Source organism: Eubalaena glacialis, chromosome 14 (assembly GCF_028564815.1).
Source record: "Eubalaena glacialis isolate mEubGla1 chromosome 14, mEubGla1.1.hap2.+ XY, whole genome shotgun sequence".
Taxonomy (NCBI): domain Eukaryota; kingdom Metazoa; phylum Chordata; class Mammalia; order Artiodactyla; family Balaenidae; genus Eubalaena; species Eubalaena glacialis.
This window is the reverse complement of record NC_083729.1, coordinates 15,799,821-16,088,178: the sequence shown is the minus strand read 5'-3', so window position 1 is coordinate 16,088,178 and position 288,358 is coordinate 15,799,821. Positions and strand designations below refer to the sequence as shown.

Genomic DNA, 288,358 nt, shown 5'->3' with positions numbered 1-288,358 from the left:
CTTTCCCATCACCCCCCACCACTCAGCACCAAACCTACTTAACGCCCCACTCTCTTCTCTATTTTTTTTTTTTTTTTTGGCCACACTGCACAGCCTGTGGGCTCTTCGTTTCCCGACCAGGGATTGAACCTGGGCCCTCGGCAGTGAGAGCACGGAGCCTTAAGCGCTGGATGCGTTTGTCACCTTGGAGTCCTTCCCACATGTCGTCAGTCAGCCACAACTTGAGAGACTCCCTCTCATTCGTTCAGCGTACATTTGTGGCATGTCTTGCGTCTGTCTCTGCTGAAATGTCCCCACTGCACATGCCCCTTTCCTCTGAGTTTTGTTACAGCCATACTGTGAGCCCTGTGACTGGGGCGGGGGAGAGAGAAGCATCCAGCCTGAACCTTTCCCTCTCTCCTTTTTCCTTCTCTCCAGAATTTGAACTAAGAGAGACAGAAACTGCAGTAAAAACGTTTGAGGCTCTCAAGGCCATGCATAGTTTGGACCAGAGTATGTGTCAGGGCAACCCAAAGCTGTGGGCAAGCTGAGATTCTGGAGGAACAGAAATGAAGGGCCTTGTAGAGGAAGCTCCAGGGAAGGAGCCTGGAGCCAAAAGAAGCAGAGAGACAATGTCGTCTCAGAGAGCAAGACACAGATAGTCTGACAAGCACCACCGGGAAACTCTCCAGACTCCGTGAAGCCTGGCAGTACTTTCAGCCCCTCTCTCTGCTTACTGTTTATCCTCCCGTTTTGCTTAAGTTCATTTGAGTAGTTTTTGTTTCTTATGATCAAATAACCCTCAACTGAGCCAAAAGCTTAGAATGAATCTTTACCTTTTACATGTTCATGATCAGACTCCTCGGCCAAAATGGGCAACCCCTGAAGGCAGGTCCCATACCCTGCTCATCCGAGTCTCTCTGGACAAGGGGCAGACCTGGGCATCCATGGAGGCACCTGTCAGCAGCATCATAATTCTCCAAGAAGACTTTCATTTCTTCAAATCTATTCACTGCCCAATCAGTCATGGAATATTGACCGTGGCCCAGCATGGCCCTATGGCACCCTCCCAGATTCTCTTTTTGTTCTCTTTTCAACCTTTCCTGTCCCCAGAGACATCCCTCAGGGGGCAGATATCAGGGAGAGGGGCCAAACATCATTAACCTTGCAGGCAGCCAACAAATGCCCTGAAAAACTGTTAATTGTTCATCTCTCATTACATATCCACCCATCCATCCACGTCCTCACCCATCCATCCATCCGTCCATCCATCCATGCATGCAGTCTACATAGAGCACCACTCCCGGACTCACTGGGATTGGGGATACAGAGATAAATAGCATCACGTCTCTGCCCTGTACGCAAGGAGCTCATACTCTGAGTCCACATAACATCAGGAGCCAGTGTGCTCAATCTCACCCCAAAAGCATAGCCAGAAATAGATGGGGGGGAAGTTACTGGAATCTTACCCAGAAATCTTCCCGCTAACATTTACTCTCCCTAGAATAGGAGAGGAGTTGTCAGGCAGCAAAGAGGAGGGCAGGGCCCTCTGTACCTGCTGACATCACGTGAGAGGTTGACTGTCATCCTTGCCCAGGTATGAGGCCAGCCAAGGAATAATCACTTGCCCTTTGTAATGGCAGAGGAAGAGTTTATGTTAATGCTTCAGTGAGCAGATGTACCCATCATCACCATCCCTGTCATCATCACTACCACCATCGCCATCATCACTACAACCTCCATCACCACCACCAGCATCATCATAACCGTGATCATCGTCACCATCATCACCCCCACAAAACTTACATAGCGATCACTACATGCCAGGCAGAGTTAAATACATATTCTCTCATTTAAGCTTGTGGTAACTCTACAGGACAGACATTATCAGTATCCCCATTTCACACATAAGGATGTTGAGACACGAAAAGATTAACTAGCTCAGGGTCACCAGTTTGTAAGTTGTGAAGCTGGAATTCTACTCTAAGCATCTGGCATTTGTGTCTGTACTCTTCACCCCTCTGTGAAACTGCTTCTGATGAAGAGATGGACCTCCTGCCCTGGTGATGAATGGACAGTTGAGACCAGCACATAAGGAACAAGGTGAGAACAAGGCAGCAGGCGCCTGAAGGGGGGGCTTTAAGTGAAAGGGGGGTTGCAGAGAATGAGGACTGCAGTGGGGAGAAAGGTAGCCAACGGCTGGAGAAAGCCTCTCCACCTTCCGGTCACAACATGGTAAAGCATGCTTCCACTGGGTCAGACACTGTGTAGGTCCTGGGGCCATCATGATTTCTCTTTAAAAGTTGGCCACGCCTGGCTTATGCCTTGTTGACCCCGAGCTTGTGGGATTGGGAAGAACTAAATCACCCTCCCAGAGCCACAGAGCAAGCTTGGGCCTTATTAGAGTTCAGTACTGGGTAGGAGTGAGGTGTGTGGGCAGAGGGAAGGGGTTTTGGTTGGCATTCTTGGGACCCCTCACCAGGCTATGGTGGCCCTATGACTGGGAACCCAACCAACCGGTCAACTCCCCATTACAATTGTCACTCCCCTGCTGCCCAAAGATACTTCCAAAGGATCTAAACCCAGTTATCACTAAGGAAAGGAATTTGGTATCCTTCAAGCTGAGCCCCATTTCTCTGGATCTTAAAGTGACCTTCAGAAGTTAGTCTTAGATTCATAAGCGGCTCTGAGCCAACAGAACCTCGGGTAGGAGTTGTCAAGGGAAAATCCACAACAGGTAAAACAGTGGCAAACAGTGCCACTGTTGAGAGTCAGTGAACTCTTGAGAGTCAAGTTAGTTAGTCTTTGAGAGATAAGACTGTGATTAGCATGTTAATTAGAGCTACATTTTATTTAGTGCTAATATTTACCAGACTCTGTGCTGAAGATTTACACACAAATATCACATTTAATCCTCACAACAACAGCGCAAATTGGTTCTAACTTGAATAAAGTCTGGTTTTCTGGTTCTGCTTTTGAAAGAATTGTCTCAGCATGATGTCACATTCAAAGGAGCCTCTGTGGAGCCATCAAAGTGATAGAAGAACCGACTCAATCAGCACTGTAGTCCCTCAAGGAAATACCAAAGTGGCATCACCATCCTAACACAGAGAACCTTCTTAAAGATTGCCTTTCCCTCGTTCCTTCTCTTACCACCTGTTTCACATGCTTGACAGATGTCCGCAATCCTCTCTCTTCCTTCATCCCTAATGGGCAAGAAAACGATGGCTCCCAACTAAGCCTGCACAGGCTCCATCTCCTGCTCCCCTTCCCCTTTCTGGCTAGGCCCCTGTTCTTCAGTAGCATCCTGCCATTTGCAGTGGACATCCTTTAAGCCTCCATGTTTTTCCCTCACCCACATCCCCCAATCTGGGTAATAAAGACGCCATAACTTTCAGACAAGAACAGCAGATGTGTTTGTTAGCCAGCAAGGGGAGGGCAGGGAGAGATGTCTTATTATGGTGGAGACTGAGCTTTGGTACTTTTTGGACCATCATAAATGAATTATCAGCCACAATTTACAGATCAAAAAACTGAGGATCTGAAGAATTAAGTAACTTTTCCAAATCAAACTACTAAATGGATTTGAACCCAGGTCATTTGCAAATAAATGATAAAAAACTGTAAATAGCTGCCACCTAGCCAAATGCTACTAGTTCCTGTGGCTAACACTAGATTAATGACATGAATGCACTCTTCACACTACCCTTCCGTGGGCCGAGACACAAAATATCCTTTCCCATTTTTGATCTTGTGACCTCTGGGATGTCACAGGCACAGATATACACCTGATGCATGCATGCAGATCTGTGCACACGATACGCACTCATGCACAAAAAGCACACTCTCACAACCTCACCTCCTGTGTCTGAAATCTCGGCAGCTTCTACACTGGCAAAAGGGAGTCTAGTATTTGAAACGGCTCCTGAGAATCCAGCACTTCTGCATTTTAGCCTCCTCTGCTACTGTGCGAGGGAGTGCATTCTTTTCACCAACGTAGAAATAGCCTTAGGAAATTCTGGATAAAGCTTTAGGTAAAGCCTTAGGTCTGCGCTGTAGGGAAGGGAGCAACTGAAAGACGTTCAGTTACCAAGACCAGAGCAAACAGGCAACCAGCTGGGACCCATCCTGTTACCCACTGGGAGGAAAGAGGGGGATGGGGTTTGCCTCCTAGAAGAAGTGGAGTTTTTTTTAATAATAGATTGAACACTTTGTTTATATTTGTAAGAGTAATATTTTGGAAAATAATGATTAATATTTTTTCTCTTTTGTATTCCCCTGAGCATGACCTAGTCCTTAACCAGCTAAGGTATATATTAGTTGGATGGAGAGGCATGGGGGTGGCTAGTAATGTTATAGCAGGAATGCATAGAAAAAGAGTTAATATTCAGCTCATACTATTGAAATACGATTTCACAGTAAGACTATAGGCCTCAAAGCTAGGCACTGACCAGAGAGAAAAGATGTTCTAAATCTCTTTAGGTTCTACTCAACATACTGACAATCAATCAGTCAGGCATGCAGTCATCAATATCTACTGAGCCCTTCTCTGTCCGTTCTAGAAAAATAGCCTCATCCTCAAGAAACTTAGGGGAAAGAGACAGACCACAAATAAACTAAAGTAAGACAATATTAGATATTGATAAATACTAAGAAGAAGATAAAATTGGGTAATGTGATGTGTCTATCTCTTTTGCAGGGGTGGGTAGAGGGCCTGTGGTCCTCAGGGAAGTCAGGAAAGACTGATTGAGGAGGTGACATTTAACCTGAGACCTGAGTGATGACATAGCCACCACACAAAATCTAGAGAACACAGAAGTAACAGCAAGTGCAAAGGCCCTGAGACAGGAATGTGTTCAGGAAATCGGAGAGAAAGACAAAGGATCATTGTTGCTGGAGGACTGTAAATGAGCAGAATGGAGAAATAGGAAATAGGAGAGGTCTACAGAGGGTAGGTCCTATGGGGCCTTGGAAACTAGAATAAATAATTTAAATTTTGTTCTTATTACACTAGCAAGCCACACTGTTTTAAGCATGGGAGTGACACAAGTTAATTTATACTTAAGAAAGACCACCCTGACTACTATGTTGGGAGATTGGCAGGGTTTTTCAACCTTGCCACTGTTGAAATATTGGTCCAAGTAATTCTCTTTTTTTTCCTTTTTTTTAATAAATTTATTTGTTTTATTTATTTATTTTTGGCTGCGTTGGGTCTTTGTTGCTGCTTGCGGGCTTTCTCTAGTTGCAGCAAGCGGGGGCTACTCTTCGTTGCGGTGCACGGGCTCTCATTGCAGTGGCTTCTCCTTGCGGAGCACGGGTTCTAGGCACGTGGGCTTCAGTAGTTGTGGCTCGCGGGCTCTAGCGCGCAGGCTCAGTAGTTGTGGCGCACGGGCTTAGTTGCTCCGCGGCACGTGGGATCTTCCCGGACCAGGGCTCAAACCCGTGTCCCCTGCGTTGGCAGGTGGATTCTTAACCACTGCGCCACCAGGGAAGCCCCCAGGTAATTCTTTATTGTGGGGAGCTGTCCTGTATCTTACAGAACTGCTAGCAGCATCCTGGCTTCTCTCCACTAGATGCCAGTAGCACCCTCCCACCTTCCAGTAGAGATAACCAAAAGTATTTCTAACCATGGCCAAATGTCCCCCCAGGGGGACAAAATCACCCCCAGATAAGAACCTCTGCTCTATGGGGACACAACTAGAAGAAGGAATCCCAGTTAGGAGACTGTAGCCATGGCCCAAGTGGGAGAAATGTTAGCTTAGATGCTGATGGTAACCATGGAGATGATGAGAAATGTTTTGGGTCCAAGATCTATTTTGAAGTTAGAACCAATGGGATTTTCTGATGGATTAGATGTGGGAATGTGAGAGAAAGAAGAGTCAAAAATGACTTAAAAATTTTTGGTCTGGGCAACTGAGTAGATGGCAGTTCTATTCACCAAAATTAAAAATGCTTGGAATAGGGGACAGATACGGGGACAGGGCAGCCAAACAGTTATGGTGTTGATTATGCTAAGGTTGAGCTTCTTATTAGATATCCAAGTGTAAAGATTGAGAAAACAATTCAGGCAGACAGATAGATAGATAGATAGAGATTCAGGCAGAAGATAAGTATAAATTTGAGAGTGACTCACATATCAATTGAAGAAATTCAGACTACGGAATTTTTTTCTATAGTGTATACAGGCCATGAGACTTGCTGTCAAATTCAGGAGGAGGATAATATACAGAGGAAGGAAAAGCTAGGAGTTCACCCCTCCCAGTCCTGAGGGATTAGGAGGAGAAGGGGGAATAAGCAGAAGAGACAGGGAGTGAGATAAGAGGCTCCAATATGTTGAATAATTGCATGGAAAGCCAGAAGGAAGAGTCTTCTGTCCTGGTTCCCAGTTGGGACTCTGAGTTAATTTAGCTTCAAAGTCTATTCTTGTACCAACATGGCAGCAATCACACCAAAGTAAATTTAATTGTGAAGCATACTAGAGCTAAGGGAAGACCAAGCTTGAGTTACCTTTTCTGAGCCATTTTCAGTTTCCTTGTGGCGTGTCTGGGACCCAGACATTCCCACAGGCCCTCCAAGGGGTGGTTGTACGGCCACTGCGTTGGGAGCCAGAGTGTCTGCATGGGTCACCATGGCAGGCGGAATAATGACCCACTGCAGAGACCTCTCAGGTCAGAGTTAGACGTAGGATGCAGCAGACCCTGAGTCAGCCACGCGGGGCAACTGAGGATAGAGAGGTAAAGTCACACGTCTTACCAGCTGCTGACCTCAGCCATCAAAGACAGCAAGGCAAGCAGTGACCAGACCAAGGGACACTGGCTCAGAAATTGGAGGATCATCAATGCCTGAGGGATCTGAGAACATAGTATTCCCTCCTCCCACACCCAAATGCCACATGGAGTAAGAGAAAGGAGAAGACAAGAGAGCTGGAATCAGTTTGAAATTATTCAATTGGACCAAAATTTAGTTTTATTTCTTCTTTCACCACCCTGTGTGTGGGAGCTCATGTGGAATATCAGATCAGTTTTAGGAAAATAAAGAAAGAGCAATTTCTTTCATCAGTGTGGTTAGCATGGATAAACTTATTACTGCAGGACATATTGGTCAAATAGCCAATCCAGGGCTGTTTAGCAAACCATCTTTGAGATCCAGCTGTGCTCCGACTCTTGTACTAGGAACTGAGTATTTGTAGGCTCCCATTCATCATGCAAGAGGTACATACACCAACATAGTTCAGAAGCACACAACAGCCTTTTGTAGTGTCATCAGGACAGTCCCAAGAGGAGTGGCAGGCTGTGAGCATGTCTTTGGCTGAAGGTCCCCATTCCAGGCTCTGTGGGAGGGGTGACACACATGATGAACTTCACACCTCAAAGAGTATGTGGTTCAAGTGGGAAAATCTGTCCACCATTAGCCCGTATCACTGTTTAAATAAGAAAAACATATAAACAGAATGATAGAGTCACAGATCCAAAGAGTAGTGGAGCTGGAAGAGACTTCTTGGTGGTCTGATCCCTCAATTAGCTGAGAGGACACTGGGGCATGGCCAAGGATCAGACCCCTTCTGGATCACACAGCAGATTCTAGGTGGAGATGGAACTTGTCATATCCTACAGCTCCTCGGTGATAAGAGCCACATAAGTGATTTTAAGGAGTTACTGAAAAACTAGGCCTATAGCTATCAAGGAGATGAACTTTAAAGAGAACCATCTACTTCTTGGGCTAGAGCTAGGTTGAAGACAGATGGTGTCCTAGCTCAGGCTGCTATAACAAAATACCATAAACTGGGTGGCTTAAACAACAGAAATTTATTTCTTATAGTTCTGGAAACAGGAAGTCTGAGATCAGGGTGCCAGCCTCGTCAGGTTCTGGTGAAGGTCCTGGTTTGCAAGCAGCTGCCTTCTTCCTATATCCTCACGTGGACGAGAGAAGGGGTGGCATGGGGGGAGGAGGGAGCCAGGCATCGGGTCTCTTCACCTTCTTACAAGAGCACTAATCCCATTGTGGGGGCCCTACTCTCATGACCTCATCTGAACCTAATTACCTCCCAAAGGCCCCACCTCCAAATACTATTACACTGGGGATTCAAAATATGAATTTAGAGGAGACAAAACATTTAATCCATAGCAGATGGCCTAGGAAGATGCAGTTGGAGAGGCTGGGCACCCCACCACCATCAAGGGTCTTGGTGCCATCCCCATAGGCATGATGCTACCTCACATAACAAGCACCTTCAGTGCCTACGGCAGTTGAGCTGTCACCAAACCAGCAGGCAGAGCAAGGCCACAGGGAATTGCCCTCCATGGCTCTTTCTCCAGCAGCACTGACCAGCTGCGGTAGTTGGCTGTGGTATTGCAGGCGGGGTGTGGGGTGGGGGGTGGATAAACAGAGCTAATACTTTGAATACTAGCTCTCTGAAGCTGTACCCTACAAAACATGGACTGCTTAATTTTTTTGATTTATGACAATTGTATTCTCATTTTACTGAGACACATTCTCCATACATAAAATGGAACCAACTTGCCATTCCATGCCTACAATTCAATCTTGCAATGAATCAGAAACCCAAGGACCTGGTTCTTCCCTTGGCTCTGACACTTGCTCTAGAACCTGGGTGGTGTTTTTTCCTTCTCTGGATCTTCCTTTCTGGGCAATGAAGGGATTAAACCTCCTGTCCGTCTTCTAGCTCTGCCAACCTGGGCTTTGAAGAATGAACTTGGTGCAAGAAGAGGTTTCCCACCTGCCCTCCTTAACCATAGATGGTGGGAGTGGCTACACAGCCAATCACCATACTCCTGGTCCTTAACTCTTTGACCTACAGGAAACCTGGGGTCTCCTTCTGTCCTGGATGGTATTCTTAACCCGGCAGAGTTGGCCTCAGGGGCCGGGAGTGGTAAGACTTGAGAATATTCCCCCTGGTGGCCAGAAAGCCCATCAGAAAGAAAAGGCCCCGTTTTCTTTCTTGGGTTCCCTTAGCACTTCCTTGAAGCTGAAGGAATGACATCACAACAAAACAAAGTTGCCAAGACATACTCTAGAAAAATGTCCTCACATGGTTACGTTTTCTGCAAATTACAGCGTTTGGAGTATAAATCAGAGTAATTGTTTAAATCAGAGTGACTGTTGAAACAGATTTCCAGTGATCAAATCAAAAACGCAATCATTCTTGCGGTTCCTCCGGTGCTTGGAGCCCCACACACTCTGAAACTGTCGGTTGTCAGTTACACGGAGTGTTTACATTAACATGCTGCCCTAACAGAGAAAATATATATTTTAAGAAGAAAATGTGAATCCAGGGTTACAAGAATGTTTCTGAAACAGCTAAGTCATCTTGTTTCAAGTAAAACCAGATGTTTGCATCAAGAGAAAGCCAATCATTTCTTTTAATTATGCTCAATGGTCAGGCCACCAAGAATACCCACATGTGTACACATGAGCCGGTGGAAATCAAAGGCTTTGTGACAGAGAAAGCAATCAGCAACTCCCAGACCACCAAATGGCATCCCCAGCACCAGCTCTGGGCACTTTTTGAGTTCCTTCTCTGAGAAAACCAGGGCCCCGAGCAAGGCCAGGCTCAGGAGTGGATTCTCCAGTCAAGACTGAGGTTCCACAGAAAAGACGCCTCGACAGTTAAGTTGTCCTCTTAAGCACCCTGCCCAGGACACCCCCCCTATCAGCAAAGACTCAGAAAAGTGATTAAAGACAAGAGCCCATTCCCCTTGTTGTCTTTATCCTGAAGGAGATGCAGTGGACTCACATGCCAGCCTGCATGCCCAGGTGGTGAGGAGAAGGTACACCTGTTAGTTTGGGCTCCACTCTGATGCACTGTGAAGTGTGATAGCCCGGTGGAAGGTTCTCCAAGGGCCAGGCAATGACATCCCCGGCAGGTGGGCAGAGGAGAAGGCTTTTGGAGCTATCAGCTTCCCTCTGAGATCCAGGCTCAGTCTGAGAGAAGGTCTGCTCTCCTGAGCAGACGTCACTGCCTGCTGGGGGTCTTCACTGATGGACTCACAGAGATTCGTTCTAGAAAGATCCTGGAGCCAAGTGTTCCCCACAACCAAAAAGACTGGCTGTGCCCTTAAGGCTTCCTTCCAAGCACATCCACAGTACCTGAGCCTTCCCCCAAGTCCTGAATATTTGTTCCAAACAAGACTCCAGCATCTGCGTACTGCTTCTAGTAACACTACAAAAATTTAATGCTTGCTTTGAATCTGTTCAGCAAACTTCATTGTTTAGGTACCAGCCTCACATTTTTCACTATTATTAGTTTTCTTTAAATAACACGCTTTCCTTTCTTTTTTGGTTTTCACTTAAATAGCTTCTTTAGTCTTTTCCTAAAATAGTCAAGAACTCACAGATGTGTTAGTTATATATCTTTTAAATATGTGTTAAATATATGCCATTGAAATGAAAATATTCACCCATATCTGGGCTAAAATCTTCTCACATGCTACCATCAGTACTTGTCCACAGCTTTGGACAATTATTCTGTAGGATTCTAGCATTTCTTCTGAACTTTTAATCAGATTCCTTTAAATGACATGGCAATAAGTGAACGCAAGCCTGTATCACTCGCGAGCTCTGGAACCACCTTTCAGCACATTGGTGATGAGAGGAGTTCAAGACCTGCTTTGTTCATCCCATTAGAAATAACCAGCATTTCCCACCAAGAGAATTAAGGGAGGGTTATTTTCTCCATGATTCATTATGAGAGGATGTGAACAAGAACGCAAATATGCACTAAATGTTTTCTCCAAGTCTTCACTGTGCCCCCAAAGTTCCATGGACATTGCAGTGTTTTTTTCAAAATAGATCCAGCATGGGAAGTTGTAAAGGAAAGCTAATCCTGTATTATTATTAAACTAAGAACTCTGCTTTGAACTCAGCCCAGAAGTCAGACCGTGTCTGTGGAGCAGGCACTTGCTAATCACTTCTTGGCTGCGGTTGACCAGTAATGTCCTCAAAACCAAGCCATCCTGGGGATTCCTGAAGTCAGAAGGGAAGTGAATTGTTTAAAAATAAAACACTCCTACTTCAGACCCTTCAGACCCCCCATAAGACAGTGGTCTAATACTCTAAACGATTGTTTTAAAAAGTGTTTTAACTCCATTTTGTCAAATGTTTGCTTGGGTCTTTCAACCTCGTGGATAAAGCACCCTGACTTGGCTCCAGGTCGCTGGCCTGTTGTGTAACAGTGGGGTTTGCACTGTGGCTTCAGAGCTCAGAAGCTTCATCTGAAGTGCCATTGCTGTGATTCCACCCATTCGTTACTCCAACCTTTTCACAAACAAGTATTAAGCACCTGTTGAATGCAATGATCCAAGACATTTGCTTTGGGGGATTTGAAGATGCCTTACTCATGCCAGCAATTGACCTTTTTAAATCCAGAGACAATGCCAGGAACATTCAGTCCTCTTTTAGTTCACTAGACATAAATCTCAGAACAATGCAGCATGCTGTTTAAGTAAGAAATTTTTTGGAAAATCACTTCTCTTGCAAGAGGTTGGGTCAAAGACTAAAGGGAATTTAATTAGAGCCTTAACTGGAGATGCAAATAGATGCTGATACCATCAAAAAAAGAATAGGTTGAAGAAAGTGGCAAGACAAATAAACTCCATGTTCTAAATGTTTGATCCCACTCTCAGCAGCTTCAAAAAATACATTCAGGCCTAGTAGGCGCATCTGGATGCCTGGCATACAGCTAAGCAGAGATCCAAAGAGATCCAAAGCAGGTGGATCCCTTCACACCTTTGGCTACCAGGTATTTCCCCTGGGAGGAAGCCTCGGCCCTTGGCCCTGGCAGCTGATGTTTGGTAAAGATGCCTGCAGGGAAGGAGGCCAGCTGTGGGCAAAGGTCAAGAAGATACATCACCATCTTAGGACTCAGGGTCCTCACGGCTGCCACCCCAGAAATGTTGACCTTCAACCTGGTTATGCCAAGCAGTGCCCCACAATGAATTCCCACACTGTGAAAAGCCAGCAGCTGACCAGGCTGGTGAAGGCTGCTATCTTAATCTCATGGCCTGAGGTCTCCCATAGCTGAACTTCACACACTTTGGAAGGTCATTCAATATTCATGGACAAATGGATCTTTGAGTGAAAGATCTGTACTGTACACTATCGCATGGGAGTATTTCAACAGGCAGGGTATGTGAGCAGCTGGGGCCTTTGCGGAGAACTCAACACATGTGTGGGGTTCTATACACTCCACCTGGGAGCGAGGCTCGCCTAGAATATGGACAGCGCCACGCCAATCAGCAATCTTAGAGTTCACCACCAGAGGGCAGCAGTTCACACAGACACAATGGAACCTCCCCATTTGAGAGAGGAGAAAACTGAGGTTGGAAGAGGGGTTAGCAACGCATCCATGGCTCACAGGGAGTACTCCACAGATCCAGGTTCAGAACCCCAGCCTCCCTACTCCCAGCCAATGCTCCTCCACTGACCCCCCCACCCCCACCCCACCCAAGGTCTCCGGGAAGGAACATTTTGGATGGTTTATGCATCTTTATTTACAGTTCATGAAGTTGCCTGGTCAGACCTGCAGCTTCTCCCACCAGGGGTCACTGGATCCCCCAGCGATTCCTGAGATGCTCTATTTTTACTTGACCCGCATTAAGAAATACATTGCACTTTGCAACCCACATTTAGTATACTATATGCCATACACAAAACTGAAACACATTTTCGCAGAGTAATACGTTTATTCCTGAGATACACTAGGATATTTTCAACTGTGCTTGATTCTATGTGTTTTTTTTTTTTCTTAATGCTAGGTGGGTCTCCATCCACTATGTTGATTTCACCACCCACTAATTGGTTGCCAGGCCTGGTTTGAAGCGTGGCCTGGAGAACGGCCCTCGAGAGAATGCAGGATAAAGTCTAATGCATTGCCACTCCTGTACATTCCAGGTCCTGGCAAGAGCTTAGGAGGGGCTAAGGATGCTGAGCTTCTCCAGTCTAGGAGGGAGATGATGGCCCAGGGGAAGTACCAAGGCAACCTTGATTCTCCATTCAGCCTCACTTGGTCTGTGTGAGTCCCCCTGAGAGTTCAGCCCTGTCCTTAGCCTGCTCTGCCAGGATTTCTGGCTTCAGACATCCCTGTGATCAGCCTTCCCCTGCAGCCTATGGGTCCTAGAACTGTGTGGGGTCCCCATTCTGAAGCTCTGAGTGAAGAAGAAGGAGGTAAGAATGAAGGAGAACAATCTGAGGCCAGAGGGCAGAAGATGCTCACAGCCAAGGGGCCTTACCGGGCAGGCACTGCAAGGGGAACTTTCTGAGTGGAGACGAGAATCTCCCAGGCATCCCCCAACTCTGGCAGCAGCCCTCCCTCTGGGGCACAGCCAATAGATCTGCCCGGAAAGTCCTTCCTGACACTCTGCCAAGTATTTCACTTGCTCAGTTTCATCCCCCTCACTCCTAGCATGTGACTTTATGAAGAAATTCAAAGGACGAGCCATCCCTCACTGATCAACCCCCCCAGTGATCCTAAAGTCCTGCCTGAAACCAAGGGCAGGGTCTCAAATCCGGTTCCCTGATGTCTGGGGAGATGCCTGGTGAGGCCCCACAACTGGACGTGGAGCTTCCAGCTTCAATCCTGATACTCACCTCTGATGGGAGGAAAATGTATAGTAATGAAGAAAATCCTTCAAACCCTCAGCCAGGGCTCTGCCCCAGGATGCTGCCTCAGTCCCTGATTTCCCATCACATCACAGTTCTGAAACTGTGGCCCCAAAGAGAAAAATGACTCTGAAAGAGTTGAACCAGTTCACTGCAGATGGTATTTATTGGGTGTCTACCAGGCACAAAGCAGTGAACTCAGCTTCGAAAGAAGGAAGAGGATGAGTTAGGTTCAGTCCTGCCTTCGAGTTTTTCCACAGCTTAGTAGAGGAGTGAAGCCAAGCGCTGGCTTGGGTACCATCCCCTGGGGAGCCTCCCCACCTTGCATGCTCCCACCCTGCTCCCTGCCCAACCCACTCCTCACTTACCATATAGGACTGCATTTCTTGGCTTACCTGTCTGCTTCCAATAGGATGTTGCTTCCTTGTGAGCAGGTCAGAGAGAGGCAATGCTGGGGCCATGAGGCTAAGGAGGAGGACTGCCTCTAGAAGGTGGAAAACATAGGGGAATTCATTCACCTCTAGAGCCTCAGGAATGGAGCACAGCCCTCCAACACCTTAATTCTAGCCCAGTGTCCTTCTACAGACCCCGTAAGATAACCAACGTGGGCTGTTTTAAGTCACCACGTTGTGGTGATTTGTTACAGCAGCAAAAGGAAGCTAATACAGATTTTGGTCATTTCATTTGGAGCCAATACCCTGTGGACATCTCTCTGTGTTTCAGAGCAAGAGGAGACGTGGTCAGGTGAGATAAGCTCACCTCTTGAAAGCCACGTCCACAAGGGGGTTTATGTAGTTTTGTCTCAGTGGGAAAGGGATTGGAAGCTGGGAAGAGGGAAATGACCATCTCCAGGGAATTAAATTCTGAGGCCGGAGGATGGAAGGGATCCTGCCTCACTGTACACAGAGCCCAGACCTGCTGAGGGGCACCCACAGAGACGTGGACAAGGAGCACTAGGGCCTGAGCCAACCCTTAAGTTCGCACAGCAGAGCAGGTGCACAGCCAACAGAGGCCACCTTCGAACGAACCGCCTGGCCCTGGACAGGCTGGGTGCTGGATCCCCACTCTCACGGGTTTTCCTTCTAGGAGGGGCCAGACAGCAGACTTATACACAAAGAAACAAAGACACGCCCATGCTTTGTGGACGTGCTCTCTAACAGGGCACTAACCCTAACCCTAACCCTAACACCTGTTCTCTAACAGGGCACTCAGTGGACCAGGGCTGGGTGACTGCACTAGACTCGGGGATGGGGTATCAGAGACGGCCCCTCTAACCCTCTGACCTTTGACCTGAGACCTGAATGACAAGAAGGATACAAGTAGATCAGGGTTCACCATTGATGTGCCAAGCACTTTCCATGTGCTGTTTTATTTAATTCTCCCAACCAACCTACAGAAACTACATTATTGTCTTCTCCCCGTTTTACAGATGAGGAAACTGAGATTCACTGAGATTAAGTTCCTTGTCTAAGATAACACAGCCAACCACAAAAGAATGAGGACCAGGCAGACGTGCGGTCTGTTGTCTGGCTCTGAAGTCACAGTCTTTTCTATTCTGCTCGTAGGGGCTCCAGTTGCATCCTTCTTGGAATTGTCCCAAATGTACCAGACAGAAATTTCTTTCCCGCTAGGTGTTGACATTTTGATCTTTCCTCCTTGGTCCCCTGGCAAGGGCAACGCACGCGGAGGTTTCCACCCTCCTAGCCGTCCCTCACAGGAGAGGATGAAGGTGGTCAACCGCTCCCACCCCCTCCACCTTCCTGACCTCGCTCTGGTGCTGTCCTGCCCTCCTTCCTGCCAGTGGTCCCCTCGGGCCCTGGTCCAGAGACCCAGCACCCGCTCTCTGTGCGGCCTTGCCCTGTGGGCCAGCGGGTGGGAGAGAGAGCAAGGCCAGATGGGCCAAGCGGAGCCCAGAGTGACTGGCTGGTGGTATTCGAGCCTATTTTTATTCACAAAAATCTGTTCTGTATTTTATTCAGCTTTGGGGCAAACAGAGGTCAACTCTATTCACCTCTGCTGTAAGATGAGAATAGTGCAGGAAATGAAATGACAGGGAAGCCAGCCGGGGAGAGGGAGAAAGGGCAAATTACAGGGAAATTAAAAACCTGTGTTCAGATCAGAGTGGAGGGTGTCAAAGCTCTCCTTCCACAGGGCCTTCCTCCCCAAGACCGCGGGGCCTGGAGATGTGAGCCCTGCTGCCATGCTTGGCAACCGCCATGTGAGGCCCAGTGACTTGGCATGGTGGTCCGGCACACGTGCTGCCCCAACCAGGCTTCCTGAGGAAGGTCCTGGCTTTGGCTGCTGCACCATCTCCTGGGCCTTCCGGGTCCAGTGGGGTCACTGGAAGGAACCTCCCCAGGGAGCAGAGCCCGAGAGCCTGATGTGCTGGCATATGGCCCGTCTTCACCTTCATCATGGTTGCAGGGTCCCCTCTGTGTGCCAGGCACAGGGGTCCTGTGCGTCTGAGTCAAAAGGCATGAAATTATTTGGAAACTCAGATAAAGTAGCATCCGCTCCTTCGCTCCACAGAGGCATGACTTCAGCTCCTGCGTGTCCTTCAAGGCCTACCTCCGATGTTGCAGCCTCCCCTCCCTCCTGGGATGGAGCAGAGACTGTGGCTGTGGTCCCAGCATCCAAGAGCAGGAATATGCCAGGCAGACAGCAGGTGCTCTCTTCCCTCTTGACCTGGCGGATGCGGAGACATGGTTTCAGTTCCATCCAGAAAATAATCTTGGAACACCTGTTAAGTGCTGGGTATGGGGACATGGGAAAAGTTTCTACTCCCAGAGATCCAACAATATGGGGGGAGGAATAGACATGCAGCAGAAAGCGGAGTGAGAGAAAGGCTGAACGGAAGTTTCCACCAGCTCTGGGAGCACAGAAGAGAGGGACTCATTGCCGTGAATGGGCCAGGGTGAGCTTATTGGGCAAGGAGGCATTTGGGTGAGGTCCTTAAAGATGAGCAGAATTTTATTTTATTTTGGTTTTGTTTGTTTGTTTGTAGCTAAAAGAAATGCAGTGGCAGAGCCCTGAAAGAGATGGGGGAATGGCATCCAGGAGGAAGAGTGGAGAAGCCAAATGGTGGCTGGGAACACTGACTTATTGTGGTACATTTGGGAAGCAGTGGGGAGCACCGTGAATTAGTCTGCTTGGGCAGCCATCACACAAACCCCAGACTGGGGGCTTCCATGACAGAAATTTCTCTCTCACGGCTCTAGAGGTTGGAGGTCTGGGATCAAGGTGTTGGCAGGGTTGGTCTCTTCTGAGGCCTCTCTCCTTGGCTTGTAGACGGCTGTCTTCTTGCTGTGTCCTCCTGTGATTCACCTCACTGTGTGTGCTGTCTCTCTGTATGTCCTAATCCCCTCTTCTTATAAGGACACCAGTCAGACTGGATTTAGAGCCCACCCAAGCAGCCTCATTTTAATTTAATTACCTCTTTAAAGGTAATTTAAATACTCCAAATACAGTCAGATTCTGAGGTCCTGAGGGTTAGGACTTCAACACATGAATTTTAGGGAGACATAATTCAGCCCATGACAGACAGCACGCCTGTCTGAAGGGGATGCATGGGGTGAGGAAAGAGGAGCAACATGGTGGTGAGATGGGGAGAACCTCAGGTCGAGGCCAGATTCCATAATCTCCTGAGTGTAAGACTAATTCATTTGGCTTTTATGTTATTGGTTAATGTTATCAAAACATGCCCTGTACTCTGCTGTGTGCTAATAGATGTTAAGCAAACAAAAGACAGACCTTGGTGCTCCATGGTTGAGCTTGGGAAACCAATTTCTTCCCCACAGGTCTTCTCAGGGCCCTTAAGTATGCTAATGTGTGTTGTGAATTCTCAAGAGGGAAGCATGATCACTGAAACCAATTTTTAATAACTAGGAAACACCACTGAAAATACCGGGGAGCCAGCAAAGATTTTTGAACAGAGAAGCAACATGACCAAATCTTAAGTTTTTCATGCACAGGAGCTGAAAAATCTTGAGGTTGATGGGCCATCAGAGATGGTTAAACACCAGCCTCTGGGTGAGGGTATGTACCAGAAGGCCTGGCCTCCATGGGTAGGGTAGCCTGTGTCTGGGCAGAGCTCTCTGGAATCCAGGGGCACCCCTCTGCTGCCTCACCATCCCTTCTTCCATTCAACAAGTATGAATTAGGCCCCTACTGTGTAAAGGTACTCTGGTCTGCCAGCCTGCTTGTCCCTTAACCTGGAGAGCCCTGCTCATTGTCTGTGTCTCTGGGCAGGTTTTCTGTTCCATGTGGATAAGGGAACTCCAAGGAGTCTGAAAGCACCAGCCATCTGGGGCCTGCTGCCCTGGTCCCCTCTCTCCTCTTCAAGTGTATGCCACACCCGATGCAAAGACCTAGGACACATATTAGGATGACTAGGACACTCCTGGTACCTCAAGGCTGAGCTGAGACCCTGCTGCTCTAGGCAACAAAGCAGTCACAGGAATGCAAGTGCAATCCTTCTGGAACAAAGGCCTCCATTTTCCAGCTCACAGGAGGCCCAGGAGGTGTAGACACATCCCTGGAGACAGTCATTCTCAAGAATTCACAAGGTTCAGTTAAAAGTGCTAAACTGGGGAAATGGGACCCAAGTCTCAGACTCGGGCAGAGGAGCCGTGGGCCCCACAGCAGCAGAGACGGGACTGCCCACACCCAGTGGCCTCAGGGACACAGGTGGGCCTGCCTGTTCAAAGGCTTCCTCCTCTCTGCCTGGCCTAAGTCAGGGCTTTGCCTGCATCCCCACTAAGAAGCCAGCGGTGGGATGGAGCCCTGCAGGAGAAGAGCAAGGACCTGATGGGAGCTCTGGGGGAGCGGAGTGCACAGGGTTGCAGGGAGGGGCCGTAGGAGGGGGACTGAGAGCTCTGGGGTGCTGGGCACCCAGACTGGTGGTAAAAGGCCAAGTCAGGCTGTCGGGCCGCAGCCTCTCAGCCAGACACCTCCAAGGCTGCTGGGAACTTAGATGCAGCAATTTGTGATTGGGGATTTGGGGATGCAGTCTCCTCCATATAGAAAAATTCTGATTGTTTTTTACTTGTGTTTTTGCCAGTAATATACGTGACTAAAACCCCTGTCTATTTCTCAGCCACAAGTTTCATTATCCCTGAGCCTGGATGCAGAGGGACACTTTTACCCACATTACTTAGTAACTACAATTAAAAAGAAAAATGAACAGAAAAAACGAGCATTTCACACGGTATTTTTTTCTGCCACTACAACATGTCCCTGTGTCAAATGACCCATCAAAATGTCAGGTACCCTCCAGGGCCAAGGGAAGTCCTCTTGCCCTGCACTCCCTTCACCCTCCCAACACCCATGTGCTATGATGCTCTCGGGGTGAGTCTGGCCTTGAGGCAGAAGAGAACCCCTTCCCACTTCCCTCACAGGACTTTCTCGGTCATTCTCAAGCATCATGGATCCGAGGAATAGCCTGCCCCCACTCAGTATGCTTTCCTGGCCTGGCCAGCCTGTCATTGGCATTTGCTGGTGTTCATCCCCAAGGGCTCAGATGGCATAAATTTATGGAGCCTTTCCTTCCCATTTTCTCTCTGGTTCTTTGGAGGAAAAAAGTTAAGTACCCAGCTGACTACCATGAGCTTTTCCTGCCACGATGGAACCAACGTCTTTGGATGTCCCAAGTGGCACAGAAATCTAAAAAGACTGCAATCCCTCGGGCTCACATCACCTCATCACAGTCTGTGACCAAACGCCTGCAGCATACAAATGGAAGGTGACATGATTGAGCCCAGATATGGCCCCAGGTTATTTCAATGTCCCCACCCTCCTAAGATGCAGGAAGAGTCCTGGGGGGTCCCAGTCCTGACCTTTCATCCTGGCTCCAGACAAAGAGTCTCCCTCTCTGGACCATAGTCTCTTCTTCTGTAAAATAAACTCTAAGATTCCTTCCAATTCCCCAAGTCTATAATCCCATACGCCTACAGTTGAGTACCTGTAATGTTTATTTTTGGGGAAAGGGGATTTTTTATTTTAGGACTTGAAAGTTTTAACTTCAGACTGATAGTCATTTTGGATGATGTCACATTAATTCAAGGCTAAGTGAATAGCTAGACTATTGCTTTAGCCTGTTTTTTATGGGGAAAAGAGAATGACTGGGGAAATTTCCTGTCCCCCAAAACACATGTTTTGAGCACAGTCTTTCTTTCTCTGCTTTGCATGTACAATGGGATTTTCCCCGTTTCTTCCACACTAGGGGGACAGGTCAGGGGGCCCCCACTCCTGGCTCCCTTCAGAATGCAGATGCCTGCAGTTCTCAGCAAGAGGGTGGAAGCAAGCTGGTGGTGGAACAGGAAGTGAGTGGCTCTGCTGACAAAGAGACCTGACTTCATACCAGCACCTGGTGCTTTGCCTGACGCTATGCTTCTGTCTAGGGCAACCTCACCCTGGGGCCGGGGGAGCATCAGGCCCTGAGGACTCCTGACCTGCAAGCTTCACACAGCTGCTTGGGGCCAAATGGTGACAGCTGGTCGAGTAACCCTTTGGGCATCACCACACTCCCATTCAGCTTTAAGACCTGCTGGATGCCAGGGGGCGGCCTGAGCCATGGGTGCCAGAAACATCTGGTGGTACCAGCAAATGTGAGCTAACCTTCAGTCCTTTTTCGGGAAAACAGTTGATATGAAATAGAGTCTCGGATTAATGTGGTTTGTAAATGTAAAAAGTTGCTACTGAGGACCTCCAATCTCCCCAGATGTGTCAGAGTTCAATGTTGAGAGAAGGCTCTGAGAGAAGAAGGGCCCAGGCACTGGAGTGGACTTCAGGCCCTTGGGTAGGGCCATGACATTGCCCAAGACATTTGGAGTTTCGCACTGAACCCTAATTCCAGGCTGTATGGTCAGGTTGGCTGGGACGAGGCAGGGCAGAAAGCACAGGTGTTTCGGAACATCCAAGGAGTGCAACGTTGGCTGGTATGCAGAGCCCCGTGACTCTTAAAGGCCAATGAGGCCACATTTTCTGATGTGAGGCCAGGAAATCATGTAGGGTCATCCTTCTCTCTGCAACTGGCCAACACGTGAAGTCCCAGGAACAAACTTAAACTCAAATTGTGAATTTCTAGGTCACACGAGGACACAGATTAATCAGAATATTTACCAAATGCTGTCAACACAAGCTGGAGGGAGCAGGCCTGTCGATGCCAGTGACATTTTGTGGATTTCTTGTAGCATGTTTTGTCCATCCTTTCCTTATTAAACATTCAAATCCTCTTCATGTTCTCTAAAACTAGATGCTGTTGTCTGCTCACCCGCTGAGCACCAGTAATCCAAGACACATGCCTGGAGCCACACTGGGCTGGAGGTCCCCAGGGCCCAGTTTCACCACATCATACACAACAGACACAGATGCACACACCAGGCATGTATCACGCAGATGCTACAAAGCATGCAAAGCCAGAAACCTCCCGTGAGACCCAGTCCCTTAGCCAGAACCCCGGAAGTTTTAAGCTGTCCTTGCAGAGCTGAACTATCCTGGCCCACAACACAAAACACCTGGTTCTCACAAGAGCTTCCTGACGTTAACATGGCAAGTGCCACCCCATATTTTGTATGGAGAAACTGAGGCCCAGCTGACCCAGTCACAGAAGTAGTTTAGTAGTCAGTTTTTTTTTTCATTTTTCATGAAGTTTTATTAATATCTCACAGACACATTTTCAGAGATCCTGAACTACCCTAGGCCGTCTTCAGTAGGAAAGAGTAGAAACAAAAAGGCAGAGCCACTGCAGCACTGGGAGAATCTGCTGACTCCCAAGATAACCGAGAGTGCCTGCCTCATCATGATGGCTCCGCTCTGTAGATGACATGGGTCTTGAGTGGTCAGCAACTGATCTCAAGGCCCTGGAATTTAGTGGCTTGGCCACTGCACTTACGCTGTTTATCATGGTACCTCAGCACAGGGTCCAAGTTCAATCCCAGGCATTCTGGAATCTGTCTTTATGATAGGGAGTCTGATGCCAGGGAAACCTTTATTCTGGCAGTGAGTGGACTCCCCCAGTCATCTCATCCCTCCAGCTGCCTGCGTCCCATCCATGTGCCGGGCTCCAGGTGAGCTGACTCCCCAGAGCCCTCCTCACCTGCCTGGTCCGCCTCTCATCCTCTGATCCGATTCCACTAGTGGACCGAACTGAAACAGGCTGCCACCTCCTCCAGGCAAGGACCCTGGGTTATTCACGTTATTTGAGTCCACAAGGTAGGACCAAAAAAATTTGTGGATGACAGTGATGCTGGAGATGATCTGTGATATAATTTCCAGCAAATAACCCTCAAGAACCCAGCGGCCATCTTTTTGACTGAGGATACCAACCCATCATATACTTTCATGTGAGATGAAATGAGATAATGTGAGATACTATATGTACAAATGCTTCATAAATGGTAAGACATCATACAAACAATAATGAATACAGTCTCCCTTGCCCTGATCAGTGGTTGGTCCATTTCTAATGACCCTTAGCTTTTGATTGATATTTCCAATACCTGAGCCAGACACATCTGCCCTGTCCATCTTATCAGGAGTTCAAATTTTTTTTTTTTTTTAAACTTTGGGTTTTTATTTATTTTATTTTATTTTATTTATTTATTTATGGCTGTGTTGGGTCTTCGTTTCTGTGCGAGGGCTTTCTCTAGTTGCGGCAAGTGGGGGCCACTCTTCATCGCGGTGCGTGGGCCTCTCATTATCGCGGCCTCTCTTGTTGTGGAGCACAGGCTCCAGATGTGCAGGCTCAGTAATTGTGGCTCACGGGCCTAGTTGCTCCGCGGCATGTGGGATCTTCCCAGACCAGGGCTCGAACCCGTGTCCCCTGCATTGGCAGGCAGATTCTCAACCACTGCACCACCAGGGAAACCCAGGAGTTCAAATTTTGATAGCCCATCCACCAGTTCCTCTGTTTTAGATACCTGCAACCGGTCAGCCTAGCGCTTTTCCGATGCCCGGACAACCTTTATGTGGCACACTGGAGATGGTTCTTAAAGTAGTGGAGAGCCAGCTTGAACTAGACCTGAGCTTTGGTGTTGGTCCAGTATGCGTTGTAGCTCTTCTCCAGGGCTGCCAGCTCTGGGTCCGTCACCGGAGAACGGGGCTGGTGACCTACAATCACATTTGAGCGGGACCCCACGAGCAGGCTCCCGAGCCCATCAATAAAGAACTCTGAGTGAGCCACTCGCTGCAGGCGGGGGTCGAAGCCAACTCTTTGGAGCCGTTCTGTGTGGGCCAGGAAGAAGCTGACAGCACCACTGGTCACCACGCAGCTGGGGAAGCCATCCAGGGGCCGGAAAGATCCTGACTGCCAGTGCAGACAGCTCCCATTCTCACTGTGCTCCAGGAACAGCTTAAACTGGAACACGTTTCCAAGCACACTGAACGCCTACCACGTCCAGTTCCATCTTCTCTAGGACATCCACCAGCACCTCAATCTTGGTCTTGTCGTTGAAGAGAAAGTCATCGTCCACCCAGAGAACGTATTTGGTGGTGACCTGAGATATGGCCAGGTTCCTACCAGCAAACCAACCCTTCCCATAAGGCATGGTGTAATATTCCACGTGGTTGTTATTAATTTTCAGGGGCTCCTTGCTGTCATCAGCCACGATCACGGCCAAGTCTGGGTAATACTCACGAATGCTCTGGAGCATGGTCATGAGCTTGTGGGGATGGAGGAAAGTTTTGGTGGCAATGCTCACCAGGTCTCTGAGCTTCCTCTCTGGTCCAGGGTCATATAACTTGGGCATAACAGGAAGGCGGATGGTCACTGGAAACTTGGCCACTGAGGACTTGGACTCCAGACTCATCACACCCACCCTGCAGTGCTGGTACTCTGTGCTTGTGTATGTCACATGCTGGAGTATGAAATTCAAAAGCTTCCAGTTACTGGTCGAAGTGGTCAGCTGCTTCTGGCCTCTGCCCTGCACCACTCTGTCTGGGATGTCAGCAAGGGTGTTCACTGTCCCCAGAGAAGCTGTCAGGGTGACCTCATACAAGGGAGCATCTGGTCCTTCAAACTGGAGACCCGCACGAAGTCATCCCAAAACCCGCCGCCTCACACATTCCGGGCTGGTGGAGCTGGGCAGCCACCCTGCCGATTGTCCAGCCCTTGGCACCCTAGTAGTCAGTTTAGCAGTCAGTCAAGGTTTAGGTTAAAAGCAAAGAAAGGTTTCTTCCCCTACCCGTAGAGGAAAGGGGCTCTTCCTGGCCTGAGGGAGTGCCAGCAGCCCAGGCCTTGCCTCTGCTCTCTGTCCCAGTTTGGGGACTGACCACTGCTCACCACTGCCCTTCTTACATACCACCTACTCAGAGTCTGGCAAACCCTAAACTTTGGCCATAAAGGCCACATTCTGATGGCCGTGCTATGCTGAAGCTGGCTCGTCCTGCCCCCTGACAGCCTGTTGTTAAATATTCAGGAACCTTGCTAGTCAGGTGTTTAAAGGTTGGTATGAAACTGACCGTGGTGGGAATATTTATACCATGGAAATCAGCAAATGCCAAATGCCACACATCAGGGACTTTTTTTTTTCCTAGAAAGATAGTTCATCAGCACATCACTGCTTGCCAGAGAGAATCACTCTGACTTCAATAAGACCTCAGGACTGGGACTTCCCTGGTGGCACAGTGGTTAAGAATCTGACTGCCAATTCAGGGGATACGGGTTTGAGCCCTGGTCTGGGAAGATCCCACATGCCGCGAAGCAACTAAGCCTGTGAGCCACAATTACTGAGCCTGCGCTCTAGAACCCGCGAGCCACAACTATTGAGCCCGCGTGTTGCAACTACTGAAGGCCACGCACCTAGATCCTGTGCTCCACAACAAGAGAAGCCACCGCAATAAGCCCGTGCACTGCAACGAAGAGCAGAGCCCGCTCGCCGTAACTAGAGAAAGCCCGCACGCAGCAACGAAGACCCAACGCAGCCAAAAATAATAAATAAATAAATAAATTTATTAAAAAAAAAAAAAAAAAAGACCTCAGGACTTTGTGAGCAGAGGGGATTTCTCTCAGCATTCATGGTGCATACAACAGAACCCGACTCTGGTAAGTAGACATGGGATTTTGGGGATGGATGTCACATAGCCTACAGAATCCACAGGAAATCTGGAGAATCAGAATCAGGAAACAGGCTGGAACTGAGCATGGCCAGTCAGGGTGTGCCAGACCAGGCCACCATGCGGCTGGATGCTCGCGTCTCAGTTCTGCTGCCATAGGGCACTGAACCTCAACCCTGAGCACTTCCCCCTCGGCCAGAGAGAATTCTAAATGCACCTGCTCCTTGACATCCCTTGCTCTGGCTCTGAATGGGTGCATTTTTTTTTTTTTTCATTTTCACCAAGAACTTTATTGAACAATGTATTCACTGTTTTGTTCCACTACCTTCTGCCATTTTTCAGGCAACTTCATAACTCCATCTTCCCAAAGTATTTGTTTATTTATTTATTTATGGCTGTGTTGGGTCTTCGTTTCTGTGCGAGGGCTTTCTCTAGTTGTGGCAAGCGGGGGCCACTCTTCATCGCGGTGCGCGGGCCTCTCACTATCGCGGCCTCTCTTGTTGCGGAGCACAGGCTCCAGACGCGCAGGCTCAGGAATTGTGGCTCACGGGCCCAGTTGCTCCGCGGCATGTGGGATCTTCCCAGACCAGGGCTTGAACCCGTGTCCCCTGCATTGGCAGGCAGATTCTCAACCACTGCGCCACCAGGGAAGCCCTGAATGGGTGCATTTGATTGGCTGACTTTAAGTCGTATCTGCAACTCCCAGCAGTCAGGGTCATGAAGAACAATTCTCAGGCCTTTTCTGCTGCTGTAGCAGGAGGTAGGAAGCTGACAACACTAGCGGATTTGCCAAAGAGAAGAAATACTGAGAATGCCCTCTGCAGAAAGGCTCTCCCGAGCCTGTAGGCTGCTGAGTTGATTGGTCCTAGAGCAACAGAAGAGAGTGAGAGCCTTAAAGGGTCCTACCCTCAAATCTGCTCCCACCCTGACATAAGTTCTTCCCTCCTCTGCCCACCTAGTTGTGATTTTTACAACCAAAATCTTGTTTTTAGTGAATAAGATCCCTTTCTGAAATGAAATAGCCTTCCCAGATACATCCAGGGCCTGGGTGGCATATTAGTCACTCACACCTTAGTGTGGATCAGTTTAATCTGACATTTTCCCCTTATCCTCTTCATTCAGCTCAACTAAAAGAGTGGGAGTAATTCTCGATCACATACATTAGTGGAAGAGTTAAGCATGGATAATCCAGAACAGGTAATCCAAGAAATATTTCCATGTGGCTCTGGGATATAGCATATGAGTCATTCATTATATAAAGGCATTAGAATTGCCTGTGTAAATTATGAGCACAGTGGATGGAGAAAGGGCTGCCATAGTCCATAAGTCCAGGGGTGTCTTTCAGCTTACAGACTGTAAAATCAATGGCACCCCTCGGAGTTGTGCAGTGCACAACCTATACAACTGTATATGGTAGCCCTAGTGGAGGCTGTTCAGGGCTCTCTGAGCAGGAAGGGAAGAAAGCTAAGAAGAAACAACACCAAAGAACACATAGAATTGATCTTATCACTGGGAGAAGACATATTACAAGATTTAATACATAAAACGTAAACATACGCACAGCACATGAACACTTATAATAAAGCATCTTCACACTCATCCAGACCCACCCTAATTCATCTAAAAAGAATCCGAGAAGGACCAAAGGACTTCTCAGTATTTAACTATGCTTATGAAAAACAAAACATTAGAGATCTTTTCATCATTCAAGGATGTGCTGGTGGGAGGAGGGAGGGGCTGCTGGTAGACAGGTGGGATGACACTGAGCTGCTCAGAAGCCTGGTCCTCAGGTTGTTGAGTGATGAAGGGCTGAGAGGAGAGAAGCACACAGCCTGCCCTGCTCCCCCGAAGGCAGGTTCCTTTATAACATGTGAAAGGAACTTACAGAGTAACAAGTACCTGATGCAGGAAGACTTTGGTCTCTAAGTGATCCCATGTTTGTGGGCTGTTGTTGATTTTACCCAAAGGAAAGGAAACAAATCACCACTTTTCTCTTGGAGGCCATGGTTGCAGCCCTGCCTTGGTTTTCTAGTCATCCCAGCAGACCTGGCGTCCGGAGCAGGAGTCAGAGCTCGGCCAGGTCCAGACCGTACAGCAGACCTCAGGAGACAAGTGGGCCCATCAGCCTCGGACCTGGGCACGCTGTCCCCTGAGCTCTCTGGTTCAACTGAAATCAAGCTGGACTTGGGCCGCCAAGTCCAGAAAACAAGGCCTTAGCTTGTGGTTAGGAGGCCTGGGCGCTAATCCTGCTGCCACCCAACTCACGGGGTGGGCTAAGAAAGCCCCTTCCCTTCCCGGGCCCCGGATGGAGGCTACTGGGGCTCTTCCTCGTTCCCGCCGTGGCTGCTGAAGTGCTCAGGCTGCTCTGGAGACCTCTGTCTGATCCATAACTGCACACACCGCACAGTGCTGACCTCAAGCACATACATGGAGCTGGGTGTCCCCTTGGGCCTCCTCCTTTTGCCACCTCCCAAAGACCCATTCTCTCAGAGTCAGTCCAGGCTCCCGGTAGCCTGCCACCCCAGGAAGGACCTCACAAGGATTAAACGTGAAAAACAAAAGCAGATGAAGGAAACTCAGGGAAATATATTTTATAATCCATCAGGGGGAAATGCCTTTTTAGGCATGTCACAAAACCTCAATATCCATAAAATGTGAGATCGACAATTTTGACTAGATTTCCATATTAAGAAGACGAACACCAAACAGCAAAAGCAAAGATAAATGAAAACCTAGAAGAAAATATTTGGAACTTATATCACAGGTAAAAGATTAATTTCCTTGAGACTTAAAAAGCTCCTTTAGAGTTTGAGAGATCTAATAACTAGTATCCCTTTTCCCACCAAAATTCCAAACCAACTTGTAATAGACACAGGAATAGGTAAATGAGGACCCCAAAACCAGCTTTATTACTCACAGAGCTTTTGAAGAACATAATTTAGGTATGCAAACAATGGGCCTCCTAATGCCAGACCCTGGGATGAAGCAGATCTGCCCCCAGATCACAGGCAACTGTGGAAACTTGCAGGCCTCACCTGGCAAGGGCAGGGCCTCTGTTGCTAAGTTGACTGCAGAGCCAAGGACCACCAGGAGCACCTGTGTTCTGCAGGCAGGCAGATCCCAAAGGGCAGGGAGAGAGAGGCAAGGCCTGTTCACTTCCTCCTCCCAAACTTACCAATCAGATAATTTACTTCTCTCCCCCACAGCTGAAGTGAGTGAGGGGGGCGGGGGTCAGAAAGAGGACAAGATTTACATTTACTGATGTCCTTTCACTCGGAAATATAAAGCATGGAGAAGGGAAATCCTCCCCCGTTTCCAATAAATTCAAATAAGTCAGTAGAAGAAGAGCAATAGTACAAAAGAAAAATGAGAGAAGATATGAACAGACCATGCATGGAAAAGGAAATTCAGATACACGTACAAACATACATGAAAGATGCAAAACCTCACTCACAATATAAAAATCCAAATTACAACTACCATGAAATATCACTCTGTACTTATCAAACTGGCAAAAGTCAAAAAATTTGTCACCACGTTGTGTTGGTACAAATGTGGAGAATCAACACCCTCAGACATTGCTGGGGAGATGGCATAGCTTTTATGGAGGACAGTTAGGCAATAGGAATCAAAATTCGAAGGGCAATTACCTTTGACCCAGCAAATGCACTTCTAGGTATTTATCCTACAGATTTGAGATACGTGATATTCATGGCAGTATTGTTTTTGTAAATGCAAAAGATTGAAACCAACCGAAATGTACATCGATAGAGGACTAATAAATCAAAGTACATCAATGCAATATAATAATATAGAGCTATAAATATATTTAGGTAGTTCTGTATGTCCTAATATGAAATGACCTCCAAGGAAAGTAATATGAAATAAAGATACAAAATTTTTTGTACAGAATGCTACCATGTCCTTAAAGAAAATAATATATGTGCTTAGATATGCATAGACTCCTTCTAGAAGTTCACATAAGAAACTGGTTCCTTTAGACAAACTGGGAGATGGGGGATAAGGTGAGTAGGAGACCCACTTTTCACTGCATCATTGTATGATGATAAGGGCCCATAGGATGAGTAAGGTAGACTATCTATCTTTTCCTACTTAATGTGAATTTTCTTTAATGGATGACTTTCACCTAGTGGGGAGCTGCTGTCATGACGTGGTAGGTTTGGAAAGAGGCTGCTTTTGGAGCTGAGGCTCTTGAGGGGAGGCGACAGGCCTTGTGGGCCCTCAAGATAGTGGGTTTCGAATAGCCAGAGGCCAAAACAAACACACACAGAAGAGCTAAGTGTAAAAGAGGGATCAGAGATGAGGACAAACCTCATGAACTAAAAGGCTGGGTCTGCTAAATTCTTACGGTAGAGGCAGACATGTCTGAGGACAGGAAAATGCATACCCTGCTGTTCAGAGCACCTGCTTCAGAGCTGCGAATAAAGACAAAGGAGCTTTAAGCCACAGCCTCCTGACTGTTTGCTCCCCAGCCACTGTGGCAGCTGTTGAAATAGCCCTTCCATCCCACTAGAATCTGGAGAAAAACATCCTGTGAGGAAACCACAGCAAAGAGAAATTGTTCACTGTGGGCCATTCATCAGTGGGAAGCCTCTGTCACAGAACTCCACTCCTGGAGCTAAAGACTGCCCCCAAAGGGCAAACATCACAATGCACGGCCCCCGCCAAGAGCAGGAATATCCAACACTGCCAAGGGATCAGTGCTGCTGCTGAAGAAGCCACACAGCATGCACTGCCCACAAGGCCAGACTGTACAGCTGCGAACCGGGGGTGCATCCATGAGGGTATGTGTGACTGTTGACTTTACATGTCAACTTGACTGGGCCACAGTGTACCTGATATTTGGCCAGATGTCATTCTGGGTGTGTCTGTGAGGGTGTCTCTGGATGAGATTAACATTTGAATCAGTAAACTGAGTAAAGCAGACTGCCCTCCCTAACGTAGGTGGGCCTCATCCAATCAGTTGAAGGCCTGAATAGAACAGGAAGGCTGACCTTTTCTTAGGGAAGAGGGCACTCCTCCTGCCCCTCTGTTTGAACTGGGACATTGGTCTTTTCCAGCCTTCAGACTAGGACTGAAATATTGGCGCACACAAGTGTCTGTTCTGGGCAGTCACTGCTTCAAACTCTTCTGGCTTCCGTCATTTCCACCACACGCATGGGTGCAGAAGCAGGAGAAGAGGGAATGTGGTTGACCGCTACCGTGGTGCACTCCGAGAATGCCTTCACTGACTTCAAACCTCATCTCCCTTACCGGAGACCCTTACACCCATGAATGCTCTGTCCTAATCTGTCCAATTAACCTTCCTAATAGACCATAAGTTATAAACCCTAGGGTCTACAGGGACCTGGCCGGTAACAAAAATGTCTGAAATGTGAGTGGTGGAGACTGTGACAAGGTGGAGAGCGGGTACCCCATCAAGCACATGCAAATTCAAATTTTTATTAAACAACATGCTGTCAACACAAAACCTTTGTGTAACCTTTGTGGGCTATAAGCTCCCCATGGCTAGTTACAATGAAAACTAAAGTTTCAGATAAAAATAATGACAAACAATAGCATTGCAATTAACAACCAGGAACTTCTCTAAGATAGAGAGAGTGTGAAATAAAAATCCTTACAACAATCCCATGAGGGAGGCGCTACTATTATTTATTCTACAGGTGAGAAAACTGAGGCACAGAGAGGTTAAGTAGCTTATCTAAGATCACACAGCTAGTAGTATTAGAGTCAGAACTTGAACTTAAGTATTCTGTCTGCAAAGCCATTGAAATTGGGCTTGTTGTGAATTCAAAAGCTACAAGAGAACTGGACTCTGTTACACAGGGGCATGATTATTTACGTCTCTGGTTGTATTACTACAAAGTGCCCTGGAATCCTGAGCATACATCCAGGGATTTCCAATCCCTATAGAGAACCAATCCCTGTCAAGAAATTCCCTCTTTTATCAATGGGGTTTGCTTGGTGGATTAGCTGGATAATTGACTCTGTTCTCTACTTTCTTCAGTGTAGATGGACACAGTGACCAGTAAAAGCCAATGTCTTTCTGACTTGAAAGCCAAGGCTTTGCTGTGGTAGGATGCTCACGATGTGGAGGGCATTCTCCACACAGCTTTGTGACCTTGAGCAAGTCCCCAAGTCACGAGGGCTTTCACCTGTGAGCAGATCAGGCTGGAGGAGATGTTCTCTTAGGTTCACCTGGGCCCATGAGACAAAGTTAAAAGTAGGGTTTTAGGGCTTGGCTTAGTCAGCTCAGGCTGCTATAACAAAATACTATAAACTGGGTGGCTTAAACAACAAACATTTCTCACAGTTCTGGAGGCTGGGAAGTTCAAGATCAAAGTGCCAACAGATTCAGTGTCTGGGGAGGGCCCTCTTTCTGATTTGCAGACAGCCACCTTCTTGATGTGTCCTCCCATGGCAGAGAGGGCTCTGGTCTCTTCTTCTTGTAAGGGCACTAATCCATCATGGGGGCTCCACCCACATGACCTCATCTAAACCTAACTATCCCCCAACTACAAATACTATCACATTGGCGATTAGGGCTTCACTTCATGAATTTGGAGGGGTGGGGACACACACATTCAGTCCATAGCAGGGCTGACAGCTGAGTAGAGTTGCTGAAAACACACCTTGAAAGAGTGTACCATGCTTATCGCACAACTTCATGCCAGCCTTCCCTGGCCTTCCTTTCTGTCTGACCACCTGCTTGCTAGCTAACAGCATGTACTATAATTCTGGGGAACCTCAGTCCTATCTTCCAAGTCTCCATTCCCAGACCACTGCATAATCTGAGCCTTCACACCCGTTCTTCAGCCCTCACCCAGTGAGGGCTTTGAGCACAAGCCAGAGGGTAACTAGAAACCCCTTTACTCTTGTGGTTCCCAGATTCACCCCCTGAGGACCTGCATGTTCGAATTTTGTTGTTGTATTCATTTGCAAAAAGCCAAATAAAGAACTTGCACCTGAAAAACATTGAACCTTATATGGTACTTGGAGTTCCAGGATGTAAAACTAGAGGTTAATCATATACACCTGCACAGGGGAGAGAGCCGAGGAACTAGAGAAGTAGCTTTCCAAAGCACACAGCTGGCCCTGGATATCTTCCCAGCTCTGCTGGAGAAGGAAGGGTAGGTCGCTCCCCAAGGGCCAGGCAGCCAACGCCTCCCCAGGCAAGGTGGCCAGCCAGAAGAATCCCATAGTCCAAGGTCTCTGGCAATCCTGAGGTCCGGCATGCAGGTCAGGCAGGATGCTGCTGCTACAGCCTGGAGCCACTGCCCACCACCAGCTGGTGGTGGCACTTTAGGCCTCTCCAAAGGGCATGGCTTGTGGCTCTCATGACCATACAAATAGCCAAAAGAGCTGTTTAAGTGATCAGTGATCTAAGTATCTATTAATGCTCAACAAGCCACCCCAACCCAATGGCATTAAACAACGATCCCTTATTATTATTATTTCTCATGGGTCGAGGAGTTGAATGGGCTCCGCTAGATGGTTCTCATCCAGGTCCCTCACGCCGTTGTGGGCAGGCAGTGGCTGGGGCAGGAGAAGTCTCTGAGGCTTCCTCCCTTAAGGGAGGAAACTGGGACCTCAGCTGAACACCCCCAGCATGGCCTTTCCACGTGGCCTGGGCTCCTTTACTTTAGTCTTCATTAAGGTTCTGCTCTGCGATGGGAGATACAGGGAACAAGGAGGTTTAGACCATGGTATCCCCCCTCCATAAATTCAGTCTCACCTGGGAGATGGCACCAAAAAAAAAAAAAATCAAGAAAACTAAAGAGCCACAGGAGGTAGCAATGAAGCAGGCAGTGTGGGCAAGGAGGGTGAGATGAGTCGATTTCAGCCTAGAGGAGGAGTGACCCGTCGAGGGAATATGCTGGGAGTGGGTCATAAACTTACACCGTCAGCACTATCTTCGGAGCTGCCATTCTTCCCATTGCTGTTAGCAAGTCTGTTTATTTTGCCTGTGTTTCTTTTGCTCTGTGTTGCTGTCAAACTGGAGTGAGTAGAACAGGTGATGAAAGTAGTATTTGGCCCACCATGTAGGAATGGAGGGGAAAGATCTAGGATGCACTAACTCCTGCCCAACTTTAAGCATTTATTCTTCTCATGGAGGGTTGAGGTCACCCACCTGAGAGAAGCAGAGCAGTGCAGAGCTGGTATGTGGGATGCAGGGATTAGAGCTAACATAGGAGGCCCTGTCTGAGGCATCTGGGGGCTGAAACAGCCCAAGGGGTGTCCAAGTCAAATCCTAGGACAGTATGCAGTGTCACCCATCTTGGTAAACAAAGCCCGTATGATGAGCCCAAAGTGTACGGGCTGGCCCGAGAGTGAGAAGCAGCCAAAGGCCAGAGATGGTTGAAACTGTAATCAAACAAGGGCTCCATCACGAGCAAGGGGAGCAGGGTACAGAGTGCCTGGTTTTGCCTTTACTGAACTTAAGCCATGTGGTGTTTGGGTGAGTCAGACTGTATGCCAAACAACCTAATCTCTGCTTAAATAATAGCAATGATGGTCAAGACTGAGTGCCTACCACGTGGCAGGCACTCTGCTAAGCACTTCCTGTGCAAATCTCCTTTAATCCTCTTAACAACCCTGTGAGGGGTTATTATCCCCGTTTTACAGATGAGAAAACTGAGGCTCAGAGAGGGGAAAGTATTTGTTCATGATCAACAGTTAACTCTGACCCTTGGCAGTCAGACTCTGCCCCAAAAGGAGCTTTCACTGGGGCCACCACGCAATGCGCACAATGCACCTGTGATGGTGGTGGGTTTTTTCCTTTTATTCCCAATGAGAAAAATGGAAAATAAGAGACTTGCCTGAGGTCCAACAAAGCGGGTAAGTGGCAGAATAGGGATCTGAGCCCATTCTAATTCCCCAATCCAAGCTCTTTCCACTACTCCAAAGGCTCTTATTTGTGGGGTGTCCTCCCCTGCAGACTCGAATGGCCTGGTACAAAGTTAAGGAGGAAAAGAATGCAAAACAGAGCTCCTCATAGCCCCATCTGGGGGAAGAAAGCAGATCGTTAACGGAGGTGAAGGGCAGGGCAGGGAGCAATGCTAACCATATGCCATCTCCCATTTTTCACTTAAAAAAAGAAAATCACCTTGTCATTTTTTTAAAATTACCTGTCCTGAAGGGGGAAAGGAGCAGGTACTCCAAAGGGCTAGGCACCTGCTTTCCTCACCGTCTGCTTCCAATCTGTTATCTGGTCTGGTGCATGTCTCCTGTTCCCGGGATGTTTTAAGGGGCCTTCCTAGCTGGGTCCAAAGAAAACATTCATTTTGATTACACAAAAGAGGCGCATCTGCTAGCCTGGATTTGTGGGAGAGCCCATAATCCCTGCATTTTACCTCCTATTAGCCTTCTTCTCCAGGAAAGAAATGTCCTACTCTTTAAAGTCGAGGCCATAAAACTGTGACAGCTCGCTTGCAAACAGAGCTGATTCTGGAACATGAAACAGCCCTTCAGATAAAATATACAACTCAGGTGTGGGAGTGAGAGGGCTGAGGCTTTAAAACTGAATCAGCTGTTAGTTACATTTTGTTTTATGGCTCTATCTGGGCAGTTCCCTACTGTAGAGCATCACCAGTTCCAACATTTTGGACATATTTCCCATTAGCCCTTTATTTGAAATTTTATGCTTCCCCTCATAAAAACCTTCAGCAGATTAATGTGCCTGGGATGTTTATTTATAAGTACAGCTGGTCTCCCTTCAAGTTGCTTTTATTGTCGAGTTGCCTGAGTGTGCCCTTTGTGTAGCAGCAGAAGGGTGGGACTGCATCCCAGCAACTAGCATTATCACAGAGATGAGGAGACACGTGGCGGGGGTGGGGTCGGGGTGATGGAGGACACCAGGCGGGCCTTTGAGGTCTGCCATGCAGCGAGGCACTTGGGAGCCTTCTTTGGCCTGGCTGCCATTATATGCATTGGGAACGGGCTACGTGTGGATGGAGGTACAGATGGAAACTGAGACAGCCATCCTCATTTCCCAGAGGGACCTATCCTGTGGACCCTTCCCTTCAAGACATCAGGACTGGCTTGACTTTGTTCAAGTAGGAGCTATTCACCCTTGAGCTGAAGAAGAAGATCAAGTACTGACCAAGACTGCCAGTATTACTCTAATCTTGGATGAACAATCATCACTTCTTTTACAAGATACATGATAATCAAATGTCTCGTAAATTTCTAAATTTGTACCATTCTTTCCTCCTTCCTCCTGCTTCATTATTTTTGCACTAAACGTGAGCAAGATCGTTATTTTTTAAAAGGTCAGGTCTTTAATCAGGTTTTTTTTGGTGTGTGTGTAATTTTATTAAGGACCACCAGATTGTACGGTCTTTTGCACATTTGGCTTCTTAGGTCTTATGCATCATAGGAACACTCTTAGCAACATCAGGGATGAGTATTCCCCCAGCTTCTGCTGTCTTTCCCCAGAACTGGAGGCAACCATTAGAAAGTTCTGCCTTCTGTTGGTGTCAGATCTGCCTCTCTACACAACTCCCGTCTTGCAAGTCCTACCCCTGTCCTCCGGGCCACACAGCCTATTTCCTCTCCTTCTTCCCTTTGAGAGATTTAAGGACCATGCTTAGTCCCCCCAAATCATATTTTTCCCACGCAGTATGTCCTGTGTTCTCCCATGCTCTGAGTGAGAATCCAAACGACTGTTGGCCAAGGTAAGTCTTTTCCATCTTCCTTCGACTAATGGGTTCTTCTGCCAGCAAGACCACTAAGCCCTTGCCACACATGCCAGCCATTATGCAGTTATGTACTCTTGGCAAAGACTGTCTCTGAACTCCTGCTTCTGGGCTACAGAGAGAAATATTTTTTATCAGTCAGATGCCTTTTGATTACCCAGGAATTATAAGAGGCAGCAGACACTGAAACCAAAGAAAGAAGGAAAAAACTTTATACCAAATGGCTAGAGACTGATATTTGTCTTGCCCTTGCTCCCAGAAATGTTTGGTGATGTCCAATAGTGCAAGAAAATGCAGTCCAAGTATCAGATAATAAAAGTCATTCATGTGGTCTTTGGAGAGACAAATGCCCCATCCCCTGCCAAACTCCCTATGAACCCCTCACCTCCTTGCTGTGTAACTGGTTCTCAAAGGCCCTCTGAGTGTCAGGAAACCCTTGCCCACCCTCCACATCTCAGAGGCCAAAGGAAGCCGGGTAAAAGCGACTGTGGTCAAGGCCTCAGGTCATTTAAGGGAAAAGATGAACAGTTGTTGGCATAAATAATCTCTTTGAAATACTAATGATTTTAACAAAGATGTAGCCCTGGGACCTAAAACTTTCCATTACACCCATGGCAAGACAGAAGGCCCTGGGACATTGGGAAGAGCAGAGACCCATCCACCAAGCATCTGGGGCCTGGATCACACCATACTTTGGGCACTTGCTGGGCAAAGTCAGTGTGACCCTCCTGATAAGTTGTCCCGATCACACATGACCTCACTTCCATCAACCCCATCTACCTGGTTAAGCTCCTGGGTCTAAGTCCTTTTTTCCCCAAAACTGGTCAAGCTTACAGATTACAGTTCCTTAGGAGAGAGAAGACCTTCTATAGGAAAAGTCTGGAAGCAAAGCTGGGCTATTTCCCGTGCTGGCCTTCACCCTGTCAGGCGCTCCTGGCAAAGACCAAGGATACTCTGGACTACCGGAGGGTGAGGGCTCTGACTTGGGATGACCAGGGAAGACTCCCTAAAGAAGAGGCCTGGGGAGGGAGGGAGGTGGAAGAGGCAGCGCCTGAGGAATGGGAACGGGGCGGGGGGACCCTACTTGTCAGTCAGCAGTGTACTTGCGCAGGGATAAATGGACACATTCACTGTATAAAACTGACTCAGAAAAAGACTTGGTACATGTGAGCATCTGTGCTTTCCATGGCTAGGCTAATCACAGCGCAGAACTCCAGTGCTTAAGAAACACTTCTGGCCCCTCAAAAGGGCTGGAGTCTGTCTTGATCTCTCCCGCCATACACCAGGGCTCACCCCTGCCCCCCACCACTGCCCAGGACCCTTAGAATGCTTGGCTCTGACTTCAGGGGAAGTGAATCCTAGGAGGCGCCTTCTTCCAGCTGAGACAACCCAAGGACTGGGCTCTTTCCTTATAAGAAGCAACGGAGGGAATTCCCCGGCAGTCCAGTGTTTAGGACTCCTTGTGCTTTCCCGAGGGCCTGGGTTCAATCCCTGGTCAGGGAACTAAGATCCCACAAACCGTACAGCGCGGCCGAAGAAGAAGAAGAAGAAGGGGAAAAAGCAGCAGCAACAGAACTATAATCCTGGCTCTTGGACTCCGGAAATTGCAGCTCTGGTGCTCTGGAGCCCTAGGTGGCCCCCACCAAAGTCAAATGATTCAGCCAATTCCCAGGGAGAGGGAGAGGCATGCAGGGAAGGACTGCTCAGAGGACTCATCAACCACTGGCCTTGCAAAGAAAAAGCTTCCTTCCAGAATTGCTTCCAACTGGAGCTGAGTGTGCATTTCATAGACAACTTGAATGTAAGGGGCTTTGGTTGTTTTCTACTGCCGAGCAGGACAGACCTTTACAGACCATCAGATTCTTCTGCTGCCACTGAACAGGGCAGAAGCCCAGTCAAACCTCCCAAATAAATAAGAGCCTTTCCCAAAGCTGGGACTCATAGAGCAAGAGGTGGCTTCCACAAAATGTCCCAGTGTTCCCATCATCTCCCAGGCCTCAAAGCCTGCCTCATTCAGTCAAAATGTCTCATACACACACATACACACACGCACATATGAAAGCATATCCAGCCCAGTGTGTCTTAAGAGTATTGCTACTCCCCAACTTACTTTGCAGGATTTCATTCACTTGCCAAGTACGGCTACTTGACGCATCCTATTTACGAAGAAACTGTTAATTGAAACAGAGCCAGCCGCCCTCCCACAAAAGACTCTGTAGCCAATACAGCGTGAGTAATACCATGAGCATATGTGTAGGCATGTGTGAGCGTGGGTATGGGGGGCACCGGGCAACTTGGCTCCAAACAAATCCTGGGATTGTGTACATCCTGCATGACACACCCAGGCCAAATTCTAGGGCTCCCACAACCTCCAAGAGGGTGTGGGCAACAGGCTGGTGGCACAAGGCCAGGAAGCAGGGAAGAGAGGAAAGTATCTCCCTGGGGTCTGGCAAGAGTGGCTGCAGCCCCTGGAAGTGGCCCCTGCTAATGCTTTGGGGGTTCAGGATCCTGCCCATCTTATTATCTCTCTCCTCCAGGGAGGGGCAACTAGCAGCTCTGGACTCTTGTGTCCCATGCAAGGCAGCCTCCGGTGGCATTGTCATCTACGGCGGCCTCCTCATCTCTGATTCAAGTTCCCCCCACCATGGGCCCCCAGGTCTGTCCTCACGACCTCTCTGTAGCCAGGCCATTCCTGTTCTGATTTTGTGTAGTCAGCTTTTTAAAAATAGGTTGTTTCACAGTTCCCAAAGCCAGAGGTGTTTTATTTCCTTGTTTTTATCAAAAAAAGTAAAAAGCACCCATAGTATCATCCCTTCAACTTGTGTAGACCATTATATTTATCATTCCATCCCATCTGGCTAGATTTTTTTGAGATTATCTCTAAACTATATATAACAACTAATGGAATATGGGAGAAAGTGTTAGTCTCATAAAACAGTGGGGAGAAATAAATGAGATCATGAATGAGAAGAGCTTTGTAAATGACCTGGTGCAAGGCATGCTGAAATTAACATGATTATTCCCACCAGGTCCCTGCCATCTGGACCACCATGGGCACTCTTTCCTACCACGAGTGTCTCCTGCCTGGACTTCAAATCCTGCCTACTGGAGTTTGACGAGAGAAGGTACCCTCGGGTCCTTCGAAGCCTTGGGAAAGTCACTGCACCTCACTGGGGCTGATCAATGGAGGGACTCCAGAGTTGTCAAAAGACAACAACTCTGAGTTCCCATCCAGCCTGATGTCCTACAGATCACTGGTCCAGATTTGCGCATCAATGCCCTGGGGAGGACAAGGGCTCCTGCAGGTTCTCAGGCCTAGCTGATCAGATATTTCACATGCGTGCGACCAGATGCAGATGGGGAGTATAATATTCACACAAGTGAAAGCAGTCACCTTCCTTGCAGGTTCTGGGCTGCAAAAGGTGAAGGGAACTCATGAATTCTCTAGTTCATGTTTCACTTTAGATTAGAAGAAAAACCACAGAAAAATAAACCGCGTCAATCAGCCCCGCTGTGTAAACAAGTGATTGATGATAACTCATGAGACAGTTTGCATTTCTTTATGGAGTGGCCGGCGACAAAGACCCCCAAACAAACCTTCTCTTTTACGGTTATTTGGAAAAGGAGCAAGGGAAGCATTGGTTTTACCTCTGGGAGCTGCTACAACCAGTCCTTCGCTCCCCGGACAGCCTCTCTGCACATCAAGCCTGTGGCTTTTCTACTGTGTGGTCACCAGCAGCCTGCCATGGGTTGCAGTGAGGCCTTGTGAGCACTGCTCCCCAAGGCCCCCACCCTCAGGGGCAGGACTGGGATCTCCTCTTTAGGAGAGAGATCCTAAGGTGCCTGCTCGTTCACAAGGCACCTTTGTGCAAATTAGAAAAAGCCGGCCCCCATCTTTCAGATGCAGTTCTGGCTTGGCAGACAGACAGAGCCTTTGCAAATTAGAAAAAGGTGCCCCTACCTCCAGATCAGTGGTCTGCAAACTTTTTCTATCAAGGGCCAGATAGTAAATATTTTAGGCTTTGTGGGCCAGAAGGTCTCCATTGTCACACAAAAGCAGCCATAGACAGCACATTGACAAATGAGTGTAGCTGTGTTCCAAAATGTTTTTATTTTTAAAAACAGGCAGTGGACCTGATTTGACCCACGGGCTATTGTTTCCCAGCCCCTGCTCCAGGTGGATGCAGCCAAGCACCAGGGCTTGGTAAATGGGACACAGGCTAAAACTCGTCCAGTGCTCATCCCTTTGACTAGGTACTCTTGGGCAAAAACTACACAATCCTACCTGGTGGCTCTTCTCTGAATCCCCAAGGTGCTGGGAACCTAAGGTGACACACTTCTTAGACCTGGAATGGACCACCCCAGTGAGTCTTAGCATCCTTAATCCCCAACTCTCTCCTGCTCTTACTGCCTCCAGATCTTCTTGCCAATCAGAATGCCAATTCCCTGCAGACCCAAAGCCTCTTCCTCATTCCACTGCGTAGCCCCAAGCCAGTGAACTGCACTGGGCCTGGATTTTAAAACCACACTTCTATTTACTTGAAGAGATAAAGACAAGGTCTATGAAGACAGGAAATCCAGCAGAGCCAAATCTCAAGGATTCTCACATGAGCAAAGCTGTCTCTCTCCTGAGACCTCTGCTTTGGCAAAACACCAATTAACCAACGAATAATTGGTTGGAGTGGAAGATTAAGACAGTTGGCAGAAACAAGTTATTTCTGGACATTTTCCAGTTATTTTTCCAACCACTCTTCCAATTATAATTAGAATATAGCTGTGGCTTCATGTAAACACTGGACAGTCCACAACCTTGCAATACAAGCAAAGTCTACAGAAAATTCACTTCTTACAGCGCCAAAGAGCAGCCGTGACAGTGGTTCCCAGGAACACTGGTCTGACTTTAAGTGGAATACTCCATTATATTACTCACCCTTCATCTGACCTTCATAAATATCAAAACCTACCACCCTGCATCCTGACATTTAATCCTTTCCTGTCATCTAATGAGGCCACATTTGGTTAGAAGGTCACTTGTCATTTACAATGCTGAGAGAGACTTATCATTTTAATGAAGCTCCTAATTCAGAGAGTAATGAAACTGTGGACAAGATTACAACACGTGCTGGCTGGGAGACAATGGAGGCCTCGGACTTAGCCAGGCCTTTGTGAAATCACACCGAAAGAATGAAAAACAACCGAGGAAGGCTGGCATTCCTGCGTAAGCTGCAGAGTCTGGTCGATGTCACTCTAAATTCAACTATCCAGAAGAAAGTGTGGATTCATGTTAATATATTTTACAAGGTCCTATAATTTATCATCCTTTGTTTTTCTTTATGAATGACAGATTTTCCCTCAGCTAAAAAGCACATCGGAGGTTGGGTGGATGGGAGAGAGACCAAGAGCCACTTGCTTTTTCTTCAGTGGAATGGAAGGTCATACAAATTCTTCTCCCTATGAGAGCTTGGCAAAGTTTCGACAGGGAGAATTGCTAGGAAGTCCACGGCAGAGACCCGATTGCAGATGCAGCCACACTTCACGCTGGGAAGGGAAGTGAGGCACATGGAATGCTCTAGATAGCAATGGTGGCTGACGGTGATGCCAAGCCCTGCCCTGGCGTGCAGAAAATGAGGACATAGCCTTTCTGAGCAGCAAGAGGAACTGTCCAGACACCACCCAGAATTCAGCCCAGATAGACGAGCTTGCACGCAGGGGTAAGGATGGATGACAAGCATACGGGGCCTTGACCTGGTTGCGGAAGGCAAAGCCGTTTCAGATTGCCTATTCCTGACACACCACTGTATTCAGTCATCATCTCAGAACTCGTGTCTCTGGCAGGAATCAATCTTTGCCAAAGACAGCAATGCTTCCTGCCACGCCCCCTCCTCGCCAACACACACCCAGGGGATGAGATTCCACACTGGCTCCTGAGGTTAATATCATCTTCTGGTTTGGCCAGGAAACAGGGCAGCATGTTGTAGTTGACGCGAATCTGGTCAAAAGTACCTGCGGAGTTCTTTGGTGTGAGAGCGTAGAGGGACTGGCGGCTCTTTTCTCAGGTGGAGACGTGAGAACAGAGGAGAGCAAGCTCCAGAGAGGGGAGGGGATTCTCCCACTGGAGCTGATGGAGGCATTCCTGGGAAGGGGAAAAGGCTGTTACAGGAAGGGCAGGGGGACATCAGACAGACCAGGTGCTGGCCAGGTGAGCTTTGCCCATGGTGACTGGGACGGACTCTATTTTCCAAAGATGAATGCAACAATTTTTGCCACCCACATGCTTTTCTGCAAGTTGATCTTGGCACTCTCCCACCTCCTTGAATCTAGGAGGGCTCTTGACGGCTTTGACAAGTTGAATGTGGTGGAGATGGCACCAGGCCAGTTTGGCTTCCTGCCTTTGGCAAGCAGGCTCTCGGGATGCTCCCTCTGGGAAATCAGCTTCCCTGCTGTGAGAAGCTCAAGCCATTTGGAGAGGCCAAATGTAGGTGCCCCAGTAGGGTGGACAGCCCCACTGAGCTCCCAGCTGATGGCCAGCCACCAGCTGCCAGCCACTGAAACAAGCTAGACGTGCAGCCCAGATGAGCCTTCGGATAACATCAACCCCAACACCATCTGACCGCAATCACATGAGAGACTCCAAGTGGGAAACAACGCAGCTGAGCCTGGTTAGCCCACAGAACTCTGAGAGATAATAATAAACTGTCCTTTTAAGCCACCAAGTCTCAGAGTGGTTTGTTGCATATCAATAGTTAACTAAAATATAGGTATGGCAGGAACCCTGACCAATCAGAATGGATGCTGACTGGCAGTAGGGCTGGAGCAGGGTCCTTAGAGACCTCCTGCTGTGCCAGATGTTTACCCTCTAATCCCCGGAATGTGAGGAGGTCCAGTAACGACTGGGGAAGGGGCTAAAGTGGCAGAAGGGCACCCAGGGAGACTGGGACCACAAGCATTTCAGTATCTTAACAGACATATTCACAAGCATCAGCTGGCATCATCCCTGGCATCCCTCATCCTGGAATTCATACCTACATCCTTGCTGGGCTGTATCAGATATGGGAAGGTAACCTGTGCCACTCCTGGGATTCAAGAGTCTCCTGAAAACCCAACACTTTCACTTTTTTTGAACCGTTTTCTATCCATGATTGCATTTGATCTTTAAAATTGTACTGAGAGGCAGATGTTACTGGCCCCCGTTTGACATGTGAGAAAAATCTGTGGTCCAGAGAAATTGAGGAGGGACAGAGACACTCATAGGAAGTATATTGGTCGGGACATTTTATTTCTGGTTCTGACACCGCCTCGGTCTGGGACCTTAAGCCATTGCTGTGACCTCTTAGAGGCTCCCCATCTCTAAAGTGAACAAATGGGAAGATGATTTCCGAGGGTGCATGTGGCATTACCATTTTCTGACTTTGTGACTTGCCTGAGGTCACCAGGAAGGGAACAGCAGAATCAGGACATGGTCTCAAGGGCCATGACTCCTTGCCCAGTGCTCACACGACTGCCTCCACAGCTGCCTTCCTAAGACATCTTGGTGTCATTATACAATGGGCAGCCCACCTCGATCCCCGGGCCTGGACAGGAGAATGTTTCTCGGTCTATACCCAAAGAAGGGTTTCTCTGCTTGTGCCTCGGGACCTGGGCCTTCTATTCTGATATCCAAGGACTAAATCTTTGGAGGAAGTATGGGCGTGAGGGGAGACAAGGATGGGGAGAGACATGAGGTGGGGCAGTTCGCACTGAATTTCAGCCAGATCTGCCTAGGCTAGCTCTGAGTAAATCCTGCAGCCACCACACAGGAAGCTGCTAATCAGGGCAGACACTGTCTCATTCAGAGGTCCAGGGCCCGTCTTGACCTAGACCTAAGGCAGCATCAGGAGGTGATGGATCTCTCCTGAGATTGTGTGGTTTCCAGGAAAGCATTCCAGAATCCGAAACCGGCTTCAAAGGAATGCGTATCTGCTCACTCCCGCCCTGGCTGGGAACCAGCCCAGGGCACCTTATTCTTATTAGGCTGGAGATGTCTTGGACACTAAGCTTGAAAAATGCACCGAGGATTCTGGCACAGATGGGGAATGGTGTGGCTATGCAGAAAACCCCGTTGTTGGCAGCACTAGACTTTCTCTGAAAGATTTTTGGGGCAAGTAATTTAACTCCTTTCTATCTCACATTTTCCAACTTTGAAATGGAAATGAGAAATTTCTTTGTCTTAAAACCTTCTTATACCTGTGAGGCTGGATGGGACAGAGTGGGAGCTGAAGCTTCCATTACCTGCTAGAAGGTGCAATAGATCAAATACCAGAATCAAATGTGAGGGAGAATCTCCAAGTAGAGAACAAAGAAGAGAGTCCAAAGTGGGATTGAAGTGAGAATTAGGGTGGAGAATCTGGAAAGATCAGGTTGGAAGGAGCAAATGTGACTGGATAGAAATGTGGACAAATTCCTGAGAAGGGCACCAACACCCCCTGCTCCTCCATACCCTGCATGTGTGTGTGTGTGTGTGTGTGTGTGTGTGCGTGTGTGTAGAGAAGGAGGGGGCATTGGCCACTAAAGCAATGAGGAAGACACAGGTTATGCTTTATTATTTATTTACTCTCATCTGAACCTGGATGCAAGGCTGCCAGGGGGTGCCCCACCTTGAGATGATTAATTTTATGTATCAACTTGACCACAGCACCCAGGTGTTTAGTCAGACGCTAGTCTAGATATTGCTGTGAAGGTATTTCTTTTAGATGGCATGAACATTTAAATCAGTAGACCTGATCAGCTCAGTGCTTTGTGACCCCCTAGAGGGGTGGGATAGGGAGGGTGGGAGGGAGACGCTAGAGGGAGGAGATACGGGGATATATGTATATGTATAGCTCATTCACTTTGTTATAAAGCAGAAACTAACACACCATTGTAAAGCAATTATACTTCAATAAAGATGTTTAGAAAATAAATAAATAAATCAGTAGACCTTGAGTAAAGCGGATCGCTCTCTCCATAATGTGGGTGGGCCTCGTTCCATCAGTGGAAGGTCTTAAGAGAAAAAAAGATTGACGTCCTCCAAGAAAGGAATTCTGCTTCCAGACTGGCTACAGGGTCAAAACTGCAACATCCACTCTTCCCTGGGTCTCGAGCCTGTTGGCCAAGCCTGCAGCTTTTGGACTTGCCAACCTCCATAATCACAGGAACTAATTCCTTAAAATAAATCGGTCTTGGGGCTTCCCTGGTGGCGCAAGTGGTTGAGAGTCTGCCTGCCAATGCAGGGGACACGGGTTTGAACCCTGGTCTGGGAAGATCCCACATGTCGCGGAGCGACTGGGCCCGTGAGCCACAACTACTGAGCCTGCGCATCTGGAGCCTGTGCTCCACAACAAGAGAGGCCGCAATAGTGAGAGGCCCGCGCACCGCGATGAAGAGTGGCCCCCGCTCGCCGCAACTGGAGAAAGCCCTCGCGCAGAAACGAAGACCCAACACAGCCAAAAATAAATTAATTAATTAAAAAAAAATACTTAAAAAAAAAAATAAATAAAAATAAATCGGACTTTATGTATCTACACCTAAATCTAAATCTACATTTATATCTATCTATATTTCAGAGGAGAGTGGAAGAGAGGTGATTGGGATGATGTCAGACTGGTGGTGAAGTGGTCTGGGAGCGGTTGATGAGAGCCTTGTGGCAGACTCGTTGATCAGCACCTCGGCCTCAGCACACCCAGAAAATGCAGAAATTCCACCAAGCTCTATTCTCTGCCTTCCTCTCCTCTCACTCTACACACAGTTTCCCTGGTTGATCTCATCTGCCATCTCCCATCTGTTCAACCATGTCCTCTTCTTCAATGATTCCCAGATCTCAATCACTGGCCCTGACCTCTCTGCTGAGCTCCAAAACCGTGTTCCCAACTCCTGCTGGACAATCCATCTAAGAGTTCCATGAGTACCTCACACTCAACATATATAATCTGAACTTATCATTCCCCACCTCCAGAGAAACCCTGCTGCTCCTCCTGGTGAATGGCATTATCATCTACCCACCTTCCCAAGCAATTAACTTGAGAGTCAAGGATAACTCCTCTCTGTGCCGGCCCCTATCCAATAATCACTAAGGCCTGCTGGTGTTGCCATTAGGATTTTCCCGGTGATAAAGTTACTGTCCTAATTCAACACTCATCTCTGGCCTAACTACTCGAACAGCCCTCTGTTGGTTTCACTGGTCACATCCACAGTCTACCAGGAGGATGCCCCAAGTTGCCCCCTTCATGTTTAGACTCTAAAAAGCAGCATTGCTAAAAAGCAGCATTTTTCTATTTCTTAGAGGTGATGATAATATACTGGTGTGGACATATCTGACTCAAGGGTGGCTGCTTCCAAGGCATTTTGAGCCAGGCTCCTCCAGGCAACTGGTAGAGGCATCATTCTTATTTACATGCTCAAGTCTGCTTGGAGCCTTTGGTCAGTCTTCCCACACCAATCTAGACAGCCTAACCAGCAACTTCTTCCACTCAACTCTATCAGAGGGTCCTCCTGGTCACAAGAATGGAGGCAGAGAAAGGTCCCCCAGGTGACCTGGGTGGGCTTCAAAGCACATTTGCAGTGTAATACGCCCTCTGGGGAAGTTGGCCTGGACCATCAGCACCTTGGAGAGCTCTGACCTCTGTTGGGGAGTTAACTGGACCAGAGTCCTGGATTCTTCTGGGAGTGGTGGCAGGGAAGGAAAGGGTTGATGCTGTCCACCTCATTAACTAGATACCCGGCCCAGCAATTTCAGGGATCTGAAAAATATGAATGGCCCTGAAGTCAGCCCAGACTTGGGTTTCAGGGCGTCTACCTCTGCTCAGATGGTCCATGAGAGGTTGGTGGTTATGAACCTGAGTCCTGGCCAAGCCAGTTTGACACTGAAGGCTAGTGCTCCCCAAGGTTCTGTGCTCAGACTGCCCAGGATTCAGCAGCTTTCACAATTTCACTTCAGGTTAATTGCCAATGAAAAGACAAGCCACCTTTAGAAGTTACCCATCTTTCTGAACTACTGCCATTTGTGCTTTGTTTACTGGAGTCCACCCCTGCCGTTCTCACTGTGGACTTTCCAGCAACCTCTGCCCCAGCACCGTAAGATGAACTGGGCGGCAAGGACTTCAGGGAAATGGAGGCTTCAACTTACCTCTTGCTCAATGCGGCAGGGCCTTACACATTTGAGGGAGGAGACGTTGCCTCTGGTCACACGCTCAGGAAACTCTGAGAGTAATTCACTGAGTCTGTCTCCAGAGCTGCGCTTTGCTCCCATTTGACCAGAGGCCTCTAAGGCTGGACTAGATAGAGGAGTAGAGCTCCATGTGAAGACAGCTATGTCTGGGCAGTCACAGAAAGCACCGCTGCTCTCTGAAGTTAACTCAACTGCTTCTCCGCTCACTTTTGCTCCCTTGGATCTAGCCCTGCTCTGCCACAGGGCTCTTCGACCTGCCTCTCTGTGTGACAGCCCTCCTGAGCTCCTGCCGCTGAGTCGTCACAGCCTCTGAGTTGCTTTCAAAGTGTTTCCCATCCTCCAGTGTCCCATCCAGTTTTCACAACGGCTCAGAGATACAGGTAGGCTTTTTGGTCATCCCTCCTTACAAACGAGGAAACCACTGAGAGCTTAGGTGACCTGTCTAGACACACAGAGCTCCTGACTCCAGTTAGCTGCTCTTTATAATTTCTTAAAAACTGCCATCAGACCAGGACTCCACCATGGTGCCCAGAAACACGGCAGCATGGGCTTGTAACGCCGCCAGTGAAAAAGCAAAAAGAAAGGAAACTACCTTTTGAAGATTATACTCATCTGCCTGAGGTTTGTCCAAGTCCATCTGTTACTATCTGCCTCCGGAGCACAAGCAAAAAGCAGTTCACTGGAAGCTTGCCAACAGCTTCCTCTGAGGTTCTTGAGATTTCCTGGGGACATTTCCACCTCCTCACCCATGAAGGTCAACCAAGGCTCCAAGAGAAAAAGCAGTCCTTTTTAACAAAGACTCACTGGCAAACATTTTGATCCCTGTTTATTTTGTCAAGCTTGCTTTAACTCTTCATATACAATGTCTTTACAAAGAAGATTTGAATCCAATAAAGAGAGAGACTTTTAGCTTTGCCTTCATCTCCAAATGCCTGAGAGATGTGGCCATAAAGGGAAGACGTACCTAATTAGCCAAGGAAATTGTGTGAGGCGGGGAGGGGTTCATTCATCCACAGCTGTGATCAAGCAGCAGCTGTGATGATGCACGTGCTGGTCTCAAAGGATATCGTTTTCTTTTAAGTCTGGTTGCGGTACATCACTCTATGTTGTATCTTTAGCCATACTGGACCAGCTAAAACTAAAGGCCACATGGGTACCCCATGCTGAAGACCAATAAGTTCACATTTCTCTCACCCTCTTCCTCCCTGGGTCCCTGTATCTGAGTCAAATGTAACACCATTCAGAATTAGCAAAGATAGTTTATATGCAGTCATGCCTTACTCTCTAACAAGGGGAAAAAAATCTCTTTGGTTTTGTTTGATTACTTTCGAGGTCCAATTAGAATTCTGCTTTGCATAATAGATGTGCTCTTGGAGGTGTGAAGGTAAATCACTTGCTCTGTATGTGACTCAAATTCTATTTGAAATTTGCTCTTTAAGAAAGCTCAGCTCTGAGCCTTTTTATGAAGAGAGGATCACTGTTACAAGTTGAAGAATTAACCATCACCTTTATTAGTTAAGGATGGTCAGACCTAGGGCTATCCTTGTCCCAAGGGGCAGAAAACAGCCTCACCTCAAAATGCCCCACAAGATTGGGCTCTTTCTCCACCTGCTTTCTCCTGGGGCAAAACCAGTCAGGCGGCCTAGACCATCTGAGGATCTCAAACACTCCCCTTTGTTACTTCCTCTCCTCTCTTCTCCGCGATCCTGTCCTAGGATTCCAGCCTCTTGGGGCCCTCATGCTTTCTATCCCTGTAGAAATGTCTGCTCTTGAGGAAGAGGCAACGCAGACCACTCACCCCAACATGACGATTAGACCCTTATCTCCCTCTTCTGCGGTATTAGCATCCCTAACCTCAATTCCAGGGCAGAAGAGGCTCTGTCTCCTGGGAAAGGGTTTCAAGCCTTCTTGGATGGGCAGGCGGAGGAAGAATGTCGGGGACAGAGGCATCTGATGGGGACCGTTAGCCTGGTCTCCCTACAGGTAAGAACAACCCCACAAAGGGCTGCCTTAAGATAAGAGGGCTCACCCTTAAAATGCTCCCTGGAATTGGGTGCTGAGCACCTGCCAGACAGAACCTGAGGTCAGGAGTGAGAGGTTGAAGAAGAGACTGTAGCAGCTGTGAGTAAGCATCCAATGCACTACAGAGCAAGTCTTTTTCTTACCTCTTGGGCGAAGAGTGGGAAATCTGGGTTCCCTCTGGGACACTCACACCCTTGTTGTGACCCACTGGGGTGGCGCCATCTGTGAGCTGGGAATTCATGGCAGTCACCCGTGCAGCACGTGGGAGGCACGATGTGAGATCTGCCCCGCCAGGAAGAGCAGGAGTTGGGAAAGGAAGCTACACACTCTTGATACTCAACCCGAACACTTGGAAGATGACCCATCATCTTTGCCTTAAACTTTTCCATACGCTCTACATTATTAGAATTTCTCCTTAACTACACAAATCATCCTCAGGATCCGGGACAGCTGTACGACAAAATGTTTTGTTCCCCACCCTTTCCCTTGAGTTCTTGTAATGAAAGTTCTTAGTTAATACAAATTACCAGCTTTGCTCTTTAGTTTTCTGACAGATGAACAAACATAGGATCATCATTTCAATATAGGCCGGCTAGCCAAATCCATTTCAATTATCTATCACCGGGGTAGAATTCTCCTGGTGAGACAGGAAGACATGGAGGGAGAGTTCCGGGTTGTACTATTAATTCCAGTAAGCAGTTTCATGCTCGTCCCCGGAATATAAGAAGGCCTTGAATATAAACCAAACTATAGAGTTGGGGCATCTAACTTATTTAAAAACAAATAACAACAAAACACTTTTTTACTAATACAAATTGGGAAAAAAAGATAGAGAATATAGTTGAAAAGGCCCAGAGGTGAGATGCAAGAGACCTAAGTTCTCACCGCAGCCCAGCACCTATTCTCCATGTGGCCTTGACATGACCTTGTCACATTCCAGGCCTCAGTTTACTCATCTGTGATACAAAGGGGTGGATTCAATCAGCAATTTCCCATCACACGCTCTGGGCCCTAAAGACCCCAGAAGTTACTTTATGTTTTATTTCAAAATTGTATATTTAAAAATATTTTTAGGCATTGATGAAAGTGTGATTTTAAAAAAAGAAGGATAGCCATTTTTAACACTGTGCAGACAGACAATGACTTATGTGACCAGTTTAACTCAGTTCTGTGGCAGACTCAAAACAGAGCTCCCCTTCCACCACCTGCCCCATTAATTGAAGGACATGGAGACTGCAAGACAAACTGCTGCAAAACAGCAATGATTTGGATCTACCCATCACCGCGAATTAGGATTTTCTCCAGACTGTGAAAACAAAATACATACATGAATTGCATTCTGAAACTAAAACACAGCAAGGATCACCATAACACTTAATTTCTAATTTTTTGCATGGATCAAAACAATCTCATTGTGCTTTCTTATTTGTTATAAGCTTGATATTATGCAATAAATACATTTGTTGGTTTATTTATTGTGATTTAATTAATCATTAATTAATAATAAATATTAATATATTCATAAATAATGCTTTGACTGCTTCAAGTTCCATATAAAATTTCATTTGAAAAAATGGTTCCAGTCCTTTACAAATTTTGAAAACCACTGGACTAATTATCTCTAATTTTCCTTCCAGCAAGAGGATACTTTATTCAAATCCTTCTCTGGGGATAGGGGAATTGTATGACTTCAGGAAGTTTCTGGCTTAATCAGAACCTTCATAAGAAAAACAAACAAACAAACTTGATTCCCACGTCTACAAATCGCCCTGAAGAGCTCGGCTCCTTCTCCACAGGGAAGGAATTCTGCTGAAGGAGATTGCCTGTTACTGTGCAAGATTCGGATTCTACCCCGTGGATCTCACGTCCTAGGTGCAGAGACTTGTGTGTAGATGGCTGACAGTGAGATAGAATGAAGTCAGGGAGCGGGAAGGAGCCGCACCCTGTCTGAGCATCTACTCTGTGCCAGGCTCTGTAACTGGCATTACACACGTCATTTGATTTATTCTATTTATTGCTACTCAAAACTCTTTGCAATATTTTTTCCCTTGTACAGATGAGAAAATCGAGGTGGATACCCAGGCAGTGAGTGGCAGAAGCAGGTCTCAGATCTGCGTCACCCGCCCCCCCCCCCCCCCCCCACAAAACAAGCTCCCAGTGAGTGGCGAACAGCACAGCCCGCTCTCCAGCGTGGGGTTCCAGAGGCAGGGATCATCCGTGCAGACCACAGCAGTCAGGGAGTACTGCAAGGAGGAGCTGGCCTTGGAGCTGGATCTTGAAAGATGAGGAGAAACGCTCCAGGAATCAAAGAGAGGAAAAGTTTCCAAAGCAGAGACAGCGTGAGAAAAGCACAGAGAAAAAATGTTTCAGGAGAATGACTGTTCCAGTGGCGGACAACATCTTGTGTGACAGCACGCTGCCCTCCCAGCTGAATCTGCCAGCACCCTGGCACAGGACCCTGGCTGCCAGCAACTCAGACTACCCTCTGTGCCTTCATGTCCCCTCCTCCATTTACCTGGCAAGCTCTTCCTAGCCCACTTCTGCCTGGGGAAGTCTTTCCTGGCCTTCCAGAATTCTGCCAAATCCCACCCACTATATGCAGCCACTCCTGATCCCCTCGACCAGAGGCAATCTCTCTTGACTCTGAACACCCAGAGTTCTTTTATTTATTCACCGTAAGGTCTCAATGGCTGAACATGCGAGAAATGTTTTCCGGGAAAGATACTGAAATGGAGGCTGGGGTATCAGCCTCAGCAGCATCTCTATGTCGACTTCACACTTCAGCAGGGCCATCCTCAACCCCCTGCCCCCCGCCCCTGCCCTTGTAGCTCCAGACACTGGAATTCCTCCCCTCGGAGCTGTGATGCTAGGCATGGCTCTGGGTAGAGTGTGCATCTTTAGGACATTTCTTCTCCCTGTGGCTGAGGTCCTAGCACCTAGGAGGTGCTGAGAAGTATTTGTTGAACCCAGCTGAACTCTAGTCCCAGATTCTCCCAGTTCTAACCCATGCCAATGTATTATGTATCTTTTCAAGTAACTCAGGTACTCTGACGACGACCATATTAGTAACTTGCAGAAAACACTGTCACCTTCAGATTAAACGTAAAGTTCATCTTTCTCACATTTCTCCCAACAAAACAAAAACAAAAAAAAAGATTTTTATTGTTGCCACTGTTTCCAGACCATTATCCATAAGCTTCAGTCTGCCTTCAAGGACCAGCTCAGGCCACACAGCAGGGCCACCCAGCAGCCCTGCACACACAGAGCTACCCCTACCTGCAGCCTCTGCGCCTGTGATTCCCTCCATTCCCTCCCCCATACTGCCCAGCCTCTGAGCATCTACCCTCGTGAGAAACCCATAGACTGAAGGGCTGTTCCAGACCTCTTAGCCCAAATAAATGCAGTCGTGCTGGCCAACTGTCTTGCATGAGCTCTGCCCCTAAATGGGGGACTGAGGCAGAGTAAGTAACCTCTCTCAGATCGCCATGGTCTGGCAGAGAAGTGGGCGCTCAGGAAGTGCTCAAGAGAGATTCAGCCTCCAAGCTCTATTTCCTGTGCAGACGTGGAGCTGGGACCCAGAACTCTCTTCCACTGGCCCTGAGGGAAGCATTCACAGCAACCCTCCAAAACAAAGCCTGGCCCTGGTGGCCAGCTCAGCATGCACAGAACATCAAATGGCTGGACATGAAAGGGCTGAGGAGGATGCCTGCTGGAGAGGCACTTAGCCTGAAAAACCTGAAACCATCCCCTTGACTGAGGGCCGCTAACCACAGCTTCCATGAATGATTAATGATTATGGCCAGAGCTTATTGCAAACAGGCATGTGACAGCAGAGCCACTACCCTCCCGCAGGACCTGCCCGCGTGATTGATGAGCCACCGAGGGGGGCAGAGGGGCTGCAGGGGGATGAGCCAGCTCAGGCTGCAGCCACCAGGCAGCACCCAACCTTGGCGGGAGCTGGAGGGACGCCAGTGCCTGTGCTCTGGGTGGCTGGCTTGTCTCACGTATCGCCTACAAGCCAGCCAGCAGTGAGTAGCTACCTGGGCGATGTGGGGAGGGCTGGGAGGCCTGGACTAAACTCTAATGAGGAGAGAGGTGCTGAAATGGATGAGATGTGGCCCCTGGCCCTGCAGGGGTTCCTATCCAGTGCGGCACATCAAGCAGTATCACTATAGTTCCAGAACGAATAGGAGTGTGCAGGATGTTTTGAGAGACAGCTAAGTGCTCTGTGTGGACAGAACAGGCTGCAAAAATGAGGTGCCTGGCCTCAGACGCCTCCCCTCCGCCTTCTCCACCACGCACCACCGCTGCCAGCCAGACACAACTCCCGCCATCCTTGTATCACCAGGTTTGCAATGGGCAAGGAGAGGGCGGCTGATGTGAAGTCTCTGCTCTCATGCTTTCTGTCCCTTCCCAGAAAGGTCAATTAGTACTGTGTCCTCACGGTGCCTCCCTCCTCCCAACCTGCACCCTCTAGGATGCTGTGCACCCTCTAGGATGGCTGAACCAGGGTTTCTGACTCTCCGACACATGGATTCGGTACAAACCTACCAGATTCACTGAGCACAGATTGTGCGGGCTGGAGAAGGCACAGCCCCTATCTTCAGGAGTTTAGTGTCAGCCAGACAAGCTTCCCTCATGAGAAACAACACAGGCAGAAGAAAGCACAGCCCCCAACGTGCTGCCAATAGAGAGTGAGGAAAGGGAGAGTGACAATGCTGGGGGAGGCCAGGGAAGCTGCGAAGGGCCCTCAAGGCTCCCCTGAGCTGAAGCCTCTGCCCCGGGCAGGGCCACTGTCCAGCCTGGGCCACCAATCTTTCCAAGGCCACCACCTTCCACCTGGGTCTCCGGAGGCACCTCTGAGTGGCCCTGAGGCCATGGCAGCAGCCAGCAAACTCAGCAAACACCTAGGACCTGGCACAGGCCTGGGGCTCTGAGACGACCCTGGGAGCTAGCCGGGGACGACCCTTGTGGGGGTCTGGCCAGTCTGCAGACTCTGGCTCCGTTTCATCTTAATCCACTCCCGCATGTACCTGACATCGGATACTCGTCCTAGAGCATGCAAATCTAATAAATTCTTGGCTCCTGCAAGTTTCTTTAAAAAATATAAAAGAGGATCATATAGAAAGAAGTTGATTAATATACACCCTGCTAAAACAGCCTGGAACATCTGTGTATTAAGTTCATTTATTAAATTACACCAATCTGTATTTTAATGAGTGAAAGATACAGTACTTATTCTGTCATCCATCAAAATAAACTCAGGAAATACTTAACATTATAATCATTTTTCTTGTTTGAACACGAGTTATGAAATATGAATCCTGCACTAAGAATGCTGGACTTGCCATCATGATCAAATATGTTTTCACAGGTGCAGCAAATATTCAGTTTTCATTTCTTTCTCCAACTGTTGAAAATATAAACCATGTTTTCTAGTTCTTAGCTGGGTAACATTGCCTTCCCTCCACATGGCAGCCATTATTACAGACTTATTACCCACCGTCTTTCTTTCCCCAAACTCACTCCTCCTAAGTTGCTTAGTAATGAAAACACAGGCTTCTGTGAGGCCCCTGCAGCACAAGCTCTGCCCTCACAGGGCTCTTCTGGCTCAGACTGGGCCCTGTCCCCTTGTTCTCCTTCCTGGTGGCACCTATATCCTCCAGGTTAGGGCCTGAGGTTCCAAAGCCATTTGAGGCAAACAGTGCCTTTGGTAGAAACACAAAAGGCAGTTGGGCCTCAGCTTCACTGTTGAACTTTCCCTGGCCGTGGGGTTTCCATGCCCAATCCCCCCCGCTCAACGCCCCAGAAACCACTCCACTCAGATGAGGCACAACTTTAACACAGTCTGAAGCCTCAGGAGTGGGTCCAGCCTTTACCTGTGTTCAGCTATCCTTGAGCCAGAAGTCCCAGGATCCTTGGAGCAATGCCTTCAGCTCCCAGGAGCTGAGGAGGGCTGGTTCCCCTAGCCAGTGCCGAGTTGGAGCTCACTGGGGTGCAGGACGCAGGAGAGAGGCCCCAGCTGGGCAAGCGGCTGAGCAGAACCACGGGATGGGCTGATGAAACCCAATCACGAGCTGGCGGGCTTCTGCCTGCTTACCCCCTCAGGAGGCTCCCCCGTTGTCGCCAGAGTCCCACTTCGACCAAGTCCACGCCTATCTCTTTGATCTCTTTCCTGGCCACCCTGGTCCCCCAACACATCCACCGCACCCACTCTTCTCTCCAGCCCTCCTGAACTACCTCCTGCTAGTGAACAAACCCTTCACGCTCCCTCCCACCCCAGGCTTTTGCCCAGGCAATTGCCTCCACCTGGGCTACCCCTCTCTGCTTTCCCTTTACTTCACCTGGTTAATTACTTAATTCTGATTTCAAGCCACACCTGTTTGGAAAGCCCAGTGGGAGGAGCCACTAGGAATCAGGGAAACCTGACAGAGGGACTGACCCCTAAGGAAAGAATGGGAAGGGATTCAAGGCAAAGGAATCCCCTGGAGCAAATGCATGGGGGCGTGGACGCCCTAGGCTATTCTGGGGATAGAGGAGAGACAAAGGGTAGATGCGAGGGTTGCCAGACCTGGGATGAGAGTTTGGGGCCAGTTCAGGGAGGGTCTTGCGTGCTGATCAATAAAGGAACTTTATGCTAAAAGGGAATAAGGAGCTGCTTTTTTTTTTTTTTTTAACCTCTCACTTTTATTCTTGGCAGATTTAAAAAAAAATATTCAGGTTCAGCTTGGTGGACATTAAACATGTAAAACAATGAAGGGGGGAAGGTGGGGTGGGGGGGTGGTGGTGGTGGGATGAATTGGGAGATTGGGATTGACATGAATACACTGATATGTATAAAATAGGTAACTAATAAGAACCTGCTGAATAAAAAAATAAAATAAAATAAAATTCAAAAAAAAAACCATGTAAAACAATGAATGTTACCATTTCAGACTAGTATAATCCAAAAACAGTCTTAGTAATATGAAAAGAATTCCTTTTCAAGTTTTTCGAATGTTTACACCTAAAAGCTCACCATTCCAAACAATTAAACTATATACAAACTTCCTTTTTTTTTGGTGAGGAACATTTATATTTTTATCCATCATATAAAACTAAAAGGACCCCCAGCCAATTATCCTCCCTGGATGACCAAAATACTAGTAAAAGTGAGGGGCTTTTGAAGGGTTTTGAAAATTCAAGGGATATGTCTGGATTTGCGTTTAAGAAATAAAGACTACTCGGGATTCAGTGTAAAGAACAGGTGTACAGGAGAACCCAGAGCAGGTAGGGGCTAGAGTAGTTAACTGAGGGAGGGGTGTTGGGCTGGAATGAAGGCGGTGGCAGGGAGCCTCCTCCCCATGCAGCCGGAAAGCACACAGTAGGTATTCAGGAGGACTTCCTGAGAATGTCACTGATGACCCAGGCTCCCAGTAAGCACAGGTCCAGGCCCCTGCTCTTCTGTGTCCAAGGAACCCCCAATCTCTTCAGCACTGGAATACCATCCTCACCAACTACTATTCAGTTTGTTGGTGAGAAAGGGACTCCCCCGACACTGAACAGGTGAGACTAACAGCAGTTTATCAGTCACATACACTCACAGTCACCACACACCACACAGGGTCCCATGGGGCTGTACCCGGGAGCAGAGAGAACCAGAAAGGGCTGTGCAAGGCAGGCTTTCTGGGAACAGGAAGGTGGGCGCTCCCTGTGCCCACAGGAAGGTGTGATTGGCTTGCTTGAATAATTCCACAGCCTGGTAGGGAGGTGAAACCCGTTAGGTTGAGGACCGGGTGGGAGGCGGCTGATCCAGCTGATAGGAGAACTAGCAGAGGGGAGCATTTCCCTTTGGGTAGGGGCATATCTGGTGAGAGCTGGGAACTCATAGCGAGGCCTCTGGGGCCCTGTGAGGCTCAGAGGTGTCCAGGAAGCAAATGGCATTTCAGGCCTTACAATACAAGTGGGTTCCAGTGGAGAGAGAGGTTGGGATAGAGATGGGGGGGGAAAGTAAAACAAAACAAAAGACAGGCCTTGACGTTAGTGTGACATGAACTGGGGCATACGTATACCTCAATTCTGTACACTTGAGGCCCTCAGGGGGAAAAAATAATATTTTTTAAAAAAACAACAAGGAACAAGAAAGAATGAGGTTCAGATTGGGGGGAAGGGATGGGCTAGGCTCTCAAATATAACCAGGCTGCAGGCCAGGGGTCTGTGTTCTCAGCAGAACAGAAAATGCTATTTGTTACAAAATGTTCTGGGAGCGATTGCCCATTGAGATAGCAGGAATAGAGGGAAATAAAACTTCAAACAGGGTTTAATGGCTGAGCTAAGGCGATTGGGCGGTGAGGCCGGCTGCTCTGTGTGTGAGCAGAGCGGGGCACGCAGGCGGTCGGCTGAGGGCTGCAGCATGTCAAAAACTTGTCTCTCTGTCACTCAGACACTTTCCCCAGGAAAAATTTTAAAGTTACCTCCTGGAGTCTACAGGGAGCAATGTGAAGACCTGGACACCTAATAAAATATAATGAGGCAGGCTGTAATCATGAAGCGTCTAGATGTCAGGACCATTGAGAAACCTCTATAGGGGCAGGATGAGATCGGCCACTTGCAGATGCTTCCCAGACCCGTATCACTGGTGTGTGGAGGGTGATAACCAAAGGAGCTGGAATCTGCCGGGAAGTCCCTGCATGCTCTGAGCCGTCATACCTCGTGTCTGAAATCCAGCAGGAAACCAAGTTCAAGCCAGCTGCACCCACAGATCAAAGGTCTCCCAATCAAAGCCTGCTTTTCTATCAAGGGAACCCCCCAGCCAGAGATAAATAGCCCCTGTTTCCACCCAAGGAGTAGCCAAGGAGTAGCCTGGGCTGGAAAGACCTCCAAGGCCCCAGAGGAAGTCTTTCTGTGCAGACATGCAGAGTAACAGTCTTCTCTCTCAATCTCTCTCTCTCTCTCTCTCTCTCTCTCTCTCTCTCTCACACACACACACACACACGCACACACGCACTATAGTGGCCTAAGGATCCCTCAGAGCATCCACACCTGCCATAGTGGGGAGAGTGGAGAGAGCCTTCAGAGACCTGAAATCTGGAAGAAGTCTAAATTCCAGTCCCCCACACACAGCGGTGGCCTTGGGAAAGTCACTAGGAGACTCCCTACGTGGCCTTGGACAAGGCACACCTCTTCTGGGCCTCTATCTGGTGACAAATGAGAATAAGGTTTGTCTTGCTTATCTCTCCCAACTGAGTGAAAAATCAGATGAGATAACAGATGAAAAAAAAAGAACCTGGAAGCCTGAAGCCCTGGACAAGCGCCGCAGAGGCCGTAACCACAACCTCCCCTGTGTTGACTCCTCGTGGAGACTGAGGCAAGGACAGGCCTGCTGTTGATTCAGACGGGAGCCGGAGGTCACCCCTCCAGCTCTTAGCAGACTGCCGCCACCCTGCCCCATCCACATTTCCCTCAGAGGACACCTTCCACTGACCCACTTGTTATATGCTGATCTCACCGGCACTGGGGCTGACAAACACTTGCCCTGCTCTCAGCTTTGATGTGGAAGCTCCGCAACGCTAATAACTGCTTCCTGAGCCACCGACCAGCTCTGTGGTGTTTCCCCTCAATGGACGTGTTTTACTCCATAAAACAAAACCGGCTTTGAAATCAACTCTCAAGGCTGCTCTCTGGAAGTGACTTCATTAATTTTTTTTCTGCAAGGTCATGGACATAACTCAGACTCAGATGTGTCCAAAACGAAGCGATGTGTACATTATTCTTGGAATATACAACTCCGGATTGTTTTTCCCACATAGGCAGCAAAATGCCAAAACCAAGGCATCAGAGTCTGAGCCTACTTAATTCTAGCCCAACAATTCCCAAAGTGTGGTCCATGGAGCCCTGGAGTCCCCAGGGGCTTTCAAGACAATCTTCATAATGATGCCAAGATAATCTTTGCCTTCTTCTGTGTTGACATTTGTCTTGACAGGGCAATAGCAATGGTGTGTAAAACCGCTGGTACCTTAGCATGAACGCAGGCAGTGGTACTGAAATGTGCTAGCGGTCATTGTATTCATCACCTACACTCACAGGATAAAAACAACAGCTTTGATTAAGAATGTTCATGAAAGATCTACTTCTGTGTTGTCTAATCCAGTAGACTTAGTGGCTTTTTGCACGTTTGTGTCTAGTCTGAATTGAGAAGAGCTGTGAGTATAAAATACACACCAGATGTCAAAGACTTGGCACAAGAAAAGAATGTAAAATTTCTCAGTAATTATTTCACATTGATTAAATGTTGAAATAATATTGTGGGTATACTGGATTAAATAAAAGATATTAAAAAGAATATTCTTGAATAAGCAGTAAAAATTATTTTATTAAAGCTGATCTTTTCATTCTCCATGTGATGAAATGGGAAGTAGTCATCTAGCACATCTGCCGTGTCCTAAAGTACCGCGGTTGGCTCAAGAAAAAACACTTGTACTGTTGTTTGAATTGCAAGCTGAATAAGTCGTTTTTTGTTTTTTGGTTTTTTTCATAGAGCATCGATTTTACTTGACAGAAAAACTGACTCTGGTTACTCAGACTTGGGTACTTGGCAAGATATTTTTTTTGAAAATGAATAAAATAAGCCTGTCATTTCAAGGAGAACTCACAGTTTTTGTTGCCAATGATAAGATGCAAGCTTTTAAATGAAAATGAGACATTTGGAAAACTGGTGTCTGCCATTAGAAACTTGACGGCTTTCCAATACTTAAACACCTTTCTAGGGAGATGAGTGGTGATGTGAATGTGATGAATGTGATTTTTGATATTGTGTAATGATATGCCACAGTCAAACATTTGGAAGATTGGTATGACGCAGCAAACCAATGTTTTCAAAATGACCAATATAGTGTGTTACAAAATTGTGCATGTGTAAAGTTTCTATTTAAAGGGCAAGATAGACCAAGGATATAGTGTAACCGCGTACAAAAATTCGTTAATGTGATTTCAGATTCCATGTGGTAACTAGCACTTAAAAAACCACCACTGGCTGAGTTTTGGTGTAGAATCACTGAAGAATATCCACAATTATCTGAAAAAGCTAATACTCCTCCCTTTTCCAGCTATATGTCATGCAAAGTTGAATTTTCTTCATTAATTCAACCAGAACAATGTATCTCAACAGTCTGAATGTAGAAACAGATATGAGAGATGAACAGTCTTCTATAAAGCCATATTTTTCTTAAAGATTTTTTTGATGTGGACCACTTTTAAAGTCTTTATTGAATTTGTCATAATATTGCTCTGTTTTATATTTTGGTTTTTCGGCCCTGAGGCATGTGGGATCTTAGCTCCCTGACCAAGGATCGAACCCGCACCCCCTGCATTGGAAGGCAAAGTCTTAACCACTGGATCGCCAGGGAAGTCCCAGGAGGGGGGGTGAACTGTTCTTTTTTTTTTGGCCGCACCTCGTGGCATGAAGAACTTCCCCGACCGGGGATCGAACCCGCTCCCCCTGCAGTGGAAGCGCGGTGTCTTAACCACTGCACTGCCAGGGAAGCCCTGTACAGTCATATTTTAAAAGCATTTGCAAAAACGTAAAACAATGCCCCGCTTCTCATTTACTGTTTTGGAAAATATTATTTTTCATTAAAATATGCTATTTTTTAACATGTAATTTGTTTTTGATCAGTATTTTTAGTGAATTAATCATTTTTAGTTTCTCAGTTTTAATTTCTAATATGGTGAATATTGATAGCTAAAACCCACATAAGTAAAAGTCTTTGGGGGCCACAATAATTTTGAAATGTGTAAAGGGCTCCTGAGACGAAAATGTTTGTGAAGGGCTACCCTAAAGGAATTTTGTCGTGTCATTTACTTATTCTTCAAACCTATTGAGGCTCTATTACATAGCAGACTCTCAGTTGAATGTTGGGAAAACGGATAAGATACAGACCTCCCCCCAGGAAGCTCACAGTGTGATAAAGAAAATAGCTACCTATGATACAAAAGAATAAATCTAACAATCAAAGCAAGCTCTGGGAAAATTCTGTAACCCAATTTGGATATATGAAAATGAGTTCCCAGTGGAAGTGATGAGTGAGGTGGGCCTGGGTCATAAAGGATGAGATTATGCAGACAGAAAATACAGGCTCCAACGAGCCAACGGAGGGCAAGGAAAGAGGTGATTTCAGCTAGGTTTCTGTTAGACAGTGGGAAACAAAGAAAAGTTCAAGCAGAAAAGATATGGTCAGATTTGTATTTTTAAAAATAAATTGTTTTCAAACAACCCAATTTTTAAAAGGGCAAAGGACTTGAGTAGACATTTCTCCAAAGAAGACATATAAGTGGCCAATAAACACATGGAAAAATGCTCACTAATCATTAGGGAGATGCTGATCAAAAACCACAATGAGATACCACCTCACACCCATTACTATATTTAAAAAACCCAAAACAAAACAAAAACAAAATAACAAGTGTTGGTGAGGACGTGGAGATATTGGAACCCAAGGTCAACTGCTGTATGATTTCATTTATGCGACATACCTAGAGGAGATAAATTCACAGAGACAGAAAGTAGAATGGTGGTTGCCAGGGCTGGGAGGAGGGAGGAGTGGGGCATTACTGCTTAATAGTGTTAAAAGATAAACTGAGGCATATTAAAAAGTTTAAGAGTTTATTTGAGCAAAAAACAATACAAATTAGGCAGTACCAAAACACTGGTTAAGAGCTAAGGGAAAGATGTGTAAGGAGAAGAGATGGAAGGCAAGGAAATTATTTGATTGGCTATAGCTGAAGCGGCTGCTTTATTTGAGAAAGTCTAGTTGGCTGTTTGGATTGGTTGTCCTTAGGTTTTGATTTCCTAACCTTGAGGCAACATAGGCTTAGGTTTGGGTTTGCCGACATAGGCTACTTAAGGCATTAAAGCCGCCTCAGGCTAATGACCTCCTTATTTAATTGATTTATCAATGGGTACAAAGCTCTAGTTTTGCAATATGTAAAGATTTCTGGAGATGGACAGTTGTGATAGTTGCACAACAATGCAAATGTAATTAATGCCCCTGAACTGTACACCATCTGGTTGTTCCTGAATTATATCCTTTTACAATAAATCAGTAATCTAGTAAGGAAAATGTTGCTCTGCGTTCCATGAGCCACTCTAGCAAATTAATCAAACTGGGGGAGGGGGTCATGGGAACCTCTGATTTATAGCCAGTAGGTCAGAAGCACAGGTGATAAACTGGGTTTGCCACTGGCATCTGAAGTGAGAGGGGGAAGGGGTCGGGAAGCAGTCTTGTAGGACTGAGCCATCAACCTGCGGAATCTGATGCTACCTCTGGGTAGACAGAGTCAGAATAGAGTTGAATTATAGGACACCCCGCTGGTGTCTGGAGAATGACTTGATGCTCTGTGGGAAACTCCCTCACACACGCACATGCACAGAGAAACTGAGCCTCAGAACCATTTTAGGAGGAACTGAAGATGACTTGCCGGTTACTATTTCCAGTGAGAAAGGAGTAGGATCTCCATCAACTGATAAAAGAAAGTGATTTCGGGGGTAAGATAATGAAGGTTTGGTTATGTTGATACCAAGATGCCCATCTAAGTAGATATGTCCAGTAGGCAATTGAAGTCTAAAGCTCAGAGAAGTATGGGCAGGAGACCAAAAACCCATCAGTGTAGCTGGTAGCCAAAACTATGGGAGTGGATGAGGTTGTCCAGAATGTGTATTTATTGTCAGAAGAGAAGGCAGCCTGAGACAAAACTCTAGGAAACAAAAGAATTGAGGAAGTTGGGCTCATGAGGGAGATTTAAGAAGGGAAAAGCAAAGAGGTCCCAGGACAACCAAGGGAATGAGGTGTCATGAATGAAACACAGCCTCAAGAATGAAGGCGTGAGGAACGGTGTCAAACGCAGCAAAAAAGTCCAGTAAGATAAGGACTAAAGGTTGTTGGTTGGTTTTGGAAATTAGAATGTTAATTGTGACCTTATGGGTAGAAGTCAGACTGCTGTAGATAAAGAAATTCTTTAGTGAAGAAATTCTTTAGTGAAGTGAAGAAATGGAGGGGATTAGTAATCCTTGGAAACATTCGAATGAGAAGCCAGAAAGGAGATGCTAATTAAAGCAGTCAGAAGGTAAAAAGAGGGCTTTAGGGTTGTTGTTCATTTTTGTGGAGTTTTGTTTGTTTAAAATAGGAGAAATGGGCATGTGTATAGACTGAGAAAAAAGAACCAACAGAGAGGGAAAGAAAGAAGAATCACAATTGTGCTCGGGAAAGGATGCGATACAGAGGGCAGGTAGAGGTGATGGCTTCAACCCGTGCAGCCAGTGGGGGTGGGCGCAGAGGTTTTGTAAGAGTCAAGCGCAGGGAGATGGAATAGATCATGACTCACAGCCTCATTTCCCTAAAAAAAGGAGGTCATATACTTAAAGTAATAAAGGAAGGAGTTGTTAAGGGTGTCATGAAAACAATAAGTGTTTGGAATAGTTACCTTGGGTAATAAGAATCAGCACCAAAGTGTCAAAGCCCCATTAGAATCAGAGGCTCTGAGGTAAATCCGAGAGGAAAACATGGAATCCTTTCACTACAACCATAGAAAGCACACCTGTCTGCATCTGAAGGGACAGAAAAATGCTCTTGCTTTGGCAAGCCAGGTGTCACTAGGACAGCACAGCCAGTGCTAGTGCATCTGCTGAAATGCTCATCTATCATCAACACAGGCCCGCAGGCAGGGAGGGGTGCGGGCAGATGGCAGTACTGATTGTAGAAGCGTTGGCACGTCTTGCTACTTGTCTTTACTATTAAGTCAATGCAGAGTTGATTAACTTAGCCTTGCTGAGTCTCACTTCCCTTATCTGATAAATGTTGATAATAAATCCTATCTCATATATTTGCTGTGTTAGTGAGAAAATATTTCTAAGGCATCTGGCAGCTAATAAGTATTAGATAAATGGCAGGTATATGATGATGATCATCACAGCAAGTAACTATGGCCAACTGGGTTCCACAGCCCAGGCACAGACCCATTCACAGAATGTGCCCACAACGAACTGCATTTCACAATCCCATGTACATTGGGCTGCTCCCTTCCTCCTGATGCTCCTCCCTCCTATGCTTCCCTAGAAGGCTAATCATCTGAGAAGGCAATCCAATAATTAGATACACTGCTTCATTTCACAGAAGAAGGAGGGAAAGAGAGAAGTGAAGAAAGAAAGAAGTAAAGGAGGGAAAATTGTGAATATTAATTTGTATTATCAATAATAATAATTAGATGGGAAGGCAGAAATAGAGCTTTTTTCTCACTTACATAGCAGGTAAGCGCCTGAAAAACTAGAATTATTGCAAAACAAATCCAATTTCCTCACAGACTTATGTGTCCACTTGTTGAGCCCAGCCTGTGCTAGTCACCATACTCAATGCCAAACATGCATCACCTCCTTTAATCCTCATCATAAGCCTATCAGGAAGCTACCCCCTGATGCCCATTTTACAGAGGATGAAACAGAGACAGAGAGTTTAAGGAACTTGACCAAAGATACTTGTACACTAGTATTCATTGCAGCATTTTCACAATAGCCAAAAAGGTGGAAACAACTCAATTATCCATAAACAGACGAATAGATAAACAAAATGCGGTACATTGAAATATTATTCAGCCATACAAAGGAAAGAGGTCCTGATGCATGCTACAATGTGGGTGGACCCTGCAAACATTACACTAAGTTAAACTAGCCAGACACTAAAGGACAAATAGTATATGATTCCACTTACATGAAATATCTAAAATAGGGTTCCCATGAGGGAACCCTAAAAGGCCAGGCATACAAAGGGACAGGATCTCCACTAGGTTTTTAAAAGAGCTAAACTGCTGCCCCAAATCAGAGAAAGGGGGAATATCGGATTGTCAGCTACAGACATTGAAGAGCTGGAAGCACCTTACAGATTATTTTAGACCAATCTCCTCATTTCCCAAGGAGGAAGCAGGGACTCAGAGAAGTCTGGGAAAGTGCTCTGGTCACTCTTCAAGCCACTACCAGAGCAGGACCCGGATGTCACTGATGGTGGCCTGCCTCCAGCCCAGAGCTCACTTCTGCACATCCTGTCACACCTTGGATGTACCAGCCCTGCTGGCCAAGAAGCCTGCTGTGCTGTGAGGACCTCACTCAGAAGTCGGAGAGCCGGACAGCAAAGAAGCCTTCTTGTCTAGACTGCAGAGACAGGGCTGGACTCTCCATGGAGGGCTGCCTGAGATAGCAGGGGCCCAGAACTCCCTCTCAATGTTCAAACACGAGCCCGCATCTCACTCTGGCCACATGGTGAGGGTGTGGGAGAAGACCTAAGCTCAGCTGACACACACAGATGTTTCCTCAAGCTCATTTTCCATCCAGTAACATCTGGGCTCAGCCTTGCAGCCCCTCAACCGACACCCCACTGTAGCAGCCCCATGGCATTCATTGGTTTCCTTGACAGAATGTGGGTACAGGAAAGAACCACTGTAAGGAGGACAGAGAGATGGGGTACTGTGAGGCAGGAAGAAAGGGTGGGGAGAGGACCTTATTTATACAGATGCTACAGCAGGTTTGGATCCCTGCTTACTGTTGAGGTGTGCAACTCACCTGCTTTTCTATAACTTCATGTTTGAGTCCCACTGCGCTGGGGTGGCAGAAGTGTAAACTCAAATACCTCTGTTTTCTCAGGACTGTGTCTATATCCTGGGAAGCTTCCACAGTGCTAAGGGGTCGGGTGGGAGGTCACATGCCATGCAGGCATTGCTGAGGTGCCCATCACCCATGTGGTTGTCAGTTTCCAGCCCCACGAGTCTCCAGCAGAACATCCCTCATTCCAGGCATAAGGTACTTTAGATCTGACTATTCCCTTAGCTTTCCTGTGCCACCTTTGAGGGCACAGGACTCATTTTATGCCATGTTGGGGCAGGAGAATCTTAGGCCACAGAGTGTCTACCCTTCACCCCAGGGGACCCTTTCTAAAGAAAGCAGGAGTGGGGATCTCAGCACTCATTTGGGATGTCTGTCACAACTTGTCTGCACACAGAATCCTCACTACTCCCCTAAGAGTATCAGCTTCTAGAAACATATGTCAAGATAACTCTTCATTTTCTCTGCTTCCTACTTTTCCCATCCCTTTCCTGAGGGACTGAGCATAGAACAGCCTGATGTTTAAATTGGCTGAGTGGAGAGGGAAGGCCAAAATATGTAACTATGGGGAGAAAAAAACCCACATAAGTTAATGTCACACAATGTTGTCATACTATATATCACATTCCTATAGGGTGTGGATGTGCAAGACAATCCTGGCTGTGTGCATATCTGTGGGCGGGAATATCACTCAAGAAGCTGAAAATGACTAAGGGACATGAGGGGCTTGTGGAGAATGGCATTAGGGGAGAAATTCCTCCACCCTGGTCTTCTCTACTTGGGTGGGAGTAGAGAACTTGAGAGACGTCAGGAGGCCGAGGGTGCTGGGAACACCAGGCACAGTGAGGGGCATGGCAGACACACTGTGCAGTGCTTCTGGGCAAAAGAAGCCCAGAGGTAACAAATTCCAAAAAAGATGTCCCATCCTCTGGGCTGACACAGAGAGCAGGGCCTTGGCAGACAGAAGGAGGGCTGCATTCCAGCCCAACAAGCCCCTCGGCCAAGCGGTGTTACGCCTCACACAAACTGCATGACAGGGAGTGGGATCCTGGCTACTTTTCATTGCAAAACCACGTCGTACTTCAGATAAGATTACAAGGGAACCTGCAGGAAGGCATGGCTCCACACTCAGTGATGGAGCTCCAAACACAGAACGCCAAGGCCATCAGACACTGGCTGCCTGAGTACTTGGTTAGCTTTGGTTTGTTGTTTTTGTTGAAGAGATCCCCACCTCTCAGGTAATGAGCCAAAGCTTGAGAATGAAACATTCAAACAGTTCCATGCTCCAAAGCTTACTTGCTACTCTAAATGGTTTTCATGTGTCTGTATATCTGTGCTCCTCCATGTAAATGCCATGGGACACTCTATAGGGAACACAGAACCTTAGAATTCACCTCTCAAGGTTAAAAAAATGATAAACAAGAGCAGAGAAAAAATAAAGTTGTTAAGCCAGCCCCTGCACATGCCCAATTTTCTGGTAACCCCGATCATATCTGAAGCAAAAGCTGCTTCTAATCAAAGGTGGTTGCATAGCTGTTATAATACTTTCCACATTGGACATTTTAACTTGTGCACAGTGTATCAGGAGGCCTGTGCATAAACAGACTGTCAGGCTGAGGCGGTATGCTCTCTCGAAGAAAAGCCTGCATAAACACACATGGAATGACACACCTCCAAGAAGCACCTCCTGCCCCCGCTCACGATGACCCAGCGGAAAATTGCTGTGCAAACTGCCAAGTTAACCTGATTCTAGGTTGCTGTTGGCACTACGAGAATGAACTGTTCAACCTCAGAAGTGTTCTGAAATCACCTGAACCAGAGAACACAAAATATCATCATAGTGACCATTCTGCCTTTCTTCCAAGGATGGTACATAACCAGTACCATTCTAGATGCACATGAGAGAAATTAGTTCATTATACCCCACTGAGGCTGCTAGAGCCTCAATCAATGAATGAAAAGGCATAGACTGGGACCCATTGTATAGCCTGCAGAGTGTTAGGGAGGATGGATGATACAGAAGTACTGATACCCTAAGTGTTTAAAGTCTGATTGAGAAGGTTCTGGTTTTGCACACATAACTGAGCAAAGAGAACTAACTCTGCCTCCGCAGAAATGGCTCCTGGCTTGTGGCGTTACTCAGTGGGCCACCACAGTGGGGCGGGCAGCTTCCATTGTAAGGATGGTGATTCTGGAGGTCAGCTCTGCTGTTACCCTGCCTTGAGTGACTCCAGGAGGGAGAGAAGAGCAAGGTGAACACTGTGCAAAGTCCTGTAGAAGGAACAGAACAATAATCAAACCCTCTGAAAAGCATGACTAAGAAATTTCGGAAAATGTGAGGGGGGGTTAGATGTCGATGAGTGATTAAGATAATTTTTCACAGAAGACACAGGGCCTGCCATGACTTTGAAGGAAAATGTAATCAGTTCCCGGCTATGGATTGTTTCCATGTGTTTATTTGTCAACAGCCTAATGAAATAATGCAAAAGAGGGAGGATATCCCAGCCCTAGATCTTCCAACCTGGGGTGCTAAGCAGCCCACCAGGCTTGAGGGAGCTGGGCTCTATTTCCTCCCCTGTTCCGGGACAAACCTTCAACTCTCAGAGCCAGGATGATAGGGTTTCACTTCAGTAGAGACTTTGCATTTTTCTCATTCTGCCCCAACACTCACACAACTTGAATGCCTTCTCCCCTTTGCTGGAGCCTTCTTTTAAAAAAAAAAAAAAAAAAAAAAAAAAAACAGCTTGATAAAAATCCAAAGGACTAATGTTTGTTCCATCCATGGGCCAACACTCTGACCCTTTGGTATGGTGAAGAGGATGTTACATTGGCAATCCTGGGCTCTAGCTCAGACCAGGTAAGGAGCTGACCCAGGATAAGTGAACCAACACCTGCCATAGTCATTGACAAGATCTGCAATCATTTTCTAAATGTTTTGTATTGAATTCGTTAGGTTATAAGGATGCTTTTATCAGAGACACTCTCCTTAAGTCAATCAGTCTTTTGGGGTAGGGGGGAAGTAGTAAAATTATTCAGAACTCCACAGAACAAAACAAGCACAAGTTGGCCTGACCAGCTCAATGCTCCAGTGTATGGGGGCCGTACACTGGAAAAAGGTTGTCATCCAGGGAGTACCCAGTATTTCATGTCATCCTGATAACGTGTGCTCCTTCTCTGAGTTCCTGGTTACACATCCCCATGTCCTCTTGGTTGGCACGATCCTGATGTTCCTTAACCATCTTAGGCTTCACACACACCCAGCGATGTGTGTCCATGATTAAGGAATGATTTCCCAGTCTGGCCCTGAGAACCAGTCACTTCAAAACTTTATTCATTCATTCATCACTATTCATTCATTTCTCCAAATTTTCCTGAGGACTTTCTATATGCCAGGAACAATGGTAGGCATCAGAGATAGATGGACTGCCCTCAGGGACCATGTAGTCCAATGGATGAGGCAGAGGTTAATAGATGATTATGACACACGGAAAGAAATTATATGGCAGAAAGGCATACAAAAGGAGCACAGAGGAAGGACTGTAAAATTCATTCTGCGTGGGATTGGAAGACCTCATAAAGAGGGGTACACATAAGTTGAGTCTTGAAAGATGAGCAGGAATTGTCCAGAGAATCATCAATCATTTCCAGGGGTTTTGATTTTCCTATTCCCCAAGGGACCAGGTCATACGACAGTTTATAATTATACCCATACTAAACTTTCAAAAATCCTTTCCTAAGATGCCAACAGTTACTGCTAGGGCTGATTGTAGCCACGGTGTTCTGGCATTGGGTGGGTGGGTTTTGCTGGTCTGCAATCACCAAGCCCTGAGTCAGCTAGTCTCAGAGAAGGACCCTTCTGGGCCCATCGTATTCTATAAAGAGCTCCAAGCACCCATTGTGTGACTGGGCCCGTGTATTTCTGGTCATTGTATGGCTGTGTTAATGTCAATGTTCAATTTAGAAAAGAAGGATATGGGTCCCTACCGACCTTCCACCAGCTCCTTCTCCTGCCCATGCTTGTCCTTAGACCTCTTTTCTCTTCCCTCTGGGGTGGTGAAAGCCCTCACTTTCACACTGCGCTTCCCTGAACACAGTGATTCCTTCCTGCTGTTTCTTAAACAGTGGATTATAAGGCTGGCAGCTGGGGAACCGAGGCTCTACTTATAGGAATCAGGAAGAGTTTTAAGGACGGTACAAAGATGCGAGGACAGTATATTTTCCCACATGTGCGGGCCATCTGTTTTGCCTGTAGTTGGTTGGGGAATTTCTTCTTGGCTTCATAAGAACTTCAAAATCAACTTATCTCCGGTCTGTGCTGTCAGTGAGCAAATCTCCCAACTTGCCCCATTCCTCTACCAACCAGACACACTTCAGTTACCTACAGCTTTTAGGTTATGGATACCGGAGAAGCTTCTTTAGGAGATCGGGGGTGTTGGATGCATACTATTCTCTGGATCCTCTCTCAGCTGCAATAGGCCTTGGGCTTAGGACATTCCGCCTCCATTCAGGAGTGTCCAGTTGTGCCCTTCACTCCATACAGGAGTGTCCAGTGTCTGGCCAAAGCACGAAAGATAACTGACATGTGGGGTGAAGCACAGAGGGCTGCAGATGGATTCCCAAGAAACCGATATCTGAAGCAGAGGAAGAAGATGGCATGATGGAGAGTGGGTGTGGCCAGACAGCTGGAGGGAATGAGAGGCGTGAAAGGCAGCAGCCATTCCAAAAGGAAGCGATGGTACCACCGTCACACACCTGCAAGAGGTCAGTTAGACAACCCTGCGTGTGTATCCCCTGGATTCAGCAGTTAGGAGGCTGTTCATGAGCTCAGCAAGCGCAGTTTTCATGCAGTGGTGTAGGCGGCAGCCGGATTACAGCGACTCAGAGAGAGAATGATGGCGGTGATGGTTGCACAACAATGGGAATTTACTTAATGCTCCTGATTTATATATTCAAAAAGCTTAAAATGGTAAATTTTATGTTATGCATATTTTACCTCAAAAAAAAACCAGCAAAAAAGAGGGGATATAAATGGACGATAAGGAAAGGAGAAAGGATGGAGATGGAAGAGATATGAGGTCCTGAATTTCTGTTTTGTTTTAACACGGGAGTGATAAGCATGTTCATAGGCCAAGTGGAAGGAGCTGCTAAAAATACATGACAGGAGACTTGACAGCCCAAAAGATGGACAAGTGTGGAAAACAAAGTCAAGGGCAAATTAGAGTGACTGGCCTTGGAAAGAAGAGGACTCGCCTCGTTCTGTGAAACCTGAGAGGAGGAGGGGAGGGTGTGGAAGGGAGACGTCGGCTCTGAGGAGAGGAGGGGAGGTCATCTGGGCTCCTGAGGAGGCCGCTGTGAGGCGGACGAGCTCAGGGCTGCCGCTGTGGGGCTGGGGAAGGTGCTCCCTAGAGATATGTGAGTTTATCACGTAACGAAAGGAAACGAGGAAGCGTTCTTTCTGGTGAGTCTTCTGTCCACTCTTGGTCGCTTGCTCTCGGTTGTGAATTGGTTGTCCTGACCCCAACTGCCAGAGTCTCCTCAGGAAGAAACGTTGACAAATGCCCCTCAGCCCTTTAGGCTGAGGTCTCCAAGAACCTCCAGGCCAACCTAGCTGGGGAGAAGGTGACAGAATTACGACTGGACTCCCAGGCTAGGCTTTGGGCAACCAGACGCAGGCCTGAGGACGATGCCAGGTTGGCCACGCCTCCAGCAGAGCCACTGGGACCAGGAGGACCCATAGCCACTGAGCCCCATTACTTGGGCCACATGTTGAATCAAACCAGGACAATGAACACACAGCAGGCAGTGCCAGACAAGCGTCAGGATTCTCCCTTTGGTTCCTGCTTTTATCATCATGTGGTTGTCGTGATGCCTATTATTACTGTTACCATTATCATTATTGTAGTTGAATTCAACCCAATGGGATTTGGAGTCCAACATGGAACACTGATGCAGCACAAAAGCATTTTTTATCTTGCCTGCCTCGTATATTAAGTTTCAGTTTTATAGGATTAAAACCAGCTGAGGTCTGAGGGCCGTCTCAGGCCCACTTGACTACCTTCAGGCGTCCTGCTGTGGTTTGCCACCCACAGCGACGAAGACCCTTCTGGGATACAGACGGCAGGGGCTTGGAGAGACTGGCAGGCGGGTGGTCTGGAGGAGCCTCTAATTAAAGCTCTTCAGACCTGCAACCGTGGGATCCTAACCTCTGCTTCCAGCGTGTGAACATGGCTCAAACCCCAGACCCCCAGCAGGACTCTGAGGGACAGAAAACCCAAGAAGAAAGAGCAAGAAGCTCAGGGGCTGCAGTGAGGGAGGGCGTAGGGCCTAGCGCTGGGGAGGAGGCCGGCCTGGCTCAAGGTCGCCTCTGTTCTTCAGCCTGCAGACATCTGTGCTAGCCCAAGATAGGAGCCAAGGGGGAGGAAGCCCAAGGGAGCAAGAGCCATCATCATGGTCTGGGTTTTACCTGCAGGAATAAGCCCTTGGGAAAAGGAACATAAATGTCCCATTCCAGGGTTTCTCCTTGGGGAATTAGGGCAGCATTTCTGGGGCTCCCTGGTAGATCCAATGTGCCTTGTGGCTGGAGCCCTGGGGTTGAGTAAAGGGGCTGGATACTCCTGCCCAATCCCCTATTCTCCCCTGGCTCTCAGAGGCCCCGCAAGGCCTCCTACACTGCAGGTCCCTCTTCATGGAACAATTCCCTGTGAGAAACAGTCATTCATTCAGTGAAACATATTTATTGAATCCACACACGCACCGACTTAAAGCATAAGACCCCAAAAGAGATTTATCTTTGAGTGCCCCTTAGAGATGGTTTTCACACTGGGAATGAGATCGTCTCTGACAGCGAGAGCTAAGGGTGCGGTGGTGGGCAGTAAGCTGGGAGCTCGGAACAGGATACAGCCTTGCCTACAGAGTTCAAAGACTTGCCAGACTTCTCATGGCCAAATTCCTTTGAGCTTATAGCAGACTTCAGAGGACAGTTTGAGACTGCTTTCAACTTCAGCTTTTCAGAAGCTATGATGATTGGCCCTGGAGCTGGGCTTCTAATCCAGGATGCCCTGGTTCCAAAGCATACGCTCTTCCAGCTTTATTTCACTCTGCAGTCCTCTCTTACATGCTCCTACAGGATGGCTCCTGGGATAGTCAGCATTCCCTGGTTATCTTAGGAGATGTGTGTTCCTACTGGATGTGCTTAGGAGGTGAGCTGGAATAAGGAAGTCTGCAGAAATGAACAGGGTGGAAGTCAAGCTCCTTTGGTATACAGATAGAGGCTTGCCCTCCAGGCTCAGGATCAGGATCTTGGTTAGATCAAGAGTATCTAGACAGTTAGTTTCCTAAGGTTAGGATCCAGGCAGAATCCAGAGGCCAGAGAACATTATTTTCAAAGAAGCCATTGGCCTCGTGGGTGCACTTGCTGCTGCTGTGGGAATGAGACATGCTTTGGGGGGATTGAAAAAAAGACTAGCCCCATCTGGGAGTAGCTGGATGTCGTCGTGACATCTTAATAAGGAATAGAAATTGATCTCTTACAAGAAAAAGATTCAGGAATGAGACGGAGGGCTCTTACATGGAAGGTGTAGAAGTGTAAGATCAGAAGGAAGACGTGGCAAACAGAAAAAAATACAAGCTATACATTAAAAATGAAGAGAAATTACATGAAGATGCTAAGAATGAAGAAAAGACTAAGAGCTACGTCTTCGGAAAATATCTAGCCTCTAATTCGGATTTTCTCCAGCTTCTGTGAGATCTGAGCCTGTTAGGCTGACTTAGGAGAGTCATCCAGACTCCTTAAGCATACGCACTTGAAGAAGCCTCGTGACACTGAGTAGTGGTAAGGAAGGGGTCAAGTCTAATTGGACTCCATCATATCAGACCATACCCTTTCACCCACTTGGTTAATAAATATATATATTTCTGCACTTTACAGCCTTTGGACTTTGGGCAAGTTTATTTAAAGTGTTTGGATCTTAATTTCTTCATCAATAAAATGGATCTAATACTGCATATAATCATTGTGGGATCTATATTAAATAAGATAATGTTATAAACATGTAATAATATATCTGGCATATAGTAAACCCTTAATAATGTGGTCATTCTACTTATCCATCTGGATTTCTTGCATTTAATTATTTTTTCTGGAGCAAAATGTCAGACACACCTTAAAAATTAGAGTGAACTCAAAAAACAGGCAAAGACCAGTTAACATCTATAGGTGTTCAGTCATGCTTCCTTACAGTGGTTTACCAACCTTAAAATAACTCGAAAATAGATCTCACTGCCCCCCTTTTCCTCACCACCTTTAAAGAATGTTTAGGTTATTGTTTTAACACACTATCCCTCGATGTGGGACTCAGAGCTTGTGAAAGATATGCCTCATCGGAGTATTAATGAATCCTGGGTTGTCTCTCAATTGAATTGAACGTGATGAATGACTGAGGCACAGCATATTACCCTTCTTCACCAGCATCACTTCCATTTAAACTCCATAGTCAGAACTATCTGTGTGGCATAGTGTTACAATGTGGGTTTTGGTTGAATATGGAAACAGCATGAGGTAAGCATCTCTCTTCAATAGGCTCACAGTGATGGAGGCAAAGTGTTCCACAATGCAGACATTAGAATGAGTTCTTTACTATTCTTTGTATTTTCTACTGGGGCAAATGGTTTTCCCAATGGATTACCCCTCTGAAGTGGTCACGGAAATTAGATGGGAAAGACACATATTTACTTTGCACTTCAATTTTCCGTAACAAATCTAAGTAAAATAAGGTCAATATACATGCAATGTGCATGCACTACATATACATAAAATACTATATTATATACATAGTATGCTTTATGTATATAAGTTATGATATATTACATTTCTATATAAAATATCATGTGTATATAAAATATTACAAAATCATGTAGTAACTGTGGCAGGGGCAATAATGCTCACCACGTGGTCCATTTTCTTTCCTTCTAGCCTAGTACTTCTGGCCAATGGACTCTGGTCAAAAATGATACTTGTCACTTCAGACCCAATCATAGAAGAGCAGATGTGATTTCTCTGTGCTTCTCTCTTCTTTTGCATTGCTGAATGAGGAATGTTCCGAAGAGCAGATGTGATTTCTCTGTGCTTCTCTCTTCTTTTGCATTGCTGAATGAGGAATGTTCCGAAGAGCAGATGTGATTTCTCTGTGCCTCTCTCTTCTTTTGCATTGCTGAATGAGGAATGTTCCAAACGATGCAGCTACAAGATGGTGGCGCATCATCTGGATCCCAGGAGCAGAGCCCCCTCTCGCACCCTTCCTTTTGCTGACTCACAATGGACAGGTAACACGAGGGGTAAATATTTGCTGTGTTCAGCCACTGGGATGCTGCAATTAATTTGTTATCACATTAAAACCTATTGCATCCTGGCTGATAGAGGAACTATTCCTCGGAATTCTCTAAACCAAACCTCAACTAGAGCTTTAAACTCACAGTCAAGAGTAGCAGGCTTTATGCAATGATTGCATGCTATTATCCTTTTCCCAAATTGATGGTAAAAACCAGGTTATAACCCAGTTTTATTAAAAGTATTTACATATTATCCTCTTAAATCTGGACTATTTTGTTTAAAATACAAAACACTGTAATCTGGATGAGGTTTAAATGCATTTAAATCCTCAAGGTTCCTCTTCTATCTAGACTAACTTCCAAGCAAAGGGACTTTCCATAATAACTTATAAGAACATTCCCAAATCTAGTGTTCTTGAATTAGAAGGCAGAGGTCCTGGAGTTGTTTCACTTGTATTACAGAAGGTACTCACCAGATATTTTTGTGACATTAAGATAACTGAGCTAATGTTTATAATGTGAAAAAGAAAAAAGAAATAGAAATAAAAACAGAGCAGCTCTCTGCCAGCTTCACAGTTTATGTGAGACAAAAGGAAATGATGAAGGAAACAGTTTTCACAGTTCATCCAACTCAGCTGGAGCCAAGTGATACAGGAGGAAGCAAACACGCTTCAGTGGTTTGAGTTCAAGACTATGAAGTGAGAATAATGTACTGCTAGCTGACTTCACTTCACAGGGGTTTTATGAGGATTAAATAGTTAAAACACTTTGAAGATGACAAATGCTTCAGTGCTAAGCATTATTATTATCTGAAACTATTATTACATCAATTCCTTGTGTAATCAAGTATTATTATTGGAAGCTCTGCAAGAAAATCTAATCTTTGGAGATTTTCAGCTCTATTTGCAGAACAAAGAGGCATGGGTATCATTCGTCCTAAGTACCTTAGACATGTGGATCAAGAGTATCTAGACAGTGAGTGAGTATTTCTTGTTTGCCCCTATTTCAACTAATAAGAACTTTGTATTTATTGGCATGACCCAAAAAGCAATATGGTACTTGGGGAAGGGAAAAAAAACACAAGATTTAGATTCTAGAATAAAGTGAAACTAAAATGGAACCAACCCAAATATTTTCAGCTGAGATTAAACCCCTCCCGGCTATTTGAATAAATTGCTCTTTAACTAATTAAAACTGTGACCTATGGTCTTCAGTAAATTCTGGGAATTTCTCTGCAGTCAGTTTCAAGTATTTTCTAGCTGGCTTCTTTCCAAAGAGTACACCTGTGTGTTAGTTGAACAATGTCTTACTGAAAGATGAAATTAACTAATTTTGTTTGATTTGGATCTTGGTTAAAATTCTGAAGTTAGATATTTATATGCAAAGCCACATAAAGAATACTAGCTTAAATTATTCCACCAGGGACTAAAATAATATTTCCATTTAGCTAATAGAACATTAGAATATACTTAGCTAATGAAAACGATTCATCTCTGTTTTTCTATCAAATACAAGAGTTGGAGGAGGGGCAAAGAACTATTATTTTAAGTATAGAACTTCTAAGATACTAACTTTCTTCTCTTCTGTGCTACATCCTCTTCCTAAATTTATTCACTTTTGTTTCTGAACTTTGAAAGGACCTTGATCTATTTTAATTCATGAAAACCCAATAAAACATTGTTTTGACTTTAAATAATGGGTCTTTAATGCCTTTGATCCCCCTTTTCCATGTAAAATAAAAGCCTAATGATTCCTATTAAATGGGGGGAGTAAAGTTTATTTCAATAACTATTTTCATTTTACGAGTGCAATTTAAGTTTTCACTTTTGTCCATTAATTATATGGGATGTCACAAATGTTGTAAGATGGTCTTTATGTTTCTGATTTTTATCTCAATTACAGTTTTTGCTTTGTAAAGAATTAACACATAACTGAGTAGGGCTACCACCACCCACCTCTCCACCACCTTAAGAGTGCAGGTGTGTACAATAAGAATCTGGCGCCATTCACAACTGTGCTGCAGTTTCTGAACAATCATACTTTTCAGTTACATTTGGGCCAGAATGGCCTCAAAATGGACTCCAAAGAGCTTCCATCTTGCCATCAGAAAATGCAAACTCTCCAGGCAGCTCAACATGTGGGCTTTAATGGGCCTTGTTGGGAAAGAATGCTGCTGTTTTCCCCTGCCATATTCTCTGGGGCTCAAAACAAGAGACCTGGTCAAGAATAGGAGAGAAACTTTAGTTCAAGAAAGAAGACTTTTGACCTAATCAAACATATAAGCCTTTGCACAGCAAAGGAAACCATAAACAAAACGAAAAGACAACCTACGGAATGGGAGAAAATATTTGCAAATGATGTGACAGACAAGGGCTTAATTTCCAAAATATACAAACAGCTCATACAGCTAAATATTAAAAAAACAAAAAAAGCCAATCAAAAAATGGGCAGAACACCTAAATAGATACTTCTCCAAAGAAGACATACAAATGGCCAAAAGGCACATGAACAGATGCTCAACATCGCTAATTATTAGATAAATGCAAATCAAAACTACAATGAGGTATCACCTCACACCAGTCAGAATGGCCATCATCAAAAAGTCTACAAATAATGAATGCTGGAGAGGGTGTGGAGAAAAGGGAACCCTCCTACACTGTTGGAGGGACTATAAAGTGGTGCAGCTACTATGGAGAACAGTATGGAGCTTCCTTAAGAAACTAAAAATAGAGCTACCGTATGATCCAGCAATCCCACTCCTGGGCATATATCTGGAAAAGACTAAAACTCTAATTTGAAAAGATACATGAACTCCAATGTTCATAGCAGCACTATTTACAATAGCCAAGACATGGAAGCAACCTAAGTGTCCAAAAACAGATGAACGGACAAAGAATATGTGGTATACATATATGTCTAAAATTTTATATATAAAATATATATATAATATCATATATAATATAATATATATAATGGAATATTAGCCATGAGAAAGAATGAAATAATGCCATTTGCAGCAACATGGATGGACCTAGAGATTACCATACTAAGTGACGCAAGTCAGACAGAGAAAGATAAATATCATATGATATCACTTATATGTGAAATCTAGAAAAATGATACAAATGAACTTATTTACAAAACAGAAATAGACCCACAGACATAGAAAACAAACTTATGGTTACCAAAGGGGAAAGGGGGGAAAAGAGATAAATTAGGAGCTTGAGATTAACAGATACACATTACTGTATATAAAATAAACACCAAGATCCTACTGTATAGCACAGAGAATTAGGGAATTATATTCAATACATGTAATAATGTATAATGGAAAAGAATCTGAAAAAGAATATATATATCTGAATCACTTTGCTGTACACCAGAAACTAACACAACATTGTAAACCAACTATACTTCAAAAAAAAAAGGAAAGAAAGAAGCCTTTTAATTCTACCTAGTGGGCCTCCTACATTGACTCCCAAATGTTTTGCAAACTGCCTTGGGGAAAGTAATAAATGTTTGTTATTTTTTAAAAAGACTATTCAATGTTATAATAAAAAATTAGAGAAACAAATAAATAAGGAAGATAGATGACATTAGGTATAGAAATAGGTATCATGTGAGAAGCACTAGGCAAAAAAGAAGTAAAGCATTCGTGTGCTAAACATAGATTGGAATGGATGGAAGGACCAAGTAGACACTAAATATTCATGGGGCATATGATATATCAGAGTTTCATGAGACACTAAATATTCATGAGATCTTTAATTCGCCACTTGCTGGTGGTACCCATTTAATCTCCACTTGTTCTCAACCACCACTCAGTCTGGGGTGCTTATTATGCAGCAGTAGTATTCATGGGACACCGGTGACCCCAAACAAGACATTAATGCCCCACAGAACTGATGCCCAAAGAGCCAAAGAGTAGGAGTATCTGCACCTTTGAAGGCCATAGGTCTCTAAAACTTTAAACACATATGTACAAGAAAGGCCTAATTGTATTAACATATATAAAGACCTCTTACAAATCAATAAAAAAAATAAACACAATTGAAAAAATGGTAAAAGGTATAAACATACAAATTCACAGTAAAAAAAAATATATATATATATATGTTTTAGAAGGAAAAATAGAAAGTCTGGCTTTCAGATACTCTTGCAGCCACCTTCTTCTAGTTCCTCCAGCATCAGAGTGGGAAGAGGGAGAGGGGGAAAAAGGCAGATGGATGCTACACTCTCTTCTCTGTTGAGTTGTTGAGGCAGGCAACCCAATGCTGACTCTTCTGAGCCGCAAACACGCGGTTCCTCAGAGGGTCACATATTTCTCTCTTATCAGGTTCACCCCAAAAATATGCTTCTAGGCATTCCCTGGGATGTCTTACGTATGCTCACTTATACACTTAGATTTCATGTGGCTTCTTCTGTTCCAGCCTTTCCTTGGAATGCCAATGTCTCTGCTTCAAGGATTTCACTACTCCAACATTCTGTCACCCTTGTCACACAGATTCAAGAACAATAAAAGGCTACAATTCTTACAAGAGGGAACTCTGTCATGGACCCTACTGAGGAAATTCAGTTGCCCAAGAATCCAAAGGACCTCCTCTGGAAGTGGTCCCATGGCATGACCTGCGGAAAGTATGGGGGTTTATGACCCTCCAGCCCTCCCTCATTTCCTTCTTAATTCTTTTCCTACCTTGTCTTCAATTTACAGCCTTGTTGCTCAAAGGGGATCCACCAGGGTCACATCACCTGGAAGTTTGTTAGAAATGGAGAACCTCGGTCCCACCTCAGACCAGCTTTACCAGAATCTGTATTTTAACAAGATCTGCAGGTTGTTCTGAAACACAGTAAAGATGGAGAATTACAGAATTATAGAAGAGAATTTCTGGAACCCCAGCTCCAGTTTTTCACACCCGCATTCATTCTTAGCTGCGTGGCTCTAGGAAGAAAAGCTCTATTCCTCCTCCTTCCTTCTGCTTCATCACACTCCACCTTGCACAAAGCCGTCCTTGGCAGTGTTTTACTCCTGTGCCCACTCTGTCCCATTATCTGTTACCCTTTCTTGTCACCTTGACCTTCCCTTCCTGTTGATAAATGGCTGGGCAGGCTCCTTGGCTCCATTTACCCTCCCAGAGAGTCTGGAAACACACCCTGAAGATCAGCTGTGGCTGGCTTGAAGGGCCCCGCCTTGCATCTTCTCATGCCAGATGTAATCATTCCCAGAGTTCAGAGGTTTATGACTTGTTTCTTGTACTTCCAAATGTGCGGTCAAGATGCCCTAGTGTTGAGTTGGCAGGACTAATGGCTTATTTAAATATTTTCCAAGTCTGCTCTTTCAGACCACTTCTTCCACGTGGATATCACTTGTATGAGAATGTGAGTGTAGTGAAATCATGAGACTTATGTCAAATTTGTCTTCAAACTTTTATACCAATTGTCATTGTACCATCAGTTTCCACAAATTAAATCTACTCTGAAAGAAAGCATATCTGGAATTGGCTCCCAAAATATTTCCATAGGTTCTCGGATGTACTTTGCAAGTGTGTTTTTGCTTCCTAGATGTGGCAAGAAATTATATTTGAAGTTCAGAAAGGGCAAAGATGACTTTCTATATTTCTGGTGTACTTGGAGAATCCACCTGCATCCACAGAGTCAAAATGCTTTTATCTGAGTGCACACAGATGCACACAACTGCCATCCGTTATTGCCCATACTTTTTGTACACTTCAGAAATTGAAAAATAAAAGAAACACAAAGGTTATCTTTGAGAAGAAAAAGCAACCATAAAACTAATGATATTATGTATCTTATAGGCATTAGAATAATGAGGCCAATTCAGTTGAAAAGACATCACTGAAAAACAAAAAAAAAAGAAAAGACTTCACTGGTTATACAATGCAGATGATACAAGAAAACAGTAGTTTTAATTTAAACTGATAAGGTACTTAGAAGATTAATTTAACTGGTAAAGAGTAAAATAGAAACTAGCCGTTGTTCATTCTCTATGTGCTTAGGTATCTCTGAGAAGGTAAGAAGTTCAGGATAAGAGGGAATCTCAAAGAGGATTTAAAACAGACTGGAGATAATTTTCCCCCATAATTGGGTCAGCTTTAGATAAATGAAGGCCAGTTGGGACTCATTGAAAGAATACTGGTCCCAAAGAACATTCCTTGATGAGACAAAGGTGACATCTGCTCTGTTCCAGACTCCTCAGCCATCCAGAGTGAATGTGCTGTGGATCCATAAATAGCTCCATAAACAAGTTTTTCTAGTCTAGTCTAGTCATGATCAAAGATCTAAATGTTCATCAAAACCCACTCTGCTTACCTAACATCAACAAATAGTCATTCTAAAACCAACATTCACAAAGGCAACAAAAGAAAAAAAGTAAACTGAACTTCATTAAAATTAAGAACTTTTGTGCATCAAAGGATACAATCAACAGAATGAAAAGGCAACCGACGGAAGGGGAGAAAATGTTTGCAAATCATATATCTGATAAGGGTTTAATATCCGGAATATGTAAATAACTCCTATAACTCAATAACAAAAAGACAAACAACCCAATTTAAAATGGGCATAGGACTTAGATATTTCTCCAAAGAAGATATACGAATGGCCAATGAGCACATGAAAAGATCTTTAACATCACTAGTCATTAAGGAAATGAAAATCAAAATCACAAAGAGACACCACCTCACACCTACTAGGATTGCTATAATTAAAACAAAAAACCAAACAAACAAAAACATGTTGGTGAGGGTGTGGAGAAACTGGAACCGTTGTACATTGCTGGTGGGAATGTAAAATAGTACAGCCACTCTGTAAAACAGCTTGGTGGTTCCTCAAAAAAACTAAACATAGAATTACCATATTGATCCAACAATTCCACTCATAGGTATATACCTAAAATAATTGAAAACAGGGACTCAAACAGATACTTGTACGCCAATGTTCATCATTATTTACAATAGCCAAAATGTGGAAATAACCCATGTTCATCAACAAATGAATGGATAAACAAAATGTGATATATATACAAAAGAATATTGCTCAGCCATGAAAAATGAAGTTCTGATACATGCTAAAATGTGGATGAACCTTGAAAACATTATGCTAAATAAAATTAGTCAGACACACACAAAAAAGTATTTCATGACTACACTTATATGAAATCTCAAGAACAGACAAATTCATAGAGTTGTCTTCCTCCTTGGCTGTGTCTCCTGCATTGGCAGGTGGATTCTTAACCACTGCGCCACCAGGGAAGCCCTGGGGCCATGTTTTAAAACCACCATATCTTCAGTAGTGGGTTGCATTGTGTCCCCCACAAAAGATATGTCCAAGTCCTAACCCCTAGTACTATGAATTTGGAAATAGGGTCTTTGCAGATCTAATTAAGTTAAGGATCTTGACATGATATGAGTCTGAACTAGGGCCCTAAATCCACTAATTGGTGTCCTTACTAAAGAAAGGGGAGGGAAATTTGGGACATACAGACTTGGAGACACAGGGAAGAGAGTCATGTGGAGATGGAGGCAGAGACTAGAATTATGACAAGCCAAGGAATGCCAGGACCACCAGAAGCTGGAAGAGGCAAGGAAGGATTCTCCCCTGGAGACTTCAGAGACAGCGTGGCCCTGACACCTGGCTTTGAAACTTCTGGCCTCTATAACTGTGATAGAATGAATTTCTCTTGTTTTAAGTCGCCAAGATGGTAGAAATTTGTTATGGCAACATTAGGAGACTAACACACCTCCAAAGGAATGAAGAGTTGTGGGAGTTAAGTTTTTAGCTTCTACTTTTTCCCAGCCAACAGAGGCTTGGGGGTGCTGCTCTCAGTACAGCGGCTCTCTGCTCCTCTCCTCTTACAATATGCCAGGGTCCCAGTGATACAGCCCCATCATCCCTGACTATCCTTGCTGTCAAATCAAGTTCAAGAGTGCTCCTGCCAAAACTCTACTTATGATAGTGCCATTGTTCCAGGTAAGGAATTGTCAGTTTTGCCCTTCAGGATGGGCCATCCACTTTGGAGAACTGTGTTCTGCCAGCTTTCTCTGTGACGTCCAAGACACAAGTATAATCTCTTGGTTTCTCCTTTGGCCTGTTTGGTCTCCACTGTATTTCCTCATAGATTGTGATTAAGGTTATAGATGTTTCCCTTTTTGGTAAAGATGGAGTTTATATGTCTGATTTCTGTTCTCTTTGTTGCTTTGAGGATATTTCCAAGACAAGAAGGTACCATCATCTTAACTTTACTCTGCTATTTAAAAACTAGGAGTCCACAGCACACCATGCCATCCAAAATTTTGTTATTCTACAACCAGGGTCAGCAAATTTTTCCTGTCGAGGGCTAGACAGTAAATATTTTAGGTTTTGCACTGTAACTACTCAACTCTGCCATTGTAGTACAAAAGCAGCCACAGGCAATATGTAAACAAATGAACATGGCTATGTACCAATAAAACTTTATGGACAGCAAGAGAATACAGCAGAAGAGATGCAATGTGTCTTTCAGGGCTAGGTTATGAAAGGCATTCAGCTTCTGCCCTGTTTTCTGGGACCCTGAGCCACCATGTAAGCATGTGAGCTGCCAAGCTGGAGAGGCTCTGAAATACTTAATGAGATATTACACACGGAGACTCACAAAGCAATTCCTCCTAACTGCCACCAGCAGCGAATGTTTCTCTAGCACTGTGCTCTCCATTATCAGCCTCTACAGAGCGCTTAAAATGTGGCTGGAGCAACTGAGGAACTGAATTTTATTTTATTTATTTATTTTTTTAAACACCTCTATTGGAGTATAATTGCTTTACAATGGTGTGTTAGTTTCTGCTTTATAACAAAGTGAATCAGCTATACATATTAAATTTTAGTTTATTTTAATTAATTTAACATAAGAGTTACATAAAACATATCATTACTAGTTTTTATACTGATTGCATGTTGAAATGATAATAGTTTGGATATACTGGGCTAAATAAAATATACCATTAAAATTAATTTTACCTGTTTTTTTTTTTCCTTTTAATGTGGCTACAAGAAATTTCTTAATTAACTATGGCTCACATTATCTTTCTATTGGAATATCTAGCATTATCTTTAAAAGGTTCTGGAGCCCAGGGCTGGGGACCTGGGCAGTTGTCTTCCTCCCTGGCCAGGTCAGCCACTTGAACCAGGTGACCTTCCATGGGCGTCCCAGGGCTCTGTTCTGCACCCAACCATGGAAAAGACCTAAAGTTCACAAGGAATGCTTCTGGAAGTTCAAGGACATTTTAGAACAGAAAGACAGGCCTTCTTTGACTGATGCTATTACTCCTTTGGGGCACGATGGCATTTTATAAAGATTTTAGTTAAACAACCTTGCTTTAAATACCAGTGAGGCTCATTATTAGCTGTATGATCTTAGGTTCTGAACCTCTCTGAACATCAGATTCTTCATGTTAAAAAAAAAAAAAAAGATTTATTGTGAATGTGTTTAATCCATCCTACTAAATCTGTGAGTTTTCTGAAGATGTGATGTGATCCCTGCCTGGCAGAGCTGTTGTGAGGATCAGGGATCAGGGTGTAAGTGGCCCAGGATCTAATGCTAAGTAAACAAATAAACAATACTCAGCACCTAAGAGTTCTGAAGGGGAAAGAAGGATAAGCCCTGGAGAAGGCAGTAGTGACTAAAGAGTTTATATTTGTGTGTGTGTGTGTGTGTGTGTGTGTGTGTGTGTGTGTGTTGCTTGGGGGGAGGGGTGCAGAAGACAATCAAGTAAATAAACAAATAAATACCTAACTCAGGACGGGATGAGTACCTCGAGGTAGGGCAAGGGGCGGAGAGGCTGATTGGGAAGGCTTCTCCGCTAAGGGACCTCCACTGAGGGTCACCCTCGGCCATGTCTCCTCTCTGTCAAGGGCTAGGCCTTCAGGGATGTAGCATTTGGGCAGAAACTTGGCCTTTAACACTGCCCCATTTTACTTTTCATGTATCTGCCTAAATTTTTTTTCCTTTTTACTTCAAAAACTGACCATCTAACCCCAGAATCACCAGAGCAGTGCAGTTTTCTAAGAAACCAATTTGACTAAAGCCAATTGTCCTAAAATCAATCCTTCTAAAAGCAATTTGCACGTAGTTAACTTGTTCAGGTGTCTACGTACCATACGATACATTCACCTACGTTTTTTTATGTTGAACATTTAGAGCATTTTCTATGAAGTCAGTCTGTTTTAACCTCTTGTGAAGTTTTGTATTTTTCTAATTGTGTTCTGTTTCAGTCACTTGCTGAAGGTATTTCTGTCTTATTTTCATGTTTCTAATAAACATGTATGCAGTCATTCACACATGATTTATCAAACTGATCCCTTTTGAAATTTCTTGCCTCTGTCTTACATCTTTCTTTGTCTTTTCATACCTACGTGTCTCTCCAGGTTTCCTCACACAAATTAGCCCCACCTGTGTTTAATGCAATTAATGCAGGATTACCATTGAGACTGAGACAAACTATTCCACAGAAGGCTTCCTAGTGGAAACTTTTTACTGTGTGCTTCTAGCTTCGTAAAGTGGAAAAAGAAAATGACAATATCTGTGTAGGTGTGCTACACATGTTCACATTAAATCCATTTGGATTTAAGGCTTTAGAGGGTTGAGCTGCCACAGCCCACACATGTGGGCAGAGGCCAGACTACAGGTTTTCTGACTCCAAACTCAGCGCTTCAATTAAGCACTCTATACTGCTCCTTTTAATAATTTTGCAAATGTGCTAATTAGTTAAATAAGACATGGTTGATCTACCATTTGCTTAAACACTGTCTCATTTGAACTTCCAAAATGTCATTTCTTATTACCATTGCCACTTTACTGAGGAGGGAACTTGGTTGAATAAATTAATTAATTATGTAAAGCAGGATATATAAACTTAGTCCAGTGATGAAAAAAACAAATGTTGAGATCAGGAAATAGTTGAACAAAGTAACAAAGAAACATCCTTTAGAACATTTAAGCCAGTGGTTCTCAGACAGGGGAGATTTTGTTACCCTCATGACATTTCTAGAAATGTCCGGAAACATTTTTTTATTGTCACGCTGGGGAAAGGGTGCTACTGGGTAGAAGCCAGGGATGCTGCTAAATAACCTACAATGCACAGGATAGTCCCTCACAAGGAAGAACTCTCTGGCCCCAAATGTCAATAGTTGCTGAGACCAAGAAACCCTGTTTGAAGGGTCACTTGTTTAGGGAGGTAAAAATGGGGTGTAGTCTGAAGACTAACGCGCATCTTGAAGGGAACAGTCTTCCCTGTACAGTCCATTTCCTTTCACGTGTCTAGCCATTTATAGCCAAGCTCCTATTTCAGAAAGAAATCCACGTTCCTATGTTCATTTTGTCAGCCTGAAGTCTTGGGCGAGGTTCTGTTTTGCTTGTCTGCTTTCTCTGGCACAGTAAATCTCTCCACCAACTCTCTTTGAGAGCTTGACTCTTGCTCTCATTGGAGAGATAGGCCATTATTGCCTCAGGTTTTGTCCCTGCTCCCAGCGCATTGCCTGGGCAAGGCTCCCAGGTCAGGCGAGGTCTCTGGCTCAATCTACTCCCTTCCAGGCCAAGGTCAGCCCAGGGACCAACCCAGGCAGGGGAGGGTTTTCTGTTCCTTTCCATCTCTCTCCAACACCATGCTCTCCAATGTCTCTTCTGTCTTTCCTCACTCCTCCTGCAGACAACTAGTGGAATCTTTATCCTGGCTGCCCGACAAGCCTGCCCCACCTGGCATCCCTACCACAGGACTCGTGTCTTTCAGTCTTCCCCTTGAACCCCATTCTCAGATAAGGTCATTCAGGAAAGAGTCAAGAAGTTAATGGCTGATAATTAATGTCTGACCCATTCCACGAAGAGCTGCCTTTTCACAAAGGGCTTTGCTTTGGCTCATGGGGTGAGCGCTAATGGGGGTTATCAGACATGTTAGTACAAAGTGCTTTCTCATCCTTCACCTCATTGGCTCTCAGGTCTCCTCTCTAAAGACTGAGAGAGCGAGGGATTTCTAATGACCAGTAGGAAGATGGGGAAACGTGCACAGAGCTCCAGGTGACCCAGCTGGCTGCTGGTGGTGCTTGCATGAAACACGGGGCTGCAGACACTAAGCCCGGTCTCTTCTGCAGAGAGACACCTGCATGGAGGGGTTGGCGAGGGGTGGGGGAGTAGAGCCCTCGCAGTACACCCAGGCTCCTCCCTACAAGCGCAGCCGCTCTTCTGCTGACACCAAAAGGCAGCTAGCCCGGTGACCCAGAAGGGGAATCCTGGACTCCACCTAGGGGAGGCCCGGCCCTTGGAGCTGCATGGTTTGATGCAGTTTGGGGTCCTGAACAGTTCTTCCTTGTTAAACCCCGACAGAATTGTGCTGTCAGCATCTTCCCTCCTCAGAACAATCCCCGGCAGATGTTCGCCCCTCCATAAAGGCCCAGTGAGCTTTCATGTGTTTGGTATCTGTATTTCCTTTCACTCCTTCCTGGCCGGGGAGGAGGACTCCAGTTGAAATGGCTCACATTCTTCTTCTGAGTTCTCACTCTGCCCTCTTGCCTCACTAAGTAAGGGTAATTATTTTTTTAAATTAATTTACTTATTTGGTTGCGCTGGGTCTTAGTTGCAGCAGGCGGGCTCCTCAGTTGTGGCTCACTGGCTCCTCAGTTGTGGCATGCGAACTCCTAGTTGTGGCATGCATGTGGGATCTAGTTCCCTGACCAGGGATCGAACCCAGGCCGCCTCCCTTGGGAGCGCGGAGTCTTATCCACTGCACCACCAGGTAAGTCCCAAAGTAAGGGTAATTATAAAAAAGGCAAAACAAAACTTAGAATTTTATTGTCGGGTAAAATGCAAAAACATTTAAGAAATTGCCTGAAAATCCCTAAGGAGCCCTCAGTCTAGAGGGGAACCAAAAAAACACAATTAAATAAGGTCTGAAAAATGTTGTAATTGATATATGCCCACAAGGTGGTGGGAGCCCAGAGGAGGGAGAGAGCACCTGGGCAGGGTGGCAGGGGAGGTAGAGACACCTTCACAGAGCAGGTATCATCTGCCACCACAATCAAATAATACAGCATCCTCAGGTGAGAAACATTTCCTGTTTCAATGGTACCCCTACTTTAGTTGGTAGCTTTATTTCCCATTATATAAACTTCAAATGTCAGTATTCTTGGCATGCAGCGTTGCTTTAGTAGAAAATCAAAGTTTTGAAGTGATTTTCCATGTAATTCAAAAGGTAAAATATTAATTGAGAAAATGTAAAGTTTTTATTGTTGTTGTTTTGGTCCAAATTATGCTTTCTATGCTTTTGCAGCCTGTTGAATTTTACCCTGGATCAACCTTCCTCTGATTTGTGATAAAGATCTAACACTACCTATGGCCACAACTGCCTCCATGCCATCGTGTTTCTCCACAGCAATCATGAGCAAGTTACTCTATTTCACACCAGCTGTGGCAAAATAGGACGATTACCTAATGCACCCTAACAAATAATGTGACAATTATTTAGCAACCTGCCTTGATGTTATCACTGCTGTAGTCATCTCATTTTATTACTCTCTCTGGCTAAACTGCCTTAACCTAGTTTTGCACTCCCTGCCCTTTCTCTTTAAACTCCCACAGTGATCTGACCATACTTAGTCCAAATTTTTTGCTTTGTTTTGTTTTCACAGGACATTTATGTGTTACAAACAACTTTTTCCTTTTTAACTAAATCAAGCAGCAAAGTTCCTGAAGGTGCATTGGTTTGGGATGTTCTCCATCCATAGATTCAGGGCATAATCATCTGAGATCATGGGGTTATGATCAATGATGTACTGTCCTATTTTAAATTACAAGAAGAACCAGACAGACTGACTCTGGATAGAGCCTGCCCCCTCTAGCACTTCACACTAAGCTCTCCTGGGGCGGCCGTGACCACCATAATACAAAGCAACTCTGGAAGTTCAGGAGAGGCAGAGATTACTACAATCTAAGAAAATACCAGAAAACTGGAAAGATAGGGGACCTTTAAGCCTGGGTAGGATTTCAAAAAGTATAGAATAGGAGAGAGGCCATCCAAGGAAATGGACCCATATCCAGCAAGACACCATGGTAGAGAAGGACCTATTAAAAAAAGAGTCAATCGGTGTTGCTGGAGAGCAAGACTCTGGGGAAGGGCAGAGAAGGAGATGAGCTATATAATTGGGTCAGAGCCAGATCGTGCAGAACTTTAGATGACAAGCTGGGCATGGACTTTATTCTGGATGGACTCCAATGATCAAAGTAAGAGGTTTTGAAACTTTAATTAGGACCCCAGCTTCAGGGGGGAAAAGAAACTTTGTAGCCATCAAACTGATCAGATTGGAGTCAGGACGGATAAGGTGGAGTAGGGGTAAAAGGCTGGTATGAAGAAGAAGAAAGCCAAAGGTTAGACAGTGTACATCAAAATATTCTCCCAGTGCAAGGTTCAAGGGAGGCACCCAACAAATACTCCCTGAAGTTGATGATTCCAGGATTTGGAGTATGAGGGGCTGGTGATGACATTCAGTGGGATCAAAAAAAAAAAAACTAGGCATTGGGAAGGAGATGATGGGGTAAGCCATGGGCATGTTGCACTCGAGGTGCTTAAGAGACATCCAAGCGGGGATGGCTAATTGGCACTGGATATACAAATCTGGAGCTCAGGAGGGAGATTTGAGATAGGGATGGAGTCATCAGTGTTTAGAGCACAGGTGAAACTACCAAAATAAATTATATCTTCCAAGAAGAATGGATAGAGGGGAACAGAGGGCAGGAAGGATCTTTGGGGACATCAATGTTTGCTGGACAGCATGCTTTTGTGAAGGCATCATTGCACCTACCATTATCCCCATTGTAGCTCCAGAGCCTGGCAAAGTCCTGGCAAAAGAGCAGATACTCAATAAACATTTGTTGAGCAATGAAATGACTGAATTTAGGGAGCAGGTAGACTGCACTTCATCAGAGGAATGAACAGAGATGGGACAGAAACGGGACCTTACCTTTGTCGAGCATCAGCTATCTACCGAGATACTGGCTTTACTTGTGGTTTCTCCTTTAAGAGAATGAAATGATATCATGCAAAACTTAACAAAGCTTCAGAGTCTGGCTTTACAGTGACCTCAGTTTTTGCAGTGTCTGTAACTCCTGTGCCTTCCCGTTGACTTTCCCCTATCCTCAACATTTTTGTGTTTAATATTTACTTAAGGAGTCAGGGCAAAACGAAACTTCTTTGAACTTGGAACACTTTTTTTTAGGAGTAATTTTTTTTATTGAGGTATAATCAACATAACATTATATTAGTTTCAGGTGTACAACACAATGATTGATATTTGCATGTACTGCAAAATAATCTCCACGGTAAGTCTAGTTAACATCCAAGTGAACTTGGGACACTCTTAACATTCTCTTCTGTAAAGACAACTCTCAGATAACCAGAAACCTGGTGGTTCTTCTGGGACTGTTGCATGTGTTCATTTTATTGATTAATTCATCATTTTCTAAGAGCTGGCACTGTACAACATATAGGAAGAAGATATGGCTCAGCCCACTGTATGCTCAGCATTCATACAGTTCAAATGTGTGTGCACTCATTCATATGCACACATGTGTGTGAATATTCAATCATAACATAATCTGTAAGTAAGCACAGAATCTGTATTCTGTGGGCACACACAGAACAGCGAGCCTAACTCTGTCTTAAAAGCAGAGATAAAGGTGAAAGATCATGGAAGTCTTCACAAAAGAAAAGATACAAAAATAGAGCCATGAAAACTAAATAGGTTTTGGAGGGTTTTCGTTATTGTTTTTTCCAGGCAGAAGGGGCCACATAAGCAAAGATGATGAGACACGAAAGGGCCTGAGTGTGAACTGCTTGAAAAGGCGGGGGATGAAGCTGGTGCAGTTCCCCAGAAGGGATCTGAATGAGTGTGACATGACTGGATTTGTGTTTCGGGAGGACCCTTCTGGCAGCTAGTGTGGACATTGGATTAGAGCCTGGAAAGATGCCTGAACAGACAGCTTTATGCCAAGGTGCCTTCCTTTCCATCCTCTTGTCTGCCACATAAGCGCCTCAGGAGGGCTGGATTTTGAAGACTGACATTTGCATATAGGTTGAACCATTAGAATAGGTTCCAGACCTACCTGTATACATGAATGCCTTTGCAGTCAGCAGAAGGCATGGAGCGTGCAGACTTGTCATTGGGAGATATAAGAATGAGGCTGCTCAGGAAAGTAGCTCAATGGTTTGATCTAATTTGTACTTACAAGTCTTAATTTATCATGAATAAGATTTCTTCTAATCATTATTAGGTTTACACTTAACTCCCTAAAGCCCCTTCTGTATTCTAAGAAGCGTTTGCTTTATGTATTAACGCTGGCTTCGGCTCAGCCCCAGCCCGAGCCCCAGCCTCAGCTACAAGGAAATCTCAAAGCTCTCTTAACCTCAATTGGCATAGCTCCTTTCATCAGGATTTACTCTTAGTAATTTACATTTTAACAACTCTGTTAACACAGATAGACCATCATTCTATGAAATTCAAGTGGGATTTGCAAAGAGCTTTTATGGCCTAATACGGCCCCTTAGATTGTATCTTGGAATATGGTTTAACCACCTCATCAGAATCAAGAGTTTTAAATATCCAATACCATTTTTTTTTAAGTGATGACTTAATTGCTGTTGTATTTAACTGCCTTTTCACACATATGTTAGGCATTTTGCACATATGTAACCAAATGAACTAGAGACTGAATTTCTACAGTAATCTTAAGAGCCAAGAAATAAGAATGGAGGATTTTATTCTGCAGTTTAAGATGCACATGCCCTAGCATGTCTGGCAACAGACAGAAGCCATGTAAAGGGCTGTCATTTGCAGCCCTGGGAATCTTCTTCTACCTGTTAATTTACTCTCAGGGAATAAAAATGCATTGCTCGATCTGGGCCTTGGAAAGTGACTTCTATGCCACAGCGGATGAAGGTGTTAGGTGAGGTTCTGCATCAGGAAATTTTCAAACAACAATGACAGCCAGGCGTGTGCCTTCTGAATGCCATCTATGCCTTCCTTTGCTCTCAGCATCTTCTTTCCCCTGGCCCACAACTAAAGTCCCAACAGGAGGTTTCTGGGATTTCCTGGCAAGCAGATGGCTATCCAGAGCATGGCTATCAATCTACTTGGTGCAGAGGGAGGATGAAAGGTGCCTCCTCTAGAAAAATTCCCACAAAGTCTGAAAAGATGGGCGATTTTACAGCATATGGGCAGATATGCTAAGGATCTCTGGTAAGAGATAAAAACCAACCTACCTTATCTGTAGAGCCAATGTCACTGTTTACTCCTCCTAAGAGCTTTATTATTCCACAAATCTTATTTTCACCTTATATCTGAATTTTTTTTTAATCAAGACATTCTCCCCCGCCTCCCCAGGCCAGGGAGTCCATCCCAGTGTTCACTAAATTTATTACATTTACAAATATTTTTATTATAAACCTACTATTTGTAACAACCTATGGAATTGAACTTGTTTTCCTTTTCCTTTCTTCTTCGGCTTTAAGTTTTATTTTCTCTTGATGTTATAATAGAAGCAACACAATGAAGAGTCCAGAGGTCTCTATGTTAGCTCGGACCCTGTCAGTACTGCTGGAAATCACAGAAGGTCAATTAACCCTTCTAACGTTCAGATTCCTCATCCCTCAAAAGAGTGAAGGAAACTTTCTGGACCGCTTGTCCCACAAGACTGTTGTGAGCCTCAGACAAGAACCATGTCTGTGAATGCAGTCTAAAAGCCACCACGAGCTAAAGCAAAGAAAAGGAGTTTCAGATTTTCCATAGATATTTCACATCAAGCATCACGTAGGTTTGATGTAACTTACTTTCCTTTGATATCATCCATAACTTTGGCTCTCAAATAGTTCACATTCTTAGAATTAATTTAATAATAATTTGCTGCATGTGCTTCCTGTAATATTTATAACCAACCCTGAAGACAATAACTTTCTCACCTGAGAACTAAAGATTTTAATGGTTATGATTCCATATTAAAATCATTTTAGGACTTCCCTGGTGGCACAGTGGTTAAGAATCCATCTGCCAATGCAGGGAACATGGGTTCAACCCCTGGTCCGGGAAGATCCCACATGCCGCAGAGCAACTAAGCCCGTGCGCCACAACTACTGAGCCTGCGCTCTAGAGCTTGTGCTCCACAACAAGAGAAGCCACTGCAATGAGAAGCCCGCATACTGCAACGAAGAGTAGCCCCCGCTCGCCGCAACTAGAGAAAGCCCATGCGCAGCAACGAAGACCCAACACAGCCAAAAATAAATAAAATAAATAAATTTAAATAAATAAATAAATAAATAAATAAATAAATAAAATCATTTAATATTATACAGTATCAGGCCATCATTTAAACCATTTCAGATCTAAGAGATTTGCCGACATGTCTTCATATACTGTCTACTACTGTTGGATTATTCTTTCAGTCCACAAGTACTGATTAGGCAAACACTCTGAAGAGTGCTAGCTGCAGAGACCGTGCAGCTGCTGGGAACTAGGAAGTGAGTAAAAGAGGAAATTAAGGAGAAGCATACATTATAGATTGTGAATTTGGGGAAGATTTTATGGGAAATTTTTCCATTTTTTTAAACAAAGCTTCTTTTCAGATTTCCACACTTCATCATTAAAATTTACAATGATTTTTTGGGGCTTCCCTGGTGGCGCAGTGGTTGAGAATCAGCCTGCCAATGCCGGGGACACGGGTTCGAGCCCTGGTCCGGGAAGATCCCACATGCCGCGAAGCAACTAAGCCCGTGCGCCACAACTACTGAGCCTGCGCTCCAGAGCCCGTGCTCCACAACAAGGGAAGTCACCGCAATGAGAAGCCTGCGCATCGCAACGAAGAGTAGCCCCCGCTCGCCGCAACTAGAAAAGCCCACGCACAGCAACGAAGACCCAACACAGCCAAAATAAATAAATAAATACATAAACTTTAAAATTTACAATGATTTTCAAAATGTGTCTTTGGCAGTGGAGACTATGTTAGGTCTGGTAAAAATCCTAGCCGCTTTCTCTTTTACCCAACAGCTCATCTGAAACCTTTTACCAAATCAAGAACATAAGAGAACTTAGGATGAAGTTTGTAGGGTAGGAGACCCAAAAATCAGCTGATGGAAAATTAAGCTTTTCTTGGATGGAGCCTGTGTAAAATATTTTGCACTTACATATAGAACTGCTCAGAGCAATGTCTGTGGAGGTGAATTCAAAAGCTCCAAGTGCCAGGAACAACAATTGCACTAGATCAGGTCCAGGAACATGTAATCAGACTAGAAAGAGGGATTTTCCAAAAATCTGAGTTTTCTTTTCATCTATAATATTGCTAGCAAATGGAAATGCTACTAGGTTAAGTCCTAGCACTTTTTTGGCTATAAAAGAGCCACATATACAATAAACATAGGCTATTACGCATTGTCAACTCTAGATCACAGAGAAAACAGTACGGGTGCCTCCTAATGGCTAGTGATCTCCTAATGAAGTGCATTTGTGTATTGATAAGAAGTATTAAACTATTTCTAACTTATTAAGAATATTATTTGAATTTCATTTCTCTGTTAAACAAATATCTCTAATACTAAATAGTATGCTTCTGTTTGGGCTTATATATTGAGGAAAATTTGAATTGTACAAGTATTTGCTGATCATGTATAGAATTCAAGCACCATATTTTCAAATTAAGCTTGCTTTTATTTAAGGTTTTTCCTTTAAAAATATATTCAACCAAGTAATCTATATTTTATTGTATTCAAGCAAATACACATAGAAACCTTTAGAAAAAGTTAACATGCACCATCTTCTTTTTCAACAAAAAACACCTTTAAAAGGAAATAGTACGATTAGCCAAAAGCAAATTACCAAAAGGGTTGACGTGTTGTAAGACTATGGGTTTAGGAACTGTGTAGCAAAACCATGTTGTCTTCTTTAAGGGCTGCAGGGCAGAGATTAGCTGACTTCTATGTCTGGCAGCATGGTAGGCACAATCCTCTGAATGACCCTCCTGATAAACACCACTAAAATTTCTGGATAAAATATTTTAAGTACTTCTTTAAAATGAATAACTGACCTGACAAAAAGGTCAGGAATCTTCAGAAGAAGAAAAAAATTGGGAATTAAATGAATACCAAAGTCAACTAAATGCAATCACACAACTACTAGAAGAAATGTGGGTGAGTTCTGCTTTAACTTCAATGTAGTAAAAGACTTTCTAACTGCAATTCAAAATCCAGAGGCAATAAAACTGGAAGAAAATATTTGACAGGTTATCACGGACAGAAGTTTAATGTATCTAATTTTAAAGAACTTTCAAAATTTGGGAGACAAAAGACCAAAAATCCTTAGAAAAATGGGCAAAACACAGACAATTCACAAAACGAGATCTCAAATGGCCCTAAAGCATATGGAAAGAGGTTTATCCTCACTCATAATAAGAAAAATGCAAATTAAACTACACAGAAATGCCATCTCTTACCCAATAGATTTGCAAAAAAATTTAAGTGTGTCTATACACTCTGTTGGTAAGGCTGTCAGAAATAGTTTTACTCATTGCTGATGGAACTGCAAAACAGGAAAAATCCTATATGGTGAGGAATTTGGCAATAACAAAACTATATATATACCTATCCTTCAGCCCAGAAATCCCCCTGCTAAAAATTTACACCTCCAACAATACAAAAATTCATATGCAAAAAGCTATTCATAGTAGCATCATTTATAATTACAAAATGTTGAAAACTACGTAAGTATCCAAGCTTAGGAGATCAGTTGAATAAACTGTGCACATACACCCAATGGAGTACTATACAGCTGTAAAAAAAAAAAAAAAAAAGACTGAGGGTGATCTCTCTGAACTGTTCTGGATTTATTTCTAGGAGATATTATTAAGGGGAAAAAGCAAAGTGCTAAAGAGTACATGTGTTATGACATCTTTTGTGAAAGGATGAAAGGAAAATAAGAAAATATCTACTTACCATTACAAAAAAGAAATACAGGATGGATTAACCAGAACACAATAAACTCTGTTACCCATTGGAGTGGGAGGAAAATATATGAGAGGGAGTGAAACTTCTTTCACTTCTGAAAGCATATCATTATCCTACATATTCAAAAATGAAATTAAATCAATGAGAAAAGGAATTGGAGGGGGGATGTCTAAAACAAAAAGAAGCCAAAAAAAAAAAAAAAAACCTGAGCCTCATATTTCAAATAAACATTATAAGCACACTGAAGGGGGAAAAGAAAAGAAAGAGCTAATCCATGTACCTTATGAATACAGTGTGAGACTATATGCCCTCAGAATTGGGAAGAGTTGGGTATAGGAGAAAGGGGAATGCAAATCATACTAAACTCTTTGCAGTAGGTTTATTTGTTGTCATGGTATGGGTGAAGCAATTCTGAAACTGTTCTAAATTTATTATAGGATTGAGCAAATGAGTAAATGTGCCAGTGTTGTTGGGAGTCAGGGTCCTCACCATGGAGGAAGAAAGTTACAAATAAGGAATGGAGGGCAGGCAAGAAAACACGCTGTGGGAATAGGTTGGAATTGGAGATATCAGTATGAACTTATGATTTCTAAAATACATATATGTAAGTATATATGCATGTTTATATTTACATGTCTGTATATGTATGTGTGCATATACATGCATACGTTTCCTAGCTCTGTCCACTGAAAGGGTCAAGAAACAAAGTTACCCCAGTAGCAATGAGCGTACCTAGCACCCATTCCTTGGTCTCTAATACCATTCCCCACTAAAAGGAACCAGGGCTCCTTGGGGAAATAGCTGATCCCAGGGAAGGTACAAGGTAAGCCTGAAACAACTTGTTAAACCAGAAAATCAGCAAGTGCTGAAAATTTTTATTGGAGCTTATTATAAGGACACTTTAGCCAGCTTGAAGGGGTCCCCACTAGCCAAATCTGGGACAATTTGAGTAACCAAATAATTAACTGCAGTAATTCTAAACCATTAAAAAATAGAAATCTATGCATCAATTACAATAATATATAAACAAATAGACAAGGGAGAAGGGAGGTCTCTTGCTTACTACAGAATGCCAAGAGCCTACTGGTAAATGTCAGCAGGGTCCTGGGTTAGAAAATCATGATTTTATAACCATGATGGTAAAGAATCATCAATGGTTGGTAAACTCAGGGAGGAATTTTGATAAGGAACGGGATATTTGCATGGTTTTACACACAGGATACTTAACAGTTGGAAGAGATAATAAAAATTATTATTATACCGTTATAAAACTGGGCAACACCTTGACCAAGTGATCAAAATTAATACCACCAGTGAGGGACAGATGGACATTGTGTACTTCCAGATGTGATACCCTAAAAAAGCACACATCACTAGTGTTCTATTCTGGCTGAAATTCATAAGCTCAAATTAATCAGGAAGAAATAATAGAAAAAATACAAAATGAGGAAAGTTCTGTTTTAAAAAAAAAGTGAGTGGCAGTTGGCAGAGCGGGGGGCAGTCTGTAATCTTCAAAAATGTCAACGGCATAAAACATAAGAAAGGCTATAGAAATGTTCCAGATTAAGGGAGCTAAAGAGAAATGACAACAAAGCACAGTATCTGTCCCTAGACTGGATCTTGTTTTGGAGGGGTAAAATGCTATAAATAATGTTATAGAGCAACTAACAAAATTGGAATATGGATGGTAGAATAAAAGTATTGTATCAACATAAACATATGAACTTGACAATTGTACTGTGGTTATATAAGAGCACAATTTTCTTTTTAGGAATAACGAATGTTTATTCACAAATGGGTAAGTAACACATGTAAGAGAATATCCCTATTCTTAGGAAATACACTAAAGTACATAGCAGTAAAAGGGCCATGGTGCATGAAATGTAATGATTCAGGGAAAAAACTATTATATATAGAGAGAGAATGAAAAGAGAGAGAAAGAAGGAGAAGAGGAAAGAGAGTAAGAGTGCAAATGGTAAACCCAATGGGGTGAAACATTAACAACAGGTGTACTGGGTTGGTCGTGTCCCCCAAGAATTCATATCCTTCCCAGAACCTCAAAACCTTATTTGGAAATAGGGTTCTTACAGATGTAATTGAATTAAGATGAGGTCATACTAGAATAGGGTGGGCTCTTAATCCAATATGGCTAGTGTTCTTAAAAGACAAGAAGGAACACAGAGACAGACATACACAGGGAGAAGGCTACATAATGAAGTAGGAAGAGATTGGAGTGATGCTTCTATAAGCCAAGGAATGCCAGGGATTGCTGGCAACACCAGAAGCTAAGAGAGTATGAAACAGATTCTCCCCTAGAGCTTTCAGAAAGACTATGACCCTGTCAACACCTTGATTTTGGACATTGAGCCTCCAGAACTATAAGAGAATAAATTTCTGTTGTTTTAAGCCACCCAGTTTGTGGTAATTTGTTACAGAAATCACAGGAAACGAATACAATAAGCAAATCTGGGTAAAGGGTGTACAGAGTATGCCTTGTACTATTTTGTTTTGTTTTGTTTTTTGTAACTTTTTGTAAGTTTGAAAGTATTTTCAAATAAAAACTTTTTTAAAGGATGTAAAGACAAACAAACAACAAAACGAAAAACAGAACAGTAGGCCTTCTAAGAATCTTATGGGTCTTGTCCCGTTGCAGTCTCACAGGGAGATTTGTGAGTGTGACTTTTGTCTAATGGAGAGGATTATAAGTTGATGCACAAAAAGCTTACAACAGCATTTTCAAAAGTATTTTATCAACTTAGACTGAAAACAACAGAGATAATGAAAAGAAGTCTTTGTATTCCCAAACTGCTACGGACAGGAAAGAGCCTTAGAGAACTCCTCAGCTTCAACCACATGTCATTTCTTATGGAAAAGGAAAGGGGACTCATGGGGCAGAACCAAGAGCCCAGAGAGCAAAGATCCCTGGAGAACAATCCCAGGCATAGGACTGAGCCCTAAGCAAGGCACCTGCAACATCCCCTAGCTGAATTTCAGAATAGCCCCAGACAGGTAAGTGCTGTGTACTCTCATGTTTCCTGTTTCTGAATGGGAGGGTTTCACTCCTGTATGTTGAATGTGTAAGGAACAGAAAACTTGTCTCTTCTCTTCATAGTCTTCAGATTAAAAGGAATGAAACTCTGACATGGATGGACCCAGAGATTATCATACTAAGTGAAATAAGTCAGACAGAAAAAGACAAATATCATATATCGCTTATATGTGGAATCTTAAAAAATGATACAAATGAACTTATTTACAAAACAGAAATAGACTCACAGACATAGAAAACAAACTTATGGTTACCAAAGGGCGAAAGCGGGGAGAGGGATAAATTAGGAGTTTGGGATTAACAGATACACACTACTATACATAAAATAGATAAACAACAAGGACCTACTGTATAACACAGGAAACTATATTTAATATCTCATAATAACCTCTAACGGAAAAGAATCTGAAAAAGATTATATATATACACACACACACACACACACACACACACATATATATCTGAATCACTTTGCAAAAAAAAAAAAAGAAAGGAAAAGGAAAAAAAAGGAATGAGATTCAAGGAGTTGTACCTGAGGAATGGTACCCCACCGAGAAGGCTCATCTGCACTTGGACCTGATCAAGATGATAAGATCCTGGGCTTCAGGTTAATTCTTAAATGGATGAGACTTGGTGGTCTTGGGGATAAGGAATGAGTTTATTTTGCACATGTGAGGGATGGAAACTGTTGTAGTCATAAGGCAGACTGGGGAAGAGGGTATTTTCCAAATATGGCACAATAATACTGTCATTCCACATGATATTTTTACAATGTGACTTTGAGTCTTCTCGCATTAACAGAGGAGGTCAATAACAGGGTTGCCAGATTTAAGAAGGAAAAATACAGGAAGCCCAAATAATTTTTAGTGTGTAACCCAAATATTGCATGTGACATACTTAATACTAAAAAAAAAGTGATTTATCTGAAATTCAAAGTTAACTGAGCATCTCATATTTTATCTGGCAACCCTAGAATTCCTCACCCTTAAATCTGGGTGACTTTATGATTATGGCAGGTATGATGCTATGTGACTTCCAAGGCTGGGTCATAAAATGAGGTACAGATGCCTGGTTCCTCTCTTGGGCGTTTGTACTTAGAATATAGTCCCATGCTATGAGCAAGCCCAAGCAGCCTGTGGAGGGGCCACATTGAGAGGAACAGGGGCTGCTGGCCAACAGCGCTGGCTAAGTTCCCAGACAACAGCTGGTACCAACTTGCTAGCTGTGTGGTTGTGTGAGAGCTATCTTAAAAGTGGATCTTTATTCCACCCCATAGTTGAGCCATCCCAGTTGTGCCACTAAGTTTCAGGGTTGTTTGTTATGTAACAATAAGATAACTAGAAAACTAGGGGGGGAAAACAGAGAGAGAGAGAGAGAGAGACTGAGATTTTAAGGAACTGGCTCATATGACTTTTGAAGCTTCGCAAGTCCAGAATCTGCAGGGCAGGCCAGCAGGCTGGAGACCCAGAGAAAAGCTGTATTCCGAGTCCAAAGGCAAACTTCTATCAAAATTGCTTCTTGCTTGCGAGAGATCAGTCTCTGTTTTATTAAAGCTTTCAACTAACTGGATGAGGCCCACCTATGTTATGGAATGTAATCTGCTTTACTTAAAATCCACCAATTTAAATGTGAATCTCATCCAAAAAACACCTTCACAGAAACATCCACAATATTGGTTCACCAAATATCTGGGCACCATGGTTCAGTCAAGTTGACATAAAATTAGCCATCACACACATCAAAGGCTCAGAGCTCAGGATTCCAGCACTTTTCTTCTGGGCCCTGGAGAGGCCTTGACACTTTATTATGTACAACTTCACTGGAAATGACAGAAGTACATGCTCTTTGTTGCCAAAATTTATCATTGATTGGCACTGATGCTAAGTACCTAAATTGCAACTCTGGGGGTGTAACATTCATTTGATGACAGAACAGATTTGAAAAATCCATTCAGTGCCATATAGGAACTAACCCAAGCAGCAGGATTCTTTATCAGAACCTCATGAAGTATGGGAGGAAGACAAGGTATAGTCTTGATAACAGGCACACGTGCTTTAAGGCTTTGACACTAATGACCAGTATCCAGAGATGAAAACAGATGTGAGGGTTAATTAGTACTTCTACTACCCTCAGTACTTCCACTTATCCCTGACCTATGGAGAATGGGGAGATGAGAACATTCAGTGCTGTTCCAAAACTGTTTCTGAAACATACCCAACAAGGGATGGACATGACAAGAGCTTCTCTTCCCACCTTGCAAAAATCCTATGGTGGGTGGAGGAGTGTCTTGCTTCAGGGAGGCCTTTCCACAGCTCTCTCTTATCTCTCCACCTTCAAGTCGTATGCTGACCCCATCCCTCCTCTTGTTTAATCAAATCAATTTCTCCTCCTTGAAGGAAAAGGAGGGGTACTCTTTATGTTATAGACCAGAATATTTCCAGAAATCTGGGTAGAGAGTGATCAATACGTGATATCTTGCAATATATCTGTTTTTACTAGGTAAGACTCTACCTCCAATTTGGATTAGCACTAGAGAGTCAAGTTCCAGATACCTGGGCCCTTATTTCCCAACTATTTCACATCCATGATACCCATATCTCACATCTAGAGGAGAATTTGACCATATCTACAAGACCAACCTCTTCTTTCTCTAACTGGACAGTCACCCATTATCCTGAATTCCTATGATGCTTGTACATCATTTTACTCACTTATTTGATCAAAAACACAATCAAAGTTGGGCCACCTCCCTGAAGTTTGAATAAATCATTTAATCCCTTAACATCTCTGAGCTTCAGCTTCTTCTTCTGTAAGAGTAACAGTTGGAACATGGCAATTACTATGCCTGCCTCACAGACTGTTGTGACTATCAGATGAGACAAATCGGGGGAAATGCTTCAAAATTTAAAAAGCAAAGAAAATCACAGAATATAAATTATTATATTGTCAGATCTGCCTTAAACTGAAAAAATTCAGAAAACAGAAATTTTGTCTGTCTTCCCTTTCAATGTCATCATTCATCCCAAGTTCAAAATTTTGAAGTCATTTTCAATATCACTCTTTTTCATTCTCTAGTCCAAAGGTCATTAAACCTTTGAAAAAATCTCCTACATTCTTCTTTCACTTTCCATCTAGGATGTTCTCAAGGCTGTCTTTAATTCTCCCCTACCCACCTCAGCCAGCAACCTCCAAATCCAATCCTTGTGACACATGACTGCCATGTTAGTCTTCTTAAGCCATTTATGTTTAGAATTCCATTCCCCTCCTCAAGAATTACCAGAAGCTCCTCACTTTCCTGTAGGATAAATTTCAAAGACCTTCACTTATCTTGTCTTCCACTGCTTCTCTTTATAATTTGCCCAATCAGTAAAATCTTTCCTCATGTCTTGGTCATTCCAATGCTCATAATGTCTAATACTTTGCTTATAAACTATTTTTCTATACTGGATGATCCTTGTTTTATCCCATTCTGATAAGAAGTCTAATGTGGTTTATGGTGCTCAGCTCAGCCATGAATCATTAGAAGAAGGAAATGTTGGTTTGTGTCTGCTCTCATAATAACGCTAGTTCCATCAACATCGCTGATGTCCAGCTTCTTTGTACATATGAATCCGGGTAAGATGCTTGATTAGGTTTATAAGTACATCTTGTCCTACAAGACTAAGCCAACAAGGGTAAAGACATTTTATTGAACAAAAAATGTCCAATGATTAAGAAAAATTAGTACTTGCAGCAATCAACCACATTCCTCTCTGTTTACATCTAAAGTTATGACCACTTAGAGCAATGGAAAAAATTTTGTGTTCTAGAACAGAAAGCAACATTTTAAAAGTATAAAGTAAACAAGGAGAAAAAATGTCAGAAAATCATCTCAAGAAGTCCGCCTCATCTTAAGAAGTTATCCACTTAAAGTATAATTTCAAAAAGTTAAAATGACTTTTAACTTGCAAATACAAAATGAACACAAGTCAAAGATTTTATTCAGTATTTTATTTTACTCAAGCTATTAATTAGTAAGAGAAACAGTACGATATTAAGACTAGCTTAAAGGAGAATTTGAATATATATATGTTCATATATATGTATATATATATACATACATATATATTGAATTTATATTTCTGAAATATCTTTGGAATCCTGAAATCGATTACCTAATAGATGTAAAACTGATTAATATTCTTAAGCCCAACAAGATATTAATGTTTAGGCTTCTCTTTTTTACCGAGAGAAATCAATTTTACCTCTACCAGACAAAATTCATTTGCATTACTAAGGACAATAATCATATGTACTACAATCAGTTTTTTATAAATTACCTTCTACCCCTACAGAAGGCCCATAGAAAACCAGTGAAAGAAGCACACCTGTTTTCAATTAGACAACCCCCAAGTATACACTAGACAATATCCAGCACTACACCGAAAGGACATACATCAATCTCTTTTGCCCATTTCCATGTCTGGGACAATGTTTCCTGATGATCCCCATGTAAGCAACACTCCACAGACAAGTATAATAGGGAAAAAGAAAGCAGGGGTGGTCTGTAGTTAGATCAGCCAAGGCCACAAAATGGAAAAAGAGGAAGGGCAAATTAAAGCTGATGTCCCACTAAAGCACCATGGGTGGGCAGAGGTGACATCTTGACTTTCAATCCGCTGCTTCTAGGACCTTTGTTACTGTCACTAAGACCTTGCAAACAACCCAGACTCCTATTTGCAACTCCCTAAAAACTTCCCAACTCAGTCAGACAATAGAGGAGTGCTATACCACAGGCCAAGATGTGGTGGAGATCTTGAGCTGATTCTGATCAGTTCAAACTAAACCTAAGTCACAAGTCTTTGGTCTCACTCACCAGGATGCTGCCTTCCTTCAGGAGGATTATGGATGTCCTAGGACACCAAGTAAGAGGTAGTCCCATACAGAGTGGTTGGGTACATTCCAATCAAAAGCTCTGAAAAGAAGGTCATAACTCCTCCTGCTGAGGGGTCATGAGTGGCAAGTTGACCACTGCTAGGGAGTTTCTTATTAGGCAGCTAAACCCAAGGGCAAGTAGTAAAGCTCCTCAACCCAGGGGATGCTCAAAAGGAGAGACAGCCTGTGGACACTGGTCTAACTCCTTTATGGCTCATGGGTAGTGAATACTTTAGTTGCTTGCTCACGTGGGACATGGAATGGTCTCCAGATGCCATTTGTCTTCCTTTCCCCATGGTCCATCCCAGTTCCACCAAGCTCTCCCCTAATTGGTTGTATCTTCCCCTTTCTCTCGCAACCCTCCCAGCCTAAAGAATGTCCCCAAGCTTCCTCTTATCAAAAAGTCTTCCAATCTATAGTCCAGTCACTTGAGTTTCTCCCCTTTCACTGAGGCTTAGAGTTTTGAAACAAAAACAAGGATGGCTTTCTTTCTGTCTTCTGCTGTGTCCTTCCTACCCTGATGCAGGGAGTGTGGAGTGCCCATTTGACTGGGTGAGAGAAGGGCCAGAAGGACACAAAAGGAACAAAACTGAATCAGGTACTATTTCAACAGCATCATACCACAAATATTGTCTCAAAAGCATGGAGTGGATTTGAGACACCAGTGACCCAGCCAAGATGACTGGTGACATAGCTTACACCATCCACAGCTGCACTCAGAGTCAATGCTTCTCTTTCACAATGTTGTTTATTCATTCATTCATTCAAAGATGTTAATGTTTTGAAATTTTATTTTGTTAACTACTTTGTCCAAGTAAAGGAAGCATGATGCATAAAATATCAAATAAAAATAAAGGAAAAAATTACTTTGGAGGTGAATATAATATTCAGAGTCAACATAGGTCAGAAACCATACTGGATGAGAGAGTTTCTGAGTTCAAATCGTCATTTGAACTGAGAAAACACTTGTGAAGAACAAAGGAAAATGTAACTGACTGAAGTGCCCTGGACCTTGCAATACAATCAATGGTGATAGAAACAAACTTCCATCTCTATGCAGGTAGAATCGGATACAGAAAACCCATATACCTCTGAATTGAGCACCTACTGTAGGAAAGGTATTTTCCTGTTAAAGCCATAAGTAAAAGTAAGGTGAGACATCAAAGGAAGAAGATTTCCGTGAGAATAAAAGCTACTTTTTCAGGAGAAAATCAGTTGGTAAATGGAGTTGGGGGGTGGGAGGGACTTAACGTGTTGGAATCTCATTCACAAGAGCATGCAAAGCTGGTGAAGAAGTTGTGATGAAAACTGTCATCCTCCCAGAACTTATTATTTATGCTATGGCTCATGGATGCTCTGGCAAATTTGATTTTAAAAAACTGTGAATTTCTTCTCCATAAAAATGCATAAACACACAACTTTTAAATGTTTTATTTCATTGAAAATTGACTTGTTCGATAACCTGGTATCAATATTGCATAGTGAAAAGAATATTGAATGGGCTCTGCCACTGACATAGGTGAGTTCATGTAACCTCTGTGGGTCATCTGTAAAATGAGAGGGTTGGACTAAATGACCTCTATGTGCCCTTCTAGAACTAACATCATACATGTTTGTAATTGAAGAGAAATTCCATATTCCTTAGCGAAGGATCTTGCATTGAAAGCAGGCACTCTTGGGGAAAAGGGTGTCTTCCCCCGCTCACTCTTTCCTCCTGAGTTCTCCCTTACTCTTAAGGTCCCTGGTTGACTTTTGTAGTTACCATCATGCTGACTTCAGAAGGACTCTGCATATCCTCATGCCCAAGATGGACACAGGCCCTTGCCTTGGTCTCCTGAATAATGCTTAGATGCACCTGAACATTTAAAATGGAAATACACACAGAGAGTAGCACACATCTAGAATAAATTGACTCATAAGCTATGACTTACTCATGCTCCCTTTGTGATCTGCTACAGGGGTCCCACTCAGTCTACATCCTCATGGGCCTCCAGGGATAAAAAGGCAAACTTGAACACTCTTCACTTGAAGGTGTCCTTATAAAAACCTAGACTCCTCATAGTTCAGGTTCAGAGAGGGTGAGAAAGGCTCAGTTATTTCTTTTATCCACTGAGTTCTCCCTTACAGTGGTTCTGGCCTCTCATCTATATGACAGACACCAAGAATGATCTTTTGAGACCTGAAACCATAAAACGTCTAGAAGAAAGCATAGGCAGCATACTGTTTGACATCGGTTTTAGCTGAATTTTTTTGGATATGTCTCCTCAGGCAAGGGAAACAAAAGCAAAAATAAACAAATGGGACTATATCAAACTAAAAAGCTTTTGCACAGTGAAGGAAATTATCGACAAAATGAAAAAGGCTGCCTATTGAATGGAAGAAGATATTCTCAAATGATATATCTGATAAGGGGTTAATAGCAAAAATATACAAAGAACTCATACACTCAACATTAAAAAAAAAAAAACCAACTTGATTTAAAAATGGGCAGAGGACTTGAATAGACATTTTTCCAAAGAAGACATACAGATGGCCAATAGGCACATGAAAAGATGCTCAACATTACTAATCATCAAGGAAATGCAAATTAAAACCACAACGAGATATCAGTTCACACCTGTCAGAATGGCTATTATCAAAAAGACAACAAATAACAAGTGTTGGCGAGTATGTGGAGAAAAGGGAACCCTCAGGCACTGTTTGTGGGAATGTAAATTGTTCAGCCACTATGGAAAACAGTATGGAGATTCCTCAAAAAGTTAAAAATAGAACTACCATATGGGGACATCCCTGGTGGCACAATGGTTAAGAATCCATCTGCCAATGCAGGGGACATGGGTTCGATCCCTGATCCAGGAAGATCCCACATGCCACGGAGCAACTAAGCCCGTGTGCCACAACTACTGAGCCTGCGCTCTAGAGCCCGTGAGCCGAAACTACTGAGTCTGTGTGCCACATTGACTGTAGCCCGCGTGCCTAGCGCCTGTGGTCTGCAACAAGAGAAGCCACCGCAATGAGAAGCCTGTGCACCACAACGAAGAGTAGTCCCCGCTCGCCACAACTAGAGAAAGCCCATGCGCAGCAACGAAGACCCAACACAGCCAAAAAAAATTAATTAATTGATTGATTTTTTTAAAAAGGGAAAAAAATCTTAAAAAAAAAAAAAAAAGAACTACCATATGATCCAGCAATTCTACTCCTGGTTATTAATCCAAAGAAAACAAAACCATTAATTTGAAAAGCTATATGTACCTCTATGTCCATTGCAGCCTTATTTACAATAACCAAGATATGGAAGCAATCTAAATGCCCATAAATAAATGAATGGATAAAGAAGATGGAGTACATACTTACAATGGAATACTACTCAGCTATAAAAAAAAGAATTACATCTTGCCATTTGAAACAATGTGGATGGACCTAGAGGGTATTGCACTAAGTGAAATAAGTCAGACAGAGAAAGACAAATACTTTGTGATTTCACTTATATGTGGAATCTAGAAAACAAAACAAAGGAACAAACATAACTAAATAGAAACATAGTCATAGATACAAAGTACAGACTGGTGGTTGCCAGAAGGGAGGGGGTGTTGGAGAAGAGAAAGAGGTATAAACTTCCAGTCACAAATGAGTCACAGTATGAAATGTACAGTGTGGGGGAATATAGTCAATAATTATGTAATATCTTTGTATAGTGACAGATGGTAAAAAAAAAAAAAAAAAAGGCAGAAAAGAAATGAATGACCTTTTGGAAGACCTCACCCTCACCACCACCACCAATTCAAGAGTCATGCCCTGGCGGGATTCCGTTTGATCCTTCTATTAGAACACAACACAGTAACCCCAACTCTCCTACTGGGAAATAACACAGGAAAGATATATATGAAAGTAGACCAGTATTATACACTTTGGTAATTGCTGTAAGGCAAATGTATCAGTCAAGATTAGAGTTGGTGCACATAACAGAAAACCTAAATAGGGCCAGGTTAAAACACAATAAATAAACCTCTATCTCTCATGTGAAGAGTTCAGAGGTACATAGTCCAAGGCTGTTAAGGCAACCTCACAGTGTCAATCTTAGATTTCTCCTTCTTTCTGCCCCACCATCTCTAACACACGGTATTTCTTCAAGGGAGCCTTGTGGTCCAAGATGAATGCTGGAGCTCCAGCCAATACATCCACATTTCAGGCAGTATGTAAAGATAAAAAAGGCCAGTTCCAGTTTTCGCCTTTTGAGAGGATTTCTTAGAAGTCCCACTCAGCATCTACTTGTATTTCATTGGCCAGAGATTGATCACTTGGCCAAAAGAAGTTTAGGAATTGGGCACACTGCCACTCCAAATAAAATCAGGAATCTCTTACGAACGGAAGAGGGGAGAAGGGATATTGGATTGGCTGTAAATTAGCCATCTTTACTTCAGCAGGTGTGTACAAAATACAGTGGAAACTCTGCAGGATGCCTGAGGCAGGGTAGGAAAGGCTTCACTGAAAAGGTTTAGAATTTGAGTTAAAACAAAAGGAACGAAAGGAATTAATTAGCTTCCCCAGTTGGTGAAGAACATCCCAGGCCACACAAATAGGATGTGCAAAGACAAAGGGATCAGAATATAGCTTGTAGGGAAACTCTAGAAAGTTTAGACTCCTGGAGGGTGGAGATGAGGCCAGAATGGAAGATTAGGACCAGATCGTGAAGACCTTATTATGCTGGATAGAGTGTGGGTTTCAGCTTTCAGGTAAGAGGGAGCCAAGAAGCAATATTAAGCATGGGAGTGACACAGTCTAATGTTCACAACTCAAATATCATTCAGCACTCACGTTAGGATATGTCCATTAATGAGTGGTGCAAGGGGAATTCTGTCACATCCTAAATGGTTCACCCCAATAGAGTCACTAGGAGATGTTAAGAACATCTCTAGTGCTGGGAGAAAAAGGAAGGAGGAGCAAGGCAAACAACTGGGCTAAAAACACTTTCCAAGACGTCCTTCCAAAGACACACACACACACACACACACACACACACACACACACACATGCAACACACTACAGACAAACCCAATATAAACACATTCCAAATCTGCAGAAGTTTACAGGGAATCCTGGGGCTCAGATGAACATAATGGAGGGAAAAAATTAAGAGATGGATAAAAAAGTAACACTTAATTCTGATCTATTCTTTTGTTCTGTCTTTTATAGATCAGTCTCCCCCACCACCACTTAAATCCTATCTCACTCTTAACATAATGGAGAGCCAATTTTTTAATCAAAAGCCATTTTTAGGATCAAAGAGAAACATATTTCTAGGCGGATAGTATGTTAGTTATATCTTGTAACATCATATGGTAAGGGGTATTCAACTAAAATTAGAGATGATATTCACTGAAATTCTCAAAAAAATCAAATGCCTCCAAATCCAGGGGGGGATATTGAATCTTTTTTCTTCCAGGATATTTTTCTCAAGTACCAGCGGAAGTGCTAATGAGAGACAGGCCTCCTTGCCATTCAGTGACAAATGTAATAGGTTACATGAAACCACAGAAAATGAGTCTATTTAAAAATGTCAGATACAACACTAAAGGAAAACTAGGTCTTGTATTTTTTCCTCTTGATCATGGTCTAATAGAGACAATTCAGAAATGATTTCTTCTGAACTTGGTGATATTCATGATTGAAATAGTGTTGCTAATGATAACAATGTGTAGAATTATTACATGGAAAGTACTAATAATGCAAATCATATGGCCTGTAGTTGCAGTTCCCCTGCAGATTATTTTTTCCTAGGCATATTTGATTACTCAGAGATTAGCATACTAAAACTCAGATTTGTACTAACATATAGAGAATTGGGGTTTATAAGAACAAAATTAGACAATTAACCAAATTCTCACTTATGCCAGCTTTGCCATGTAAAATAATGACAATGTAAGGCAGGGGGCACTGAACCAAAAACATTATATTCAAATATTTTTGACATCTTACACTTTTGCTTAGATCTATCAATAAATATTTAATATTCTATAAGACATTACAATATTTGAAAAATTATATAAGCACTTGCTAAATCAAAGGCACAACTCTTAATTTATTGTGTTAAAAATAAGATGCATATTTTGGAATCTTTAAATATTGCCCGACTTCTTAACTATGTTTTCAAGAAAAAAATAGAGTATTTTCTTTTCCCTGTTTAGAATTTTTTAAACTATCTTCATATCCCATACTGTTTATATATCTGATGGTTATAGAAGACCATTTTTTTCCTTCTATAAGAGAGATCATTTATAAAGATATATCACTATGATTACAGGTCATTTCCACTGGTTTTAAGGAGTAATAAAATGAGAATTTAAAAATTGCAAAAAGTAGAGGCAGTGTCATTTTTCATATTAGTGAATTTCTATAACCATGTCCCAAAGCTGACGGGTATAGAGCAATGGGATTTTCTCAAAGAAACAAACCTGTAATGGAGGAACTTTTTTGACCAAAGGCTTGGAATCAAACAAATCATGACTATGACCACATATGTGTCATAAAAGCAAAGACACAACTATAAATTTTGATACAATTTAATTAGCAAAAATTATATCTTAAGTTCCATAAAATATACTTATACATTATTTGTTCAAAAGATGTTACTATGCCATATTTGAGTATGCATATTATATGTATATATAATATAGTATATAAAGGTACATATAAAAGAATATATATACATAAATATATTCAATATATGCTGTGTCAGACAGTTTTGCCAGCTGATGATGCAATAACAAAAAAACTCAGAAATCTCAGCAGTTTACAACAACAAAGATTTAGTTCTTGCTCCCATTACACGTCCTTCACTGGTTGCTTCCACCTCTATTCCATGTCTTCCTCATTCTGGGACCCTGGATAAATGAACAACCCCAATCTGGGACATACTGATCTTGGGGCAGAGAGATAAGAGGAATGACAGAATCCCACAAGGGTAGAAACGCTCAATGGACCATCTGTTAACATTTCATTGTCCAAAACAAGCCACAAGTTTGATACCAATGGGACACAAAATACAATCTCTCAGTGGGAAGGGCAGAAAATAATTGGGAATAACTTTATTGCTTAAGAGACTTCCTGGAAACATGTTTATCCAAACAATGGACTGTTCAGCTCTCTTCTTCACAGGACAGTAGATCTCTCAACTGGGCAAATCTGCCTGCTTATCAAATGACTTTACCCATCAGTACATCAGAAATATGGGATAGAAGCAAAGCAAAGCTCAGAAGAAAATTCATAGCTGGAAAGTTTATATTTACAAACAAGTCTCAAGGTAGGAAAAAAGAATGTCAAGGAAAGCAGAAGGGAAGAATTATAAAAAGTATTCAATAATGAATTTGAAAAGAAAAAACATAAAACTATTACATAAATCCAAGAGCTGCTTCTTCCAAAAAAAAAAACGTAGAAATATATAAACACAAACCATTAGGTCATCTGATCAAGTGGGGAAATGAGAGATAGCACAAAAGTACAAAAGTTGAAAATGATGATGGAATAACCACAAACACAGAGAAAACTGAAAGATTCAAAAGTGACTACTTTGCTCAACTCTAAGCAAATAAATATGAGAGCCTGAATTAAAAGGGTAATTTTTAGAGAAAATATAAATTATTGATAGTTCCAATACTATTTAAATTGTTCCAGAGCATAGAAAATAAAAAGAATGAAAACTTCTAAATTCTTTTTATAAAACTAGTGTAATACTGGTAACAAAACCCCTAAAAGCCACAAATTAATCCCACTTAAGAATATCAATGTATAATTCTATGTAAAATATTAGCCAATAGAATATAGCAGTGTATTAACATACCATTTTATTATTATTTATATTTTTGACAAGACCCCCAAAATAGTACCCTTCATCTGGATTCTGAAAAAACTGAGAAATAAGACCCTAGTCTTATTTATGCTTACAGAACACCTGGAGGCCTAAATATCATCTCGATTTCTGATAAAGGCTATATTAGGGCCCATAGCTAGCATGCATATCAAAAGGGCTTGCAAAGTGAACCCCAGAATTAAACAGACTTACCCACTCAGTCCGAGGCAATCTTCTACAGGGGTGGAGAGTTGCTTAGGTTATATCATGGAAGAGCAAAGACCTCCTACTCCCTATGGGATGCTAGCTCCCAGAAGAAGAAAACAGAAATGAGTTAACCATGAATAGTTTATTCTTCCAAAAGTTACGTTATCAGGCAAGTCACTCCACTTTCCCTTGGCAGAGTGCAGAGGGGCTTGAGAGAGGCCAGGACTGTTAAACTAATTGAGGTCCTTCATTTTGAAAAGAAACATTGCGAGCGAAAATTATATTCCAGCTTGTTGGTTTTGTTGGTTTTTTTAAAAATTCATTTGGTTTGACCATTAGCCTATGGTCTATATCCATCAAGAGAGAGATCCAATAGGAGAGTATTGCTCCCACCCTCAGGAGGCTATTCTACCAATAACTGCTCTTTGGATGTCCTTCTAGGACCACTGATGGACAAGATAGATTTTGCCTCCAGAAGGCTATCAACTTGCTTAAGAGTACATTATTTAATAAATCCAAGGCCATGCTATGATTCATGCTCAAAGCTAAAACTTTATTTTATCTACATTTTATTTTCCATTTTAAATTTTGTCCTTGCTACACTGTCTAAAATAGACCATCAGAGGCTCTACAATGAGAGTAAATGACAACATTAATATACTCCAGTGGTAAAATGCAAACACTTACTGTTGTCCTAGAAGCCCCAGATTGGAACCATGAGGACACAGTCAGCTAGACCCATTTTAGAGAAATTGAATATGAGATGGATATTTAAAAATATTAAAGAGCTATTGCTAATTTTGTGCAGTGTAATAGTGGTATTGTTGCTCTTTCTTTGAAACTCCTTATCTGTTAGAGATTCATACTGAAGTATTTAAGGTTAAAATAATAGTGTCTGGAATTTGCTTTTAAATGTTCCATTAAAACAAATAAACAACAACAACAAAAAAAAACAGTCATGTGAACATACTGTAGATGTAATAAATGTAAGACTACAGATACGTTTAAGGTATCTTGAAAGCCAAGTAGTCTAATTCTGCCTAGGAAAGTAAGGACAGTGATATTTGAGTGTTGAAAGTTGTGTAGGAATTTTCTGGGCGAATGGGGTAGGGTTACCGGGGAAGAGAATAGCATTCCAGGCAGAGGACATGAGATATGTAAGGTCACGAAGGTTTGGAAAGTATGTTGAAATGGACGTGAAGGAGCACAGGGCAATTCTTCAGTAGAAGCTGTGAACAACCTTAGTGAAAATATTTGAGGTAAAAGCATTATTCGTCTTATTCTCCAGGATAGAGCATATCTTGGGTCACAAATCAAGCCTTGGTAAATTTAAGAAAGTTGAAATCGTATCAAGTATCTTTTCCGACCACAATGCTATGAGACTAGATATCAATTACAGGAAAAAAAACTATAAAAAATACAAACACATGGAGGTTAAACAATACACTACTGAATAACCAAGAGATCACTGAAGAAATCAAAGAGGAAATCAAAAAATACCTAGAAACAAATGACAATGAAAACATGACGACCCAAACCTATGGGATGCAGCAAAAGCAGTTCTAAGAGGGAAGTTTATAGCAATACAATCCTACCTCAAGAAACAAGAAACATCTCAAATAAACGACCTAACCTTACACCTAAAGCAATTAGAGAAAGAAGATTAAAAAAACCCAAAGTTAGCAGAAGGAAAGAAATCATAAAGATCAGATCAGAAATAAATGAAAAAGAAATGAAGGAAACAATAGCAAAGATCAATAAAACTAAAAGCTGGTACTTTGAGAAGATAAACAAAATTGATAAACCATTAGCCAGACTCATCAAGAAAAAAAGGAAGAGGACTCAAATCAACAGAATTAGAAATGAAAAAGGAGAAGTAACAACTGACATTGCAGAAATACAAAGGATCATGAGAGATTAATACAAGCAACTATATGCCAATAAAATGGACAACCTGGAAGAAATAGACAAATTCTTAGAAAAGCACAACCTTCCAAGACTGAACCAGGAAGAAATAGAAAATATAAACAGACCAATCACAAGCACTGAAATTGAAACTGTGATTAAAAATCTTCCAAAAAACAAAAGCCGAGGACCAGATGGCTTCACAGGCAAATTCTATCAAACATTTAGAGAAGAGCTAACACCTATCCTTCTCAAACTCTTCCAAAATATAGCAGAGGGAGGAACACTCCCAAACTCATTCTACGAGGCCACCATCACCCTGATACCAAAGCCAAAGATGTCACAAAGAAAGGAAACTACAGGCCAATATCACTGATGAACATAGATGCAAAAATCCTCAACAAAATACTAGCAAACAGAATCCCACAGCACATTAAAAGGATCATACACCATGATCAAGTGGGGTTTATTCCAGGAATGCAAGGATTCTTCAATATACGCAAATCAATCAACGTGATAAACCATATTAACAAACTGAAGGAGAAAAATCATATGATCATCTCAATAGATGCAGAAAAAGCTTTTGACAAAATTCAACACCCATTTATGATAAAAACCCTCCAGAAAGTAGGGATAGAGGGAACTTACCTCGACATAATAAAGGCCATATATGACAAACCCACAGCCAACACTGTTCTCAATGGTGAAAAACTGGAACCATTTCCTCTAAGATCAGGAACAAGACAAGGTTGTCCACTCTCACCACTATTATTCAACATAGTTTTGGAAGCTTTAGCCACAGCAATCAGAGAAGAAAAAGAAATAAAAGTAATCCAAATCAGAAAAGAAGAAGTAAAGCTGTCACTGTTTGTAGATGACATGATACTATACATAGAGAATCCTAAAGATGCTACCATAAAACTACTAGAGCTAATCAATGAATTTGGTAAAGTAGCAGGATAAAAAATTAATGCACAGAAATCTCTTGCATTCCTATACACTAAGAACGAAAAATCTGAAAGAGAAATTAAGGAAACACTCCCATTTACCATTACAACAAAAAGAATAAAATACCTAGGAATAATCCTACCTAAGGAGACAAAAGACCTGTATGTAGAAAACTATAAGATGCTGATGAAAGAAATTAAAGATGATACAAACAGATGGAGAGATATACCATGTTCTTGGATTGGAAGAATCAACATTGTGAAAATGACTATACTACCCAAAGCAATCTACAGATTCAGTGCAATCCCTATCAAACTACCACTGGCATTTTTCACAGAACTAGAACAAAAAATTTCACAGTTTGTATGGAAACACAGAAGACCCCAAATAGCCAAAGCACTCTTGAGAAAGAAAAACGGAGCTGGAGGAATCAGGCTCCCTGACTTCAGACTATACTACAAAGCTACAGTAATCAAGACAGTATGGTACTGGCACAAAAAACAGAAATATAGATCAATGGAAAAGTATAGAAAGCCCAGAGATAAACCCACGCACATATGGTCACCTTATTTTTGATAAAGGAGGCAAGAATATACAATGCAGAAAAGACAGCCTCTTCAATAAGTGGTGCTGGGAAAACTGGACAGCTACATGTAAAAGAATGAAATTAGAACACTCCCTAACACCATACACAAAAATAAACTCAAAATGGATTAAAGACCTAAATGTAAGGCCAGACCCAATAAAACTCTTAGAGGAAAACATAGGCAGAACACCCTATGGCATAAATTACAGCAAGATCCTTTTTGAGCCACCTCCTAGAGAAATGGAAACAAAACCAAAAATAAACAAATGGGACCTAATGAAAATTAAAAGGTTTTGCACAGCAAAGGAAAACATAAATAAGACGAAAAGACAACCCTCAGAATGGGTGAAAATATTTGCAAATGAAGCAACTGATAAAGGATTAATCTCCAAATTTACAAGCAGCTCATGCAGCTCAAAATCACAAAAACAAGCAACCCAATCCAAAAGTGGGCAGAAGACTTAAGTAGACATTTCTCCAAAGAAGATATACAGATAGCAAAAAAACACATGAAAGGATGCTCAACGTCACTAATCATTAGAGAAATGCAAATCAAAACTACAATGAGGTATCACCTCACACCAGTCAGAATAGCCATCATCAAAAAATCTACAAACAATAAATGCTGGAGAGGGTGTGGAGAAAAAGGAACCCTCTTGTACTGCTGGTGGGAATGTAAATTGATACAGCCACTATGGAGAACAGTTTGGAGGTTCCTTAAAAAACTAAAAATAGAACTACCATATGACCCAGCAATCCCACTACTGGGCATATACCCTGAGAAAACCATAATTCAAAAAGGGTCATGTACCACAATGTTCATTGCAGCTCTATTTACAATAGCCAGGACATGGAAGCAACCTAAGTGTCCATTGACAGATGAATGGATAAAGAAGATGTGGCACATATATATACAATGGAATATTACTCAGCCATAAAAAGAAACAAAATTGAGTTATTTGTAGTGAGGTGGATGGACCTAGAGTCTGTCATACAGAGTGAAGTAAGTCAGAAAGAGAAAAACAAATACCGTATGCTAACACATATATATGGAATCTAAAAAAAAAGAAAAAAATGGTTCTGAAGAACCTAGAGGCAGGACAGGAATAAAGATGCAGACGTAGAGAGTGGACTTGAGGACACGGGGAGGGGGAAGGGTAAGCTGGGACGAAGTGACAGAGTGGCATGGACCTATATACACTACCAAATGTAAAATAGATAGCTAGTGGGAAGCAGCCACATAGCACAGGGAGATCAGCTCGTTGCTCTGTGACCACCTAGAGGGGTGGGATAGGGAGGGTGGGAGGGAGAGGCAAGAGGGAGGAGATATGGGGATATATGTATACGTATAGCTGATTCACTTTGTTATAAAGCAGAAACTAACACACCATTGTAAAGCAATTATACTCCAATAATGATGTACAAAAAAGCATTATTAGTCTTGATTGTGCAAAGTTGAGACTAGAGTCAACTTTTCTCCACAGAATCATGCCACTTAAACCATTTAATTTAGACTATTATATTTTGTTAAATCAATCTCCTCATCTAGAATGCCATTTTCTTTCTCCTTTATACAAATAGTAGCTATCTTTCAAGGCAGGACTCAAGAACTCCTTTCAGTCAAAAGCTCTTCTTACCCAATTTGTAGTTCAGTGAATTCCCCCTCTTCTAACTCTTAAAAGCATGCTATTCAATATGGCACTTGATGATGAGCTTGTCTACAATATCAGGACAGTTTTATGTGGGATACTCTCATTTCCTCAGCTAGAAGGAGTTACCTTGAACCAAGCCCAGCACAATGCTTAGGATGTTATAAAATTTATCATGTGGAATATTTCCCCAAGCATTGGGAGAAGGCCAGATGTGGGCAGCCAAAAGTTCGGGCATCCACTCAGTCCCCAGAGATACTCTTTGTGGTCCATATCTCAATTTTACCATCTGGGAAAAAAAGATCAAAAAAAGCGAGAGAAAAGGAAAATGAATGTGGTTCTCTGACCTCTCTGAAATGTTACAAAAATGAATGATGCTTAAACTAAAAGTTAAGATGCTTTAATAATGTCAGAAATTCAACATTAAAAAAAATTTTTTTTGTTTAACGCTATCAATTTCAGTAAGGAATTCTAAAGAAGACCATAAATGAAAATGTACTCTGTGCTAATGACATGACTACTTTTTAGTTTTCAGGAACTAGACTATGAAAAGATAGGAAAGCATGAGACTCTTTTAAAAGGATCTAAATCGAAGAAAGCAGAAGTTGAACAGAGAAACCATAATAACAGAACAAGAGAATAGTAGACATTTTAGTTCCCCTGTTGTGTGGTCGCCAGCATTGTGGAGAACAATATCTCTATTGGATAATTCACAGAGAGCTAAATCATAGGCCTGGGCCTCATTAAGGTTGCTACTGAGAGTGTGAAACAAATATGTTAGTCTGGTTGGTTTGGACTGAGAATAGAATTCCTTTGCAGTTTTTAAGGACACAACATAATGAATTTTTAAGCTATAAACTTAAAAACTAATACACATGGCTAAGCCAAAAGAAACTCAAACATTAGAGGAAAACATAAATTAGTCAATTAGCTTTCTCTCTATCAAGATTAAACACTTATCAAAAGTCACATGAAACAGGAATACAGTCGTCCCTTGGTATCCACAGGGGATAGGTTCCAGGATTCTGGCACCCCCAATTCCAAAATACGCAGATGCTCAAGTCTCATATAAAATGATGTAGCACTTATTCAGCAAATAGCATAATGGAGGAACAATGAAAGAGAAATGGGCTTCTGTCACGTTTGGAAGAAGTAAGAGAAGTCATAGGATTTGGGTAACAGCCTGTACTCTGAAGACTGAATTCTACCTGGCTAATGTTATTCACTTGTTTACAAAACAGAAATGTCTAAGCCTTTATTTAGTTGGTATATTAGTTTCCTATTGTTGCTGAAACAAATTACCACAAATTTATTGGCTTAAAATTTATTATATTACAGTTCTGGAGGTAAGACCTTCAAAATCAACTTCACTGGGCTAACATCAAGGTGGTGGCGGGCCTGTGTTCCTTTTGGAAGGCCTAGGGGAGAATCCATTTCCTTGCTTTTTCCAGCTATTGGCTGCCTGCATTCCTTGGTTTGTGGCCCCTTCTTCCATCTTCAAGCCAGCAGCATAGCATCTTCCGATCTCTCTCTGACTATGACTAGTGCTTTCACCATCACATTTTCTTCTCTCCTTCAGCTTCCAGTGTCACATAGCTTCTCTGACTCTGGTCTTCCTGTTTCCCTCTTATATGAACCCTTGTGATTACATTGGGCCCACCTGGATAATCCAGGCTACTCTCCTCATCTCAAGATCCATAACACATTTTAATCATATCTGCAAAGCCCTTTTTGTCATGTAATGCAGAATACTTACAGATTCCATGGATTAGGACAAGGACATCTTTGGAGGGCCATTACTCAGTCTATAACGGTTGAATAGATGGATAATACAGATAGATATTTTGATTTATGAAAAACTCCATTCTTATTTTATTGGGGAATATAAAGTCTCCATTAAAAAATAAGAAGGAACGATGTGTAAAAGTTCTGTAGCAGTATAATTAGCCCACAAAAACCTTGTTGAAACGAGCAATTAGTTTCTGAGGAATCCAATAAAATGGGAACATACTATACTCTAAGGGGATATTCATCTGTAGCTAGTCCCAATCTCTACTTTGTTTTTAATTTATAGAGATAGTCGAACTACATTTTCCACATTTTTCTTATCCTTAACATACCGTGCTCTGCCACTAAAAGCTTCTTTATGGTATGGTTTCATTGAGGGGGACTAATGGATCATATCAATGGATAACAGTAAAACATTTGGAGCTGCAGTTATATAACATGTGGTGAATGACCTTGAAAGTCTTAAAATAAAAATATTATTCTAGTCTCTTTCATACATATGCATATATATGTATATATATACATATATATGTATTATTTTTGATGGCCTTAACATCTAAATGTTGATGTTTGCCAGGTTTTTTTTAGTTCATTCTTTTTATTAGCCAAGTGCCTCTACGAAGGCAATGCTATCAGTGAACAGTCCTATAGTGAGACACTCCAAGTCTCACAGTTCAAGTGTGCTGGCTTTTAGGACCAGCTATCTCTTGGTCAGGAGGAACAGTATAACTATAATATGGGGGTTAAATGTGGTTTTGTCGATTTTTAGCTACTGATTTTAAATTTATGTTTAAGAGAATCATTATGTGGACTTCTTGACCTAAAATGTTCGAAAAAAGACATTTATGTAGATCTCAGGGTACACCAGAGCCATCTTAAGGAGGCTGCATGGAGCAATGGTATTTTTACAAGCATTTAGAATTATTTACACTTAAAGATTTACAAATGAGAAAATTCACTATTAGAACCAGTGGAAAACCACAATTCAAAATTCACTGATACTCTCTCTAGAATATATATTGAAGATAAATCTTAGTTGTCTTCTACACTTAGAAATAAATCTTTATTTTTTTCTCTTATTTCCTTGCTCTTTTCTTCTTTTTCTTTCTCTTGTTCCTTTTTATATAATATTCAATCTACATATCTTAATTCAAAGGGTGTCTAAACTAAGAGTTTCAACTTTCTGTGTAATGGAATAATAAGGAAGATGGGAACATACTTTATTAATAAGTGCAGGTCCTTCTAACATTCTCATAACATCCACCAGAAATATTCTTTCCTGTTTTTCGAAACAAAACAAAACCACACTCGTAGATACAGAGAACAGATGGGTGGTTGCCAGAGCGGAGGGAGTTTGGGGGTAGGTGAAATGGGTGAAGGGGGTCAAGAGGTACAAACTTCCAATTATCAAATAAATAAGTTGTGGGGATGTAATGTACAGCATGGTGACTATAGTCGATAATATTGTATTGCATATTTGAAAGTTGTTGAGAATAAATCTTAAAAAGTTCTCATCACACACACACACACAAAAGAAATATTCTTTCCTATCAGAAAGATCTAAGTGTTACCTACCACTCTGTCTCACTCTCATTGCTATTGTGGGCCCTCAATCACTTCTGCAAAGTGTCTCCAACTACTCTCTTACCTCTGCTAAAGTGTCCCCAACAGCTGTGGCAGTTTCTAGGAGCTGTTTTTAAAGATCCCTGCACAGTTGATCTGGGCCATATCAGAAATGCAAACTTTTTATTTTTTTCCTCTTTCTCTTCAATGATGTTGCCCATAAAATGGCAGGAGGCTGAGACACTACCTCCCCTGCAACTTCTTCCCTGTAAGTGCTACATGTGGTTGACAGTCTCCTTAAATCATCCCCTGTCCGCGGGACACTGCACAGCTTCTCTGCTCAACAGAAGGCAGGTTTCCTTGATATTCTGTCACAGTGGTTCCTGAGCTGCATTGCCTTGGGATCCCAAAATCTCTCAGAGATTTTGTGGGAAATTTCTTCTTTCTGCTTCCTGCCATAATCCTTCTCTTGCTAGGACTCAGACATGAATCCATATGGTTTGGGCAAAGAGGGGACCATTTATCTCAGACCATCATTCTGAACTCTGTCCTCAAACTTCTCTTTCCCTTCTAGACCTATGTAAAGCATTTAGCACAAAACTTGGCACAGTAAATGTTCAGGAAATATTAGCCATTACTCTCATTTGACAAAAGTCTCTCCTTCTAGTAATTTACATTCCTTAGAGTTCCATAATTAGAATAATTATTCTACATAAGCCTAAATTTACCTTTTGAAGCTTTCTTTCCATAAATTATTCCTTGCCATGCAGTCATGAAGTTAAACAGTCAGAAGATCCTGCACTGCATCTCTTTGTGGACACTGCTAGATTAATGAAATGTGGAGTTAGCCCCTGAATGCTTTTATAATGAGTCCCCAGATGCCCCTGGAGTAGGTCAGCCTCTGGCCAACAGCCAGTGAGGAACAGTGGCTGGCTAACAATCACGTGACTGAGCTTAGTGCTGGATTTTCCAGCCTCAGTGGAGCTTCGAGATATCTGCAGCCCTGACCAACCAGCTTGGCTGAAACCTCAAAGACTTTGAGCTCCAGGTAGGCTCTCCGGGATTCCTGACCCTCAGAAACTGTGCGAGATAACAGATGTTTTAAGCTGCTATGTTTTGGGGTAATTTGTTAAGCAGCAGTAGGTAATGAATGCACTCCTCACTCTCTTTTCCTCTGCCTTTTAGTTCCTCTTCCACTGTCACTATATGTCAATGTATTTAATTTGTTTATTTTGGGTTTTGGTGAGAGCAAGTGTTTTTCTCTCTGGGTTGCTTTTGCATCCTCTGTGCCTGGAAGAGTGTTTGGAATGTAATAGGTAGTCAATAAACACTGAATGAGTAATGAGAGTCTAAAATTCTTGTAAAAGGTGAAACTGTTTCATTTATCGTTTTTAAATCAGTATACAATGGTCTAATTTTATAGCCATGTCTGCTTGTAGTAGACACCTTTATGGAATGTTTGCCTGCTCACTAAAATCCCCTTAACTGTAGCAGAGGGTCCCTGTCTACAAGGTACAATATGACCCCTAGTGCTTGTTACTGATGATTGGACAATTGCTGACAACCAGACCCAAGACAAGGCAATCAGAAAGTCTCCCCTGAGCATTTAGAATTAAAGTCAAGAGCGGTGAGAAAAAAGATCCTCTCTGTGTGGCTGTCCCTGTGTATCAATTAGGACAGGCTACACTGTAAGAACACCAAAAGTAACAACAGAGGTTTCTTTCTTTCTCCAAAGTATTCATCACAGGATGGTCAATAGGCTTTATGTAGCAGCAGCTACTGAAGGACACAGGCTCTTGGGACAGACATCATTCAAATGTTGCCATCACCTCACCAAAGGAAAAAGTGAAGTTTTGGAGCATCTCACACAAGAAATCAACTGCTCAGCTGGAAGTGACACAGCATTCTCCTCACAACTCATTGGCCAGAATTACTCACATCCCCTTGGTCCCTCCCTTCCTCCACTCCCCACCCCTGAACTATAAGGGAAGTGCAATCCTAATAAGTGCCTAGAAGGTAGAAAGTAGAAACTATTTGAACAGCAAATAATATGGGGATAATAACACAGACTGGCCAAAGGTCTGGAAAGATAGATTAAAAAAAAAAAAAAAAATGGAACCTCTTTGGTTAACTTTTCTGGCACAGCCTTATTTAATGAAATCAGAGACACAAATCACTTGAGCAATGCACCATAAATGCATATGCAAGAATTGAAAGAACTGCTGCATTTGAACCACACTTATCGGAATTTTGCACACATTGAGCTGTGCATTAGTAACGAGGGACAACACCTTGAACATACCATGTAATGTCACTGCAATGTAATCATTCACTTATTTTGTGCATTTGTCTATGTTTCCAGACTCTATGGTCACACGTTAATACTGACCTCATTGGGGTTGCTGTGAGGATTAAAAATGAGTTGATTCATGAGAAGCTCTTAGCACAGTGAGTGGCATCTTCTAAACTCATTGGGTTAACTATTATATTTAGGAAGTAAAGTGAAAGCAGGGAAGGTAATGAAGAGGTACCAGTCAACTTCCAACAACTGGTTGGAAGGTGGTGCCTATCACTGAGATGTTGAATGAAAAAGGATCAAGTCTTCTTTTCTATGTGTGGGGGAGATTACTGATTTGCCAGTCTACTTGTCTGCTTCTACCCCTGGCTATAAAACTACTTTGTTTTCTCTATTGCATTTTTGAACAGATATATGCCACTCACCTATTACGTGCCAGGTGCTGAGGATGCCAACATTTCGCAAGATGAATATGACCTTTGTCTTCATGGAGTTTGGATGTGGTAAGCTCGAAATACCTCTGGAATAGGCATTTTCAGCATTTTGCTAAAGGGCCGAGTAGCAGAGGCTGGGCATATTAATGCTAATAAACAGGGCAACTGAGAACCAACTTTCCTGTGAATGTGGGGAAAGGAAGGGAAGAGATGCAACCAGTAACGTAAAAAGGGAAACATGGGCATGGGGGAGAACTGGAGAAAGGGAAGCTGAAGTGTATCAAGGATGACTAAAATAAGAGGCGGATGAAATTCAAATGAAAGGGAAGAGACAGTTCCAGCATAGCGACAGCTTCCCAGCGGTCTCGCTGGATCTGGGCCACAGAGCCCAACCCAGGGTCAAGAATCTCCCAAACCCCGCCACACCACGTGTCCTAAAGGCACCAGTTCCCGGGAGCGGCGCGCGGCGCGGTGCTGTGACGTCAGAGGGAGGCGGGACTTCCGGTCTCGGTGACGCCTAACCAAGACGGCCGCGGTAGAGCCAGCTGCCTTCTAGGCTGACAGGTGAGGACCTGCCTCCCACGCTCGGGGTGACTTTGTAGGAGAAAGGACGGCCGGGCAGGCACGCGGGAGCTGGAACCCTTCCTCTCTATGGCTCCTCGCAGAGCCCGTGCTGTCCTTAGCCAGACGGCTGCGACCGCTCGGGGGTTCGGGGCCACTTTGGCCGGGAGCCCCTTTGGCTGCTTGCCCAGCGGGAACGTACCATTTGTATTGCTAACTGTAGCCCGCCTGTGGAGAGTCTTATGGCGGCCCCTCTGCGGGGTAAGGTCCAGGACGTTGGGCGACTGGCAGGGAAGAAGTGACTAGAGTCTGGGCCGGGGACTCCAAAGGTCTGAGTTCTTGTACCAACCAAGCCTCTAGCCCTGGGCAAGTCACTCTCGTCCCTCCCTGGGTCTCAGTTTCCAACCTTGTCCATTAACGGGCTCTTTTAGTTTGGAATCGAGTTTCTCATCAGGATCAACTTCCTCCCCCACGCCTCTCCCAAATTTGTTACACCAGGTATCCTTGAGAACTGACTCTTGCACCAATCTCTGAACTTGACACTCCCCTAACCAGTTGTTTGGGGTTCACTATAGCTGCGGTAATATTTCTCCGTGGCGCCAAGGTCAAAACGGCGCTTGCTCCCTTGAATTGGGAGTGCAGCATTTTGGGGAAACAATTGCGGCTTTTGTTGCCTCTACCGAGTGCCATGCATCATGGTATTTTTCAGAAATAGTCTGTCTCACTTTTTCTCATGTATAAAATGGGGTACAGTAGTAGCCACTTGATAAGATTATTTTATTAACTGAGATAATTCATACAACACTTGGAACAGTGCTTTACATGTAATAAGCACTCAGTAAACATCAACTCTTAAAGAATGACCCGTACAGCTCTCTTGAAGTTCTTTGCAGCAGACACCTAGTGCTCACGCTGCTTTTCATCCACACATAGGCCTTACTGTAAACTGTCACCCTTGGGTTTTTTTATTTTTCTACACGAGACAGGTTGCATAATTCCTTTAAGATCCATCCAAGTTGTTGAGTGTGTCAATAGTTTGTTCCTTTTTATCGCTGAGTAGTATTCTATGGTATGGTTGTACCACAGTTGGTTTTACCATTCACTTGTTGAAGGACATTTGCGTAGTATCCAGTTATGGGCTGTTACAAATAGAACTGCTGTGAATCTTTGCTTGAAGGTTTTTCTGTGAATATGTTTTCATTTCTCTAGGAAAAATGCCCAATAGTATAATTGTTGTGTCATAGGGTGTGCATTTAGTTAATTCATGTGATCATATGTTTTTTCTTTAGCATCTTGATATGGTGGACTACACTGATTGATTTTTGAATGTTGAATATACATGGAATAGATCCCACGTAATTCTTCTTATACATTGCTAGATTCTATTTGTTAATATTTTGTTAAGGTATAGATATGAGAGGTATTGGTGTGTAGTTTTGTTTTGGGTTTTTTTTTGGTTTGTTTCTTTGTGTTTTTTTTTTGGCCACACCGCATGGCTTGTGGGATCTTAGTTCCCTGACCAGGGACCAGGGATTGAACCAGGCACAGGCAGTGAAAGTGCCGAGTCCTAACCACTGGACCGCCAGGAAATTCCCATGTAGTTTTCTTTTTTTGTACTGTCTTTGTCCAGTTTTGGTATCAGGGCAATAGTATTCTGTAGGGTCTTTAGTGATAACCCCTGTTTCATTCCTGATGTTAGTAATTTGCATCTTCTCTCTTTTTCAGTGGTGGTTTATTGATTTTATTGATCTTTTTCAAAGAACTAGCACTTTATTTAATTTTTCTGTTTTCAATTTTATTGATTTTTGCTCCATCATTTTCTTCTGCTTGCTTTAGGTTTATTCTACTATTCTTTTTTCTAGTTTCTTGATTATTAATTTGAGACCTTTTCTTGTTTCTAATGCTAGCATATAGTGCTATAAATTTCCCTCTCAGCATTGCTTTTGTTGCATCTCACAAATTTTGGTGTATTGTCTTTTCATTTTCATTGAGTTCTATGTATTCTTAGAATTTCCTTTGCAACTTCCTGTTTGGCCCATGGATTATTTAGAAGTGTGCTCTTTGGTTTCCAAGTATTTGGAGATTTACCTGTTGTCTTTTCTGTTACTGATTTCTAGTTTTATTCCATAATGGTCAGAAACATAAGCTGTATGATTTTAGTTCTTTTAAATTTACGTTTGTTTTCTGGCTCATGATGAGGTGTATCTTGGTGAATGTTCCATGGGCACTTGAAAAGAATGTGTATTCTGCTGTTGTTGGATTTCAATTGCATGTCAATTATATCCTGTTAGTTGATGGTATTGTTAGGTTCTTCCATACATTATTGATTGTCTGTCTAGTAGTTGTTTTCATTGCTAAAAGTTTCCAACTATAATTGTGGAATTTTCTGTTTCTCCGTTTAGCTGTATTGGTATTTGCTTTATGTATTTTGAATGTCTGTTGTTCAGTGCATATATATTTAGGATGTCTTCTTGGTGGATTAATCTTATCATTATGAAATGTCCCTCCTCGTTCAGTAATTTTCTTTGTTTTAAAGTCTACTTTATCTGATAGTTGCATAGCCATTGTTGCTTTTTAAAAAAAATAATATTAGCATGATATATCTTTTCCCATTCTTTTATTTGCAACCTACCAATGTCATTATGTTTGAAGTGAGTTTCTTGTAGGCAACATATAGTTAGGTCATGTTTCTTTTTAAATCCATTCTACCAATTTCTGCCTTTTAACCAGTATAATTAGACCATTTGTATTTAAAATAATCATTGATATGTTAGGGCTTAATTCAGCCATTTTATTATTTATTGTTGTTGTTGGTTTCCTCTGTTATTTTTCTGTTTTTCTTTTCTTGCCTCCTTGTAGGTTACTTAAATGCTTTTTAGAATTTTATTTGACTTGTTTACATTCTTGAGTATATCTCTTAGTATACTTTTTTTTTTTCATGGTTGCCCTAGGTATGGCAGTATATATACATAACATCACACAGCCTACTTTTGTATTGACATTTTACTACCTTAAGTGAAGTGTAGAAACCTCACTTACATTTACATCCTTTTACCCTTTCCATTTTTTAAATATAATTATCAGATTTCCTCTACATACACTGAATACCACATTAAACTTTTGCTTCAACCATGAAATATTATTGAAGAAGCTAATGACGAGAAACATAATCCATTATATTTACCACTGCTTTTACCTATTCCATTGTTCTTTTTTATCTGAAGTTAAACCTTATTCACTTAATCCTTTCTGTTTGGAGAACTTCCTTTAAGAGACCTTACTTAAGAGGTAGCTGTGTTAGTGACAAATATCTTTAGTTTTTCTTCATTTGAGAATATCTTTATTTCTCCTTCATTCTTGAAGGATAGTAAGGATAGTTTTTTCTGATAAGGAATTTGGGGTTGAGAGTTACTTTCCTTCAGCACTTGAAAAACGTTTGCCACTTCTTCCTAGCCTTCTTGGTTTCTGATGAGAAATGTGCTGACATTCAAATTATTGTTCGCCTGTAGGTAATATGTCATTTCTCTCTGGCTGCTTTTTAGATTTTTTTCTTTGTTTTTAGTTTTCTGAAGTTTGACTATGATGTGCTTTGTATTGTATTTCTTTGGTTTTATCCTATTTGGGGTTAACTTAGCCTCTTGAATCTGTAGGTTTTATGTGTTTTGCCAAATTAAAGAGGTTTTTATCCATTATTTTTTATAACATTTTTCAGCCCCATACTCTTTCTTCTATTTCCTTAGGGCTCTGGTTATACAAACGTTGGGCCATTTGTTATTTTCCTACCAGTCCCTGAGATCCTGCTCATTTTTAAAAAAGTCTGTTTTCGTCTTGTTTAGATTTAGTAAATTCTATTGATGTGTCTTCAAGTTCACTGATCCTGTTCTGTCAATTTAACTCTACTAGTGAACCCATCCACCAAGTTTTTAAAAATGTATTATACTTTTCAATTCTATAATTACATTTGGTTCTTACTTTTGTAAAGTATTTTATCGTTTAAGGAGAATTACTTTGAATATCCATGTAATTTCTGAGCAAAATTAATGATAGCTGTGGATTATTTGCACATATAAACTAATCATCTTACTCAAGATTTTAATCTTCTCAGCAGAATTATTGCTGTAATTAGCAGAAGAAAAGTGAACAGATGTAATTTTTCTCTCCTTGTTTCAGGCAATTTCTTATTAGAAACCTAATAAAAGGTAAATGGGGAAGGAAATGAAGAAGGAAATTTAGGCCTTGGTAAATGGCAAATTGTAGTATCCCACTAGCAGGTGGAGTGGGAATTTTGGAATTCTAGAAAAAAGAAACCAAGAAGCAAAAATGAAATGAAAAATTTACATTTGCTTACTAAAACTTTTAAAGGAGGTTTGTGATATAGTTCCAGATTCAGAAAGCCCCCTCCTTTCCCCCTTTTTCCCTTGAATAACACTGACGATTTTAAGTACAACAGGTAACTTTCACTGGCCATACTTGAGATTTAGGTAATGTTGATTCTTGGTTTTATTGGTTCGATTTCTGCCCTTACCAAATAATTAAAAATTAATCATGGACCGAGTTGCCAGATTCATTGACATTATAGCACTGTGATTAAAAACGTATTTCCCAGTAAGTATGAAAATTTAATATATGAAAAAGTGGGGAAAAGATGATTTTTTTAAATTAAATAGGATTAGCACAAGTAGCTCTCTATTGTAAGAAAAACAAAGTTGAATTCTTATATAGATGGCTTAAAAGTTAAAATGTAAAAACTAGAATAATAAAAATTAAAATAAACGTTTAGGAAGCTATATGTTAAATATAGGAGTCCAGAAAAGGGTTAATATCAGCAATATACAAAGTTGTCTCACAAACCAATAAGAAAATGATAAATAACCCACTTGGAAGTCAGGCAAAGGATATGAATAGACAGTTCACAGAAAAGAAAGTCCAGAAGGCCAGCAAACATGAAAAGATGTTCAAATATACTAGTAGTCAGAGAAATACAAATTAAAGAGTGAGATATTTTATACCCAAAGACTACAAGAATTAAAAGTAATGGTACTGCTGATTGATGATAGGATTGTAGTGTTTCCATTCCCCTCATCTTTAGCATCAGAATCCAAGTCATCTTTGTCACTTTCCCTTCCCTGGATTCCCTTACAGAATTATTACCAAGACTTTAGTCTCTCATTCACTCCTTTCCCACTCTTGCCCTTATTTCTTGCTTAGGTTATTTTGATAGCTTCCAAACTCTAGTGAAATCTTGTGTTTTTTTCTGTCTTTCACAATCTTCTTAATAATATAATTTGAAAGGGTCTGCAGAACTAAAATCTTTGTTTAACCTATTTTGACAGATTGTGTTTTCCAAAGTTGGCCACAACAATAACTCCTATACCACATACTATTCATATGATATGATACTTCCCTTATTTAGAGAGGTCCATTTTGCTCCCCTTGCATATGGGTGAGCTTGTGGCTAACATGGAAGTAATGCTGTGTGACTTCTGAGACTAGGTCTTAAAAGGTGATGCAGTTTCAGTCTGGTCCTCTTGAGACAATTGCTCTTGGAACCCAGTTCTCATGCTCTGAACAAGCCCAAAATAGTCCATGTGGAGAGACCATACAGAGTGGACATGTATAGATATTACTGGCCAGCAACCTTTCTGAAAGCAACATCAGTCATCAGACATGTGAATAAAGATCTTCCAGAGGACTCTCACTTCCAGAGGACTCTCACTTCCAGAAGACTCTTGCCCCCAGTGAACATATCACACCCACCAGTGACCACAGGAGAAGCAAATAATAATATTAATAATAATAAAGATAAATAAAAGAAATAATAAAATAAAGAACCATAGCACAGCCCTCGTTGAGGGCAGTGGGAGAGGAGGGGCTGCCCCGAGTGTGGTCCTTGCCTGGATTTTGACACAGCAACTTTCTGTAGTGAGCACTTTGTATGAATTGTGGACTTCCTTTTCTCAAGGTATGGGTATTTATTCTGTAATCTGTCTAGAGCACACATTGAAATCCAACTTCTAATAAACATAATGGTGCATTCCCCGCCCCCTGCCCCCTGCCCACAGTAAAAAGTCTCCTCAGCTAAGGCCCCAGATATTACAGATTAGAGATAGGCTATTCTTGCTATGCCCTTTCTTAATTCCTGACCCACAGAATCCATAAGTATAATAAAATGGTTGTTTTAAACCACCAAGTTTTGGAATAATGCAACAGGCATAACTAGAACACCCATATAATGTATATAATCTTGGTGTTTGTGACTAATGACAGCTATCTTTCTTCCTATCCAATCTATATATATTTATTTCTCTTCTGTGTCTTATTACATTGGCAGAGACCTCAAGTACACTGTAGAATAGAAGTGTTGATAGCAGACTTTCTTGTCTTGATGTCAAACTCGGAGGTGCTTTTAGTATTTCACCCTTAGTAAAATATCTGCTGTAGGTTTTGTTGTTGTTGTTGTTTTTGCTGTAGGTTTTTTATAGATTCTTAGATTCTGTAAAAGATAATCCCTCTATTTCTTCTTTTTTAAGAGTTTTTCATGACTGTATTGTATTTTATCAAGTGTATTTTCTATATTGGTTGAGATGATTATATATCTTTCTCCTTTATTCTACTAATGTGTTACATTGATTACATTTTGAATGTTTAAACAACCTTGCATTTCTGATTTATACACAATTTGGTTGTCGTGTATAACCCTTTATGTATCACTGAATTTGGTCTACTAATATTTTGAATAGAGTTTTTGCATCTGTGTTTCTGAGAGAGGTTGTCCCATATGTTTCCTTTCTTATAATGCCCTTGTTAGGTATTATACCAAAGTTTACTGGCCTCATAAAATGAGTTGATAAATGGGCCCTCTTTTTCTGTTCCCTGGCCAACTCTGTAAGATTGGTATTATTTCTTCCTTAAGTGTTGACTCTCATCTGGACTAGGAGTTATGAATTCAATGTCTGCTGGTTATAGGACTATAAAGATGTTTCTAGCCTTTTTGTGTTTGTTTCAGAATTTGCCCACATCAAATTTATTGGCATAAAGCTCCTCATAATATTCTTTTATTAACTTTTTAATGTCCATAAAATCTGGAGTGATATCTTCTCTTCACTTCTGATATTGGTTATTTGTGCCCTTTTTCTTGATGTGTCTTCTCAGGGGTTTGTTTATTTCTTTACAGGTCTTTTCAAAGAGCAAACTTTTGGCTTTGTTAATCTTTTAAAATGTAAACTTTCTTTTCCTATCCCATTAATTTCTATTTTTTGTTATTTTACTTTTTCTATTTTATTTATTTGGATTCATTTAGTTTTTCTAACTCCTTAAGATAGATAGTTAGATCATTGATTTCCAGCCTTTTTTTCCTACTATTTTAGAAAATATTTTAGAAAGTATTTTAAGACTTTAAATTTTCTTACATTCATGCCTTTGTCTGTATCCTATACATTTTGATATATCATATTTTCATTATTTGTTTCATTATTATTTAGTTCTAAATTGCATTGTGATTTCTTCTTTCCCTCATCAGTTATTTAGAAGTATATTGCTTAATTTCCAAAAATTGGCGGATTTTCTTATTATTTTTGTTATTTAGTTTTGGCTTAGTTCCACTGTGGTTAGAGAACATCCTCTATATTATTTCAGTTCTTTGAAATTTGTTGAGTCTTGCTGTATGGCCAAGTATATGGTCAGTTTTGGTAAATGTTCCATGTACACTTGAAAAGGATATGCATTTTGCACTTATTTGGTATAGAGTTCTATATATGTCAGTTATGTTGATTTTGTTAACATAAATATTAATTATGTCAATCAAAATTTATATATTTTTGTTGATTTTTTTTCTGTGCTCATTCTATCATTCTAAGAGGTGTGTTAGAATCTTTCACTATGATTGTGGATTTGTCTATTTCTCTTTTTACTTCTGTCCCCATACAATGTTGTTACAATATTATTGACCATATTTCTTATGCTGCATATTACATCCCTGTGACTTATTTATTATATAACTGGAGGTTTGTACCTCTTAATTCCCTTCACCTATTTCACCCACCTTCCTACCCACTTCAGGATCAAACTTAATTTTAATGTACATTTTAAACTAAAAAAGCCTCTCTAATTTAAAACAACTCCTAGACTCACTTCTGTTATATACCAAACATTTAATATACTACAGAGATCACCAGCATGTCAAAGTTTGCTACCAGGCTATTTAAAAAAAAAAAGAACTTGGAATAAAGCTTCCGCTGCCAATTTTGTATGTATTTGTACTTCTTATATTGTGTTTTGATAACAATTACAAATTTTGTACCTCTTCCCTGGGCCTTTAAAAATTTAATCCTCACTTGTCTAGTCACTAAATACTTTACAAGTAGGTTTAGTACTATGCCCAGGAATACCACTAATTAATTGCCAGTCAAAGTGCAGATACATGCAGAGTGTATGCTCTGCTTTGTGTAACTATGGGACAATAACACAGGTCACAACTTATATTTGATAATAATATATATAAAATTTTTGTCATTTGAAGAAGTTTCAGCAGCTCCTTATCTGCCTTATATACATGATAAATAATACAAGTTATTTTTAGATTTTGTTTGTGCTTTAACTTTGAAAGAAAAGTATCTTACTGTCTCTTTTTCAAATGTAATGTAGTTTCATTGAAGACTACCTGGACATTGCAACGAGTTTTTTAAAAAAACTTTTTTATCATGTGCAGTTCTTACATGATGGATAAAGTAGAATTCTGAGTAGCCAAAACAAAATGCAGACATTACTTGGATGGTGAGGGACTCATTTATAGTGATCAAATGCTGCTTTTCAGTTTTGTGTATTGTCTAGGTTTGTATAAGATTTAATTGGAAAAAAATTCTTTTACTAAATAAAGTTAGAAACCCATTAATATAAGCAGATGAACACCTATGCTTAGCTGAGTAAGGATTGCCTAAGTTGTACAGATTGTATCTACACTGTACACATGGTTTTTATCCAGGCTAAGTCTTGCTGCTTATCAAAACTGATCATTAAAATTGCTTGTAGGTGGCGGCTGAAGGTGGGGCCATCAGCCTTTAATAATATATATTAGAACACATTGTCCTGTCTTAACCTGCCCATTGTTGGCAGCGTTGAATTACCTTGGGTTCTTAGGTAAGGAAGAAAGTAAAGTTTTTCTTTACTTTTTTTATTTGGCTGTGTGAGATTCAGAAACATAAGAGTGAAGTAAAATAAAAAGATGCTTTACAAATACATACATTAACTCAGTGTTTCTCAGTTGTATTTTACTTGAAGTGTTTTAGAGTTGTTACTTTTTTGTTTTCTAATTTTCATAGACTGTTTAAGTTTCATATCTGCTTGCATTCTCATTAACTTTGTGGCTAATCAAACTCCTAAGATGTCATTTACTTTGAAGTTAAGTATTTATGAGTTGAATACAGTTAATAACTTTGGATTCTCTTGTGGTGCAAATCTTAAATTTAGCCAGTGTTCTCTCTGTCAGTGCTCTAATTTAATACTGTGTATAACAGTTAAATCTAATATTGTTTCTAACACTTTACAAATGTCATAAGACCTTTATAAATATACTGTATTTTGTGATAGTTTCAAAGATTGGGCTACAGTGACATTTATAAGTGAGCTAAAAATCCACAAGAAAAGGTGAGATGATACTTTTATTTATTTAGTCAGTCAGTATATTTTTAATATAATTTTGAAAGGAGACCCCACTTTTTAAGTGAAAATTTTTCATTCCAGATATTTTTCCAACCTTGGCACTATTGACGTTTTGGGCTAGTGATTCTTTGTTGTGGGCGCTGTCCTGTGCAGTGTAGGATGCTTAGCAGCATCCCTGGCGTCTACTCACTAGATGCTGATAGTAACACCTCCCCTGATGCCAAGCTGTGACATTGAAAACTATTTTTATTTATTGCCGTATGTCTTCTGGGAGCAAAATTGTCTCTGGTTGGAAGTCACTGCTCTAGAGAGACCTCACAGCCTGAGCACGGGGGTGAGGGGACAAGTGCTCCAGAAATCTTCTGAGAGGGTACATTGAAACCAGGGGAGAAATCCTTCTTCCTGCAGCGTCTCTCTTCCAGTACACTCTTCAAGGTCAACATCATATCAGTTGGCAGAGGAAAAATATTTAAAAGACCCAGATCCATTTTTCCAGAGAAGGCAATGAAGGATGAATTTGGAGGCAATAAATTGATAAGTGGCACAAGGGGGAAAGCATTCCAGAAGTGGTGGCAGAGTAAAACCATTAGCAAAGGTATAGGAGCAGAAAAGCATGAAGACACTGAGGAAATACAGGGACAGGATAGACCAGAGTACAAGCTTGGCATAAAGTGGTAAGAGGAGAAAAGCTTTAAGGGTACTTATAATCTAGACTCTAGAGGGCTCTGAATGAAAGGAGGATAGTTGAAGAGGAGGATAGAAAGACCAATGAAAGTTTGGGACATGGTCGTGTTGATAGACACAGGGAAGGCAGAGGTGGAGGGGTAATATAAATAATTTGGGACTGCATTTTTGCACATATCTTGATTATTCAGAAAATTGTTCATGATGTTATCTCATATTCTGTTTTCTTCCACCTATCCATTTCATAATTTAATAATGTAATGCTTTAATAATTTATAAAAACATACTTACAGAATTTGGGATGAGAGGATTAATAGAGGAAAAAACTCAGAGCTCATCAAGGAGTTCACTGTCCCTCTTTACAGTTCTATCTGAGAGAGTACAAGGGCAGCCATAGCCTCTGTATTTTTTCACCAGACTTCACCAGGTGAAGGTAGGGGGACTTCTCTCACTGGTAGAGCATATAGCTATACAAGAATTCCAGCAGAGGGAAAGTGGAAGTTAGCCATGGATATTGTCAATTTAGACTGGAGAGGAGAGTGGTGGGATTTTTGTTTTGATTCACACTCCTCTGTAGTCTTTAATTTCACCAAAGACATGCCCCTCTTTCTCTCTTCTCTTGTGGTTTAATTTTTTTTTTCAATCCTGTAATCTAGAATAGCTGAATAGTCATATATCTCTCATATCTCTTTGTGACATTTCCTTCTAGGTATATTGAATTTTGTCTTTTTTATTCTCGAATATTGTCTTTGGCTCAAAGTTTTATATTTTAGTGACTGTTCATATTGTTCTTCTCCCCTTATTTAGAAATGGACTCAGAAATCAAGGAAGAAATTCCTGTGCACGAGGAATTCATTCTATGTTGTGGAATTGAAACCCAGGTTCTAAAATGTGGGCCCTGGACTGACCTCATGAACGATCAAGTTGCCAACAGGCCTAAGCTGCTTATTTTCGTTATTCCTGGTAAGTTTAAAAATCTGGATGAGAAGACTGTATACAGATACTTATAACTATTTCTGATTTTAAGAGAATTTGATAAATATAAAAATCCTTATAGAAGGAAATAGAATCACTCAAACCATTGATAACAGCCACCCTTGATACTTTAGTGGCTGGACATTTTGTTTGTCATCTATGCATTAATAGTATATATATTATATACATTTTTAAAATCACAATGTATGCCATAAGTAGTTTTATAATCTGCTTTTTAAAAGTTCTTAACAATATTTAGAATAATTAGAACTTTATCAAATAATATTTTTTGACAGTTTTCTAAATAATTTTTACTATCTTATTTCAAGATGATTATAAGTTTATGGTAGAACATTTATTTATTCTGGGATTTGTCAGCTGGGTCATTTGTGATTTATGCTGGATCAGTATCAATAGAATGTTAGGGGAAGATGCTTGATTGTAGGTATTCGAAGCACTTTTTAAAAATATGAGCTTGAAAAATATATGTGTGTGTATGTATATATATCAGCCTAAAGATTAAAAATGAAACTGTTAATATGTATCATATCATGTCATGTACACAGCTAGGCCTATGGGGTATTATGATTTCTTTTCTTGTACATTTTTGTTTGTTTTCCCTGGATTAATGGTTGTCCCTTTTATTTGCTTAGTTTTCTATGTTTCAATCGGTAATTTATCCTAAAATTATTCTCCAGAAGTGAAAAAAACTTCTCAGCTGTTGAGTAATAGGGTTTCTGTTTTGTTTTGGTTTGCTTTTTGGGGCTGTCCCTCCCAGAACTCTGTGTTCTTCGGCTCCAGTCTAGACTGGTTGCTCTCTAGGCTTCTTACACAGGCCATCCTGGGGACTCCTTTCACTTTTCTCCTGGTTGGATTCCTTGTTTCCTGGATCCCGTATTTTTTTTTCTGGGTTTATTCCCTTGTTTTTGGTGGAGCATACCTTCTAGGAGCTTCCTGAGAAGAGGTGCATGGGAAGTAGTCTTTTACATTTCTAGCATGTCAGAAAACGTCTTAAGAGTTCTAGGTTGGAGATCGTTTCCTTAGAATTTGGAGGGCATGTTCATTGTTTTCCAGGGTTCAGACTGTTTTTGAGAAGTCTTGATATTATTCTGATTTTTTATCTTTTGTATGTGAAGCTCCCCCGCTCCCGCAGCAAAAAAATATTTTAGATCTTTTCTTTGTTCTAAGATTCTGAAATTTTATAGTCAGGCACCTTGGTATGGCTGTTTTTCATACATTGGATTTTGGTGGACCTTTTTAAGCCAGAAACTTAACTTCAATTCTCAGAGCTCTGTGTTCTTTTCTTTTTTATAGTCTTCTGTTTCATGTGTTTTGTGGGTGCATTATCTTTTTTTTTTGGCTTCCTGCATTGTTAGAGTTTTTGCTGCATTCCTTTTTCTGTTTCTATTAGTGTTTGTTTTTCCTCAAATGTTTGATAATCCTTGACTACCCTTTCATTTTTAAGAGGAAGACGTAAAAAATTTATTGGAAGCTTGTATTCAGGGGTGGGGCTTGTCCACAGGTATGCCTAGGGTGACCAGCCATCCTAGTCTGAGGGGTTTTCCAGGACACATGACTTTCGGTACTAAAACCATGACAACAGGATGGGCAAAACGGAGTGGTTGGTTACCTTAGGTAATCCTCACCTTAAGGTGATTGGGTAGGGACCCAGCATTTCATTGGAGGATTTCCAGCTTTCAGTATCTGTAACTGTTTCTTGGATTGTTCACTTTTCCAGGAAGGAATCTTCCAAGTATCCTATTTGAGGAATGGAAGCCTGTCTGCTAATGTTCAGAGCTGAACAAGGGAGAGGAGGTTGGAGTTTCAGTGTTTCTTCTCAGTGTAGTGCTTTTGTTCTCAACTGGGCTAAGACCTCTGATCCAGAATCTCTCTTTGGTTTAACCTGTTCTGAAAATAAACTTCCAGTGTTCTGCCATGATGTAACAGTCTTTTTGGAAAGCAGTCTGTCAGCATCTATTAAAATTAAAAATACAGGGACTTCCCTGGTGGCACAGTGGTTAAGAATCCACCTGCCAGTGCAGGGGACACAGGTTCGATCCTTGGTCCGGGAAGATCCCACATGCCGCAGAGCAACTAAGCCTGTGTGCCACAACTACTGAGCCTGCTCTCTAGAGCCCGTGAGCCACAACTACTGAGCCCGCGTGCCTAGAGCCCGTGCTCCGCAACAAGAGAAGCCACCACAGTGAGAAGCCCGTGCACCGCAACGAAGAGTAGCCCCCACTCGCCACAACTAGAGAAAGCCTGCGCGCAGCAACGAAGACCCAACACAGCCAAAAATAAATAAATAAATTTATTAAAAAAAATAAAAAATACACATGCTCTGCCAATAGTGAGGGAGAGCTTGAAATTATAGGCATGACAAGTGCCATTATATGAAGCGGAGATTTGGAGGCAATGGTGGAGTGTGGGATTGAGAAAATAATTAGAAACATTATCTTGGACTGGAGAAGGAATATCTTTCTGAGGCTAGAATGAAGGAGGTGACGTTGGTTACTGTAATGGAGAAGTGTGAAGGTGTGTCAGAGGAAATAAAGTAGTTCCTGCCTCCTGACCTCTGTTTTCTCTGTTAATTAAGAGTTGAGGTGATCTGTGGAGAGTAAGGATGGCAGAGGGTGGATTGGGGCCTTAAGGAAATTGGTCAGCATTGAAAATAGCAGATATTCAGGATGAAAGGAATTATTGACCAAAAACAAGTAGATAGATTTGGAGCAGGGCTGTGATCAAATAGCAGGTATATTGGGAGTGAAGTCTAAAAGGGTCAAAGATTGAGCTGGAGAAGGGCTATCAGAGTTAGGATGCTTTGGATGTAAACCATTTCTGGGTAATGAAAATACATAGGCCTGTCATTGTTAAAGTTGTTGTCAGGATCAGCAGCATCACCTAAGAACTTGTTACACATGCAAATTTTGGGACCCTATCCTAGATCTTCTGAACCAGAAACTCTGAGGGGTGGGGCATCTGGGTTTTAAGAAGCCCTCTAGTGGATTTTGATATGCACACCACTGATCTAGGCTGTGGCTACTGGAATTAGTTGCTTAAATTGAATATAGGTGAAGTTCTTTGAATTTGATCGAGATAATGAATTATGGGACAAAGGTGTTGGCTCAGGCCGCCCAGATTTTGAAATCACCTAACTTATGGAATGGCAAGTGAAACTGACATTTAAGGGTCAAGGTTTTCAGGGAATGTGTGAGAATGACTAGAAAGTTGATAGATGGAAGCAGATGGCTTCAATCTTAGAGGAGGAGAGGTTCTTACAGTAGGATGAACTATAAGTGGAGCAAACAGCCCACTCTATACTTCCCCACTCAGAGGTGTTTTCACTCACTCATTGGTATTAGGTGCTAGGAGTGGTGTGTTGCAAAAGCCTTTGCTCTCATTGAGGTATACGAAGTGTTAGAGAATAGTGAGGTCTCTTCTGCAGGGCCTTGAAAGGAAGAGAGTCCATCATAGGGGAGAGCCAGGTTTAAGATATGGTGAAGAGATAGAAGGAGCATTCATTGAAGACACTGAGGAGAAAGGGAAGTTTAAAACACTTGTTTTTTAATAGTGTCATTGTTTTATAGTGCTTTGACATTTTCAGATCATTTTGTTTCCTGGTGTTCTTTTATGTTTGCCCGTCTATTCTCCTTGCTGCCCTTGGCCCGTTTCCTTGGGCTTTGTGCAAGCTGTAGGCTCTTGCTGCTCTTTAGTTTGCGGAATTCAAAATTGTATTTTATTTGGGGAGCTAGTCCTTTTATACTGTGGGGAAAATTAGGATGACAGTATTTCAAAGATTGTTAAGCCACTATAGACCTCATGTTTAGTCCATCTCTGATAGACTGACGTAACATTTTATTTTAAATCACTTTTTTTTTTAACATCTTTATTGGAGTATAATTGCTTTACAATGGTGTGTTAGTTTCTGCTTTATAACAAAGTGAATCAGCTAATCCCCATATCTCCTCCCTCTTTCATCTCCCTCCCACCCTCCCTCTCCTACCCTCCCTCTCCCACCCCTCAAGGTGGTCACAAAGCACCAGGCTGATCTCCCTGTGCTATGCGGCTGCTTCCAACTAGCTATCTGTTTTACATTTGGTAGTGTATGTATGTCCATGCCACTCTCTCACTTCATCCCAGCTTACCCTTCTCCCTCCCCATGTCCTCAAGTCCATTCTCTACATCTGTGTCTTTATTCCTGTCCTGTCCCTAGGTTCCTCATAACCATTTTTTTTTTTTTTAGATTCCATATATATGTGTTAGCATACGGTATTTGTTTTTCTCTTTCTGACTTCACTCTGTATGACAGACTCTAGATCCATCCACTTCACTACAAATAACTCAATTTCGTTTCTTTTTATGGCTGAGTAATATTCTGTTGTATATATGTGCCACATCTTATCCATTCATCTGTTGATGGACACTTAGGTTGCTTCCATGTCCTGGCTATTGTAAATAGTGCTGCAATGAACATTGTGGTACATGACTCTTTTTGAATTATGGTTTTCTCAGGGTATATGCCCAGTAGTGGGATTGCTGGGTCACATGATAGTTCTATTTTTAGTTTTTTAAGGAACCTCCATACTGTTCTCCATAGTGGCTGTATCAATTTACGTTCCCACCAACAGTGCAAGAGGGTTCCTTTTTCTCCACACCCTCTCCAGCATTTATTGTTTGTAGATTTTTTTTAACATCTTTATTGGAGTATAATTGCTTTACAATGGTGTGTTGGTTTCTGCTTTATAACATAGTGAATCAGCTATACATTTACATATATTCCCATATCTCCTCCCTCTTGCGTCTCCCTCCCATCCTCCCTATCCCACCCCTCTAGGTGGTCACAAAGCACCAAGCTGATCTCCCTGTGTTGTGCGACTGCTTCCCACTAGCTAGCTATTTTACATTTGGTAGTGTATATAAGTCCATGCCACTCTCTCACTTCGTCCCAGCTTACCCTTCTCCCTCCCCATGTCCTCAAGTCCATCTCTACATCTGTGTCTTTATTCCTGTCCTGCCTCTAGGTTCTTCAGAACCATTTTTTTTTTTAAGATTCTATATGTATGTGTTAGCATATGGTATTTGTTTTTCTCTTTCTGACTTACTTCACTCTGTATGACAGACTCTAGGTCCATCCACCTCACTACAAATAACTCAATTTTGTTTCTTTATATGGCTGAGTAATATTCCATTGTATATATGTGCCACATCTTCTTTATCCATTCGTCTGTCGATGGACGCTTAGGTTGCTTCCATGTCCTGGCTATTGTAAATAGAGCTGCAGTGAGCATTGTGGTACATGACTCTTTTTGAATTATGGTTTTCTCAGGGTATATGCCTAGGAGTGGGATTGCTGGGTCACATGATAGTTCTATTTTTAGTTTTCTAAGGAACCTCCATACTGTTCTCCATAGTGGCTGTATCAATTTACATTCCCACCAACAGTGCAAGAGGGTTCCCATTTCTCCACACCCTCTCCAGCATTTATTGTTTGTAGATATTTTGATGATGGCCATTCTGACCAGTGTGAGGTGATTCCTCACTGTAGTTTTGATTTGCATTTCTCTAATGATTAGTGATGTTGAGCATCCTTTCATATGTTTGTTGGCTATCTGTATATCTTCTTTGGAGAAATGTCTATTTAGGTCTTCCGCCCATTTTTGGATTGGGTTGTTTGTTTTTTTGATATTGAGCTGCATGAGCTGCTTGTAGTATTTTAAATCACTTTGCTTATACACATAGCAAAATTAGTTCATCACTTTTAAGTTAGTAATGATAATGAGGAATTATTTATTGGAAGCCACAGATTGAGTAGCTTTTAATTTAGTTTCATCTTTTCCAATGAACTTTTGTTATAGAATTTCTGCTAATAGCATCCTTGGACTTCCTTTAAGTAGTGAAATAAGCAAAGGGAGGCAATATGAGAACTCACTATAGAACATATTGGATCGTTATAATTCTCAAGTGGTCATATGGGGATAATGGAATCATGTGGCATGTCCTGTGTTGTGAGTACAGTGATTGGAGATGGAGCAGAGAAGGCTCCATGGAGAAGCCCAAAGTTCTGTCCACATGACAACCTTCTCTAGATGCCATGCCACATTAACTTGATATATAGAAGTTTTGTCCCCTACAAGATTAACTAGAAGGCATAAGTCTACAATTGCAATGTTAAGTAGTTAAGGGTTTATTGGCAGTCAGGGTCTAGAGATGATCACCACAGCCTCTGTTATACGTTGCTTAGGCATTTCACTATGTGTATGTTCAAGCATGTGTTTATAACACCTTTTGATATCCTTTGATAAAATGTATAACTTGCATTTCTGTATTGGAATGCTTTTGAACATCTTTACACCTGGAGATAGATATATATATACATATATATCTGATTTTAGTTGTATAAACAAGACCCTTTTAATTTTCTCTGTGATGTCCTAATCAGGAAGTTTAGTTCATGGTTCATAAAGTGTAACATAAGCCATAACATTTAAGTGGTGAAGTATGCAATGACATTTAAATGTTTTGCATTATATTTTCTACCTCTGTCTCTGTTGTAAGTTGGATCTCCATGCTACTGGCCAATGTGGACTCTCTTCAGGAGCCAAGCTCTTTATTACTTGAGGGCCTTTGCGCCTATTCTTCCATCCTAGTATTATTCTCCCTCAAATCTTTACATGGTGGATTTCTTCTCATCTTTTGAGTTATAGCTAAATGCCACCTCCTTAGACATTTTTCTCAGGCCATCCTAATCTTGTCCCTTCTTTATCATATGATCCTGTTTATCTCCTTCATAGAAATTATCACACTCTTGAACTATCTTATCTACCTACTTAGTTATGTGTATATATTCTCCTACTAGAATATAAATTACAAAAAAATAACTAAAAGAATACAGTAAGTCCCCTGCATACGAACGAGTTCTGTTCTGAGAGCACGTTCATTAAGTCCAATTTGTTTTTAAGTCCAACAAAGTTAGCCTAGGTACCCAACTAACACAATTGGCTATATAGTACTATACTGTAATAGGTTTACAATACTTTTCACACAAATAATACATAAAAAACAAACACACAAAAAAGAAAACAGTTTTAATCTTACAGTACAGTACCTTGAAAAGTACAGTAATACAGTACAACAGCTGGCATACAGGGACACGTTCGCATCTTTGAAAGTTCGCAACTTGAAGGTTCATATGTAGGGGACTTACTGTATTCCAAAGAAGCTATAGTACTGAATGGAATAAATGGACATGGAGTAGTTGGCATTATCATTTACTTCATGGTGATAAAATAGTAAATCAGAAAGTTTAAGGGGATTTGCTTAAGATCTTACAGTCATTAAGGGAAAGAACTCAGACTTAAACCCGAAGATAGAGAGAAAAAGTTGTTTTTTAGCAGTTCCATTATCTAGTACTCATTCATTCTGGTTTTATGTATCCTGTCATTGCAACTATTGTGTCTAAATCATGTAATTGTTATCTTTGGATTCTCCTTAAAGTTAAACCAGTTTAACACTCTCTACATCCTAAACTTACAGAATGCTACATGTTAAATCTATTCAACTTAAAAAATTAAAAATGTAATAATAATTGTAGTAATAATAGCAATGATAGTAGTAATAATAGTAATAATAATAATGGCTGTCCACTCATTATCCTTGGTGATAATGTCAGCTACTTTATAGCGCTGTTGTAAGATTAACTAAAACAAGGTATGCAGAAGATCCTAGACTAGGTAATTTTATGTTCTTTTTAAAATTCAGTATTATTTACTTTTTATGTTCTTTCAGTCTTCAGCTATTTATTGAGCACTTATCATTTGTATGATAACACTGGTAACATCTTTGGCAGGTTATTTAACCTCTCTACCTTAGTTTCCTCACCCATAAAATGGAAATAATAATAGTACTACCTCATGTGAGGATTAAGTGAGTTAATATATGTAAAACACTTAAATACTGCCTGGCATGTAATAGTTTATAGCACTTAAAAGTGTTATTATTTTCTACTCCCATGAAGAAAACTATAAAACTTTACTGAGAGACATAAAATATTTGAATATGAGACATGACACATTCCTAGAAGGTTATACTCAGTAATGTGGAAAGTATCAAATATTTCTAAACTTATGTATAAATGAGATAAAATTTCAATCAGAATTCCAAAGAAATTTTTAAAAATTGAAACGGTTGAAAATAATTCTAAGGGTCTACCAGTTACTGAAACATTAAAAAACAAACAAAAAAACAAACAAAAAAACACAATGTAGTAATCGAGACAGTATGGTGCTGGCAGAGAAGAAAAGGAAAAAATAAGTGGAATTATTTGGAATCAGAAGTAGCAAACAAATGTAAGAATTCAGTATTGGACCAGAAGACATTTCACATCCATGCAGAAAGAATGGGTAATATAATAAATGCTCTTGGGACACTTGGCTCTTCACTTGAAAAGAAGCTGGATTACTGCTTTGTACTTTACACTCAAGAATATTCCAACCGTACTGAAGATTTAAATATAAAACATGAAACAGTGTCATCACATCCACCATTGCTGTTACAGTAACTCTGTGCTGATATACACCCTGTTTCCCTTCTTTCTCCTCTAGCTGCACAGCAGACAATTAATCAGCTGACCAAAGAACACATTACTGTATTTGAGGAAGTCTTCACCTATTTAACAAAGATGACACTAGCACCATCACAAAAAGGAATTTGGAACTTGAGTCACTAGGTCAGAATGCAACAGAAGCAAAGTAACAGTAGGGGTGATAAGGCCTTCATATATTACCGTCATGGCTAGACACTGATGACAAGTTTGAATAGCTAACATTTATACAGCAAGCAGTGTATTGAGCAGTGTTTAAGTGTTTTACATGTATTAGTTCACTTAGTTCTCACATGAGGTAGTATGATTATTATCCTCATTTTATGGACAAGGAAACCAAGGCCTGAGAGGTTAAATAACTTGCCAAAGGTCTCACAGTGGGTAAGTGGCAAAGTAAGAAAACCATCCCAGGCAGTCTGGCGCCAGAGTCTATGCCCTTAACCACTTTGCTACATTGCTTATCTAGGAAACTAAAAGATATAGACAATGAAGAAGAAATCAGTAAAATTTGACAAGGATGGCAAAGGTTACATCAGTACAGCAAAACCCTGTCATGTAATTGCAAAGAGGAGAAAACCTAGCAGCATGAAGAAATAGATAAATTGATTCTGGAGAAATAGATATTGATGGAAATGGACTAGTATTTATGAAGGTGTTATACAGATGATGATTGTAAGATGAAAACACCATTTCACTCTTTTCCCCCAAAGATGTATCAGATTGACTATTTTTTAAAAAGATCATTTATTCATTCTGTCTCTTTATAGCAAACCCATCTCAAAAATACCTTCTGTACATACACAAGAAAAATCTACATGTATTAGTTGGTGGTCTTTTCCCCCAAAGATCAAACTATACGTCTCTACAATATAAGTACTTGTGATAAATGACCAGAAAACAATTAGTAGACTCCTTAAAGTTTTCTTTGTGAATGATTCTGACACTGATTGGTTTTTATGCAGCTTGGTAACTGATCATAGTCAAATCTTGAAGGGGCTGACAGGCAGTATTAATGATTTTAGACAATGCGAAACCACTGGAAGGTGTTTAAGTAGGGTACTGCTGTGATTCAATTTGAGGTTTGGAGATATCTCTCTGGGTACCCTGAAGAATGGATTCCTAGGGGACAAGAGTAGATAGAAGACCTGTTAGGAGGCTGTTGTGGGAAACCCAGTGGGAAGTGATAACACTAATGGAGAGAATTGGACAAAGTTGAGATGTATTTTGGAAGCAGAGTTGACAGGACTTATTGATGAATTGGATGTGAAGAACAGGAAGGAACCGAGAATGACTCCTGCTGTTAGGACTTGAGTATTTGATTTATGATTGGTGCTTCCACTTATTAAGATGAGGAACATGGAGGAAGAATTTATTTGAAGCAGTTGGAGAACAAAGCAGGAGCAGAAATTTTCTAAATGATAATTCCCAGACTTAAGGTATAAAGGATATTAAAATTGAGTTGTATGGGTAAATGTTACTACATTTGTATAGTAACATTTAGGGAAGTATAAGGAGAAATAGATCTTTCTTTTTCAGTCAGCACATTGTCTTATGTGAGTTTATTGCTTTGGTTAATCTAAAAGTCTGTTTCTTTTCTTAGGTAACCCAGGTTTTTCTGCCTTTTATGTGCCATTTGCAAAGGCTTTGTATTCTTCAACAAAAAGACGCTTTCCAGTTTGGGTTATCAGTCATGCTGGGCATGCCTTGGCCCCCAAAGGCAAGAAGATTCTTACAACCTCAGATGGTATGTGTTTGTTAACATCTGCTTTCCTTTACAGTGAGTGGGTGTTCATATTTCTAGAAAGCCTGCTAAGGTTAAGAGTTATACCAGTGGAAACCTCCACTTGTGGCATTGGGCCCATGATGCCACATTCTGGTAATTTTAGGATTTGGGGGGTCATTTTAATCATTCTGCAGGTAATTTTCTTTAAAATTTTGGGCAGATCAAACAATTTGTCTAGGACTTGCCATCTGTATTTACCAACCAGTAACCAACTACATGTTTATCGATCATGTACTATAGTTCCAGGGTTGTATTAAGAGGAACGGTGAAGTAGTATAAGACGACGTGGTCCTTAGCCATGGTTCCTATTCTAAAGAAGCTCTCATTCTCATGTTTAGAGAGTGATTAAGTGATAAACTGGCCTGCTGATCATGTGGATACTTAAGGAGTAAACAAAGGAGAGAGTAAAAGAGTTTTAACAGTTGAGTAGAATTTGGAATTGAGGGGTGGAGGTGGGTGCCTTCTGTATAATAGGCAGAAGGATTAACATAGCAGGAAGAGAGATTCAGTAGGTACTTGAGTGCTAGGCAGGGCCAGATTGGGAGGAACCTTGAAAGCTGAAGGGAGAACTAGGACTTTACATGGTAAAATTCTGGAAGCTTTTAAATGGAGGAAGTAGTACCACAGAGTTGCAAATTACCTGCTTCTAATTCATGAGTATTCTAGCGTGTTCACTCTTCTAAAAAAAAAAGTGAGATGAGAGGAAAAAAGAAAAACATAATTTCTGTGTGGGCATTCCCTAAGGGTTCCGCTTTGTTAATCTGAAGTGGGAGAGAGGTGGCTATGGCTTCATTGCCTAGTTTGCCCCTGGTTCTGGTATGCCTCTCCTATGGTATGAGCATCTTCTTGTACTTATTGAGCATCTAATGATAGGGAAAACCATGTGTGGGTAGGGAGGGAGAAAGAGGTAGGTGATATGGGAACTTTCTGGACTAATCTGTTCAAATTTTCTGCAACTCTAAAACCATTCTAAAAAATAAAATCTGTTAATAAAAAAACAAATACTGGAGGTTTTTAATAATTTTAATATTTACATTATACTTTTTATCATTGTATTAGTTCAGACTCCCATGACAAAACCCATAAACTAGGTAACTTAAATAGCAGGAATTTATTTTCTCATAGTCTGCAGACTATAAGTCCAAGATTAGAGTTTCAGCATAATTGTGTTCTGATGAGAGCCCTCTCCCTGGCTTTCTGGTGGCTGCCTTCTCTTTTTGTCCTCACATGACAGAGAGAGAGAGGGAGAGAGAGAGGGAGAGGGAGGGAGCACGATAGAGCAAGAAGGAGTGCAAGCCAGCAAGCTCTCTGGTGTCTCTTCTTATAAGGGCACTAATCCCTTCATGAGGGCCCCACCCTCATGACCTCCTCTAACCCTAATTACCTCCCAAAGTCCCCATCTCCAAATACCATCACAGTGGGGGCAGGGGGGTTGTTCAACATAAGAATTTTAGGGGACACAAATATTCAGTCCATATAATCATGAATGGGAATGTTATGTATTAACATTTTAAATCTGATCACAGGCATAGGTCAGCATATACATATGACATTGTACCTGAGCAATAGTAGAACATACAAATTATCTCTTAAAACATTTTTGCGAAATATTTGTTCAAGTTTTATTAGCTTCCCTTTGGTCCATCCTCAGAAGTATTACCTTACAGTTGTTAGAAGCAGGCCCTTTGAAGCCTCTATCCTGTTGAGTAGCAAAGGAAAAGTTTCTGTTCTAAGTGGCAGCTCTTTCCACAGTCATGAACATCTGCAGGCAAGCTAAATTGTAATAATTTTTTTATTTGAAGAAGTAGGTGACAATTAAGAGGTGATTCCTATTTTTATCCATGTCCTATTTTTGGCTGTTAACTGATACATATGGTCAAGACACAATGTAGTTATTGCAGAATTTAAGAAACGAAATCACCCTGTGCATACAGAGTAGATAGATACTCTTTGGTTCTGTAGTTAGCATGGGATTTGGTTCTCTTTTCTTTTCCCTCCTGAAGCCATAGCTCAAACTATTCATGTGTCATCTCACTGTGAACATCACAACTCCCTGGCTCTTGATCTCTTCTCTTAATTCTTACATGTCGTGGTATAGATCAGCTTCCTGAAATTTTAGTTCTGGTTCCAGAATCCTGTGTTAATTTTAGATTGACTTTAATATCAGATGCCAACTCTTGAGAATGGAATTTAAGCTTTCTTTTTTCCTAATTCCATTTACTCAATTTAATCTTTTTTGAGTACCTGCTGTGAACCTGCCTCTTTGCTAGCACTTACGGAAAAATACCTCTGTGCTTAAAGCAAATCTGTTGCACTTACATTGTTTATTATTAGGTTATCTCACCACCCAGACTTCCTGTGTCTTTCTTTTTAAGGCATCACATGTAAGATTACCTTTATCTTTGCTAATCTCCTCCTCTCTGTTAAAACAGTTTCCACTCTCAGTGATCAGGCCCTTGATAAGCAGGATCATCCAGACTTTGTTTCAGCTCTTTAGTTGCTCAGATTTCTTCTACTACCACTTTCACCTACTTTATCTTTTTTATTTCCCTAATTACCTTCTACTTAGAATTATAAATTTACAGATTAAGTGCAGTCCCTATATAAATTCCTACAAAAATTACAGCTGCATTTTTTCACAGAAATAGAAAAAAAATCCTAAAATTTGTATGAAGCCACAAAAGATATCAAATAGCCAAAATAATCTTGAGGAAGAAGATTGAAGTTAAGGTTCAAAGGTGAAGTTATCACACTTCCTGATTTCAAACTATATTACAAAGCTAGTAATCAAAACTGTATGGTAGTGGCATAAAAACAGACCAATGGATCAGAATAGAGAGCCCAGAAATAAACCCACAAATATAGGGTCAGCTAATCTTTGACAAGGGCACCAAGAATACACAATGGGGAAAGGATAGTATCTTCAATAAATGGTATTGGGAAAACTGGATATCCACATGCAAAAGAATGAAATTGAACCCTTATCTTACACCATACACAAAAATGAACTCAAAATGGATTAAATACTTAAATTTAGGACCTGAAACCATTAAACTCCTAGAAGAAAACATAGGAGAAAAACTCCTTGACATTGGTCTTGGCAATGATTTTTTTGGATTTGACACCAAAAGCACAAGTAACAAAGGCAAAAATAAACAGTTTGGACTTTATCAAACTAAAAAGCGTCTGTACGGCAAAGGAAACAGGCAACCAAATGAAAAGGCAGCCTATAAAATGGGAGAAAATATTTGCAAACCATATATCTGATAAGGAGAATTTCCAAAATATATAAGGAACTAATACAACTCAATAGCAAAAACACTTAATAGCCTGATTTTTAAAATGGGCAGATTTTTCCAGAGAAGACATACAAATAGCCAACTGGTATATGAAAAATGCTCAACATCATCAGTCATCAAGGAAATGCAAATCAAGACCACGATGATATTATCACCTCACACCTGTTAGGATGGCTATTCTCAAAAAGACAGAAGTTAACAAGTCTTGGAGAAAAGGTCACTTGAGCAGTTATCTAGGTTACCCAAAGCTTTCTGAAAGGGGAAGCCTTCATGGCTGGGGGTGGCCTAGTCCCTTATCTGGTTGTTTTGCTAGTAGCTGGGTCATTACGGCTGGCAATATGTTTATTCAAAGTGGATGTCTCATCACTCAAAAGCTTAATGTCAGGCACTTACACTCAGTACGTGAGGTGATGGATGTGTTACTCAACCTGACTGTGGTAGTCATTTCACAGTGTATATGTATATTAAGTCATCACGTTGTACACCTTTAAAAACAAGCATGTTGTACAACCTAAATATATACAGATTTTATTTGGCAGTCATACTTCAGTAAAGCTGGAAAGAAAAAGGAAAATAATTTTTGAAGCTGGACCATGGGTACATGGGGGTCTATTATACTAGTCTCTGGACTTTTGTGTATGTTTCAAAATTTCCACTATTAAAAAAAGGTTTTAAAGAAAGAGAAAGAATTATAGGGTCTTAGAGCTAAAAGTATCTACCATATGATCCAGCAATTACACTCCTGGGTATATAACCAAAGAAAGTGAAAACACTAATTAGAAAAGAGATATGCATCCCAATGTTCATAGCAGCACTATTTACAATAGCCAAGGTAATGGAAGCAACCGAAGTGTCCTTCAGCAGATGAATGGATAAAGAAGATGTGATGTGTGTGTGTATACACACACACACTGTGTTTTACTCGTCCATAAAAAGAATGAAATATTGCCATTTGCAGCAACATGAATGGACCTGGAGTGTATTATGCTTGGTGAAATAAGTCAGACAGCGAAAGACAAGTACTGTATGTTATCACTTATATGTGGAATCCAGAAAGTAAAATGAATGAGTATAACAAAACAGAAACAGACTCATAGATATAGAGAACAAAATAGTGCTTACCAGTGGGAAGGGGAATGGGGGAGGGGCAACACAGAGGCAGGGGGTTGAGAGGTACAAACCACTGTATATAAAATAAATAAGATACAGGAATATACTGTACAGCATGAGGAATGTAGCCAATATTTTATAATACTTTTAAATGGAGTATAATCTATTATATAAATGTTGAATCACTATGTTGTACACCTGAAACTAATACAATTTTGTAAATCAACTATATTTTAATTCAAACAATCAACCTAAAAAAAAAAGTATTTACATTAAATTCCATCTTGAACCCTTATTTTTCAAGGAAGGAAGGTAAGGCCCAACAGGGCTAAATGACCTTGTGCTGGTGAGTGGTAGAACGCAGACAGGAAGCCAGCACTTCTGATCCTGAGGTCAGTGCTCTAGTCCTGTGGTAGGTCATCTCAGGTGGCTGGTGCAAAGTGCTAGTGATTAGCCCTTCCACGGTCACAGATTGTACCCTGGTCTGTCACCCTTTTCCTGCTATGACTTGTAAGGGGGACAGGATAAATGGAGTGTAGATGCAACTATGCAACTCATGGCAAATGCTTGCCTAAATACCTCAAAGTGCCTCTTTTCATAGTGTCTTTTTCTGTCTGTTTACGTGTATGTGTGTGTGTGTTCCTCTGTGAATGCAATTTACTTTCGAGCCTTTTACACTTCTCTTAAAGACTAGGGTATGCTTTGAAAGGCAAGCAACTATTGATTACCTAGCAGTGAGAGATTTTGTGAAGTGAAACCTAATATACAGATTTTATTGCCTTGATTAAAAACATCTATTTCAACAGCTATCACAGAAATGTGGCTGAATGTGAATCAAATGTATAGTATATACTTGCTTTACCTTGAAATAGTTTAAAAGATACATATTTATTGAGTTATTTCTTCATATATACCCAAAGAAATTTGGGGATTTTAATACCACAGTTTTTCCTCTGTCAGGAAATTTGTACGTCTGCTTAGAATGTGCTTTGGCTATCTTATGTGGTATTGGAAAACAGAGGTGTTAAAAGAATTCTTAGAAAACAGGCTTGTTTAACATGCTAAATCTCAAAAAGCTACCAGTTTTGCTGGCCTGTTATCTTAACTCTGGCAAGAGAAGAGATAACCAAGGACAGGAGGAGCTAGGAAGTAGTGGAAATACCTCATAGCACTCATGAAGGGTAATACCTCTTCTTTCATGGTGTGCAAACTTAGTGATGATTAGCTAACATGTCTTATTCCTATATTCTTACCTCAGTGAGAAAGGTCATCATAATAGAAACTATATATTGAATTACCTAATGAAAGCAACATCCACCTCAGTTATCACAGTAAGCCCTTAAGTCATACTTGAAGACAAAACAAACGTTGAGCAGAACATGACTAGCAACTTTGAAAGTTGAAAGTAGACTCGAAAGAGTAACCCTACATCAGGGGTTCTCAAACTTTGGCCGGCATCAGAATCACCTGGAGGATTTATTGAAACACAAATTACTGGATGCTACCTCCTGAGTTGTTGATTCACTACAAGTGGGGTAGGACCTGAGAATTTGCATTTCTAACAAGTTCCTAAGTAATATTGATGCTGCTGGTCCTGGTACCACATTTTCAGAAGCCCTGCTGTAGATCTTCACCAGTAAACACTGGTGGGGAAAACCAGCAGAAAGTATCTATTGTGTCTGAATTTCTGAGAAATGTCTTTAATTCTTGTTTTAAATTGACATATTATTTATAACTTTATTTCGAGTATGCTTATTGCTTAGGCTGCTTGTGTGCTGTTGAGTTAATGACTTAGTAATTAGAGCCTGGGTCCTTTGCTACTAATGAGAACAGTGCCATCTAGAGGCATTAGCCCAAAGGGCCACCACAGGGCCAAAGGAAGCTGTGGTTTCTAGAGAGGGGTGAAAGGGCAACTCATCCACCATCAAGGATTTATCGACAACCTACTAGATTATTATGTGTGGTGCTACAGAGGTATACAAAGAAATGAAAATGCTGCCTTTTAGTGACTTTCCATCTGTGTTGTGAGTAGCCCAAAAGTTCTATAAAGGGCACATGGGGCTCTGAGCTTCACTAGTCCCCCCCATTCAACCAGAACAGTTCTGCCTTCATCTGTTTTACAAATTGGAGGTTATGTTTATAAATGCATGCTACAGTAGACTGAAATGGATAGGCAGGACAGATATATTATTCATCATCCAAGATTATTGTTCTAAAGTACAGGTTTTCTGACATGCAAAATCTGGTGTGAAAAATATGTAATCATTGAGAGAAAAGACATAAGCTATAACCACACATCAAATGTTGAAAGTACGTTTTGCTTCATATTAGCACATGTTAAAATTATGAACAGTTGGAAATAATATTCTAGTTGCACCACATTATCACAATCATAAATTGGGTATAATTGGGAGAACAGATGTTCACCAGTGTCAGAAGGAGGTGACTCAGGAAAAAAAAAGTGTGAAAAGAAAATTTGAGGAATTAGAAGTATAAACTCTTTCTGGCTTTGATTTACTATGGAGTCAGCTTACTTGATGGCAGATTCATTATCAACTATTTTGTCATTTGTTCCAAACGTGTAACAGAAAAGCTAGAAATCATAGTGGTTTAGTTTCAACTGGTAAAACATTACCTAAAAAAGTTACATAGTCTTTCAGCTAATGATGAATTTGCATCATGTTTATCCCGAGAATCATTAAACCACTCCCACTCTAGTACCCAAAACTGAAAGAAAGAGAAAAACCAGTAGGGCTTTCTCTTGCCAGGACTCTGATTGGCAGAAGAACATGGCGGCTACAGGGAATGACTAGATTCTCCCGAGGCAGGGACGGTTAGTCAAGTCTCAGGGCTCTCAGTCACTAGAAATAAACAAGTAAGTCTCTCAGTAGGTGGGAAGAAGCAGAAAACCAAAGGGTAGAGCAAGAAGAAGAGTTAAGAATAGAACAAACTGTTAGACTCTCAGGGAAGACAGAAGTAAGAAGCAGACAAGAGGAGGGAGAAAAGCATTGTAGCTGATGTCCTGTAACACAGACCGGATCGTTGTCCCTCCCTTTGAGATCCTTGGGCATCTTCTCACTGCTCACACAGTGGAGTCCAGACTCCTTAGTGATGTTCAGGGTCCTACTTGATCTAGTCTCAACCTTCCTTTCTAACCTTATTTGTTCCATCTCTCTCATAACCACAGACAGGCACAGTACTCATCGCAGGGTCCAAAATTACACCTAACACTTGTATGCCTTTATGTTCTAGTATCATGAATTTAGAGTAAATTTCATTTCTCTTTTTTAGTTATGTATATGTAATGCTAAACAATACATGATATTGTTTTGTGTGTTTTTTAAAGCTTGACCTAAAGAGTAAACTGTATATTCATCTTGCTCAAAGCATTCTTTAAAATATGAAGTGCTATTTTTAGCCTTTTAATCTCCACGTGTAAGTTGTATAATTAAAGTTATTATTAAGGTATAGCTTTGGAGTAATGATGGGAGCAGGATGGAAGACTTCACTAGTTGAGAAAATTCTGGTGTAAGATTTAGAGAGTTTCTGTCTGCAGACTCAGTCCTAGCAGAAGGCTCATGTAGCACTGATCTTTGGTCTTGTTAGCTCTGTGGTCATTGGCGACTTGTAAATACTGTTTGTGTGACAATATATAGTAAAACTTATGCATTTATATTCAATGTGTATCTAGATAAACATATATGTGGATGTGTTGTTAAAATATGTGTTGTTAAATTTAGACCATTGTGATAGTATTCAAATGTGTAGTTAAAATTACACAGTTATAGTAATGTGCATGTAGTAAATAGTATTTTCCAGGTATCTCTCTTGGTTTATTTGGAGAAAGGCATAGTACTTTTTATGAATTCAAAGGGTCATTACCTTTCTATTTTGATCCAATAAAACCCTCTTAATTTCTCAAGGAAATGCTTGAGCTATACTTACTTCAGTGTTTTGTAATAATGTTTTTATCTACTTCTGTTTCCTCTTATTAGACTGTGAGCTCCTTGAAGACAAGGGAGTGTATTGTATGTATATCTGTGTTTTCAATATTGTCATGGGCCAATTAGTCACTGTTTTCTGTCAGAGCAGTCAGTTTAGTTCATGAGAAATGGAAGAAAATAATCAGATTTACCTGTGTCCTGAAGCTATAAGGGATGCATGATATTTTGATCCAGAATTGACAGAATTTTAATAACTGGATCAATCAGTTTGAACAACTAGATGAAAAGTAAATGTGAAGTACTGATATTACTTAATTCTCCAAAGAACTACTTAGGAACAGATTATACATACCTTTTGAAATAAACTCCAGAATTGTAAATGATCTATGAAGTGAATTCCATTGAGATGGGTCTAAGAAACAGGCTCGGGTTCTAAAAGGCAATTGTCAGTACTATATTCAGGACCATATATTGATAAAGAATTGGTGAATTGGATTGCCATCTATCAATTCAGGCAGTTTTCAGTTTAGAAACAGTTTACTTTCCAAATATACTTAGTTGATCGTAACTTGGAGTACATTTTCCCTATTAAAAGAACGGTATAAATCATTTCCACATTATCATTCTGATTTTGATACAATTGAATGTGATTTTTTTACAATATTTTTATGGAGAGTAAGTAAATGATTCCTAGAATTTTTTCAGAGTATATTAAAATCATAATAGGAGAGAAAGTATAGAGTATACAGTCCAGTATATAGATATTCTTTTAGCTTTTAGTTTTTGCTAGTAAAATAATATCCAGAGAGCACATTGAAATTTTCTATCGTTGATTATTTATTTATAGAAAGTACTTTCCGCATTAATCTCATTACTTCAGAAAACACTAAGTAGTGTGTTTATCTTGGAAATCTACTGAGCAATTCCCAGAGGTAAAGCCAGACTTACCTCTGAAATATTCACTTCGGTAATGATTTGAATTATAATGGTCATTAAAGTTCATCTGAAATATGTTTTAGGGCCTTATTTCTAGAATCAATGAAGTTTTTAAATGTTTATTGTATTTAGCTCATTTTCTTTCTCTTTGCTCTAACCATATAAATGTGTATTTGAGGGAGGCCTTAAATGACAGGAATTGAAATGATAGCAATCATAAGTTTCATTTCTCAAATAGTTTATGCCAGACACTTCCTATGTGCTTTAAAGTGTTATGCAAGCAACATTCCTCGGAGGCTAGAATTACTATCTCTGTTTTATATATGAGGAGACTGAAGCCAGAGGTTAAAGTATTTGCACGGAGTCACATAGTAAGGTGCTTAGCTGGGAGAAGCAGATTTATCTTGTCTCCAACGCCCTTGATCTTTGTACTACACCATACCGTCCCAATGAAAGGAAGACTTCAACATTTTCAAAAGCTGTATATTTTGAAAAATAAAGAACTTGGGTTGCAAATATTATAGGTATTTGTTTTGGGGTATCAGAACAATACGATGACTCCTGGGTAGAGTGATCAGAGAAGATACATGAGAGTAGTGGAGTATAAACAACTCAAACTTAAATAGAATTTTAAATAAATAAAAACTTGGATTTGGAGCCATCAGAGGCCCTACGAAAATCAAATTTCCAGATTCTGTCTCTTCCCAATTCTGTTTTACGGGGAACTTCCTTGTTAAATAGAGAATGAATTCTAGGCTGACCTGGGAAGAAGGGTTAAAGCAGAACATGTCTCACCTGGGAAATCTCCTGTTTCAGTAGTACCACTGAAATGGGGAACTAAGCCTCATTAATTCAATAAAAAGCGCTTCAATAACTGTATGCCAGGCATTGGAGAAAGAGATAACCAAGACAGGAAGTACAGAAGTAAATTAGGAGTAGTGTGGTGAGACAAACATGGGATGTGGTGGAAACTGAAAGGAAGGCTACTTTACTCCTCATCAACTGAATCATAAAAAGGCTTCTCAGAGGAGGTAACACTTGTTGAGAGTTTGAAGGATAAAGAGGAGTTAGCCAGATTAACAAGGGGGAGCTGAGCACTGAAGGAAGAAAACCCAGCATGTACAGATAAAACTGAAGAGCAGTTCTTTGTAATGAGTTTTGGGTACCTTTATTATAGTTTGCATCAGTACCTTGCAGGAGTCATGAAGGTAAGAAATTTAGTGTTCCAATGATTCCAATTTCAGAAGGCAATTGACTACCTTGTGATATCTTGAAATATTACACCCTGTCATTGGGGTTGTATATATGTTCATAGGGAAAGCCTACTGAAGTTTTCTCTGCTCATAGAATATTAGAGCTGGCAGCATCCTCAGATTGTCTAGTCATTTCATATTTTCAATCAACAATAATATTTACTGGGTGCTAGTCACAGAGGACACAGAAATGAAGATGGACCTTGCCTTCAAGGAGCTCGCAGTCGAAGGGAGGAAACAGACAGTTATACAAGTATGATAAAGTGCTATAAGAAGAAGTGAATACTAGTTAAACACAAAGGAAGGCTCATTCATTTGTCCTGAAGATTAGCTAGATAAAGTTTTGAGTAGATCTTGAAGAATCTTAAAGACGTTCATTTGTGAAAGGAAGAAAGGATATTTCAGGTCAGGACTGTGCTGGTTAAAAGGAACAGTTTAAAACATTTCTACTTATGCCTTTCAGTCTTGACTTCTTTAAACAAAGATTATCTAAAATAATGAAGCAGTGTCATGGATTTTCTTGGTTATATATTAATCATGTAACTTAGCCTAACCAATGGTTCTCAATGTGTGGTCCTGGGACCAGCAATATCAGCATCTTCTGGAAACTTAGAAATGCAAATTTTCGGGCTCCAGCCCAGACCCACTGGATCAGAGACTCTGATGGTGAGGCCTAGCAGTGAGTGTTTTAACAAGCCTTACAGAGAATTCTGATGCATACTCAAGTTTGAGAACCAGTGGCCTAAACTGTAGTAGTTCATGGAATAGTTGAGAGTTCATGGGCTTTGAGGACAGACACCTGGGTTTGAATCTCACCCGTCCCACTTAACAGGTAGGTAACTGCCAATCTATCACCTAACGTCTGTGAGCTTTGGGATTTTCATCTATAAAATGAAGATAGGAATACTTCCTTTCCAGGGTTGTTGTGAAGATTGGTAGATATAATTTAAATAAAGTGCCAACACTGTGGCTTGCACATGGTAGGCTTTCAATAAATGATAACTACTGCTATTGTTATTGGTTTGTTTTTTTTTTTAGATATTTTCCCCAGTGAAGTGATTGCTTTCACTTATTGAATGAAAACATAACATATATTTTCTTTTAGATCCAAATGCCCAAGAAATTAAGGACATCTATGGACTCCGTGGTCAAGTAGAACACAAACTAGCTTTCCTGAGAACTCATGTGCCAAAGGAAATGAAACTTGTGGTCATTGGCCATTCCATAGGCTGCTATTTCTCGCTTCAGGTTCTGAAGCGTGCCCCTGAGCTCCCGGTAAGTACGCCTCAGGAGGTGACTGTCGGTGCTTGATTGTGCACTCGCACAAATCCTCTCAGATTTCCTTTGCTTTTTTGTCTCGTACTGAATTGATAAATAAAACACAGAGAGGGATACTTGGCAGCTACCTTTATCCTTATCTCTGTATTACTGTGGGCCTGTGTGAGTGTATGTTCATACATTTCCCATAATGTTTCAAAAAATAACGCTGAAGGAGGTAGGAATTTTCTGAATAAATGCCTCTTCTTTTTAAATTGAAGTATAGTTAATTTACAGTATTTTATTTGAACAAATGCTTTTTAATCTAGGGTTATCTGGAGTTCTTAAGTTACATACCACTTGCTGTCTTTGGTAAAGGAATATTTCTTTTTTAAATATTTATTTATTTATTTTTTGGCTGTATTGGGTCTTAGTTGCAGCATGCAGGCTCTTCGTTGCGGTGTGCGGGCTTCTCTCTAGTTGTGGCACGTGGGCTTAGTTGCTCCGCAGCATGTGGGCTCTTAGCTCCCTGATTAGGGATCAGACCAGTGTCCCCTGCATTGCAAGATGGATTCTCAACCACTGGGCCAGCAGGGAAGTCCCTGTAAAAGAATATTTAAAAGCAGTCACCAACTAGGGCTGAGGCAATAATCTTGTCTAGGGAGAGTATTATGCAAATATTCATGCCTCCTCTCAAAAGGAAGAAAAATTATTATTATCACCATTGTTGATAGGAAACAGTTATTCTTAAGGAACATTAAATCTTTATTTAGTCATAAGTCTGAATCCTTATCTGTTCTATAGCTTGGCAGCCTTTTTGAGACACTCATTTATTCATTCATTCATTCATTCATTCACAAATACTTACTGGGTGCCACTATGTGCCAGATATTAAGTGAGACACTGGAGATATAAAGACCTGTTTAAAGTGCCAGGAAAGCTAGTGAACTATACAACACTTCAAAACAAAACAAAACCTCATACTTTCACTGACATATACCATTGAAATGACCCATTATATAAATGTGATTCACAACATAAATTATTTCTTCATTCAACAAACTTATATTAAGCACTTGCCATGTATCAGGCCTTGTGCTGTGTTTTGAAGACATCCCAGTGAATAAAATAGTCTTTGAAGTAAGAGAGCCTGAAGTCTAAGGGAGGACACAGACTAACCCATAGGTGTGATACCTACTTCTTATGTAAATAGAGGGTGTGTGAGATCATGAAGGAGTGCTATTTAACCTGGTAATCTGAGTACAAGATAGGAAGTGATTCCTTCCTGGAATCTCCCTATCCTAGGATATTGACTTTTCTCACTTCATGTGGTAAAATATCTTCAGTGGAGTCTTGGAGCTCACTAGGAATTTGCTTCTTTCCCCGCCGTCTTGACACACTTACTTCTTACTTATAATTAATTGCCTTTGGGAAAAGTACAACTATAGCCTCCTTGGGTGTGGTTTTTAATACCAAATGGAGGCTGTTAATTTCTTACATTGGGTATCAGAAAGTATATTTTTCATTTCTAAGTGTGAATTCAATAAATTCTAGATTGCATTCCATTCACTATATTATTGCTTCTACTCTGGTTTTTTTACCCCTAGATAAGGCATCTTAATCAGAAAATGGGCTTTCCTTTTGTTTTTAGCATTTTGCATGGCTTCTAATCTCTGTTGTGCCTCTAAAGCTCCTCTGGTACCATGTTATGAGGTTACTATTTTCATAGTGTCCAGTCTTAGCCCTGAGCGGTTCTCTTTGCACAGTTGCCACAAGTCCTCACTCTAGAAACAAGACACCTACATTCAGATACTTGCTGTCATATTTTGTCTTGGTGACCTTGGGCAAGTTATTGAGTCTCTGTACCTTTGTTTCCTCATCTGTAAAAGGGGGATAGTAGTATGTTCTTCAAAGGATTTTTGTGAGGAATTATATAAAGAATTAAGAATGGTGCCTAGAACTTAAAAGTTCCATATAAGTATTAGATATTATTATTATAATGGAAATGACTGGAAGCACTGGCTCAGTAATAGGGTAACTACTGTGTTAGTGATCTACAGCTGTGTAACAAGTGACCTCAAAACTTAACAGCATAGAACAATACACATTTAGTCTCTCACAGTTTCTGTGGACCTGGGACTGGTCACAACTTAGCTAGGTTCTGTGGTTCAGGGAATCTCACAAGACCGTAATCAAAGTGTCTTTCAGGGCTGTGGTCTCATGTGAAGATCTGAATTGAGGAGGATCTGCCTCAGTTCACTCCCTCAAGGGTTGTTGGACGGAGGGCCTTGGTTCATCACTGGCAGTTGGGTGGAGGCCACCCTCAGTTCCTTAGAATGTGGGCCTTTCTAACTCGCCCCATGAGAGCAAGTCTGGGAGAAGAGCCAGAGAAAGAGTCTGCTGGCAAGATGGAAGTCACAGACTGTAACCCAATTACAGAAATGATATCTCATTACTTTTACAGTATTCTCTTTGTTAGAAACAAATCACTAGGTCCAGCCCAAACTAAAGGGGAGGGGATTACACTAGAGCATGAATATTAGAAGGTGAGGATCACTGGGGGCCATGTCAGAGGCTGCCTACCCCACCACTACTACAGTTAGGATTTCACTTGTGTGATGTACCATCAAGCATGTAGATATATAGGTATATATCAATATATAAATGAAAATACTGAATTTATTTCCTGGTGTAGGAAGTAACTTGGTCCTGTCAAATAGAATGTTGCAAACTGATATGACATATAATTTTTGGCTATTAGTTGTTCCAGGTGTTTTAAAAAGAGTACTTGCATGTTTGAAATAATAATAACATTATTATTTGTGATGGTTAATTTTACGTGTCAAGTTGATTGGGCTAAGGGATACTCAGATAGCTGGTAAAACATTTCTGAGTGTGTCTGTGAGGACTTTTCTGGAGGAAACTAGCATTTGAATTGGACTGAGTAAAAAAGATCTGCCCTCACCATTGTGGGCGGGCATCATCCAATCTGTTGACGGCCCAAATAGAACAAAAACTCCCAGGAAGGGCAAATTCTTTCTCTCTTCTTGAGCTGAGTCGGCCATCTTTTCATGCCCTCTGACAGTGGAGTTCCAGGTTCTCAAGCCTTCGGCATCATCTGTTCCCCTGGTTCCCAGGTCTTCGAACTCGGACTGAATTATACAACTGGCTTTCCTGGTTCCCATCTTGCAGATGGCATGTTGTGTGGGACTTCTTGGCCTCTATAATTGTGTGAGCCAATTACTATAGTAACTGTTCTTTTATCTATATCCATATATATAGTCTGTTTCTCTTGAGAACCCTGACAAATACACTACTCTAAACATAGGGAAGAAAATAACCATTTCTGAGTCCTTCAGTTTGTTAACTTAGAGATCTTTCCTTTTGGTTTTTGTTTGTTTGCTCCACATCCATTCTGCATGTAATGTATAATTTCTCTTATGCATATTTGAAAACAGTTGTTCAACACATTTGTTTTGAACCCATCTCTCTTTTTTGGCTTGCGTTCACAGTGTCTGTTGGGAAAGAAGTACAATGCGTCTTAAGGTTAATGTAGCTTCTTATAGCTTCCTCAGCTCTATAACTTTCTAATTAAGGCTCTGCTTTCAGGTGTTCTTACCTTTGCAGGAATAGTGGTGAAAAGGAAAAAGGCAGATGAAACATGAGCTTAACCTAGTCTAATTGTGAAGACATGAGTCATACTGTGATCATAGAGTTTTCAGAGAGACATGAGAAAGTGTGTTTTCTTATAAAGGGTGTACTGTAGAAAATAACGCATACAATAAATTGTCCACAAAGGTTACCCGGGGAGGAGGGCGAACATCTGTATGATTTTTTTATTATTCAAAAGCTTTATCTGGTTTCAGTTAACTACATTATTGAAGTCCACCCCCGCCCCGCCCCGCTTAAACACCTGGCCCAGTTAATATTGGTGGTGTGACCCCTGCTGAAGTGTTGAAATTTCAGTGTCTCTGGGCTACTCTAAGATGGCACAGTGCCTGCATGCCTGAAGTTAGCATGACACACTCCATCTAAGATGCATTTGACAATCAAATAAGTTTGTATTAGCCAGAGTGTTGCAATCCCTCATCATTTTGCCAAAAATAAGTTAGCTGTTATGTTTTACAACATATGAAGTGTGATAATAAGAAACTTGTGTTTCCATCTCTCTGTTATTTTTACTGGAATATTTGACTCCTATAAGATTTTAAGGACATATGTGTAGTTTAGTAGCTGGTTTATTTGGTTTTATTTTGGTTTAATTCTTTATAATATTTTTGTAACTAATATAGGAAACTTTGGTCTTAAAATTATTTTAAGAGACTTACTGCATATTTTAGACATAATGTCTGACCTATGTTTTCATATGCTAAAGAAAATAATTGACTCCTAAAAATCTGGTATTAAAAATTTTGTTTGTTTCTTTAAGCAAATTTGGTACATAGAATTATAGAAAGTCTTCATATATTTTGACAGTAATGTCCAGAATAAAGAACTTAAAAAAGAAACTTAAGAAAATAGATAATTGGAAGATTGTTAAATAGTACTGTCATGACTTAAAATAATAAACACAATTTCAGATTCATAGGATTTTTAGTGACAGTCTAGTCCCATCTTTAATTTTATAGGTAGAAACTGAGAGAAAAGTGCCTTGCCAGGAGCCAGCCTCGGCTCTTTCTTAATCTAGGGGTGGGGTACGGTTATGTTAGCTGTGGATATAAAGACAGTCTACGAAGATATCTGATGGTTCTCTCAACCTTTGGATGATGGCAGAGACTCCAGGTAGTATGGCGTGTTCCTGGAGTGTTCACAGCTAGCTCCACGTGACTCATTACATTGCAGCTCAAGGAGTAGGAGACCCCATGAATACTGTTCTAGCAATTTGGGGCAGATGGGGTGACATGGGAATAAAAAAGTAATCATCTTACCCCCACTATCTAGAATCTTCTTTCCCTCAACATCAATCCTCTGTATGTTTAAAATGTTCCATCTGATTTTGCCAATAAATTGCATAAAGTTCAAGGTTGGGAGTTGAAAACCCTCAATTCTTTTTTTTTTTTTTTTAATAAATTTATTTAGGCTGCATTGGGTCTTTGTTGCTGCGCGCAGGCCGTCTCTAGTTGTGGTGAGTGGGGGCCACTCTTCGTTGCGGTGTGCGGGCTTCTCACTGCGGTGGCGTCTTCCGTTGCAGAGCACGGGCTTCAGTAGTTGTGAAAGCCCTCGGTTCCTAACTGGGCACTGCACTAAGTCATGAAGTGAAATTCCAGTAACTTAACTATTATTTTCCTCTAAGAATTTATATGGCATTTAATGATAATACTTCCTCCCCTTCCAGGGGTATCATATCCTTCAAAACTTAATTTTTTATGTTATTTGGCCTTCCTTCGGGAAGATGCACAATAACATAGACCTTCCTTTGTCTGTCTGGTTGGCAAAAATATCTTCTCCCTAAATGAAATTTCCAGATTACTTAAACTGACTCCTTTAAGCCCCAGAGTATTTTATCCAGTTGGGTAAAAATTTGTCTAAAATATATTTTTTACTTATCTGCCTTCTTCAACAATGTAGGTTGATTATGGAAGAATTTTTCCCTAATGATTCAAGGACATCATTTTGATACTGTTATTATACTACGGTAAAATACAATTAAAGGGATTTTGCCTATGTCCTGAAATTTCTTAGGTGATAGTGCTTTGTTAAAAAAGAATTCTCATGTCTGTTTATTTTATAGTTTTTCCATCTCCTCTCCTAGTGTTAGGTGCCATTTCTCTTCCCTACTTATGCTTTGTTGCTACTAATTTGCTGCAGATAGAGAAAACAGAACCATGTTAGAATTTTGTCTCAAGTAAGAATGAACACATCTTAAATGAAGATACCAGAGTAAAATTGACAAAATTAAGTAAATGGATTTTGTTATTGTTCAGAGCAATTAAAAAAAAAACTTTCTTTTGTTTCTTTTGGGATCCCCAGTGGTGTTGTACATACTCAGAATTTTAGAGACTCAAAACACACCACAAGTACAGCTGAGAAGCTTGAAAAACTTTACCGAGTCAAAATAGTATGTTAGATCATGTATGTGTTGAATCAGGAGTACATCTCATCTAAATTAGGAAAAAAATAAATTCAGATATTCTGGAAGTAATGAGATCATTGAGCCTGTGGTGTACTTACACTATTCTGATGAACCTGCGTATCTGCAAAGTTAGACATGCTTGTGAGAAACATTTATATGACGTCACTAAGTTGTGTTCAGCAGTCAAGATAATTCGGAGGTGGGGGGAGAATAGGAGATAATTCATTTGTCAGAGTAACTGTTGTCAGAGTCCTGTCCCTAGATTAATTGATAAGAAGCCAAAGGCAAAATGAGGAAGTACCGTGAGGCTCTGAGTGTTTTAAAAAGAGAGGTGGCTTCTAACTGGGAAGATCAAAAAAAGCATCATTAAAGAGCTGGTATTTGAACAGAGGAAAGATGAGTCAGTATTTAGAAGTATTTATACACAGAATTTGATGGGGTTTTTGGGCGGGGTGGGGGTTGCTATGCCTTCTAAGCAGTAGGAAATGTATGAAGAGAAGAGAAATGGGCTTTAGCACTGGGCACATGAAGAGAGCAGTGGGTGGTCGGATTTGGATGCAGCGCAGCGTGTGTGAAGGGAGCAGCGGGACAGCAGAACCTAGGCTGATAGCGTGGAAAGGCAAGAGAGTTTGCACTCTGTTTTCTGGACAGCAAGGAGCCACTGAAGGATCTGTGATAATAATAGTCATTCATCGGGTAAATTAATGTCTCATTGAAAAGGAAAATAAAATGGAGAGAGAGTATAGAGTAAAAAGTGAACAACCAAGTAATAGGCAAGTTTGCTAGTCCAAATGAGAAATAATGAAGACAATATATGGGATTTGCCCAGGGAAATTGTTAAGAGAGAAAAGAAACAGGTCATAGATGTACATTAGGGGAGTGACTTGACTTGGTGGAAAGGAGGATGAAGAGGAGGAAGCAGAGAAAAAGGCAAAAGGTATAATAATTTTCCACGCTGTTGGCTGCAGTCTATTAGTGGGTCCTGAATTCACTTCAGTGGGTTGCAACTAGTGGATTAGTCAAGATGCGGTAGACTATGCCATGGTAACACAGTGTTAGTGGCTTTTAACGACAAAGATTTGTTTATCGCTCATGATATAAGTCCTTTGAGGGTGGGCTGCCCTTGTGTAGTTCTCTCCATGCACTCTTATTCCAGAATCCAGATTGATGTAATAGCTTCTATCTGGAATATTCCAGTCTCGTGGCAGAGAATAAAAAGGAAATAGTGAACTACATGCAGCATTCTAAAACCTCTGCCTGGAAGAAGTGACATTTGTCACTCCTCATACTGCACTGGACACAGCAAGTCACATAACCAGGTCTGCCAACAGGCATTGGTAATCGGAAGGCCATTAATGGCCTGGAAGAGAACATTTTTAGTGAAATAATGGGAGAAGGAGCTTGCAGGAAGTTAGGTGATCCAGGAATTGGCCAGTGAAGGGGAGAAGACAAGAAGATAACTTAAGGAAGAAGCTGGTCAAGGGAACATCTTTTCCCTGTAATTGGGAGAGAATTTAGCATATGCTGGGGGGAATAACCCATGCAGAGAGAGAGATGCTGAAAATGAAAAAGAAATAGAAATGTTTATTGGAGCAGATTTCCTTCTCTTTGTCCTTTAAGCCTGCACACTTGAAAACCAGGAAAATTGGATTTTTCTTAATCTTCACATCCTTGCAAAAGTGTTTTGGTGCCTTATACTTGGTTCTTCATTTGAGCCCAGAAACCTGAAACGGTTAAAAATTGAGGTTATTGTCATTACTAACAGTTATACAGTTATACATGCATTTGAAATTTACAAAACATGTTCATATGTAACAAGGTTATTTAACAACCTAATTTTTTCCCATTTTACAGATGAGACCAAAGTTCCAAGGAGTTATGTGTCTTATCCATATGTCAGTTAGCTAGTAAATGGCAGAACTAGGACTCTCTATTCTCTAACTTTTCCATCATCAGCCTTCAGGTGAGTTAGTTAGGAAGGTTACGATTATAAATAATTAGAGCAAGTTACTTCGACAAACCATCAAAACCTATTTAACCTAAACTTAAGGTTTCTACTGTTATTTCTTTAAGATTTGAGGTCTTCAAATACACAAGGAGGGTTTTAGCAGTTAGTGGGTGAATGCTTTCGGGGGAGGTCAGAGAGAATTGGGAGAAACAAGAACATGTCTTGAGTGTCTGGAGCATAGAAGATCAAGGGAGCTGGTAGTGAGGTATGGACCAAGGGCAGAAGTTAAACTCCGAAGACAGTGAATCAGAATCCTAGAATTGAGCTGGGACAAAAGGAAGATTAGAATGTGAAGGGAACTGGAAGATTCTGCAAACACAGTGCACAATAGTCTACAGTTGTGTCTGCATAACCCGTTAGTGAACCCCAGTGTGTGAAAACCACAGGGGTCAGGCAGTCGACAGCTACTCTGGGTTTGTGAAAGACTCTCCATTTCAGAAAACAACAAATCTCCTATTCTGAGGAAAGTTTGTACTGAATATGATGAAATGCTATTTTTCTAATCACTTATGCATTTATTTAAATATATATGTTATCTGTTTATGTGTACCCGCACACACATTATCTTTTCTGAATTACCCGCAGACTACCTTATTGAAAACTAGACACATGGAAAGTTTCAACTTTTCAACTTCAGCCATTTTTTAGTTATATGCATATTAAAAAAAGATCCTGAAATTGCTTTGAAAGTGGAAAAATTGTGTGGGCTTTTTTCATTTTTCATAACTCAAAAACTATTTAATATATTTTTCTCAAACTTTGCAAAAAAAAAAAAATCACCTTTGGGCTGAAACCAAGCATGGAAAATTTCACCACAAAGGGCTAATTTTTTGGAAAGCTGCAAGAAAATGAAAACAGTGGTTTATAATAGAACGTTCTTCATGCATGTTAATACTTAGTACTTTATCTAATGCATTTCATCTGAGAATTTCTGAACACTTTTCAGATTTAAATATTGAGCCATTTTAATATATGTGTATCCATGATAGACTGTTAGATATGGAAAATTCCCCCCATGCTCTCAAAGGTCCAGTGTATATTGGGCGTTAGTGAGATGTTGTTTAAAGGGACAGGTAGGACAAATGATGTGAAGTGGCTACTAGCCAGAGAAAGCCTTACATTTACTGCCTAAACATATTTTAGCACCACCTCTTCCTGGCCCAGGAGTAGTTGTGAGTAGAGTATACTTGATGACATAAGGTATTTGATTCATATATCTGAGCCAGTAGTTCTCAAACCAGTATCAGCATCACCTGGGATCTTGTTAGAAACACAAATTATTGGGCCCCACCCAGACTTAAGAATCTTAAACTCTAGGGCTGAGACTCACCAGTCAGTGTTTTAACAAGTACTCTAGGTGATTCTGATGCATGCTGTAGTTTGAGAACTAGAACTTTTTCCAAAAGCTTGGAACGTAGAATATTCTGAGATGTTACGGACAATTAAATCTGTCCTCGGTCTTTCCATACATGTCATCTCTATCTTCTCATATCATTCCTTGGAAGCAGGAGGAATACTTATCAAGTTCTCTAAAAGAAAGATCTTCTTTTCTATATTTCATGTATTCTAGCTCTTTGCACCTATGACCTTATCCACAAGCACAGTGAGCCCCCTTGAGTAAAATGTTGATATAGGGAAACAGCACGACCAAGACGTATTTTCTCATTTCCATAATTCAAGCCTGGGATGGGACCATATATTTCATTCTCATTTCTTTGAAGTCTTAAGATCCAAGATTTAAGCAGCAAGGTAGCAGCGGTCTGTCAGTGGAAGCTGATTTAAGCCCTGCTCTTTTATGGGTAAGTTCTTAATCTTAAGTTTCGTAGGGGCCCTCTGCATTCCAGCAAACTCCAGTGTCGGTATTTTTGTGTGTTTAGGCACTGAAGTAGTTGTGTATGTGGCATTGTAACAAATTTTGAGAATATTCTCCTGATGACAGAAGTGGACTTTTAGCTGATCACTGGTGCCCCAGCTTGTAAGGGTGAAGCTTAGGTATAGCCTGGGAGAGGTGTTTAAGCAGTTTAAGGTATATGTCTTCAGTTGCAACCCATCTTGACAGAAGCATGAATATAGCTATCTAAGCTAATATCAATGGAAAGGAAAAAGAGACATCTTTTTTAATTGATCATTTAAAATTTTTATTATGAAAATTTTCAAACAGAAAAAAAAAATAACTGTATAATGAATCTCCAGACACCCATTATCTAGATTAACATAGCTACTAATATTTTATCTTTACCTCATTTTTTTTTTTCCTCAAATACTTTCAGGTAGATTACAGCCCTCATAATATTTCACCCTTAAAAACTTTATTGTGCATCTTTTAAAAAGGACTTTTTCTTATATAACTACCATGTCATTATCACACCTAGCAAAATTAATGGTAATTCTTTGATATTATCTAATACAGTTCATATTCAGATTTTCTTAGTCCCCAGAATGTCTTTTTACAATTGGTTTGTGAGATCTTTCTTTAAATTAGAGGCTTTTCTTTCCAATTATAAAAGTTAATATATTTGTAAATTTCAGGAAGGTAGGAAAAGCAGTAAAAAAAAGTAAATGTGCCTTTGAGGATTGCTGTAGTATCCAGAGAGACATAACATACTTACCACAAATTGCTTTTATAAAACAACAAGTAGCCTCTTAAAACAGAATGTGAAATTGTTTAAAGAAAGGTACCAATGGGTCTGAGAATAATTTGTTACAAAGAAATTTGATGTAAGAGTTCATGATTATAAAAGTAATTAATTTGTTCCTTGAGTTTTCATGCTTAGACCAGAGAGGATAATGCAATACCCCTTTCAATTTTGTTTTTATTTAATAAGAAAAAAAGGAAAATGTGGGATATTTTTGCACTATTATTTATTAGGGTGTATTTAAGATACTTAATTCCCTTATAGATATTTAGCATAATTAAAGGTTAAATTATTATTAACTGTTTTACTATAATTATTATTTATTATATTACTATAATTATAATTTGAGGACCTTATTCTTTCAACAGCTCTTGAAAGGGGGTTATTCTTTTCCCATTTTATGCATGAGGAAACTGAGACTTAGAAGGACAGAAGTAACTTGTTCAAGTAGACAACTAATAAGGCTGTGCTGGGATTTGAATCCACATTTGTTTGGCTCCAAAGTCCATGTTCTTAGCCACTAGGCTAAAAGTTAATTTCTTATTATAAAGAATTTGTGGACATCCGTAAAAAGAAGAGCAGCTTCTCAGATAAAGGTGCAAAGGACATGAACAGATAATTCACTGAAGAAGAGCTAGATAATAAAGTCTATCAAAAAATGTGTACTTAGCACAATGTATGACACAGTGCTTAATAAACTAGTGTCTGGTAATAGTTAATAATGTCTGCCTATTAACTGAAAAAGTTCAATGTTGTATGCATATACTTCTTTATGCATTTTTAGACAGTCTGAACAGGTAAATACCAGGTGGCTTACAGTGGTTATCTCTGGGGGTTAGAGGTAAGGGTATGTATAGGAGGTGGAGACTCTACATTGTTTCTACTCTTTTACAATGATCATGTGTTACCAGAAAAAAAATAGTTCCTATAAAAAGTGTTCATAGCCTTTGAACCTACTAATTCTTTTCTTTGGAATCTATATTAAGAAACTAATCCCAAAAATAAAGAACACATTTGTGTACAAACATTATTTATTGTATCAAAAAATTGTAAACATCCTAATGTCCAACTCTAAAGGAAAGTTTGAATATGGAATTTGCAACTATTAAAATTATATTTTCAAAAGACATTGTAATACATGAAAGTTAATTGTAGTATATTAAGGATGTTAAAATATAAAGAGAATATAGAGTACAACTATATGTCAAAGAAAACATACATTTAAAAGCTTGAAAATAAAATGACCAAAATGAATACAGTGGTTATGTTTGAGTGGTGAGTTTTGGAGTGATTTTTTTCTATTTATTTTTTGTCCTTAAAATTTCTTTTAATGGCATATATTTTTATAATGATTTAATGGTTATATATTTTCTTTCCTTTTTTAAAAAGCAGTTTGATTTTATGACTTCATAACAGAAAGTTTGTTCAGGAGAGATAAAGTTTTCAGTAACTTGTTACACAGCAAGAGACAACAATCACAAGGGGAAAGTAAAAGGGTAATGTAATGTCAGCTTCACGGTTTCTCTGCAGGAAAACCCACCCCTGAGACCAGCAGTGGCCCTTGGTCGGTAGCAGCATCTTCGGCAGTAGCAGCCATCCTAGCCTTTTAACTCATCCTACTCTACTCAATTAGTGAGGCTTTTCCCCTTCCTTGCAATTTTTTATAAACCCTGCCTTCCCCCCCTTCACAAAATAATTTGGGTTGTCATTAGGTATGTATTTTGATGGCCTGCCTCACGATCGTTATTTGAATGTGATAACAAAACCACAGGTTGGGATTAGCATCATCATTCATCCTACTGCTAGGGTGAAGCAGACCTTATTCAGATCTCACTGGACTACAAGTTTCATAGTGGCTAGGACTTCAAGAGGGTCTGAGGTGTGAGTGAGTGAGTGGCCCATGCTAAGGCAGAGATGTTGTCTTTGTGAATACCCTGGCAGTTGGATGGATACAGGTCTGAAAAATATAGCTTGTGCCTTGCTACATTTAGACCTTGTTAAGCCAGTGAACTGGATGTTCACAGAAGAGCAGATTCTCAGAGCCTCGGTGGACGGAGCATAGCAGTCAGAAAAGAGATAACATACAAGAAAGTAGAAACAGATGAGCAGAATTCTGTGAAATTGTTTTTTTGTGGCTATTGTTGATTCCAGCCAGAAGATTCTTTTCAGGCCTATCAGTTTGTGGAGATGAGAACTATGAATATGATCCTTAAGGAAGGAAAAGACACTTTAACATGGTTACCCTGTGTGCATGAGGCTGTTTTACCCTCCCTTCTTGCTAGTATGGAAAATCTGTGAACAATATGCAATGTAGGCCACAAAAAATTCCCTGAAGTGGAAAAAGCCTGGCAGGCACTAAATGAAAGATGCTTCACGAGAATGAAATGTGGTTGCTTTGAGATCTTACATTCCGAGCCAGTTCAGACCAATTGTATTCGGTTGGGAAGAAGCCAGATTATCAGGTATCAGGGAGGTATATTGACAAACGGATAAAGACTGAAGCCAGCGTCATTTCTGACAACCTGTTCCTAGGAAACCGGACAGTAAATCATTTCCCATTATCAGTCATACAGAGACCAGAGGAAACATGCATGAATGAAGTCTGTAGACAGTCCAGAAACTCCATTTCAACAAATAATTTTATCTCCTCACCAGTACAGTTGTGGGAGCTTCTGTATAAGGCAAACTGAGTGTTAGAGATTCAGCCTTTTCCTCTTTCATAACCTACTACCTTCAGAAAAATGCTGAGGAGTTTCTTGTGCCTATTGCAGAGGAGAAAGGTTCTAGGACTTCAGTAATATTACACAAATGTTGATTGATAGTGATTCAGAAGTGATTTCATAAAATCTTAGGGACGATTCTGATTATCTGGGTGCCAGGGGAGTTCTCCTCAAGGTCCTCTGAGGGAGATGGCCTCAACTTGTCCCCTTTGGTCGCAGTCCCTACGCCTGCCCTGTACATACCTGGTGCTCCTCCTAACTATTATTATTTCTTGTTGCCCACTTCCTTTCTGTTTTTCCTGCCACCACCTAACAGATGGCGTCTATCCACCTTTTCAAGTCATCTCAGTGCAAACTTCAGTGTGAACTCTTTCCTGATTCTTCCCAGTTATTTTTACTGTCCTTCCTTTATAACCCTTTTTCTCAAAATTCTACCTTGTATTACAGGCATTGCATATTTATTTGATTCTCCTATTAGATCTTTGAGCTTTTCTTTTTTAAAATTAAGGTGTAACTTTCACACAATAACTCTTTTTTTCTCTCCCTGCTTCAATCTGGTTATTCTGTCCTATTTTCCAGTTCACTAACCCTCACTTCAGCTATGTATAAACTCCTTTTAAATCCATCTGTTGAATTCTCAATTTCATTCATTCTATTTTTTGCTTATAGAATTTCCATTTTATTATTATTATAGTTAACCATTTCCTAAAATTCTACATCTCATCATTTAATTTCTTTTTTTTAAAATTAATTAATTAATTTATTTTTGGCTGCGTTGCGTCTTCATTGCTGTGCATGGGTTTTCTCTAGTTGCGGCGAGCGGGAGCTACTCTTTGCTCTGGTGCGCGGGCTTCTCACTGCAGTGGCTTCTCTTGTTGCAGAGCACGGGCTTCAGTAGTTCTGGCACGTGGGCTCAGTAGTTGTGGCACACGGGCTTAGCTGCTCCGCGACATGTGGGATCCTCCCGGACCAGGGCTCGAACCCGTGTCCTCTGCATTGGCAGGCAGACTCTTAACCACTGCGCCACCAGAGAAGCCCTTGTCATTTAATTTCTTGATCATATTAATCACAGTTATTTTGAAGTTCATGTCTGACTTTATTCTCCTTTGTACTGTCAACAATTTTTTAAAGTACAATTTTACTCTTAAAAAATAAAATTCAGAGGTTACATATTTGAAATAAAAATAAATGAAAATCATAACTGATAATTCTAGTGTCTAAGCCTCTTGTAGTTACATTTCTTTTCTGCGTTTTCCTTCTTTGTTTTTGGTCATGTTGCCTTGTCCCGCAGTATGTTTGTATATTAGTCAGGGTTCTCCAGAGAAACAGAACCAATAGGATGTGTGTATACATAGAAAGTGACTAACTATAAGGAATTGGCAAACACAGTTATGGAGGCTGACAAAGGCAAGATCTGTAGTCAGTAAACTGGAGACCCAGGAGAGTCGATGGTGTAAGTTCTTGTCCAAAAGCAGGCCAACTCGAGACCCAGGAAGAGTCAGTATTTCAGTTGGAGTCCAAAGGCAGGGGAATAAAAACAGTGTCCCACCTCAAAGGCAGTCAGCAGAAGGAATTCTCTCTTCCTCAATCTTTCTGTTTTATTCAGACCTTCAGCTGATTGGATGAGGCACACTAACACTGGGGAGGACAGTCTTCTTTACTAGGTCCACTGATTCAAACGTCAATCTCATCCAAAACATCCTCTCAGGCACACCCAGAATAATGTTTGACCAAATATCTGCTAATCCCATGGCCCAGTCAAGTGGACACAGAAAATAAACCATCACTGCTTGGTAAAGTTCTTTTTAAATTGAATACCTGACATTATATATGAAAAATTATTAAGACAATATGAGGCTTCTGCCTTCCTCCAGAGAGGATTTACCTTTGCTTTTTTTTTTTAAAGTTAAAGATTTTTATTTATTTATTTATGGCTGTGTTGGGTCTTCGTTTCTGTGTGGGGGCTTTCTCCAGTTGCGGCAAGCGGGCCACTCTTCATCGCAGTGCGCGGGCCTCTCACTATCACGGCTTCTCTCGTTGCGGAGCACAGGCTCCAGACGCACAGGCTCAGTAGTTGTGGCTCACGGGCCCAGTAGCTCCACGGCATGTGGGATCTTCCTGGACCAGGGCTCGAACCCGTGTCCCCTGCATTGGCAGGCAGATTCTCAACCACCGCGCCACCAGGGAAGCCCTACCTTTGCTTTTGACTAGCAGTTATAGTGAGGATCGATCACTTTAATGTGATAAGGAATTGGACTGAATCAAAACTATCTTTGTGAGGCCTGGTTCATCACTGCTTCTAAGGGGTAACCCTTTAGTAGTTCCCACTGAGAGCCCAGGTGCCTTCTCTTTAATGGGCAGCAAACGCCCAAGTTTTGACCCTTGAGCCACAGAAGATTTTCAGAAACTGTTCAGCTTCTTGGTCTTATAGCCATTGCTTGCAAGTTGGTAAATAACTGAGAAGAACTGTTTCAGCACACCTCTCAAAGTTTCCTTTTTCTCTAGAATTTTGGCCCTTCAGATCTCCTCTGCCTTTGATGCTTCCAAAGACACTTAAAAAAAAATGCTTTTTCCATCTTTTCTAATTGTTCTTGGCAGGCAGATGGCTCTGCAGTAGGCTAGCCTGCCACGCCCACTCCCCATGGCCACCATCACCACTGCGGCCTAGCTTCCAGTTCTTCCGGCTTTGACCTGAGAAGTATTCCCTTTCGAGTTTTTTGTTCTTTATGTGACCTGTTTTTTCTCTGGACAGTTTTGGAATCTTCACCTTATCCCCATTATATTTTGTGATGATACTCCTTGGACTCTTTATCCTTTTTAATCTGGAAACCGGCATCCTTACGTACTGAAAACTTTTCTCGTATTTTTTTCTACTTGTTTTCTGATTATTCATGTGTTAAACCTCCAGAAAAGATTCTCTTGATTTATTTCATTTTCCATTGTTCATCTTTCTCTTCTCTTTTAAAGTTCTATACGATGAGAAATGGATATTTTTCCCAGCCTTATCTTGGAATTCATCTAATTAAACTTTTGATTTCAAGCCTTCATACAAACAATTTCTAAGATAATTTCTTGTTCCTTGTTCCCTTTTTGTACAATCCTTTTTATTCATGGGTATTTCTCTCTCTCTCTGAGGAAAGCAAATTTGGGGGGTTTTGCTGTATTCTTGCGCTGTCTCTATTCATTCTGAATTTTCTTTTTCACGTTTTGCTTATGTTGATCTATAATAGAAGGTTTCTCAGATGTCTGACATTCCTTTTTATCTATTCGCATTTAGGAATGAAGCACTGGAAATCCTAGGAGGTTTGTGTGGGGGAGTGGGCCTTGTCAGCTAGGCAGCTTCACCGCAGGGTCATGGGACAGGGGTCCTGACTTTTTTTTTTGGTGTTGTTTCCCAGTGTCACTATTAGTATGTTCTTTCTCTAGAGCCATTCAGTTTCTCCCCCTAAAATCTTCAAATCTCCTGCCTGAGAGCAGCATCATCTAAGTGAAACATGAGAGGCTGGTGTTTGCTTGTGAGAGTGTCAGCATTCATGTTGGGCTTTCACTTAATCCTCCTTTCCATTGATGGCCCTTTTCCCCAGCCATTCCCTATGCCTGGAAAGCTCTCTCCTTCAACTTCTGTACACAATAAACCTCCATTCCCGAGGTGCAGCTCCGGAGGAGGAGCTGCTTGGGGGTATTGGATGAGGCAGTCAACCTGGAGACCCTGCCCCTTAGCCTGACTTTCATTTATTCAGTTTGCTGTGTCCTTGCACTGTCACTGAGCACCTGGTATGGACTTGAAGGCACCCATGATCAAAACAGGAAAAAAGCCCTGACCTTTCAGAGGTCATAGTCCGCTAAGGGGAGATAGTAATAAACATAAAAATTAATATGTTCAAAGGTGAGACTGCCTTGATAAAAAGTGGAGCAAGATACGGGGATTAGAAGTGCCATGGCTGGGGGATAGAGGGCAGTGGTGGACTGTACTTTATTTTTTAATACTTTATGTGGAAATAATTTAAAACTTACAGAAGAGTTGCAAGAGTAAGAATAGTACATAGAACACCATATACACTTTATCCCGATTTACTGTTGTTAATATTTTACCTCATTTTACGTGTTATTTGCTCTCCCTCTTCCACCCCGTACTGCTCTCTCTCTCTGTCTCATACATATATATGAGGGGGGTAGGGAGAGTAAGTGTGTGTGTGTGTGTGTGTGTACACATACATATAAGTGATACATATATGTATATATATATATATAATATTTCTTTCTGAACTATTTGAGAGTTAGTTAAATATATTATGGTCCTTTGAGGTGAATGAATGTTTTTAGTTGGTGGCTAAAATTTGAACTGGTAACAGAGTGTATGATTCCCATTTTCATCATACAGTATTTTCAGATACCATGGGACATTTTTAGTTGATAAATTAGTGACTATCATATTTGTATGTCAAGTGCAGCGTAACAGTTGGCAGTTGGCAGAGATGTTTAAAGGCTCTCGGGAATGCAGGCCAACCCTGTTAGGGAAGGTAGGGCCTCCCCAGGGGCATTTGGCCACTCTCTGAGCTCTGTAGAAGCCGAGGCCTCAGAAGCCCAGTGAGGCAGAGGTAATAAGACTCAGGAGCTAGTGCGGTGTTTGGCTAAGCCTAGGAGTTATCGTGGTGGCACCAGGATGGTTGCTACCCTCAGGAAGCTGGTGCGTCTGGGTGACAGTGGGAGAGGAAGCACCCCCTTCAGAGACCTGTGAGGGAAAAGATATGTTAAGATATGTACATCTCTGATACATCTTTATTTTTTCCTGAATTGAAAGGAGGACAGATTCTTACCTGTTTCATTATCATAGCCGGTATTAGGGTTTATGGACTTTCTTCAATTATTTGGGCCTAACTTTTTGTTGTGAGTTAACTGCTTTTTTCCCCAAGTTTTAATCTGTATCTCACGGGGTCTTAGCTTCCCTAACTGTTGGAATTACCTGCTGTCAGATAAAATGGGACATACTTTGCCGTACTTTGTGCCTTCCTTTTGACTTCTGAGAAGCTAGGAGTGTTTACTGGGGCAGCTTCTGTGACAGAAATCCCTTGTCTGGTGCTTTGGCCTGCACCCAGTGTGTGTCTCTGCCATGGGCCCTTTCATTGTCTCACTCTCCCTAGTCTGAAGCCCTGTGATGGATACCTTTGCCTGGTCTTCGTACAGGTATGAAAGTGGTATTTTAGTATATGGAACTGAAGCGTATACATTTCACAGTGTCTTTCAGCAAAGTTAAACAGGGAAGAATCTTTTTTACTGATTTCCCTGGATAACCCTGAGGTCTGTCATCAGCACTTTGCTTATGTAGATATTCAGTGAATGTTTGTCAAACAGTTTCTCTTTCCATGGCCCTTTTCAAAGGTTCCTAGGTGCCAACTTAAAAAAATGGCAGAACATGAGAGTTGTGAGTTAAGTTTTATTGGGGGCAAAATGAGGACTATAGTCCGGGAAACAGCATCTCAGATAGCTCTGAGAAACTGCTCCAGAGAGGTAGGGGGGAAGGTATATATGTGATTTTGGTGACGGGGGAGTACATACAATCAGGCACATATTTTTTGCAGAAGGTTTCTGCTAGTCTCGTGAAGGTTACAGCTAGTCACAAGGAGCAGACGTCACCATGAAGGATTTTAGTGTTTTTCTAGATATGAGGAGATACAAGAATTGGGCTCATAAAATCAGCTCCTGAAAATATCTAACTATCTGAAGACCTGTTCTGCCAGTTTTTCCCAGAGCACAGAGTGCCTCATTTCAGCTCTGTACCCTGAACTCCTTTCAGGGGGTGTTGGAAGTCAGCAGCTGCAGCAGCACATGATTTAATCCTTGTAGAGGTAGATGGCAAGTGCCAATGGAAAATGCCAATTTGTAGTTGACATACGCCACAATGAATAAGAGGCTTCTCGTGCCCGTTTTATATGTTTCTATGGTACTCTTTATTTCCCGAAGCCTGGTACCTATCGTGCGTTACTGTAGATACCTCTCCCATTTGACTTTAAGTTCTCTAAAAGCAGAGGCTCTTTCACCATTTTGTCTCCAACTCTCACCACAGCATCTGGTGTATCGTAGGTGCCAATATATCTTTAATGAATGAACGAATGAACAAACTAACAAACAATCAGTAAACCCAGTGAACGACTCTTCCCTCTCAAGTGGCTTAAGCTTTTAAAGACTGGAGTTTCTAACTTAGAAAAGTCCCAACCCCATTGTCAAATAATTCATGTTTCTTGCTTCCTGACTCACACAGAGTATTCCAGCTCCAAGTTTAAGGAATTGCCAAATAACAGTATTTTGATCAGCAAAGCCGTTCTTTCAGATTCTGTGTAGCTTTGCCATTATTAACCAAGAGAAAGCTGATGTTGCCAAAGGCCATAGTAGCTACATGAGAATATCAGAGCTGTAGACATGAGGATGGGTTTGTTATTGTCACCATTCACTGAATTCTGAGGCTACCTGGAAAGCACTGTTCAATTTGGAATAACAGTTGCTCTGTAATAGATTGCTGTACTCCAGAGCAGCTTGAGCATCATTAATTTTCTGTTTGAGTTATTAGTGATTCTGAATCTGAAAGACTCAAAAGGAAGTAGATTACAAGAGATTTTAAGCTGAGGAGAAGAGCATTTTGCTTTCAAAATAAAATAAATCTGAAGTATATAAAATGACAGAAGCTTGAGAATAATGGGTTATAGGAAGATTTTGAAGCTATGTTTCAAATATTTAAGTGTAATCACATGCAAATATCTCTGCACATATGCAGCGTTCCTTGTAATTAGCAACCCTGACATGTAGATTAAATGCATGAAATGGCTTTTTTTTTTTTTTTTTACATTCAGGTAATTAAAGTGTAGAAAAATCTCTGCCCCAGAAGATCTGAGTATGAGTCACATGAATGGGAAATGGTAAAAGTGGTCAGTTTCATGAATGCCGTCTATCTTAAGCAAAACATATTGAAGTGGCATAATTTTTTTTCAGTATCAGTTTTGAAGGATCTTCCTTCTTAGGATTTAACGTTATTTCTGAAGCTGAATGATTTGAAACACTTGTAAATATTGGCCTATCTCTAACAATAATGGTAGCAGTTGTTTAAACCACAGGGAATTATGTCACCAAAAAATAATTATTAAGAAATTCTTTTGTCTGCAAGTATACAGTGTAATTAATGGTTAATGGCATGGGCTCTGAAGTTACCCTCCTTGGGTCCATACTTCATCTTTGTTATTTAGTAGCTAAACCTCACTTTTCTCATCTATAGAATGAAGAAACTTACTTGATGAGGTTGTTATGCATATTAAATGAGATTATGTATATAAAGTACATCAACCTAGTTCCTAGAAGATAGTAAGCTATCATTACTACTGTTATTCTAAGCAGTTCCCTACTGTGGGGCATATTCCTGTCTTACTAATGTATGAAATTGTTAAGACAGAATATAAGATCTCAAAAAGCAAGCTCTTGATCATTAAAATAGAATGGAATTTGCAGTTTATAAACTGAATACATATGATTAAATAAGCTGAATAGTCTCATCCTAAAGAGAGGAAAACATGGCCTTTTGGGGAGAAGAGATAAACTAAACTAGGATTATTCCTAGGTCTGCGTTTTGACTACTAACAGCTTTATCTTTGAAGGCTGCCTGGTTTATATTGCATGTTCTCTGACATGTCTTAACAATGTTGGCAGTCATACGAAAGGAAAAAAACTATGTGCTATGTTTTCTTGTTTTCAGCTTGTTATAGTAGGGAAGTACCCTGCCATTACTGCAGCAGGTGGGCTCAGCTGATAAGCAAATAGGGAAAGTAGCAGTGATGCCATTCTTTCAAAGATGTTGAAGTACTGTTTATCATGGCTTCATTTAGTCATAACATATAGGCATCATTGCTGCACCCCAGAAAAATAAGCTATCTGAACAGTATAAGTGTATTGAAGATATTTTTTAGATTTTACTGTGTTTAAAAATAAAATGCCTATTTAATGAAACAGGTTGTACAAAAACCACACCTGAACATCATACTCCTTACTTTATGGCTATACTTCAAATTGTTTCCTAACTTCCTTTCTGGAAAATGATTAATAATAATAATAATAAATTCAGGAAAAATAAACATCAAAATACTGTCTCCAATTCCCCAAACGTACCCTGTATAAAAAGTCCCACTGTGTATATTTGCTTTCCCATACTAGTCAAGAAAACATGGTTGTGCTTCATTATCAAAAGTTGACTCAGATTTCAAATGAGAATGTGAAATATATAAAAATGTTTCCTTAGAGTAGAATGAATTGGCCAGCCTAGAAGTTCTTTCTTTAATGAGACAGTAACATAAGAAAACGTTTTGTCATGTACACAGATTTGGAAACTTTCTCTGCACAGCTGTGTTATAAAATTGGGTATACTTCCTTGACCTCAGTGATTTTTTTGCCAGTAGGTGTCTATATGAATAAAAGAAATTTTTATTACTGTTCCTTAACCTATCATATTTGGACTATAAATTTCATTGAAATTATTGTTATGGTATCTAGGAAAAATATAAGTTTCACCCAACAGGTAATAACTGTTGCTCTCCAAAGGCAAGAGAGGAAAACCAGTCTCATCAACTATTAGTTGTGATAAACAATCTTTGGTTTTCTTATATTTTTGAGAGGCAATGATGCCTTCAGAGTACACATTAGAACTTCCTTATTGTTTCAGTACATTCCCATGATTTCAGAGTGCACTTTAATTCTCAATTTATTATTGATATAGATCAACCAAATGTAACCCTGTAGTTCCTCGTGTATTTTTAGAGTTTTTCCTTGCATGCAGTTTTGTTTAACACAGGTCACAGTAATGGATCGTTTATACAAAGTAACGGATTGCTTCCTCTTTCTGCCAGCTGATTTGATCAGCCTGAAGTTCCTTAGATACTGTGGGTTACATAACTAGTATGGAATCTGTATGGTACATTTTTTAGTATGACAGTAACTATATTAACCATTTAATCCTTTAGGACATTTTAATAAACACAAGGAAGCCCGTTATTTTGAAGTGAATAAACTTGAAACTAAAATGAGCAATGAGTTACCATACTGGACTCAATTACCAGACTTCTTGGAAAACAGATTATTTTCATTAGTTGATTGTTCTGGTTAACTGTGGATTGGCCAGGAAAAAAAAGACAAAAAACAAAAACCATTTCTTTTGAACTTTCCCCTTTTAAGTGTTTGTAATGTGTTTTAGCATATTCTCCTGCTTTTATAAGCAGAGAACAATAGAACATAATTTAGTTTTACTTTCCTGAAGAATTTGTAGCACCTGAGAGTCCTAGTTCTGAATATTTTCTCTTATCATCTCTGGTGCCATTATAAATGCAGAAAGTTTGAGAGTTGAATAGTTAATTTCTAGTCAGTGGAGACTGCATTATTCAGTGACATCTAATTTTCCAGGTATCACTTACAGGATATAGTTGAAGAACCTGAAAATAAGCAAAATTACCTTTGTCCTTTCAGAATAAAAAGTTCAGAGAACATATGAGCCCCAAGGCTTAGAATGTCTTCTTTGAAGCTTGCTAATTCCCTTTTAGTCATAATTCCAACTAGTTGGTTTCTAAGAAGAAACAGAATTTGGACACCCTCATTGTCAGCACATGCGAATCTGCCTGATGTTCGTTATAGCATAGTATTCCATTAAATGGATATATCATAATTTATGTAACCAGTCCTAATTATGGACATTCATCTCCAGTCTTTTGCTATTCTAAATAATTCTGTTTTCCAGTTTTCCCAACTGCATTTATTGAACAGCTCTTTTTTTTTTTTTTTCCTCCACTGATACCTTTATCATAAACTTAATTCCCGTATATGTTCAGGTCTGTTTCTAGACTCTTTTTTGTTCTGTTGAGCTGTATGATCCTTTTCTGATCATACAGTTTTAACTACTGTAGCTTCATAATATGTGTAATGTTTAGTAGAGCTAATCTCCCCTCTTTCTCTTCTTTTTCAGAATTTCTAGGTTTAGTGCCTTTCATTTTCCAGATGAACATTAATATAATTTGTCAAATTTCAAAATAAAGATCATTTTTTAGTATTTTAATTGGTATTGAATGAACTGAATTGATAAACTAGCTTTGTGGGAGAATCTATATCTCTTTTGCAATGGAAGAACAAATGTCCCTTTGGATTTTAAAGTTTTCTTTATATAAGTGTAGTACATTTCTTTTTACAGTGGTATTTAGCTATTATTTTTATACATGAGATTTTGTTAATGTTTAAAACATAAGCTGAAAATAATGGTAATTTTACCTTCCCAATATTTCTAACTCTTACTTTTTTAAAAATCTTGTCAAATTTCATTGACTTCTAGGACAGTATTAACAATACAATAACCAGAGTAATCCTATTAAGATGGAAGTCAAACATATCACCCCTGTTTTCAAAACCCTTCAAAGGCTTTTCAGTTACTCAGAGTGAAAACCAGAGGCCTATGGGACAGTCCATCATCTGCTGCCCCTGTGATCACAGCTGCTGCAGCCTGAGCTGCTGTCCTCTCACATACTCGGCTCCAACTGTACTTCTTGCTTTTTACTCAAACACCAAATTAGGTTCTGTTTTATGGCCTTTGCACTTGCTCCTCCCTCTCCCAGAAAAACTCTTTTCCCAAATATCATCAGCCCACTCCATAACTGCCTTTGCACAAATGTCACCTTTCACTGAAGCCTTCTGTAAACACCCTATTTAGAGCCACACCACCACTTCCAGCAATTCCTAGGCTTTTTTCATTATCTTATTTCTTTCCTACCCCACCATAGGACTTGAGATTTACTAGTATTATACATCTCTTAATTACTTATTATTATTTTATTTTTATAATTATTCATTCCTTAGATTGTCATATAATTATTTTTAAATTATTAATCATTTATTGTGACTTACTAACATACATGTTTTATTCATTGTTATATCATTTACTCAATTCTTTATTTAGTATTTACTGTCACTTATGTTTTTATTACTTATATCTTTCTCATGCAAGAAATGGTAAGAAAGAAGAAAAAATGGGGTAAGGAGATACAAAAACTAGAAAGCACAAAATAAGATTTTAGATTTAACTCCAAAATATTGGCATTTTTTAAGTGAAAATGTAGTAAACGTATTAGTCATATTAGTTAAAAGACATAGACTGTCAGATCAGATAGAGATAATAATCCAACTATCTTCTAAATATAAGGCTATAGAAAGGTAGAAAGTAGAAGGGTGGGAAGGGTATATCTTGCAACTTCTAACCAAAAGAAAGCTGGTATAGCTATGTTAACATTAAACAAAATAAGCCGTAAGGGAAAGACATTACTAGAGATGAAGAGAGTTCCTTCATAATTATAAAAGGTTTACTCTATCAGGTACTAATAGTCAATAACAGAATAAAAGAGGTAATATCACTACTGGTGGTCCAGAGATTGAAGTATAATAGCAGGATATTATAAATAACTTCATGTCAATAAATTTGGAAGTTTAAATAAAACGGATAAATCCCTAGAAAAAGATAACATCAAAACAGATTCTCAGGGAGAAATAGAAAGCCTGAACGGTCCTAAGCCTTTAAAGAAATTGAATCAATCAATAGTCAAATCTTTCTAAAAATAAAACTCTAGAGATTTCCCTTGGTGGTCCAGTGGTTAAGACTCGGAGCTGTCACTGCTGTGGCCTGGGTTCAATCCCTGGTCAGGGAACTAAGATCCCATAAGCTGTGTGGTGTGGCAAAATCAAAACAAAACAAAAAAGCCAAACTTTAGGCTTCACTGGTGAGTTCTATCAAATATTCAGAGAATAAATCATTCTATTATATTACAAAATCCTCTGAATAATGGGAAAGGAAACCTTAGTCTCCAACTCTGTTTTCTCAAACTAGCAAAGCCTTATATCCAAACCTGGAATAAATAATATAAGAAAAGCAAATTATAGGCCAGGCTTACTCATCAACATGCAAAAGTCCTACACAAAGTATTAGGAAACCAAATATAGTAATATAGTAACATATGAGAAGGATGTATCATGACCAAGGTGGGTCTATCCCAAAAATGGAAAGTTAGTTTCACATTAGAAAATCAATTGATAGTTTACCACTTTAATAAATGAAAGGAGAAAAATCATACGATCATTTCAATAGGGACAGAAAAGGTATTTTATAAAACTCAGTATCCATATATGGGTTTTATCCATATAAAACTCATATCTGTATCCAATGCAGAGAGCCAAAAATACTCAAGGCATTTTTGAAGAACAAGAAAATGGGGTTTAAGTTACTCTACCAAATATCAAAATATAAAGCTTTAGTAAATAAGACGTGTGCTCTGGGCGCAGAGTTAGAAAAGTAGGCCAGTAGGACAGATTATAGAACCCTGGAAAGGACCTATTCACATATACACAGGATTTACAACAGAAATGTCACTGCAGAAAAGCAGGAAAAGGGCAGTCTTTGCAGTTAATAGTGCTGGAACAATTGAGTTTCCATATGGAAAAAAATTAAATTAGACCCATATTTCACACCACACATAAAAATCAGTTTCAGGTAGATTATGAACCAAAAAGTGAAAGACTAAGCCATCGAGCTTTTAGAGATATTATTGAAGAACATTGGCTGCCAAGGAGCCTGCAGTGACTGTGAACTGTGGCCGACCTGGCTTTCTTAGGGTATTGTGTTCCTATAGCTCCAGGTGGGAGTGACAAAAGAGAGCCCAGCTGAGGCTGAGAAGTCAGTTTCTTCATCGTTGTCTTTGCTGCCGCTGCAGCTGCTAACAAGAAACCTGCTCTTCAGCCTCGAGGGAGAACTCTTCCTGTGGGGTGGGAAAGGGAGCTCCTTCTTAGCCCTTCAGCTGGGAGGCCTCAGCAGGGCAGTGAGAAACCCTGCCTCTCTCAATACCAAAGATTGCTTAATACAAATCCACCCCTGTTTGAAATCTCTCAAGACTTAAGTCCAACAGAACATTGGTAGCACTTACAGGAGTTAAAGGACTCATGATATTAGAATTACGTCAAGAGATAGGGGAAGAAATCTGAATTTGAAGGTATAAAAGTCAGTGGTTAATTGTAGCACCACTCCAGTTGCTAAAAGATTTTTTATCGTTTCTACCCCTCAGAGTCTTAAAGCGTGCTGTTTGGTATCCAAGTGCAATGCCAGATCCCTGAATTAAACTGCTAACATTAGACAATATGATAAAATTTACTTTCTGTGTGAGCTCCAGACACCCACCAAAGTGATCATACTTTTCGAAAACAGAAGAAGAAAGGCTAATAATTAATGCCATATTGTTTAAGAGTTCTTGTTGATCCACATCATTAGTACTTGGTATTGTTAGATTTCTTATTTTTTGCCAGTCTGAAGGGTATATTCCGTATCTTTAAGAGAGACAGCAGCCCTGTTTGACTTTGAGCCATTGGGAGCAGTCCTGAAGAATATCTTTGGACAGAAAAGGCAAAGGTGAAGCAGTAGCACACCCACTGTATATGGAATATGAAAATACGGAGACCTGTTCAAGAGCCCTGGAGACATCGGGAAGCTATCAGTTTCTTTACTTATGCTTCCCAAGACTGAAGGTAACTGTAGTTAGGATGCTCATGCTACATACTCTGCTTACCCTGTGTCCTCAACACCATGGTCATCACTGATGAATCAGGAATGCTGTGTCCCTGTGTTATGCTAGAAGGGGAAGAAGAAGGTGACCAAGTATCAAAAGTCCCAGGATCCCGAAGCTGATTTCATTCCTCCTGTGTTTGTGTTCAAATGCATTGAGTTAGGGACTTCCCTGGTGGTGCAGTGGTTAAGAATCCACCTGCCAATGCAGGGGACGTGGGTTCCATCCCTGGTCCGGGAAGATCCCACGTGCCACGGAGCAACTAAGCCCGTGCATCAAAACTACTGAGCCTGTGCTCTAGAGCCCATGAGCCACAAGTACTGAAGCTGCGTGCTCTAGGGCCTGCCTGCCACAACTACTGAGCCCCCATGCTGCAACTACTGAAGCCCACGCGCCTAGAGCCCGTGCTTCGCAACAAGAGAAGCCACCACGATGAGAAGCCCACGCACCACAACAAAGAGTAACCCCCTGTCGCCACAACTAGAGAAAGCCCGTGCGCAGCAACGAAGACCCAACGCAGCCAAAACTAAAATAAAAATAAAAGTAAAAAAAAAAAAAACAAGACAAATGCATTGAGTTAGAGTTCACACTGAAATTGGCATCCAGGGAGAATGATTCCTTTAACTGACTTTTCTTGCCCAGTCAGACTTCCCAGAGATCCTGTAACCTTTGTGTGAATCTTTACATATAACCTTTGTATAAACCCATTGTAATACAGGCAGCTGGCTCTGACTGGAAGATTCTGGATCATCCCTGACATTCTGGAGCCCACAGTGATCTGCATCACAGGTGCCCATGAATGCCCCATAAAGGCCCCAAAGGCCTTTATTAAGCACAGTCCATCCAGCATCTCCTCTGCTTTGTGCTTGAGACGATGCCAAGGTGGCAGAAACTCCCATATTCTGGCTGAAACTCAGCATTCATTCAAAAAGCACATTATGAGCACTTTGCCATGTGTTGTTACCAACCCAGCATTTTAAAAATCGCCTCCCTGCTCCCAAAGAACGTCAAGGCCACAGGGAACAGTACATTCTTACTTATGTGACAGAGGAGGAGATCTAGTAGAGATCAAATTACTGTGACCAAAAAAGAAACAACTAAAATATCTCAGATATTGTTGAGAGAAAAGGAAAAGTCTGCAGGAAATGGCTAAGCACTTAGCTGATAGATATGACCAAGGAAGAACAAGAAGATATCATGATTAGAAAGAAGAGTCCTCCACAGTTTTCACCCTCAAATCCCTGTTCTCTATTAGTGAGACAGACATGAAGGCAGAATGACAGGTGTTACCTGATCAACTTTAACATTTGGTCAGTGCCATCAAATAGGTTACTATGAAAAAGGACTGTCAACAGTGGAAGGTAAAAAAGAGACTGAGTCCACAAAACCCCACCTTTACTATCAGGTCCTACCAGGAAAAGTGCATCCAGTTCATCCAGAAGGAAGAATGTAAATACATAAGGGAAATGGCAAATCACTGATGCCTGAAATCAAAGGAACAGACTCACAGCTGAAGTTAAACACAGCCCAAGGCTTAAATCCACATTGTAGAACAGATAAGAGGTAGCATGAAAAAATAATATCTTCTAGAATTTCTCAAACCACAGACAAAGAACAATAACTGTAAGAGAAAAGACTGTTAAATTCAACTGCATCAAACTTAAGAGCTTATCTCCATTAAGAAAGAAAAAAAAAAAGAATAAGGGTTGAACAGGCAAGCCAAGAACTGCAACATGACAAAGGACTGGTATCTAAAATAAAAAGCAACTTCTACAAATCAGTAAAAAATAAGAGAGTCTAATAGAAAAATGTGAGACTTAAATAAGACATTTGCAAAGGATATATAGAAAATGTCCAAAAAGCATATAAAAGCCTTATTAGTCATCAGAGAAACACAAATTAGAGCCACAATGAAATACCTCTAAACACCAGGTTAGTCAATTACATTTATAATTACAAAGTTTGCCAGTACCAAATGTGAGGAAATGTAACAATATGAACCCTCATGTCTGATGGTAGGGGAGTAAACTGGTATAAGTACTTTGAAAAACTATTTGGGAAATTGGGATTGACATGTATACACTAATATGTATAAAATGGATAACTAATAAGAACCTGCTGTATAAAAAAATAAATAAAATAAAATTCAAAAATTCAAAAAAAAAAAATTGGAACTACCTACTAAAGCTGCACGTGTGCAACCATATGACCCCATATTTCTACTTCGAGGTGATATAGTCAACAGAAATACATGCACACATGCACAAGAGATGTGTGTAAAAACATTATAACAGCATATTTGTAATAACACAAATATCTGTCAGTAAAATAAATTGTGTTTTGTTCTTACAGTGGAAAACTGTATAGCAAAGATAATGAGCTATTGGTACATGTATCAGCATGGTTGGATGTTATAAACAATGTTGAGTGAAGGAAGTAAAATACAAAAACATACTGCATGATTACATTTATATAAAGTTCATTAACAGACAAAAATTAACTATGGTATTAAGGGATAGGTATTAGTCTGCTCGAACTGCCATAACAAAATGCCATAGACTGGGTGGCTTAAACAACTGACATTTATTTTCTCACCGTTCTGGAGTTTGGAAGTCCAAGATCAGCATGCCAGCATGGGCAGTTTCCAGTGAAACTTCTTCCTGGCTTGTAGATGGCCACCTTCTGTCTGTGTGTTCGCCAGACCTCTTCTCTGTGTGTTCTTGGGATGAGAGTAAGCTCTCAGGTGTCTGTCCTTATAAGGATACTAATCCTATCCATTAGGGCCCCACTCTTATGACCTTATATAACCGTAATTACCTCTCTCTACATGCAGTCACCTTGGGAGTTAGGGCTTCGTCATATCAATTTGGGGGTGACACAGTTCAGTCTATAGCAGGATGATAAGCATTAATATAAAGCAAAATAAGGAAGTGATTATAGTATTAAGGAATGATAAGTATTGATATAAAGAAAAGTAAGGAAGTCAGGATAGAGATTACCTAAGATGTGAGCAGAGGAAGGGGTTGTGATTGGAAGATGCCATGCTGGCAGTGTCTTGTTTCTTGACCCACACAGCTGTTCATTTTATAAATTATTTGTTAAATTGAACATTTATGTTTTATATGCTTTTCTGTATGTATGTTATACTTAACAATTTAAAAGTTTTTTTTAAAAGTAAAATCTTGTGTCCATTCTCATTTTCTGTTCTACAGTCTGCTAACATTGTCGAGCTGTTCCGTGTATGTTCCATTTATGTTATCTTATTATTAATATGGATTATACTTAACTATTTTGACTTCTGATTCCCCATATAAATTATTTTTATATATTAATTTTTAAAATATTAATATGGTAAATAATGGTAAATTTTAAATGTTTTAGAGATGCTCTTTTCTTCTGATATATTATTAAAATATATTTCATGATATTCTGATGAATTGAGTTGAAATGATATTTTTGTCCTTAAACATCTTCCCACATAGGTAGAAATTCCCAGCTTCCTTTGTCCCTGGCCTACACTTTATTGAGGTTGAATCAGTTGCTAAAAATATATTTGGTCCTATTAAAGATTATCTTTGGCTGGTAAGATTAAGGAACAGAGGAGCTTTTCAAAAGTGAACTATCTCTAAATATAATCAGTAAAAGAAATTCTGACTGGAAATGGAGTCTTTTATGTAGCTTTATTCTCTTTCGGCATCATTAGTCAGTCAAGTTGGTATAACTACTAAAATGGTACATTCATTTCTACTTTCAGCAATCCTTCAAAGGGATTGTGAGTTGCTGTCACAATCAAGAACTTATCTAGGAATCTGATTTCCTCCTCACCCTGAAAGTTAACCCCAGCAACTTAAGGGACGTCCTTATATCCTACCCAGGTCGGTTGAGGGCTGAGAAGGCAGTGGGTGGTACTTCTTCTCAGTCTGAATAGATTGTTAGCCATATTCTAAAACTCAGTCATTTGTGGATACTATATAGAAGAAACAATAAAGCAATGACTTATCCCTTAAGAAAACTTCTCATCAAAGTGTTTTTTTTTAATTTTTTTATTGTAGGTAATTCGCTCTTTTCTGCTCTTTCCAACAATTGAGCGAATGTCTGAGTCACCTAAAGGCAAGCTCGCCACTCCATTTCTGTGCTGGTTTCGATATGCTTTCTATGTTCCTGGCTACTTACTACTTAAACCGTGGCCTGAGAAAATCAAGTCCTTGGTGATCAGAATGCTCCTTCGAAGGATGAACCTACAGAGTGAATTTTCGTTTCTGAATTTGTTGGAACCGTTCTGCCTCAGTAAGCACATTTTAAAATGTATATGTTTATTCTTGTATCAGAAAGTGTTAAGAGAATAATCTCAGACAGTGGATGAGTATCAAGCAAGGAATTATTTGTTGTATTTTGCTCCCCGAAGTTTAAAACTAGAAATAAAAAGAAAATAGTGAGAGGTATTCTAAATGACAGAAAAGCCTCATCAAGCTTTAATTTTAAACGTTATCCTTCTGATTCTCCACTCTAGCTACAGGATGATGAGAAAGAATTCTTCTGTATCGAGTATATATGGAGTCCTTACAGGAATCCAGGGTGTGCCCTGTTAAGCTCAGTGTGTGAACTTTGCAAAAATCAGCCCAAGGAAATCAGGCCTAATATTCCCATAGAGTGAACAGGCTGTGATTTTACTTTGCTCTTTAAAAGTTTTTGGAGAAGTTTAAGTTATAAAACTAACAATAAATAATAGTCATGGTAATTGTAACACTGGATGCGTTACTGATTATAGTTTCTGAATGTGCCAGGGAATGTTTTTGCTACTTTACTTCTTGGCTTCAAGTGTTGCTTTTAAATGTAATTTATCTGTTTAGTTAATACTAATTTATATATTTACAAATGATTTTAATAATAAAATATGCTACTTTCTTAAGCCATAAAATGGGATAATAATATCCCATACCTCAAAAGATTATTATAGGATTAAATGTGATAATATATGCAAAGTGTCTATCTAGTATTTTATTTGTAATAAGCCTCCAATGAATGATATAACAACAGTTACAGCAGCAGCAGCTAATAGCTGCTGTTCTAAGCTTTAACCTGTAGTCCTCAGAAGAACTAATAAGGTTTAGGTATTATTATTGTCCCCATTTTACAGATGAAGATACTGAGGTTCAGAGAAGTTACATGATTTGCCTGAAGTCACACAACTAGTGGGTAGTGTTCAAACTCCAGCAATATGCCACTGTGTTAAGCTTCCTTTTACCATAGCTGCTGCTATTATTGTCTCTTTGCTCCTTTCAGTCATAAAAGCAGGACTCCTGAGTAAAGTTTACCATGCTCACCTACATCGAGTGCCACGAGATCATGTGCATAGTGAATCCAGAAACAAGTCACAGCCCTGCCTTTAGAATTGTACAGCTACAGATTGTATGGGAAGTGTTTTTCTAAATATGTAACAAGAAGCAGTCATCACAAATACAAAGTTCAATATATTTTCTGTATTTGTGGATTTTTATGCTCTCCCCAACTCTCGTTCTTTGTTATAGGCTTAGCATAGCAGCAGCAGAAGATGAGATAGGGAGTAGGGAAGCAAGGCTCAGGACAGTCATAAAAATCACCAAACATTGAAGTTGGAGATGTCCCTTGAAGACCTTCTGGTCCAGCCCCTTATTTTTCCCTCATAGAAGAGAAAGAAATGGCCTAGTAAGTGAAAATGGCACTGACTACAAGTCAGAAAACCTCAACTCTCATTTTGGTTTTGCCTCAGACTCCCTCTGTGGCCTCAATTTAGTCCTTTCCCCTCTCTGGTTCTCAGTCATTGATCAAATCAAGAGTTAGACTGGACACATTTGGAAATTGAGATCAAATGGAAATCGCTTGAAATTCTGGCAAACATATATAAAACTACTCCATGTATACTTCAGTAAGTCATTACAGTTTACAGATTTTTTTTTTCCTTCTTTAATCTTTTTCATTTTACCCTTAGAAAGGATTTTAAAAAAGCATTCTCTAGTTAAGGAATCCATTTTCCTCCAAGGACTTCTGCTTCCAGGAAGATGAAATAGATGTATTCTTTTCCCTGTTTCTCCTACTAAGTGCTAAAAATTCTGCATATTATATGTGAAACAAATATAAGACTCTGAAAGGTGGAGAAGAAAGCAGACTATGTAGGGACCTTGGGACCCACAGAGCAACACAGTGGTAAGTTCCCTGGGTTTTCTTTTTACCACGTATATCCTAGACTTGGAGCCAGTGACCCAGAAATACCAATGGGTGTGCATTTTTTAAAAGCCCTGAAAAAAACCTGCACTCTGTAGCCAGAGGACCAGGAAAATGGCAACCTTTCAAAAAGAAACTTTTGGATAATGACTGCCCTAATCTAGCCATGCACCATAGTAAAAACCGTGGCCTTATCCTTACCCAAACCAGCAAAGGCCAAGTGGGAGGCCTGGACTTTACCCCACATCCAACAGTAATGAGACACCCCTCTCCTTCCTCACTAGGGTGGTGTCCAGAAGAGGCTGATTGGAGAGGCAGGACTTTCACCACTGCCCAGCAGTAATGAGGCCACTACCACCACCACTCCTATGAGATCAGTGGGGATCATGTGGGAAAAGCAATAAGGCAATTCTACCTCTCCTAGCTGGGATGGTAATAATGGAAGCCTAGTGGGGAGTCAGAATTTCTACCCATGCCCAACAATAATGAGGAGCCCCTCCACCCCTTGGTTGTCAATAGAAACCAAATGGAGAACCTGGATTTCTGCCCCACCTGGCAGTAGTGAGGTGGCACTTCTCCTTCCCCACTTCTCTTGCTGAAGAAGTGTCAGGGGAAAAAAAACCAAAAAAAACAAAAAAAACCCACCTAAAATAGAAAGTTTAAATAAGATCAGGAGTATCATAATATCCCAATTGTCCTTGTTTTAGTTAAAAATCACTTGTCATACCAAAAACCCAGAAAAGCTCAATTTGAATGGAAGAAGACAATAAATGCCAACACCAAATGACAGAGATACTAGAATTTTCTGACAAAGATTTTAAAGCAGTCATTATAAAAATACTTCAATGAACAATTAATAAACATGTTTGAAAAAAATGAAAAAATAGAAAGTCTCAGGAAAGAGAAGGTTTAAAGAAAATGAATGGAAATTTTAGAACTGAAAAATATAATAACCAAATTAAAAACTCAGTGTTTGAGCTCAACAGTAAAATGGAGGGGACAGAGGAAAGAACCAGGGAACATAAAGATATAACAATAAAAATAGGAACTTCCCAAATTTGGTAAAAGACATAAACCTACAAAATTCAAGAAGCTAGATGAACTCCAAATAAGTAAACCCAAAGAAATCCACCAAGACACATAAACATTTGAAAACTAAAGCAAGGAAAATATCTTGAAAGCAGCCAGAGAGAAATGATACATATTTATAGAGGAAAATCTATTTGAGTGACAACTATTTTCTCTTCAGAATCTATAGAGGCCAAAAGAAATGGCATATATTTCAAGTGTAAATAGAAAAGAACCATCAATATAGAATTCTATATCCAGCAAAAATGTGCTTTAGGAAGGAAGAGAAAATTAAGACACCCTCCAATGAAGGAAAGCTAAAGGAATTTGTAACTATCAGACGTATCCTAAAAGAATAGCTATAGGAAGTTCTCTAAACTGAAAATAAATGATCAAAGAAGGAATCTTGAAACATTTAGAAAGGAAAGAACAGAAAGAAAAAATGTGGGTAATTACATTTTCCTTCTCCTCTTGAGATTTCTAAATTATGTTTAACAGTTGAAGCAAAAATTATAACATTGATATGATCTAAGTGTATACAGAAGAAGTATTTAAGGCAATTATATTATAAATAGGGGAGGGTAAAATAACATAAAGGGAAGTAATATACTTCTGTACTTCACTTGAACTGGTAAAATGTCAACACCAGTAGACTGTATGAAGTTACATATATAATGTAATACCTAGAATGACCACTTTAAAATCTATAAAAAGAGACATACTCCAAAACACTATAGGTAAATCAAAATAGAATTCTAAAACATTTAGTAAAAAATATAGGAAGGCCAGAGAAAGAACACAGAGAAATAGAAAACAGACAACCATCAGAAAACAAATAATAAAATGGCATACAAGCTCTAACATACCAATAATTACATTAAATGTAAATGGTCAAAATATACCAATTAAAAGATAAAGATTGACAAAGTGGATTAAAAAACATAACCTAAGTATATGCTGTCTTCAGAAAACTTGGTTAAAATATAATCGTATAGGTAGACTGAAAGTAAAAGAATGGGAAAAGATACATCATGCAAACATTAATCAAAAGGAACCAGTAATGACTATATTAATATCAGATAAAGTGGACTTCATAGCAAAGAAAATTACCAGGAACAGAGAGTAACAATACATAATAATAATAATAAAAGTTTCAATTTACCAAGGAGTCATAGCAATTCTAAATGTGTATGCACGAAACAAGTGAGCGGCAAAATATATGAAGCAAAAACTGATAGAACTGAAAGGAGTAATGGACAAATGCACAATTATAGTTGGACGCTTAAACACCCCTCTCTCAACAATCAGTAGAATAATAGAACAGAAAAAATTAGCAAGGATATAGATAAATTAGCAACAGTATCAACCAACAGGATTTTTTTTTTTAATTAATTAATTTATTTATTTATGGCTGTGTTGGGTCTTCGTTTCTGTGTGAGGGCTTTCTCTAGTTGTGGCAAGCGGGGGCCACTCTTCATTGTGGTGTGCGGGCCTCTCACTATCGCGGCCTCTCTTGTTGCGGAGCACAGGCTCCAGACACGCAGGCTCAGTAATTGTGGCTCACGGGCCCAGTTGCTCCGCGGCATGTGGGATCTTCCCAGACCAGGACTCGAACCCGTGTTCCCTACATTGGCAGGCAGATTCTCAACCACTGCACCACCAGAGAAGCCCCAACCAACAGGATTTAATAGACATTTATAGAACACTCCACCCAAAACATCTGGGTTTCTGATAGGCATTAGATAGGGAGCTACCTGTGCTTTCCTTCTACCTCTTTAGAAATATTTTCTAAACCCAAATCAGCACATGGGATATAAGAAAGTTTTATTTGTTTTTCTATATATATTTAGTGACTATATAACACATCACATATGACATATGACGTGTTTAATGTTTTTTCATTAAAATGGGTACTTATATAAAGATTTTTTTTCAATTTTTCTACAGCAGAATTGTAAACATCCTCTTTAAGAAGTAGGCTCCATAAGCTGCACTTGAGAGAAAGGAATCTTCCTTTCAGCTTCAGTGATTGACCTCTTACTGAGTCTTCCTGGAGCCCCAAGTGCAGGCATCAAGGAGCAAGACAGTTTGGACATAGGACACATTCCCCTCCCTGACTCAGGGCAACCAGAGCCTTCCAGCTGCATTGTTGCTTGGGGAACCCTGGGATTTCTTTCCCATAGTAGAATTATATTGTGTGCAAAATAGACTTTTAGACCAGACTAAACACTCAGCCACACTGCTTTATCTCTGTTCCAAACAACCAACTTGCAAACAAACTTTTGGAGCACAACCCTTATGTTTCTGACATCCTTTCCTTCTCTGATTTTCTGTTCTCTTCCTTCTGGATCTGCCTTTCTGATATCCAAGTAACTAGTACTTCAGTAGTCTCTTTTGTTTCCCCATTACCCACCCTGTCTGTATAACCTTGGGTAAAGAGAAAGGAGGCAAGAATTACCTGTCTTCTTGCTGCTTTGTGTTCTTGGTTTATTCTCTGCATGGGTACTTAGTTCAATCTCCTAGTAGTGACCGTAGGCTAACCCTTAAGCAAGCATTGCAATCGTTCTAGCCGGCCTCTTTATACCTCTCCCCTTTGGGTCCCGTGTCACCCCTGCCTCCTCTTGCAACAGCTACCACAGAACCTGCCTTTACCCAGGCTTACCCTGGCCATCCCTCTAGTGATTCCTTTTCCCTTGCTTATGACAAATGCTAGAAGGCCCCCACGGAGAGGGACTGATACTCATCAGATAAGACCCTGGCCCTTGTGGATGATTAGTGCACTCCTCCTGAGCTTGTATCCCATGAATGGTGAAGGGTAATCGATATTCAAACCAGTCATTTGAGTTGGTGACATGATTTTCATGTTACACAAAGAGAGGGGTCATCAGGGGAAAGGAATACCAGGTCTGAGATCATTTTCAGTGGTCAAATCTATGCCATCCGGAGCTTCCTGCTCCAGACCTGCTTCTCTGTGGCTTGACTGTCATCCAGACAACGACCTTTAGCGTACCAGTTTGACTTTTAGGAGGACTTGGGGTGTTTTCACATTATGTAATGTCTGTGCTTCAGTAGAAATCTTATGGAAACAAATGGAGGAAGTTTGCCAGTCCAAGTAGTGGATAATAAATCCTGACCTATCTGGATAGAAACTGATTTTCTGTATCCTTTAGTTTATACACATATTTTTTTATTGTAGTAAGGTCTGAAAAATTCAAGGAACCAAAGTATTCAAGTATTTCAAATGCTGTTGTCCTTTTGGCAAAAATGGTGCTTCTTATAGGCTGAGATGCTATGTATTAATTAGCCTTCTTCAGCAGACTGAGTGAGTAAAACATCCTTTCCTATCCAGCATTCAGGATAGAGTAGCCCTAATTCAATTAGGATACTTTATAAACTTTACCACAGTGTTCATCAGTTCAATTGATACAACTAGATTGTTTTGAATGTTATTTTTAAAGAAAATACATGGTTTTTTTCTTTAATTTTAATTCTGGAATATTTGCTACTACATATTTTCTTTAGAATAGATGTTCTTCTGTTTCATGAGAAATAAATTTTTCACTAAGACAGCTGAATTGGATTTTCTGATCAAAGCTAAAAGCAAATATATTTTAGCTTAGCAGTATCACAGGTCAAGATAATTAACGTTAAAAAATATTTTAGGGTCTTTTTGTTAGGCCAAATTGATGTTTTAATTCCTTTCAGTTACCTAACTAGAAAAACATAGTGCAGACAAAGGGCATTCCTGGTAGATTACGTTACTTCTGTTGCATACATTCTTGTAAAAGACACTTTCATAATCTTTCCTTTCCTTAATCAATATGGAAATAACTTTTAAAAACATGTACAGTGATATGAAATGAACAGAACTATTCAATGAACTGACACATAAGCTTCACTAAAAAATCACAAATTTCTTCTCAGAATATTTTTTACTTAATCCCAGAATAATATTTTGAATAAGACAAAACCAGACTGCCATGTTACCTATTCTCTCATTTATGTGTGTAGCTTAGGAGAATTCATTTATAAAAGCCAACTTCAGCTTTAGTTATTCATAGAAGTTTAGCCTAAAATTCAGCAATGAAAGAAAAGATTTTGAGTGTGTATGGTCAGTATTAGGATTTAGGGCAAAAGGTGATTAGATACAGTACTAGAATATCATCTCTGGTTTAGAAGTAAATGACTCAGTGAAGGTTTTATTATTTTTTTCTATAGAAATTTATATATATATATATCTTTAAATTATCTGCCACTCTAAAAAGTTGTATTATTTTTTAAAAAATCATACACCTTGAGTCGTGTGTTTCACTTTGGTGAACTCAGTGTCACATAGATAAGACTATCTGTTTGCAGACTAAATCAATGGTTATAATAACGAAAGTCTTGGCTTATGGAGAAACATATGTGAATAGTAAACTCTCCAAATTACGCAGAAATTTTAGAATGGGAGAATTACTTTTTTAGATCTGGTTTTCACATTGTTAAAAGCCACAATTGGCACAAATAGAAACGGTAGAAAACGATCGGGAAAAAGATAAAGACCTACCAAAGAACTGGCCCTTGTAAGACTTCATCTGGGTTTCTGAGCATGTGTAGTCCTGCTTAACTTCTGACAAACTCTCCTGGTTTATGCTTCTTGATTGCCTAGCCTTAACTTTGCCTGAGCAGCTCTGGACGGAGCTCTGCTGGAGTATGGGATACTCACATCTCCAGGACTATCCAGTTTCACAGTCTGTCCTCAGCCCCAAGAATTTTGCTAACATGCAGCCCTTCTTGGCTCGCACCTAACTCCTCTACATTCGGCAACATCTTGCCAGCCTCAGGGCCAGTTAGAAGATGTGCTAGGAGGGGCTATCCTTGGAACGGCTTTTTTGCAGTCAGCTCCTACCTCTTCCCCGCTATAGGGAAGATCTAGTATGTATAGATAAGGCTTGATGCCACCCTGCTCCCCTACTCAAGTACCAGAATCTGATAGGAAGTTGACAACAACATCAACCCCTGTTAACCAAAAACACCCAGAAAATCCAGAGACCCCATTTTTATTTGCTTTTATTAGCTAAGACTGAGTTTGGCTATAGATAACAGAACACTAAATTACAGTGGCCTAAACAGATAGGGATCTATTGATATTTTTCTCATGCACCAAGAAATATAAAGGGGAGAGTCCAGAGATAAATAGTATCTCAACAGTGCCATCAAGGATGTGGGTTCTTTCTAGATTTCCACTCTTTGTCCTCAGCACATTTATCCTCATGCTCGTCATCTCATGATCACATGATGACTTCTGCTACTCTAGGCCTCATGTCTGACATTCAGATGGAATTAAGGAAAATGGGACAAAAGCAGAGGCTTATTCCTGATGAGGCTTTGGCTTATTTAGGAAGAGAAGTCCTTCCCCAGAAACCTTGCCTCTACATTAGTAGCCAAAACTAGGCCATATCCCTAGCTATAAGGGATGTGGAAAAGCCATATGTTTTGACTTTCCCATGTCTCTAGTCAAGGAAATGAGGGGTTTTTTATTGGCTTTTGGGTAGGTCCTGGTATTTACTACATCCCTACTTCAAGATGGTCTTGGACCTACCTACCTACTCATCTTCCATGGACCTCCCAAACACCCAGCTAGTTAACTCCATCCATACTAGTTAACTAGTAATCTAGATAGTTAACTCCATCCTCTTCACCGTAACTAAAGTCCACCACAGCCATGTCCCCTCCAGAATGTCTTTGGGCTTCACAAGCCCTGAAACCTTATGGCATACTTTGGACATACAGAACCTAACAGCCATTTTAAAGAAAATTAAAATGACTAGAAATAATATCTTGGTCAGAACAGACCAGGAGTAACAATCACATTTTACACTGCAGTGTACACACCCATGTATGGGAGATTTCCTACCTCCAAATTTCACCTGCCCTAATTAAACTGTGCCCAGTTCAAGTAATTCCCTTTGCTTCAGCACCATCAACCCTCCCTCCCCAATATAAAGGCAAAACTGAACAAACTGGGGCATTCTACTGTGAAACTGTGCTAATGGCACTGGATCACATACCACCAAAACAGCAGGACAATTTGGCTTCCAACCCCCAAGTTCTACTTCAGAAAACTGTTCATACATCTCCCCCAAACCTCCTATTGTATCATTAATTGTGGTTTTTCTTCCCTCTGCATTTTCCCTTACTGCTATGGCCAGTGCTTTATGTGGCCTAGTTTGGGGCCAGTCTCAACAGAAGCTCTTAGATTGCCACTCTTGCCTGCAATGATTTGTCCCAGTTTTATACCAGTACCTGCCAGCTTGGCTTACCATGTCAGTGTTCTGGCCTCTCTTGTGATGTCAGCTCTTGCACCACTTCAAGGAAGGCAGCAGGTTTTTCCTCCTGACCCATTTCCCTCCTATGCCCCCCAAAAAAGAAAAACACTGGCCGAGTCCCTTCCCATTTATTTTATTTAACAACCCTTAACTCACAGCTGCCATGAACCAAGTACTTGCATAATCACTGGAGAGAATAATAAATGAAATATAGCTGCTGCTATATTTATATATATATATATTTATTTATTTATATAGCATGGTAGGGGAGATAAATGTGAAGAATTTTAATATATCACAGTTACGACTGTTATGAATACAGATACAGGTCAGGAATGGTACCAAGAAAAGGAGAAATTAGTTCTACCTAGATAAGTAAGGGAGAAGACAAATGAATTTGGACTTGAAGATGAGTTGGGAATTTTCCAGACAGACAAAATGGCATCAAGATAGGTGATTGAGTTAAACAGAAGGCAGCCTTCTATTGTAGATGATGTGTACTTGGAGAATTTACTGGTACCATTTAGCCCGTGAGGTGAATGTCCTATTGGTCTTCCAACTTTAGCCCTCACTCATTTCGTTCCTTAGCCACTCCACTGTGAGTTGATGTCCTGTAGTGATATTTAAACACTAAGCAGATTTCAGAAGAAGATGGTAGCAAATAAAATAGAGTATTAGACTCAGTGAGGTTTTTATTACACCTGTATTTAAATTTTTAATGAAATAAAAGTAAATAAGTACCATTCTTCTAAATCATTCTCTTCCCTTCGTGTTTTGTTTCCATTACTCCTGCTCCTAGATATTTCCTTCACTCTAGTGCTTGAAACTGTGAATTCTACTGGGTTTCCAGGAATGCTGTCAATAGTCATTGCCAGGAGAAATGTGTTTTCCCCTTAGGAAATTACACTTCTATTTAGTATTATTGTTTCTGACCACTGTGCTGTGTTATGAACATTTTTGAGGAAAGAAAAAGATAATTGCTTCCTTGGAGCTATTACTGGAAAGGAAACTGGTATTCTACTTTCTAAAAACAAACAACAAAAAAGTACACTTAGATGGGAAATTACCAGGAAAAACAAGAATAAGAATAAAGGTGAGGTGAGGTACATTCCCTGATGAAAAATTTACTTTTAGAAATGTAAGATTCCTTACAAGTTTTTTGAATGTTTATATTTTTTCGAATTCAAGAATAACACTACAGAAAAGTGCTTAAGACATAAATGTTTACCTCCGTGAATTATCAGAAAGCAAACTCCCATGTAACTCCCACCCAGCTCAAGGATCACCATTGCCTGGATCTCAGAAGCCTCTTTTATACCCCTGCATATCCCACAATCCACTTCTGAGCTCATTCAGGTTGTTGGCAGAATCCAGTTCATGTGGCTTTTTGACTGCAGTCCCCATTTTCTTGCTGGCTGTCAGCCAGGGGTCCCTCTCAGCTCCTGGAGGTCACTTTCAGGTCCTTTTCACATGAGCTCCATTTTCAAACCAACAGTGGTACATTTAATCCTTTTAGTGCTTTGAATCTGTGACTTCTTCTTCTGCCACTAGCCAGAGAGAACTCAAATTTTGAAGGACTCGTGTGATCAGGGTAGGTCCACTGGGATAATCTCCCTTAAAGTCGTCTCAACTTTATAACATAACCTAGTCATGGGAGTAATATGTCATCATACTCAACAGGTTTCACCCACACTCAAAAGGGAGGGATTGTAAAAGGGCAAGGAGTATTTGTGTCATCTGGGAATTCTGCCTACCACAGACCACCTGTTTTCTGCTGCTCTGAAATGCTACCTTTGTCAAAAATTAAATATCTATATATGTGTAGTCATTTCTGGAAGAATTTATTTAAAATCAATATTATTTCTTCCTTAAATGTTTGGTAGAGTGGACCAATGAATTCATCTTGCCCTCGAGTTTTCTTTGTGGAGAGGCTTTAAATTACAAATTTAATTTCTTTAATAGATATAATACGATTGAGGTTATCTATTTATTGTTAAGTGAGCTTCAAATTTGTGTCTTTGGGCAGACTGGCTGTTTCATCTAAGTTATTGAATTTCGTGACATAAAGTTGTCCACAAAATTACTTGATTATCCTTTTGATATCTGTATTATCTGAAGGTCTGTCATTTCTCTTTCCTGATACTGGTAATGTTTTATGTCTTCTCACATTTTTTTCCTGATCAGTCTGGCTAAAGATTTATCAGTTATTGAACTTACTTTTAGTTTCATTTAGTTTCTTAATTGTTTTTCTGGTCTCTATTTCATTAATTTCTGCTGTGAATTTTATTATTTACTTTATTCTGCCTACTGACTGGAGTCAGACCAAATATCTTTTATAGCAATATACGTAAGTATGTTAAGTCCCTTTATTTAAGAGAGAGAGAGTTTAAATTTTGTTTGTAAAGAAATCTACTTATGATTTCAAGAGACATACTTAAAACAAAATGGCAAAAGACTAAAAATAAAAGACAAATAGACAGATGATGCCAAAAAGAAAGCAAAGTAACAATATATAATAACACCAATCAAAGTAGAATTCAAGGCACAAAGAATCAAATGAAAATTTGTGTAGTAGTACCAGAAAATCACATAGATTCATGTTATCTCTGGCTTTCTTCCTTTTTCTCAGTTATTTGACATCTTGAAAATGAGGGTCACTCTGCAGTCAGTATAATAGAACTAACCCTTATAAGCAACTCTTAAAGATCATTTAAACCTGTTTTAAAATAAACATTCTTTTTAGTTGTGTCCTTTTTAAAAAAATTATCAAGATGGTTTCATGTTCGTAACTATGTGTGGTTTCCCTGGCATACATGATTTATCTATCAAAATTTGTGATTCTAATCCTTAAATCATAAAAATGCCTTGATCGGGTATGATTACACACATCTGCTGTGATATCTGACATTAGGCCATGATACTGCTAACGTTGCTATGGAGAAAGCCAGGTGAGGGTGAGAGAGATTCTTCCACAGGGCATGCTCTTGTTTCCGGTGACAGTGCATGTTGCTGACTCACATGCCTCTCTTGGCCTCACTAATATCTCACATCACATAGCACTTGGCAAAAGAAAAGAGTAAAACAGGAATATACTACAATTAATTTGACATTTGTGTTTGTTCTATATATTCTAAGTGTTTGCCTTTTTTTTTTTTTAATGTAGTTAATGCTGCCTACCTTGGGAGCCAAGAAATGATGGAGGTGGTGAAGAGAGACAATGAAACCATAAAAGAACATTTATCTAAGGTAATCACTTTAGTGCTACAAGGAAGTAAGTAGATGGGCAGAAATACTTACTGAGGATGAAAGGCTAGAGTTGGTTAGAATCTGTAAGACCTCAAGGGTTTGTAATTTTCAGATCAAGTTCTACTTCTAGTTAACATTAAGGCAGTCCTTGAAAGTTGCATAGAAAGTAAGTAAAGCTGACTGCATAGTTACTTAAATATGTTTTACCACCTGTTTTTGTTGGGTTTATTTTTAGAATCGATACTTCTCTCTAGAGCTTTGTACTGAAAAGACTCTCAATAATATTTATGGGAAAAATGAGTTATATTAAAATATAAGTGAAACATTGGAAAAGAACTAACATTCCTATGATCTGATGATCCAGTGAGCCTGTCTTTCTTATTCTCCAATGCATTAGAGTAGGAATGCCCAGCTGACACCAAGGCGAGTTTTCTATACAAGCAGGTGCAGAAAGGCAACAATTGAAATATTTAGCATTTTTGAGTTGCTGCTGTAAGTGCTAGAATCTTAACACAGGCGTATTTGGAAGCACAGTTTCTGAAACTGTGAGGGGCCATGGTTTAGAATATGTTTAAGCACCCTAGAATTAAGGTGGCCCTGGTACTCCCATGACATCATTTGTCTGTCTGTCCATCCTGAATAGGATAGAGCTGTACCATCTAACACGGTAACCACTAGTCACATGTGGTTATTTGTGGCTACTCTGAATTGAGATGTGCCATGAGTGTAAAATACACATTGGATTTCAGAAACTTAGTACCAAAAAAATAAGTAAAATAGTTCATTAATATTTTTATATTGATTAGCTGTTGAAAAGATAATATTTTAGATACGTGGGGGTAAATAATATATATTATTAAAAGCAATTTCATTCATTCCTTTATACTTTTTAAAGTGTAGTTACTAGAAATTTTGAAATTACCTGTGTGCCTTTGTATTTCTGTTGGACTGTGCTAATATAGAGCTTTGCAGTCCAGTGCTGAACCGTGACATCTGCTGGCTGCAATGAAACGAGCCCCACTGAGTGACCAACTCTTACAGGGCCCAGGAACCTACAATCTGCAAGTAAAATCTTAGATATCCTGCTGGGTTTAGAATCTCTTCATAAACTTTGAGACATTTGACTTAAACTTGCCTATAGTGTTAATTCATATTTCTATAACCTCCCAATACAATTATCTTAAAGCAAGAAATGTATATGTTCTTAAAAAAATATTTTTAGAATATCGATCTATCCGTAGCTTCACCCAGAGAGGACTTTTGAAAGTGCCATTCTGTGTTTGTCTTATGGCCATAGTGGTCATCATATTTCTAAAATAGCAATTGGCCAGAGATTGAAATTTTGAAGACAGAGGAAACCCTCATTAGCTGAATGGGGGAGGTTGGGGCCTCATAAGGACCCTCTTTCCAGGGCTTTCAACTGTTTCCACTCATTGACGTATGTGAAAATGCAAGAAAAACAGTATTTTATTTTTTAGTTAAATTATAAGTGAATTTGTTTCAAAGCTGTGCTTAAGTTCTCAAGGCTGGAAGTTCGTAAAAACAACTCAGTTCCCAGTTAATAATAAGACTGGCAGATGCTCATTTCCAAAATTCACACTTGCTGAATGACTAGACCCATCATGTGTCAAATCCCGTCTTACCACCTGTGGAAGCCAGCTGCTGTAAAGTACTCATCATTCCTGGATTCTGTTTGTATGTTGTGCTCAGAAGGAGGTCAAAGGAAGGTGCTAACTTATTCCTGTCCTAAGTTAAATCCATATGCAAGTGTAATCATTCCCAGATAGAGGGCTGCTCATGGTAACCGTGTCAGGACCGTACTTTACTGAAACTTTTGTGGGAGAAATATGGGGGTATAATGGTAGATGGCAGGCATTTCAAGGTTGATATTAACACACGGTCACAGGACTAAACTTTTCCAACTACAGGGAGTGGTTTTATTTTGTTTTTAAGGTAGCATGACAGGTACTTGTGGAGTTCGGGAAAGCAAGGCATTGTTTAGTTTAATGATGCACAACTACCTGCGATTAATTGAATGTCCTTTCTACCAGCTAAGTTTGAACTCTCCACTAGGATAATACAATTCCAATTCCTAAGTGAAACGAGGTATAGAAAGACAGGAAGTTTATTGCAATTTTTTTTGTTTCTGTAATGAAAAAAAATGGAAACATGCTGTAATTTAATATTGGTAAGAGTTGAATCAACATATGTCTCAGTCTGCTTGAGAAAGTAAGGAAACTTAAAAGGGCACATAGTTCTAGCAACATAGTGGGCATTTTCCCCTGCCTTCCAAACAACCCTGATAATTAGTCAGACTTGAAAATCAGTTCCCAAGACTAGACATATCCCTACTTTAGATATTCTAGTCAAGGATACTCTGTCTCATTTCTGCCCAAATACAAGCCTTCAGAAACTTTGTAAAGTTATTTGTAAAGTTATAATATCACATTTATCACACAGTATTTAAACAGTCAGTTTTCCCCTCTCACCCACCTTGAAGGTTTTTCTCATCTTGGTATCCCTGTGGCCTAGCACAATGCATGATACCTGGTGAACAATCAATAGATGTATACTAGATGGATGGAAAGGAAAGCTGTTACAGATTCTAAGCCTTTTTTGTGCCATGGATCTCTCCGGCTGTGTCGTGTATGGACTCCTTCTCAGAATAATATTTTAAAGTGCATGAAATAAATATATGGGATTACCAAAAAAAAATTATATTGAAGTATAGTTATCAAAATATATTAAAAGCAAATTTGTGATATATAATTTGTGCATCTTTATTAACAAACTAAATAATGAGATATAATAGCAGTCAGAATTACTATTGTAAATATGTAGTGATGTGTATAAACTTTTAGTTACTTAAAACAATTTTACCGTAATTTGAAAATTTCAGTAATTTTATAGATGACAAAAGATAGGTATTTCTAATATTTCTGTGGTTTGTTGCCTGTATTCATAATTGAAGGAAATACTAAATTATTGTTAGAGGTTAGCAAAAAAAATGATATATTCTTTTTCCCATCCAAGTTTACATTACTCCGCTCCCCTCAACTGCCACTGCATCTACCCATGAGACTGCGTGGACCTGTAGATCGCAGGTGAAGAAGTTGCTTTGAGACACTAGAAAAGGTTAGGGAGCATGGTATTGTGGTTTGGGCACTGGCCTGAGAACAAGAAGCCATGATATGCTACACTAAAGAGACTATTTTGAGTTGTTAGGGAACCACTGAAGGATTTAAGGAAGGGGGTAATAATCAGGGTGATACTCAGAATGTTTGACAACCATATGACATAACCACTGACCCATCAGAACATATGCCATCTGTGAACAAACAGCCAGTTCAGAGGTGCCGTTCATATCAGTTAGTCCTAGGAATGTGGCTAGATTAACCAGTGAGAGGGATTATTTGGGGGAAAATGTGTATCAGAATGTTGGAAAAGAATGAAATTTGAAGTGGGAAAACTCTTTAAAAGACTTTTACAAGAACTAAGACAGTGGAATTGGGGATGAAGAATGGGTAGAATTTGGAAAGATTTAGGAAGTAGAATCAAAGACACAGTACTGATAGGATATGAGAGAATAGAGATGGAGTCTAAGATTATTTCTCTGTATTTGGATTTTGTAACAAGATAGGGAATATGGGAGAAGTGCCAGCAAGTTGTGGGAGCTGGTTGAGAAAGTAGTTCATTTTGGTACTTTTGTTTGAGATACCTGTGGGACATCCAGGGGGACACATGTCTGGCAGGTAGCTGGATATATGGGTGTGAAGCCTACAAGAGGAATCTGGGCTGAATTTTGATTTGGGAATGATGAGGATATATTTGGAGTCATGAGCATGGAAATAGTAACCCAAGGAAGTATGTGGTATAAGGAGAGAATACATCTAAAGGTTGACCCTTGGGAACACAATTTAAAGGTTGGGAGGAAGGAGAGGAACTAATGAATAAGACGGAAATGGAGGGGGGAGGGACGGGAATGAGAACCAGGATGGAATAAACCAAAGTAAGAGAATCAACTGTACATTTTCACCACCCCAGTCCCAATCCTTCTGGGAGCCGCTGGGGTATGCTCTGCATTATGAGGCACCTGGTGTGTCTGAGGCAAATAGGAGGTCAGCATTCCCGTTCTGTCATTGTTCTCAGCTATAAGGGGATGTATTCTCATTCAAAGAAAAGTGAATTAGTGTTTGGTTTAGAAACTTGAAGTTTTCATTTAAAACTCACTTAGGAGGGAAATTCTAAACTGCTGTGACCATCCTTGGCCTAGGCTTATGGAAACAGCTGGTGTGTGCTACTGCCAGACCAAATCTGAGCTTCACTATCAGTCAATAGGGGTCTGAAATTGTTCCCAGCGAGAACACACGAGACGCTGCTTTCTGATGAAGGTGGGCAGCGGTGGAAGGACTTCCTGCAAAGTGGTGCTACCCCTGCCCCCAGAGGGCCAGCCTGGGGCCAGCAGTGTGGTTGGGAAAGGGGCAGGGTGTCCTCAGGAACAGGGACCCCTCTGCTATGGCTCTCCCCATCCTGCTTAGCCCGCCTGAGCCCAGAGGCGCATGTTGCCTTTGGGAACAAGCAAACCTTGCACACAGTTGTTTGCAGATCGGGGCATGCAAATCCTTCGGACATGCACACGTCCCGCTTAGTGGAGCATAGGATGTGCTCTCTGGACCAGCTCACCGGGACTGCCTTTCCGCCAACCTCGGTCTGAAACTGATTGTGTTAGTTCTGCCTGTTTAATTTGAAGCCTGTTCAGAATATCATAATCATCCCGGAAATTGATAGGTTTGTTTGTATCTCAATCACTTTGACCTTGAGCGCTTCGTTTTAAGCACTCATTGTGTCAGCATACGCTTGAGTGTTCTAGTGGAGCGTGATCGGAGGGAGGAGCGTAGCGGGGAGCAGAGTCTTCAGAGGCACAGCCCGAGGCTCACACTCCAGCCCCACCATGTGCTTACTTGTGTGACCTTGGTTAAGTTGCTTGGCCTCACTGTGTCTCCTTTCTTCATCAATAAAATGGTTTAATAATACTATCTACTCTCATACAGTTGTTCCAGAACTATAATGCTATATGCAATTCATATAAAGACCTTGCAAGAGTGTCTGGCATGTACTAAGCATTCAATGAAAGTTTATTATTATTATTACAAAGTTAGTTATATCCTAGATATGCCTCTGAGTACTTTAAAAAGACTTTGCCTAACTTTTCCTCCCCCTGCACACCCCTTCAGATATTTTCATTCTATAATGAAAGATTTTGGTAATATTAAATATGTAGCCAAGTGACCCTGGAATGCCCCAATCCCATTCTGGCCACTGCTTCCCATAAAATGCCTAAGGGAGATGCTGTATAGGAACAGCAGTGAAGGAAGACACAGTAGTACTTAAACTTTACCAGGACTTGGGCCCAGTACGGAGAATTCAGATGAGCTGGAATTGGCCATTTCTCTAAGTTAGTTAAGCAAGACCCTTCCCAGCACGTCTGCCAGTTTCCTGAGGCATAAAACCAGGGAGAAACAGAAGCACAGGAGGATAAATTTGCTCCCAGAGCCTCATACTCTGCTGCCTCACCAGAGGAAGATAGATGCCTTAGGTCAGCTTCTCCAGACCCAGGTAAGAAAGAGACGAAGCTAGTTACTCTGGAAGGAGCAGTGACTTCCGTTTGGGAATGAACAGGTTCTGGCCCTTTACACTTGAATCATGCAGAAAGAAGAGAGCCCCACTTTGCAGGACTTTTGATGCATGATTGTTCCAGCTACTGGAGAGTAGCCCAGTCTCTAACCCGCTTGGACCTCCTACTCCTTTCGCACCCAATTCCCACTGCTCCCCTAGATGCTTTCAGGGGGAGCAGGGCTCAGTGCTTGTGAAGGATTGTGTGTTCACCTCTGTCCTCAGCCACTTTTTTTAATTTTTAGGGATTTTAATTCCCTTTTTTAAAAAATAAATTTATATATTTTATTTTTGGCTGCCTTGGGTCTTCGTTGCTGCACGCAGGCTTTCTCTAGTTGCGGTGAGCGGGGACTACCCTTCCTTGCGGTGCACAGGCTTCTCATTGCAGTGGCTTCTCTTTTTGCGGAGCACAGGCTCTAGGTGCACAGGCTTCATTAGTTGTGGCTCACGGGCTCTAGAGCGCAGGCTCAGTAGTTGTGGCACACAGGCTTAGTTGCTCCGCGGCATGTGGGATCTTCCTGGACCAGGGATCGAACCCGTGTCCCCTGCATTGGCAGGTGGATTCTTAACCACTGCACCACCGGGGAAGCCCTAATTCTCATTTTTTTAAGAATGGTAATTGAGCCAGTTCTAGATAAAAGAAAGAAAGGAAACAAGGTAAATCGGAAAATGAATTTTCTAAACTATCTCCCTTTCTTCAGCAGTTGTTCAAGTTCTTAAAAATGGTTGCTCAGAAAGGCTGCAGTGAACTGTTAAAGCTTTGTGACTGCTACCTCTCCGTTCCTGAGAGGGATGGGATTTTCAGATAACTGAAAGGAGATGCTTATGTTACAGAACAGGTTTCCTTTAAGGTTGCAGGGTCGAGGCTTAAGTGTCTGACTTGGCGGGGAGGGTGGAAGCCGCAGCCCGTTGCTCTTGTGCAGCAATTCCTGTAGTCCTCGTCGACTACTGAATAGAAAGAAGTAACTCAGATAGAGATTTTGTTTTCCAGTTTTATTGAGATAGAATTGACACATAACATTGTATTAAAGTGTACAACGTAATGATTTAATACATGTATATATTGCCCAGTGACTTTCACAAGTTTCATTAACATCTATCACCTCACTTAATTACAATTTTTTTTCTTGTGCTGAGAACTTTTAATGTCTACTCTCTTAACGACTTTCAAATATACAGTATAGTGTTAACTATAGTCACCATGCTGTATATTACATCCCCAGAACTTATTTATCTTATAACTGGAAGTTTATCCCTTTTGACCACCTTCACCTGTTTCCTCCATCCCCTACCCCCTGCCACTAGTAACCACCAGTCTGTTCTCTGTTTCTGTGAATTTGGTTTTTTGTTTTAGATTCCACATGTAAGTGAGATCATACAATATTTGTCTTTATTTGTTTGACTTCACTTAGCATAAATACCTTCAGGGTCCATCCATGTTGTCGCAAATGGCAGGATTTCCTTCTTTTTTTATAGCTGAATAATATTTATTATCACCAGATAGAGACTTCTGTGTGTGGCTTTTTTCATGTTTAATATTTTAAGATGTTGATATATCATTGGAAGTGATTTTTGTTAGTTATTAGCTAAATCAAATATATAAACTTGTATCATAAGGTGGTTTCTAATATGTCTTTTGTTCTTAAAATAAATCCTCTATTAGTAATGCATAAAAGCCAGCAACTCAATGTATACTAAAACAAAGCTTTGTTGCATCAATCAGGGCAGAAGTCAGGTTTTCCTGCTTCTGGCTCCTACAGTACTTTGTTCATACCTCTCTCTGCCTGTTGTGTTTAAGGGCCAGCTTGTACATGCCTGAGTTCTTCGCTACTCTGGAGCTTCTCGAGGGCAGAGCTGTCTTACTTCTGAATTTCAACCACTTAGCCAGTGCCAGATGGGAGATAGGTTTAGAGTCATTTTGGGTGGAAATGCTGGGAATCTGCAGTTTCAGGAGCAAAAAGTTTAAAAAAAAAAAAACCATTGGAAAAGACAACTGTGGCTGCTCTATGGGGGCAAGCTGCAGCAATTTGCAGGGACATTTTAACAGGGACATGTCTCCTTAGGGGCAGCTGAAGAGTTAAAGGAAAACATACCTGTGAGCACAGAGACTATCTGTGATAACTGTGGTTATCACAGTAACCATAATTCCACCTTACTGTAGAAGGTACACAGAGAAAAGCAAAATCCTGGGCAATCAAAATCTAGAATTGAGAAAATTAAATGTTGTGTTTAATAGAGAAACGATTACTTAACATAACAATTTGGAAATAGAATAATTTCCATCTCAATAATGTATACTCTTTATCAACTCTCATGCATATCAAAGCAAGTGCCAAGGAGAAATAAACTATAGGAAATAATGTATTTTCTTGTAAACATTTGATTTAAACATCCTTCTGATAGCCTGAGATTCTTGGTTAACAATTCCAGTATTTTCATCACCCCCATGGCATGCAGCACCCCAGAAGAACTGTATACATCAACTTTGTGAGTGTCGGTGATTGTCACATTCAGGTAGTTTTCATAACCAGTTTAAGACCTCTCAGTCTTCAGGTTTGTGTTTTCACACCATGGTTCAGTTTATTCTTAATTGTAAATAGTAGTAAAAGGTACTGATTAGGAATGCCATCCCTGGATTTATAACTCAGTTTTTCACTGGGTTATATTCACTAATTGTTTCAACTTAAGCAAGTTAGTCTCTCTAAGCCTAAGTTTCCTTTTCTGTAAAACAGGAATAAAATACCTTCCTCAGAATATTATTATAAGGACTCAGTGAACACAAAACTTAGCATAGAGCCTGGCAAATCATTCTCAGTTTTCATCAGGTCATCGTTATTTGTTGTGAGTCATTTTTACATATCGACGTAGTAGTAGTGTACACTCTTCACCACTACGCTTTGGTGTCCAATTATTTCTTTCTTTCTACCTCACCTGTCCTTCCCCGTCCCCCACCACTACCACCACACACCCCATACTTTTCCAGTTTCCTGTTTCAGGTTACAGGTGCAGAGTCCTCTGTTCAGATCTATTGCCTGTGACTTATAATCTGTAGGGATCAGGAAGTATCTTGAGCCAGTGTATGTAAAGGCAATAGAAATAACCACGTGTTTGACTTGTAAGCCAAGATTTTCTTACAGAGCCCTTCTTCTGAAGAAGAACTTAATAAAACAATATAAAACAAAACAAGAAGACCTTACCCCACTATCACTTAGAAATGTAACCGAATACAGCCCCCTCAAAATGACTACAGTATGGAGGATTGAGAGGTAAAATCAGATGAACATATGGGAAATATGTGATCCTCATTGTTAGGCTGTCTTGAACACTGACGTCACTTTGTGTTGAGGTTCCTAGCATATGCCTTGGGCAGCACGTGCCCCATAACTACTTGGACAGGACTTGTCTCTTGATACTTGAAGGTAGGGGTGGGTTCCTGTAATCCATATTTATTACTCCTGCTCAACTGTCTGATACCTTCATGCACGAGGGAAGGAATGGCGTTTCCCCAGTGCTAAGGCTCATCAAGCTGGACTTCTCAATGGAGACAGTTCCAGTTGTAATTGCCTCACTGAAAAGGAAACGCTCCATAGAAATAGTCTTTGAAGAGTTAGGCGGAAAGTAACAGCAGGTGCCACAGTGATGCTTTCCTCCTTGTCAAAGAGACTTCATTGGAGGAGGTCTTTCCTGCCTTGCTTTCCTTCTAGTTGACCCTTTTGTATTAGGGTTTTTCACAAGACCTCACCACCATAGCTTGTACTGGTGTGAGGACTCCCAGAGTACCCTTCTCAGTGTCCCAGTGTCTTCGGGCAAGAGAGTGCAGTGGAGCAGAGGAACAGACCTGATGGACACGAGCCCAAGTCTGAATTTCGCATTTCTAGATTTCTCAACACTGTTTCATACTCTGAGGAAGCGCTGAACAACTGTGCATAATGACTGTTCCAGATGCTATTTCCTGGATATAATTTAAAGGATTCTTGGTGCTAAGAGTAGGGAGTGGTTTAGAGAGAATCTAAAGTTATTAGCCCTATTGGTAGATCATTAATGCCTGCAGACAGCTTGTACTCACAGCAGTATTGCAAGGGGAAGCTGTGGCAGGGTGGTTGCTGAGAAATTCTGAGAAATTTATTTTTTCCACAACTGGCCAGAATAGTCCCCCACTGGTTGTGAGGTTGCAGCATTTTAGAGCTACAGAGAGAATGGCACCAGGAGGAAGAGCCAGGCGAATGCCAGGCTCTCCTGTTCTCCGGGAATCAAAAGGAACTTCCTACACTGCTGAGAGCCCTGGCAAAATGAAGTGTGGCTTGGGGCCTTTGGTGTGCCCAGAAATGGTTGTAGTGACAAAAACAGGAGAGTAGGAAGACGAAATTCAGTGAGAAATCTGTGAGCCACAGATCCTTTGCAGCTTTCAAAACCAAAGCCCAGGTGAAAGCCAGAAAAATCCCTATGAAGTGTTTTGGAATAAGTCTACAACTCAAAGTTTATTTGTTAGTAATTGACTCTCTGGAGTACTACATTAAATATTCTCCTCTTTAAAGTGTTTCTTAATTAACCATCTCTTTAAATGTTGGTTACATCATAACATTACTGTAATAAAAGCTGGTATTTTTGTAAGAGTGATCTCACCTGTCCGTATTCAGATAATGGATTTAATGATCCAAGTAGAAAATTATCCAGTGGGCAATAACACGTATTTCCCATATCCTCCTCCCGCCGCTGTTTGATCCCCTCCAATCTCTTCGTCACTGCAGCCGGAGTAGGTTTCCTACCATACAGACTTAATCACGTCACTTCATTGTGTGAAGTCTTTTGTTAGCTCCTGTGGACTTCAGAACAAGGTACAACCTCCTTAGTGGGGCACAGAGGCTGTTCATGACTTCATCTGTCTCCACCAGCTCTCCAGACTTATCTCCCATATTCCAGCCTTTTTTTTTTTTTTTTTTTTTATTTATTTATTTTTGGCTGTGTTGGGTCTTCGTTGCTGTGCACGGCCTTTCTCTAATTGCGCGAGTGGGGGCTACTCGTGGTTGTGGTGCACGGGCTTCTCATTGCGGTGACTTCTCTTGTTGTGGAGCACGGGCTCTAGGCGCACGGGCTTCAGTAGTTATGGCGTGTGGGCTCAGTAGTTGTGGCTCACGGGCTCTAGAGCGCAGGCTCAGTACTTGTGGCGCACGGGATTAGTTGCTCCACGGCATGTGGGATCTTCCCGGACCAGGGCTCGAACCTGTGTCCCCTGCATTGGCAGGCGGATTCTTAACCTCTGCACCACCAGGGAAGCCCAGCCATTTTAAATTACTTCCAATTCCCAAGCGTGACATGCTCCTTCATACTTTTTATTTGCTTGGTATACTCCCCACAGTGTGCTCCCCCAACTTGAAGACTCAACTTGGACATCAGTGCTCTAGGGAACCTTTGCTGCCCACTGGTTCCCACCAGATGCCCTTATCCGGACTAATTGTCTTGTGTACGTGGTGCCTCCAGTCCTTCCCTCCCCCAGAGACTGTCTTATTATCTGTATTCCAGGTTCCTAATACAGAGTAGATGCTCAATAAGTATTTGCTGAATAGATTAATGATTAAGTGTTTGAATGAGTGAACAAATTTGGTGTGTTATGGAAACTACAAGTGACTGTAACTAGCCACTTACGGCATAACTCTTTTTTTTCAGTGATAACAGATGTCAGAGGGGCCTTAAAATTTAGTTTTTGGGTTTTTTTGGTAGAAATTACCAGTATGTACCCTTCTGAATAGGATTTCGTTTTTGTTGCCTTTTTTTCTTTTTTCCAGAAATACAGAAGTAGAACATAGTTTTTCAGTGAAGAACAGCAGCTTAGAGCTAGACGTAAAGATGTGTGTGTGTATACGCTTATAAATGTATATGTGTATATACACATATATACATATTTATATATATATAGGTGGTATATAAATGCTTATGTGCCCATATGTATGTACACATATGTGTGCATATATACACATTTGTATGTGTATATACATATATGTGTATGCATGAACATGTGTGTGTACACGTATGTGTATCAGGGATTGGTACAGATCAATAGTCAATAAGTGTCTTAGTAATGCCTCAAAGGAAGCTCTGTCTCCATCCAGCCTGCTTGCTGTCACCTGAAGTATGATTGTAACACCTCCCCACTGAATCAGCACACCCTCCTGCTACCTGGAGCCTATTCCTAGAAATGTCGTAGACACTCTTAGGGTTCTGATAACATTTCATCTGCTACATTAAGAAGCAGAGTCCATCTGATTCATCTTTGCATACATCCAACAAACATGTCCCATATGCCTAGCATGTGGCTGTATGAAAACTATTAAGTGTATAATTAATGGTTACTAGTTACTCAGTGATTATGTCTCAATAACTCTTCCTTGCCCTCATCGGCCATCTCTCCAGTGTCCATCTCAACCTCAACATACACAACTTTGCTGGCGAGTCCTTTTAGTGAATCATGGGTGATGTATCACACCAGGCTCTCCCTACATGGGTTTCTTTCCATCAGATGCCAAGGTTCGCTCCCATAAACCATGAAAGCTCACTGCCTTGAGAGAGCCACTCTCTGGAGGGAGCCTTGGGACTCGCTTATAGGGCCAGGTGCAGGGGCTGTTTTCAAAGCATTACAGGTTGCTGGTGTCATATCCGTGTTGGGAGGGGAAGTGTTTTCTAATAAAATGTTTTTGTCTTGTCTTCTAGCTTACATTTTACTATGGTACTATAGATGCTTGGTGTCCAAAAGAGTACTATGAAGACATGAAGAAAGATTTTCCAGAAGGAGATATTCGACTCTGTGAGAAAAAAATACCTCATGATTTTATCCTCTATTTTTACCAGGAAATGGCAGACATGGTAGCTGACTGGCTAAAGGATGATCTGTCCAAAATATAAATACTGACACAAGGAGCAAGCACTGACAGCTAGTACATAAAGGCAGTAGGTGTACTTAGTAGTAAGTAGTATACTTAGTAGGTAAATGTTTAATTTTAATGTTGGATATTCGAAGAGAAAAAAAGTGAGACCCTCTTGGCTTAAAAACTATCAGCTCCCAGCTCCCCATGCTACAGACTGAAATAAACACAGTTGATCAATATTCCATAGGACTAACAACACATTTTCCAAGACTCAGGGAACACAGTGATCTAAACAAAGTCTCTTATGTTTGCACAAGATGCCCAGTGGCACCATACAGTTTATTTTGGTAGGCAAGATCCTTGCAGACAAAAGGAAATCTAAATTTAGTTGATTTTAATTGAGTTACAATGTAGAATAGGCTCCCCTAGAGAAAATTATGAAAGACCTACTAGAAAATGTAAGAGACCAGTGAATGTTAAGTGTGTAGTCGGATATGTGAAGCATATGAGAACATGAGAAGGATACACTCAAGTCCAGTAGCAGGAAGTGATGAGCAGTGGACCCGGGTCTCTCTTAAGGACAGAAGCTGAAGGTCAGCCCAGACTAACTTTGCACAGGTCTTGGCTGAGATCATCAGAATCAGACTGGATATCAGGACAGCCTGCACACCCCACCTGTTACTACCTTGCAGCATGTCTCAAACCACCAAGTCAGCCTTCTGTCTGGCCGCCAGTGGCACAAGCCCCAGCAGAGCCAATGGCAGGGGAAGCACTGCTTGTCTCCTTTCCCGAGGAGTGTGACTTCCCGGTCTGCCTGCAGTAGTCAGCAAATAAAGCTCGTCAGACATTCCTCTGGTCAACTAACAGCTAATAAGAGTTATTGAAGGATCCTGATTTCTGCCTTCCTCCACAGACAGCCAGCAAGCTCTGGCTGTGAGCTCCCTGCAGGCTCCTCTTCTCCAGAGCCAGGGTGGGGTGGCCCTAGGCTGTCCCAGATCAGCCTTGTACCTGCCACATGCAACTGCCCCTTCTGTGATTTTTTTTAGTCAAACTCCACTGAGGACCAGCGGTGAACCAAGTACTATAAAGGCATTGTGGATAGATTGTTAGCTACATTATGATTCTTTTCTTCTGAAAATCTTCTAGTAAGTAATTTTTGAAAGGGCATCTTTAAATTGCTGAATAGAGAATTACCATAAATGATTTCTCCATTAGTTTTGTTAGTTGGAAAGAAATTGTTTTACTAATGAACCAAAACAACCCATTAAATTATGTGAATTCACCCTCTCCGGGCACCTTGAGGTCCAGTAAAGAAGAAACTTGTTCTCTGGGCTAGAGTGGGCTAACAATATTGCTTCCTTCCCTAAATTGACTCAATCCTGGGACCTTAGGAACCAGTAAGTCCCGCTGACTGCAGAGATGGTTGATGATAGATAGAAACATTCCATTTTCTCCTAGAGGACATCCCTCATGGTGTCCCATTCGTTAAGGACAATGGGATGTTGTCCTTCTTCTCAAAGCCTAAAGCCCCCTGATGAAAGATTCACCTCTGATACGCTGCCAACCCAGTGGTGAGCGTTGTATGAGTTATGACCCTTTGGCGTGGCTTCTGTGTCAGAGCAAATGACTTCTCAGAGGGGAGGAGCCAAGCTCCAGGCAAGCAGTGCTCTTGGCCCCAGAAAGGAGCCAGTAGATGCCTAAGCCACTGGGGCAAGGCTGCATACAGAGTCCTTATTGGCAACTGTGTAGGGAGGCCTTCTAGAAATCTGATGTTAGGAGCTCGGTCTCATGGCTCTGAAGTGCCTTGCATACAGGAGATGCTCAGTAGTACTAACCCGAAGCACTTAAGCAAGTACTGGGTAAATCATGCTACTGGAATGAAGAATAACATGCCCAGCTTTTCTTTTAGCGTTACTTTACAACATTACTTCCTATTTCAGGAGTCCACGTGTATGAAATTATGTCTGATAAACCAAAGGCTACCAGAGCTTAAAAAATGATAAGAAGTAAAATGATAAAGTAAATTTCCTGTTTATCATCTAAGCACCAAATGAATTTTCAAAATAAGTGTTTTACCCGCACTTTCTGACCTTGCCTGGCCTGATCTCTGTGTGTTGGGGGAGGAGGGGTACAATCTTGGCATCCTCCTGAGTTAGACTCGGGTCAGAGTCTCTCTGTTAAATTGAAAAGCCACTTTCTCAGTGCTTCTTTTAGAGAAGGAAGAATCAGATTTCAGGAGATTGAAGTTCATTTTATTTCATTAGGAATTAAGCAAAAATGTTTCCGTGCATATGTATGAGGTGATAGGGTATGTGAACTCTGGAGGCCTTACTGTCTGTGTGATTTTAGACAACTTCATCTAATTTCTCCATGCCTCAATGTCCTCATTTATAAGATAGGATTAATAATAATATGTACCTCATATTGTTGAAGAATTCAATGGGATGATTAAATGAAAGCATTTAGCACAATGCCTGACTAAGAGTATCTTCTCAATAAAGACTGGCTATATTAATAATAATTATTATTAAACATCATCATAATAAAAAATAAAAGACTAAAGTTGGTAAGCAGTGGATGAAATCCATTTTCCAGAAGCATTTCTGCCTGTATATCCCGGTCAGCCACTTGAATGGCCCTTGTCAAAGATTTAATAACTTCATCTGGGGTTATCTAGGGCTGAGTGAAAGGCCTAAACTGGAAATCATGACCAGTTGTTCCCAGTCTGCTCTGGACCATGGGGGAGAATCTCCAGAGGCAGCCCCAGTGGCTTTTCGTGGCCAGGTGTCCAAGGCAGCAGCCCTCTCACCATTGACCTCTCCTCTCCACCCTTGGAGAGCCAGTGACCTCCAAAGGCTTGATTTTTCAGTATCCTACATTATATTAAAATTAAATTTAATTCCAGACGTGAGGAGACACAACAACTTAATGTAATACCTGATTCTGGACTAGATGTTTTTGTTATTAAAAAAAAAACTGTTGGGACAGTTTGCAAAACTTCATTGAATGGGATCTGAAGATTAGCTGGGAATAAGAGACCAATGTTAATTTTCTGATTTCACTGGTTGTATTGTGGACAAGTGGGAAAATGTCCTTATTTGTACTGAAGACACACAAGTGTCAGGGAGCCATGGGGCATTATGTCAATTTACTCTCAAATGGTTCAGAGAAAAAAAAAGTTCTTTGTTCTTGCAACATTTTTGTATGTTTGAGATGATTTTGAAATGTATATTAATAATTATTTTTTAAAAAAAAACAAAAAAAAAACACACTCTCCTTCTGCATCTGTCTCTTATTGCTTCTTTTCCAGAAAGTGAATTACTTCTTCTAGGAAGTAAATGAAGACTGGGGTTCAAATCCTGGATCTGTCATTTATCAGGTTTGTGATGTTCAGAGGCTTAACCTCCCTGAGCCCTCTCCTTCACTCCCCCACTGGCCCTCATCTACAGAAGTACTTGCGTTAGCTTTTGGACTTCGGAAGGGTTTTTGTTTGTCTTTAATGGGGTCAAACGAGGTCTTGCATATAGTATTTAGCACCCTGTCTGGTAGATGCTCTATTAAATGGTACCTAAAGGAGAAGGATAGCAAACTTGTTTGTCTTTTGCACTCTCTTCTCTTTGGTGAAATGGAGGACTCCTCGATATCCCAGCTTCTGCAGTGTTTCAGCCAGCCTGAAATTTGATTCTCATCGTCTCAGCGTTTCTGGTTCATATTGGTAAAGGAGGAGGCCACTCGCTCACCTGACACAGCTTTCTGACCCCAGGCCATTGCAGGCCTCCCACACACAGCCCAGGACACCCAAATATCCCCTCAAGGAGCTTATGTCCTTTGAAAAGATGTAGGAAGCAAAGTGTTTCTTAAATAACACGAGGCATCATCTTTGTTCCTGGCCCGCTCTTGCCAGAGAGAAGAGACGTCCTTGGGCTTCTCCTTTCCTTGCTGGGTGGGGCCTAAGGAGCGGGCAGTGCCTGGGACTGAGTGTGCTCTGTGAACTGGTACATCTCTGAGGACTTAAGGCTGAAGCTCTCCTGTAGGAGTGCCGAGGACAGGAAAGATTTCCATTCCCAAGGGGCTGAGATCCCTGCCTCTGTGCCCTGGAGGTGTAGGGGAGTGATCACAGTGGCCCACGTGGGGAGCCGATGTGGGACATGGGTCTGTCCTCTCCAGCAGGCTGAAGGCATCTCCAGAGCAAAATGGTGAGGGCCGGAGAAGGCTCCGGGTTGCCGCAGTTCTGTAAAGAGAAAACTGCTGGAGGGAGGGTGTGGCAGGGCTGCTCCTGGTGCCAGAAGGACAGGTGGAACTTGGGTGGGTTTGGAAGAGAAGAGAACAAGTCCAGAGAAAGAGCGTGCTGCTCACCCTGCACTTTCACAGCGTCTCATTCAGGCCTCACAGTCGTGTGTTACCACGAGGGTGCCAAGCAGGTGACGTGCTCAAGACCTCACAGCTACTGAGTGACAGCTGGGCTCTGCCCCAGCGACATGGCTTCAGCCCTTCCCATGCACCGTGCTGCCTCCTGAAGGGGACAGCGGGTAGGCGGCCAGAGGAGGGGAGGCTTGGGGAAGGGGTCACGCGAGGGCCGGCGAAGGCCAGGTTGTCAGGGGAAGGGAAGAGGAGAGGGTTGGGAACAACTGAGTAGCGTCAGAAGAACAGAGGATACAACAGACACGGCTTTGGGGTGCGGGGTGCGTATCAGGCAGTGGCCTGTGCAGGTCAGAGCTGGGGCTGAGTCCCACATTCCGGTCTCGGCAGCTTTGCTACGGCCACCGGGTGCTCCAGACGCACGCACTTCCCTCTGCTCCTCCAAACTTGTGCTGTGCCCTGAACCTTTGGGATCCACCGCTCCAGCTTTGAGCGTGCCTGTGCCTTGACCCCTCCCCAAAATACAACCGCTTCTGCCCCACAGAGTGGCCTCTCTCTCTCTCCCCCCCCCACCCCTCTCTCTGTGTCTCTCTCTGTCCTCTCTCTCTGTCTCTCTGTCTCTGTCCTCTCTGTCTCTCTCTGTCCTCTCTGTCTCTCTCTGTCCTCTCTCTCTGTCTTTCTCTCTGTCCTCTCTGTCTTTCTCTCTGTCCTCTCTGTCTGTCTCTCTGTCCTCTCTGTCTCTCTCTGTCCTCTCTCTCTGTCTCTCTGTCCTCTCTCTCTGTTCTGTCTCTCTCTGTCTCTGTCTCTCTCTGCCTCCTCTCTCTCTCTCTGTCTATCCTCTCTCTCTGTCTCTCTGTCTCTCTGTCCTCTCTGTCTCTGTCCTCTCTGTCTGTCTCTGTCCTCTCTGTCTCTCTTTCTCTCTGTCCTCTCTGTCTCTCTGTCTCTGTCTCTCTGTCTCTCTGTGTCTCTTTGTGTCTCTCTCTCTGTCTCTCTGTCCTCTCTGTCTCTCTCTCTCTCTGTCTCTCTCTCTCTGTCCTCTCTCTCTCTCTCTCTGTCTCTCTCTGTCTGTCTCTATCTCTCCCCCCTCCCTCCCTCCGTCTGAACCCTCACGGTCCCCTGGTCATGTCTCTATTGAAGTACTTGCCATTATTTCAGGAATTAGATTTTTATCCTCCCTGCCCCCCTATCAACACTCCTTCTTGCCCTTAAAAAGAGAGTCCTAGGAGATGGGACTTGTATCTTAGTCGCCTCTCTGTTCTCAGGGCTTATAGAATAGGGCCTGTCACACAGAATAGTCAATAAATATTGTTTCCTAAATTAATAAAAGTTGCTGCCATAGGCAGCAACATAGCATAGGTTGCCTAATAGGCAACCTCTCCAGAAATACAGTTCCCTCAGTCAGTCAGACTATCAGGGAATCACATCGCTGGGACTCCTTGTCCCTCAAAACTGAATATGTAACTGGACGTATGACATGGACTTGCTATTTTATCCCTTAAGCATTTCCTCAGCCTTGCTCTGCACAGTTGGGTCAGACAGATTCCAGGACATAGACTGTTCACTATCCGGCACTAGCAAGGCCACGGCACGTTGTGGCCCATTCTTCAGCCCATCCGGCTGCAACTGTTACTTCCATTCTTCTATGATTAGAAAACCTCTGGAGTTTGGGTATTAGCAACTACCAAGTATGGGGTTATTATTTGTTGAGCGCTAACCCTGTGCAACACCCCAAGTGGGAATTACAGCAACAGTACACGAGAGCCCGCTCCGGGACAGCAGAGCGTTTTCATTTTGTATCGCATTCCTCAGACACTCTGGCAGAGGGGCTGTGCTGACCTCCCCACCCTGGGACAGACTTCCTTGCTGGGAGAGTCTATGGGAAAATTCCTCTTCCCGGGGATGGGAATGTGACCCTGTGACTGGGTGTCCATGACAGCCAGGAGTGCGGTGCACCTGCAGGGCCTCCCTCCCTCACAGAGGGACCAGGATCCCGCCTCTGCACACCCACTCTGCTTGGGCTTCGCAGAACATCTGGGCTTCCTCCCGCTGGCCGCGGCTGCAGGGCCATGCACCCGCATGCGATTAGGGCTCAGCAGACGCCCACAGCCTCACGGTCGGTGGCTGCACGCTGGTGACACACCACAACGGATGAGTTTCTCCCCAGATCACTGTTCCTTCAGAGCAGAAGAGCTTCCCAGGGGCGCAGGAGCACGAGGCATCCATAACCAGGTCAGGCAGCTCTGCCCTCAGCAGGGCAGCAGTTGGTGGCATCTTTGCTTTGACCTGCCTTGGAGTGAGCAGAGAGCGGGCATTCCAGGGCATACCAGGGCCGGGGGAGCGGAGAAGTCAATCTTCGCCTCCTTTTAGCATCAATCGTTGCAGGGCCTATAGACCGTCTCGCATCAGTGTTCGGGAAATAGGATAAAATTTTAAGTGCCACCCCTGACTTTCCTTTCTCCTTGTAACTAGCCCTTCTCAACTGAAAGTGTACTCCTCTAACCACAGAATTCCGGGGTAGGTCAAGTGGAGAGTGAAAAATAAGAAAATGAAGAACTGACCAAGGATTGTTAAAGCAAAGCGATGTAAGACTTTACACTTTTCAATGGCAGAGTCATAAAGCTTATACGTTTACAGCAACCTGCCAAATGAGTTAGTTACAAGGTGCATTTTTATTCTAGAGAAAGAGACTCCTTTATTTGGTAGTAATGAAAGTAAGAAGCAAAAAGGGAGCAGACTTTCTTGATATACCTTTCACCAGAGCAGGACACATGACCGATGGGACAGGCATTGACACCCTGCAGGAACATTGGATTACAGCGGACGTGTGCTGCCATCGCTCTGCAAAAAGGTGTGTCACACTGGCCCGATCCATATCCCAGAAGAGGTGATCCTGGTAACAAGTCATTAGTGAGGGCAAGTCCTTGTCATCTTGCCACAACTGCTGTTCCATCACTTATCCTCTCCCACAAATACTTAGGAACCGATGAAATAGCTTTCTCCTTCAACTATAGGAAACAGGTGTGAGAGCCAGGGCAGCAGCGGAAGGCTGTGTGGTCGGTCCTCTCTTGCCTGGTCTAGGAGAGATGCTGAAGGAGCCAAGACAGCATCACAGAGCAGATCTTTGTACTTGTCCAGAAGAATACTGAGCAAACGTATCCTGCCAAATTCGCTGTAGGACTTTGTTGGTTTCCCTAGAATATGTAATTGGCCTTGCAGAGGAAGCTGCTGCAGTTGGGCTTCTGCCACTGGAATTCAAAGGCACAACTGTGCAGCCTCCAGAGTGGGAGTGCTCAGGCTTTCTAGATCCTGCAGCAGCTTGATATGTCTGAAAACAGAAAACCTTTCCACTCACACTGTGCTTGGAATGACCACGATCACTCATCACAAATGCCAGCGCTCGTTTTCCAAAGAGAAAATGTTTTCCACTGCATTTTGGCCTCTTCTCCCCCGAACCCAAGCTGGATTCTTCTACCTTCCCATGCAGTGTCTTCATACGGTGTGGGGCTGCACAGCGTCCTATGCAGTGTCACACCAGTCACAAAGACCCAGGAAGCAGCAGCCCCATGCCTGGGGCCCCCATCCTCCTGGACTTAGAGCCTGAGGTGTTTCAAAGGGGAGTGGTCAGCTTAAAGACTCATGGGCCCGGAACCCCTGTTTCAATGCAGTCACTCCTAACGCCTCAGTGGTTGGCTGTTGTTCTTAACATGGGAAGGCTGGATCTCAACAAGTAGTTCTTTAAAGACCAGTCAGGAGCAGTTTTATCAATAAAATATTTAATCAACTTATCTGTACAAAATATTAAGATGGTTAATGAAGAGTACACAAGCATGTTTAACAAATATATACTGCTATATCATTGTCAAGAAAAATAGAGATTGCTGTTTTACAGTTCATTTACATTTCATTATGTACATCTATTTAAATTTGAGAATACATATACACAGTGGATTTGTACCTGCCCTCGAAGAGTTCCCTGCTGGCCGGCCTGGGCACGGGGGCAGCATTCTCGATGTCAGCTTGCACTGCCCAAATGGCCAAGCAGGGTAGCAGGGAGCTGGCCCGATCTCCAGCCCCCAAGCCTCAGAGTTCTGCCCTAGCCAAACCAGAGCTGGAAAACAGGTGACAAAGGAGATTCCAGCTTGTGTTAAATGAGTTTAAAAACCTCTCCCCCTTTCCCTTCTTACTCCCAAGCCAAGCTGAGAAATACTGTGTCATTGCAAAATGAAAGGGACTTCTATCCCTCCCCCCAAATAATTTCGTCTTCAGCTGCTGAGGGAATGGCGTGTCATTGAGCTGTGATGGCATCACTGTCACTTCGAGTTTTGCCCATTTCCTTAAAATCACAGTATTGGAGTTGGAGTGTGTGTGTTTGTTAAGGGGCAGGGTGCCCATCACGTCAGATGCCGCTGTCCACCCAGGGCCCGCTTAAACAGCACTGCAGGTAAGCTGGTGCAGGACTTCTGCAGAAGCCTTCACGGTGAGAAGAACTGCTTCTTTATATATTTAAAAAAAAAAAAAATTCTATCCAAACTTTTCAGAATCCCCTATTGTCATCTGCTAGAGGACAAGTAAAAATTGTAAAAAAAAAAAAAAAAAAATCCTTGTAAAAAATCATTAACTTTTCATTTTGGGGTGAAATATTTGCAGCTAAAAGACCTAAAGTGACTCGATTATGATTCTTTGTCGTAAAGAACATAAAAGCTGTTCGCACTACAGCATAAAGCGAAATACCAAAAACGAAACAAAACGAAACAATGACTCTAAGGATGCTGGTATTCAATCCATGATTGATCCAGGTGGAGCGTGACCGAGAAGTTCCCCTTTCCAGAGCCTCTGTTCCTGGCTTGGAACTTGAGTATTTCCCAGCCAGAAAACACATTTTATCACGAGCTTGCTTTCTCCCTGAACTGTATCATCACTTTCTAAACAGAATGCTGAATGGCTGACTTTGCTCTGACTCTGACAGGTCCTGACCCGGAAATATAAGTTGCAAAGAAATAAGCCTGACTCATGCGTGCACCCCTACCTCAAGCCAGCCTGCTCACCTCAAGCCAAGCTGCTGCTGCCCTGAGCCACGGGGATACGTGCATCTTTTTCTGCCCTTGGCAGCCTTCAGTCACTCAGAGATAAACATGCAGACAAGGAAAGGCCTTCGACACACCTTGTCAGTGCTTTTCAGTCCCACTCACCCCGCTGAAAAATCCGGGTGAGGGCCGCTCAGGGGTGAGAGGTCTGAGAGAAAGCAGGCTCGTCAGAAAGAATGTACAAGAGGCACAAGTTGTGTGCAGCTGCACTGAACCACCAGCTAGAGGTTGCCCTTCCCCATCCTGCGGCCCAGGGAACGTGCTCAAGGGAGGTTCAGCCTGTGTGCTTCCGACGGGTTTGTGTTTACCTCTAATTCTGCAGGACTCCTGTGAATAAGCCTGGCAGGGTGGGAGTCTTGTCTCTGTCAGCCACGAGCACACCTCAGCCCCAGAAGGCTCAGCCGAGGTTCTAGATTCTGGCAGCCAAGTGTCTGAGCAGAATCCAGCTGGGAGCAGACACCTCGCCCCGCCTCTAGATGCAGTAACCGCTGGTCGGTGGAACAGCACAGAGACGAAAAGAAGTGGCTGCAAAGGAGACAGCCGCTGGCCCACCCCCGCCCGGCCAGATCTCCAGTCACAGCGCCACCACACTCCTGCTCGCCTGCATCTTAAAAGACAGTGAAAAAGAAATGCAAAACCTGAACGGCTGGCCGCGTCCCAGAAGGTCTGTGCCACCAGGCCTAAAGGTGCCTGGGACTTGACCATCAGAAGCTTCTCCGTGTTTTTCAGACAATTTATTTCACATCTCATTACTGACTTAGAAGATAAAAATTTCTGCACTGCCCTAAACTAGCAGGAGGAAGTTCATCAGGAAAAAAGAGTGAAAACTGTGCTTCATACACCAGCAAGCTCAGCTGCCCTGCTTACAGACCTACCTGCCTGCAGAAACACCTCTCAGGAAGCTGCCGCGGACACTGCAGCCCTCTTACATGTAGGGGGGTGCGTGTGAGAGAAGCCAGTCCTTTCTTCTGCCAGCACAGCACACACAGTATATACTAGAATGTACTAGAAGGGGCCTGCAGGACTGCTCCCGGAAGGTCCGCACAGGCAAAGAAGCGGACCACCGCTCACTGCTTGTGCTGCTCTGGGGATGCATTTGTGCTTTTCAACAACTGTAAGCATGACTTGAAATGCAAACTAATTTTTCAACGACCTCACACCCTTCGGTTCCACCCTGGGAGGCCTGGATGGCTCTGCTGTAGCCGCTGCTGCTGCCATGAAGCCCCAACGCGAACACTGCCTACAGCTAAGCCCCAGGCCCGGGGCACCCACGGCACCCAGGGTGCCGGCAGTTGCGGGGCGGGTGGAAGAGGCTGAGCTCCAGGTGCACAAACGGCACGAGCAGAGAGCAGCCCTGAATGAGCAACCAGCCCGTGCCGCAAAGGTCAAATCCTCGATCAGTCCTGCTGACTAACGAGGCTGACTTCAGCCCTCTCCCTGCAGTTACGTCCAGGCAGGTGGCTCTCTGCAAGGCTGCGATGTGGCCCTCCTGGAAAGAACAGGCTTCTCTCGCCTAAAGCCTCTTTGCAAGTTAACCGTTTGTGCAGTTTTCAGCTCTGGGCACAGATTAAAGTCCAGGACGGCACAAAGGGAGGAAGAAGGCTGCTCCAGTAAAGGGCCGGAAGGCTCCAGGTACCAAAGGCCGAGCTATCTGAAAAATTAGAAGTAACATCTTTTTGTTCCCTCCTTTCTAGTGTTTCTTAGTGTTTAACTCTGCCATCATTTTCCAGGGCCTAAAAATGAAGAGAAAGAGTAGCTCTTGTGGTGCCTGGCCCTGGGTTGCACCCCCGGCAGCTGGGCCAGACACGGGCGTGGCAGTGAGGTGGCTGAGGGGCGGGTGGGGACCTGGCGGAGCAGTTCACCCTCAGGCGGGCTGGCTTGCCTCGTCCAGGGACTCTGGGACAGTCCGGCTCGCCAACAAGGCACAGCCTCTTCTTTCCTCTGCCCCCACAGAGGCACCAGCAGCGTGGGAACCTGCCCAAGACCGAGTGTGGCTCTACCCACCCCGTGTGAGCCCAGGCAGAACTCAAGCAGGGCTGGCAGCGGCCCTCAGCTGGGACACAACGTGAGAAAGGTCGTGACTTCGGTGAGCTGAGCCCTAACGCCCCCCCAAGATCGTGGCCTACCCCGCGCCTGCCTTGCCCCAGGGGGAAATCAAAGCACCATCCAGGAAGCACCAACAAAGGCTAAGAGTGTAATGAACACACACACACACAGGCAAAAGCTGCAGCACTTGTGAGCGCGGCTCTGGGACTGGGTCTGAGGGAACCTTCTCCAGAAAGTCGCATCTGCTCTGCCTTTGAATGACGTGAGTGGGCTCTGGGGACAAAGGAGAATCCCAGAACCACGGGACCTGAGCGCTCCTCATCTTATAGGAGCAGAAGTTGAAGCTCTGAGCAGGGCGGTGGCTTCTCCAGAGATGCCTTGTGGAGCGGCCTTCCTGCGGGCGGCCATGCCGGGGGCGGGCGGGGGTGGGGGGGTGGGCAGTTCAGTCCTGGGTGTGAGGAGCCCATGGTGGGTTCGGCCCCCAGCGCCGCCCACAGCCCCTCAGAGGGGTCTAGCTACCTCCCATTGCCACTGTCCTCTAGCTGTTGGGTTCACTCAGCCGCTGACTCTTCCCTCCCTAGGCCAGACCCTCTCTGAGAGGACGATGCCGGCCCTGGCCCCTTCTAACTGCTGCCTTCCAGAGCCTCCCAGCCCACCCGGCATCGCCCAGAGGCCCTCTGGCCCGCAGCCCACTGAGCCAGCCCTGCTTTCTGGACCTGCAGGAGGTTCTGTGTCCTGAGAATCATTTGTGACCCAGAGATGGCTGCAGTGCTTTCTCTGCCTCTCACTGGATATTCTGGAGACCACATTCAAGCAAGAAGAGTCTGACTTTTTCTGTGCACAAGCTGCTCTTGAAAAGCATTCAGTTTTTCTCCCTGCTTTAAGAAGAAGATCAGTCTACAGTCCATAGTTATTTTCTGCTTTGAGTTTGAATGAAATTGAGAACAGGATAAATGACTTGTAGGATTTGAATTACACTTGGATTACATCCACAAGGTGGTCAGTACTCTCAAGCACTGATAGAAGCGAGGTTTCTGCTCCTGCTGACACCTCCGAGAGCCGTCAGGGGGGAAGTCATCGCACTGGGGTTTGACGGGTGACTCACCAATCACACAATCCACTCCTCTTCTCCCTCCCATGCCATGCTAGCAATAAAATGCCAGGACAGGAGGGCAAAGGGGAGCGTGTACTCGATGAATGGCACAGCTCAAGCCCGCTTCCCCAAGCTGAGCTGACAAAGCCTGCCACCCTCTCCGGAGGGCCCAGCCCCACTGACTGGAAAGCCAGAATTCAACCAGGCAAGCATTGCGGCATCGGTGGGCACTGCCACCTGCCAGTGCAAGGGTCGCCCTTGGTACAGAAGTCTGGCTTCAAGCAGCAGTGACCAGACTGCCTGGGGGTTTGGCAGACCTGGCACCAACCCCCTGAGGGCCCCAGCTGGCCTGCCCTGTGCTCCCCAGGCAGGGATGCCAGACCTCCCTCTCTAGCAGGAAGAGTAGTTTGAATGATCTCAACTAGCAGTACAAGATTCTTCCCCAGCAAAATGGAAAATGTGATTTACCTTGAGAGGAATACGTTGGTGACCACAGGTGAGGAGGGGAGAGCCACCTTCGCTCGCAGTCCTGACACACTCCGTCCCTGATTGTCAACAGCCAGCTCTCCCACCCCTGGGGATGGGAGATTCCAGCTGGGTGATTCGGCCCCGCTCCCCGCTGCCTAGAGGACAGACAGACGGTACACGGCACTACCAACTGTGCGGGCGGAACACGCTTCTCCACATCTTGACAAAGCTACTCAAACCACAGCTCTGCAGCAAAAACCTGTCTGCCTCCACACGTGATGGCCCTTTTGCTGTCTTTCTTGCAAAGTGCAGCACATCATCCCCTCCAGTCACCTGCTTTTAACTCTGAGACGCCAGAAGCCTGAGATGGGCCACGGTGGTCCCTGGGGTTACATGCAGCTCTGGAGGAAATCTAGGAGGCATTCCTTTTATGTGATAACACACTGAGGGCATCAGGGGCCATCGAAGGAACCATCACTGACCAAGGACAGCGTCCCCCAGCCAGGGGTGCTGCCTGGGCTCAAGATGCAGGGAGACGCCCCCCTTCCACCGTCACTTACAACGCCCCTTGGGAGAAGCAAGTCAACAGAGGAAACAGAAAACGAACATTTTTTTCCTGCCATAAAAAGCTCAGGCTAAATCAAGACATTTCTTCCTCCCAAATTGTTTTTCCTAGTCACTAAAAAAGTATCAAATATTTGCTTTTGTCCAAAGATATTATATATCCTAGAATTTCTTCAAAATAATATTTAGCTATAGTTTTTCAGCTCCCTTTCTAAAACTTCTAATACCACAACTTTTAATACTTTAGTGCCATTTAAAAAATTCTTCATTATGACAGGTATCAGAGCAATCACCATGCAATTATTATTGGAATCATAGTTTAGAAAAGGAGAGTGCGGCTTCCCTGGCAAAATTCGTAAATGTTTGCCCAGTCATTGAAATCGGATGGAAGTGTACCATGGCAGCCACTTTGGGATTGTGTTATTTGTTCGTTTGAACCTGAAGGGACTGTTGCATTTTCAGGTTATGTATAGCTACTCACACAGCCACAGCATATAAATTCACATGATAAGTGTGCTTTCTCCTCCTTTGGGGGAACTTTAAAGGATAAAAAGGACTCAGGTGGGACCCTTAAATAAATTAGCTGTATCTAAATCTTTCAACTTTCTCTTCCTCTCTTAAGAGTGTAATCACTGAGAATTAACATTTGTATAAATTGTCTTGGACCTTAGCATCCAAGACAAGAAGGGCAAGATGAATGCCTCTTGGGGACCCTAAAGGAGAAAGCCCAGCACAGCCGTAAACGGGAGGACCCAGGAGGGCTGCAGGGTTTCTCAAGGAAGCCCTCGGAGCCCCAGACAGGTGGAATCCAACTTGATTCTCTTCCCTCTCCCAACCATTTACACAGGCCACAGAGGACTCCCAGGCAGAAATGAACCAAATAAGACAACGAAGTTTGGCATGTTCAACCTCCCTTTTACATGGACAGACACTCCTACCATCAGCAAGAATCCTGGGAGCAAAATACAGAGACTGGGGGATAGGCTTCCACCTCCGGCCCCCATACCACCGCCCTTCTAAAGGGGCCACAGCAGCCAAGCTGCAGATGCCCTTCCACGGAGCAAGTAGGGGAGGGGCTGACCTGCCTCCTGCTCTGAACCACTGGGTTGTGGGGAGTTGAAATCTCATGAAAGCACTTTTGTGTGGCTTCGCTTCCCATTACTATCACACTGCCAAAAACTATACAACAATACAGTGAAAGCACATAAAAGCCGACACAGACTTGATAGCTAAGCACAAGCACATGTTGGCCACTCGAGGGCACCATTTGGAGGGGGCTGTGCCTACCTGGCAGACAAGCCCCAGTCCTCTGCAGGAGTCCGCCCCAGGACACCTCCGGGCCTCTTTCAAACCCAAGGAGCCTCCTCCCAGCTCCTTAGGAAAACCTCCTGGCAGGTCTCTAGGGAAAGCCATAGCGCCCCCCTTTCCCCATCCCCAGACATTGCACTAGCTTCCTCCTGCGCGCCCCCAAGGCACTGCGGCCACCTTGGTCTACCCAGCTTAGGAGCTGCAGAAACTGACAGATGCCACGCATCCCCGACCCGATGACATGTAAGGTCAGACTGGCGCTTTAAAACCTCTCCCCCATCTCACCTCCCCACTCCGAAAATTTTCTTTCCACTTTCTAGATCATTCCCAATTGGAATTTGTATTTTTTAAAAAAGGTGGTGCTGACCGTTGCAGAGATCTGGGAAGCTCCACAATGCAGTCTTTCCGACAAATGTTCCTTTTCAAAACTGGGAGAATGTTAGACTTTGAAAGTTCAAGGAAAAAGATAAGGCCTTTTGCAGCGGTTCCTCCCCAGAATAAATGGCCCCGATGCAACGCAAGCCTTCGGAAAGGGCATTACAGCGCTTCCGTCGGTCTCAGGTGCAACACCGGGAACTCTGCCCCCCAGCGGGCCGTGCCCCACACTCAGCCAGAAACAAAAAGGGGTGAAATGAGACTCAAGTATCCCTTTAGCTCCCCCATTCTGAAGCCCCCAAGTCCCTAACCCGTTTCTACCCGATTTGGTGCCAGTTACTGTAACAGCAATGCAAAGCCATCCTCTCCCCAAAAGGGGGCGGTGGGCGCAATGGTGATCTGTTTGCAAAATACACATGACTGTGACATTCGGTAGCGTCGAGGTCATCTCTCCCCAGGGCTTTCGGATGCTTCCACCGTAAATGTGCGCATGAGTGACGAAGTGTGTGGGTGTGAGTGTTGGTGTGTGAACGTGCGCTCTCCCTCCTCCGTGCGGCCGCCGGGCCAGACTCCGACACGCACCCACGCTAGGTGACAGGCTCGGCCCGAAGCTGCTCTCAGCGGGGAGTCCGTGGTGGCGCGGCTGCCCCCTCCGTGGCCCGGCCTGGCCCGCATGCTACCTGCAGCCGCACGCCTCCACCACCATGTCCTCGTATTGCTTGTAGACCACGTTGTTGGCGGCGTCGATGTAGAGGATGCTGATGGGGCTGAGGCGAGCGGGCACGCAGCAGGAGGCCGGCGCGGCATCCGGCGCCATGGAGTTGAGCAGTGTCTGAATGATGGCGTGGTTGGTGGGCTCAAGGTGCGAGCGCAGCGGGAAGTCGCAAACGCCCTCGCAGTGGTACGCTTCGTAGTCCAGCGGCGCGATGATCCAGTCGTCCCAGCCCAGCTCCTTGAAGTCCACGTGCAGGGGCTTGCGGCTACAGCGGCTCCGGCCCCTGCGCCCGTGGCTCCGGCCCTCGCCCCCGCCGCTGCCCTGCGCTGCCCGAGTCCCGGCCAACGCCGTCCGCCGCCGCCTGCGGCCGCCGATGACCGCCGTCGGCAACCCCATGCCAGGTCCCTGATCCGGCGGCGGCTCCTCTGCCAGTGCGGCCCCGAGCGCGCGGGCCTGGGCGCGGATCTCTCGGAACAGGCTCTCCTTCCTCTGCGTGCGGGAGGAGACGACCAGCAGCGCGCGCTCCTCCGCCGCCGCTCCGCCTCCGCCCCGCGAGTCGAAGCCCAGCAGCCGCAGTGCCAGCGGGACCGGCGCGGGACCCGCCACTCCGCGCAGCAAGAGGCAGAACGCGCGGGTGGTGCGCGGCTCCCGGCGGTGGCGCCGCAAGGCGTCCGCCACGTCGAACACCTCCCAGCGCGCGGCGTCCAGGGGCTCGGCGGCCCGGGAATGCAGCAAGCGCGGCGCGCGCGCGGCGCTGGGGCACGTGGACAGCAGCAGCAGCGGGGGAGTCGCGCTGCCGGGGCCCCGCTCCGGAGACTCGCGGCGCAGCACGCGCAGCTCCGCGCCCACCACCTCGTCGGCGTCGGGAAGGCTGGACACGTCGAACAGGAAGTTCAGGCCGGTCTCGGCTGCCGATTCGTCTGCAGGGGACGGGCAGAGACAGAGAAAGCGGTGTGAGAGCGAAGCCGGCACGCCTGGCCGCGGGGCCTCCTAACTGCAAATAGCCCAACTGCCCTGGACGTGAGAACAAGGCTCGCTGGAGCCGGCGCCTGCTTGGGCATCTCGGCTCCAGCCGGAAAGCCGCCAGCCTGGTCCAGAAGAAAGGGAGCCTTAGGTTCAGATTATCTGGATCTGGGTTTTGGTTCATCGAGCCAAACGATTTCCGACAACCCACGGACATCAACTGAACGCACCCCCCGCACCGGAGACCAAGACTTAAGGCCACTACAGTTCCGCTGCCCGCCCCAGAGCCATGGGTTTTCGAAGACTAGGTCGGAGGCCAGATTTTCGGCCGGTGGCGGAAAGAAGGCCCGGTGGGCGCATCAGAAGTCGTGCACCTCTTCAAGACCTGGAGGCCAGGCCGGCCGCGGTAAGGGGACTGCTCGTTATGGCCCTGCTTAGCCGCCAAGAGAGCCTCGGAGTCCCGGCTGTGCGAAAACGGAAAATTCTTGTCCCCTGTAAACTGCTTCTGCTACCTCTCTTTCCCAGCGCAGCCTGGACATTCCAGCCGGCCACGATCTCCCATGCAGGCGCAGGCGGGGACTCGTCTAGAAGGGGAACGTGCCCTCAGGGCTGCAGAGACCCTTTAGTGCCTCCAGCCTCCTCGCTTTGCTGAAGGGGAACTGAGGCCCAGATGAGGGGCCCGGCTCAGCCCCTGGTCGCGATGGGGAACTCCAAGCTCAGCTTCTCCCAGTGTTTCCGCCACCTCCGACGGAGGGGAAAGGCGGCAAAGGAGCGCAAGCAACCTTCTGGGAAGGGTTTGAGGCAGCCGGGACTGCCTTGCTGCAGTGAGGGCAGCGAACCGAGTGAGGTCCCCCCGCCAGTACCCTCTGGTCCCCTCGCAGACTTATTCTTTCCCTCCGTTACGACTCAACTCGGGCTTTGGGATTTTACTTCTGGTTGTGGGCACTTTTTTCTTTTGGGGCTCAGAAAGGAAAAAAGAGTTGAAATTCCACCAAGCAGCAGATAAGGAGCTCCCTTTGAAGAAGGTCATATGGTTTCGTTTTGCCCCAAACGCGAAGAGACTGTGCAGGCTCCCCCCACTATTGGAGATTTGCTCACCAACCACAGATGCCAAGCCATCGACTCCTGGGGTCTGAAATCTGGGTGCTGCTGGTGACCTCAGGCAGCCCTGCTCCAAGCTGAGGCTCAGGGTGGAGAGGGAAGCAGGAGAGGTACTGGGCAAGTGCTCCCCACCCCTCCCCCATGCTTTCTCCCAAAGGCTTGCTCGCTGCCACACTTTCTCTGAGCTTCTCCTGCAGCCTCTCTCAGCTTTGAGATGCTGCCACTGCATCCTCTCCCTCCAGAGGGAGGAAGGAGAGGCGGCCTCACTAGCCTTGCCAACCAAGCAGCGCTCCCCAGGAAAGGATTTAGCTCAGGCTGAGACTACTGAAGGCCTAACTCGACCTAAGAAAGAACATCTGGTGCCTCTACAAGCTTAGGGCCCTGCACATCTCACCTCTCCCACAGCTGGGAGCCCACTCAGCAGCGTTAGGGCTGGGGCCTTCCCTGGCTCTGTACACCAGGACTCGGGCTCCCTATGAGTACCCTAGCATCCCATCCAGGATGCATGCCAGGCCCTCGGAGAATGTTTGAAAGTTCCCACCAGACTATAAGGCCATTTGGGCCCAGGATGCCCCTGTATCCCAAATACAGCAGTCTGTGTAGACATTATCTGTATGTTGGAGGGGACGAGAGATTAGATCACTGCCCCGCCTCTACCTGCTTTCCCAGGCTAGGGTCGGGCATATACAACCCCCAGTGGCTCCCAGGCAGGACCTGGATTGCAGCAGCACTTACTTTCCGGCCCTATTTGCCTTTCGTTCCTTTCTGCCTTCCATGCTGAGTCTCTGGCTGGATAGAATTAAGGCCGAAATTACTTGCATTTCCGCCTGAAATTAGTTAAATTTTCCCTATCTGTCTGTTTTAATGGCTTCAATAGAGATTAATAAAATCCAGATGACACTCACCAACCACCACAGTCTCACCCAAGTCCTACCTTTGGAGGGCTCAGGGCGTAGTAAGGTGGGGTACTTGGTCTCAGAGAGGCCTGCATTCCTGCAGGGTCGCTGGCCCTCCTCTCCTCTCTACACAACCGGAGTCCTTCACCTCTGGCTCCCCCAGGGGCCCAGCACAAGGCAGGCACCCATAGCTACACACCTCTACCCAGACGCAGCCTGCTGAGAAGGGCCCTCCCCATACCTGGTGATGCCACCAGCCTCTCCAGAGCCATTTACTTTAGTCTGATGCCTGCTGTGTCCCGCATTCCCCTCCGTTTCCCCCAGTTTGTACGGCCCCCTTAAGACTGGGAACAGCAGAGCAACGAAGCAGCCGTCGCCGCCACCACCACTGCGCAGTCCCTCTGGGCCGGACCCCCTCCTTGCTTCTCCGGATCTCCAACACAGCCTGCCTCCTCGAGGGGACCCGCCGGTCGGCAGGGCCAGGGCAGCCCGGCGGAGGGACGGGCTCAGCCCTCCCGGGCCGGGCGCCGCAAGCTGCCGCGGCTCTAGCCACAGTCCAGGCGCTGCGGGTTCGGGTGCGTGGGCCTCGGCGAACTTTCTAACACCTGAGGCTGGGATGTGCGGGGACCGAGGGCCCCCGAATGGAATGGTGCTGGGGCAAGGCTCCGGCGGGGACCGAGGGCCCCCGAATGGAATGGTGCCGGGGCAAGGCTCCGGCGGTGACCTCAGCCTAAGACCCGACAGGATGGACGGGCGCAGTGGAGGTGTGAGTACCTTGGGTCGCCTGGTCTGCGAAGCCGGTGATTGTGTCCGCGCGGCCGTGGCGGCCAGAACCCGAGGTGGAGGCGGCGACTGCCCCGGCCGGAGCCCTCCCGGCCAGGCTCCGGTAAAGCGACATCATGAACTGGTGCGGCACCACCGAGCCGTTCCTGAAGCCGGAGCCCGCGGCGCGGCGCGCGGCGCGGGGCCCGGGAGCCGCGGCGGCCGGGACAGCGGAGGCGCCCGCAGTCGCGGCGAGGGTCCTCCCGCCGCCGCCGCCGCCCACCGGACTCCCGGTCGGCCCTGCCCCCGCCGCTCGCAGCACGGCGGCCGCTTCGAGCCCGTCGCGGGGGCGGCAAGCGCTCAGCAGCCAGAGGCACAGCGCGGCGGCCGCGCTCAGGTCCATGGGCTCCGAGGGCCAGGCGGGCGGGCGGCGCGGGCTCCGTGGCTTCGGGAAGTCCCCCGGCGCCTTTTGAACATAGTGTTTAATAATGGGGGAAGTGTGCGCAGCAAGCTGCGGCCCCCCTCCTCTCCCACCCCACCCCCGCCCAACGCCCGGAGCAGCGCCCCCTGCTGAACACTCGGGCGGCAGCGCCGCGCCCCCTACTCCGGCCTAACGCTGAGCCCAGGGCCGGAGCCTCCTCCCCCCGCCGAAGCGCTTCGCCCCACTCTCGCCAGGCGAGTGTCACCGGCCGGAGGCTCCCGCCACAAACCGGGGCCCCGCCTCGCGCTCCCAGGGCAAAGTGACCCCCTCCGCCCTCGCTGCGCCCGGGCCAAATGCGCCCTCGGGAGTCAGAGGCTCAGATACATCGCGCGTACCCGCCCAGCGTCTTCCCCACTCCCCTGCGGAGAAGCACCCGCCCCCCGCCCGCTCCTGTTCTGCAGGGGCCCGAGACGCCAGAAGTGCGGCCGCGGAGGGGCTCGGCCTCGCCTGTCAGTGCCACGATCCCGTGGCCACCGCGCACAGAGAGGCCACCAGGGCGCGCAGGGTTGACACAAAAGCGCGTTTTTCATCACCGGTTCCGCGGTTCCCCACCCTGGCACGGCTTCCAAGGATCGGAGAGGGAGGCCGGAGCAGGGAGGGGACCCGTAGGGAAGAGAGGGCTAGCGGCTGGAAGGGCAGGCCGGAAGGACAGCGGGACAAGGACCGACGGTCGAAAATCAAAGGTTTGGGCGCGGAACACGCGCTTAGACGGGACCCAGGATCTTACAGGAGCTCAGGAACTACGAAGGCAACCCCAGGGTGATGAGGGGACTCCCGCGCGGGAGCGGCTCCCCGAGTTCGTCTGTGCGTCGAAAGTGAGGACCTTCCGCCCGCCTCCCAGGGGGCCCGGCTAACAGAAACGGGCTACCGGGTATGTTGGGGCGCGGGCAGAGCCGGGAGGGCGGGCGGTGAAGAGCCTCGGGGTGGCGCCTCCGTACTTCCTTCCCGGGCCTCGGTTCTCCCGCAGGGCGGGAAATGGATGGAGGGGGCACCCGGGACCGCAGTCGCGCGGGCAGCTTGGCACTTGGGTCCGCAGCCCGCAGGGGTAGGTCCCGGAGGCCACATCTCAGGGAGACGCGCCAGGGAGGGTGGTCGTCGGCGGGTGTCGGCTTAGCTCCACCAGCAGCCCGGACATCCCTCGAATGCGGGAAAGCCCAGCGGATGGACAATCCGCTGTTGCGCGGACGGAGGGCTGGAGCCGGACGGAGGGCTGGAGCCGGACGGCGGGCTGGAGCCGGACGTATCCCCGTAGCAGGGCAGGCGCGTCTTTTTATTTTAAAATTGTATTTGCTACCGAACTGGAAATCTAGGCGGGGGTAGTGCGTCACGGTTACTTTGAGTGGGCGATCAGCGTCAACCCGACGCCACCGGACCCAAAGCCGCGTGAGTCCCTCTCTCGCCCGGCTGCCCCGCACTCTGACCCACGGAAGACGCCCGGCCCGGGGAGCTCCTGGGCCGACTGCGGCCCCAGGCTTCTGAGTTCCCCCACACCCGCTGCTTCGTCCCAAGCGAGCTCCTCAGTCATCGCCCTGCCGACCACCGCGGAGATGCAGCGCCCGCTCAGCTGGGGACTTTGGGCCACGTACCACTCGGGGACGGACGTATGGGAGCAGGAGAGGCCTGGCAAAAGGTCATAACTCGCGGACCCCAGACGGATCAGGGGGGCGGAGGAAAAAGGCCCGAGGTTCGCGAGGGAATGTCTGGGCAGGAAGGGCAGTGGGAGGCTGGGATGATCGGGGCTGCATTAACCCACCTTGCCTTTGGGACCGAGGACCGAGAGCCCCGACAAGGTCGTGGTCACGGGTCTCCCTCTTTGCGTGGTCCCGGTACAGAGAGGCCCTGCACGAACCCACGCAGGCTCTCTGGCAGAGCCGCCCCCTAGAGACACTGGTCAGTCAAAATAGTGATCGCCCAGCCACCGGTCTCTCCGCTGATGCCGGTGCTGCGTCCCTGCTGTCTTTCTCGGCCTCCTTTCCTCCTTCAGCCACGCACGAACAGTCTTCAGAAGTTTTGCATGTCATCTCGTCTGTGATTTGCACAAACACCCTAGGAACCCTGAGCTGGGGTCAAGTAGTCCTGGTTCTGGTCATGGCTTTGCTCTTAACAACCAGTCCCTTGCATCATCTGGGCTTCGACTTCTCCAGCTGTGTGAGGGAGAGAATGGAAGGGTCCTGGGCCAGGCTTGGTACAGCAGGTGCCAAATAAACGTTTGTTAATTGCATGATACCTCCGCCTTGAGGTCACCTTGGGGCTTAGGAATTAGGGACGGGTTGGGGTTCCTATGCTCTTGCTGTCCCTGTGGGAGCAGGCCATTAAGCTTCTTTGAGACTGAATTTCCTCATCTATAAAATGGGGAGATTCTCACTTCAGGAAGGTGGCGTGTGTCCAGGATAACAGGCTGGCACAGAGGAGGCTCAGTCGCCCTGCCTCTGTTAGTCTGTTCTGGGTCCCCAGGGAGATGATGGCCAAGAGAGAAGTAGTTTCTAGGCCCTGGAAGGCTCTGGAGGAGACTGCTGGGAGGAGGGGTGTGGTATGCTGCTGCTCGAGCCACCACCCACCAGCTGTGTGTGCTTGAGCCAGGCCTTAGCTGCTGTCACCTGTGTTTCTTGGTCTGTAAAGTGAGGCAATAATGCATTCATTCATTGTTTATCCATCCCTCTATTCGTTCCTTCTTTCCAGTAAATACTGTGAGCAGCCTTCCGTGTGTTGTGGATTCAGCAAGGCACAGGACAAACGCATGGAGCTTTTGTAAGGGCAGAAGAGACAGGAAACACGTAAATCCATAAATGCACGTGAATGTACAGTGCACTGTTAGGTGGTTTAAAGTAAAGTGATGGGAAGGGGGGATGGGGGGCCTTTTTGACCAGCCACACTGAAGGGGAGGGAGGGAGGGAAGCTTGGGCCATGTCTGGCTCCCTTTCCTTCCTCTCAAATAATGATGATAACTGTTCATAATGGTCACCGTTAACCAAATAATGATGGTTCTTCTCCAAGTGCCAGGGGTCCTGCCAACTGCTTAACATAACTCATGTCACTTCATTCTCGCCACTGCTGTGTCCTGTGAGGTAGGTATTATTATTCCCATTTTATTGACAAAGAAAGTTGAGTCGCAAAGAAATTTAACCCCTTTCCCAGGTCACCTAGTGAGTGGCAGAGCCTGGAGTCATCAACGCTTGGCTGGGCAAAGGGTTGCCTCTGGCTGCCCAGAGGGGAGGTGAGATTGTGGGGGGCTGGACCTGCAACGCTCTCCCCAACTCCAGTGGAGAGGCAGAGGGTCCTGGCTTTCCTTGCAAGCTCTTTGGAAAATTCTTGGCAGAAAAAGAACTCTCATGTCCAGGTGAGGATTATGAAAGCATCGTCTTAGGGATTCCTTCCTGCCTCTGGCGTCAGCTGGGAGCTCACAACACCTGCCACTGAACACACTCTGTCGTCACCAGCACCAAGGCCTGCCCGTGACTGGAAAAGCCACGGAGCTCAGAGTAGGATGGGCTAGTAGGAGCACGTGGTCCAATGGCTAAGTTTACATGATGTGACCTGATGGCCTAGTGAGTCAGGCCCACGGTGAGGGCTTGACTTGACCAGGACTCTGGATGCCCTGTCCAGAGCTTCCTTGGGACCCATGACTGCGCATCAGTCTGGAGTGCAGGCAGCACCCTCCCTGAGCACAGAGGAACATGAGACCAGGAGTTCCCAGCCCTCTATCCCTGACTCTGTGAAGCTGAGGCCTTCTGGTGAGCAGGTGGCCTTTTGGGGCCACAGTGTCAGGCTGGCCCAGGCTCGCTTGGGGCTTCCTCCTGGGGGACACGGGGAGCCTTTGGTAGGTGGGCCAGGCAGGAGGGAGCTAGTGGTCCCAGCCTGGAGACCCGGAAGTTGTATCCTACCTGCTGCAAAGTGCACTTTGAAGGTGGATTCCTATTCCTCTGTGTTGCCCCAGTGGTCACTGTGCAGCTGGGGATGAGGCTCAGGGGCCGGTGCAGGAAGTTTAGAGAAGGCTGGGAGAAAACTGGGGCTGGAGTTCCAACTTCCGTTCTTTATCAGTCTGCAGACCACCCCCCCAGTCTCCCAAGAGCGCCAGACTTCAGCTGGTAGCTCCTCAGAGAGGGGAGGTGAGACTGGTTCCAACAGGGGCAGGAGGGGAAAAGCAGCCTGGTTGGGGGCGGGGTGTTTCTTGACTGGGGTGGGCAGGAGCTGTCCTCACGTTCTCATCCCCAGATCCTTCCCTCGGAGAGCACTTTGCCGCTCATCCGTCCTTTGCAGAAGCTGTTTGCTTTCTCTGACCACCAGGTTTCTGACTCAGGTCCTAGAATCCAAGGATCTGAAGGAATATTTTGGATTATTTGGGCCAACTTTTCATGTTATGCCTGATTCATCACAAACTGCTACCCGGGCTGTGCTTGCATACCTGCAGAGATGGGAACTCCCTCCCAATCCCAGGCAGCCTTCTGATAGCTCTGAAGGTGGTGGGGAAGTCTGCACATGAGACCCGTGAGAGCCACCACACCTCTCAAAGGCATCTCTGCTGATGGGAGTTCGCACGCCACCTGGGAACATGAGCTGGCACACTGGCTTGATGCCACTTAGGAAGGTGGTCTTGGATTCTCCCAGCTTGAACCACTGGAAATTGGACCCACCCACCCCCATCCCCCGCTGCAGCCTGCTCAGTCTAGAGCCAGTGTCTCCTGCCACACCAGGCACGAGGCCCCGTGTCTGATGACAAGAGCATCAGAAGTTTCCTTAGAGATGCCTTGCTCTACACCTTGCATTGCCCACATAGGGCATCCAAGCCCCCAAGGAGGGAAAGGGATCAGTACCCTGTCATTTGGCATCACAGCCACCAGGGATGATGGGGCCCCTCTGTGATCCTGTGCCTTTGCTCTCTGTGCAGCTCAGAAGGTCTCTTCCCAGCTCTGCCCTGGGTACCCTGAAGGTGAGGAAGAGCATGGATGAGGGCTCAGCCTCCACCCTGTCCATTGTTAGGGGTTCTGGGTCCCTGCAGCCCAGCACTATTGTGGAAGGTAAAACAGATGCCCGCTGGCTATGATGTTGATGGTTCCCGAGAGTCAAGAGGCCAGAATTCAAATCTGGCCTCTAACCTTGGACCGCAAGTCCCTTGGCCCTTCCTGGCTTTTGATCCCCAAATGCACAGTGAGGTTGACAATCAAATGTCCACCGAGGGTCCACCTGTGAGAGGTGGAGAGCATATGAGGATGGGGCCCAGTGCCAGGGACCCAGCCAGGAACCTGCCCCCAGTCTGGACCTACCATGGCTGTTGTGATTCAGAGCTGGAGAGGGTTTTAGGTGAGGAGGCAGGGTTAGCCTGCAGCTCTGCCCCAAGAAGGTGTCCCTGGGAGGGCAGGGGAGGGAAGATGGTGACAACAGACTTCAGAGGGAGCCACCTACCAGCACATCTGGTGCTGTTGCTCTCCATTCAGCAAGACATGTGCTGCAGCCATCTCCCCCAGAAAGACCAGGGATGCGGCTGTGGGTATGGGAAGATCCCATCAGGGTTCTGGCTCAGTCCCATCTGATGTCCAGGTCTGGGCTTCCTCAGGCTCAGAAGCATTTCCCATGCTCAATGGAGGGCTGCCTCCTCCCAGGTTACCCAGGGCAACAGCTCTGGCATCCACACCAGGGTTGGCTGCAGCCCGGCCCTCGGCCACTGGCTTGGCCTACCTTTGAGTGGGGAGGGGAAGGGACCGAGAAGAAGGGAGTGAGATAGCTTCTTTTCCAGAAGTTTCACGGGGGACCTCTCAGAGCCCTTCCTTGGGTTTGGGACAAATGGCAGCAGTCTGGCGGATACTGCCATCTGCTGGTCACTTGGTATAACAGCATCACAGTGTGGCTGAACTCCCTGCTGCTCGGATTTACAGACCAGGCCAGTCTGGGAGAAGACTCAGGAACCCCTGCACCCGCACCCTGCAGTTGAACCAGCTTACCTGGAGCTCTAAGGTATCCTGGGAATTGAGGGGACAAGGATGACACACCTCCGCTGAGGTCAGGAAAGAAACTAGAATATGGGGTCATGATAAAGACCTGGCTTCCAATCTACCTTTGCAGTGCACCAGCTTTGTGACCTTGATTACGTTAATTAACCAGTCAACCTCCATCTTTAAATGGAGACAGGGATTCCTACCTGTCAGGTGTGCCTAAGAATAAAGGAAACAAAGTAGGTAAAGTCCTTACCATAGTGCCTGGCTCAATAAATGGTGGCTTTTACAGTTTTCTAATTAAGTAAGTCCTGGTTTAACCAGTTGGAAGGCTAATCTAACCTGTCCATCCAGTCTCCTCTGTACGGCCACTGTCTTTGAGGCATTTCCCCTCTATGAATATCACTAGTCTGAAGTTGTGTCTCCATTAGATTTTTCTTGGAGACCTTTGTGGACGCATAAGATTAAAACAAAACAAACTCCTTTTGGAATAAAAACTGGTAATTCTTAGAATGTGCAGTGATTCGGAATGCCCAGTCCTCCAGTCTTGGTCAGATAGGAGCCCAGGGTTTCTGTTCTAGACACACAATGAGTAGGGAAACAAACTGTCCTCTTTGCCTGGGAAGATAGGTGCTAACAGACGTCAGGAGCAGAGTTGGAGGACCCAGAAGTTGTGTCCCCCAATCCAGGATGTGAGTGAGACTTTGCAGACGCCCCAGAGGATGAGGACATTGGGACCAAAATGTCTCATGGTTCCCACAGCAGAGAGTCGGGCAGGAGCATCACGGGGCTGACCCAGGGACCTGGTGTCACCAAGTTGGGTGGCCTGTCTCAAGTCTTCTGGCCCACATGGCAAAGGCATCTGTGAGATCTTCAGGAGGCTAGTCTCTGAGGCTGCCCTGCAAAGGGTGAGGCTACCTACAAAACTGGGGACTTGGCCTTAAGCCACGGCAACCCCCGTGTGCTTCCCACTTTCCTAGGTAGCTGATCCACCTCTAAATAATACCTTAATTTAGGGCAGAGCCCCAGCTGGGTTCTGTCCTCCCAGACATTTTTTCCTGGCTTGGATAAAGAGTTGGAGAACTCTGATCAAAGTGCTTATTCCTGATTGCTGGGGGCACAAATCTGAAAGAGTTAGGAAAACATAGGGTGACAAAATCAAAATCCCAAAAGTCACCAGCAAATCATTGCAAATTAAAAGAATAGTGGGATGCCATTTTTCTTTACTTCTCAGGTCAGTAAAACTGAAGAATGTAAAATCCATTATTGGTGAGAGGAGAAACAAGTGGGCATTCTACATACCCTTGGTGGGAATATAAGTTCAGAGAGATTTTTCCAAGAGCACTGTGACAGCAGCAATATTTTAAAGAAGGAAATCCTTTCATTCAGCACTTTCAGTTGTAGAAATTTAATTTGTTACAGGTATACTCACACAAGTGAAGATAAACATACAAGGATTTTTAAAATTGAGGTAATAGTGAAAACTGGAAATGACCAAAATGGCATTTAATAGGGTAATGACAAAATAAAGTATGATACACCCTCACGTGGATTGCTTTTCCCCTATTATAAGAATGAGCTAGATTGCGGGCATCTTTCTGTGCAACAGAAAGATGCCCGCAATATTGAATGCTGTAATACAAGGAGGGCAGAGTAGAGAGAGCAAGGAGCAGACTCTCAGCTACCCACACAAATGGTCAAGCCACACTGGTGGACGTGTGTCTGTCCAGGTGTCACTGTGTCTGTCACTGTCCTTCCACCCATGCTCTGTATCCCAGCCCTCTTACCTCCTCAGGGATCTCTCTCACTTCTTTCTGCTCTGTCTAAAAACAGATTCGCATTTTTACATCATGAAACAATTAATCCTCCTTGGAGAGCTTCATTATCAGATTTCAATATAAACGAATTCCCATGTAGCGCTTGAAGTGGAATTGACAGATCGGAACAACAGGATAGGGAGTCCGGAAGCAAATCACGATGTTTGTAAATATTTATAATACAATAATGGTGACAATTCCAATGGAGGAAAGGATGATGTACTCAATGAAACTTACTAATGAATGATACTGGGTACTTGACTAAGTATTTTGAGAAAAACAAAAATGACCCTTGTCTCTTGACATAAACCAAAATTAATTCCTAGTGAATCAAGGAATTGATTGGAGAAAACATATTTGGAGGAAATATGTGAATATTATACAGTCTGGGGTAAGGAACGCTTTTCTAAGTATAATTTCATTGTAAAAACAACCACCAAGAGAAATGTCCATGGTTGGAACTACATAAAAATCTTAAAACCTGAATGTAAAAAAATTCTAAAAACAGAATGGACCTTGACCAACTGACCCAACTCAACATCACCAATCATGGGGACGTTGACATCATGTGTCACCTGATGTGGTCACCAGCATAGTGCTCCTGCCAGATAGTAACCTGCATCGAACCATGAAATTAATTAGACACATCCCAACCCAGGAGCATCCTACCCATTGGTGTGGGCCCCACAAAGATGTCAGCGTTGTGGATGATGGAAAAGCCCGGGAACTGTTAGAATAAAAGAGACTAAAGGAACATGACAATTAAATACAATGCACAGCCCTCCATCCAATTCTTTTTTTTTTTTTTTCAAAAAATTTTTTTAATTTTTTTTTAATTTTTTTAATGCTATTCTTGTCTACTTACATTCTTTTTATGTATGTATGTATGTATGGCTGTGTTGGGTCTTCGTTTCTGTGCGAGGGCTTTCTCTAGTTGTGGCAAGCGGGGGCCACTCTTCATCGCGGTGCGGGGGCCACTCTTCATCGCGGTGCGCGGGCCTCTCACTATCGCGGCCTCTCGCTGCTGAGCACAGGCTCCAGACGCGCAGGCTCAGCAATTGTGGCTCACGGGCCGAGCCGCTCTGCGGCACGTGGGATCCTCCCAGACCAGGGCTCGAACCCGCGTCCCCTGCATTGGCAGGCAGACTCTCAACCACTGTGCCACCAGGGAAGCCCCATCCAATTCTTGATGGGAAGCGGAGGGAGGGGAAAGCAGCTGTAAATAAAAGACACTATTGGGACAACTGAGCAAATTGGAATATGATTGTATGTTAGGTAATAGTATAGTGTCAATGTCAAATTTCCTGCCTATGGCATTGTGGTTATGAAGGAGAATGTTCAGGTTCTAAGAAATGACTCGCTGAAGTATTTATCAATAGAATGAAGCGTCATGATGTCTACAGCCAACTCTTAAATGTTTCAGGAAAAACAGAGACAGAGAGAGAGAGAAAGGATGAAGCAAACATGGCAATGTTAACAATTCTGCAGTGCATCTGAGACATGCAGCCCACTCCCCTCTCCACGACTGAAGTGCTCATCCCCCTCTCCCTGCTGCTGAGCAGTTCTCTGCTCAGTCCTTCCTGGGGCTCATCTTGGCTGAAGAGAGCTGCCTCATCCAAGGTCGGGCCCCTCCTGGGACGGCCCACATCCGAGACTGGTCGATGTCCGATGTCCGGGGTATAAAGGTCCATCCCCTTGTCTCAGCCCAGCTCCCCCCTGCGATAGCCTGGGGCCTCTGCTGTGATTGCATCACACTCAGCTCCCTCCATCCAGCCCCCTACCTCCACTACGTCCAGGTGACCTTCCTGCTGGTTCCATTTCAGACAGAACCCAACTTAGGTGAAGGGTGTATGGATGTAGTATGAACCCTTCCACTTTGCTGTGAATCTGAAATTTTTTCAAAATAAACACTTAGGGGGAAAATATTAAAAAATAAATAAGGGATAATATCACAAAGTGTTAGTACCTTTAATATATAAAGCATCCTTACAAATCAACAAGAATAAGAGCTTTTTTAAATGTACAAAGGAAATAAACAGGAGAGTTAGAAAGAAACATTCTAAACCAACAAACTGGTAAAAACGTATTTAACCTCACTAGTAATCAAATAAATGTACTTCTAAAACAAGAAATATCATTTTTCACTTAACAAAGTCAAGAGGATTTGAGAAAATGAATCCAGGGCTGGAAAAGGTTTGGGAGGCACACTTCATCCAGCCTTTCTGGGACAGTTTGGTGGCAGATGTCAAAGCCATGGAATAAATTTTGCAACCCTGTGTGCCCAAGTTCTCAGCCTTCTGAGGTCCTCTTTTCCTTAATATCCAAACAAAAAAGCTGGATTTGCTGTGACCAGGCAGTGAGAATTCCTGAGGATTCCCTGGAGCCTGTGCTTCCACAGTCACCTTTCAATCCATGCTCCTTCCTAATTGCTGCTGACTTGTCACTTTTTGGAACTGTGGTGCTGTGAACTCTGCATCCCACACCTGGTGCCATTTCCTTCCATTATTTCAAAGATCATTTCCCCAAGACTGGTGTGCATGGTGGCTTGTGAGGGTTTGGGTTACAGAGCAGAACGGGCCTTCTCCACGTGGCTGGGGGCCCCCCCATTCATCTCTCCCAGAGCTCAGGTAGATAACTCCCCCCAAATTTCTTTTATTTCATAACACAAAGATATTAAACTCTGGGCCTCATTTCTATTCTCCCAATCTCCCGAGACCCTCCCTCCCTCAACAAAGTACACAGAGACTCACCAAAGTGTTTTCTGACACTCTAGCACTTTCCCTCCAAACTTCCCCCTCATGTATTTGGCTCAAATATCAGCCAGCATTTCAAAGCTCACCCAGTCATCTCCCACCACCCACATGCCACCTTTCCATCGTATACAAGTAGCTTAAGGACTGGCCAAGTAAGTTATGGTACATTTGTACACAATATTCTAAGTAATCATTTAAAATGATGGTTCGGCAGGAAATTTAACATGGAAAGATGTTTACAGGGTAGTAAATGAAAAAGCAAGTTACAAAACAGTATAGCCAGTAAGATTATGTATTGTTTAAAAGAAAAGCTAGGGACTTCCCTGGTGGGGCAGTGGTTACGAATCCTCCTGCCAATGCAGGGGACACGGGTTCGATCGCTGGTCCGGGAAGATCCCACATGCCGCGGAGCAACAAAGCCCATGCACCACAACTACTGAGCCTACGCGCTAGAGGCCGTGAGCCACAACTATGGAGCCCTCACGCCACAACTACTGAAGCCCACGCGCCTAGAGCCTGTGCTCTGCAACAAGAGAAGCCACCGCAATGAGAAGCCCGCGCACCGCAATGAAGAGTAGCCCGCGCTCCCGCAGCTAGAGAAAAGCCTGCGCACAGCAACGAAGACCCAACGCAGCCAAAAAAAACAAGCTAATTTCTTATACATAGGAATAGAAAAAATGTCAGGAGGGCAAGAACAACAAAAACATTAATAATTGTTACGTCTGGTATCAAATGAGAGGTGCTTTTTATTTTATGTTTTACTATCCATATTTTCTAGTTTTTCAGCAACAAGCATGAATTATTTCTGTATAATAGTTCTAGAAAATCCTCGGCTTGCCTCCTCTGCTTCAGAATGGAGCTTCTGAATGGTGAAGATTGTGCCTTATCTGAGAGGCGTTATCTGGTGCTATCGAAACATTGTATTAAAACTATCTGGAGGGACTTCCCTGGTGGTCCAGTGGTTAAGACTCTGTACACAATGCTGGGGACCCCGGTTCGATCCCTAGTCAGGGAACTAGATCCCACATGTATGCCGCAACTGAACATCCTGCATGCCACAACTAAAGACGTGGGGCAGCCACTAAATAAATAAATATTAAAAAATTAAAAAAAACTATTTGGACTAATGAAATAGATTCCGAAGTCTACTGGGATAATTTGTATTCCTTTTCTCGAGATTTAATGCCAAAACTTTGTCATGTGCCTTAACTATACTACTATATGTTGTCCCCTTTAATAAACATTTTTAGCTAAGTTGCTTTGTTTCTTTAATAAAATATTTCAAGTGATTGTGAAAATAAAACAATATATTAAAAAAAAAAACAAAAAAGCTTCTGGAAGAGGGTGCCACACTCACTGTCCTCACCTACTCACCTCCAGTCCCCTCCTGGGCCCTCCCTGACTCCGCTGTCATCTTCCTAGGCAGACATGGCTCATCACACCCCAGTCCCCCTGAAATACTCTTGCCCTTTTGTTCATTCTGTGAGTCCACCCTCTGCTTCAGGATAAATGTAAACTCTTTCGAGTGGTACACAAAAGAGTTTTGCATGGCCTCGTCTCCCACACGCTTCCCTCCCCACACGGGAGGGAACCCCTCCCCACATGGGAGGGAACCCCTCCCCACATGCTTCTCCCCAGCTCCCCAACCACACGGTGGTTCTCTGGAGACACCCTGGCTTTGCACTGCCACCTAGAAAATACTTTACCTCTTCTTTTCCTCCTCCTCAATCATCCCTACCCCATATTGAACAGTTTTTAGGTCAGGCCTCATGTAAGTACTTCATGACTGTACCAATAAGGAATCCATTGCAGAAAACCCTGCTTCAAGTGGTTTAAGCACTCACACAAGAAGTCCCAAGAAAGTCTAGGGCTGGTATGGTAGTTCATGTGCCATCAGGTCCCCAGCCTTTTCCATCCTCCACGTGTGGGCCCCAGTTTCACGTTTGTGTCTCATTGTCACAAGATGGCTGCTGTCTCTCCAGCATTTTATCTCCTTTCTAGGCAGAAGATAAGAAAGGTACAAAGAGCTTTCTCCTAGCAAGGTAAAACCTCTGCAGGAACTTCTGTGTGTATGGCCAGAATTATGTCACATGGCACCTTCTAACCACAAGGGAGGCTGGGAGCATGAATGCTTTAACTGTCTCACCTCTATGGTAGTAAGGCAAAGAGGAAGGGGCTGTGAATGGCTTTGGGGTAGCTCATCTACAGTGTCTGAATTTCCTCTCATTTCAGTCACATTTTATCTCATTTAACTCACAGCAGTGCTGTGAATTAAAGATTTCCATCATGCTCATTTCACCAATGAGAAAACCAGGGCTCAAAGAGACAGCACCCGCTTTTTCATACCCTGAGTCTGGCACTACCTCCTCCTGGAAGAACCCCTGTATGCCTCAACCCCTGGCTGAGTTGGTTATATTATGCCCTTCTCCATGCACCCTGGGCCTGTACTCGTTTGGACATCTCCAACTGTCCTAAGTGGTATGTGAGCCCCGCCAGGGAGGCCTTCTGCATCCCCAGGGCCTGGAGAGGTCACAGGCCCAGAGCTGTGCCCAGGAGCATTTGTTGAGTGACAAATGAGGTGGTGGTCTTGCTAGATTTGGGGTGCTCAGCCCCCTGGAGCACTAGAGCATCACTATAGAGGACAGAGACAAATCAGCAGGTCCCCAGAAGACCCACCCCACCAGAAACCAGGGCAATGTTGGTGTGTTGCAGGGCCAGAGCTCAGATCAGTCTCCCTGTGGGCTGTGGTGTCTCTAACTGACCACGCTGCCCTGAGGTCCAGCGACTTCCCTGGGGGATGACTGAGGCCCAGAGCGTTCCTCCCAGGGCAGCGGGAAGGGGGACTGTAAGATCCTAGGCAATGTGGTTTGCGTTACTGTGGCTTCAGCCATGGAAGGGGTCCTTGAGTCAGGCAGGAAGCAGAAAATATCAGATTTAGATTCCACATTCCATGCATTGTATACAATTATCCGCTGGAGCCACATAGGGGCACGTGGGACAGAAAATGGGATTGAGGCAGAAAATGGGATTGCCTCAATAGAGGAACATGTGATGCTGGAGGTGGGAAGGGGAGCAGAACTGCAGAACAATCGAGACTGGGGACTGTGGTGGCACGAATTAGGGTGAGGGCCACCCAGCTGGAGAAGAGGGCACAGGTGAGAGAGAGACTTAGGACCTTGAACTGGATGAGACGGAATCGAGTGCGTATGGGCGGGAGGAATGAGGCAGAAAATGGGATTGCCCTAGGGGACGGGGTCACTCTTTCACGGGGAACCAGTGGGATTCTCGGCAGGCACCAGGTGTGCCAAGTCCCCCTGTGGCACGCACTTGGGAACCCTGGTGCCAGGGGTGAGGCTCGTTTGTCTGCAAGTCATGGGTGACCGGCGTGCCACCAGCCCCAGCGGTGACACAGAGTCCCCTTCTTCGCAGCCCCGACCTGTGCTTGCCCTGGAACATGCGTGCTTCTCTGCACCTTCCTGGGCTGTCTTCTCCACAGGCTCAGCCTTACTCTCAGCTCCCATAGCTTTGTGACCCCTGTATCAGGGTCTCCAGCCAGGCCTGCCTCCTGGGGGCCAGAGCCACAGTCACCTCAATGTCCCCACACCCTCAAACACCACCTGTCCAACACAGAACTCATCATCCCACCCAAAATGCGTCCCTCCTCCAGGTGCCCTGCCCCAGAGAATGGACCACCGTCCGGCTACTCCCAGGAGCCGAACTGAAGCAGCGTCTCAACTCCTCCCGCCCACGTGCGCTCGATTCCGTCTTGTCCAGTTCCAGTTCCTAAGTCTCTGTCTCACCTGTGCCCTCTTCTCCACCTGGGGGGCCCTCACCCTAATTTGTGCCACCATTGTCCCCAGTCTGGATTGTTCTGCAGTTCTGCTCCCCTTCCCACCTCCAGCATCCCATGTTCCAAACCGATGTCGGCAGCAGAGCTGGTCGGGCCACTCCGATGTTTGCAGTCCCGCGGTGGCCTCGAGTTGGCCTCAGGGTCAGCGTGAAGCGCTCAGCCTGGCGCACATGGCTGTCTATGCCTGTCCTCCCCCTTGAGCTCCCTCCCCAACTTGTTCCCTGAATTGTTCCTTCTTGTCTCCAGGACTTCATAGATGATATTCCTTCTACTGCATCCTATTCCTTCTTAACTCTTCAGGTTAACCTTGGACTTTGGCTCCTTTAGAGTGTCCTCTCTGACCCCTACCCCTCTCTGACCCCTGCCCTTCTTTGTATAAGGGCAAAGAAGCTCGCTGAGGGCAGTGACTGCGCCTTGTTCACTGCACTCTCAGCGCCCAGCACATGGTGTATGGCCCACAAGTGTCTGTGCGGTGGTGACCGCTTGACGGGCTGGCCCTTCCCAAGGGCTGCGCTGCGCCGGACTCCTGGGGTGCCGAGGCTCATGCCCTTTCTGCCTTCTTTGAAGTGGGACATGTCAATTTAAACTAGACACGGGGGCCGTCTGCTACCTCAAACTCTGCCCTGCAGACAGACAGACGGGCAGGCGGGCAGGCAGAGCAGACAGCAGATGGGGTGCTCCTGCAGCCCTTTCACTCACTCATCCTTCTGTTCATTATTGCTCATCTTGTCTACAAACAAATTTGAAACAAGCCATTCAAGCATATGAACATATATATTTATTAAGAGATAAAGTGGGGAAAGTGATTCATTTTTCAAAACTTTTCACTGTAGGATTTCTTCACGAAAATCTGACTCCAATACAGATAATAACGATGCTGGTGGGGTGGTGGGTGGGAAGCCGAGGTCCACAGGGACACTGTGCTGCCCCTCCTGTAGGAAACACGGTGCACATTACCCCATCGCACATCTGATACCGCTAAGCCCAGCTTCTGCTGTTCTCTGTCAGCGGGGCTCTCATGGACAGAGCACAGAATACCGGTGGCGATTTGCACTTTTCTCCTGGCCCTGTTTCCAGACTGAGCTTTTCACTTTCTGAGCCACTGTGGCAGGAGACACAACCTCCGTTTCTCACCCCATGGACAGTTGAATCTCTGATGAGAGGGTCTATTATGTCCAGCGCACCTCTACCCGTAAGCCTTCTCTGAGGGAAACTGGCCCCTTGACCTCACTGCTCTGGCCCCAGCTGTGGACCCAAAGGCAGCCATCAGAGGCAGGCCAGGGGCCCCGTCACCTCCAAGGCAGTGGCTCCCCAAAGACCCTGAAGAGAGGGTCGGAAAGGGGAAGCTGAGGGAGCAGGTCCGTGGGCGCACTGTGGGAGCACAGGGCTGCAGCGTCCTAGCCACTAAATGGCTCCAGAGCCTCCACAGGGCCCAGAACACGGGCCCAGCTCAGTAGATAACGTTGAATGAATGCACGAACAATTGAATGAATGAATGAATCAATGGAAAGGCCACGAGGGAGCGAGGAGAGTAGTTTTGTGATGGAGTCTGACTTGTAGCAGAAGCAGAGCAGAGAGACCTGTCATTTTAGTCGCTAAACGTTAGAGCAACAAACATTCACACTGATTAAATGTCACTGTGGGCCAGGACCGGGGCTAAGTGTTTTACAGGTAGTTGCAAAGGGCTGGGACATTGGTTGATCAGAGTTCCAGGGCAGTGCAGCTGGGGCAGGGGGCTGGTGTTTTGGGAAAATTCCATCAAGCAGAAGCCCCACCTCCTCTTGCCAGGGAGCGGCATGGGGAGCGGGTGTCGTTAGGAGGGGAGGAAAGGAGGAGTGGGTACGTGGAGAGACGGGTCTGCACACACAGAGGGGGAGAGAGCTTTTGCAGCTCTCTGGGAGGGAAACTTTGGGCAACAAAGACCCTCTCCTTGACCAAACTTTAGGCTCCTCTGAGCCCTCTTCTCAGCTAGGCCTTTGACCTTGGTCTCTGCCCAGTCTTTGGCCTGCCCAGCCCAGTCTTAGCAAGAATCCTGCTAAGTCAGTTTAGAGAGGATCCCCACCCTTGATATCTGATCACCCTTGGTCTCTGATCAAGGTCCTCATCCCCCGCCTTGGATGTCTAAGCCCTTGGCCTGCTTTCAGCAAGAATCCCCCTACCCTTGTCAGCCCCTCCCTGCTCCGTGGCTATCAACCCCACTGTCTGCTGTATTCAGGGTTGAGCATGAACTCTCTCCCCGTTGGGTCAGTCTTGACCCCTGTTGCCATAGTCGTGAATAAAGTCCTCCTTACTGTTTTAACAAGCGTCACAACAACATTTCCTTAGTGAGCGAGAAGAAAGACACAGAGTTCTCAGAAGCTTTTGTTGGGAAGGCCCTGTAGGCCATTTTAACAGAAAGCCACTGGAGGGCCTCGGGGGTCAGGCTGATTTGGGTCACCTGGATCATTTGGTTTCTTTGGATCACCACCCCTCGCTCTACAGAGGGGTCTGATTTATCTTGTTTTCTGGACTCTCCTAACTTCTCTCCGAACAACCCTGGGGCCGTGAGCACCGCTGCGTTGTTTCCCCGGCGTTCTCCCCAAGTTAGGAGAACCAAATAATTTCAGGAGTGTCTGATCCGGGACACTCTGGGCACTCCTAAGAGTGAAACGGGCGCTGTCACTACTAACGCTGGGACATCAGACCCAAACCTCTGGATGGTTCAGGACACTCGGGCGGGGGGACGCGCTCAGCTCGGCCGGGGCCTCCAGCAGGAACGAGCCCGCGCAAGACTCTCAGCCCTGAGTCTCCGCCCAGAGTTCCAGAAAGGCTCCGCCTGCAGCCGAGCGCGGTGGCCACTAGGCGGCGGGCCAGGGCCCGGGACGCGGCGACGCCGGCGCCCGCGAGTCTCGTGACCGCGCGCCCCGCCCGGAGCTTCGCCGTCATGCAGTCCCCGGCGGTGCTCGTCACCTCCAGGTGAGCCAGACCCCGCGCCCGGCGTCGCGTCTCGGGCAACGTGCAGTCGGGTGCCCGGGAGCCGCGGCCCGATGCGCCCGGGGTGGAGGAGCCGGCGGAGGCGGCCGGTCCCGACGATCCCGCCCGCCACCCGGCGTCCCCAGCGCGCCGGCCGTTGACCTGGGCTCGGCCCCTCCACCGCCCAGCGGGAGAGGCGGGCGGCGGCGAGTCCCCCTCCCCCCGCCCCCCCCCGTTTTACAGATGGGGAAACTGAGGTCCCTAGAGGGTAACGAACTCACCCAAAACCCAGTGGAAGGCCTGGACTGGCTGGTCCCGGCCAGCAGGCAAAGGGAGGGCTCTCCTCCCCCCTTTCCTGTCACGTCCACCTGTCTTCCTTTGTTTTCGAAGATCGAGTTATGCATCCTGTCCGCGCTCACCGTGCGCCAGGCCCCGGGCACGGCACTGGGGACGGGGTGAATCAGGCAAGGCTCGGCCCTGCAGGGGAAACAGGGATGAACGCAGACCCTCGGGGGACAGATGCTGCATGGGCGGGTAGTGGGTTCAGGTTGCCATGGGAACACAGGGCCGGAGGTAACCCCGGCTCCGGGAGGGGGTGCATGAGGTCCCCCTGCTGCAGGAGGAGTGGAGGTTAATCAGGTGAAGGGGAGAGAAGAGGGGGCAGCTGCTCAAACAGGTAGCTCAGGAAAAGTGCAGTTACCGCAAAGGCCTGCAGAGGGTCCCTGGAGGCGGAGGATGCAGGGTGGGCCCACCCTGACCCAGGCCTGGGGAACCCAGTGCAAGACGGATCCTGGAAAGGCTGGGATGGTCATGGTTTTACTCTTTCTCCCTTTCTAACATCTGTCAAGTGACTCACTGCAAGTATTTTCATCCACTCCACCCTTGTTCCCCCTACCCAGCATCTTGGGCTAAGACATCAACCTCTTACATAAATGAATGTTATTTTTCCAGCAGTAATCTGAACATCCCTGTGGCTTCAGGTCTAGAAAAGTACGTACGATTCTTTAAGTGAACCCTGATATCAGAACCGGCTCGGTCTCCTCTGCATGGTTGCTGCTCGTGTCCTCGCTGGCAGAAGAGTTTTCCCCAGGGCCACCTGCATCACCTCCTCTCCCTGAGCCTCAGTGTCCTTTTCTGCAGAAAGGAGCTTTGAGGTTGGCAGGTGTGAGCAGGGCCAGCAGCAGACCAGTGGGGGTGTGACCTTGGTGCCGGGAGCCTGGGAAGGGGCTGGGTGGCTTCCCTCACTGCCCCACCTGGGCAGGGCTCCTTAACAGATGCGGGTGCTGGCGGTGAAGGCCAGGAGAGTGGTTCTAGTAGGATACAGTAGTGAACAACACAAAGTCCCTCTCGTGAGCTTTCGTGGGGCAGATGGACAATAGGTAAATATATGGTGTGTCAGGGATGATAAATGGTGTGAAGGAAAATAAAGTGGTAGGGAAATAGGGTGCTAGGAGGAGTGAATGCTCCTGGGTGTGGCCCAGGAGTGTCTTTCTGACGGAGAGTGGCAGTTGGGCAGACTCCTGGCAAACGCAAGAGAAATCTTGAGAAAGAGTGTACCAGGAAGAGGGGACAGCAGGAGCCAATGTCCTGGGGCAGAGAGGTGCTTGGGCACCAACGAGGAGGCCAGGGTGGCTGGAGTGCCGTGAGCCGCGGAGAGCGTTAGGTGATGTGGTGCAGAGCTGGGGGCTTGGAGGCCGGGGACCGTCAGGACGGGCCTCCCAGGCTGAGGTGAGGCTCTGGGTGAGGTGGGACCTGGCGTGGATTTCACAAAGGTCATGTGGCCGCTCTGTTGACAGAAGGTAGGTGAGCAGGGTGCAGCAAGGAGACCGTTCGGGCAGTGATCCACGTGAGAGCTGATGGTGGCAGAGGGGGTGCAAAATGTCTGGGTTCTGGCTGCATTTTGACAGTACAGCTTTCAGGGTTTGCTGATGACTAGATGTGGGCCGTGAGAACAAGAAAGAGGAGTCAAGATTGACTGCAAGACTTGCCCTGAGTTCCTGAAAGAGGGAGGTTGCAATGGGCCGAGTCGGGAGACTATGGATGGAGCAGGTTTAGGAAGGTGAGAATCACCGTGTGTCTGGACACGTTCATGAAGAAGCTTGTTGACAGCCAAGTGGAGATGTCGGGCAGGCAGCTGGGAGAAGGAGTGTGGCCTTGAGGGGAGAGTCCAGAGCAGAAAGAGGAATGGAGGACCATCCAGGCAAGCTGAGCAGGAGTGGCCAGGGAGGGTGGAGAACGGAGAGAGAGGGGGTCCCGGGAGCAATGAAGACAGAGTTTCAAGGAGCAGAGAGGGACGGTCAGGTGCCGCTGGAGTAAGAGGAGAGGGAGAATTAACCTTAGGGTTTAACCACGTGGAGTAGTATCAGCATCACATGACAGCTGTTAGAAATGCAGATTCTCAGGCCCTGCCCCCGCCCTGCTGCATCAGAAGCTGCATATTGACAAGATCTCCAGGCAACTTGGATGCACTTTACCGTTTGAGAAGTTTGGTCTGGGGCATAGGTGGGCAAACTACACCCATGCGCCAAATCCTGCCCACCACTTACTTTTGTAATAAAGTTTATGTACTGTCTTTAGCTGCTTTCGCTCTACAGCGGCTGAGTTGAGAAGTTGTAATGGAGACCCTATGGCCTGCAAAGCCTAAAATATTTACTATCTGGCCCTTTACAGGAAAAGTTTCCTTGGGGGCCTAGGGGAGTGGGAGAGAGAGTGGGTTAGGCTCAGGTGCGTGGGAGTCCCCTGGAAGACTTGCTAACATGAAGACTGATTCAGCACCCTGGATCTGCCACTCTCACAAGTTCCCAGGTGATGCTGATGCTGCAGGGGCCGCACTTTGAGAACCCCAGGTCGAGACCGAGGTGGGGTTGCCAGGCCCCACGCTGGAGCTTGCAGGTTGTGGCCGTGAATTTCAGGTGGGACCAGTCAGCACGTCTGTGCATTTATCCCAGTGACATGCAGCTGCCAGACACAGGTGCAAGGGACGCGGAGAATGGGAGGGTTTAGGGGTGAGGGCAGGGGAGCTGAGGCCAAGGGCGTGATCCCGGCAGTGGGGCGGCGCGACAGGACGGTGGGGGAGGGGACAGTAGAAAGGGGGAGGGGTCACGGAGGCAGGTCCTGGAGGAGCAAGCTGGGCTGATAGGAGGTGCCAGTCAGCGGGGAGGGGCCGGCAGCCTGGAGTGAACCCTGCCTCCACCTCTGCTGAGCCCAAGGACAGGTGACTCCCCACTCCCCTCTGTGTCTGTTTCTCTGACTTTAAGTGGGTCTGAGTGGTAGTGACCCTCGGTAGGGCTGAGGGCGGCGGGAGTGTCTTAGACAGGCAGGTGCTTAGAACAGAGCCCGGTAGCGCGGCTGCTTCACGCCCGCCTCTCGACTTCAGTCCCCTCTGCTCTCCTGCGCTCCTAACAGTAACACCGGCGCAGCGCCAGGAGCAGCCGGGTCTGTACCTGGTGCAAGGCCAGGAACGCTCATTTGGTTACTGGCAAAAGGAAAAGAGGGCTGATTGGTGTTTTTCCGTCTCGCACATATGTTGGGTTCATTCAACACCTGCCTGAAGGCAGGCTTGCCCGGGCCTTTCTAAGTGATTGATGCTCATTTTCGCATGCCTTACACCCTGTGAAAATGTTTGTGTGTGTAGGGGTTTGAATGCTTAGTACTATGTGGCTACGTGGTGGGCTGTCCTCCCAGTTGGTGACAAACGGCATCATGGTGACAGTGTCACATGCTTGGTGTGGAAAGGGGAGGAGTGTAGTGCTGGGGGCAGGGTGTCATCCGATGGATTGGGACGTAGTTGCAGAGAGGGAAAGGGCCTCGCCCCAGACACAGTCTTAGCGCCAGTAGCCCCACCCCTCGGGCCCTCCCCTTTCCTATCTTCTGAAAGTCCCGCCCGGCACATAGTAGGTCTCGACCCTGATAACTGTATGCGGGGTGTATCCTGTCATAGGTGCTTGTGTGATGTATGTTTGTGTGCATGGGTCTCCATTATACCCTTATATAGAATGAGGAATACATTTAACCTTTTTTCTCACCTCGGAGGAAACACTTCATAACTTCTTTGCTCATCGTGTGATTCATTACGTTTTTATAGCATTTAAAAATCCTCCAAGAGCTGTAATGTTTTGCTGAGTATCCTCTCAAAGCCTCATACAGCAGGCCTTATCAGTGCCTTGCAGAGGCCCCAGTGCAAATGATGGCCTGGTATCCAGTGCCCTTTCCATCTTCCCCCAGCTGGGCAGGTTCTGTAGCAGCTCTGCTGCTCTCCAGTTAGCTGAAGAGATACGTTTCTCTCTCCGGATTCCTGGTGGCGTTTCATTCCTGTATTGTGTGCCCAAAGCCAGGCACTTCCCTTGGTTTGAACAGAACCCCTGTAATGCCATCCCCACAAATCCTGCAGGAGCTCTTGTGCTGGGTTTTTGTCAGACACCTAGCTGTTTGTGATTTTCCGTGAGCCCCATCTTCTCTGCTGTCACCTGTTTTCCTGCTGGGGACAGCCCATTGTTCCTGGGTGACCCAAAGGCAGGGCCCAGGCTTGGGGCCTGGGAAGCCAGGCTTTATGAGGGGCTGGCCTGCAGCGGGGTGGGGAGCCAGGACCACAGAGAATGGCCAGTGGAGCAGCCTTGCACCCAGCCTGCTGGGCCATCTGAGGTCTGGCCTGCATTTCACTCAGGAAGCCTGCTGACTTGAACCTGAGCTTCTTTTGCCTTCTTTCCCTTTGGCAGGCGAGTTCAGAATGTCCACACAGGCCTGGACCTGACCGTGCCCCAGCACCAGGAGGTACGGGGCAAGATGATGTCAGGGCATGTGGAGTACCAGATCCTGGTGGTAACCCGGCTGGCTGCATTCAAGTCGGCCAAGCACAGGCCTGAGGATGTCGTCCAGTTCTTGGTGAGCTGGGGGCTCTGCCAGGATGCTCCCGAGGGTGCCCAGGGTCCGGGGGTCCAGCTGGGCAGACACACCTGCTGCCAGGGTGCAAGTAGCATCGGGGTGCGAGCAGTGTTCTAGCCAACGCTCACTCGGCCTGACAGTGCCAGAGCGTTTTGGCGGTAAGGACACTGGTGAACCAGATGCTTACAGTCTGTGGGGAGACAGACCTGTAAAGAGACAGGAGCCCAAGGGGAGGGGAGGACTGTGGGAGTGTAGAGAAGGGGCACCTAACCCATCCTAGGGAAAGGGTTCTGGAAGATGTCTCGGAAGAGGTCAGGGCTGAGCTGTGTTTTGAAGAGCAGGTGGAGACATCAGCATTACTGCGGACGAGACACTCCCTTTGTCACTCCCCTTCAGTCTGCAGCCAGTGAAACATCCCAAACAGTCTCGCACATCTGTCCATCTAGAGGTGGGCGGACTGGAACATACAACGGAGGCGGAACTGAGGGAACAGTGGAGGTGGTGTGTGCAGTCCCAGATCCGCGGCCCCGGAGGCCGAGCCCGCGGCCCCAGAGAACCCAGCCGCATCAGGGAGGCAGCACGCACAACGCCAGCCTCCGGGCCTCAGCAGCGCCTGCAGCCACGGGGGACTGGGCAGCAGGGCCTGCAACACCGTCCCTCCAGTTGTAGAGCTGCCCACAAGTCTGGCCCCCTCTCCCCGACCCACAGTGGCGGCATCCCTAAACCTGACAAGCCCAGACACGGCAGAGGTGCCCGAGACCCCAGCTCCACCCCGTCCAGTGGAAGCAGAGCCTGTGACTCAAGATCCTGGACACAGCAGAAGTGCCCACCACCCTGCTGACCCAGGCAGCAACAACAGTGACAGCAGCAACCATGGAGGCACAAGCGGTGACAATGCGGGCACCAGGCAGCACCTCTGACAAGGGCAGTGGAGGCTGGAAAGTGCCAATCCTCTAATATAACCAGAGGCAGCTCAGGTAAGAGAAACCAAAAACTTGTGCTGTAGCGCCACCTAATGGAAAAGAAAAGAAAAGAAAAGCCTCTAACCTGTTGGATAGTTGGAATCAAGTTTAAAAAAAAAAAAAGCTTTACCTAAAGAAGAAAGGTGTTTGCTGCTTCAGATGTACCAGCAGAGGAGCAACTCATCAAGCACCATGAAGAACCACAGTAACACTGCATCACAAAGATAAAACGGTGATTCTCCAGAAACCAGATTTAAAGTCACAGAACAGTGCAATCTGATAGAGAATTCGAAATAACTGTCAAGAGGAAGCTCAACGGGCTATAAGAAAACTCAGAAAGGCGGTTCAGTGAACGTCAGGGATGAAGTTAATGATCAGAAGAAATACTTTACCAAAGAGACCGGAACTCTATAAAAGAACCAAACAGAAATTCTAGATCTGAAGAACTCAGTAAGCAAGATGAAGAGTGCATCAGAAAGGATTGGAAATAGAGCAGACCATATGGAAGAGAGAATTAGCCAGTTCAAAGATAGAAATCTAGAAATGATACAGTTAGAAGAGGAGAGAGAATTAAGATCCAAAAAAAAAAAAGAGAAAATTCTACAAGAATTATCGAAGTCTTTTAGGAAGGGCAACATTAGGATAATGGGTGTCCCAGAAGCAGGAGAGAGAGATAGAGATAGAGTCAACACCCATTTATAAAAACTTTCAATGAAATGAGTATAGAAGGAATGTACCTCAGCATTAATAAAGGCTATATATGACAAACCTACAGCTATCCCTGTAGGGTCAAGAATAAGACAAGAATTCTCACTCTCGCCACTCTTTATTTTTTTTTTTTTCTGCCCCTTCTTTTCCCTTCCTCCCTCCAGCCCACCAGGCTCCACTCACTCTCCACTCTTATTCAGCATAGTATTGGAAGTCCTAGCTACACCAGTTAGGGAAGAAAAAGAAATAAAAGGCATGCAAATTGGAAAAGAAAAAAGTAAAGCTTTCACTGTTTGTGAATGACATGATTTTATATATAGAAAACCCTAAAGATGCCACCAAAAACTATTAGAAATAATAAATGAATACAGTAAAGTTGCAGGGCACAAAATCAACACACAAAAACCTGTTGTGGACTTCCCTGGTGGCGCAGTGGTTAAGAATCCGCCTGCCAATGCCGGGGACACGGGTTCAGGCCCTGGTCCGGGAAGATCCCACATGCCGCAGAGCAGCTAAGCCCGCGAGCCACAACTACTGAGCCAGTGAGCCACAACTACTGAGCCCGTGAGCCACAACTACTGAGCCCACGTGCCACAACTACTGAGCCCGCGTGCCACAACTACTGAAGCCCACGCACCTAGAGCCCATGCTCTGCAACAAGAGAAGCCACCGCAGTGAGAAGCCCACGCACCGCAATGAAAAGTAGCCCCCGCTCGCCGCAACTAGAGAAAGCCCGCGTGCAGCAACAAAGACCCAACGCAGCCAAAAATAAATAAATAGATAAATAAGTTTATTAAAAAAAAGAGTCAGTTGTGTTTCTTTGTGCTGACAATGAGCGAGCAGAAAGAGAGTTAAGGAAACAATCCCATTTACAGCCACCACAGCAACAACAAATGCCCAGGAATAAATTTAACCAAGTACACTGAAAACTATAAGACACTGTTGAAAGAAATTGAAGAAGACACAAACAAATGGAAAGATATTCCATGCTCATGGATTGGAAAAATTAACATTGTTAAAATGTACATATTACCTAAAGCAATCAACAGATTCAGTGCAATCTCTATCAAAATCCCAAGGACATTTTTCACCGAAATAGAACCAAAAAATCTAAAATTTATATGGAACCACAAAAGACCCTGAATAGTAAAAGAAATCTTTTTTCTTGGGAAAAAAGAACAAAGCTGGAGGTATCACACTCGCTGATTTCAAACTGTATTACAAAGCTGTAGTAATCAAAACACCATGGTGTTGACAGAAAAACAAATACATAGATCAATGGAACAGAATTGAGAGCCCAGAAATAAATCCATGCAAATGGACAATTAATTTATGACAAAAAGATCAGAGAACATACAATGAAGAAAGGATAGTCTCTTCAATAAATGGTTTTGGGTAAACTGAACAGCCACATGCAAAAAATGAAACTAGACCACTGTCTCACACCATACATAAAAATCAACTCAAAATGAATTAAAGACTTGAATGTAAGACTCAAACCATAAACTCTCAGAAGAAAACATAGGCAAGATTAGCTTTGACACCAGTCTTAGCAATATCTTTCTGTATATGTCTCCTCAGGCATGGAAAACAAAAAGCAAAAATAATCAAATGGGACTACAGCAAACTAAAAAGCTTCTTCACAGCAAAGGGAGCCATCAACAAAGCAAAAAAACAAGCTTCCGAATGGGAGGAGATAAAACTCATATATCCGATATTACACATTTTAATAGTATCCAAAATATGTAAAGGACTCATAGAATTCAACAACAAAAAACCAAACAATCCAAGTTAAAATGGGCAGAGGAGCTGAATATACATTTTTACAAAGAAGACATACAGATGGCCAATAGGCACATGAAAAGATGCTCAACATCACTAATGATTAGGGAAATGCCAGAGTTAGCTATTGCTCCACTCCTGTTAGAATGGCTATTATCAAAACAGGTAAGAAATGACAAATGTTGATGAGGGTGTGGAGAAAAGGGAACCCTCCTACACTGTTAGTGGGAATGTAAATTGGTGCAGCCACTATGGAAAATAGTATGGAGAGTCCTTAAAAAATTAAAAATAGGGAATTCCCTGGCGGTCCAGTGGTTAGGACTCCACGCTTTCACTGCCAAGGGCCCGGGTTCAATCCCTGGTTGGGGAACTAAGACCCCACAAGCCGCATGGCGTGGCTAAAAAATAAATAAAAAAAAAAAAATAGAACTGCCATATCATCCAGCAATTTCACTTCTGGGTATTTATCCAAAGAATACAAAAACACTAATTTGAAAAGATATATGCACTCCTGTGTTCATGGCAGCACTGTTTACAATAGCCAAGACATGGAAACAACCTAAGTGCCCATCAGTGGATGAACGGATAAAGAAGTTGTGGTCCTTACATACAATGGAATACTACTCAGCCATAAGAAGATGAAATCTTGCCATTTGCAGCAACACAGATGGACCTTGAGGGTATCCTATTAAGTCAGGCAGAGAAAGACAAATACCGTATGATTTCACTCACGTGTGGAATATAAAAAATAAAAAACAAAATGTGAACAAACCAAACAAAGCCAGGTAGATACAGAGAACAGAGTAGCGGTTACCAGAGGGGAAGGGGCAGAGGGGAGGGTGAAATGGGTAGAGGGGGACAACTGTATGGTGATGGATAGAAACCAAACTTTTGGAGGTAAGCACACCATAGCATATACAGAAGTAGAAATGTAATGTTGTACACGTGAAACTTGTATAATGTTATAAATCAGTGTTACTGCAATAGGAAAAAAAAAATTTAAAAAGCAGACGGAGCTAAGAACAGCGGAAGGGGAGAAGGGTGCCCCAGACAGAAGGCACAGCCTAAGCAAAGGCACAGAGGCTAGAAACAGGGTATCGTGTGGGGAGCTGTGAGCAGCTGAGTATCGTCCCGGATGAAGTGGGAGAAGAGGAGGGCGATGACGGGCAGGATCCAGGTCATAGAGGGCGTGCAGGGAGCCCGACCTGTCTGGCAGTCAGGCAGGAGCTTTAAGCAGTGGAATGACATGGTCCTGTTGTCTCTCACTGCCTGTCTGGTGGAGAGTGGAGCTGGATTGGAAGGAACAGGGCAGAGGACAGGGAGCCCAGTGAGGAGGCTGGTAGAGTAATGCCCCAGGTGGGTGGTACAGGAGGGAGGGAGAGAGTTGAAAGTATTTCCAAGGTGACATGCACATAATTAACTGACCCACTGAAATAAAGGGCTGCTGCAGAGGGGCAGGTGGAAGGAGGGCGTTTCCAGTGTGAAGTGTTTGCCTGATGGATACGTGAGGCTGGAACTCGGGGCGGGGTCAGGCCCAAGGGGCTGCTTTGGGAGGCAGCCGCTTGCAGGTGATGCTGAAAGGCTGGGAGCAGATGAAGTTGCCCAGAGAGTGGATGTGGGCATGAGGTTCGGGCTGAGGAGGAAAGCCTGGGGACGCTAGCACCTTGGGACAGTCATGGAGAAGGAGCCGAGGCCGAGGGAAGAGGGGGGGGCTCAGGGGCTTGAGAATTTCAGGAAGGGGCAAGATCACAAACTCACTCGTTTAGTATTTACCTTTGGCTTCTTGTAAAAAGGTCTGGAGATGTGCCCAGGAGAGACAGGCCACAGGATTGTGAGAGAAAGTTAAAATGAGCAAGGGTCCTGCGGTTCAGAGCAGAGCAAGGGGCTGTTTTGTTCTGAGTCTCCTGGCAGCCAAGACAGAAAGGCAAAGAGTGAGTTACCCAGCCCTGGTGACCTATCAGAAGAGACACCAGATTCTTTATTTTTTTATTTTTATTTTTTAAATTTCTGTTATAATTTCTAATGTGGGAAATAGCAATAACTACAGCTCACATAAACAAAAGTTCTTTGGGGTCCTCAATAAATTTGTAATGGGATCTTGATACTAAAATGTTTCAGATCAGCTGGATGAGATAATAAATCCCCATTAAAAAAGAGAAAGTCAAATCCCATTATCAGAAGAGAATAAGAAGGATGGATTTAAAATTGAAATGAACAAGTCAATGTTGTAGTTAAAGGAAGAGAGAATTCAGAAAGAAAAAAAGATATTTTTAGTAAGATTAAGAAAAAACATAATGCTTTAGGCAAAAGATCCATATGGCTATGCACACTTTTAACTTCATCAAACAAGGCCAACTGTTTTCCAGAGGTCACTACCAGCTAGCAGATAGTGTAATGCCCCTGTTTCATATGCTCACTTATACTTGGTATTGTCTGACATTTTGATTTTGTGCATCTTGTATTGATAGGTGTTAGCCTGCATTTCCTTGATTACTAATGTGGTTGAATATCTTTTCAAATGTTTGTGAAACATTGTTTCTTCTGTGGAATTCCTTTTGAACCATTGGCTGTCTTTTTCTTACTATGTATAGGAATTCTTTATATATTCTTTATGTTTATTGCATGACAAATATCCTTTTCCAGTTTGGAGACACCAGCTTCTAAGGTACTAAAGTTTATGGCACAGTTCTTTCTTTAAGAGACATTCAACACATCCTGGAAGGTGTCTAAAAGAGTGTGATGTTTTTCGTTTGCTTCTTGGACAGACTCTTGTTGAGAACCAAGGTGTAACGTAATGGCAGGTGATGGTTCTGGGTCTGCTTTGTTCTACTGGGTTATTTGCAGCTCCTGGTAATCTGACTTGACCCAGATGGAGCTCAACGCGCCCATGTTTTTCAGGGACAGGAGCAAAGAGGAAAATATCTGAGACCCAAGTCCGTGGGCGAGACAGAGAGGCAGCACTCGGGGGCCCTTGATAAGGTGTTGGCTGGCCTTATGAGCGAGGGTGTGTGGGGACTTCTTTGACACCTCCATGTGTGTCACACCAGTGCCACTTTCTCCTGACCAGTGACCCCCTTGCCCTGCGGGTAGCTGTGTGCACAGGTGCCTGTGCGTGGAGGTTCTTCCCAAACATTTTGAACCACCTGCGAGGGCAAAGAACGCGTTGACTCCCTGTGAGGTCTAGGGGTGTAACCCCACACCTGAACTTTCTTTGAAGTTTCACGATTTAGCTTTAAAAAACTAATGAGCATTTTGCGTTCTACTCCTCAAAAGGAGTAGAAGCCCGTGCTTTGGAACACTGGTGAATGGGGGCCCTGCGTGGGGTGGCACCCAAGACTTAAAGCTCCCCGGCTGCCTACGCTGTCAGTGCCCTGGAGACCCACAGCTCCCAGAAGCCGAGTCCTGGTGGGTCTGGTGGCCAGGCCTGCATGGAGCAGTCAGGCCAGCAGAGGGCGCTCCACCCCCACCTGGTGGAGTCTCGGGTGTTCGGGACCACTAGGAGTTGGAGCCTGCGTCACTTTTGTGAAAGGATGCTCTTACCTTTCCTTGAGAGCTGTTCGCAGGAAAGCTCCCGGGCCAGGCTCTGTGTTGACAACTGCAGGCCACAGTCCCCTGTCCTAGATAACTCCCCAGGGGGGGTTCCTGAACTCCCCCAGTGCCCCAGCCACCTGCCAGCATCTGGAACCCTCATGGGCTGGGGGCTCTGAGGATGATGCAGGTTAGCCGGGGCTGCGTGCTCCAGCAGAGCTGTGCGATGGGGCTGCCAGGTGTCCCTTGTCTGAATGCATCCAGACGCCTCACAGCCCGTCAGCTACACCAGTGTTTCAGTGGTGTGCTGTGTTCATGGCCCTGGCTTGGGAGAAGTGGGAATATCTGTCTTCATAATCGATGCTCCCACGGAGGAGTTAGGGAGACTGGCCAAACATGCGGGGAGAGCACAGAGGAGTCTAAGACAAGGGAGGACGCTGGGCTGTAGGTGGGGCGTGGCGTGGAGTGAGTGACTCTTCTCTGAGTGCCTGTGTTGGCTCATACAGACCACAGTGATGGCAACGACCCTCTGTGCTACCGCTGCTCCCTTAACTGGAGACCTGGAGCCTCGGGGGCAGAGACCACACTGAGTGTTCTCATACAGAGTAAACGCACAGCAAGAGCCTGATAGTGAGTGGACGAGCCCTAAGCTGCGGCGGGAGTTCTGGGGAAAGATCGAGAGGCGGTAGCCGTCAGCCCTCAGCTCTGCAGGAAGCCAGGTACCCCAGGATGACTCTGACGGCCGAGGACCACCTTCCAGCGGACCCCCTGGCCTGCTTCCCCAAGGTCCCGGTGTGCAGTGGGCTCCTGGCTGGCACCAGGGCCAGAAACCAGCTTTGCAGTGTCTGGTTCTCCACCAGCTGAGCACTGTAAGGTGTGGCCTTGTCAGAGGCAGCCGCTAGTTCACGGGACAATGACCCTGCAAAACGCTGTCCCGTTGTTGCAGGAAGATGACCGAACAGGGGCCAGACCATGAGGTCGCCCTGTTAACGCACTGAAGGCCCAGAATGGAGGTATAAGTCACGGTCACCTGCAGGCCAGGCCTCTGTATCAAGTGTCTCTACCCAGACCTGTGATGGTGCCTGGAACCCACCACGATGGCATCTTTCCTTTGGGCAGCTAGGACTTTCAGGATTAGCACCCAGCATTGACCAGGAGGCTTAGGAAGTGGAGCCTGAGGCAGGGAGCTGGGCTGGTCCTAGGGGAGGACTCTCCGAAGGGCCCAGTGCCCTTGGGACATCTGTTGGGGCGGGATGAGCAGCCTTCTCTCCTTTCCCTCTTCACTCAGGAAACCACGCGCTCCTCTCATTCCAGGTCTCCAGAAAGTACAGTGATATTGAGGAGTTTTACCAGAAACTCAGCAGTCGTTATCCGGCGGCCAGCCTTCCCCCCCTCCCCAGGAAGGTGCTCTTTGTGGGGGAGTGTGACATCCGGGAGAGGAGAGCCATGTTCGATGAGATCCTGCGCTGTGTCTCGAAGGATGCTGAGTTGGCAGGCAGCCCTGAGCTGCTAGAATTCTTAGGTACGGGAGGCTCTGTCCCAAATTCCTGAGGTCTCCGCTGGCCCAGAACTAGGCCTCCCTGCCCTGGCTTGGCGGGAGGGGGGTCCACAGTACCCCCTGCAGCCCAGAAGCTTCAGGCAGGCTGTGGAGGCCCATGGGCCTTACTGCCGTGCTTGGGCCAGGGTGGTGGGTGGAAGAGGCCTGGGACCCAGCCCTGGAGGACTGACCATCTGGGTGCTGGATGGGACTCACCCAGGGCCCTTCTCCGTAGTCTGACCCCACCCACTCCCCTCCTGGCCAGCCCCCTCCAGAGCTCCGCCCACCCGTACACACGCCTCCGCCTCCCACCAGCCAGGCCTGGGGGCCTGCAAAGTCCAGAGAAGGCTGTGCTCCCACAGCCAGGCTGGTGCCCCGGCCCCTGGGGACACCTCACTCAGCTGGTGCCCCTCACCGAGAGGTTTTGGGCGTGGCTCCCGGCAGCCCTCCCACTCGGTGATGGGAGCCTCGAGCCCTCGCAGTCCAGGTCCCACGGCCCCCTGTCTTCCCGCTAGTCCTGTCTGTCGGATGGGAGTAGCCCGGCTCACGGGTGCTTGTGAGAACCACGTGTGCTAACACATGCGGAGTGCCCGGAGCAGAGCTCGCCGCGCAGGAGGCGCTGTAGAAGCGATGGCTAACGGCTCACCCCCACTCACACCGACTGGACTCAGAACGCTCCAGGCGCGTCCGCATCCTGCACCAACACCCCGGGGCAGGGGGAGCCTGGGGAGGGCTCCCATCCGGGGGTGCGGGGCACTCACCCCATTTAACTCGTTTCCCGAGTACCGTGAATCTCCTAGCTTCCCAAGACAGATGGGAATTTTTCAAAAGAAAATTAACAGTAAATAAACCAATTAAAAAAAAAAAACAAGGTGGGGAAATAAAAGCGGAACGGCTGAATGCACGGAAAGCCGAGCCTGGGTAAGACTGCAGCACCGGTTTTCTTCTCTCCTTTCCCATGCCCCCCCACAAGGGTCTTCGGGCTGAGGTCTCTCCGGCCCTCCTGTCTACTGAGGTCACAGCCCTCCGCCCTTTGCCTCTCTCTGGGTCTGCGTTGACTGTAGGAAGGGGGCTCCAGCCTATCTGTAGCTGGAAGAAACTCCCCATCTCCTGGGCCTCTCTGTTATGGGGAAGCAGGATAGGATGGTCTGACTTTCCTAGCCTCTCTGTGCCTCAGTTTCCTTATATGTAAAATGGAGGTGCAGATAGGATCTCTCACGTGGGATTTTTGCAAAATTTAAATGAATCCGTACCTGTAAAAATTTTTATTACATGATGCTTATTCCATGAAATTGAAGGTTCATGAGATTTTGAATGGGATTTTTACATTTGTCCTAAATAACAAAGCATAATATAATGCAACGTAATCATTATCACTTAGTTCTACATACTATGTCAGTATACATATTACATCCTATGTGCCAGGCACTCAGTGGCATATAGGTGGCTTCTTTACCCACAGGGTCATATACTTTTTAAGTAACTGCTTTCAAAAATATACTATTCGGTAAACTATTTAGATAGAGATAAACAAGTAGCCTAAACCCATGCTTCTCAAACCATTGTGGGGAAGGACTAACTTTTTTATTCCCAATCTGTCACAAACAGCATTCCAAGGTACTGTGGAAGTTTCTGGATGCTTGCTCCCCCTTTCTGTAGTTACCTTGTTGTGGACACCCGCCTATGGACCACGCTTTGAGAAGTGCTTATGTAAGCCAGTTTGTAGTGAAGCCATCACAGTTGGTTCTCGAATCTTCCATGTGCTCGCTGTGCAGTCACTGAGTTCCTAGTCTAATCACCCAGACCCTCGGAGCAGGTCTCCATCCGTGGTTGGCAGAGCTCCCCGATGGGCTCCGCAACTGCAAAACGTTTCTGGAACTGTTCTGTGGGAACCCACGTACACTGGCTGGCTTCTGCCATCAGCCCATGGACTGTAGTCTGTCGTCCCAACAGGCCCTGGGCTGCAGAGCTTCAGGAACTGCTCCCTCTGTCTTCTGAGGCTCCCGCTTGTAACTGCTCCACCCCAGGCTTTGCCACCCCCATCCAGACCCACCGTCCTGGTCCCAGGATGCTGCAGGAAACCCCCAGCCTCGGGTGCTGGCACAGGAGCTTGCGTGCTGGGAAGTGCCTCCTCGCGTCCCCCGGCGGTGGGTGTCAGGCGCCCTCTCTGTCTCCCTCCACAGGTACCAGATCCCCCGGGGCTGCGGATCTCAGCAGCAGAGATTTCTCTGTCCTGGACACAGACAGCCAAGCAGGGGACGATGGGGATGCTTTCGACTTCTTCCAGCAGCAGGACCGAGTGGAGGGTGAGGGTCTCCCCACGCTGGGCCAGAAGGGCCAGGATGCAGGGAAGTCCTCAGAGGAGGAGGAGGAGGAGGAGGAGGCCCTGGACCCTCTGGGCATCATGCGGTACGTCTCCCCTTCTGGGTGGGGCCCCCGTCTGGCTTTCTCCAAGCTCCTCCCTCCCTCCTGGGAGTCTGAGAAAACCGGTATCCCTGGGTTATTGCCCCTAGGGGCCTGGTACTCAGGGAACTGGCTCTCTGCTAGTCCCAACATCACCTGGGTCTTTGGGGCTCAGCCCAGGTATCTCCTGCCCCTCCCTGCTCACAGGGTGGCCCCCCGCCCCCCAGTTCTGCACTGAGACCAGGCAGGGCTGCCCCCACCCCTGACAGTTCAGCAGCCCAGGAGGCCTGGGTTCTCAGTCCAGCTCGTCGCTGACAGCCTGTGACTTGTGATACGTGACTGGAGCTCCCTGGGCCGTGTCCCGCTGCCCTGGAGACAGGGCTGTGTACCTTGGCCCTGCCTCCCCAAGGTGGTTGTAAGTCTGGGGTGACTGGTGACCCATAAGCTGCTGACTGTGATGGAAGGAGGTAGAGTGAGCCCCAGGGTAGACTGTGTGCCCTTTACACGTGCACACTTGCACACACACGTGCACACACACGTACACTGGAGAAGAAGAGGCAACTGGCTGTGGTCTTGATGGCCCCTTGGTGTCCTGATTCTGTCACCTTCCTGTTCCTTCTCCTTTCCTGTCCCTCTGCCTGCCTTTAGCCAATCAGTGAGCTGCTCCTGAGCCCCCACTGGGGGAGCACCCTGAGCTGGGGGGAGGGGCTGCAGGCTAGATGAGACCGGAGAGCCAGACATCTGCTCCCCAGGCCCCTCTGATAGGCACAGGCTGAGGCGTTGGGCAGGACCTCCCGACCAGAAGGAGATGAGGGGGATCCCGACAGACTCAGCCCGCTTCCCAGGACCCTCACTTCTTGGCCCAAATAGCAAGAAACAAGGTGGGAACTGTTGATTTTGAGCACCTAATACGCGCCCGGCATTGTACTTTGCACTTTGTCTACTGTGTCTCGTTGACAGCCTGCCCCGCAAACAGCTGTTACTATGCCATTTGACAGATTAAAGAAACTGACGTCTGCAGAGGCCAGGTACCTTGCCCGAGGTCAGACGGCTTGGTGGATAATGGTACTGGGATTCAAACCGAGCTCAGGGTCCTGTCCTGGACTGCGGAGCCAGACTCCCTGGACCAGAATCCCAGCAATTTACCCCTTTCCTTCAGTTTTCTGCAACGAAAGCAGGATAACGATAGCACCCATCTTTTGCGGCTCTCATCAAAATTAAGTGAGTTAGATGTCACGGCCCCATCTTTCTGCCCCACCACCTCTGCAGAGGTGGACAGACCACAGACCCAGAGTGACATTCTTTCTGCCTGTCTCGCAGGTCCTGTTCCAGAAAGAAATTAGAGCCAAAGAGAAATCAGGCAGGGACAAGTTCAACTTAAACAGTATGAAAAATACAGTCCAGAAAGCACTGCCCACCACCCGCAGGCCTTCCTCTCCTAGCGGGGTGTGTGAGGGTGGGCACGTGAGGACATGTGGCTGCAGGGTCGCCATGAGACCAGCCTGGAGGGGACGAGGAGTCAGACTCGGGAAAGATCCCAGGCGCTCGGGGAGACGGGGGCCGGAGACGGGGGCCAGAGCCGGAGGTCCTGCAGCTCCTTGGTGCCAGGTGTCAGGCCCTTCCAGCACCTCCCACCCGCATTGGCCTTGTCCTAGGAGCGGGTCAGCGGCCTGTGGGAGTGACAGCGAGGTTACGTTGGGAGAAGTTCGTAATAGCCGCTCCTTATCAGCCTGTGCGACCCGAGGGACTTGTTGGGCTGTATTTGTTTGAACTCAGCCTCTCTGTTGCTCTGAGTAACCACATGTTACTTGCTGCCAGACTGCTATGGGCTTGCGTGGTTTGTGCCAGCCTTTGGCTAAAGGACGTGCTTAGCAAAGCAGCTCCTTTTTTGGGTAGGAAAACGCTCTTTGGGGTTGGCAAGGGCCGCCTTTAATTCCCTGCTTACTCCAGTAGCAGATGGTTGGGTGAGGTGCTGGCTGTCTGGGGACCCCCTGCGCCCCAGCGCCATCCCCAGCTCTGCACTCGGGGGGCCTCCTTTCTGAATCCGAGGAGAGCTGAGCACCTAAAAGGGGTCCCGGAGGCTTTTGACCTCCTGCCAGTCTTTCTTTTAATACCAATGTGACAATAGTCAGTGCTGTTGTCGCCACTGGGAATAATAACAACTAACATTTTTTGAGAGTTTATTAAATGCCAGGAACTGATTAGCATTTACATGAAGAGATATCTTCTATTTCGTTTTTTTTTTAAAGGTCATGACTCAACCGAATTGCTTTCCGGATCCACTGTGGGTCTGGTTTGGGAAATGGTGCCCTAGGAAGCGGGTTCTGGCATCAGGCTCGTTCTGTGTGTGAGGAAGCTGACTTTTGGAGTCAAGTAGCTCATCCAGATTCATCCAGCCCCAAATGGCAGAGTCAGGACTTGGTGTCACCTCCCTGCCCTGTCCCTGGATTCCAGTCTCCCAGCAGAGGGACACCCTCACTTCAAGGCAGGGCCCTAGGATTATCCCCGCTTCAGAGATGGAAAAATTGAGGACAGAGTTGCGCGGGGACTTGGCCAGTGCCTTGTGTGTGGCAGGGCCCTGCCTTGAAGCGAGGGTGTCCCCTTGGCCTCTCCTGGGACACCCAGGTGGGCCTGTTGACTTCTTTGTACAAGGCTGCCGACCCGACCCTCTGGTGAGGAACATTCTGTTCTTTGCAGGAGACTTATGCTTGGTGCACATATTTCTTCATCCTGTGCCCTCAGTTCCTCTGCGGCTGCGGCTGCGGCTGCGGCATCCTTGCTCTCCCAGCCCCCCACCTCCCGAGCGCCCATCTGGGCCGGATGCCGGCCCTCCCCAAGCGGCCATGTTTCCAGGCGACAGGCGCTGGCCCTTCCTGCCGTGGCCGCGCCGGGGCGCTGTTTCTCCACTGTGGGGTTGCTGGGCGGGTGGGGGCCACGGCACAAAGCCTGGCTTTCCTTTGTCTGTAAAACCTGGTTTTGATTAGGGAAGGACGCACTGCTGCACCCTTAGAAGGTACCTCAAGATAGACAAAGCCCTCACCGCCTCCCAATCCCACGCTGCCGCGCTCCCCTTTTCGGGATTTTTGTGTGTCCCTGTCCCGGCACAGTCCATGTAACCGCAGACATAGTACACATGCCTTTTTACACTCTGCGTTTTCACTTAATGTCCTCACGATCGGTTTCCATGTGGAACACAGTTTTCATGTTTAACTTTCTATTTTAGAGACTTCACAGTCCTGAGAAAGGTGAAGTTCTCCCATAATAGTTCTGCCTTCTGCTGGAAATACTCTGCGAGGAACATTTTAAATTGTAACTCAAATAATGTATGATTAGTATAGAAATATTGAAAACACCGTTAAAAGCCCTTTCATCATGAAAGGTATACACTTTTGGATATTCATGTTTTATTACCAAAATGGAACTGTGTTATGTGCGCCATTCCATAATGTGCTTTTTTTCAGCTTACGTACTGGGTCTTTCCGGATCAGTAAATAGACTTGTACGTGCTTAACTTGGTGCTCGTGCCTCAGGCTGGTGTGCTGTAAATGGCATTTCCAGGCCCCTGCTGGGGGACACTGTGGTGTTTTCCATAGGTTTTTGCTATTACAGGCAATGAAAGAACTTTTTCATGTACGGAGTGTTTATTCTATTGAGCTTTCCCCCCAGTTACCTGACCCAGAGCAAGGTCCTAAAAGCTTCTGCTGGGGGTCTTGGTTGTACCTCTACAGAGAAGGGGTCTTTAAGGACTTAATTCCCCTGTGTTGGGAAGTCCTCCCTGCTTTTCCAAACCCTACCCATCCACAAGGCCCGCTGCCCCCTCCTCTTCCCCCAGTGTCCAGGGAGCTCCCCAACCACCAGGCCCCAGGTCCCTGAGGACCCTCGGCTTCCCGAGGGACAGGCTCGTTCCTGCATGAACACGCTTTCCTGTAAGACTGGGCTTCCTGCTGTCTGCTCAAAGGAGGGGGAGCCAGCACCCAGGGCCCTGTGCCGTGGCCTCAAGTGGTGAAGCTGGACGTTTCTTTGGAACGTGAATCATGTGTTTTGTCATAAATATTTATACAAATTTTGCTTTATCTTTCATAAAATAACCATATGTGTTTTAGTATAAAAATATCTTGCTTCCTCTATTTGGGTGGAACTGCTACTCTGGGATGATTTTGTGGTTCTGAAGACTTCCGGCACGCTGCCAGGTGCCCCCAGATCTACTAACCCAAGATTTACTTATTTTCCCCCCAGCTTCATTGAGATAAAATTGACGTGTGACACTGTGTAAGGTTAAGGTGCACAATGTGATGATGCGATACACCTACGCAGTGTGAAATGATTACCACAATAAGGTCAGCCATCGCCTCACCGCCATTTCCAAGATAGAGAAGTGAGGCGACCCCCAGGAACAGGAGCTCTGCGGAGACAGCCTGGCCTCACCCCACCTCGCGAGGGGCCCCAGGAGCTGCTTCTCCTCGGACGCCTCTTGCTAAGTATCCCGGCTGTCCCTCTTGGGCTCAGGGCCCCTTTAGTGTTCCAGCCCCCGCCTAGGATAGCAGAGCCCGGCCGGGAATTCTGCACCACCTGGAGCTGGTTAGAAATGCAGATTCGACCTCAGGCCCCCTCGAACCCGGGTGGGGCCCAAGAACCTGTGTTTTAACGAGCTCTTGGCGCGCTCCACAGGCAAATTCATGTTTGAGGAGCCCCCAAAACCGAGCTCAACGGAAGTCTTGGGGGAGCAGGAGGACAGCGATGCAGAGAGCAGGTCCACCAGCCGCCAGGCTCTGCCGCTCACAGGGGTTCCAGTAGGCGGGCTCAGGGAGGCCTTTCCTGTTACTCTCAGCCCCCGGCCCACCACTGTCTCTCGGGTCTCCCTCTCTCGTCTCCTGCTGGAGGGCCATTCTTCCTGATCGCTCTTGGGGCTGTGAGCCAGGGCTGGCGGCCTCGCGCTGTACCTCCACGCACAGCACTTAGCCTCGGCCCGTCCTGGGTCCAAACAAGGAGCATGCAGGGGGCACGGTGGGCCCCCTCGTCTCACCCTAGAGCTGTCACGGTGATTGCAGCATCAGCTACCGTTGGGGGTGACCACAGCAGCCCCCCACAGGTATGGGTTTCCCCATCCACGGCAGTGCCCAGAGACTGTCCTGAGTGAATAGAACTGTCAGGGACGAACACATGGAACAGTGCCTTCCACTTTTCTAATTGAGTAGCAAGACGCTTTGTTCTGGAGAAATCTCATACAGGACCCTGATATATAAAACAGACGGAAGTAAAATTGGCCCGGTTGGGACAGAAGTGGGGACTGGATCTCTGCCCCTCAGCCTCAGCCCACCTCTGTGGTGCCCCTGGGCAGCTTTGCAGAAGGTCAGGGCGCCTGAGCGTGGTTTGAAAGCCACTGGATGGAAAAGCAGGAAAACCTAATATGTGTGGTCACCCCAGAGCAGGTTTAGCGGCTGACTGTCCCAGGTTCAAGTCCCAGCTCTGCCACTTAGCAGCTGGTGGGCCCTGGGTGGGTTGCTGAACTTCTCAAAAGCCACAGTTTCTCTCTTTGTAACTTTGTAAATTAAAGTCCAGGCCCAGTGATTGTAAGGGTAAAATGGGATGAAGTACAGGAAATTTCCTTTGTATGATGTTATCACTATTTCAGGTTTACTTTGCTCTGAAAAAGCCCTCGGGTGTTTAAAGTACACAGTTGAAATGGAAAAGGCAGCTTTTCCATTTCCTGTTGTCATGCAAATATCAGCATCGTGTGTTGTGCACACAAAGGCCTTTACCTCACCTCCAGTGTCTTTGTGGTTATAATTGAGGAGCCTTTCCAAGATCACACAGTCTGGGGCGTGGTCCAAGCAGGAGCTGCGTCCTCTTGACTACTGGCCCAGGACTAACCCCATCATCCCCAGACCGAGACCCCACCTGTGCCGGGTGCCCACTTCACAGCCCCGGTCCATTTGCTCTCCATGGCGGGTGATGTAGGGGATGGGTGTTTTCCACCGCAAGGACCGCCAGCGTCCACTGGTCATGTCAGCGTTTGGAGTATCATTGGGGGTATTGGAATAAACGAAGACCACCCAGATGAGAACATGCAAAGGCCACTTATTCAGAGCAGGCCATAGCAGGGGGGCTCAGCCACCATCACCAGCGTTTGGGCAGAGACTCACAGGCAGGCGGGGAGCGGGAAAGATTTCTGGTGGCAAAAGGGGAAGGCTCGGGTCTGCCTGACGAGACCGTTGGCACGCGAAAGCCAGAGGCCTAACCAGAAGTGGGGCGGCCTGCAGCCTGTGTGTTTGGTTGGGGGAGCATGTTTGCCTCTGTCACTGGGCCTAATAAGTGGGAAGCAGGGTAAAGACTAGGGAAGCTGGCAGTTACCAATCAAGGCCTGGCCACTGGGGCCATAGCTGCAGAGACTGCGGTGCGGCTTCCTGGGCCGGTGGCTGCAGGTTGTGGGTTCTGTTTATATCTGGCCTGGCGGTTGCCTGTTTGTTCATACAGTCTGTCGGGGCCGCTGTGGGTGTGATCAGGGTTGGGAGCTTTGCTTTCAAGCCACGGGTGGCAGAGCCCCTTCAGCCGGGCCGCGCTGGTTTCTTGGTGCTGCTGCCGTGGTAGGTGAGGGGCAGCGTTTGGCCGCCCCTGTGCAGAGAAGGAGAAATGTCATCCCCCACAAGCTGAGAAGAGAGAGAGGTCCCTGAGGTCCTGGTCCCTCGGGGTGGGGGGGTGCTCAGCGGCCTGGAGAGTCAGGCTGGGGCTGTCAAGAGTGTGACTCTGGGAAGGCAGCAAATGATGGGCATCCAAGGCAACTACCTGGACTGGCCAGTTTACTTTTTAGAGCCCAGAATGAAGTCAGTTGGGTCGAAACACAATGTGAGCTAGACATCCTCAAGCAGCACCTGTGATCACAGGCCTCTGCGTTGCCCACCTCAGCAGCATGTGGGCTCCACTTTGCAGCTTCCAGATCATTCCTTATTCCCACTGAACAGATAAGGAGACACTCAGAGAGTGAAATGACTGGCCTGGGGTCGTACACAGGTTCTCCTGCATCCCCCTCCAGGGGGTCCTCCCTCAGACCGGTCAGAATCCCCCCATCCCCGGCCCTGCGGGATGTGGCCCTACTTCCCCTCAGACCCTCCCCCTCCTCCCTCCATGCACCTGCCGTCCAGTTGTTGGGCACTTGAACATACCAAGCCCTTCCCACCTCAGCGTTTTCACAGGGCTCTTCTCTCTGCCTGGAGCACAGCTTTCCCAACCCTGCTCATCCTTCCTCCGGTGCTTCCCTGAATCCCCTGGCCCAGCGAGGCTGGTGTGGGCCCACAGGGTGAATGCCTCTCCTCCGTGATTTGCGTGACTCTTGTGATCGGGTCGCGGTGGAAGCCCGTTGCCTAGTGCTGCTGCAAATCACATTGTCCTGGAATGAATGTCACAAGTTCATTTGTTGGCACTCCGAGAATTTTCACTAATGGAAAAAAAAAAAGTGAATTTAAGATTAAAAAATGAAAAGTGCTTTATTTTGAAGCAGGAACGTTACACGCTTGGAAAAGAGTTGATTTCCGTGTCTGGTTTAGTATCACCCTGGCTTTGAAGGTAACAGTCATGTTGTGTGTGAGTCTTGGCCTCAGAAGGATCCACCGTCTTCTGGTTAGTCTAGGAGATGCCTCTGCAACTCAAGTGCACTCAGGACCTGGGCCTTTGGTCCCCATCGGGGACCTGTCACAGGGGCAGGTGCATCCGGGAACACTGACACAAGCCCCCTGGGTGGCCGGAGGGGATGACGTTCTCGTGTCAGTCCCTGTCACCAGAGCCGCCTGAGGCCCGTGGAGCAGGGCCGCTCCTTGGCCTATCAGAGCTGTCAGCTGTGGCACCTGCCGCCTCTCACTCATGTGCGCTCCCCGCCCGCCTGCAGAATGTGGCCTGGCCCGGACATCTGTCTTCTATCAGGCGCACATAGCAGGAAAGCTGGCGTCTGTGTGTGCACACGCGTGTGTACTGCAGGAGCACGGTTCCATGTGCCTGCACCCGTCCAGGGACCTCCCCCCACCGCCCCCCCCAACCCCGCGACCTCCTGTAACCCGTGCTGTGCGGGAACCCGCACAAGGTCGGGAGCTGCGGTTCCGTCCGTTGCAGACCCCACTGTTTGATGCTCAGTTGCCCCATCCCTGGTGACAGGAGTCTGATCGTACCAGCCTTCCTTTGGAGGAGGGAGAAGGGAGGCATCCTTTATGGCTCCGTGCAGAGGGTGTGCTGGTGGCGGGCACAGCAGAGCTGGGTGGTGTGTCCTGCGGGCAGCCGGGTGGATGCGGGTGGAAAGGAGCTGAGGGGGGACAGAGGGGGCGCCAGGACCGTAGCCGTGTGTGCAGTCTGAGTCCACGTTCACACGATGTGTGAGGGAGGGGAGGGAACGGGCTTGGAGTCTGAGTGACTCACCTGACATTGAAATGCCTGTCCTGTCCCTGAGTCAGAATCTGGCACCATCCTAAACTTGTCCCTTCTGCCCACGGGTCACTTCAGCAGCCCACATTTATCAGCACTTTGCCTTCTGACAGCCTCCCTGCTCTCATTTTCCCCAGTCCGAGCCCTGGTCGTTCCTCCATGGCCCAGGAGCAAAGCTTCCACGGGGCACTGGGTTCCCAGCGGTGCCCGGTCCCGCAGCCCCTCACAGATTGAGGGTCTCTCTGCCTGTGTCAGTCTTCTGCCCTCAGCCCCCCAGGTCACTGCCCACCTCTACGCCACCTCCCCTAGGAAGCCCTCGGGCTGGGTTGGCTCCTTCCTCTGGGCTCCGGCTGTCACGGAATGATTGCCCTGTGTGGTGATGACGGGTGTATGTCTGTGACCCTGCTCGGCTGTGAGCTTCTGGGGACAGTGCCAGGTCTTCCTCACCTCTGTGCCCTCATCACCCAGCACAGGTTCTTGCCCGTGGGAGATACTTCCCAAGCGCTGGGTCATAGAAGTCACTCCGAGTGAAAGGATGAGCTTTTCTTACGGGAGGGCCGAGGGGCTGCTGGAGAGACCAGCTCGGGTGCCTGCGAGATCCCTGGAGGAGGAGCCATGGGGTGGAAGGCCTCTGTCTGAGATGATGCTGGCCGCCCCTCTCTCTTCACTCCCTTTCCCCCCTCCCTGGGGGGAGGAGGTAGAAATAAGTCTGGATTAGAGATGTACTGTCACCCTGTTCGTCCACCTATGCGTTCGTCTGTCTGTCCATCCTTCCGCCACCCCTCCATCCATCTGTTCTTTCGTCTAATATTTATTGAGCGTCTGCTCTGGACCAGGCACACTGCTGAGTCCCCAGAGACAGAATTTGGGGCTAACCAGGACAGGACCCTGGGGCTTCCAGCCGTCAAAGCTCCATGTTTCTTCTTGTTCTTTGTCTCCCCTGGAGACGGGTCGGGGGTAGTCAGGGAGACAGGGGATGGCCCGGGAGGAACGGGGTGGGGTTCAGATGGTGCCTGACTGAGCAGCCCCATGTGCTGTAGAGTCGCTTTATTTCAGTTCAAGACACAGAAGATAACAAATGTCTCCAGGGAGAAAAACAGGAACATTCATCCGATTTGAGAGGAAAACTCACATAGCAGGAAAGCCAGGCGTAATTTGTGCTCTCCGAACCAGAAGTAGGTCCAAGAAGGGAAATCATTGAAATCTCTGCCTGGCTTCTCCAGAGATAATTAATCACGTCTGTCCGTTCACTTCCTTTGTTCTTCAGACCCTCCCTTCTCTCTGTGCTCCCTCTGATTTCTGGTCGGTGGGAAGCCCCCAGCCCCTGCCCCAGGGGGCCAGTCTGCTGGGGAGGATGTGTGCGTGCCTTCCCCACGGGCGGTTTCAGAGCTGCCGGTTCCGGTTCCTAGCAGTGTGGACCTGCGGACGTGGGCTGCGAGCTCCCTGCTGGGGGCTCTCCGCCCTTCACTGCTGCAGCCCCTGCCGGGTGCAGGAGCAGAGCCAAGCAAAGGGCGGCTGCGACGGGTAATTGAGGGACAGCCGTGGGACAGAGCCCGCAGGCCGCTGGCTGGTCCAGTGGCTCCCGAACACGGCTGGTCATCAGAGTCCACAGGGACACAAGGAGCTCCCGGGGCCTGCCGCTGGGGTTCTCATTCAGCGGGTCTCGGCTGGCTATGGCCGTCTCCAGCTGGCCTGCCCCGAAGGCCAGGGCCTCGTCAGTACCCACTTACTAGGGGTCATTAGAGCAGCACCGGCTCTGCCTGGTCCGTGAAGCAGAAGGGGAAGACATCCCAGGAAGAGCAGGACACCCTGACTCCTTAAGACGTGTGAGGAAGCACAGATGAAGTTTCTGGAGAAGCCCAGGCTCCCTTCACCTTTCCCAGCACCACAGGCAGGGCCTGGGGATGGCACCGCAGCGGAGGTGTGGCCCTGGTGGCCTGTGGCCTGAGCCCATCTGGCTTGTGCCCAAGATGGACAAAAGTGCAGGGACTGGGGTGTGGCCACTGAGTCCCTGGCCCTGCCTGCCATGTGGCCTTGAGCAGACACCCAGCTTCTTGAACCACCGTTTCCTCGTCTGCTGAGAGAGATCTTCCCGCTGGGGCCTCGGCCCTGAGCGCCGAGGAGTGTTGGTCCCGCGGCCTTCCAGCAGGTGCAGCCTCACCTTTCCTAGCGTCTCCCCACCTCCACCGGGAGCCTGAAATTCTAGCAGACATCTAAATCCAGACCATGGGAATGGCCACCTCTGAGCGCCCTGTCCTCCTACACCCAGGGCCGCCCTGCTGCTATTTTTATCTGCTGCTGGTTAATCTGTGCGTTGTTTACGGTGGTATCAGCGCAGTTTAACTGCATAGTATCGCCAACATGAGCTCAGTTGGTGACCTCTGTCCAGTGGAATGGCCCTCCAGGCAGACAGGCGCACAGAAATCCCACTTCCGGTTAAAAGCTTATTTCTGTTGTTTGCAGGAACCTTAAAATGGCTAATCTAGGCACCATCAGCAGGGGTTGGATCACCTTGTTAAAATAAAACCAAGTTTGTTTATTTACTGGCGCTATAACTTCCAGTGACGTGTGTAGATCTGCAGTCTTCAGGTCCCTGAAGGCTGACATGTCCGCTGTGTAACCACCACCCGGATCAGGAAATAAAGCCCTCCCGGGGCCCAGAAGCTTCCTCGAGCCCCCTCCTGGTTTCCCGCAGCAGTGTCTGGGCCAAAGCAGGATCTTGGCCAATCGATGAATGAGATGTAAAGGGACCCGAGGGGTGCAGGGGCGATTGGGGCTCTGAGTAGCCAGAGGGGTTTCCTGAAGGAGGTGAGGTTTGCTCAGTGGGACTGAAGTGTTTTCTGGAACAACAGAGGTTAGACCGCTCAAGGGAAGGGGGGATGTGTGTGGGGAAACAAGGGAGCATTGACCAAGGCTGCCTTCTGTTCTCCCCTTGGTCCAGGCCCTGAGGTTTGCAGCCTCATGTGCATCCATCCCTGTGTCCGAGCGGCTGTGCGGTGGCTCTCTGATGAGCCTGGCCCCCGGGGTGCTGAGGTGGTGTGGCCTCGCAGCTCCGGAAGGAGGGCACGTCCTGTGACCTGTGACCCGTCCTGCCGGCCCTTCAGGGCTGGAGTTGTCTGCAGTCAGCTGTGTCATCCAGACAGCCTCCTGCTCTTCCCACACATCCTGCAGCGGCCGTTCCCTGGGCACAGGGCTGCGCTGCTTCCGTGGCAGCGTGTCACCACCTCACTGTCAGCTCCTTGGGAAGTTCCTTTGCGACACAAGCTCGAGCCTGCCCAGTGCCTGTGTGGGTCTGACCAGGCCACCCGGGCTGGCCGGCAGGGCTCTTGTGAGAGGTACTAACCTCGAATTCTGTCTGTAATTCCCCAGCTCCAAGAAGCCCAAGAAACGCCCGGAAGTGGCCGTGAAGCCCAAACCCTTGCCCCGTCTCTCCATCTTTGATGAGGAGGTGGACCCCGACGAGGGGCTCTTTGGCCCGGGAAGGAAGCCCTCTCCCCGGAGCCCCGCAGAGGACGCGCCCCCCAGGGACTGTAAGTAGAGCCCCGGGGGTGTTCCTTTCACTCTCGGTGTCTCCCGGGTGACCCAGCCAACCTCTGCGAGCGGCTTTGGTCCCACCACACATGAGCAGGACGGCTCATGTGTTAACATGATGCAGATGCAGTCAGTGGAGATTTTCTGCTGGAGAAATGTAGTCTCACACCTTGTGTCCCCATAGCCTGGAACGTTCCAGGGCTGTATGTTTATTCTAATCATCCCTCAGAAGCAAAGAGTAGTTTTCTTTGCTGCTTTGAAAAGTGTGGGTTGTGACTGGTGTAGAAGTACCTCTGTTACCTCTGCAGCCAGATGTGGACACCAGGTGGAGAGTGGACGCTGGCCTGCCCCCGGCCTGCTGGGGCTCTGCATGACTTGGAGTCTAACAAGAGGCTCTGTGTCCCCTGCAGAGACCCCGAGGGAGGGTCCAGTGCAGAGCTGGAACAGGGAAGCTGAACAGCCTTGGGACTTCCACACCCGCTCCTGTTCTGACCCTTCCTACCCCCGCCCGGGTCTGCATCCAGGGTAGGGAACTGATGGCACCCATTAATTCATCCGGCACCAGGTGCCCGCTGACGGCCAGGCACTGTGCTGGGCCCGAGAACACCTGGATGAGTGAATCACAGTTCTGGCCTCAGGGACGTCCGTGCCTGTGGGGACCCCAGGGAAGGCTTCCTGGGTGAGGGTCAGGCGGAGGAACTGTACCAGAGCTGGATCCTGAAAGGTCAGCGGAGTTTGCCAGGGCTGCTGACAAAGCATGTTCCAGGCGAAGAAGCTGCAGTTACCTTTCACGAAGGGCAGCGTTGAGCAGCGGAGGTGGGGAGAGGGGGGGGAGTAGACCCCGGCTCCTCGAAGGCAGAGGCTGTGGTCAGAGCCGCGTCTGCTCACCAGTGCATCCCACAGCTGGCAGCCCCGGGCCGGTGGTTGGCGCTCCGTGAGCGCTTGTAGGAAGACTGGGGTGCAGCCCTGGGGGCTGAGCTAAGAGATCCAACTGGCCGGGGCCACGGGGAGCCTGGGGTGTGAGCTGAAGAGGCTGTTTCCTCCTGAAAGCAGTGGGGAGGCCGCACCAGGAGGGGTGCCATCAGATGGCTCTGGCCCAGCGTGGAGAGAGGCGGGGGCCAGGGCTGCAGGCCCCCGTGAGTGCCTGTCTCTTGCCCCGCGTGGCCCCATTCCTCTGGTGCTTCCGCAATCTGCCTTGCAGACCGAAGTGACAATATTGCTCCCTCTCTGCTGGCTGTGGCAGGAGGTTGGGCCAGACTCTCTCCACCCTGCACCCCGCAGGCAGCCGAGGACAGGCTAGGACTTCTTCTGACCCCTCTGCTGCTGCCTCCTCCGCAGCCCTGAAACTGTTTGACGATCCTGACCTCAGCGGAGCCGTCCCCCTGGGTGACCCCTTACTGCTGCCAGCTGCCCCCGAGAGTGGAGGACCCACGTCCCGCCCAGGCTGCAGGGAGGCCTCCAAGGAGCTGTCCAGGTACCAGCTGTCCCCAGTGCTGCTTCACCAGGTCTGAGAGTGGCCTGGACAGAGCCAGGGACCCACCCAGTCTGGGGGCACTTCACCTTCCTTGGGCTCCGAGGGAGGGAATCCCGACCCCTCAGAGGCAGGAGCCTGTGGGTGGGAGCTGACCAGGAGGCAGCAGATGGGGTGCGATGAAAGGGTGGGGTGGGGGGCTGTCAGCAGCTCAGCAGGTTCTAGAAAGACAGGACTTCATGTATACAAATAGTGTATATAAAGAATAAGTTATGTAATTGCACGAGCAAGTGTAACTGGCATAAACAGGTTTGGGAACAGATGTATAAAACTGACGCTTGGTAGCACGCAGCTCACGTGGGGGGAGCAAAGTGCAGATTTTCTGGGCAGTGGCAGGTCCCCATCGGCAGGCCTTATGGAGGGGAGCGCGAGGCTTAGTCTGTTATGTGGAGGTCGACTGACAGAACATGTGCACACCTGACCGCCGCGAGGTGTGTGCCGTGTGTCAAGCAGTATGCTGGGCCCTTTACATGTTATCTTATTTAATCCTCACAGCAGCACCGCCTCCCACCCTCACCCTCCACGTAGGTGTTATTATCTCCTTTTCACGGAAAATGGAGGGTGGGAGAGGTAACTGGCCCAAGGCCCCAGTGCCCAGGTGACAGGCGGGGATTGGGAACCAGGTCAGCCTGCCTGTGTCCCGTCCTCCCACCCTTCCAGGACTCTGAGCGCTTGGAGGAGGAGAGGCTGGCAGCTCCGCCTCCCACCCCGGGGCTGGCAGGCTCTCCCTGGGCTTCTGCTCGTGCCGCTGCTTCCTCAGCACGCTGTGCGTCCCTGCATCGCATCATCCGTGTCCCCAGGAGGCAGGCCGAGCCTGGCCGTCTGCGGGACTCTGAGCTCTCTCTTTCCAGGAACAGTTACGTGGCGCTGGACATGCGATCCCGGAGGCTGTCACCACCCCCCCTCGTTAGCAACCACGGGCTGTTAGCCTTCCGAGTGCCCGCCGAGCCTGAGTCACGGCGGCGGCTCCTTGTCATTACATCTCCCCACGGCCCCTGACAGCTGTTCACGCTCATCCTGTGTCCTCACCGCTGACATCCAGGCAGCAGTACTCCCTGGAAGAAGCTGGGACTATTGTTATGTGCTTTGGGGTGACACTGAGGCCCAGGGAAGCAGGTCCGCCCCGGGGAGCCTCTGCCGTTTCCAGGACTCAGCATGTCCTAGCGGGGCAGAACCAGTGGGACCTTTGGGCATCGTTTATATTAAGTCCATTACACCGGCACTTTCCAGCCCATGTCCTGCGGAACACCGGTTTGGGGGGTTTGAAAGGTGTTACCTTCAAAGGCTTTCTGTGGCCAGATGGCCGGGTTAAGCAGGACTTCCCAAGCCTTTAGTGTGTGGGCACGCGTGGCTCAAGGGGGATGCTACGCAGCATTTCACGTTCCGGTTGGTCCCTGGGACCCTTTCCTTTGTAAGGCCTCCTACATCCCACAGGGCTCTCTGGGAGTCACTGCCTTAGAGAATGTGAGTCCTGCGACCCTGCCTTTGCTCTACCAGACATCTGGTAAAGAAAGAATTACCCTCTTGAGAGCAGGAACCATATTTTATTTTTCTTTGTGCGTGTCCTGGGACTATCCAGGCGGTAATCGGGTTTCCTTATGATAAACTTTCTAATATTCATTCATCCATCAGTGCTTTCATCACCCCTTCATTCTATCACTGGCATCTGCCATCCGCCATCCTGAGGCAGCATGGAGGGGCATTTGAGCCGGGTTTGGAGTCTGAGAAGCCCCCATTCCCTCTTGCTCTGGGGCCCCAGTTTTGGTCTTTAGTCAAGTTCTGCAGGGACCTGGGGAAGAGGAGTGGACCTGGGATCTTCAGACCTCCCTCCAGCCCCTCGGTGGTTGATCTTACACCTGCAGGGCCTGGAAGGGAGGGGAGCTGGACCTTATGTCAGTGGGACCTGTTTTTACCCGTGACTCAGGGAGACCAGTTGGAAATAGGGTGCTTGGCAAGAGATGCCGTGTGGCCACCTGTATCCCGGGTGTGACTGCCCCACCTTCCACCTCAGAGCAAATCCAGCTCCTGCTTAGCTCCAAAGAGTCATTGCTTTGCCAAGCAGTATAAATCCTGAACTCCGACACAAGCTTTTAGCTGCTGCTTTATTTCCCTAAGGGCCCCTGTTTGAGGATAATTCAGTCCCTCAGAGCTTTTCCTGGGTACCCAGCCTCCAGTGGAGGATGCAGGACAAGCCAGCACCTGCCCCAGGGGGGCTCGAGGAAGGGCAGCCACTTGGAGGAAGCGGGGACACAGCTGAGCTGAACTTGCCAGGAGCAGCCTGTCCCGGGGTGATGCCTCCTGGGATTGCCTGGAACTCACTCTTTCAAGGCCTGGCTTGGGCCAGTCCCTCCGGGTCTGGAGGGACACCTTTTGCTCACTTCTCTGCCATCCGTGGGAGGCTCTGAATTCTCCCCTTGGGGTCTGTGCCCCATCACAGGAGGCTGACCCAGGAAGCAGGCAGGGTGACCCACTGCCCCTTCAGTAGCTGCTACCTGGCAGGCAGCCCTTCCCAGGAAGGGCACCTCCACCCTCATGTAGACCTCTGCCAGGCCCTGTGGTGCCGGGAGTTGTTCTGACCAGAGGTGCCTCCCCTGTGCTCCTGCCTTTACTCAGCCGTGCTGCTGTCTGAGCTGGAGCCCGTTCACAGATAGGGAGACGGAGGACCAGGCAGGTGGGGTGGGCTGAGGCCACTGAAGGAGTAGCAGGATGAGGCAGGGAACCGCACTCCGCCTGCCGCACTGCGTGTCTTTGTACGCGGGGTTGTAACCCTGTGGGGTGATGCTGCTGTTCCCATTTGGCAGATGGGAAACCAAAGCTTGGAGAGGCCAAGTGGCCTGCGCGAGGCCCCCCGGTCTTCTGCCTGCAGCGCCTTTGCCCTCCTTCCCCTGTCCCCAGCTAGCTGTGGGCGCCAGGCCAGGCCCTTCATCTTTCTGTGCCCCAGTTTTCACATCTGTAAAATGGAGCTAACATCTGCTACCAGACAGTGTCTTGTGATTACTAAATGAATTAACGGATGTGGAAAAGGCCGGCCGTGGTAGGTACCCAGCCCAACGTTGATTGGGTGGGTGGGTCGGGGGATGGGTTGAATGGGTCTTTTCACTGTGCATCTGGTCTGCAGGAGTTGAGTCCTTGCACAAGGAGCTGGCAGCAAGAGCTCCCTTGGGCAGAGGGCAGAGCGGGGCTGCCTTTCTTTCCTGCTATTCAGGACTTGGGCTGGTCCTTTGTGACCGTCACACTGCTGCGCCCTTCAGTTCCACCAACAGGCTGTCAGGTCCGGGGCGTGGCGGAGTCTTGGTGGGTGATGGCCGAGGCCGGCTTCAGCCCTCGGTGGGCCGTGTCTAACGAACGCCCGGGTGGCCCACCAGGGGACACTGTGGGCCGGCAGACCCCACCCCACGATGGCTTAGAGCCCCTCATTCATTCTTTCTCTGGCTGAACTTGGCCTGGATGAGAGCCCAACGTCTCAAGTCAGACTTACTGGTTCCAACTCAGGCCGGCCACATGCTTTCACCTCAGGCAGGTGGCTCGGCCTCCAGGACTTGAGCATCCGCATCTGCAGGGTGAAGACTGCGCTATACCTCCCCAAGGGTTGTTGAGGATAGAAAAAGACAATGGGTCTAAAGTGCGTGGCCCAGAGCAGGAGCTCCGTATGTGGCAGCTGTTACTGTTATTTCTTGAAGGGTTGAAGGAAAAGTCACCTAAAGGAGCCAGCTTGTCTGGAGTGGGGTCACCCAAAAAGCAGTCCTGCAGAGGCTGCCAAGGGGCCGGCTCTGCTCCCGCTGGGCTGCGGGGTTGCAGGGAAGGAGAGCCCTGCCCCTCAGTTCCTCCCTGGGGGCGGATGGGTGGAAGGGCGAGGCTGGGAGGCGGGGGGGACCAAGCCCAGTGCCCTGCAGGGGTGCCTGCCTTGGCAGGGGGCACCTTGTCCCTTTTGCAGGAGATTGTGCTCAGGGCTTCTCCCTCTGGTTCTCTAGAGTCGAAGAGGACTTGGACCAGATTCTGAACCTGGGGGCTGAGTCCAAACCCCAGCTTCAGCCCCAGCCCAAGCCCAAGCCTCCAGTGGCAGCTAAGCCAGCGCTACTCAGAAAACCAGCTGTTCCCCCCAGAGCGGGTTCATCTGAGGCTTTGGCCAGGCAGCAGAAGCAGCAGCAGGTCCAAGCCATGGACGAGACGGACATCTTACAGTACATCCGGGACCACGACGCGCCTGGCCAGGCTGCCCCCAGCCTCTTCTGACCACCCCCAAGCCCTGTGCTGTTCCTGAGCCAGCAGACTCTCTGCTGTGGAGGGGCACGTAGTGAGGTGCAGACTTGGACCTGTAGGGCCAGAACCTCTATTCCCAAGGGAGGGAGGGGGGAAGCCTGGGTCATAGGACCCCTGTACTGCCTTTTTGCTTTTTCTCAGGCCTGTGGGTTCATGGAATCCTGCAAGATGCGGAGAGCAAGGTCACTATAGGAATTGGAGCCTAAAATGTCTCAGCCATGTGGATGTGGAGGGGAGAGCATGTGGAGATGCCTTGCTAACCAGGAGCCCAGCCCCCAGGATGTCATGAGACTGGGAGCGCGGGGGGCCAGGGAGGCTCCACTTGGGGCGGGAAACTTTGTGCCCACTTGTGCCCACCGGCTCTGCCAGCCCCAGCACGGGAGGGAGGGCCTGGCCAACTTGGGGTTTGGGTGGGGGTCTCCATGCCAAGCCAGTCTGGAGTCTCTAGTCACCATGGCTCCTGGAGGCTTGCAGGCCCTGGGAGGGTCCCCAGGAGAGGGGTGCTGAGTGGGTGCCTAGGAGAGCCTGGCTAGGTGGGGTGGCCGAGCCACCTCCGGTTACCAGGTGCTAAGCACGGTGCCTTCCCAAGTGTCGAAGCTCAAGGGAGACGTCAGGCCCAGCCCTGCCTCTGGTGTGTAGATGGCCTGACAATCCCCATGTCTTCCTCTCTCTTCCTTTCCTAGGGAAGGCCTGGCCAGACCACGGCCTTCTTGGGCCTCTGGCCATAGGGCCGATGTCCACCGTTACAGCTTTGAGCACAATTGTCCCTGCATCTTTCAGGGACACCTGTGGCTGAGGTGCCCCTCCTTCTCACGGCAGGCCTGGGCTGGATGCTCTTCGGCCGCTACTTGAAGGGCCCCGTCTGTCCAGCGGTGGATGCTGCCAGGCCTTCCCTGTCCTCAGGGTCTGGATTTGCTCACTGGCCTTCCCCCAGTGGGAGCCTCCTTCCCAGGAGAAGGAGCCCTGTGCCGGGCAGAGCCAGTGCCTTAGACTTCTCCCCGACCCCCTTGCCCCGGCATACGGGTCTGAGCATGGTGCAGTGCTCAGGAAACTCTCAGTGAATGAGTGATGTTTAATGGAGCAAAGAATGCCTCTTTTTTTTTTTTTTTGATATAGTCTTCATGTTCAGAATTAGTTTTTAAGGAAACACAGGTTTTTAAGAAAATGCAACCGCTCTTGTCCCTTGGGTTGTGCCTCTTGACAGAGAGGATTGGAAGGAGGATTTGGGATTAGGACCCCAGGCCGTTCCCGATCGGGGCCAGGAGCCAACCCTGATCCCTCAGGGATTCTGCCTGAGCCAGGCCGGTGTTTGCTGCCCTCAGAGTCTCTAGCACCCGCTGCCCAGTGCCAGGACCTGCAGGGCGGGCGGGAGCGCTCAGTCTGGTCTGTCCCGCGTCTCACGTATCTCGTCAGCTGTGCAGTCCCGAAAGGCCGTCCCCCTTCCCCTCCACGGGTGCCAGCGTGAGAGGAAATAGGCAGCTCCGGGGACTGAGAGCCTAGTTCCTCCGCCCCCTCTGCCTTGTCTGGGCCCCGCGGGCAGCCTCCCTGGGACCCTGAGCTGGCTCCGGGACAGCCCCAGCCCCCAGCACAAGCCGCCCCTCTTCTCTTTCACTGCCAGGCCTTCACACCTGCACGCCGCGCTGGGGTCCGCACCCTTGCTGACTGCAGGAAGGCCTCCGAAGGAAGGAGCAGGTGGTGAGGTGATGGGCTGCCGTGGCCTCTCTCTCCTCCCTGTTCTCTCCTCTGGGCCGCTCCCTCCCTGGCTCCTCCTGCCCCCAGCGTGCGACATAGGAGAGAGGGTGCAGCTGGCAGGTGCCCGTGGGGGGCTGGTCCTCTGGTGGGGGGGTCACAGGTGGAAGCTGCCACTCCAGTGTAGCTTCGTCCACTGCTAGCCCGGCCTCCTCCCTGGCGGCCTGGCACTCGGACACCTCAGCAGAGATACTGATGCTCCGCGGCGCCGCAGGTCTGTGCCCCACCGGCCAATCTGTGACATCCAGTCATCCAATAAAGTCCGTGTCAGTGGCTCATTCCCGCATTTGTTAGTGGCGACCTTTTCTGACCCCGGGCTGATGGCGGACAATGTGGGGCACTGTCTTTACAGCCCCCGGCTGATGGGGCTCAACAAGGGGCGCTTCCCTCGAAGGATCTGGGGTATGCCAGGCCTCCCAGGCTGCTGCTGGATAAGGCAGGGCGAGGGCAGAGGGGGGATTCCACTGTGTGAGCTGAGGCAGAGGGGCCAGAGGCCCCGGCCTGGTGGGGTCGTCGGTCAGTAACTGCTCAGCCGGGACCTGTTTGGAAAGCGGACTTTTCCCTTCTCCAGACCTCACCTCTGTCTCCTCAGGGTACGGACTGGTCTAGGCTTGAACTGGCCTTGAAGTCCTTTCAGCTTTGACACAAGACAGCCCCGCCGAATAAACCCGTCCATCCGTATCCAAACCTGTCCTAGCCTCCACTCTCCTGCCAGGGTCAGATTCTGAGATGCTGCTTCCTGCCCGGGACCCAGAGGTTCTTAGCAGACGGCTCTGCAAGCCGACATCCCCCAGAGCACTAGAAATGGGTCCCCGGGAGCCCCGTGCAGCGCAGTCTGCGAGCCCACACCGGCCTCCCTTACCACTCAGCTTTGGAGCTCACAGCTAAGCTCAGATGGGGGTCTTGGCTCCCAAGGACAAGCAGTTGGGTCGTTCTGAGAAGGACCACGCAGCCCACAAGCCTGCAGTGGAGAGTGCACCGTGGAAGGGAAGTGAGGTTCACTGGGGGCAACGTTTGTTCGTTTTGCAGCTGTGTGAGCCCCGTGGGCAGGATGTGCCGGCTGCTCTGGGGGCCCCGCTCCCATCCCCCGTTTTTCCTCTCAGGAAGCCGGGAACTCCAGCCGGTTCTCCTGGAAAGTCCCCATCCTAGCGTCTGTCTCGGCCGGGCCGGGAGGCGAGCTTCACTGGGGGAACCCACCCTTCCACACCCTGGTGTCCCGTGACCGTATCAGTGCCACAAGTCCGGAACCCAGCCTGCCTCTGTGTGCTCTGGGGCTGCCCCGAGGCTCAAGCCCTCACACCAGATGCGGGTGAGGCAGCAGAGGTCCAGGTGATTTTGGGGCGCTATGGCCCTCATGCCCAGCTGCCAGCTTGGTGTTGTCGGTACAGTCCGTGTGGTGTTAGGCTTTCCTTTGTCTCTGGGGAGACCTGGCGTGGAAAGTCACGTTTGGCTCTCCAGCTCACCAGCTGCCCAGGTGAGCATATCCTGCGGACAGGAGAAGGGAGAAGAGCTACCAACACGTCCCTTGGATGGTGGCCCTGGCTGGACCAGTGCTGCCAGGTCTTTGTGTGGGTTGAAGGCCACCCAGAGCAGGCGTGCTCAACACTCAGAGCCCCTTTGAGTGGATGACCTTTCAGTGTCAAGTTGTGGATGGTGCCATTCAGTGCAAACCCTCATCACTTAAACAATTCCCTTGAGGCCTCACGATTGGGGGTAGCTGACCAAAGGACCAGGCTCCGTGGGCCTGGAGGGATCTAGGTTCCGGTCCAGCTCGGCTATCTGATGTCCCCTCACCCTGCAGTGCCGAGCGAAGAGACTTCCCTGGGTTCATGTGAAGGGCCAGGTAGGCTGTAACGTCCTATTCGTGCCTGAAGGACTTTCCTTGGGCTGGTCACTACAGTTCATCCCAGAGGGACCCCTGCCCAGGACAAGCTGCATGCTAGTGAGATGTGGCAGGCTGAGGAGGCGTGGTCAGAAGGCGCTGCCAGCTTCAGCCCAGCCTCGCCTGCAGCCCCGGGCACTGACATTGACTTCCAGGTATTGTGCTGCGTACGACATGGTGAAGGGGACCCAGGTGTGCAGCATGGTGCGTACAACCTGGAGCGCAAATGCTCATCCCTCTCATGGCTGACCTCTGGTTCTGGTTTCACACGGCTCTGGCCGCCGGTGAGAGCCGAGGGATTTCATTTCTCAGGTCACACTCAGGATAAAGCCGCACTTCTGGAGCGGGGATTATGGGCTCCGCGCATGGCCTCAGTAAGCAGGAATCCCTATTGACAACTTTCAGAGGTGCCGATGCTTCTCTGCTAATTCAGCAAATAGCAGCAGCCTCTAAATTCCTTTTTTAATAAAGCTGGGTTAGCTTTCTCCAGCCCA

At 44.6% G+C, this 288,358-nt stretch overlaps 4 protein-coding genes, 1 long non-coding RNA gene and 1 pseudogene across 8 annotated transcripts; 3 read left to right on the top strand and 3 right to left on the bottom strand.

Moving 5' to 3' along the window:
- Positions 1 to 22,558: 22,558 nt before the first annotated feature.
- On the bottom strand, positions 22,559 to 23,630 carry LOC133104931 (beta-1,4 N-acetylgalactosaminyltransferase 2-like; the record flags this gene model as incomplete). Its single annotated transcript, XM_061210859.1, is given in 2 exon segments — positions 22,559 to 22,978; positions 22,980 to 23,630. Coding segments are annotated over 2 exon segments (1,071 nt in total), but the record flags the coding sequence as incomplete, so codon positions are not given.
- A 55,619-nt stretch (positions 23,631 to 79,249) lies between these two features.
- LOC133104709 (uncharacterized) lies at positions 79,250 to 122,772 on the bottom strand. Its single transcript, XR_009703697.1, has 3 exons — positions 122,715 to 122,772; positions 111,561 to 111,650; positions 79,250 to 79,355 (listed from the first exon to the last, which is right to left on the bottom strand). It is a non-coding gene; the product is annotated as an uncharacterized LOC133104709 (long non-coding RNA).
- Positions 122,773 to 123,216: 444 nt separating this feature from the next.
- On the top strand, positions 123,217 to 216,520 carry LDAH (lipid droplet associated hydrolase). Of its 3 annotated transcripts, XR_009703728.1 has the most exons (8): positions 123,217 to 123,287; positions 134,433 to 134,588; positions 144,800 to 144,943; positions 156,630 to 156,799; positions 187,884 to 188,118; positions 200,575 to 200,657; positions 213,036 to 214,335; positions 216,501 to 216,520. XR_009703728.1 is itself a non-coding variant. In XM_061210590.1 (7 exons), the coding sequence occupies exons 2-7, from the start codon at positions 134,435 to 134,437 to the stop codon at positions 213,225 to 213,227; spliced, it is 978 nt and encodes a 325-aa protein (XP_061066573.1). In that variant the 5' UTR covers positions 123,217 to 123,287; positions 134,433 to 134,434; the 3' UTR covers positions 213,228 to 216,415. The 3 variants fall into 3 exon arrangements, 1 of the variants encoding a protein (XP_061066573.1); XM_061210590.1 differs by lacking the exon at positions 216,501 to 216,520 and having other exon boundaries at positions 213,036 to 216,415; XR_009703729.1 differs by lacking the exons at positions 187,884 to 188,118; positions 216,501 to 216,520 and having other exon boundaries at positions 213,036 to 213,117.
- Positions 182,252 to 185,312, top strand: LOC133074690 (nuclear pore complex protein Nup88-like; annotated as a pseudogene).
- A 12,246-nt stretch (positions 216,521 to 228,766) lies between the features above and the next one.
- GDF7 (growth differentiation factor 7) lies at positions 228,767 to 233,363 on the bottom strand. The gene is made up of 2 exons (XM_061211279.1): positions 232,937 to 233,363; positions 228,767 to 230,122 (listed from the first exon to the last, which is right to left on the bottom strand). Exons 1-2 carry the CDS (start codon positions 233,325 to 233,327, stop codon positions 229,164 to 229,166), a joined length of 1,350 nt encoding a protein of 449 aa, XP_061067262.1. The 5' UTR covers positions 233,328 to 233,363; the 3' UTR covers positions 228,767 to 229,163.
- A 17,251-nt stretch (positions 233,364 to 250,614) lies between these two features.
- HS1BP3 (HCLS1 binding protein 3) lies at positions 250,615 to 286,253 on the top strand. 2 transcript variants are annotated; one of them, XM_061210749.1, is made up of 7 exons: positions 250,615 to 250,707; positions 255,420 to 255,585; positions 263,880 to 264,087; positions 266,286 to 266,511; positions 278,281 to 278,441; positions 279,781 to 279,916; positions 283,945 to 286,253. In XM_061210749.1, exons 1-7 carry the CDS (start codon positions 250,676 to 250,678, stop codon positions 284,204 to 284,206), a joined length of 1,191 nt encoding a protein of 396 aa, XP_061066732.1. In that variant the 5' UTR covers positions 250,615 to 250,675; the 3' UTR covers positions 284,207 to 286,253. The 2 variants fall into 2 exon arrangements, with proteins under 2 accessions (XP_061066732.1, XP_061066733.1); XM_061210750.1 differs by lacking the exon at positions 283,945 to 286,253 and adding an exon at positions 280,825 to 282,590.
- Positions 286,254 to 288,358: the final 2,105 nt, after the last annotated feature.

Coding starts and splice junctions, on each gene's coding strand:
- LDAH (XM_061210590.1), top strand. CDS start 134,435: ATGGACTCAGAAATCAAGGAAGAAATTCCTGTGCACGAGGAATTCATT. Junction 134,589..144,799: donor GCTTATTTTCGTTATTCCTG/GTAAGTTTAAAA, acceptor TTCTTTTCTTAG/GTAACCCAGGTTTTTCTGCC. Junction 200,658..213,035: donor TAAAAGAACATTTATCTAAG/GTAATCACTTTA, acceptor CTTGTCTTCTAG/CTTACATTTTACTATGGTAC.
- GDF7 (XM_061211279.1), bottom strand. CDS start 233,327: ATGGACCTGAGCGCGGCCGCCGCGCTGTGCCTCTGGCTGCTGAGCGCT. Junction 230,123..232,936: donor CGCAGACCAGGCGACCCAAG/GTACTCACACCT, acceptor CGTCCCCTGCAG/ACGAATCGGCAGCCGAGACC.
- HS1BP3 (XM_061210749.1), top strand. CDS start 250,676: ATGCAGTCCCCGGCGGTGCTCGTCACCTCCAG. Junction 264,088..266,285: donor TGAGCTGCTAGAATTCTTAG/GTACGGGAGGCT, acceptor CTCCCTCCACAG/GTACCAGATCCCCCGGGGCT. Junction 266,512..278,280: donor GACCCTCTGGGCATCATGCG/GTACGTCTCCCC, acceptor GTAATTCCCCAG/CTCCAAGAAGCCCAAGAAAC.